Below are 247,396 nucleotides of genomic sequence, written 5' to 3'. Positions count from 1 at the left end.
AATATTTCGCGTCGAGCCTGTGAGCTTGCCAGCTTAAGAAGCGGAGTGAGTAGCTGGTGATTGTCTGCAGGTGCTCGATCCCGCCCGTGTGGGCGTGACAGTACCCTTCTAAGACACACATTAGTGTATGCCATAGGACCATTAAACACATTTTAGGGAAAGTTACATATATTCTACATTTATGTAATATTTTATATTGTATTTTTAAAAGCAGTATATTTTAATTACAATGCAGCTGCCTTGATAGATATTCTGTAGTGTATGGAATGTCTAGATAACACGTATATGAGTAATATTACATTATATAAACTAATGTCAGCAAATTGGTTATTTTTAAACTCATGCTGAGTAATGAAAACCGCCGTAAAATGCTTGATCACGTATTCAATAAAAAATCTGTCGCAGCGAACGGAATATTTAGTTACATTACATGTGCCCCAGAATGAAAAGTTGAACTTCGGAAACGCTGATTGGGTCGCCACATACCTACGTATATTGATTGACCTGATCGTCAACCAATAAACTAAGACCGTGAATGTCTCAACCAATAGGAGAACACTGTCACATTTGGGGATATGGTTATATATTTTTGTATCCAGCATTCTAGTCACCCGGTCGCTCCAGCCACCATGGCTGACGAAATCGCTAAGGCGCAGACTGCAAAGCCGGGAGGAGACACGATTTTCGGGAAAATCATCCGTAAAGAGATTTCTGCCAATGTATTCTATGAGGATGATCAGGTGTGCATTTATGGTATACTCATGTTAGCTGGTCAGCACACAGTGGAATATTTTATTGTTCTCATAGCACAGCGCCTCGTTAACAGTTTCGGTTGCTGGTTTATCAGAATATAACCGTATATATCCTTGCTGAATATTTTGAAAGGATGAAATGCCGGGTTTGCAAACGGTCTATATTTTTCCGCAAGTAATACTTTTATAGGAACGTGCAATAACTGCATAGAAATTATTTTTGGTAAACTATTTTTATAGCACCATGTGAAGGCCTTGGATATGCCTATGTTCCGCTTGTTGTTCATCGTATGCCATGTGGGTTTTTTCTCTTTCCGCGTGATACATAGAATTACCAATTACTGCAAGCAGAAATAATATATATTTGATAGACCTAAGTCTTTTTGATAACGAAATGTGCACTTTTCTGCAACGAAACGAAATTAAGTAGCAGTTGCACGATCAGTCCCTGCATGTTAACCCTAACCAGTTAAGGAAATGCAAATAAGACTGAGGCACTGCACAAATTTATATGTTATGCTGATAATTTGTGAATTGTGTGGGCAGATATCCAAATTCCAGGGACAGTCAATTATATAGACGACGTAGGCGGCCGTCTAGGGCGCCAAATTCTGAGGGGGCGCCGACTTGCCAGCCAGTTTCACTTTGCCTCGGACGGTTTTTTTCTGTTTTGTTGCCATATCGGTTAGAACTGGTGCTACCCCTGCCCTGCTGTGGTTTTTGTAAGTGCTTTCTGTAGCACTTAGCTGTTTCAGTATTGACCTTACAAGTCCACCAAACATTGTTTTGGCCCCAGGGAAACGCGAATGAAAATTATGACGAGGCGTCACCGCACCCGTTTGTGCCGCATGATGGCGCCAGAGAGTTCGGTCCTTATTTCCCCTGCCGCATACAAGCCATCATTTTAAAATTGCTGCTAGATTTTAGATCTTTATGAAAAAACAGGAATAGACTGTATCCTGGTGAAACTTTGATTTTAATGAAAAACTAGTATTCAGTTATTCTGCACAATTTCTATGGATCAGGGAGACATTAATATCCCTAAAGTGGTGGGCTGTCATAAGATGACATGCGATTGTTTATTTTTACTTATTGATGCAGTGAATATTCTGGCACTAGCAGTGACTAGTTAAGCTAAAGGAATTGGGATACAGTGTTTGCAGTGTCCTTTTTTTTAACTTATCTGAAATCTCAAGAGAAATGACTCAAAGGCCAATCAAAAATGAAACGGAACCATGCATTACACTGATTATTGCTTTTTCGACTTCTCTCCCTTGTTTCAGTGCATAGCCTTCCACGATATTGCCCCTCAGGCTCCTGTTCATTTTCTGGTCGTCCCAAAAAAACCCATCACACACCTTTCCAAGGTGGAAGCTGAGGATGCTGCGGTAAGTATATTGAGAAATAGGAATCATTTTGAGAATTAGTAGCAATACTACTGATAATAATAATCATCAGGAGAACAGGAATAGTAGGAATGATAATGTGTACAGTACACTGGGATAGTGGGTAGCTCCGCCCCCTCTCACCTCCAGGTCTGCACATAGAATGGGGTGACTCATTCTGTTTGACTCATTGCGGGACTAGTTAAGCTTCCGCTGAATGCTGCTCCACGTCTCGCCTGAAGTGCAGATGCAATCAGAACCGACCTTGACACATTCTGCTGAGCTGCAGAGGTGGAGATGAGTCAGGAGGTTTTTGATTGGCCTTGATTGTGACACGAATAGCTGACCAGTGCGTGAGGCCTGGGTGTGTCCACTGCTCCCCCGTTTCGTCACACATACGTCAGTCACTGCTCCAGTCTTCCGTGACTACTGTCATTTTGTAGGGCCCTGGATGTTTATGGCTGTATGTGCGTGCTGAAGAGAGTGTTTTTTGATTTTCTACATTTATTGCTCTACCTTAAGTGCATTTAAAACTGTCAAAGATTGTCATTTAAATGCAAATAAATAAATAAGCCCTCACAAACCTTACACCTGCAATAATTGCTGCTAGCTATTAGCATATGAGTTTCAGCGTCCCTTTCTCTATGCCTGTCTAGTAATGTTTTCTGTAGCCAGGGCCTATCCCATGATGCACTGGGGGATCACACAGGGACAAACTAATAGTAAACTAAACTATACTTCAGTGGGTGAGCAGAGTAAACAGCGTGGACTCAATTTGTGGGGGAATCGATACCAACATGTGCAAGTTGAGTGTCATAAGCTCTATGGGAGCAGAATCTGTTTCAGATGAAAATTTTTGATCTTGAATCAGTTTGATTATCTGACAGTGCTAGTGACTGTAAAATGAGTCCATCTTTTACTATAAAAATAGGACTATTGGTTTATTTGAAAGCAGAGGAGCAACGAGAAATAAGTGATTTTAAGCCAACCAGAATACTTGTTTATGCATTGAATTAAAAAAAAAAAGATATGTAAGTTTGTATGTTTATGGTGCATCTATCCTGCTTCACATGACTGTGATGTTGGTGCACTAATAGGCCAGATATGATCTGGGGACTGTAGAGGTGGTAAGATCACATCCTATGCTATAAGCCCTCCCCATCGTGAGTCGGGCGTTTACCCACCAGCATTCCTAGCAGCCATCCTACAGTTGCTCATCTTTCAGGTTCTGTCACATGTCATATGTGTGAATGTATGTTCCGTCTTAAAATTGTCATTAAGACCAAAGTGTTTCTTCATATAATCCCGTGATCCTGCATGTTAAAGCATATAAATTTGTTTTTAATAGCTGCTGTCTAAAGTTAAATTTATCCGAAAATGAGGCTGGTTAATTAGCTTGCTTGATTGTATTTCTGTGTATCAGTCTATTAAGTGCATTTACTAATGTTTTACTAATTAGTTGCACTCCTGTGAAATCCCTTGTTGAATACGGTATGCATTGGAGGTCACCCGAATTAGTGCGGCATCTGTTGATACCTGTATAATTTATGAGGTTGTAAATGAATTTGTAATGCGTAGCACGCAGTGCTTTTGCTGTTAAACTGTTTCACGAATTGACCCCTCCAGTTTTACCATAATGTATCTGAAGCGTAACGAGTGAAACGGATCGTCTTGCGTTGTCCTGCCTCCTTACATTCGCTCTATTGCGGAGAGGAGCCAGTGCGTATCTGCGCAGCGTAGCTCATCTCTGCTGTTTTATTCACTCATGCTGATAAGGTGGTAAAGGACAAGCGTCGTCTGATATCATTGGCTGAGCTGCGTTGCCAGGACAACCAAAGAAAGATAGAAATCTACCTGCTTACCAGCAACTAAATATTTTGAATAGAAATGTTTGCGAAGCATCATCTGTGGCAGCTTCATGCAGTGGATTGGGATGGATTTTTTTTTGTAATTTCAATACAGCAGGCAAAACAGAATTTGTTTAGAAATTATTTATTATTAAAACTGCAAACAACTAGGAACTGTCGTAAACCAAAGGCTGTCAGTGCGATTGAATAACAACCAGACGCTTTTTTTTTTTTTTACCCCAGTCTGAGTTTCCCAGCAAAAGCACCTGAAATGCAGCTGGGAAGCTAACCTGCGGAGGATTCTGCTTGCTCCGGTAGTGCACACACTCGGATGATTGGGTCTCAAATGACTTCGCACGTTGGATGTGTTTCCAGCAACATATCCGAGTTCGGTATGACGGAGCTACCGGGCAGTCTTGAGCTTATCAACTGCTCTCTGTCCAGTGCTGGTATAATTTATTGGGAAACCGAAATGCTCCCAAACTGCTGATAATGCCGACTGTAGCTAACATTAGCCGTAACCAACTCACAGCTACAATTAACATGTTTTTCATGTTGATCACTTGTCAACTTGTTCCGCCCGTGTCAGTAAATGTATCCATGCATTTCGTTGTGTGTGTCGAACTGAAAATAACGTAACAAACAGTACATGACGAATATGCGTACAGTTACAGCCCTACTTATTATTCATTGAAAGTTGAATCCTTTCCTGTCAGTCCTGTTATCTGCACTGGGAGTTTTGTGTTTGTCGGGCAAATATTTGGTGATTTCAGTTTATTTTCACTTGCTCAGCAGTCTGGTGACCGCGGCACCAGAGGTGGTGGTGATGGAACTAAAGAATGGAACCTAAGACAGCGGCGTAATTTGTCAGCTTCTTACATCGCTAAGGACACTGGAATTCCCAGAGTGCCTTTTTGGACTAAAACATTTTCACCGTAGTGACAAGACTCTGGTGTTGTAGTTTTTTTTTTTTTTTGAAGGGTGGGGCTTTTAGAAAAATGAGGAATTTAGCACCCAGGAAGTCTGACACCATCAGCACTTTTTGGAGACATGGTGGCGTTTTGTGGCCGTCCTGCATTGTGGGGTCTCCATTAAACGGTAGCTGACCGGACCCCTTGTGGGGCTGCAAAGAGGGGCTGAGTGACGCGCCCGAGATAATCCAGTCGGCAAACACTGACTTGTTAGTATATGATAGACTTTCCGTGTAATCGGCTTAAGATGCCATCTGCACGCAGAACGTGCAGCAGATAAAATACAAATTAAACTGTCCAGGGGATGAATGATGACCTGAGAGAACTTTCCATATTTTAGTATTATTTTTAGATTAAGAATGGAATTTTTTGCCTGTTTCCAGCTCTCTTGTTCTCTTTCGACTCACCACCAGGCTGTGCTGTTTGCCACTCTAAATGAAAATCGAGAACGGGCACGTTTAGCAGCATTTGCAGTGCGATTAAAAGCAAGTGCATCGTTCTGACCGGTTATTATTATTATTATTATTATTATTATTATTCATCAATTTCTTTGTCTCTGACTGATATGCATGATTGATGTTCTTGCATCTTCACTCATTTGAATAACAAAAGGAGCCTTTTAGAAAGCTTTTCCCGAACCCAGAGACCAGTCAATAATGAACATGTTTATAATTTTGAAGTCATTCTGCAGTTTTAACCACATCGATCATGTAACCCAAGGTAGTGTATTAGTGATGCATTTTTTTACTTTGTATTTTGGGATGTTTCGTCCCCCTCGCTTTCCTGTCTACTGCTCCGTCTAAATCCCCCTTTTTCCTGTTTCTTGCCGACCAGCTCCTGGGCCATCTGATGATTGTGGCCAAAGACTGTGCCGAAAAGCAGGGTCTCAGCGAGGGCTACCGGCTGGTGGTGAACGAGGGGCCCCATGGAGGCCAGACGGTCTACCACATCCACATCCACATCATGGGGGGTCGTCAGATGGGCTGGCCCCCAGGCTAGCCGGCCCGTTCTGCTGACAGCTCAACAGTCCCCCCCCCCCCCCCCATCCACTGTATCTGTTAACTGACACAACAGTGAATATTAATGGAGCGATTAAAAACAGCCCAGAGCCATTGTTATATTAGCTGTCAATCCGTCACACGTATGTTACTCTGTTGCTCTGGGAGTAATAAATTCCGTCTTATCACTGAAGCAGCTGCGGATGTTTGGTGGGGGGTGGGTTGGAATGGTGGGCATCGTATAGCATCCGAATCATCACATTCACTTTTTAACCTGTAATTACAATTGCTAAGAGGGGGGAATGATTATCACAGACCCCAGAAGAGAATCATTGCGTTGCTTCGGTTTTAATTATACTATTCAGTAGCTATTGTCTTCCGCTGTTGAAAGTTGAAAGTCTCTTGTTTCGTTGTACAATGCAAGAGATTAAATGCAAGGCTGGAGGACATGGCGGTAATTTCTTCTTGTGATGCAGTGTCAAATGATTCTGAGCTCAGCTGTATGTGCGGCTGCGCTGTCTGCACCCACCCAACACACATGCTGGGTCTATGACTGCCTGGGTTGGCTTCCATTTAAATGCGAATGAGTGCAAAACAAATCAACTAAACAGAAGTTTTCTTATAGGGTTGAAGTATCCTATATTAGTCCCGATTGTCTAGAAAATTGTTGATGAGCTCTGTGGAAGGAGGGAAAATGGTTTAGCGAACGACACGATTATTCCAGGAGTATTACCAGGCTGATCTTGAATCAGTCACGGGACTGTGCATTAGATTTATAAGCTCAAGAAGAGCTTATAAAAACAGAAAACGAGACGTTCTTTGGATGGATATACTGAGGGTCATTGCGTGTTACTGAAAGGCTTGCTAAGTTTCATTGTCCCTTTGTTTACGCACACATGCCAAAGCGGTGCAGAGGAGAAGAACAGAATTAGCACTATATGGTGGCTCTCGCTGTCACGGTAGGTGCACCTAACACCCTGTGCGCAGTGCCACCTGCTGGTGCCAGATGTGTAACTGGATGGCATGCCTTTCAATGTGTCAGATAGCTGGATCTGACTGGGACCTGAAGTTGTGAAACTCATAGTCTTGGCAATGGCCATGTGCGTGTGCTCAGCTTAGACTCCAGAAGGCAGGCTGAAGTTGTCTACCACCTACTGTTCATCCCCAGGCCACATTTTCTCATGGTGAAGACATCATTTTGAATTGCAAGTGAGCAGTAAAGAGAGGGAAATCCTGGCAGGAAATGACAGTTTGCAGCCAGGGGGCAGTCCTGTGATCCCCCCCCCACCAAAGATGGATGAGGGAGACGCTGTAGACTCCCACAAAGCCATGAAAACACTTTGGTGGAAATTCTCCTGCCCCCCCCATCCTTTGTTCCTACTTTAACTTGAGCTGAATATAAAAATACCTCTTCCCTCTATTGTGGAGAAGACCTGACGTGCACAGCAGTCCTCCAGTAGGCTGGCGAGGTCAGTCAGAGAGATCCTTGAAGACCGTACCAGCAGCTCTTGGTCTTCTTCGCCACAGGGAGCTAAGCAGGAGAAGAGGTTCAGCCAGCTGTGTAACGATGTTTACGGCTTTGGACTGGTCGTTAAATACTTCTGGCCATGTTAGAGATGACTTCAACATTTTTTAGCTGTTGCTGCTTTTATCCAAAGTGACGGATGTTTTTAAATAAGTTGGGTCATGTCCCTGGGCATGAAGGACCTTAGTCAGGGGTGGAATCACTCTACTGACTCTGAGATTTGAACTAGAAACCCTCCGATCACAGGTACAGCATCCTAACCCATTGATCCACACACTGCCCCAACTTGGTGCGACTTCTTTCAGGGGTACTTTGCAGAATGGGATCCCTAGGCCTGGTGCTTAGTGTAATATATTTGGTGTTGAGCCAGGAGTTGGATGGAAAGGATCAGAATGTTTCATGTGCTACTTCCTAGCAAGGTTGACTGTGGCATCGTTGCCTCAGTCTGTTAAGTGAAGTCAAGCTGCAGCTTTGCTGGAAATTTAGTGCCTGGTTCTCTTCCAGCAAACTTGGGCGTTCAAGGTGACCAAGCTGGAAGCAGGAGTAGGAGAGGCGTAAGCCGAAGCTTACGACGGAGTCGACTTCAATTGGGTGAAACTGGCATGAGCTGCCCGTGCCTTCATCATGACACAGGGAGAATACGTGGGTGGGCAGGTGGCTTCGGCATGCTCTGCCTCAACATGCGTTGAGTGGGCTGTGCAGATTTCCCAGAACCCCATGGTATTTCATCTCTCTCTCATATGCTCCTGAGATCTCAAAAAAAGATGCATCGATCTCGCATCCTCCAACGCAGGTGGAGGTTGATGCATTACTGTTGTTTGGCTTTGCTATTTATCCTGCACCCTTCACCCAGTGAAATATGTTAAAATTGGATAACATTGCTAAGCAGACATATTCCCCATAAAGACATAAAAAACCTCTTTATACTCTGTTTTAGACAGCTGATCCAGTGCACAGTAATTCACTTTAAACAGCAATTCCAGAAAAGCCACATAATACATTTTTCACTGATGGGAAAAAAATGGTTTTGTTCATATCTGTATCAGGTTGTAGATGCTCTTTATAGACGTGTTTGGCAGTTCAGTTGTACTTTTAAAAGATCAGTATCAGCAAAACACCCAAACCAGCGCTGGGCAGATTTTATGCTGAGAAGTACGGCTTGTGTTGCACCAGCTCTGGCAGCACCCTTTGGGCACAATCCCCATGCCGTCCTGGAACTTAATCTTACTGGTTTCAGCCAGCTGTACTTCCGCCATCGATTGTGTTGCCGCAGGGGTGACGAGAAGCGGAGAAAAGGCAGTTTGTTGGCATCGGATAGCGAGACCGCTCCCTCGTACGGTGGTCTCTAGCGGCGAGAGACTGGCTGACACACGGTGCTTTTTGATGAGGCCTCGTGTGAATGATGGGGGTGGGGGGGCATAGATGCGTAGATGCACCCTGCAGCGCATCTACAAAAACATGCTGTCACAAGAGGAAAACATGCATCCATGTACCACAAATTGTATAAAGGTCCAACTGTCACTAATGGTTAAACTCACATTGTTATTATGATGGGGAAAAAAAACTGTACAGTGGAAAAGGTTTTAATCTGCCCCTTTCATATGGCCTGGAATTTAGGATGAAAGGGAATGTAGCCATCATTGAGGTGTGAGAGAATAGAGTGTTTACCTAAAGGACCATGGAGAACCTGCGGGTTTGTCTTACGAAAACGGTGTGAATGTGCAGAGAGATCACAAAGATAAACAGCTGGAGAGAGACCACACCCTTATTTCCATGTAAAGCAATATGGCTCCTTTTATTCTCTCTACCTGGAAGGTACCTTCTACAAGCTTTGCTGGTCGCCAAAGTAGAAAGTCTTCTTAAGGGCAGGAAATTTGATCACAGGGATTACTGTTATTGTCCAAATGCTTTTAATATGTTTTCAGGCGCCACATGAAAGCTTGAAACGAAACGTGATTGTGAGCTCCCATGAACAGATGTCATGAGTACACAAAGTGGGTTTGGGACACATGCAGTGTGTGTGGAAGTAGGTCTCTCTCTCACATATGTTTGCATTCATATCTCTGTGGGGGCCATACATTAATTAATGGGAAAGACCCAAATCCCAGCAATGACAACTCCAACTCCTACCAGCCTGAACTGTAAAATAACCAAGAAAACTTGAAGATTTTTAGTTTTTATTTATTTATTTTTTGATTATTTTGGTGCAGCCACAGATTTTTAAAAATGGAGTTTGCCTTTGTGGGGACTGAAAAAAACGCTCAACACAGCACCAAAATGACGGCTTTTTATCGCAATGTGGGGACATTTGGTGCCTTCACTGTATGTATACATAACCCACACACACTCACATTCCCACAATGCATTGGACTGGATTGGTTCTTTAAAGTTAGAAGTGAGGTTCAGCAAGGGTTAAAAAGGGGTTTAAAAGATGTAAATCCACACCCTCTTTCTCTGGTGTCCGGAAAGTTTATCAGTCCTGGGATTTGGGCAGAACTGTTTGAACAGATACAGTAAATTTACTGACTCCTGCCTCAGCCAGCAGAGCTGCCCTTTGGCCCCCAGGGTCCGCAGTGCGTTGTGAAGTTGGCACTCTGTGGAAATTTCCGGACTTGCGTTTGACTCCGGAGCAGTACAGTTCCTGAAGGGTCCGCCGCTGAAGCCTGCCCCTTCGTCCCACCACGTGACTCATACTGGTCTTTTTAAGAAACTCAGTAGACAAACCAAAAAGGTCAAACAACTTCCCCTGATGTACACAGCCGAAACCTGCCCATGTCACAATCATGGCTCCCAGTGAGCGTGCTCAGTGTAAGGGTTGGTCATGTGACATAACGAAACTGATTAACCAGTTAACTGTGCGTTCGTACCCTAGTGCATTTCACTTTATTATTGAGGGGGTCCTTTACAGCATATGTCAGCCTAAGCATTATGCTTCCATAGTGAGAGAAGCCTTTCCCTGAGTGATTTAGGGAGTGACTTTTACAGCTCCGTCACTGAGGCTGCAGGTATTATTTACAGCGAGTATTTCCTTGTCAGCTTCTGCTTCCTCTGAATTTCCAGCTCTTGTGCTTTCAGACATGGCCAAGTGAGGCAAACAGTATGAGGGTAATAATGATCTTTTATTTGCCATTTTTATGAGTGTGAGCTCACAGGACTCTCACCGTTTTTGCATATCCCGTATGACCCCCAATGTTGGGGGGTCAGAGTGCAGGATCAGCCATTTTTCTTGTGACCCTGGAGCACCGGAGGGTTCACTTCTTAATCCTTGTGCAAAGGTCTGACATTGATGCGATTACCCAGGCAGCCGTGGGATTCGAACAGCTGACCTTCTGGTACAGGCACAGAATCCATATTCCATATCTTAAAAATACATTTAATCATATTTAACTGAAATAATATATTTTTTATCAGTGATGCAGCATTCTTCAGTCATTCTGAAGAATGGCGTCAGGGATCAGGAGCAGCGGGACAATGCTCGCTCGTCCGTGCAGAAGCCGCGCCAATTACGTGTTGTGTTGTGGAGGTGCTTTCAGCTGGCAGATGACAGGGCTTTAGTCTCAGAAGCAGCCTGTGCTATTTATAACCACTGCCATGCTCTGTCACCTCCTCTCAGCCTTGTCCTGGGCACATGTACGAGAGATGATGTCACATCGCTTCAAAATTCACCTGTGTTTTTGCGTTACCTTTAGAGTACGGAATACACTGTAATATATTGAATGCCATATAACAGTATTGTGTACTCTTTCATCAGCAATACCAACAGCTCTCGACGGAGGAAAATAACAGATTTTCAGCATTCAACAGGTGCATAGGAAAGCACGTTCATTCAGCCACATCCAGTACTAGATAACAATGTAAAGTGTAGCAAAACAACGAAGAATTGTACATTATAATTCACACACAGGAAAGATAATGTAGATGAACCATTACTGAACGTGCCATGTTGTTTTGAGTTCTTCCCTTGTAAAATGAGTTATTTTTGTGTTTCAAAGCCTATTTTCTTTGATACCAGGCCTCATTTGGGGATTGGGTCATGATGATAAGAGTTGATCTGTTTGTAACAACTGTCTCATCTGAATGCTTGACTTGTTCCCAGTACAAGCGGCGTGGGAATTGAATTATGTAGCCGATTTCCGCCCGATGCTGTGGTACTAATAAGTATAAATGGAATAGAAATGGGTGTATTTCAGATGACATTTTTTGTTAATAAAAATGTACACCAGGGAGACGTGTAGCATCACCACATTGCTGGATTAAAGGCATTTGAGACGGCCTAAATGTTTTCCGAAAGGCCTGTATCACTTCATCATTCCTACGTGGTCTCGGAGGCACCCTTGGGATGGTTCTCGGGGTGCATAAATCCTGCCGGCCAGCCCACCTCGCATGTTTTCATTCCTGCTGTCGGAAAACTCATTACAGCTTCATCCCTGCCTGGCTGCAGTAAGATGACCCTTTCGGAGCACCGCTCTCTGCAAAGCACTAGCCCTGAGAGTCTCCTCCACAGCGAGACAACAATTAGCTTAATTGCATACACTCAACTGGACAATCCCATGGACACCACGGCTGTCTGGAATTGTGTATACACTCACAGCCACCTTTGTTTTCAACAACTGAATAACTTGGTAAATAACATGACGTTCATTTTCACCTAAAGGCTTTCATCATATTGTTTAACATTGTTTATTTCTCTCTCTGATTTCTATCTACAAAATGGCCTTTTATATGGGTTACGAACAAAAAGATGGAAATGAAAATTATCAACTTACTGAATTCAAAGACACCCCAAAAATGAAAGTGAAAAAATGATGAGGCAGGCTAGTATATTTTACCCAAGTTTCATTGCAGCAACTCAAAATCGTACTCAGTAGCTTGTATGGCCCCTTGTATGCATGCCTGACAACGTCAGGGAATGGTCCTAATGAGACGATGGATGGTGTCCTGAGGGATCTCTTTATCCTCCAGGAAATGCCTGCATACTCTCGCCACATGAGGCCTGGCATTGTCATGCACCAGGAGGAACCCAGGACCCACTGCACCAACATAGGGTCTGACAATGGAAATCCAAGGATTTCATTCCGATACCTGATGGCAGGAAAGGTGCCCTAGTCTAGCCTATAGAGGTCTGTGCGTCCCTCCATGGATATGCCTCCCCAGACCATCACTGACCCACCACCAAACCGGTCATGCTGAACAATGTTACAGGCAGCATAACATTCTCCACAGCTTCTCCAGACCCTTTCACATCTGTCACATGTGGTCAGGGTGAACCTGCTCTCATCTGTGAAAAGCACAGGGTACCAGTGGCGAACCTGCCAATTCTGGAATTCAATGGAAAATGCCAAACAAGCTCCACAGTGCCAGGCAGTGAGCCCAGGGCCCACTAGAAGACATCAGGCCTGGACACCACCCTCATGAAGTCTGTTTCTGATCGTTTGGTCAGAGACATTCACACTAGTGGCCTGCTGGAGGTCATTTTGTAGGATTCTGGCAGTGCTCATAATTTTCCTCCTTGCACAAAGGAGCAGATGCCGGTCCTGCTGACAGGTTAAGGACCTTCTACGGCCCTGTCCACCTCTCCTTGAGTAACTGCCTGTCTCCTGGAATCTCCACAATGCCCTTGAGACTGTGCTGGGAGACACAGCAAACCTTCTGGCAATGGCACGTATTGATGCACCATCCTGAAGGAGCTGGACTACCTGTGCAACCTCTGTAGAGTCCAGATATCGCCTCATGCTACCAGTAGTGACACTGACCGCCGCCAAATGCAAACTAGTAAAAAAAAGAAAAGATGAGGAGGGAAAAATGCCAGTGGCCTCCACCTGTGAATCCATTCCTGTTTTGGGGGTCGTCTCATTGTTGCTCCTCTAGTTCACCTGTTGATAATTTCATTAATACCAAAGCAGCTGAAACTGGTTAACAACCCCCTCTGCTACTTAACTGACTAGATCAATATCCCAGAAGTTTAATTGACTTGATGCTATATTCTGATTAAAAAGTGTTCCTTTAATTTTTTTGACCATTGTATATAATCACACACTTTTATCGATCCCCTTGGGGAAACTCTTTCCTCCTCTCTCGCATGCATATACACACATCCACTCTTTTTTCATTGATTCCCATGGGGATCTCTGTAATTGAGAGCAAGGTGGCTATGAATGGTAGCCACCCAGGGAGCTGGGGGTTAAGGGCCAATGCCAGGCTCAAACCAGCAACCTTCTGGTCACAGACACAGAAGCTTAGCCCACACACTCTTTATACTTATGGAGTCAAATCAGGTTAAGAACTTACGAAGCGACAGATGTTACTCTGGCACCTCTGGGTTGTCATGCCCGGCTCGTCCGATCCTCGTTTGTGCCACGCCCCCTGATTATCCACGTGTGCTTTCTCGATCTTGCCCAGCTGTGTCCTATTATTTTCGCCCAGTCTTGTCTATTTCAGTCCGTGTCTTACCCTGGTTTCTGGTTGGTCATTGAAGTTGTGTTCCTGTTGCCATGTTCCCTCGTCGTTTCCCCAATAAATCCCCAGTTTTCCCCGTCCTTCGCCTGCCTCCGTCGTCCTTCCCTACCTCCAGCCTGCCTACCTGCCCGTCTTCACCCACAGATCGTAACATGGGTCACAAGCCAAGACTCCTTTGAACCCCACTGTCCCCTGGGCTCTTCACAAAGGCAGGCTTTACCTGTGCCCTCAATAGTGGCTGCCAGCATAATTAAAGGTCGGCACGCTGCCGACACTTAAGGAGGACAATAAAATATGCTTTCTAATTAATATGGTATTAAGAACCCTGTTTTATCTGATGAAGTCCTTCACAGTTTCTTGCATCCCCTTAATCAGGAATAGTGAAACATCGTCAGTGTGAGGGTCACGTATCAGACCTGGTGGTGGACCGTAATAAACAATCAGCATCTGCATTAGCCTCGCGCTGCGGTTAATACCCCCCCAGCCATTGTTATCTCGGGGGGAGACCCCAGCAAAATTGGTAGAAAGCTACCAAATACTTGCTGTGACCAATTATTTCCCACAGACTGCGCGAAGCTTTCATAAAGCTGCCACGTGAATTAATTTCCTTTGGTTTTTGATTAAATTAAAGGTGAATTGATATTCCACTTCCGATCCGGTCGTCCCCTTTTCGTTTTACTTACAAATAAATGGGAATGAATGGCCGTTGCTGGCGGTGCCAGATTTCCACTCAGGGAGGCACTTATCCTGTCTTTCCTAACAAACAGCCCATGGTTTTCTGCCATACTGTAAATTGATGGACTCACTGGACTCAAATGCCACGGAAGTTACCTCCGGAAGCCATTCAATTGCTTGAAAGGGTGAGATTTTTGGCCGGCGTAGGACATGTTTTCCATAACAATTGGAGAACCGTGTGAGGATAATCACCTTACCTACCAAAACCTGCGTTTTATTTTTGGAAGGATATGAGCTTCTAGATTTTTGTATTATAACCCTTCATCCACTGAACCATAAATAGCAAATACAAGACTATATTCATTAAGAAACATGGAGTTTTTGTTTGTTTGTTTTTTTTCAAACTGACCTCATTCCAGCTACATCTCTGAAATGGATACATAGGTTGTTAAGTTCAATCTTACATTTGTCCAAAGAAAATATATTTTTATGTTTCAGGTTTCAGGACTTGAACAGAATTAAACAGAGGATCATAAAAACGTTAGTCAAGGTGATGAATGTCAATACTAGAACCACCCAAACATTGTACAGGAAATAATTTTAGGATATTAGTTGTTTTCCACAGTGCAGAAATGATATATTTAGCTAATGTATTTTTTTTTATTTCTTATAACGGACACACACACACAGACACACACACAGACACACACACAGACACAGACACACACACACACGTAGGGTATACTTATCCTTATGGGGCCCGCTCATTCATTTCTATGGGAAAAATGCTAACGCTAACTATGACAACCTTAACCCCCACCCTGCCCTAACCATAACCATAAGTGACCAAGCAAAATACAAGAGCTTTTGCATTTTTAGTTTTTTCATAGCAGTCACTGATTTTTATAAAATAAGAGTTTTCCCTTATGGGGACCAGGACACCGGACCCCATAAGGGAAAAAAACGGATATTTGTCACGTTATGGGGCCATTTTGATAGGTATACCTGCTCACACACACACACACGCACACACACACACACACAGACATACACACACACACAAATGAGAAATATGGCATTTCTTACTTATTTAACACTTACTTCTACACAGCTATAACATTTTAATACACAAGGGGGGCACCGATGAACTGGAATTAGCTCTTATTATATTTTTATATTTCCTACATTTTATATTTCAGTCCAGTCATTTGACATTTCATCTCATGACTGCTGTGCTCCTGAAATGACACTATTTACTCTTTTCATAAGGGAATTAATTCCTCTCTATGGGAAACAGTGTCAAGAGTAATGGATAGTGGTATAGATGCTTAAAAAAAGTTATAGAAGACTAAGATCTCAGTCATGCCTGTTCAAATTTATATACACTTAATTTGTAAATATTTCAGGAAGATCCATACTTTATCAAAAGAACTTAGCAATACTCAAGAATTTCTGAATAATTATATATATATATTATTAATGTGCGCCGAGTTCATTTTGAATGCATATTATGAACACATTCCCAAACCAGGAAAACACTGCTTGCATATGTACAGATCAATGTATCTGGGAATGACACTTTTGCCAGTAAATCTCTGCCTGGTTCTTTGCCTGTAGACATGAACTATTTCTGTAAGTCTTGCGAATGAACTTTTTGTGTCTCTTGACATCCCAAGACTGAAATTTACGGGGGAAGAAGCGCAAGTGAAGGAAAGGAGCAAAGCAAGCTAACAGCGTTAGCGTCTAGTGCTAGCAAGACATTTAGCTATCATTCAGGAACCTTACTGAATGGCAGCATACATTTGTGTCAAATGTTTACAAAGGTGTTAGCAAAGTAAACTCTCTGCAGTTTCATCACCAGGTTTCAGTCTGTTAAAGCAGGTGATTCATTTTATGAATGTCACATTACTTGACTACATAACGTACTCTTGATCCACAAAATGTCAGTCAAGATAAAAGTGCTCATAATGCTTAGTGCCTTTGAAGTCATAGATCAAAAGTATTAAATACAAAGTTAATGAACAAAATCCCAGGAGAAATGGGAAATTTGCTCGGCCATCTATAGTGCTAAATTAAAATTAAAATTTTAAAACTGGCCACACATCTATTGGTAGCTACCTTTATTTTTCCAGCCCTTGTTGGTAAAATAGTTTCTATAATAACCCGGATTTGAAAATCTGATGCACAATGGCATGTGTACCTTGACAATAATGTGTCATAAAACGCTCTGAGAGAGAAAACCTATAGAGAAAAGTAATAGAATTTGAAGATAAAGTAATGCCAAATAAGGTGTAATTGAGAGGTCACAGAATGGACAGATAGAATGTCAGATGTAATACTGTGACTCTATGTACAGAAATAGTCTGACAGGAATAATAGGATGGAATCATGTTTTTGGAGTCCAGAGCACTAATGCTGGAAAAACCTTTGAAAACCTTTTTCATAGAGGTTTACATATCAATAAGCTTTGCTTTCTTTTTCTTGAAACTGCGATGAAAAATGTCTTGCAATATTAAGGTCACATATTCCTGTATGTGGAGGCTTGAAAGAATCGTGTTTTAAGATCTGTGGTTTAGAGTATTACGAAATGTACCATTTGGCTGAAAGTATTAGAGCTTTTTTCTCTATAGTGCAGATTGTTGTATCGGATGTTTCGAACGTTTATCAGAATGCAGTTTGCTGGACATTTTGTTCCTTTGCTGTAATCTATGCAGTTTTAAATAAAGACATGTATTTTCGCACAGAACAATTCCACTGCACCTAGGTGTCAATACATATTATCCTGAAACAAATTGGCTCCCCGCAGAGTGGAGCGGCTCAGCAGGTCGTGCTGGTGCCTCTGGCTCGTGGGCTGCTGATCTGAATTCGTGTGTGTGTCTGTGTGTGTGTGTGTGTGCGTGTGTGTGCATGCGCTTAGGCCTCACGTGTCCTCCCGGTGTTCACCTGGGGTTACTGCACTGCTCGTCATGTTTCACTTATTAAAACTAGGTAAGATGAGGTCACACTGCGCCTTTTTTTGGTTAATAATAGGTCATGGATAACCTGACAGATTCAGGGGTTCATAGGGACCCCAAATCATAATGAAATCTATGACTAAATCAACTAACGCTATTGAGGGGACCCCCCCCCCCCCAATCACAAAACTGGGGGTCCAATATGACATTTTGTAAGGGGGCCCAATTTTTCCAGCTATGCCCCTTGGTGGCAGGTTTTACATTAATCAATCAGAAAGAGTCTCTCTAAACGTTATTGGGCAAAGCAGTGTCTGTATGTGGAACCAGAGTGTCAGGATAAAGATGAGCTCACATTCTTAAAATGCCCTGCAGATTGGGACACTGGCAACTACGATGAAGTGCTCAACGTAAGTTTAATACAATGGACTCAGAATGAGAGGGTGCTTGGCAGCTCGGCACCAATGCACTGCAGTCCCTCTAAGGGTCAGTTTCGGTGAAGTGATATGCCTTAATAATAAATGACACCCACACAGTCCCGAAAAAGTCATAGTTCCTTGCTGTGTCAGTGTCAGTTGTTAGCAGGGTTACCACCTACTCAGTTCCGGCTGGTTATGTCCAAAATTCTTTTAGTGATTTAAAAGAAAAGGTTTAGTTTGCTTCACAGTGGTGAGGGGTGAAGAGTTTTTTTTTTTTTTTTTTGACAACTTTTCCCATCAGTTCAGTAGCTAAGCAAATGCAGTGGCAAAATTGTTTTAATGCTGGTTATGGAATTTGTAATTGTGGCACATAGGAGTTAAAAACTGCAAAGTGTGTTCTGTCTGCAGAGGCTTAATTAATTCAGCTGTGCTTTACTGAGCTGTGTAGTGTTGACCCAGATCCTCTAGTCTTGACCCAACATGAACCAGGGTGGGTGTGAAGTGGCAGGCAGGGGGCAGTGCAGCCCACTGCCAGTAAAGAGGACGTGGACAATAGGTTGGAAACAGCAGAAGAGACACACAGGTATCAGTCTAAATGTTTAGTTAGATGGGGGAACAACATAAATTTAAATTTAAATGGGGTGCCTGACAAATAGCTGTCTTTATCTTTACTATGGCAGGGATTTTTTGCACAATGATGACTCTTAGGGAACATTTTCTAGCATCTAATCTCCTTCATAGTGCCATAGATTGGAGGGAAGATCATGAGCTGGACAGGACTCTCTGTAATAATGTAATTATCCTGATATATGGAAGTTGCCTTTATTGCTCAGCGCTGTGGTTTAAAGACGGCAATCGTATCTACATGTGGAGAATGTAGAAATCAATAAGGACTAGAGGAGCCTGATCCCTGCTGCCTGTAGGGAGCATTTGTGCGTGTTGTTGGCTTTCTGCAGTTTGTTGTTATTATTACTTTTCTGGAGGGGGATTTGACATTTAGAGAAACATTGTACCTGTTTCTTTGCCTTCTCATCCCTGCTGTCCTGCGTGCAGCAAACCTCTACACAAGGACCTTCAGTGTGTTTTAGAGGTTGAAAGTTATGGGAAAGTTCCAGTTGGTTCTTTAAAGCACTTGCAATGAAACTGCCATCATATGGAATTTATGGTAATTAAAATTAAGTTATAAGTCTACAGATTTCTCCTTGTAATGCACTATTTTATTGAGATTCAAATTATAAGAATGTTCTGTAAAAGAATTCTATCAACTTTCAAAGGCAAACAAACTGGGGATAATATTTCTCTAAATGCCGAATCTAAATAAAAGTATTTTAAAAAGTCCACAAAACTGTCTATATTCTGTATTTTTATTGCTATTTTAATGCTCTGCAACATTTGAAATATCCTAATATTTTTTTATATAAATTAAAAAAATTTTCAAAATTAAAAAAAAAAGAAAAAAAAAACGTTTTTTCTTAACCAGACATGGGGTTATCGTAGTTCTTGTATACACTTTTAACTGTTGGGGAAAATTATTTTCCTGTTTTCTGTCGAAAGGTATGCAGATTTAGACAGGTACATAAAATATGTACCTAAGTTGACTGATGGCTCTTTAAATTGCAGTAGTATGAAACAGTAAAACTTAACAGCAGCGCTGTAAAAGTAATCGCATTACAACAACAGACCCCAACAGCTAATCTACCATTTAAATAATCAGCTTGATTTAAAGAGGCACCACCACTCGGGAGAAACAATTCCCAGAAAGAAGACCACCCCCATACCACTGGAAATGTAGGCTATAACCTTTCCAATTTAACAAATAACACCAGGTGCTTGCGGAGTTCCCTCCTGAGTGCTTAAGTCTCAAAAGTAATGCGATCTCTGCACCACTGACATATCCGAAGATTTTATTAGCCCGTCCTTTTAGCGGGGGATAATGTCCCACACCACAGCTAAGTGGGATTTTTTTAATGGATTAAAGGTATAATAAGCGAATATGGCAGATTCACATTTTTAATCACTCAAGGTGAAAGCAACGGCTATGGGATTTGCTGGTATAACTGGGATTATGTTTTCCTTTAATTAATTTCCGCAGGCAAAAACTGCTTCGCTCGCTCTTTTCTCCAGTACACAGTCGCTCGGTCTTACTCGCTACTTAGAGCAGACGTGTCTAGAACCGATTTTTTTTTTTAAATTGCCAATGTCAAGATCTTTCAGAAGATGAACCAGTTGGTCCTTAAGATAAATATTCATGCCCTGATACTATTTATATACTTGGCTTCCAGTCTATAAAAATGACATGGAGAGAATAAAATATGAGCAGGACCACACGCTCCCTGGGAGAGTCAGATCACTGCGGTCATACATACATTTGTGCATTATGGTCCGTTTCCAGCATAGTTACCTGAACCGAGATCTATGTGCAGCATTTTTTAGTACATGTCATTTCCAATTGCAGAAGTTTTATTTTGGTGTATAAATATGTACTTGTTGCGTCGGTGCTGCCTCTAAGCAGTTTCTCCAATAAATGACAGTAGTTCGTACAAATACGCATGCCAGTCAACCATTAAAAAGGGGAAATCGCTCCCGACCTAGGTGCTCGTTTTCTTGGCGTGTCTGAACGAGTAATTAAGTTTAAGGTCGATTAATCATTTCAAAGCTCATTTTAGCCATCAGTTTTAAGCATAAAAAACCAGAAATATTTGCCAAGTGAAAAATCATTTAAATCTGATTTTCTTTACCTTAACGTTGTCTCAAAGCAAATATTTATGACGCAGAATGAAAATTACATGGGTCTCTAACAGGAATCTTCAAGCTGACCAGAAGAAGCCTGGGTGTCTGTGAATCAAATGAAATTAGCAAATTTAATCAAGGTGGAAGGCTTTCACACGGGATCGATGAAACATTTACTTTACTGCTAATTAGTTTCGGGGGCAGCTGATATGAACATTTCAGTATGATCAAACTAAAGAACCTAGTAATTGTACTCGGGGGACGCGTCTGCGGGGAAATGAAAGGGGAGGCCGAGAGTTTCGGCGATGCTCTTCGTCTCTGCTCACTTAAATTCTGTGTTATCTTTTATTTTAAAGGCTGATATCCATCCACATTCAAACCACTCATGGTGGCCACAGTGAGGAGGGGGCAATTTAATATTTTAAATACAAAGGTCAATTCTTGGGGGGAGATGAATGAATCTAAAATACTTTCTAAAATCTAAATTCTTACGCCCGATTGTAGGCCTAATATTTCATATTTAAATGCCAGAATAGATCTGGTCCCCATTACATTTGAAATGTATTTTTTCAACTTTGTGATAACAGAAAATTGTATTTTGAGTGGGAATAACGTTATCTTAAACATGGTCTAACAGAAATTTATTATGACAGTGTCACCGACAAAATGTGTTAAAAATTGTACATCAGCCAATGTTTAGTTATTATAGGCTATTATTCTGCAGGTCTAGTCGCTAAAATATATATTATAGGTTCGCGTTTGAGTAAGATAAACTCCATATTGTGATTTGGCTTGGAGATACATGGCTAAGAGTTGACGATCACTAAGCTAATAAAAGAATAATGAGAAAAGGAGGAACAATCTCATACTTAGGAACATAAGAGTCCATTTAAAGGAAGCCTATATAAGACGCTCGTAAATGATTTTAAGCATTTTGGGGACTTTTTTCTACAGATTTCCTCCTGTATTCTCCTGTTTCTAGCCCAGGAAAATTTGCTGAGGACTGTAGGTTTTATTTGTAAGGAGAATCGTGCTGTGGATTTTCATGCACATAAAAGCTATAGCACCGAATGAGATAAACACAGGGGGCATTGGGGCTGGAAGGGGAGTCCGCCACCATATTGATATGCAACGGGGCTTGGTGGGTGGGCTTCCTTTGTGGACACGTTAAATAGAGAATGACGGGTGGGCATTTTGATGAGCTACTTGGCGCCGGTGTGTAGTGAGGGCGGGATGGCGAGTCGCAGGGACATACACAGTGCAGCACATACGGGTCTCAGTGTGTTTGAATGATTATGTGGGCAGACGTAGGGGGGGTTCAAAGTGGTGCGAGCGCAGGCCTACAATATCAACAGGATACCTTTGGGTTGGAGGTACAACTGTAGTGTGAATGGGGGGGGGGTATTTCATGCGAAATAGCCATTTCTTTCTTTCTTTCTTTCTTTCTTTCTTTCTTTCTTTCTTTCTTTCTTTCTTTCTCATTACCCTAGTCAGGGCCCCCTACAATTAGCACTGAACATGACACCGTGGACATTTACGTTACAGTACAAAGTGCTTCTCCAAAACAGTAGCACTGGTATACTTTACTGTTTTAAAATCTGTAATCTGTAAATATGTGGGATCGACCCAGACATTCTTTGCCAAACTGCAACAAACACAGTGCCGATTCAGTCCTTATAGATGAATGTGTACCTCATGCCCTAATTAAATTCTTGCTAAGCTCCACATTTATATATTACACAACATAACTGTCATCTAAAAATGATGCAGACATTTTTCATGTAAATGAAAGATCTAGATATAGGAATGCAGATCAGTTGTGTGATGATGGAAGCCAACTGTAAAAGGTAGCAAACTGCTGATTTATGGTAGGAGAGTTCAGTACAGATTCATGATTAATTTTCGAAGGAGGCTGAGTTAATTTGGGTCAATTAATCACTTGGCAACCTGGGCACCTAAACCACATTAAAATAAATTAATGACAGTGTGGATACAGAAGCTCTATGAGCGGGAAGGCCTGGGGAGAGGAGTCATGTGACCTAAGCACAGAATCACAAAGTCACCTGTATGTACTTCGGGCTACTGGGCTATTGGCAGGACTAACAGCGCCTTGTGTATTATACTCCTGATTCCTCTGCTTATCAAACTCTGACTAGGATGATAATTAACCAGGAATGTAATTAAGGCTTTGGAACTGACCTTGGGTAAATGAGCCCTTGAGTCATTGACTGGGAGGAAATTTCCTTTTGTCCCCCTTTTTCCTTGAAAACCATGCAAGTTTTATAGGCAGATGTTTTGAGGTGTTTTTTTGCTATTACTAAAGCATGTTAAAATGGCACCGTACTTTCTCTGTTGGTTTTAATAAAGCAGACTAAACAGGCATGGTTTGGCTTTTAAGCCATCACCCTTGTCGGAGGATTGCTATAAGACCCAGCTGAATACCCCCATTAATGACCGACGGGAATGTTAGTCTCACCAGGCTTTTAGGATTACGCTTGCGTCAATGTCTAAGCCAATGTTATGGTCATCGTCGGTTTGGTGTTTGAAGCTATGTTGTAGTTCAGTAGCGTTTCAGCCATTATCTGCTGCTAACCAGTTTCAACAGGGGGCAGCACAAGGCATTAAATGCGATACATTCACGCTTCCTTTCGTAATTGTTTTCTGCAATGGCTAGACATGTTACTTGTGCCTTTCAGCTTGGTAGGGGTGTCAGCAGCACTTACACATTAAGGGAATGGTATTTAAGACCCCACAACTGTTACTATGACAACTGTTCTGGATATCCACTTCTGGCATATGAGGGCAAAAAGTCAACATGAGTAAATATAAGAGGTAGAGTGTGGAATTCAGTTTGGAGGTAAACAACTCTATCTATCTATCTATCTATCTATCTATCTATCTATCTATCTATCTATCTATCTATCTATCTATCTATCATCTATCTATCTATCTATCTATCTATCTATCTATCTATCAATTACAGCTTGGTACTGAGAGACAAAAAGTTAAATGTCCACATGAAGGAGGCCTGAGCAGCTCTGTGTATTTCCATTTATTTTATGGTTCATAGCTTCTGTTAATTGAATGTATCTCCTATAACAAGCATAGTATAAAAATGACAGCAACACAATAACTTTTTATTGTGTTCTTATATTATACTGAACAGAAGCATGTTTGAAATGTACACTGATGCTCTCCTTCCCACACAGGCTCTCCCTGCCTCGTCTTCTGTACCTTCAGGTGTTGGGTCCAGGCTCAACCAAATATGCAAAACTGGGCAATCATCTGCCCTTTGAGGGGATTGATGGTGTTAACTGCATCATCATATAATTTGGATATTTAAAAAAAGAAAATCTGGAAAACCGGTATTTACGCACATGTTCTACACCAGGGGTAGCAGTGTTGGGCATTTCAGGTTCGGAGGCTACAAATCCAGACCAAGATTTTGTTTCTACTAGACAGTTGAGTGCTCTGTGACTGTGACTCTTTATGCTCAACTGGTTGGTAGAAACAAAATCTTGGACTGGATTTGTAGCTTCTGGACCTGAAATGCCCAACACTGAGGGGTAGGCAACCCTGATCCTGTAGTGCTGGTCTCCAGCAGGTTTTCCATCCTACCTGATGGGTTACTATCTACCTGTGGTCAGGTGTGGTTCATCAGAGATCAGGTAGGATGGAAAACCTACAGGGTACCGGTACCCCAGGATCAGGGTTGCCTACCCCTGTTCTACAGTGACTGAATTGTATCAGTGACCTTGGTGCCCCCAGTGGGCCGTTGAACTACGACATGAAAGTGCCACACATTTGCATAAATGTAGGAAAGTGGTGTCCAACCTTATTTACAATGAAAACTCTTGTTTGTTTTTTAATTTCCATTGGTAGGTTTTTTTTTTTTTTTTAAATTCTCTTCCTTTCCTTTTCCTCTTTTTATATAAAGAACACAATAAGCAGAAGTTCGAGGAGACAGAACAAGGGTGGGGGAAGAAGCATGGGGGGGAGAAAAAGAACAAAAGGACCACATAGGTTTCCGCACAAGGGGGGTGGCACTGAATATTGTAAGATGGTCATTTTAAGGGGGACTACCCCCAAGCACATCTATTCTCTCTTATGGGGGGGCGTCCCAGATCCCTCACAATCTGAACCCTGGTGTTACATAGCACTGCACTCCATCGCTTGTACATTTATACCTAGCAAGAGACAACGGACACTGAGAACGCTCTCCATCCAAAGCATGTTGGGTGTGAGGATGCAAATCAAGAAGAGCCTCTAGGCAGGACGGCCTTCCACACCAGTCCGGCCACCTTTCCTGTCTCGTACATCAAGCGGACGTCAAACCAGAAAAGATTCTACTTCTTTTTTGTCATGAACAATACAATGTGCTTTGTGTCATTTTTTTGGTGAACACTGGTGCCATGTTAATACATAACCAGGTCCTTGTGGACTGTGTGTCGTGTTCTATCCCTGTCCTGTTTGCTGGGGGTGTCCTGACAGCCGGCCGAGTTGGAATTTGATTTTGATGGCTGTTCTTTGCCAAGCTCCGCTTGTATATATTGAAGCGCATCCTGTGTTTTCTGCAATATTGGAGACTTCTGTAGCAGAACGCACGCGTGTGCAGGAACACTGCACTGAACGTGTTAACATTTTGACATTTTGAGATGAAAAACAATATAATTGCATCTCTCTGTGTGACCTTGCCGGCTTTTATGCGAAAAGCACAGAGGTGATGATTTAGTATTCTTTTGTACTCTGGGATTTAAAAAATATTTTTTGACTTCCCGGTGTCAGCTCCGCAGAGAAAAGCCACGTCATTCCGTCTCCTCATTAAATTTTGATTTGCTTCCTGCCTCTTAATGCCAGCTTGGAGAAAGAATTAAAATAATAATGATTTAAAAACCAGATAGTGTTAGCAGAAAGCCTCCCTCTCCAAAAATATTATCACTTGTTGTCTCTGGTTGACCTTTGCGAAGAAGGAGCACCTCCAGGGGATGCGATGAGTTTTCCATGAAGAGGCTTCACACGGTAACTCTCTGGTACAACCCCGTTCCCAAAAAGGTTGTGATGCTGTGTAAAATGTAACTAAAACCAAAATGCAATGATTTACTAATCATATAAGCCCATTTTTAACTGAAAAAAGAACAAAGACTACATAATTTGAATTTGATGCCAACAACACGTTTTAGAAAAGTTGGGAAGGGGGCATGTTTACCGCTGTGCTGCATCAGCTCTTCTTTTAACAACATGCTGTAGATCTTTGGGAACTGAGGAGGCCGGTTGCAATCTGGACTGCAGGTCAGCCAGTGTAGCACTCAGACTCTTCTACTATGGAGCCATGCTGTTGTAATACGGGCAGAATGTGGTTTGTCGTGCTGAAATACACAAGGCCTTCTCTGAAAAAGACATTGTCTGCATGGCAGCATGTGCTGCTCCAAAACCTGAATATCTGTATATATGGTTCAGCATTAATAGTGCCTTCCCAAATGTGCAAGCTACCCAGGCCATGAACACTAATGCACCCCCATACATCACGGATGCTGCCTTTTCAACTGTCTGCTGATAAGCTGGATGGTCTCTCTGCTCTTTAGCCTGGAGGACACAGCGTCTATGATTTCCAAAAAAGAATTTGAAACTTTGATTCATCAGACCACAAGAAGGTTTCCATTTTGCCTCAGTCCATCTTAAATGAAAATTAAATTTCTGGGTCATGTTCAGATATGGATATAGATTCTTCTTTGCATGGTAGAGTTTCATCCTGTATTTGTGGATGCAGCAACAAACTGTGTTCAAAGACAATGGTGTTGGAAGTGTTCCTGAGCCCATGCAGTGATTTCCACTGTAGGATCGTGTATGTGTTTAATGCAGTGCCACCTGAGGACCCAAAGATTACGGATATACAATATTGTTTTTTGGCCTTGTCCATTATGTATAGAAATTTCTCCGGACTCTCTGAATCCTTTCATAATATTATGCACCATAGATGATGAAATTCCCAAATTCTTTGCAATGTTACATTGAGGAACATTATTCTTAAATTGCTGCACTATTTCTCCCCATCTTCACTGTACAGAGACTCTGCCTCCCTGGGAGAGTCTTTTTATACCCAATCATCTTACTGACCTGTTACCAATTTACGTAATTAGTTGTGAGATATTCAACCAGGTGTTTTGTTTTAGCATTACATAACTTTTACAGTATTTTGTTGCCCCTGTCCCAACTTTTTTTTTGAGAATATATTTTTCATAAAACAATAAAATTTCTCAGTTTCTTATCGTTTGTTCTATGTTCAGTTAAAAACAGGTTTGTATGATTTATAAATCATCACATCCTGTTTTTACTTACATTTTAAACGTCCCAACATATTTGGAAATGGGCTCGTACGAAAACTTGCTTCTCTTGTACAATCCGAAGGCCTGGCAGGCCCCACCCCCCATGGGCGTCCCTTTTCAAGTTAAGGCAATTTTGGTAAAAGTAAAAGCTCCTCTTTTTTGCTAATCGGAATCTTCCAAAAGGTGTCCATCCAAATCCACGTCGCAGCAGCCTAACCCCTATGAGGGAGTGAACATGAAAAATTCATCCTGTCAAATCAACGTGCCCCCGCTGAACTTCCTCTCCCCCCCCATGCATTCATATGTGTGCTGTGATCCAATATTTTATTCAGCAGTTTGCCTTATGACCCCAAAAACCCTATCAGAGAGCAAAGAATAGCACGTATAAAGCAGGAGGCACAGTAATGATTTGCTCCCTTACGCTTCTATGGAAATTCCATTCACAGGGTAAAGAGACTCATTAGGAACTGCACAATTATGATTGGCTTCTGCAACCGAAAGGTGACGCCTCCCGTATGTCGGTCCCATGGAATATAAGGCACTTCTTAAACCAGTAGCCAAGGTGAAATTTCTTGTTAAGGTTTTTTTCCCCCGTCTTTGACCAGTCACACACTGCATTGCCTGTAATTTCACCTGCGATAATAAACAATCCTCCGTCGCGTGGACCTTGGCTGCCTGAACGAATTCAAGAGTTTATATGTTACACAGACCTATAATTTGCACAGCTATCATGAACGGAAGGCTTCTGCTCTACGGGAACATAACGTCACTTCGCTATTACTTTTACAGTGGCGTATATTTAAAGCAGGTAGCTTATAAAAAATACCAATTTTTGAATCCCTTTGGCCATTAGCGTCAAAAGTTGCGAATTTACAATTTAAATAACGATTTGTACCAGCTAGCATTACATTGTTGGTGCTTCATTAAAGTATTAATTGTTCAGTTTCTGTAGCTCAAAATATTTCACACCTCAGTGGTTAAAATCAATTGAATGGTACTGTGTAGCGCACAAATATATGAATATATCATACAGTGAAATTAATTGTGTCCGTAGAAAAATGTGAAAGAACTGCTTCTTTGCAGCTGTCAATTGCACTCACTAAAGGCTGTCAAAATAGTAGAAGAGGGAGGTAAACAGGGTGAGCAAGACATCATGGTTGGTGAGACTGACAGAGGCGATAATGAGAAATACGGAGACTGGGATGGATTTTAGCCCACGAGGACCCCCAGCTACGCAGAAACTGGTGAAGTAATGACTCAATCGGGATGGGTATGATATTGATGCATATTTACTGGAAGATGCGTCTAATTGACTATTTGTCATGGGGAGGGAGAACTGAAATTTGTACATTTCAATATAAAATAAAGAAAATGCAAACAAGCTGAGCAGCCAATCATATTTCAGAGGTGGGGAAAGGGCAACCTTGTCCATACGTTGCACAAAATTATGGGCAAAAGTAGAGGTGCTGTTGAGTAATGTGAGGCCTTTCGTGTATGTCTGTTTATACAAATCACAGAGATTGAGGAAAAGCTACTGTTATTCTTACATCCATCCATCCATTTTCCAAACTGCTTATCCTACTGGGTCGCGGGGTTATTCTTACAATAAAACACTATTTTTGCATGTGGGCACCTGATGAAAAGAAACAACCTGTAACAAACAGTCCAGAAGCATTGATTGATCATGTTATACCGACCATGTTGTTCCAACTTCATTTTTCAGTTTACTTTCAGTGCCCTCGCAAAACAACAAATTGTCGCGACGAGATGCCACAGGTCTGTGTAATTAACGGGTCACACATTCAGCTCAATCCCTTCTTTTTAAAAGTAGTTTATACTGACAACTGCAGCTTCTTCTGTATTTCGGAGGTGAGCAGGGCCGTACCTAGAAAAAAAAACACTCATTAATTGCACAGTTTGATTCACCAGTTGTAGCGTAATTCATCATGATTCATTGCTCCTAACAATCAAACATTAAAATCATAAATATTTATATGTTGAATCCCTAAATTAACGTTACATTAACACAAACAGGATTATATGACCAGAAATATACATCTTATATACAAGTTAATTGTGGGTTACATGATTTAAACATTTTACCTAGTTTTATATTCTTTATTTTGTGGCTACCTCTAAGGGGAAAATGGTTAAAAATCATCAAATCAGAACAACAAATGACATAATTTTAATATACCTAAAAAATTAAGGTCACGGTCAATTGCTCTACACACATACAAATAAATATTAAAAATACATTGTAACATTTTTTTTTAATTCTCAAGTTTGTCAGAATGTATCATTTTTTAATATTTGTATAATGCTATAACCCTGACTTGTATCCATTTCTAACAAGGAAGTACATTCTGAATTCCAGTGTTTTCAAAAAGGCATTGAAAAGGCATACACCCTGTATACATATAATCGGAGTTACTCAACACGTGGTTTAATTCTAACAATCTAAATATCTAAAACCTATTTGGCAAATGCCAATAAATACAGAAGCCTGACAGCCACTGAAAGCGCAACACGAACGATTTTAATATTTTAAGGCTTAAAATAAAAAAATAAAATAAAAAAAGAATACAGCACATTATGATATTTTTATCTTATATTTACCTCCATCTGGCAATTTTTTAAAACGAAAGAAACATGGCGTCATTAGGCTCCCTGTGAGACGCTAACTGAATGTTTTGGATTTTAGCTGTGAATTCTGGGATTGTGTGCAATGACACAACCTTAACTCTCACATTGTTTACAACCAGAAAGGAATATTATTACTCTATTAAACAGATCTCCAATAAAAATCTTTGCTCATACTATTCTCCCCTACGGGTATCAAAATGCAAAATGCATTCATCTGATCAAAGAATTCATGCGCTACGACTTCAAAATTAACGTAACACGTTAACGTGATAAATTTTCCAGCCCTAATAATTATACTTATTCAAGGGCCATTGTCAAGAGCCGGGCCCCCTGAAACTTCCCAGCTGTCTATGTCGCTCCAAGGCCCCAGGAGGTGACTGGGACAGGTTCTGATCGCTTAAATAAGAAAACCCCTGTATTTGGGGGAACATTTTCCCACAGAAGCACCACAGAAGCAGTTTCATGTAAACTATTCGTCACATCTTCATAAGCACTTGACAGGCAGTCATATATGCTCATTCCAGAAACGCAGACTGACGAGCTGCAGCCGTATGAGACTCCAATGCACTCTTCATAATTACAATGCTTAAAATGCAGTTTATGAAAATGTCCTCAAGCTTTTACGGCAGACGTATTTTGTCTAGTTTCAGGCTCTTTTGAAGGGTGTAGTTGGCGTGCCGTCGTGAGAGAAAATCGATGACACAGTCAGTAGTTGAAGCACATGTGTTGCCCTAGGCAACCCCCCCCCCCCCACCCCGCCCCAAGCTGTGGATAAAAGCTGTCGAGCTGTCAACTAGACAGGGGGAGGCACAGTTAAAGCTGTCAGCCTGGGTGGAGTGGGGGGTGGGAGCGTGGTTCAGTGCCCGCAGTTTGCTGCATCGCCGTCCCTCAGAAGATGCTGCCATGGGCAATCGCCCACATTGCCTCCGTCAGGATCCGCCGCTGGACAGAGCTCATGTGCAATACGAGTGTCGCAGGAATAACAGAACAGTGGTCAATACTGTGTTTGCTCTCACTCCGGGAAAGTGCTGGTGCCGCTCAACTTGGCCTTATTGGACTGCGTGTCGGAGAGACAGCGTTAACAGGGTCCCCACACACAGAGAGACACGCAGCAGACCGAGTCTCCATGCCTGTGACTGGAAAGTCGCCGGTTCGAGCCCTGGCCTCATGTCCGTGGGCCCCTGAGCAAGACTCTTATCCCCAGTTACTCCAGTGGTGCTGTCAGAGCTGGAAATTTCACCAAGTCCAGACCAAGATTTTGTATCAATCGACCAGTTTTGTATAAAGAGTCACAGACACGGAGTATTCAGCTGGTGGGTTGAAACAAAATCTTGGTCTGGATTTTTACTTTCTGCACCTGAAATTTCTATCTCTGGCTGATTCTTTGCTGTGAGCCCAAGCTCGTTCTGACCTGCATATGTGTCTGTGTGTTGCATGGAGAGCAAGATGGGGCCGGCGAGGAGAGAATTTCCCTGTGGGGATGAATGAAGTATCACTATTCTATTCACTTCCAGCATTATTATCACCCAGGTAAGGAGAGAGCTCAGATGAAGGCAGGATGCCCATCTCCTGTGACACCAGCTATGTGTCCTGTGTCCTGTGACACCCCCCCCCCCCCCCCCCACCCCTCGACCGGGCAGTCCTTCAAATGCCCTGCAGCTGTGATGTTCTGCAAATCCAAAGCCAAGCAGTGAAAAGTGCTGATGTGAGAAGGTCACTCCAAGAAAGGACAGCTGGTTATACCCACCATCTGTGACATGGAGACGGACAGGGAGTCTGACACCATGTGGCGGCTGTTCTCCAAACTTCTTGGGCTTGATGAAAGGAGCAACCTTACGCAACTCTGAAGCTCCAGCACGATTAAGCGAGCTGGTCGAGTGAATTCGACCGCTACAACCGAAATGAGAGTGTAATAACCAATACAACTTTGATTTGTAACCAGCCTGGGTAGTTGGCTATTGCCCACATGATATTAACAGTCCAACCTATAGGATACACTGTCATCCATCATCGCCTGCAATCGATTTGCTCTGCAGTGTTCGTAGTGTTTGTGCGCCACACTCCATCTCGCACTTGGATTTTACACGTGTTACACGAGTATCGTATCTCCCGCCATACTCACATTAAGTATTTTGTCTGTTCACTTCATTTACTTCCCACAGTCTGTAGTCTTCATAGAAATGTTAAAACGCTTTGCAGCATTTGCAATTCTGAAAAGGCTGGTCCTTTCTAGAGGGTGTTTGAACTCCAACCTTGTTTCCCTTTAAAAATATAAAGCTTTTTTGGGCTACAGAACTGGACTTCACGTTTATATATTATGCCAAGGGAAGATTAAGTTATAACGGTACAGTTTGCAGCATATAAAAAACTATTTTTGCTCATGAATGTAGCTTAATTGCATCATGAGCTCAAAACTACCCCGTCTGAGGACTTCTGCAGCCAGGATAACCTCCGCTTACCTCAGGTGTACTACCTCTGTACTACCTCTGACCTTTAATCTGCCAATCCAGACTTGAGCGAGATATACCTGCCTTGGGGAAGCGGTGGGTTCTATGTATGAGAACAATACTGGGAGGGTTGCCTTGTATAAAATATGATTTCTCACTTGGCAGCCTGGGTGGGAGAGAACAATGATGGAATTGGAGAAAGCATAGCAATGAGGCGCGACCGGCACAGAGCCCAGTCCTGAAGTGCCAGTGATGGGAATCTCTAATTACCGATGTTTCTATCATGTCGGTTACCTGGTTCCTCATTTATAACACATTTCTAAAAAATATAACTCAATTACGACCTGCCACACATGAATTTCTTCTGTCTTGTGTTTCTTAATGGATCTTGCTTATATATTTCACATATTTATATTTATTTCATTGATTTTTTCTCTTTTTAAAACAACCTACTACACAGTATTTCATCTCAGTGTGTGACCCATGCATTTTATTGTGGAAGATGACAATGAAGATAATGTGACCTTTCACTTTGAATGCAATCATTCATTGAGAACGTGAGAAAAATGGAAATTTGAGTATACTTCTCCTCTGCCTGTAGGTCGCATCAGCGGCTAATGTCGGCCGACTGGAGGCCAGCATCCCGGCCACGGTGTGCAGACCTATAAATGTTAGATGTTCATGACCCAGATATAATTTTGTGCTGTAGTTCATTTACTTCACCTTGAAATTCACTCTGCTGAGTTTTACAGTGTTTATAGTACAGATTTGTGCTCCCTAGCTTAAGTCTCATACTGCATAGAGGTCTCTAAATTTCTGTGTCCACATTCTGTTAGTCTGTGCTGAGATGCACTTACCTTGTATTTTGTTGTTTTCTTGTCCTACAACATGGTGCATTCAGCTGGAAGCCTCCCAGGTATCTCCGTTCCTTTGAAGTGTCTTAAGACCTACGGCGGCTCCTTTCGCCTCATCTTTGAAGCTCCGTGAGAAACTGCAGCCTTGGCTTTTACATCCAGAGAAACCACATGCTCAAAAACAGTAATCCCACCCCCCCCCCCACCCCCCCAATGGAGATGACGGCAAAATGATTTCATCGATGACAGTATTCTCACGGCAGAAGAATAATTATCCTTATCAAGAGTATTGAGCAATTCCTGTTGTGTGTCCTAGCAAAACACAGTATCCTTTTACGAAAACAATAAGGGTTACTCTGAGAGGACTCTTCCAAGAGCCATTTTGGAGATCAATAGGAATTTATTCAAACTCAGTAAACCCCAGACTGCAGCAGAATATTCTAGAAGCATGGAGACTTCAATGGCCTACGTCTCTCCTGAGCCAAGCCATTATCAAAACCTTTGCTACGAGATGTAATCTGATATTTCTATCATCTGTCCTCCTTGTGTCCTGAGCTGGCCTCACCAGCCCTGCTGGATCGCTGAAGTCAAGTTGCCGCCCACAAAAACTTGCAGGGATTTTCTTATCGAGCTATAGATCAATGTTTATACAGTATAAAGTAAAAAAAAAAAGAAAAACACAACACATAAACCAGGAAACATACAGAACAGTGATGACTTGAGGTCATTTTACCTAAATATAATAGAAGGATGAGTGATTCAATTTTACGACACGTGAAATAACAGGGTTGACAAGTGAGACAACAAAAAGGGAAACAGATGGCCCTCGCTGCACTGACAAATTGACTCGAATTCAATTGGAAAAAAGCTCCACTCCTTTTCACTGCCAGCCGTGTTTGGAGAATGCGAGCCGCAGTCACACAGCTAGCTGCTGGTAGCTAACTGCTAGCTCTGCAGTCTGGCCTTCTAAGCAAATGAGGCCGAATAATATAATCCACTCTGTCATCGGCTCCCCAGCTGCCAGGGACTGTGACTCTAATGGGGGTTGGTGATTTAATATGAGCCTGAAAAATCCTGGAAAATGAAAAGCACAGAAACACACAAATCACAAAACCCACCTTTCCTTTGCCAGGTTTCTAATTTTGGGAAGACATGGTGAAATGTTCCTGAATTACTGAATTACTACTGGAACTGAAAAAAAAACAGTTCCCTGGATATTGATAATGCTGGAGAGTCCTCTGGATTGGCACCACATCCAAAGTGTCCCCTGACTCACACCATGTGTTTCCTGGGACAGGAACCAGGAACCTCCTGACCCCAAACTGGATCAGCAAAATGGAAAATAGATGGTTAGATGGTAGGACATTTAAAAGCTTAAAATTCATATTTACATGAAGAGCACTGAAAGGAATTATGGTTAAAGCCATATTTTTTCTGGAAATAAACTATATAAAGGGCAACTGCACTTAATTTTCTTTTTGGTGGATGTTAATGATCTGTGGTTGACATTTATAAATGTTCAGTGACATCTCTTCCTTGTATCCTTTGATCGTGGGTCTTAAGCCACCACACTGCTAGGTCTTGATGCCAGTCTATCTTACTTGTACCTGACTAGCTGTCTTGGTTAATGGTCTGTTACTGACAACTCCAAGATCTTGGAGAATATCACTAACCATACCAGACCACCCAGACTGCATGTACAGTACCAGTCAAAAATTTGAACATGCCAATCTTCATACCAAGGAGAGCGATAGTAACGCATCACATGACCTGGCCACCTGACCTAAACACAGTAGAGATGATGTTGGACGAGTTTGAGCCAATGAGTGAAGGAAAAGCGACCAATGAGAGCTCAGCATATATGTGGAACCTCTTTCAGGACAGCTGGACAAGCATCCCAGGAGGCCACCTCATGAAAATGGAGTAGAGGAGACAGTAGGGTCAACCAGTCCCTTTAGCAAATGGGGTTAAGGGCCACATTAAGGGCCCAATGGTGCGATCAATCTGCCGACCATGGGATTTGAACCAGCAACCTTCTGAATCCCATCCCTTAGGGCTGCCCCCCCAACAAATACTTTTTTCGGTCAGTGCATGATTCCATGTATGTTATTTTATAGTTTAGATGATTTTTATAATTATTCTAAAATATAGAGAATAGTACAAATAAACCTTTCTATGGGAGATGTGTCCACACGTCTGACTGATACTATATGCAACACGTAATACCACCCATATTTCCTGTTTGACAATGGAGGCATCACATGAAAACATGCATAAGATGCACATAAAATATGTTAGAAACCTACCTCCCAGTTTTTATAAATCGACCTGAAGCACTCAAGCACTACAGAGTGATAAAGCAGCCACTTCACTGCACCCTCGTACACTTTGTGGTTTCTAGTACAGTGACATGTCTCACTGATCTGTGCAGACTGCGTGAATTTTTTAAAACATTTTTAAACTGTGAGCATGATTTAAGCTGACGCAAGTATGCTGCTCCAGTAGACTAATTAATATATTGCACATAATTTATGCATCATTTGCTCAATTAAGTGAACGAAAAAAGGGTGTACTGGTGTTTTTTCGATAAGACGATAATAAATTGCCAAACACAGGAAACTTTTACAGGCATGTAAAGTAAGCATGAAGTAATGAGAGGAGTAAGTAATTTTTGATACGCCTCATCCAGGAATGACTATGATCGAGCTCAAATTGATTTCTAATTAAATTAATTAGAATTTGGTGTTTAAGTGAAAGAGTGCGGAATCGTTTTGCTTCATGAAGATAATTAACCTTGTTCATGCAGTGTATAATTAATTTGGAGCGCATGCCTGAAACGCCTGCTCACTGGAGTAGGTATTCATAAATCAATCTGTTAGAATGATCATTTTTTCTGATGTATTTTATAGAAAGCTTTTCAGGAGTATGTTTACTTTGTTTTATGCTCAGGTTAATAGCAGCATTTAAAGCAAATATAAAGCTTAAATATAAAAAAATACACACCACTAAAGTGTAGGATGTTGAAGAAATTTGTTCAAAATATTTAATTTTCATATATTCAATAATGAGGCAGAGTTTTTGCATTGTATGCATTTTAACATTTTATTATAAATAACCCTTCGTAATATAACTTTGTTGTCCTCGCCAACAAACCAAATGACTTTAAAGCCACAAAGCTGAAAAAAAGAAAAAAAAAAAATCTCCATTCATGGTCACCAATCAGAATCAAGGTCACAAAAAAACGGAGTGAAAAAAGTGGACATTTTTTGGATCTGAAATGACAGTAAACAGACAGCAGATGTTGGACGGTATCCAGTACCTTTTACATCATGGAAATATTCGCGCTAAAAAATAACGACACAATCATCGAAATTACTCACGTTTTAAAAAATACTGCAGATGAAAGTTGAGTTTACATATCCTTCTGTATAAATTAGAAAACTATCATAAAGTCTTTTTATCTCATGGAGCTTTAAAGCACGTTTGTGGTACTTTCAGGAACATTATTATTATTATTCTTTCTATCATTATTACATTTCTTCATTCCAGCCGTCTTTGCCGTTGTCAGAAAGGTTTCAGTGATGCTGGCAGATACCCACGGCGAGCATTTCTTTGTCCGTCTGAAGCAGACCAGGGCCTCCATCTCACACACGTTCACAGAAAGTGACCACAGTATGAAGGACATGCTCCTGAGAATCCATACAGTTCTTCAGACAATAAAAGGTCTGCTTAGGAACTCATGGCATTGCAGGTCGCAGATCGGGGGCCGGGGGGGAGGGGGGGGGGGAATAGGGGGGCATTATCACAGCTATTGCGTATGCACGGAAAAAGGCCTTTGGAAGACGGCAATGGGAATCGCAAACCATGGAAAGCAAAGACGATTAAAGAAAAGGGAATGACAAAAAAAAACCACATTGCACAAAGTCACCCCGAAAGTACCCAAGAATTTGCTCGCACCTCGGCAACGTTTTTCCACATGAATGCAGAATTGAGGTAAACTCCATAGGAGGAGAATGGAGCAGGGATGTCAGGAGGAAGTTCTGTTGTACCCAATTCCTAAATGTTTTTCCAGCCATAGTTCGGCTAGCTGTATTGTGGATGCGTAAGTACTTGCCTTAGACCCTAAGCACATTTTGTATTGCTTTGGATCTAAGTTAGTGTCACAGTGAACTGGATGGTAAATGTGGATGATGCCAGTCTCCTGACCGCGGAACACCTTTAATCCAGAGTTTATGACTTTCGTGAACAAGTCTACATCCTCCAGTCCCCAGCCCTGGATTGATGTGTCAAAGCCGCCAGCCGTCATTAGGTCGCCTTTGAATATGCAGGAGATGCCAAAGCCGTAGTCTCTCCAGAAGCCACTTTTCTTGGTGAAGATGAAATCGCTGTTGTCAGGCGGGCTGCCCGCGTAGACGATTTTAGGGTCATACTGACTGAAGATGATGGGAAAGTAGGCCTGCCTGCCTTGGATCGCGTTGTCCCGGCAACGCTGCAGGAAGTCGGTGGTGAAGATGAGATCCACGTCACAGAAGAACAACAGGGTGTTATTATCCAGTTGCGACGAGCCCATTTGCAGAGCCTGGCCCCTGGAGAAATCGCCAGTCATTGGGATGACTGACAGGTCGGCCTTGGGATACTTGTGGTGATATTCCCTGATCAGCTCTATATGTTTTTCTCTGTCTTGGTTGCTGTCATTATCTACCAATATCACAGTTAATTTGACGTTCTGACTGGGGATAAGACACATCTTCTCAAAGTTCTTCATAAACCGTACAAAGACGTCATACCTCCCCGTCAGGGGGACGAGGAAGTGGATCTTCTTCTGGCTGCGTTCAAGCATCTCTTTGGTCGACTCGGTATACTGGAAAGGTGAGAAGATCTTCAGGGAGTTGGACAGAAACGAGAAGGACTGTGAGTTGATGGCATCCACCAGCTCGGTTACGTCCAGATCCTCGGCCTCGGTGAAGAAAGGTTTGCTGAAGGACTGCTGCAGGTAGGCATGGCGGCGGACGGGAACTGTCACCTTTCTCCCCTTGTGCTTCTTGTAGAGGAGCAGGAGGTCCAGAATGTACTCTGCCCCATGCAAGGGGTCCACCCTCCGATAGCCATACTGGATCTCTTTGAAGTCGATCACGCGCCCACGGGCCTTCGAGTTCTCATTGATCATTTCCATAACCTGGAGCACAGTGTCTTCCAGGGCACCGCGGAGGGCATTCCCCTGGCCCTGCCGGGGCATCTGGTTCTCACCTGCAGAGTAGATGTGCCGCCCCGTCAGGAAATCCCACTCGATGACGTCGGCTCGGCTGGTGGGTTGGAAGCGGGTGTAAGAGGGCATCGCGCCGAGCTGCTGGTCCTCACGCCGAGCCTCGGTGTCGCTTAGCTTGCTCATGGCCATGCCTTCGCGGTGTAGCCGGATGCTGCGGTGCCGCAACTCAGAGATGCGCCGGGCCAGCATGTAGCTGTGCAGCCGGTACTGATAGGCAGGCTTCTTGTTGGGGTGAAGGGTGATGGCGTTGTGGATCTTGCTGCTGTGGAGCTCTTGGATGAAGCCCTTCTTGTTGTGCTCGTAGTTTTCATAGAACAGCTGCTGCATCTGCGGGAAGAGTACAGAAATCGTTTGATGAAACATAACGATGCAGGTTTTTTTATGCGTGCGGTATTTTTTTTCCACTTCTTCATTCCTAAACACATCATTTTATCGTCTATAGAGAGAAGATCGACAGGGTTTTTGTCTATTTCTTGAATAAGAATGACTGGCAGAAATTTGGGCTGGTGCCTTAAACAGAGACTTATGAAGAGCTCGGTATTTATTTTTGACAAGTTTCAATTAGTGCTTTTTAGAGGCTGTTATCACCAACAAGCTTGTCTTCCCACACGGCGAGTGAGGAGTTATAGGAAAGAGGGCCAGAACAATGGGGAGAATATGCAACAGTACACAGGCTGCTTAATGAACCGCTCAGCCAAATTTATCATGAGTGCTTCTGAAACGCACCACCAACAAACCACTCCAGACGCATTCCGTGGCACATTCTTGGCCTTTTCGAGAAGAGTGCTCATTAGAACAAGCGATAAATTACCCGCGAGGTTTGTCTCAGAAAAGATTTCCGCAAGCACAACGATAATTGTGTTCAAGATGAGGGTAATTGCCAAAGGGAAGTAAATAAAGGATTTCTTTTGTTACTCAGAAACCAATTACTTCTCTAAGATATTTAGCCCTTGTCTTAATTATTTCAATCAAGTGATTCATTGTGGACCTATATTCTAAGCAGATGCTTTGTTAATTATGTAAAAAGTTCGAGCAACCAAATGGCATACTGTCAAGATGCATCATTTTATAATGCTAATATTACTAAATAAAATAAAATAAAAAAACATGCAAATATACCGATTCAGGGTCGAAACAAGTTATGAATAATGGAATGCAATTGTGCGCAATAGTTCACTCAATGTATTATGGTGCGTAATAAACTGCTCTAAAGAGTTTCCATTATTAGCTAAATATTTAACATATTGCTTAATTAAATTATAAAATTGAAAATATCAGTGAGGCGGCATGGTGGTGCAGTGGTTAGCACCGTTGCCCAGGTTCGAGTCTCCGCCTGGGTTACATGTGTGTGGAGTTTGCATGTTCTCCCCATGTCGTCGTGGGGTTTCCTCCGGGTACTCCGGTTTCCCCCACAGTCCAAAAACATGCTGAGGCTAATTGGACTTGCTAAATTGCCCATAGGAGTGTGTGTGTGTAAGTGAATGGTGTGTGAGTGTGCCCTGCGATGGGCTGGCCCCCCATCCTGGGTTGTTCCCTGCCTCGTGCCCATTGCTTCCGGGATAGGCTCCGGACCCCCCGCGACCCAGTAGGATAAGCGGTTTGGGAAATGGATGGAAAATATCAGTAGAGGGGTGGGGGACATGAACTTTTTATGCAAGCATTGCATTTTGTGACAGAAGTAATCAAAATGTATTTACAGTTTATCCAAGATACTGGAAAAACCTGTTTTCTAATGTCAGTACGGGTTTGCATTCTGGCTGATCATGAAAGTAATGATGATTAATTATTAAATTGACATTAAACCACCGGTATTATACTAATATTATATGCATCTTTAAAAAACACCATAACATTATCTGCTTTTCAACTCCCAAAAACCAAAACAAAGAACTGCAAAAAAATTATCCCAAGTCTTTATCCTTATCTTCATTGGCAAGGTTGTTGGAAAGGAACACTGACATACTGATCTTGTCTGTTTCAGCATCTCTCCTGCTTTCCTCCCTGAAACTGTATTTGCTATGCAGATGCACTTATACTTTCCATCCACTGCGGCTTTCAGTGTTAACAGTTCCTGTTTGCCGTGCTGCAACTTCATTAACATTAAGAACTATTCTGTCCATCCTCTCCAGGGGGCGCTGTCTGTGTACTAAGAAGTGCTACTGGATGATCCGTCCTACCTGCTGCCATCGGGCACCCCAAGGCCTTCTCGTGCTGCTCCCCACGCCCCGCCATAATACGTCAGGAAGCATCCTGTCTTGTTACAGTAACAGGCTAATGCTTCCTATTTGTGCATATAATATCCCAGTGTTTTCCAATCCGGTCCACGGGGACTCACAGCCAGTCCACATTTTTGCTCCCTCCTGGATCTTATCATGGGTCCCTCTTAGGTGTTCACAGTTATATGTTTGCACATATAATAGGACATACACCTTCCGCTTATTTATTTCAAATTTAGAATCTTCTATTTGTTTTTCCTTTTTTAGGATATCCATCTTATGTTATGTTATGTTATCTTATCGTACCTTATCTTTAGCCTCTCTTAAGTGTCCACAGTTCCCTCTCTCAGGTTTTCTACATATCTTGCTGAGACTGTTCACTCCTTGTTTATAATTTCGTTGAACACCCATATGGAATTGCCATATTTCCATTACTAAATAGGCAGTCACCCTCTCCGCCAGGCTTTTTTTTGTGATTTTCTGCTCTCCTGATTGCAGTCTGACGTCCAGCTGCTGAGAGAGACTTTAGCAATTCCCCGTCCAGCAAATAGCAGCGGGTGGTTCTTCCTCACGCGGTATCAAAGATTGCCAGCATTAGCCACTTGATCAATACTTTTTTATTTAGTGTGTTTCTCTCTCACCCTCGGTTTAAATCTAAACTGCGGTCGGATGGGTAAAGACCTGATCGTCTCTGTAACCAGGTCCGTGCTGATAACTGACATGACCCAGTCTGTGATGATAATGACTCAAAATGGGTAAGAAATGCAGGGAGTCTATGCTGACAGTAAGACGCTGTCACATCTGCCGAATTTCTCTGTATTTCTCTGTTAATCTGCTTGGTTGAATCTTAGTGTTGGTAAGAAGCTGAAGATGTCTTTTGACTGCTGTTTCAATACAGTAGTGTTTTCTTGAAAAGTCCATCCATCCATCCATCCATCCATCCATCCATCCACCCAGAATAACCTCTTATCCAGTACAAAGTCAGCGTGAGCCTGCAGCATGTGCCAGGCAGGAGACACTCTGGACTGCATGTGAAATCTTACCACATTTAAAATGAAAAATACACACTTGTGAAAATGAAATATTAGTCTGGATAATCTGTGACTGTACAGTTACTGCAGAAGCCAGACTCTCAGCTGTATGATGCTGTCTGAGTGAATGTCTTGCATTAATCAAAATTCATGAAACTGCCCATATTTCATTTATAATGGTGAAAACGACTTTTGGAGACGCTTCATCAATCTCGGCATTGTTTACCTTACATTTTATACATGATTGAATCCCTTATTGTTAAGAAATAGATAACCATGGATTCATTCTTTGAAAAAAAGTACTAAACACAATTCATTATAATACTATAATCTATAGGTAATCGGAAGGTAGGCAATTCTCAGTAAAGCTGACAGAAAAGTGCAGAGAGTCACTGACAGGATTCTGGAAACGTGGCTAGAGGAGACAGCATCGGAGGCCCAGTTTGCAGGCCCCTCCTACAAGCCTCCAGATCCGAAACGACTTAACCTCAGTGCCATTAAACTGCGACATCCTCTCCTAGAGTCAGCCCACCCCTGCCGTATCCTCCTGATATCTTCAATGTGCTCCTAAACTCTGTTTCTCTGCAATTACTCAGCAACCAAGCCGTAGCCAGCACAGCAGATGTGACGGAAGCAATGTGCAGCTACAGACAGATTCTTCAAACTTCACTTTCGGTAGCCGATTTCAGTGCTAACCGCACGATGAATACCTGGCAAAGGTGCCACGGCTCCAGTTCTGGGGTAACGTCGCCCGTTTAGCTGCAGCATAAATGACGTCTTGTGTATCATTTTTTCCCCTGCACTTTTCACATGGGCCGGACAGCTTCAGGGCGACGCCGGACTGGCCCGGCCTGTTTGATGCTGACTCAGACATGAACGCTGACTGCTAGTGAACCGTTTGGCTGGGGCCACGCCGGTCCATAAAAACAAGATCACAGCACCCGTACTGCTCTGAGCAGCGCTCATGTTAAGCTACTATTTTTCCCCGTAGCCGATTCCCTGATGCTTGTGCTAGTTCCACAGGCGACTCATAAAATAGTCACTTCCCAACACGCAGTATATTACGAGTCTTGCCGGTAGCTGTCATCTGCCCAGGGAACTGAATCAGCACATCGATCCCAAGATTTCCAAAAGGGGGGGTCATCGGATCTGTGAATGCTGGCCTCTGTAGCAGCATTGGGGCATGAAAGGCTCATTGTGAGCTTTCCGCCACACCGCATTGGGGGACGGGGGAGGGGCGTGCGAGAAACCGGCGGGGTGGAAAAGTTATGAACGGCAGATGCCCAGTTAGCCGGGTACGAGAGTGCTGGCGCGGATAATGACTCAGCTCTGACAGATGGAGGTCTATCTTGTGGTGTGGGTGGTGTGGATACAGATGGAGGTCTATCTTGCGGTGTGGGTGGTGTGGATACAGATGGAGGTCTATCATGCGGAGCGGGTGGTGTGGATACAGATGGAGGTCTATCTTGCGGTGTGGGTGGTGTGGATACAGATGGAGGTCTATCATGCGGAGCGGTGGTTCAGATACAGATGGAGGTCTATCATGCGGAGCGGTGGTTCAGATACAGATGGAGGTCTATCTTGCGGTGTGGGTGGTGTGGATACAGATGGAGGTCTATCTTGCGGTGTGGGTGGTGTGGATACAGATGGAGGTCTATCTTGTGGTGTGGGTGGTGTGGATTCAGATGGAGGTCTATCTTGCGGTGTGGGTGGTGTGGATACAGATGGAGGTCTATCTTGCTGTGCGGTGGTTCAGATACAGATGGAGGTCTATCTTGCGGTGCAGTGGTTCAGATACAGATGGAGGTCTATCTTGCGGTGTGGTGGTTCAGATACAGATGGAGGTCTATCATGCGGAGCGGTGGTTCAGATACAGATGGAGGTCTATCTTGCGGTGTGGGTGGTGTGGATACAGATGGAGGTCTATCTTGCGGTGTGGGTGGTGTGGATACAGATGGAGGTCTATCTTGTGGTGTGGGTGGTGTGGATTCAGATGGAGGTCTATCTTGCGGTGTGGGTGGTGTGGATACAGATGGAGGTCTATCTTGCTGTGCGGTGGTTCAGATACAGATGGAGGTCTATCATGCGGAGCGGGTGGTGTGGATACAAATGTGGCGACCGGGAGGGACAAGCCGGTGCCGGTTATTACCCGGCGCCCCGTTTCGGTGTGCGATAAAATGACATCATGAGACGTGAGTCGACCTAGCAGCTGCACAACACGCCGTCAATAAAATGGGCATCTAAGAGCCAGCTGTGGATATAGGATATGTTTAATTACTCAGTTTCTGCTTTAATTTATTCCTGTTCCCACGGCCGTTATGTAAATATGACAAACACAGGTTAGGAACCCACCAGATAAGTGAAAGCCAGCGAATAGCTTCCACGGTCAGCAGATGAACTGGAGTTAACAGCCAGGCTGCCTTCACACTGGGGGTCCAGACATTACCAGGCAAGCTACAAGCCAGATCATGTCAAGTCTCCCTGACCAGAATCCTGCAGCCAATCAAAAACCCTCAGCCAGAGCAGTAAATGTCTGCTTCTGGACTCTTCCATAAACAGTGCGGTATTAATTTCACCCTCCCAGGATAAACCTCACTTGTCCTCCAGCGACATCCAAAGTTGGCCAGTAGGAGCTTTAGCCCTTACAGAGACAGGGGCAACGATCTCCAGTTAAAGTGCACTACCGTCAGCGCTAAAACGCCACAGCAAGTGGTGAGGCTGGTCAGCGTGGGACAGAACTGTCAAGACGAGAAGGATCTGAGGCGTAAGGGGAAATGCTCTTATACCCTTAAGTAAAGGGCACAAACTTTGGGGCCGTGGTGGCCTCAGAGGAGCGGTGGTTAGCCCAAATGTACCACTGAGGTATCCTGAGCGCGCTGCCGCCCCCACGTACTTCTGGGTGCTAAATAACAGCTGTCTGCTATTATGTCACACATGGGTTAAATGCAGAGAATACATTTCATTGTTGTGACGTGCCAACCATGACATTTAATCACTTTCACTGAAGCATTTAGTTAATGTTCTGGTGGATGCATGAGCACGACAGAGAAACACACAGGTGACAGTTAGGGAAGCGCTGCTTCTCTGTGATATCCGTGTGGATTAATGAAGCGGTTTGTCAGAAGCAGCCTGTAATGTGACCCACACCTACACAAATGCAGTACGTGATATAGTGACACCACAAGCAATTAAGTGATAAATAATTACTGTAAGAAGTGAAATGCTGTCAGCATGTGCGAGCTAACCTCAGAGGTCACAAGGACTACAATAGTTTATGGGGGATGAAATGCAGCTTTGGAGAACAGCAAAGGGACACACCATGGTGCATTGTGGGAAATGAGCAGGGAGACGTGCCTTTTGGAAACTGTGCATATGCAGCCTGCAGACGATAAGCCTACTGCATTTAGCAGACCCAAAAGCGACATTTTTTTTGAGAAAGCAGAGTCCTGGGTTAAACGCCTGGGTTAAAAATCCGATCACAAGAACATGCAAAATACACCTTGGGCAGCCACTGCACCTGCTGAACTAATCCCACTTTTCACACCGGTTAAGACGGGCTACTTCTTTTATCCACAGTTGCATATATATTGTTTACTACACCTAGTGTTTATGTCATTTGCTCAGTGCTACAACAGCAGGACTTTAACCGTGACCTTTAAACTGCAGCAAACATGAATGCTAACCTGCTCACTGCTGCCCTCTACCACAAATCCCACAAATATAAATGTAATAATGCAAGATAGCCATACCATCCATCCATTTTCCAAACCGCTTATCCTACTGGGTCACGGGGGGTCTGGAGCCTATCCCGGAAGCAATGGGCACGAGGCAGGGAACAACCCAGGATGGGGGGCCAGCCCATCGCAGGGCACACTCACACACCATTCACTCACACATGCACACCTATGGGCAATTTAGCAAGTCCAATTAGCCTCAGCATGTTTTTGGACTGTGGGGGGAAACCGGAGTACCCGGATGAAACCCCACGATGACATGGGGAGAACATGCAAACTCCACACACATGTGACCCAGGCGGAGACTCGAACCTGGGTCCCAGAGGTGTGAGGCAACAGTGCTAACCACTGCACCACCATGCCGCCCCGATATCTATACCTTTGAAGTAAAATAAAACAAAACTATCTTCTTTGAAATTCATGCTCTAAAACCTGCAAGAAAACATCTCGGAGACTGGAGCGAGTCTCTGAGCAGATGGGAGGACGGGGAATTGTTGTTGTTGTGTTTTTTTGTTCCCCCGTTGCTGTCAGGGTAGCATATGGGTGCCGTTATAATGACAGAACACAGCAGGCCAAACCCTCATCATCAGCTACACTCGCTCTCCTTTGTTTCCTCCATTTGCACATTAGCCAGACTGGCAGCGATTATGCATCGCGGAACTATGCGGTGACGGTTTCTCCGAATGATTAGCGTTTTATGTACTTTTTTCCTCACTAAATGCAGATATCAAGTGGATTCTGCAGTCCATTGTAACATGACAGGGAGTTTTGCATGCCGGTAAGATACTCGCATGGCAACACTCACAAAACCTTTAAATTTCATATTATTTGAAATCTCCATGATACAGTGAAGTACAGGCAGCTGGAAGATGGATGGATGGATGGTCTGAATTATTCATACTTTATAAAAATAGATGGCATTCACTCACGTGAGATGAGCGATAAATATTATCAGGAGTTATGCTGAAAAGTTTAGTATGTAAACACGGGATGAGAAACAATAAAACACAACAGGAAATGTAAACTGTAACTGGAGTTTTAGGAAAACTGCAGAATGTTGTGATGATTCTTTTGAGTGTTGTTATGCAGACATAAATGCGGGGAAAGCCTGAAGTATTTCGAGTGACACTAAGAAGCTCTTGTGTCTTGATGCCCTCAGGGGAAGATGGGATTCATTCGCAAAGGTGTGGAGGACCTTTGAAGGTTCCCTCCTTCCACCAGAATTGCCAGAATTGAAACCCTCCCCCTTCTCGCCAACATCCAGTGTGAGGACGGGCAAACAAAACTGTCTTGCCGAAAGGGATTCCCATTTTGGTCTGCATGACGGGGAGTCTCTATTCCGTGTAGTAAGCGGAGGGGGGGTAATCGAGAAGCTGCCAAGCATGGATGAGGCCCTGGTGGCTCTGACAGACTTGGCATCTGAGCCTGATGCCCTTTGATTGGCCAGGACGTGGAGACCCGCCTGGAATCACACGACTGCCGGCGTTGCGTGTGTCGAGTGCTTCAGAGCCCGGCTCCTCCACTGCGATGTATCCCACCGGATTTTCGGAGCAAAGCGTCAAAAGGGGGGGGAATGATGCCAGCGGCTCCTTCTCAGCGGGGATGATAAATAAATAACGGGGAGAAGGGAAAACAACGCCAGTGGTGTCTCGACAAGCAGAAAGTCCGATTTTTGAAATAATCTCAGGCTGCCATATCCAGGCCCCCATATTCAACCGAGAGTCAGAGCCGACGGTCATCTGAGTGAATTAAACGACCTTTGAACAGCACTAGGAAAAAGTCACACTGCCGAAAGACTTTTGTCCTTCATGTTCTTGCCCTCTAGAGGGAAACCCCGTAGCCTCTGTGATGTCTAATCTCCTGACTACACATAGTGTGCAGCAGGAATGAAGTGAATAATAATTTTTGAACAGAGTCCATGTTTTACATTTAAGAGACAAGAGAGATAATTGTACTAATTCAGAAGTTGACTCTCTTCTGCTGCCACCAAACCCGATGTCACTGCAGGCCCCCCCTGTGGTGTTGAGCATGACAGCCTCCTTCCTAATTTTTATTTATTTTAATATGTAAGTCAGTGACCACAACACCCCCCCCCACCTCCCCCCGAACTGAAAATGATTTATGTTTAGCTGCTTCATTAAAAGGAATTTACTGCCCGTTTATACCTGGACGTTTTTACTGGATGAGTAAAGCACAGGGCCTCCAGTGGCCTTGGCTGCCAGTCACAGGCAAATGTGTTTATCCTCGACATCCTGCTTTAAAACTCACAGTTCGGGAGCCTTCGCCATCTCCAGGTGGTGTTTTTCTACGCCTATCTGGTGCATTAACTGCTTTCTGCATTTCCTGTCCTATCTGGCTTTTCCAAAAACGTCCTTCAGCCAAAAAGAGGAGCACTCTGCTCGGACAGCTTAAACGTCCTTCGGAGTTCATTCACAGCCCTAAAAAAAAAAATAAAAATGCATCGCCTTTGTGGGATTTCACACTTTCCCGGCCCCTGGACACGCCTGCTCCAATCCCAGGGACGATCTTCCTAGGCAGCGGCGGGGGGCTCTTGAAGGGGCCCCGCTCTGCATGCGTATCAGTTAAACGGGCTGTTAAGAGTGTGGGGGTGCAGGTCTAGCCCGCACAGATGTTCATGTGCGTCTCACACTTCGTCACCAACCCCCCTCCTGCCAGTGACCTTGCTGGTTACTGCTGAGCTGTCACTCCCTCTCTCCAGGCCAGCTGGGCACATTTCTTTCAGTTTTTGGCCCTTTTTAAAGTTTAAAGTTCCTGCTTAGTCTCGTTCTCTTTTAAATCAGGCACATCTACAGCTCATCTACCAGGCTCTGACCTTCAGTCCTGCTTGGGGGAGGCGTGTGGTTTTGTGGGTTAGGAGTCTATGTCAACGTCCGTCAGGTCACCGGTTCGAATCCCAGAGTAATCATATCGCAGATGAGCCCCTGAGCAAGGCCATGAACCCTGATACTGCTCCAGGGGCAGCAGGAAAATGGTCGACCCTGTGCCCTGACCCTAAGCTTTGCTCTCTGACCTCTATATGTGTCTCACAGAAGAGCACTTGTATAAATGGCAAACAAAGGATCATCATCATTACACATGCCACACACCGGGTCCAGTTTCAAGGGTCACTAAGCTTTTAAATCTCCGCCAACTTTATCCTTGAATGACCTCAGAGAACTAAAGAGGAAAAATAAGAAAAACGGTCCGGTTCTGTGGCGACACAGTCTTTGTCCTTATAGAGTCCCTTACTTATCTGAACCCCGCCCCCTCCGTCCGTCCCTTCTGTGGTGACACGCACCTGCCCCTAAATTACTGTAGGCTGCACCTGTGACCTACCGCTGCTGCCCTGCTGTCCCGCGAGGAACGAATCAGGGCTCTTTGTGCAATCCACTTCCTGCCTGCCACCTGATTGGTTGTAATATCCTCAGTGATTCTGCTTTTCATTTGTATATGAGGGTTCCCACTGTTTGCCCCCCACAGCCCCCAAAATACACTGATGTCTATAAATTGCTCATAGTTTGCAACTTGTGCGTGTGTGTGTGTCTCACCCAGTGTGTCCCATACCACTAGGGAGACAGGCTTCAGCCTCACAATGACCCAACACCAGATAAACGGCTTCAGAAGATGGATCTGTGTATCGGCAGAAAGGACAGTTGCCACAGCCTTGATATTTGTGGCAAAGTAGTTCATTGATTCTCAGATGTACCTTTTTTTATACAATATGCCCCTGAAATGTCTTCTAGTGCAAAAATGCTCCAGTTCCATTTCCAGCCATGAACTATTTTGTCTGTCTCCATATTTAAATGTGGCAAATATCTTTAGGACCTGACATCTTGCTACAGGAAACAACGGGCAGCTACCCCGCCTGGTCAATTTCATGTTTTAATGGACGCCATAATCCACAACACAGGCTTTCATCTCCATCCTGTTGCTTTACCGGCGACAGCATATTTCTCAGAGGACCAGTGATGAAGGGAATCTTGTTGCATCCTCTTACTGTTCTGGGGAAACAGTGTCTACTATCTGTTGGGATACTGCAGAATTACCTCTTGTTGTGCCCTTCACAGAGTTTGCACTTTGATGGGATTCAGGGAGAATTATGTCAGCTGGCCAGGGTTATTAAACGCATCGTCACGTCCTTCCTCATGCTCGTGGTTTGTCGTGTTGACGAAAGCTGTCGAGTGTGTTCTGGAGCGACAGTTAATCCGCAGTGGTGCGCGTGAACTGGATGGTGATGGAAACACTCTAAGCGTGGCCAATGCCTGTGAGCTTGAAGTACGATCCTGGCTACAAAATCGTGGAGACCGACGCTGAGACCTCGTCAAGTGGCCATGACATACTTTAGAATTTGCTACCAGGAAGAACAGCAATGGAACAGTAAACACCCCTTTTATAACATTAGAATAATGATCAGACAGGCAGCTTGACTTCGTTGTGATGTCATGGAGTTAGATTAGGCCTTTCACGAAGGGACTCTGGGTGTAATTCAGGTTAAGTTCAAACGAAAGCAGCTTTGTTTTTTCTTGTGCTTTGGGTACGGTGGCACTTCCGGAAGACTGCTCTAATAAATCCCTGCTTTTCTGCCTCAGGTGTGCCTGCAGGCCAATGAAGCCTCGCAATCCTGCCAGGGGGTTTCGATCAATGGGCTCCTTTATGACAGTATCCTTTCATCTCCTCTTCTGAACTGATTTGTCAGACTCCAATGTGGTGCCGACTGATCTTCGCAACCAGACCCCTTACAAATATTAACAATTACGGTGTGAACTGTGCCCTGAATGAGACAGGCCCTCTGATGGCCAAACCCCGGGCTCCCAACCCGGCTGGCATACTAACAGAGTGATGCCTACAAAAGGAATTCAAGCCTTGGTAAACCCCATTCCAAATCCGACATTCCACTGAGATGCTCTGTTTCAGTTCCTCTGTTCAATAGCATCACCAGCCAATAGCTAGCACTGGAATCTTATGAGGACGTACGTCCGTCATCCCTAAAGCTGAAAGGGATCGTTTTTTATTCATGGCCACACGAGCACCAATAAATCGTTCCATCAGTCAGGGTAATTCGGCTCTGAAGCATCTTTACATAGTGGTGGATTGAGAGAGCAGAGTTATGGGAAGACTCGCCCGAGGGCTTTCTTGTGACAATGGAGAGGCGAGTGGAATGAGGAGACATCTGCGAGATGGCGCTGATGCAAAACCGAAAGGCAGTACTCTGTATTCACAGACCCGAGGAGTAGCCCATGAGTTTTTAACTCCATTCCGCGCTTCGGGCTGTTAACTTAAATGGATGTCAGTGGGTTCTGTCAGGGGTTAAGGTCACAGAGATCAGTAGTCTCTAGTCACAGATAAGGGACTCTGACTAGGCCGATAACTCATGCATGCATTAGTATGCAGTCGCTTGAGTACACTATCTCTTCTGAATATGGATTCAAAATATCTTTATCCTATTCACTCCAGGTCATGGCCCACAGCTAATTCAGGATGAATTGACAATTTTTAACACCTGCTAAGCTAATTCAGGTTGGTCAACAACTTCGAATGACGGGGACTTATTCCCGCCACGTTGCAAGAGTCGCCAAATTTAGCGTGTTAGAATACGGAGTTGATTAGTCAAACAGGTATGGCCACATCATGTCATCATGGCATCACTTCAGCTGCTTCCTGCCCAAAGGTGATTCATCACCGCTCCGCATGCACCATGTGGAATCTTACGGTCACCGTTGATATAATACAGCAGCAACAGAAAGTCATTTATACGCCATAATAGACTGTGACTCAGCCAAAAAACCGCCGTGTGAGGCAGTTGCTCACCTCAAACTTGCTAACAAGTTTTTCCGCAAATTGTTTCGCTACGCTTTTTCAGAATTAATTTTAGTCAATGACCTGAAAATGAAACAAATAATACCAGTAATAATAATAACGATAATATTAATTAGGTATTCTTTTTCTTGTTATTAGTTTAAATAAAACTGAATAAAGGTCTCTCAGGCAGGACTGCGAGAATTCTGTGTTTATTAAAAGATGGCATAAAGTGCAAGTCTGACTTAACTTTTTTCCTGAAGAAGAAAGTATGTTATTTCTGGGTGTTACTGTGCAATATCCAGCAGCCTAGACTCTTACTCTGCAGCAGGGAATTAGACAGGCGACTTTAAAAAATAATATATCACTTTAAGGGTCAGAATATATGTAAATGAGCCTGGATTTATCATCATTTCTAGGCAGACCTTTGAGGAAGCTGCTAGCGCACCTACTGCCGATATACTTAATGCAATTTCCTTTCCCTAATATGAAAGGTTAAGGCTGTGATGAATGATTCTATAGATTGAATGAATATAATCATGGCAAAGAAGCCCTACAGATTAGTCAGTAACAAAATTAGTATTTTCGGCATATCATGAAACACGGTCATCACTGTGACGGGAATAATTACAGCGCCAGAGAAAAGCGACATCTGGTTTGTTTCCGCAGGTCCTTCAAATCCCGGTCTCACTCAATCAACACAATTTCAGAGAAATAATAACATATTAGGGGCGCCGAAGATGAAATGAGAGAAACAGCGGCTGCAGAGCCGGGTTCTGCATCCGCTGGCACCTTTAACTGCGCCAAAGCATGTGTTGCGGGGTGGGTATGAGTAAAGTAGAACCTGACACCTTAGGGTCGAGCATGGAATTGGACAAAAAAAGTGAGAATTATGGGATGCAGGTCAGTATCATCTTCCACTAAGCCAGAGCGGCTATAGAATTTTTATCACGTTATACGGGGTAAATTCCTAACATTGGGCATGATGGCTTCTCACAGACTGAGTCACAATATTAATCCAACGTGCAATCCGTAATATCGCCATTTTGAACTAGAGAGCATTAATTTGCTGCGCGCTGTTATTATTATGCCGCTACGCAGTAGTTAAGGTGAGCTTTACATTGATTCTGATTCTAGAGGTATTTAAGAAGGCAGGTACTGGCATAAAGGACACACTCTCAGAGTAAAGATCTTTTGTCATGTAGGATGGAATTATTTCCCCTGTGTGCTTGTTAAGCCGCTCGCTGGTCTTAGCATCTAGAATCTTCTGAGGAGAAAGGTGATCTCAATCACAAAGAACTGTTTGTACAAATCCCGCTTCCATAACAATGCAACGGCAGATGTTAAGATGTTAAAAAAAAATTTAAAAAAGCTTGTCACGTTCCGCTCCCATTGCCGCGGCTTTCGATGAAGAGGAAGCCGGCAGCTGAAATAGAAAAACAGCTCTAAAAGAAAGGATGGGGACTTTTTGAAGAGGGTCTTCATCAGCAAAAACACAGCTTCACGTTTCACGGCATTCGCACAGAAATCGAAAGTAACATTCAGCTGCTTGTAAATCATTCATTTAATTTTGACATGCATCACTGGGAACTGGGAGTTTTTTTTTACTGAGAGTTTTGTTTCTGTAGAAGTAAAAATAAGCAATATTGATATTTGTATATTTTTATTCATGTATATAAAATAAACACCTTGTATTATCTCCACGGTGCTAAGTGTAATGAAGCAGAGGAGCGACATAAACTGTAGAGATGTGCTTATGGTTCTAAAGTTAGCAAGCTGTGCATTTTCATGTACGCATTAACAAAATTACACCTATTGAGCAACTAACTGGTATTCAATGCAACGAAACAGGTCACATAGGACTTACACTGATCTCAACAGGTTCTTAAAAACTCCACTAAAGGAAAGCTCCAGTTTTCATCACTTGAGCTTGGCTCGCTAGGAATCAGAGCTGCTCTCGACCCACGGTCAGTACCAACGATGTTACGGCTGTTTTTTTCCATCTCAGAGACACCGGCTGTCCACCCCCCCCAGTCACGTCCAAACCTGCTGCTGACAAACCAACTTCTTGACCAACGTAATGCTTCACTTCAGGATTCCTGCTTTGGTTAATAATATTTCGACAGTTTATTTTACAGGAGTTTTCGGGTAACTGAACCTGCAGTATATAAAAGCGTATAAAATGGCCATTAAAAATACACAGACCGCAAAAAGAGCCACTGTATACTGGGAGAAGGGAGTCCTTTTGAGAACACCCTGGACTGGCAGTATATGGAGTCCTATGTTGCAGAGGAAAATCTTGACACAGTTGCTGATGGAATTCCAATTGTGACGGGTCGTTACTGATTTTTTTCTGAAACGAACTGATGATGTTATTCTTTTTTGTGCTATTCGATAGATCTAAGTAACCACCTTGGTTATAGAAGTCCACTATTTTTCCTGTGGAGATGGATATTCTGACAATGATTTTTTAGCATTTACTTAAAACATGCTTGGGTCTATATATGATAATGACTAAATGGAGCTTTAATGTGTGACATTTGTCAATACCATAAGCCATAATTACCTTTCGTCTGTTCAAAAGTATTTATAACACAATCACCCGCAGGCACAATAGAGAGTAAGCCTATTATATATATTGTTGTATATGGTCAAAAACGTAAGGAACTAAAGGTAAAGGAAATGATAAGGAGAAAAAAATGATTGGTATCGAAATGTTTTGTTGTGATTAAGCTACATATATATTCAGGCATAAAAACACTTTTGTCAGCTACAGAATAAATGCCTGTAAACAATGGGACAGAAAAATCATGGAACTAATCATTTGTTACCTTGTTGGTAACAGTGACCAGATTTGCTGTTGCACCATGCAATCTGTGCTGTTTTTTTTGCAAATCTGAGTGCCAGCTCTGTCCTTGTGTGGAGAATGCATGTTCTTTCCATAACTGCATGGGTTTTGTCTGCATTTTCCAGGCGAACTGGTGTCTGTAGATGCCATTTATGCGTGATAGATTGTGTGTGTGCCCAGTGAAGGTCGGTTGCCCAGGGTAACCCTTACCCTAGGCTAAACACTTCCAATGATAAGCTCCAGGCTTGCCGTGACCCTGCATCAGATAGGTGATAATCGGTGATGGATGGGTGGCTTTTTCCCCCCGTTCTGGCTTATGGATGGTCAAGGTGGCATTTCAGCTTGAAATGGACTCTCAAAAGGGCAGAAGAACAGACATGGTTGGGCAGAGGATCACCAGCAGATGGACAGCCTCGAACCAAAACAAGAGCTGTGAATGTACGCGATATCCATCAGGTGCTAATTAAAGTGATGCAGAGAGACGTTTCAAAGATGAACACTTGCCAATACAGACTCTCCAAGCTGGGAATTCTTCTACTGAAGTCTTTGCTCCAAGCTAAATGATTAAACATCAGAAAAGCCTTTGATCTCTCGATATGGAGTCATGAGTCCCGCCAGTCTCGTACTTTCCTCACAATGTACACGCGTGCTTTCAGATTTCATTTATTTGGCTTATTTTTTTTTTATTCAGCCATCTGTTGTATTCCGTGCCATTTTCGGGGGAACGTCACATCAAAGGGACGCGAGGCTGAATTTTCCAAAGTCTTGTAAACCATGTCTGATTTTTCCGGAAGCATTTTCCTTAACAGTTTTCAGAAGGGCTTTGTAAAAGGCTCTGTCAGGACAGAGTATCTCAGGATAATGACTGCAAATCTCTGCCCTCCTGGTCACTGGAGGGAAAAAGGTTTAGAAAAAATACCGCTATGTGGCGAACCAGGAGTTTCATGACAGTTTCACAAAAGCAAAAAATACTTTTCTCTTCAATTGATTACATCCATTCTGTGGCAGCATAGTCTGCTCTTGTCCCTAACAACTCCATTAAAATGATGAGCGATGGAGGAAGATCCAGTCCACTGAAGTGTATTAATGTTTAGGATGAGGATTTGCCGCACAATGCGTCCCGCCCGTCTTTTTCATCCGCCGTGACGCAGTCTGACGCGCCCACAGCGACCTGGCTTCTTGCTGACGTTTGCTGTCCCTAACTCAGGTTGGGTGTTACCAGCTGAAAAAAATCACCGGCACAAGATGCGAGGCATTTATGGGCAGTGCATCAGCAGCTGGGGGACACGGGCCGGAATGGGGGCCATCTGGTTTCCGCAGAGATCCGCGGCCGCCCCAGCTGTCGTCCTCGGCGGCCCGTGACGTCCGCCGTCGAGCGCAGGAGACCAGTTGGGCTTTCTTCGCGGCCACAGATGCAGTCGGGACTCAGATGACACTCTGCTTATGTTGATGCAATTGTGGTGAAATCGTAGCACTTGTCGGCTCTCTTTTGATCTTTAAGAGTAAGCGGCGGATTTGATCAGAGTAGCTGAAATGAGGACAATAACGAAGCCCGATTGAGAAGAACCCCAGAAATTTTTTGTCACACAGACTAAGCCCTCTCACCAGCAGAGGTACGGCATGTTTTCCTGTCCCAGAGCACCAGAGTACCGTGAGTCACAGACCTCCCTTGTCTACTTTTTTCACAGCATCTGTGAAACATCATACCAAGAGCGAAGGTCGAGGCTGTTTACTCCATGAGGATATAATTTTATTATTTTTAAAGAGAAAGGGGGCTGTGCCACTGAAATAAGCACAGGCAACAGAGTATGAAGCCGGGAATTTAACAAGCCAACAAGGAGGCTAATTTCAACACTGTGAGCCTAATCTCGCAGCAAATCACTGATAATTATGTTATCAAGAGACACTCGATGATTAGGCTGGATCAGAAGACCTGTCGATATGCTCTCAGTCCTGGTATAGAGGAATGCTGCATTAGGTGTTGTTATTAAAGAGCTCTGAATGGTCCAAGGAGATTCCAGTCAAGCAGTACAAACAAACAAAGGCTCCTTGGTTTGGTGGTCGGCAGGGCGAAGGCCTGCTCATAGGCTGCCCTCACAATGCCACCGCTGTTGGGCAGGCCAGGGACTGACCCTCACCTCAGACTGCGGTGCCCCCCAAAGTAAAACGCCGGCATAACAGTGGAGCGGTTCATGGCAGCGATTGGCCCCTGCCACCCGCACGCGTGGAGCTGGGGTGGGGGGGGGGGGGGGGGGAGCGGTGATGAATGCACGCAGTGTGCCGCACGTGGCCCCGTGACACCGCGCCTCTTGGCATTTCCTGCTCCCACTGCCGCCCACCAGTCCGTCTCCTGATGGAATTCCAGCCGTGCCGTTGCCTCATGTCTCTTCGCTGTTAAATCGCCATTCGCATTTATTTATCTAGCAGACATATTTGCGCTTATGCCACATACTAGTGAGGAAAGCTTAGGGGTCAGAGGCCAGGGTCACATGTCTTTGGGCCCCTGAGCAAGGCCCACTCACCCCCAGCTGCAGAGGTGCTGCACGCTGGCTGACCCTGCGCTGTGACCCCACAGCTCGCTCTCGTCTGTAAATGCGTCTGTGTCTCTCATAGAGAGCAAGACGGGGTAGGCAAAGAGAGGCATTCCAACATATCTCTATTTGTGCAAAGGGCAAATAAATGATCATTTCAGAGTGATATCTTCACTCCGCTGGCTGCAGGATTCAAACACATGACCTTTTGGGCATGGGCACCGATCCACCAACCTGCTGAGCCAAACAACACCCACACATTCTCGTCAAAACAGGTGTCCATAAAACTTAAAAGATAACGTCCACAGCCCACACTGTGAGGCTTAAGTCCATAATACACCTACGCAATTAAAACAGGTGATTTCAGCTAGTTGCCCTCATTACTCCGTAATGAAACCCAGCAATAATGACATAATCACTGCCCAAGGATCCCGCACTGCTTACTGAACACTGCAGCAAATGACCTGCTTCTTGCAAATAAGCTACCAAGATGCTGGTGTAAAGTCATTTGCATCTGAAGATTAAGAAATACTTTTACGCCTTACAGAAAAAAAGTCGCTTTAATAAGTCTAGATCACTCACCTATTGTTCAAGTTCTTTGTTTTTTTTTCTTTTAGCCAGTGGCAGTTTGACTTTCAAAGACTGTTCACCAGATCAGCATGTGGGTGGTGAAAAATAAATATTCCTGAAAATTTATTACTTGTGGCGATTTTAAAAATGGTACTAATGGGATAATCACAGATTTAACTGTCAAAAAAAAATGAATATTTTTCAAACAAATTATAACTCTTGATAGGAAAAACAGACTAAAATGCTTTACATAATGTTTCACATCTTATATTCACTTTATAAGCAATGCACAGCTTCTGCTCTCCAGTTGAGAGTAAACATAAAATAAGTTTATGTGTATCTCTCTAAGGAGGTTTGGCCATCTCAGACCATAATTTGCATAAACCTATTAGAGTGTATCTCCAGCATGCTAAAATGATCATGTTTCATTGGCTTGGCAGATACCAATGTGCTCTACATACATCTCTCATGAAAATAATTCAGATATGAGCATTACAGCTTTGTCTTACATACCCTGCATATATATAATATATACATATATATCAGTTAAAAACTTACATCATGCACAAGTTTTATAACCTGGGTACAATTAGGTGTATTGCTACATTTCTGGTATAATTAAACCAATCAGAAAGTTAAATTCATGAAATTAAGTAAACCCAGGAGTACTGAAAAACGTAATTATGTAGTTATAATTAGGAAGTAGGTGAAGGGGTGACACCTTTAAAAGAAGGGTACTTTGAAATACATGTATTGAGCAGACTTTTTTTAATTGACATAGTAAGACAGTGGTTCTCAAACCACCGTTGGGCAGGGGGGGTGGTGATGGTTAAAGATGTCAATTTGGATAGGGGGTTACCATAGTTTCAGAACCATTGCAGTAAAACAAACTATTATTTAAAACATTAAGCAAATATTTAAGTAATCTTAGAACTGTACTCAAATTAAAAAAATTTTAATCACTTGGGTAAGTAAGCCAGTGGGTTTGTTGATTGAATCACCGGTGCGTCGTTCCTGATGGAGTTACTGTTTGTAAGCCAGAAATTTGGAGCACAAACTAGACACAAGTTAGTCTCACAAGTTAGCCTGACAATTCTGTAAATGAAGTAACCACCCCCAACCCCCCCTCCCCCAGGTTTTTCTTCCCTGCTACCAGCCAAAATCGGGGTGTACTGGCGAGCGGATATTGACTGAAGATGCACCGTGTGCGTTTTGTTTTCGATCACATGACCCAAGCGAGGCCAACATGTACTCCAGTGATGGAGTGATGCGTAAATAAAGACTGAAATTAGATCAGCCATGCTGTCAGGAGGACCAAGGCACTGTCTGTCAGGAAGCAAAAAGTTGGTCAGGGACATGACAAGATTCTCGAAGCATTGAACCTTCCCAAAATAAAGTCAGTCTCCTGTAACCAATTAAAAAAACTCTACATATGGCAAAATCCAGGTGCTACCAAGATTTACCAAACTGAACAAATGAAAGAAACTAAGGCCAGATACAACCAAGGCCACCGAATCACAGAACTCATTGGCTGGACTGATGAGCACCATCCAGAGATAAACAATCCCTTCAGACTCTTTGGGAGAGAGATGGAAGCCACTTCTGGGAAAAGGCAACATTGCGTCATGCCTGGAGTTTTCCAGAAGCCATATGACAGACCCTGTTATGTTCTGGAATATTCTGTGGTTTTTGAGTTGAGCTCTTTGGCGTGAAACAGAAGTAGTGTGTTTGCCACACGCCAAACGTAGCCCATCAACTACGTGACGCCATCAGCTACTGTCAAGGATGATGGTGCAAGTGAAATGCTCTGGGAACGGAGTCAGCAGGAGGGATCATGAGGGTTGCTACTATCAAGGGCAAGAGGAACGGAATCAAAATATAGTGGAAGGCTGGAGAGGATCCTGTGTCACTCAGCAAGAGGTCTGCATCTATGGCAAGCCCTCCAGTTCCAGCAGGACAATGACCCAAACCACGCAAAGGAGGGGCTCGGCGACAATATTCCGGAACGGCCTTAAAAAGTGCTGGCAGTGTTTCGCGTTTTAGCATTTTTGTAAATATGCATGGAGAAATGGGCCAAATGTCTTACTCGTAGCCGTGAGTCCTGCCAAGTGCATCTGTAAAGTACTGACTCAGGGGGGCGATCACTTAAATTTATTATGGATCTTATTGTATTGGTGCTAGTGTGTGTGTGGGGGGGGAGGGGGCTGATGCAAGCAAAACAAGGTGACAGAACTAAATGCGAGAAAGTTAAGGGGGGGGGGGGGTACTTTCCAAAAGCACTCCATCTCTGTGCGTATACATACACACCCTAACAAAGTGTGCTCAAAACGGTGACTCTCAGTGAATCTTCTTACATAAGTACTTGTCATATCTAAGCCATTGTCTTCCCAAGGCCTGCAAGCTTTAAACACAAATTGGAAGTGAAACTTTTCACTTGTCAGACTTAATACACTGATTCCAAGACATACTGCCCTGTCTGCAATTCCGACGCAGAGAGAGCAGTCAGGACGACTGGGCAATTTCCCAGGGTGCCCTTCTGGGGGCAGCGACACGGATGGGGGGTGGGGGGGTGTCACACGTTAATTCTTATAGGGTTTAACTACATGTCATCTTGATTCCTTAAGCGACCCAGTGAAACATCATAAACAGTGAAAATTGTCTGAATGAGTTTGTGGTGGACTTGTGTAAATGCTGCTCTCAATCACAAAGTTGGCAGGAGTCTCTTCCCCCTCTTGTGATGTGACCCCCGCATCACTCCTTATAATTCATAGCCAAGCAGATCAATAGCAGTTAGTCTTGATTGTGTTAACAGCCCAGAGGTAATCCTGACATTTCAGCATAATGACACTATGACCTCCCTCTATGCGGCAGACCCGAGCAACACATCATGAAAAACTATCACGATATCTCATGTTAGCGATGCATATCTTTAAGAAAAATACAAACAGCAGAAAATACCCACTTTCTGAAGGCTCTAGCTGGATTCGCGAATCACACAAGCATCGCTAAATTCAGTTAAACATATCCATCCTTACATCTTCCCACCACTTATCTCAAGCAGGGTTATGGGGTCAGATAAATATTTATTTCGTTGAAAAAGCTTATGACCAACATAATGTAAAGATGTTTTTTATACATGTCAAAAAGAGTAGCCCCTTGGGGATTAATGTAGTCTGTCAGTCTGTCTGTTGGTCTATCACTGAATAAATGATGCAGATTTGTACTTTTAATTTTCCTTCATCGTTATGCAGTTACAAATCTGTAGTTTGTCTATGTGTCCTACATACTACACCAAAATCGTGCTAAAAGAAATACGAAGTAATGGGACTGCTTGCGAATACGGTACCTGCTGGATATACTGCTTACGTTGGCACCACTCATAGCTTGCAGTGGAACATGCTTGGCATTAAAAGGCTGAATGTATTAAAGTCAGCAAGGGGACCTGGGCTGGTGTTATGTGATGTTCTGCTGCAGGCATCCAAGCGAGGCACTGAGGACGAGATAAGAAGAACCTGTGGATTCCGGGAGGTTGCCGCGACAGTGGAGATGTCGGCGTCTCCGCGGCGATGCGTCCTCTGAGAATACTAACCACGGACTTGACAAACGCCTGCAATGCGGGAGACGGGGCTGTAAATTGAGCGCGGACAGATGCTGTAATTTAGCGGCGATGTTTTGATTATGTCCCGTGTTGCGCCAGAGCCCGGCCGCTGATTTCAATTTATTGTTTGTTTAACGAACCTAATTTCTTGGGAAATCACTCCGCTAGACGTGTAAATAGTCTTGCAGCGCCTTCGCATTCAGCCGGCCTCCGTTCCGCCCGCGTTAGCATAGGACATTTCTCCGGACGACGTGGAGAAATGAGCACATCCGCGCCGAACGCATAATGAGAAGTTTCGTTATGAGAACGTATGGACATTTGGATAATTCTCTCTTTATAAACAAAAAGGTCGCTCAATATTTGCCAAGTGCTACGTATTGATTGGTGCTTATATATCCTGTGAGAGATGTTTGTTTATATGGAGAGACAGACGTGGTTGTGAGTGCAGACCTTCCAAGCATGACTTAAAGGGCTGGAGAGCTTTTGCGGGGGAGTGGGGGGCAGAGGCGGGAGGTAGCTTCCTTAACATGGAAAAGGGGGAGTCCGGTGGGGCCCCAAAATCCGAAACTCCAGATGTCCCTGGGAGAGCCAATTTTCTCACGGCAATAGTGTCGTGTGTATATGCCAGCATAATCGCCAGGAGGTAACGCTCACATATCAGCTGCTGAAGCCCCTAAATTTTGGGGGGCCCGGTTGGGGAAATGACAGGACGTGCCTTCTGCAGGGGAACATAATGTCTCAGATCGGTGCACATGTGCATTTCAGCAGAAGCGCAGTCGCGTCCCATAAATAAGGGACATCTTCCACGGACCAGGGTGATGGCTCTTGCAGATGTTGCTTTCACACATTAGGGAGATGTGAGTATATTACACTTTTCGGCCTGTAGGACACACTTTCTATGAAGAAGAAAACAAAAGGAAATAGGCACCAGATTTCAAATGAGTATCGGATAAGACACCAAGGAAACGCAATGAATGATACGCTGAGATCATATTTAGCATAATATGAGAGAATGTGATTTGTTTTCCCCCGAAGTTCCAAAGTTTGAATTCCATTCTGAAGTTTCTTCACGCCCTGTGGCACCGGGAACAAAATTAAATCAGGACGACTGAGCTCTATAATAATGTTTACTGTACCTTTCAGCCTGGTTGCGTTGCTTGTGGCTATGTAAGTCCAATTTAAATATCTGTCGGAGCTTTCAGCTCATACAAACAAAAAAAAACAACAACCAAAGCCTGAAAACAAACATCTAGATCACCAGCATAAGGATTCCATCATACCGCTAAAACGCGTACGTTCCTGTTGTTTCAGGCCCCAGGAGGAATAAAGGTGAACGGAGAGAGCCTCTCACCACCCGCATACAACTTTAACAGAAATCTCCCGGCACAGCCATTTCCTAGCGAATTAATCAATGCACATCGCAGCCCCTGCCACCTGCATTGCTTCCACATGTGACAGAAAAAAACACTATTTATATGTTGGCCTTGACGAGATATTTAAAGGCTGATTGATGCAAAGTGCTGAGAAACATCTGTCGAATGATAATTATGTGTTTGCCCGATGATCCGAGTTGATAAAAAGGCAAAAACTGCCAAAATATTAAATCCCCGTCATGGGAGATTCTATTTCTGCTTAATTAGTGAATCTGTAGTGTCTCCTGTATCAACAATGTCATCCCAATCCTAGATCCGTGCTTCAGAAGTCCTGCGTAATGACTCTGGCTGCGGCAGCAGGGACTGTGTGGATGCCCCAGCTGTGCCGGGGAAGGTGGCAGGCTAAGCAAACAGGCTTCAGACAACCTGGCATACGTGCCAGGTTTGGAGATGCATTGAGATGCACTGGGTGAGCAAATGCCAGTCATGTGGAGGTCTACGTTTGCTCCATCAGGGCACATGTAACATAAGGAGGAAGAGTGACTTGAACAAAAGCCCCCCTGCCTTAATGGAAATCAATTTACAAGGGGAGTAGGTGTAGGAAGGAGTTTATTTTAAAAGGTGGTGTAAACCAAGGAAGACCCTTAAGGCTGGCGATATAGTCATTGTTAAGAATGATGGTGTCACACGAAATGATTGGCCATCGGTAAATAGTAGAGACCACTGCTGACAGTGGTCTAGTGAGGAGGGTTTAAGTGCAAATGGATGGTTGGAATATGGATGGGGGAAAGGAAAAACTAATAGGAGGGTTTTATAACGTTCCATTCAGAAATTAGCGATCCTAATGGAGGATGTTAATGTAACCCACTCACTAGTTCTTTGCTTGTCATTGTTAGAATGTATAATTAAAGAGGTCATTATGCAAATTATTCATGATTTGTTTTCAATTGTATATGAAGAATCTTATGATTGTCATAAATGTGTTCTGTATTTATGAAACATTGTGGAAATGAATGGAAATCATAAATGATTACTGGGAGTGTAAATTCCCATCTGTGCATTTTTCGCTCACTGCCACACCTGTGTGTAATTATTGTGTCTATATATTGGGGTTTGTAGATTGTGCATGTGATTGATTTATTTATTTGTTTTCCTTTGTGTCCTTGTAATTTGTAATTAGAGGCTCTATAAGTTTTCACGATAATTTATGGGTTTTATCTTTATACTTGTATTTATCTTCTTTTTGTCATAAATTTGAGTTAGTTTAGACTGATTTTTACAGATTTAATAAACTCATGATTAATAAACCCATGAGGAAATTTGTTTCTTATCGACGCTGAAAAAGTTCCAAGTTTTACACCAGGTTCAATAAAAACCGAAATGAAAGCTCATCAGTGGCAAAAGTGAGCTCTGCGGACCCGAGACTCACAGCACTAAACAAGAAAACAATTTTCCCATAATGAGTCTTCGGAGTGAAACGAGGGGAAGCATGAATGTCTTCTGCGGCAGATCCACCTTCGTGGCGCTATCAGGGTACCTATCTTCTCCTAAAAGCCTTCCCATTGTAACTACACAGCAATTGAGCTCTTGGGAGATTCCTGAGAGAAATATTAAGCTAAATTTAATCTTAAAATTGGATCTGTCAGAACGAGAGGAAGACCTATATGGTGAAAACTAGCCAGGATTTCACGTCATTTGTTGTCCGTTCATCTGGCTATGCTGTAGCATCCAGACAGATTGTGTTGTCGTCCAGGTGCCCCTGCAACAAACCGTCTGTCATATACCTTCAAGCTCCCCCAGCTGAAAGCCCCTCTCAGGCAGACTGCTCTCCATCTATCCCCTGGGAAGAATCTCAAAACTTCCTGCATACTAATATCATACACGAATCAGAGAGCGTCATCAGTGGGGAGATCTCTGGATAGGACGCCTTCTTGCAATTCATTGTTTTGATGAAACTCAGGCAGCTGAGGTGGGGGGGGGGGGGTACGACAAAAAAAAAAAAAAAAAACTGGATAATTCATATGAAATAAATCACACGAGAAAGACCTAAACCAAAAACAGATGAGTTAGCTAAAATCTACAGCAATGCAGTTCTGTTTTCAGTCTTCAATTACATCGTAGATTGGAAATTCTGAATTACATTCTACTGGATTTTTCTAAAAGGCATTAAAACCTGTATGGAAAGTTCCTAACGTAGTCTAGGGAAGGCATAACAATGGCTTTTAATAATCATCTCACAGCGAACAGTTATACTGTAACAGAATTTTATAGTATCTACCATCAACTGCCAGAATACTATTAATACCTTATCAGGGGTTTTGTAAAATGCATGGGTGTCCCTGTGGATTCCACTGTTGCATTTTCTAATAAACTTGGAGCTGGTTATTTTTACTGGAGACAATAAATGTCAGCTAGCAGGGATGCTAACTGGAATGCCAATTTAGAAATAACAACACATATATTAATGTCACAACAAGCCATAGTTAAATTTAACATCCAGAAACAATCTAGTAATTATAAGAGCAAAGCGACTTAAAACACGAAGGTAATAGAGGGATGCAGCTTGTTTCTACGATTTGCAGCGATAAAAATGTATATAAAGTATTTGGTGGCCATCTGGTAAATTCCTTGCCATGTTGCTAAGCAGTTGGCCAGTTTGCTGCTAAAATGTGAGACTCTGAAGGAAAACGCGATGATGGTGGAGATTGCCAGTTGTATATCTGCCAGTGGTAATGCTATGGCTTTGTTCATCTATCATTCCAGCACCATCTCCCTTCATTCGCTTTGTTTTGCCATCCCTCGCTTGATTTTTGTATTTTCACTGCCCGGAGCAGATTACGGCCTTACATTTATACGATTTATACCGTCAAATGTCTCACACTTGTAGGTACAACATAACAGCCACTTTCCACACACATGTATCCCATACTGTCTAATTTTTGTAATACACTTAATGCACTTAATCACTATTCCAGAGCACAACTTGTGGCCTGCCTCTGTTACCTGTGTTCCTGGGAGTTTTACTTACACAAATATGTTCTGAGGGTAGAACGAAAAATAATTGGTTCAGAGAGATAACCAATCAGATTATAGAGGAGGTGGGTCCAAGCAATTAGAAGAGGCAGGACCAACCAATCAGATATCTTGTTCTCACCTCCTATAGTTGCTTGGACCCACCCTCTCTGCAGTCTGATTGGTTATCTCTATAAACCAATCATTTTTCATGCCCTCAGAACATATTTGTACACTGCTACTTCAGCTAACAAAAGTTCATGTTTTTTCCCCACACAGGGGTTGAATGGGGTTGGATCATCATTAGCTGAGACATTGCCGAGCCTTAATTCGATCCTGAAAATAACATAACCCAGACATACTCTAAACCTCTTCACCCGTAATCTTATAAGTAATCCCTGGCCTGGATTTACTGTCGATTTGTGGGCTCTCATTCACTGCATTGTGAATGTCCATCAATAAAATATAAAGCTGCTGAAATCTGTGTGCGTTTCACGTACTGTAGCATTTTCATTATACACCAGCATGTCAGAAGTATGTTTCACCTGTTGATTTTAGACAGACATAAATAAATTAGTTTTTCCTTAAAACAAAACAATTTCATTAGTGACAAATCAGTGCTGCTTGCCAAACATCCCAAGGCTGGTATGCCCCCTGAATAAGATGCCAAATCCATCGCAGGGGAAATATACTCACAATCATCGATATTGCCCTCCTCTGTTGACTAAAAATAGAACAAAATATTCATTTGTCCCACACACCATTAAGTATTGCTGTGAAGAGTATGTGTATGTGTATAAGTATGCCTACTGGTGCCTCTATTGCTGGGATGTGTACAGAATATGTGTATGAGTATACCTACTGGTGCCTCTATTGCTGAGATGTGTATAGAATATGTGTATGAGTATACCTACTGGTGCCTCTATTGCTGGGATGTGTATGTGTATGAGTATACCTACTGGTGCCTCTATTGCTGGGATGTGTATGGAGTATGTGTATAAGTATGCCTACTGGTGCCTCTATTGCTGGGATGTGTATGGAGTATGAGTATAAGTATGCCTACTGGTGCCTCTATTGCTGGGATGTGTATGGAGTATGTGTATAAATATGCCTACTGGTGGAGTATGTGTAATGCTCTCAACTGACAAGCCATGGAGAGAGAATGCAAATTCCACACACAAAGAGAGGAGGTGGGATTTGAACCTGCAACCCCAGCGGTCTGAGGCAACAGCACCAACCACTGTGCCATCCTGTGTAAATTTCCCAATAACTGATATATGCCAATAATTAAAGATATGCAGATACAGGACATAGGAATGCCTTTGCTGAGAATATTTGGCTTACATAATCTTCAGCTGAAAACCATATGGAACTGAGAGCAGCAAACTGTTAGCACTGATACGGCCAGCAAATCGCACCTGGAGAGTCATGTTCTCATAAATATGGATTCCGCTTTAAGAGGCACACTGTCACACCGCCTTTCGGCCCTTGTGTTTCCGACAGCTGGATGCGAACCATTTGCATTGTGTAACTAAGTATGAAATGTTATTGCATGCCTTTTATCATTCCGAGAAACAGAAGTCAGACCAACAATGGTTCTTTTCAGTTTGAATAATGCTCTGCTTCACGCTTTATCATTGTGTATAGAAAACACCATTATATGAAGAAAATACCCTTTCTTCCCTCACATAAACACATTAAAAGGCGACATCAGCACAGAGGCTGGTGGATTTTTTAAATCTTAGGGAATCCAAAAGTATCCAGGAATCCAGACATGTTTTCCTTCGTACTTCCTGATGCTGAGCCTGTGCTGCTCTCTTGTTTTCTGGTGTCCAAAGTTTCGTGCTCCTGCTTTAATTTGCCTTAAAAAAGTATATGGAATCTTTCTAGATACTTGTCCAGATTTTAAAGTGAAAATTAGCTAAATATAGTTTTGGTGGTAATAGTGATTTTTGTTTATAAAATTTCAGACACATCAATAATGCAGCAGAGTAGGACAGTTAATTAGGAAAGAGTTTTATACATGAATTGAAAATAATAAAATAAAACAAGAGTAGCTAGTATTTCTTGCAGATACGCTTAATAGAAACAATATCTGAAACTGTAACAACATCCCAAACACAAACAAGGAGAATATTTGGCATTAACTACTTTTATGTGAAAGCACAAAAATGACCTTTAGAAAAGGGCAAAGCCTTCACGAAACAGCTTAAATGCCGCAGAAGCGTGAAAGTTTCTGTTGAAAACAGCCAAGTCATTACGGCGAAAAAACTCCTCGTTTACGGGCACGCTTGGGTGGAGAAAGGCGTAGTGACGCGGACATCAGGCTCTCAGCCGCCTGCCGTCGCTACGCCCATCGTCCCCGGGTGCTTCTTTTACAAAGTAGCTGGGAAACAGGGGCTGACATACGGTGAAAGAACGACCAGTGCTTCCCCATGGTGCCCCATTTAAAGTGCGGCGTGACACGCCATTGGCATCCGCCCCCTTATCTTATGAAGCAAAACACGCTATATACATGCTTGCATAGATATATATTTAAGGTGAATGTCACCTGATTAGTGAATTGGCTAAATTCGGGGTAAAACACGATTCCTCGGAGCAGGAAATATAACTCAAAACATTTACGATTACTGCAAACATCACATTTCTAATACAGGATATGTAAATGTACTCGCAATTTCCTCATGTAATACTAAGTAACCAATGAAGAGCTGAGTACACAGAGATAATGGGAAAATGCTCATACTCATTACTTCCATCTCACACACATATATATATATATATATATATATATATATATAGCCTAGATTAGTGTAGTGACGCATATATTTGAGGTTGAGGCCTAACAAGTGGGTTGTAATTAAAACTGCTCCTAGTAGCACAGAAATGAAAGAAGAAATTAATTAGATTGGAGATCTATTCTCAGTGTTACTTTTCTGGACATCACATGGTGTCTCTTGCGGCTTCGCACTTAGCTTAGCACTCAGATCTAGCCTGCGATGCCGGGTCTTCTAGCACCTATTGGTCACACAATGAATTGCAACGCTTTACCTTCGAAGTGATAAAATTGTTATTTCACATGGATGCACTTTTTATGCTTTAAAAAAAAGCTGTAATTGATGCAGAAATAAGCACTCCAGATTGTGTAGATGCTGGAAAATAAACCACTTTGGTGCGGTGACAGCCCTCTACTTTGTGTTGGCAGTGCATTTCCACCCTCTTGCCATTTAATTTCCAAAAATTCACTGCTAGATGTGGTTTATTCCTAAACCCTTATAATACAGAATACACATCCAAAGGTTTTTGCCACAAGGGTGATACCCAAGTGTTAAATGAGTAATTACAAACTCCTGGTTCCTCACAAAGGATACAGAAACATATTTGATGGCAGTATTTCAGCCTTACGTCCTAAATTTGTGTTTCGGAGTAGCATATCCTGCCTGTCCTTGCATTCATCGATCTTCCATAACCATTACCCAGGATTCTGGTCAGCTTATGCCAGGAAACAGAGAACAGGAGTACGGGGACATCATGGAGGGAATGGATTTCTTCAAAAGGTTCATGGTTTTTCATGCTATTACTTACTCATGCTATTTACTTAATCGACATCTGTGAGAAGTGTGGTTCAGATTAATAGGCAATCAAACTCATAAGAGTTAGAGCAAAGTATGAATAATATCACTCTGAAACTTATCTTGGATGAAAACAAAAATAAAGGACTGTTTCCAAGAGTTTACAAAGAACCAGTTTCGCTTCGTAATTCGCTGCTTAGTGCTACACTGAACAGATTAACGAATAAAATTGAGGTTACAAAACTTTGGGAAATCAAATGCAACAATAAACCAGATAGCTTATTCATTATTCATTCACTGGCTTCCATCCTAATGGCTATATAGCGGCACCTTAAACCCACCCAATTTCCTCCTACCGACAAAGAAAATAGTTTACTTTCTCATGGGTTTATGTCATGCATAATTTGTATGAGACGCAGGTAGCAATAAAGCGCAACCTGAAAGTTCGGATCAGACATTATTTCCATAGTGCATGACAAATTGTGTGTTTTGCACGTGTAATCTTGTGCGTCGTCGAATCCCTACCAAAGTATCGTGACGTTAGCGTAAAGCGGTTGGCGCTGAAGCAAAAAATAAGCACAAATAGATTTTATTACTGAACTTTACTGACTTTAAATTGTTTACTGTGACATTTAAAATCATTTACTGCGACTGGAGTAAATGTTACTCTGCTATATTTGGCAACATTGAGGCAGAAACTCCTGCAGAGAACCCTGGGCTTGCATATCTAAAAACAGAGGCTATTTCTAATTAATTAGTCTTCCTGCAGGAAGAAATAAATAATCCTGACCCTAAAGTATTAATAAGCAAAAAAGGAGCTATTCAAATCAGTGATGGCATTTCAGCCAAATCAGGCCCTCTGCAGCACGCACTCCACACTCACTGATGAACTAGTTTAATTATATAACCGGGCAGGTTCTCATCTTGTGCTTGGGGGGGTGGGAGGACAATGGGGACCCACCCGTGGAGTTCATTTTTTGTTCTTTTACTCCTCACTATTGACCTGGATGCGGGCTGCCCTTCTCCGAACTCAGAACGCTTTATTGCCAGTAGTAACAAACTTCCCAGAACTGATATGGCTTCAGTGTCAAACGTGAAGTACAGGACAATAGTACAAGACACACGGGAGAGTCACTTTACAGTACAATGTATGCAAAACTAAAGAGCACGAAAGACACGGCAAACTTGCGGCAAACACAGTACAACAATAAATTCGCAGAACATTGCCATGTGCAAAAATTACTGCAAAGTGCAAGGGAAACTATGCTGAGTTTCAGAACAGACCGATAACCTGAGTTAATGCAAAAGCAAAAACACTGAAGTGCAAATTTACCAACAGCGCAAGCAGACCATGGAGAGAAATATCTAGACAAGGAGAAGAGGGGATTGTCCCTGGGCTGAATGGATTCTGCACGTTTATCAGAAATGAGGGGCCTGACCCCACCCTGCCATGCCACAGTAAGGATTCATACCATTTCTGAGTTATTTTCCAACTTATTTATAACAGGCACAAGTCCCTGATCGAATCATAATCACTACATGGTCCTAAAGAGGTTAAAGTCAATCTGTGTGCAGCCCAATGTAATTGTCCTCTAAACAATAAAAGCATGGTTATCATGTACTGAAATCTTAAAGGGAAAACATCTACGTCGTATCAACGCTGACCTTTCTTTTGCTGAAGAACAATAGCAGCACGGATGCATTCCACTGCCATTGTGAAGGCGATTCAACAGCATTCGGTCCTGGGACATGGGAGCATTTCCTGGTGCTTTGCTCTGCACCAAAAGAGCATGGGGCCTCGTCACATACCCTAAACAGCTTCGCCGCACAGGATTGGTGAGCAGCTTGCACCTCCCGCCTCTTTGCTGTGGATCTCATTACTTTTGCAGTGGGGGGTGGTGCTGTTAGTTGGAAAAGTGAAATGCCCCGCTCTGTAGGAAATGCCATCAAATTAAAGTAAACAACGGAATTTACATTTTCCTGGCCTCCAAACTGGACGGCTCTCAAGACGGGGGAGGGGGGGCGGTTGTCCATGTCAATGTCGGGCACAGTAAAACGTCACACCCTCTGGCAATTCTGTCATTTCTGCTGCCAATAACGATACTGAGGTCCGGCTTGATTGTCAGTGACAACGGCCCTTTCATCTTGTTCAGATGACAAAACGACAAGCCTCAACTTCATCGAGCAACAAGGGACGCTGTTTGGGACGTGACAATCCATCCGTTTGGCCTTTCGCCCTCAGTGTCCGATCAGACTGGCGGTAATCAAGAGCCTCTCTTTGGAAGCAGAGCGTGAGGGGTGGTGTGCGATTTGGACACATCATTTTGCGAATCACCCGTGGGCACGCTCTCCAGCACAGCCACACACTGAGGGCCATGAAGAGGGTCACCTGAGCATCTGTGGAGTGCAGGACAGCAAAGTACCAGCAGAAATCTCAGCACAAATTAGAGGATCAGGAAAACTTGAATCTCGGGCTGGATTCAAAGCCGGTACTGTACTTCAGAGCTCAAAGCAGCAAAACTAATTGCTGTTCCTGGAACTTTACAGTGAAATACATGTAAGGTGCATGGCAAGAAGAGCATATATCAGAAGTACTGTTCAGTTGTTTCTCCTCAAATGGCAGCGGGCAGACAATGGAAAACCGCGTACAGCAGAGCCAGACCTGATTTCCACCCTCCTGCTGGCAGCTTGTTTGCAACTTCGATTCCCTTTTTATTTTTTTTTTAACATAAATACTCTAAAAACTGAATCTAATGATGCAGGTGATGCAGTGAGGAGGCATTTACTGAAATAAAAAATGGTTACGCAACAGTTCCATTTCATCGTATTTTATGCTTCTGGTTTAACATTTTGGGTAATTTATGCACAGCGCATCGTTATTACATTTAGGTTTGTTTCTAAGGTATTTTAACTGACTGCAGTCTTCCTTCTCAGATTATTTAATTTTCTAATTGCTCAGCCAAGATCCACCAGATCCAATGTCAAATCAGACTAGGATCTGCCACATCCCAGTAGATGTTATCAGTGTGGAGGACGCAGTCCCAGCTCAGCTTGAATACGTTTCCATTTGCCTTTTTCAGCAGAACCTGAGGCCTAAAGCTCTTGTGAGCTCTCATGACGGACGCCTTCATCTCCACGACAGACGTGGGCACCGTCTCCTTCTGTGTTCCTGTGAGATGGGCTTGGCACGATTCCCGGGAAGCAGTTATCCGAACTCTAACCAGAAAGGCAGGAATTTATAGCTACAGACAGCTCTCAATTTACGTAAAACTGGCTTAAGTATACTTATGCACAAAAAATGCCAACATACAGAGTTTACAGAAGAAGAAGACCACAACAAGGTGACCTATAGTATGCCTGTAATTAAATTTAGATTTTCCATTTATACAATATGTATTCTTCAGTATGTATTGCTAGTATAATTTTGGCTTATGTGTATTTTTCCTATAAGGTGTCTTGAATGGTACAGCAAGGATAATCCAGTTTACCTAAAATGTGACTTATGTGTTTCTTTAATGGATTACTTACTCAAAGACTTTCTAGCTCACTTCATCAGAAAATCAAACTCAGAAGCTGTCAGGTAGTAGGGCAATATAGAGGGGAGGGGCCATAGGAACACTGGCCCCGGGTGAAAGCTGATTGGCTGGCCTTCGGAGTGCCCCTGTCACTCACCGATTCAAAACATATCATTGGCTAATGATAAGGCTGACCCCTCTGTATAAATTATGGACCCAATCACTCTAAAAAATCCACGCACAACAGAGGAAATTTGACAGAATGCCCTAACACTGACACTAAAGCGCTGATGGGAAGGTGAGCACGGCCAGACCAATATGGTGCCCTTCCCCCACTCCAAATTGCAGCCTCGCGCCACTATCCAGACGACGCAGAGCTGCATGATGCACCAAGTATGCATCGCCTTTGCCCAAGCTCAGCTGGCTGCCTGCTTAATGCTGTTATATCCACAGCAATGCGATGCACAGCGACCATTTCCAGGGACCTCCAGTTTCCACATGGCAGCGTGATTGTGAGGGTCATTTTGTCAGCGCTTTACGGTAAACGCACACAAACGCACAAGTATCTGTATTGAACTGTGTATCCTCAGAGCTATAGATCAAAGATAATCTATTCCAACAACCCCCTTACTCCTGCCAGTCATGACTCAGCAAAAAGGCTCTGGTTACCCCAACCAGCCAATAAAATGAAGACTCTGGGGTCTTAATAACCCTCAGCATCTTCAAAATAACATTCATGACAAAGAACTGTGGCTGTAAAAAAAAAACCTCGTTGATCTACTGTAACCTTCTGGGAAATCACACGTTAAAAGCGGAATGGATTCTGCACATCGCTCTTCTCGGTGGACACAAGTGCGGTAATTAAGCGACGGTGCGTGTTCCTGGGGGATGGCGTTCATGGATGTGTGAATCCAGGCTATTCTGAAGATGTAAGCGATGTTCAGTGGTATCTGGTATTTTTTAGCAGTCAGGTGACCTTGCTGCTGTGAAAGGTCCCCAATGCATGGACCATGACAACATCTCGTTGACCGACCTCTTGACCCCTTAGCTATTAAAACTCAGTACATGCCTCCCACAAGCCATTCGTTTGCAAGGTTGTTGACTGTACATTTACGTAACATATTACAAAGTCTACTAAACTTCAACAACACTCAAAATTCTGTGCCGTCAATAAATGACCCCGCGCTCGTGGAAATCTTATTTTTAAAGTGTGAATGAATATCCGCCATGTGAAAGAGAAACAATGCATTTAGTTTCAAGTATTTCAAGACGTTAAAAACTCTTATTTGTTCTACACAGACGACACTGCTCGTTACTCTATTCATAACTGCTCACTGAAAGTAAATTTACACTTTATCTTTCCATTTATATGATATGCATAATAATGCAGTGTAATACAAGGAAGTACAGCTGGTTTATAGCTGTTTTATTTAATGAATCGCTATTCACACTCCACATAGTTTAGAGGGTCATTAAGAAAACAAACGGCTTTGCCCTTTGAAAGCGATGAGCTGTTTTCGTATGTGACCTTTAGGTGTACCCTCACAAGCGAAAACAAATGGCGTCAGGAGGAAATATTTAAATTCAGGTTAGGATATATAACCCACAGATCCACCCACACAGACGGTGGTGTTTCCAAGGCCCCGTCATGGTAAAGACTTCCTACCGATTCATTTTAGTGCAATTAACAATTTCCGGCCTCGGCAAAAACACTGAAGGTTGAAGAGAAGCTTTAAAAAAAAGGCGTTCCACATTCATCATTAAAAAAGATTAGTTGTTTAAAAAATATCTTTCTATAGCAATGGTCCTACAGTGACTGTTTTGAAAGTTTTCACAGCAAAGACCTGCTCAGGGTCCCCACCCTCTTTTCACACACAGCAGATGTGGGAGATGAAAGACGTAGACTGAAGGGCTGCACATCCTGCATTTAAAGGATGTGGTCAGCACACGGGCATCACCGCATGTTAAACACGCGGTCGCCGTCCCTGCAGTCTGTCTACGGCTCGCTACAATGAACTGGCAAATGCGCCGAGAATCACCTTCGCGACTCTGATCTGTCGTTTCTTTTTTTTTTACTGTCGGATTCTTTTTTCTAGGCCCTCTGGCAAGGCCGCGGGAACCGCAGACGGCGTTCGGAAGGCGACGCCACATAGGTGGGCGTGATGCGGTCTCTCCGCCGACAGCCGGCGGCTGCCGGGCAGGCAACAGATGGGTGAGAATGCCGAAGCTGCGTGGAAGGAGAGAGGAGTAAAAAAAAAAAGGACATGGGTGGAGATTGACGTTGGGGTCTGGGGGACGGTTTGCACATCTGTGATGTCGTTGTCTACCTCAATCATGAAACATATGCTACCGGAAGACATCCTTGTTGAAGCAGAGGGCGGGATGAGGAGGTTTTTTCACCCTGGATGACTGTAGGGACGTCCGAAATCACATAGCAACACAGTAGGTACTGAATTTCAAAAGAAGCTGCTAAACTGCCAAAGCAGCACATATTGTATGTAGTGTAGGCATGCAATACCAACCTGGCCCTGTGATCGTCTCATCCATACTGAGGATTCAGACATACTGCTCACATCGCATACTATATTGTGCCTACTACATAGCAAACGAGTATGCGACACACGTAACCAATGTGTCTCCTCTATCCTGACTGAATGTGATGGCCTGACATCCTGAAAAATATTTCCCTGATGCCTCACACTTCCTAAAAGAGCAAGGTGTACAATTAAAAAAAAAAACCCATAGCAATAGCCGCCTGCTTCCCTTACCGGATGCCTGAAGACACAGGCACCATTTTAAACACGCAGCTGTACATCGCACAAAATCAATACCCATAATAAAAACCTATAAAACAAATTTTACAGCAGGCAAATGGCATGGTTAAGAGCAGCAGATAATCTTTATCCCCTTCGCCTTGGATTGAGAGACACCACCCCCCACATTATGGATTAAACCGAAATACGAGACCCATGTAACGTTACATGTTGGCTACAGTCCATACATTCCGGTGCAGAGTAAATGTAGACGGAGCAGAATCCAATATCGCCGTGTAATATCTGAAACCAGACCAGCGTGAGGCAATGAGTGTAGGGAGCGCAGGGGTATGAGTGTGAATAAGTGGTTAAATCTGCACTTTTCCATTTCATTCACGATGAACTCGTTTGCCATGACGAATGTGAATGTAAGACAGATTGCGCAACCTAGGAGACCGATAAGTGCAGACACGTGATAAGACACAGCACAGCAGAATCATACCACGACGTCTGTGGATTTACAGGAGTGATTTATAGCAGTAAATCGCCCAAACCTCCAACTGACCAGATAATGTGACACACGGTCCCTTCACTACCAATGACCTCCGCCACAGTTACACAGGGTCACTGCTTACCATGCACAGTGGAGCTGAACGAGTCACCCCTTTAAATCACAGCGGGATCGTGGGAGTTCATGCATTTCATTTAGGATGTCGATTAGTTAAATTAGGCTTAAGTGTTCCAGAGAAGGGGGAAAATGGCAAATGACTCACTGGAAAAAAATTAAGGTACTTGCATTTGAGCACTGATTAAATTCCAGGAGGTTATTGTACGAGCAACCCTGTTTTTAAATAATATTATTAGCTATCTTTTCTTTAGTTCAGTTATAGCCCAAGTATGCCCAGATGGTAGGCACCGCACTGGTTCAGCTGTTAAGGGCTTCACTGGGCTGGTTCTGCACAACGATAAGGCGTCACAGGGCTTAGAAGAAACTGGATATTACTGACACTGAGTTTCAGCCATTTACTCCACATTCAGGAGCTTATTGTCACATGCACCGTAAGCAGTTAAACTATATAATGAAAATCCCTCTGCATAGCCTTCCAGTCACCAGTAAACACAAAACGCAAACTAAGGTTCTTCAATAAGACAATAAATATGAGTGGAGTTGTGACAATGAATATGGGAACAAGGTGCAACGTAAAGACACCGTGCTTATAGCTTATATCGAACTGTCCCCACAGAAAAGGCCTGCCTTAGGGATGAAGACCAACCTGGCCCTGTGACGGCCTGCTTAATCTCGCCACCCCCCCCCGCCCCTCTACTAGTCCTACTGTCTGATCTCATGCGATGGGCTACAACTGACAGTCGTCTAAAAAGAAGGGAGGGGCTCACATCGTCCATTATTGAGTGGCTTGTGAATTAACTGAAGACGGAAGTATATTTTACTGCTAATGTCTCACACCCGCAAACATAATGATTCCGGCGGTAACCCAATAATGGAACCTGATATTCTCCGATACGCTGTGAAGATGGCCGCAGTCACCACCGGTACGCAGTGCCATTTCCCACATAAGATGGAGACAACAACCCAATTATCCCTGACTATGTTGTCCAGTGTGCAGTTTGTAGCTGTCAGACGGGTCAGTTTTGATTTCAATGTGAACCAAATCACATCTAAAATGTCCAGCACGCTTAGGGGATGATAGTCGGTCTCCAAAATGGAAAAAGAGCGCCTTCAGGCTGTTGGGTTGGTTTATTGACTTTGAAAAGGCAAATGCAAGTATATTCAGCCCTTGAACAATGGTTTTAAAAAAACACACGCACACACACACACACACGTTCGTTTCCGTAATAGACATGGTAATGGAAACTGACATTAGCATGCTTTTAAAGCTCTCCTCGCATACTTCTGTAGTGGTTCACTGTCACCGAAATTACGCTAAATTATGTTTCTGGCGCGCAATTACCACAGAGCCGCGACTGAATATTTTAACTTTTGCAGAAATTGCTTTTATTTAAACCGCACTTCCGGGCGCTTAATCGTAAAAACCTGTATGTCTACTTTTCTTACTTGCATGGTTATTCTTTTTTTTCCTTTTGTTATTGCATATTGTTCGCACGAGTCCCAGTGCAAGGCATGGAAAATATTATTAATGGTTTAAAAGTGCACGAGAAAACATTTTTCAGTTTTGCTTTGCAGCACATGAAGCATTCAGCATGGAGAGGAGCCTGGGAGCTGCATTTAGCGACGTCTCCAAAATGGAAAGTAAGCAGAGGTGTGATCACAAGCCTCACGGATGGTATGGAAAAGCTTGGTATCTAAGGAAGTACAACGCGTCTCCCTGTAAAACCGCAGCACCTTTTTATATACAAAGTCTGCTGCATCATCCATCCATCTTCCAAACCACTTATCCTTCAGAGCCTGTCCCAGAAGCTATGGGTACGATGCAGGGAGCAACCCAGGGCACAGTCACACACCAGTCACTCACACACCATCCACTCACACACCATTCACTCACACACCAATCACTCACACATGCAATTTAGTAACTCCAATTAGCCTCAGTATGTCTTTGGACCGTGAGGGGAAACCGGAGTACCCAGAGGAAACCCCATGACGACATGGGGAGAACATGCAAACTCCACACACATGTGACCCAGGCGGAGACTCGAACCCGGGTCCCAGAGGTGTGAGGCAACAGTGCTAACCACTGCACCATGCCAGCAACGGCAAAGCTTTGTATTGAATAATAACATCTTTAACATCAGAAATCTTTATAGAAGAATAAGAAACATGTAGATCGTTAAAACATATAAAGGCAAGGTGTAAAAACAAGCCTGCAAAGAGCTGTTAAGCGCATATACGGGGCTTCTCCCTTTATAGCCCCCGAAAGCTTTATGAATCAGGTAATAAGCCAGACACCGTGCGCACAGTAAATCAATGAGCAAAGTCCACTAAACTCCCGGTTCCAACGAAGTTTCTGTTGACGGAAATGCAAATTCACTTACAATGTTGTAAACTGCAACGAAGCAGTCCTCATTCGTCTACTAAAACATTGTGTAACACTACTCCCACAGCGGTGTAACTATAATATTAAATCGTACACGTATCGACCTAACTACGGTCTTATGCATTTAGATTTTTGTTTCAATATAGCGATTAAATAAAGCACCATGGTTTTGCAATTTAGTTGTAGTTTTATCTTTGCATTTCACTACATCCGCATTGTTGGGCATTATTCCTTCTTGACATAATGCAAGAGGGAGCTTGGAAAATTTGCTGCATGGCTGTAATTTTAATTAGAAGCAGTACTTATGTAGCTGGAGATGTTCTGGAAGGTTCTGCGTTGACAGGCTGCATCCATCTGGGCTGCCATGCAGCTGTTTTCGACAGCGTGCTAAAGCAGCCTTGAATAAATGAATATATTATCACTTAATATGAGGGTAATTAAGGGGGATGAACAAAGTCTAAATTAATCTGTGTTGTTTTGCTTATTTAGCTCTTGTAATGGGAGGGTGTGTCTGACATTTTTGGCCTTCAACCGTTAAGCATCTTTGATGTAAAGTCAAGGCCATGAATGGTTAAATTATCAAAACAATATGCCCTGTGACAGTAGCCATATTTGTCTGCGAGAAAAGCAGCCAAGGGCGGGACTTAAATGCTGCCGGTTTGCACAAAACATTTGGGAGGGACATGTCTTGGACAGAGCCGGGCAGAGGCCGCCGTCCACCGGCCAACGCGTAAGGGTTTGGATAACCGACTTCAGTTAATCGGGAGCGAATTTCTACACGACAATTTGGAAGGAAGTAGAAAAAAAATTGCTTAGGAGTAGCCAGTGCTTGGCAGAATCGTACATTCGTCTGCTAGCAAGCATTAGCAGATGTCAACGAAGATGAGGTTTCTTTGACACTACATAATTATCTACAACAATGCTCTCTGGCAGAAGCTGAAAGAAATCATTTGTATTTCAAGGCAATGGAGCGATTCACTACCTATGTCAATCTTGTTCTTGTAATCAATCAATAAAACCTTTTCTTTCACAGTTTTGACTAAATTATACCTCTTTTTCTTCTAATAAAATGTATTGTCAGTTATGTAATCTTCAGTTATGTGATTATATTAATTATCTCCTGCCAGCTGTTGGAGGTCATAGTTTTCTGACACAACTGAGAACAGCTCCAGTTCCTTAAAAGCTTCCAAAGTTTCCAAACCTCTGAACCGTTAGCAGGCAGCTGGAACAAATACTACAACCCCGTCAGCCATCTTTAGACTCAGCATGCTGACGAAACGAAACCACTGAATTCTCACAACCGGATGTTTCTGTTCAATGAAGATAACTTATCAACACTCCCCAAACTAGAGCAGGATTATGGTTATGCTATAAAACAAGCTAATGAAAATACAGATTAAGAAACATCTCATGTACAACGAAAACACAACTGTACATACGTTTGTGTACATACTAAGTAACATATTTCTAAAAGAACTAAACCCATCAAAGAACCGTTTTAATAAAAAACAATGGGTCAAGTAACAGTACAAAATAGCACAAAGTAGGTATTGCCAGTTTCATTTTTAACTAGAGATGAAATATACACTGCGGAAAAGTACATAGTTAGAAAACAGTGACAAATTGTACCCTTAATATGAGACAAAAATGTTTATTTAAGGGTTTAAGTTCTTAGTTCAAGTTCAAGTTGTTTCCACCACAAGCATCTCCAAAAACCTTCGGAGACAGTAAATGTCCTGGTTAATGGGTAGGACACACTTCTGACTTCAAAACTTCTTCCATGACTAGATGAACTGATTTCAGAGAAGCCTCTCTGCACATCACTGTTGTACTGAACTGTTAGCTTTGCACTTATTGTCTTCCTGTCTGCTTTCACCAGTCCAGCATTCGCCTTCTTATCGCACATTAACAAGGCACTTTCCTCCACAGAAATGTCACTGACTATCACAGTGTCTGAAAATCCCAGGATGATGGCCGACTGGAACCAAACCATATAAAATATAAAATATGGCATCAACCAATGACGCCACCTATGAAATCAAAAAGGTGTCTTTGTCGTTAACCGAACCTCCTGACCCCACCTGTTTGCTGTATGTGTTCAGCTGCAGCCACATGCTGTTTAGAGGAGTCAGCTGTTTGCATTAGCAAGCTGGCATGCCCTAATAAACTGGCCACTCACTATATAACACATGACTTTTATATATTTTCAGAACCAAGATCCTTCTTTTTGAACTACCCCAGTGGCCATTTTATTAAGTGGAGTTGTTGAACCTGAAGCAACTCCAGGTCCTCTTCAGATAAACTTGCCTGCGATTACACTCTACCATCTGTTACTTCATAGTGCTTGTGGTTGACAACGTTATTTAGTAATTACACCGTGTGCCCCAGAACAGGAAGTAAACATTTTTCACACGTACCCGGACTGCTAACAGTTAACAACAAATGTGAATTCTGGAATATGTCTGCATTCATATTTACTTGAAATTACGGAATTTCCTTGAAACAAAGCAATAAGCCCTTATTGCTGATGTTCATTGATCGTATTGCTGAATTAACTGAAGTTGAAAATGTACCTAAGATTAACTGTCCCTCGTGATCTATGTCAGAGATTTTCAGCCTGGGGTTCTCGACCTCCTGGAGGTCCATATGGCAGTTGCAAGGGGTTGTGAAAAATGAGAAATATTGAAAAATTGTGCCACACATTTGTCACATGTCACAAAAGGCCTGTTTGATTATATCCCAGCCAAACAGGTTAACATAAACCACGCCCACTGGTTCAAACACCTCGGGACAATTGCACTGATGCAGGCAGCTCCTACAATAAACGTCTCATTCTGAACCCGGCCAGGCTGCTGATAGGAACGGAAGACATCGATGTGTGCTTCACCTCTGCTAAACAGAGAAGACCTGGGCTTCTAGAACAGCAGGCTAAACCACAACATTAGCGCTACAACTGGCTACGCATTGCACGCTCCAGGTGACCTGATGCGAACTTAATGTGTATTATTTTGAACTGGAAAATTTGCCGGGACCAAATTGGCTATCGCTTTATGGGATTTGACAGAGGGAAATAAAATAAAACGAATGTTTGTCAAATGTTGTCTGGGTGAATCATAGCTCTGAGTAAATTACAAACCGTAACAGGATTAATGAGATATGCAAACGGGTGTAGACAGGGTACTTTTGTTCAGAGTGTTTCATTTAACCTTTTCGTTAACCGCCTCAGCATCCCGGCTGCCCTCATGTACCTTCTCAGAATGTGCTTTTAATCACAGAATGATCATGTTCTATAGGAAAAACCCTAATCACACACAACACCCTTAACCCCTACCCAGCCCTAACCTTGACCAAAAGTAACCAAACAAAATTCAAGTCTTTTGGCATTTTTACTTTTTTGATTGCATTCACAGATTTTTATTAAACTGAGGTTGTCCTCACACACACACACACACACAGAGATACACACAGAATCACTATGTTTACAATGCTACACTACTGTACGTTTTCAATGTTTACGATTTTTACACTGTTGTGCCGACATTGCACAAAGCACTTTAAATCTGCAATATCTGCCATCTGTAATATCTGCTTAGATCTGTTTCATACTCTAAAGTTTAAATAAAAAAAAATATTTTTTTTCTATATCTTATCTCTTCTTTTTTATATTCTTTAAACGGTTGCACAGTCAGATGAGAGCGGTTTGAGGATTCATTTCACTGCGTGTTGTACCTGTCTAACTATGCATGTGACAAATAAAGAACCTTGAATCAAATATTTATAATCATGCACATATATTACAAAAAAGGTTTTATTATTTAGCACATTTCCAATTACGTCCACTTCCTATGGGAAATACTTATACAAACTTCTGTAGTTAAAAATGCAGGTGTACCTTCCAGCCTTTACGGCATGATTTTAGGCTGCTGATTGCCTGGTTACGGAGTACGATTCTGCGCAGCTGCAATAGCCATTTAGGTATTCAGAGATGTTTAGCCTGTTGGACACCAGAAGCTCCATAATGAGCTGTCATCAAAGAGCACTTTGGCCCCTAAAGGAGGTAAACTCATCCATATAACTTCTGTAATTCTTATGTCTCAGCAGCTTATAATTTTCCTCACTCACAAGCTGCATATTTTAATGGATTAATTAGGATAAAGTAATGTCCTTGAGAGCGAGCCAAAGAACTTTGGGCTACAAGTTGGTTTTTAACTACCATGATACCTTCTGCAGTAAACAGCACTGCTTTCGTGTTTGAACAGCCTTTACAGAGCCACTTAAACAGAGTGTTAAGTAGATTTATTAGATTTGAAAAGTACGTCCTTAGTCAGTTCCCTTTCCATTTGAATCCTGCTAAAGGCAAATCTGTAAATCCAAATTCTCCTGTCTGTTTCTCCAGACATTTAATTCCTGTCAGAATTTCCTCCGGCTTCCCCCTCTGCCTTCTCCACCGTAGGCCTCTGCTAGTCACCAGTATTCATTAACAGTATTCATTTTTCATTTTCCATGAGAGCTGTGGGTTAATTCCAAAAGATGCCATTTGACTTTCGAAAAAGTCCTGAGATTCAGGATGGCTGGGCACCAGATCAAAGGCCACCAGGTAGGGAAAATGGCAGTTGCTGCTAGCGATTCCCCAGAGAAGCCAATTAGTAATCATTAGCAAGGTACTTGCATCACACTCAGAGGACAGATTCACACGGCCAGCTCAAGATTCCTGAAGACTTCATCTCAGATCCCAGATCATAGTAATGTATTCCAAACTTATTTATGGTCAGAAATGTCTGAATCAGTGCTACTGGTGTCTTCAGTGACCAAAACCACAAAACATCTGTGTTTAATGTCAGAAGTGTGCGGTATGAACTGGCAGGAGGTAGCACAATAGCTGGAGTTCATTCACAATCACCCAGACTTCCAAATGTCAGTGGTCTGTCTTCATTCTTGCTGGCCGGTAATCAAAACAACCAAAACTACGGTCGTCTCATGTGACAAACCCTCTGGGCGGTCTTGTTGATATAAGACAGCCTCCGTTATGTAACGTTTTCTTTGGAAAATAACAAAGCGCATGCTATTGATTGATGACTGCATGTCTCTGAGAAAGCTTGGCCTCAGGCGATGTAGGATGTCAGCAGGCCGTTTGCAGGGAGAGATCACATCAAAGTGGCCGATCGTGGGGATAATGCTGCATATTTCATGCAGATATCTTCCATGGCAGTTCAACCAAGCCTCCTATTTGGGATCTACCCGTTGGGCATGATTATGAAGTGTCTTGTGAGAACTGTAAGTGAATGCGAATGCGGGTGTCTGTATTTAAAGGCCTAACTGGTAGGAAGCCACTTCATTAGAACCCTCAGACGTTGATGCTTTATAAATGCTACGAGTATTTAATTCATAATATCAATTAAATAATTACCATGCCAGCATATGTCTGCACAGATACTCAAAATAGAACTAAAGCAGCAGATTTTTAAAAGAGCTTTGCAAGCTAAGAGCTTCATAGCCAGGCCTAGACTTGGGGAAAACTGGTAAAATTGGGATTTTCTATTTGTTTTATTTAATTTTATTTTCTAAACATCAAAGTGTTATTTTCCCTTAGTTTATGTCTTCAAGCACCAAGAATTCTGTGGTAAAATAGCCTGTTCAGCTGTTTCACACAAGTGTTGTCAAGGCTTATAATGATGGCATGCAGGAACACATGAGTTTGCCAACAGTCGCAGCCTAGCTGCAGTCCTACAATGTACTTCATTAGCTGTTACCGGTTGTCAACAAGCCAAGCAAGACAAACCAAAAGCCAACTGACTTCCCAGATTAAGAAAACAGGAGACTATTCCACAGCGTCTGGTGTGTGTGCTTCAGGGAATATGAGAATATTCAGAAAATTTCACGAAACTCTACTGTATACGATATTCATGTCATAACACATGAAAAACTAACATAAAGGATGTATATTCCATATTAAAAGATCCTTATTAGTGCGGTTACCAAAGGTCTCCATCATACCGCATAAAAAATCTCCTTGGAGGCCTCTGTCCATAACTCGCATACTTCAGAACAAATATTGTTAATATGGGCTTTTCTTGACCCGTCACTGACCTAATTTACCAATAACCTACTGTTATCATAACTCATGGATAACTCGCTAAGAGAGGCAGCTGCTAGCTGTAACCTCTGCCGTGTGACTTTCTGTGTTCGAGATGCTTTCTGATCACTTCCGATTTTTACGGAAAGAATAAATCTGTGAATGACATCACGTGTTTGCTTTTTGATCGGCGTGTGTTAAACTTATTAAAAAATGAATGTCCATTTTTGTCGCAAAAACTTTCTATAGAGAACAAAAGTAATTCTGAGATTCCAAATCTTTTTCATAATGAGGTTATATATTATTGATGAGATTTGACTATTACTTATGATGTTTTTGCATCCCCTGATTAATTAATTTCATTTTTAATAAATGAAGTAAACACAAATTACAAATTCTGATCTCAAAATAGACTCACAAATAAGCTTTGTGGGCTACAGGCAATGGAAAAAATATATATTAATTAGCTGTTTTACCCACATATATTTTAACAAACTTCTTATGAAGTTAATAAATTCCCTGTCCTTTCTCACAAATTGCAGTATCTTTATTCCATGGTAACCATATGCTGCCTCCCTAAGCTCTCAACCAATCGGAAATCATTCTAGTGCTGTATAGATCAAATGCTTTCGTGTGACTGGAGACGCTGTGTCTGACAGACAGCTAACATTTGCACTTGTGTCAAACACACCAGCTAACCTTTGTCAGGGTCGGCCCCTGTTGTCTCAGTCTTTTGTGTCCCTTCCCCGTTTGGCCAGCAGGCATCGCTGGCCATCCTGTTTCTCTTGTCAGTCTTTGTGTTTCCCCTGCTTCCTGTTAGCCGCATGGCTCAACGTGTTGGGCATGCGGCTCCTTGCAAATCCATTCGTCTCGTGGTCGAATTCTACCTCCTCTGTTTTTGTATTTTGTTCCCTAGTGTTTCATTGTATGAGTTTTCTTGTTCCTGTGTCTTGTGATTTGTATTTGGTTTTGCCTTCATGTTTTGTGCCCATGCTTGTGTTTTTTCCTATCTGTTGTTCCCCTAGTGTAGATTCTGTGTCCTTGGTCTCTTTGTTAGTTTGAGTTCCCCGAATTTAATTATTAGTTTCAGCTGTTGCCTCTTTTTGTGCCTGCCCTTCTGTGTTTACCTGATTGCTCGTTGCCCTGCCCCGTCCCGGATTGGTTAACTGTCTCTCACTCCTGTTGTGTCGTTACTCGGTTTAGTTTTGTATTTAAGTTCCTGATCCCGCGCTGTTCTTCCTGGAGTCTTTGATGTTTGCTTTATGTCTTATGCTTTGTTTAATTTTGACCATGTATGGCCCTTTTGTTTGGTTAGTGTTTTCTTGTTTTTCTAATTTATTTAATAAACCCCATTTTTTGTATTGTGAGCTGCAAGTGGGTTGTCAACCTTATGTGCCTGCATCATGCCTCGTCCCCGCTCAAAACCCACCCGGATACATGACAACCTTGTCCTAAGCATACATAGTAAGTTCAAATAACTGAGTACATATTTCTCTTCTATTACGCTCCTGTTTTTGCTTCTGCTTACTTTTAGAAAAATATTTTAATGATGAAAGTTCTGTTTGTATTAAACCTTGAGCCGACTACGTTGATACAAGGTGTCCTGTGTATGTACAAAGTGTCCTGTGTATATAGGAACATCACTTCCTGGAAATGGATCTGGGGGGAGGGGGGTTAAAACTATACTCAGGCCCCAAAGAAATCAACAGGAACGGTTGCAAGGTGTGAATGAAAGGACCCTTTTTCAACCGATATCACAGGCAGACAACTTCTGCTTAGTGTGAGGGTACTGATAGCACTGCACAGCCTAAGTAGCAACGAACAGTGGGAGTACCAAGAAATTAAGGTACAACAAAAGTACTAAATGGTCAGGTACTGTATATGAAGTATAATATTTATCTACTGCTTTATTACCACGATAACATACTCGGGCACTATGTATATATTTAGTGTTAAGTCAAGCCCCCCTGTTTCACACTGTCCTGTATTTTTAAATTTTTTTAATTATTGTGAATCCCTCCCCTTACTGTCACTCGCTGTCTGAATTTTGCACGGTGGTCCTGGGGAAACATTATTCTGTATCTCTGTAAACCTGTACATGGATGGCATGACAAAGTCTACTAAATTTGATTTTTTTGACAAACATTCAAAATATCGTAAAGGCCCAGAAGTGTGTGGGTAAGTAAGTATAGCTACACTGCAGACGCCAAGTGCTCCAAGCTTCTCTGAATTCACTAAATTGTTGACACACTATTCCTGCGGTTTTACCGCCAAATGCACCTCTTACACAAGCAGATGGTGTGTTTATGCTATTTAGCGTTATTTGGCATTATTTGTTATTCATGGTTCACTCCCGTGCTTTTCGTGTTGCATTTGTCTCATATTTCTTTGGCACTAAGGTTTGCAGGAAGCTCTCAAATAAGGATTTTACTGGCACCTTAAGTTTTGAACATCATTGCTGAAAATGCTACATACACGTTTTTTAAAAAAAAAAACCCCGTTACAATATCTTACTATTTGCTTAAAAAACGTCTAGTTTATAAACACAGGAGCAGCCTATGTAAAAAATTAAAAAAAAAGTATGTGTAACATCATTTCTCAATGTAAGAGGAAAAAAAGGAGATTATCTTACCTACGAGATAAATGTCCGAAGGGATGGCACCATACCGGAAAGAGAAAAGAGAAAAGAAATTAGCGTCCAGAAAGATCCAGAACACACAAAGTGTAACATAATAAATACAACACACTGTGCCGACTGCTTGGTGATTATTAACAGCATTTATTCACCCACTATTAATGGGTGATTCTACTCAATCCCCAAAAGGTTGCAGGTCGATTTCCATGTTGCTGTTTAAACTTCCGCCCATCGACCAATCAAAGTCTTTCAGTGACAATGTAAAGATTTTGGCACCGTGGAGAGGCTTGGGATCTGCGCTGCGTCAGCAGCTGTGGGCCATGCTGCTTGGTTCAGATCTATTTAAGTGTGACTGGTCTGTCCACCGACCTACAGACAGAATCACATTGTATCTGGGGCCCAGCGTACCATCAGGCGATCAAGGATGTTCTGTCTCAGGAGCCGTCAGTGTGTGATCAGAGTCAGTCAGACACGTGCCCCCCCCCCCCCCCCCCCCAACAAACCTGTGTCACCCCACCAATAAATGACATCACACTCCCAATGGCTTTTACTGTCAGGCTCCCCCATCTTTACCGTCACTAACCCCCGATAACTGACGTCACACCCCCGCAACAACAACTTTTTACTGTCATTGTCCCCCACAAGGTGGCATGGTTGTGCAGTGGTTAGCACTGTTGCCTCACACCTCTGGGACCCGGGTTCGAGTCTCCGCCTGGTTCACATGTGTGTGGAGTTTGCATGTTCTCCCCATGTCGTCGTGGGGTTTCCTCCGGGTACTCCGGTTTCCCCCCACAGTCCAAAAACATGCCGAGGCTGATTGGACTTACTAAATTGCCCGTAGGTGTGCATGTGTGAGTGAATGGTGTGTTAGTGTGCCCTGCGATGGGCTGGCCCCCCATCCTGGGTTGTTCCCTGCTTCATGCCCATTGCTTCCGGGATAGGCTCCGGACCCCCCGCGACCCAGTAGGATAAGCGGTTTGGAAAATGGATGGATGGATGGATGGATGGATGTCCCCCACAATAACTGACATCATACCCCTGATGACTTTTACTGTCTCACTCCCACAATAACCTTTTACTGTCGCCCCCCCCCCCCCAATAATTGACGCCATATCCCTGATGACATTACCATCCCCCTCCCCATAACTTTTTACTTCTGCCCACGATATCTGACATCACAATCCAATGACTTTTACTGTCACACACAATGATTTTACCGTCGCTACCCCCCGATAACTGATGTCACACCCCTGCAGAATAACTTATTCCAATCGCCCCCCAATAACTGACGTCACACCTTCAATAGCTTTTAATGTCACATTCTACAACAATAACGTTTTACTGTCACTCTCCCAATAACTGATGTCACACCCCTGATGAGTTACTGTCATGCCTCTCAATAAGGTTTTACTGTCGCCCCCCCCCCCCCCCCCCCCCCGATAACTGACGTCATACCCCTGATGACTTTTACCGTCACACCCCTCCATAGAAACTTTTTACTGTTGCCCCCCCACCTCGATTATTAGGAATCCTAGTGCCACTAGTACCCACCCGTGAAAATCTTGATTTGTGGTAGCAGTGAACCTGATCTGGGCACACTTTCATTTTCTGTGCAGATTAGAAACTGGAATCCCAACAGGGACCATCAGAACCGGCTCAGAGCTTTCCTGTCATGATTAAGAAGGCATCTCCTGTCGCACTTCCTCATTCTCCGCCATCGGCTGTGTTACAGAGAGACCCTGCACTGCTGCAGTCATCCTCTTAGCTACACCAGGCCTCCGCGGCCAAGGCCCAGTTATTCGCAGACGTGCCCCTGTGGTGCTGTCCTATCAGCTGGGCTGATACCTCATCCCCTTCCCCAAAAAAGGAACCTTCTTTCCACTACAGTCTATTCACTGTCACTGTGCAACAGACCCAGTTTTCTCTGGCAAGCCTCCCCCACCCCCCCACTCCACTCCCTGAGGTTACAGAAAAAACAACTCCAGGAGAGGAAATTCGCGCAAAGACTCCAGCACTGAAGCTGAGCCCCTTTCAGCTTTTTGCGTTTCCCGCTCATTCAGAAACAGCACTCACTGCCTTGCCACCTGCGCCGCTCAGTTCCGACACTGTTAGTGTTAATGCACACCCTGCCGTTTCATGTAGCCTTTCATTACTGAAAATAACCACTTTTCTCCAAGGCTAATTCTTCAGCAGCCAGTGGGTCTTGACACTCTCCCGTTAGTCCAATATTTTAATGTCTTCTGGCCCAATATGGGCCAATTTTACGGCTTAATCACTGGACCAGTGAGGACACAGCGAAAAGAAGATTCTAAATTTTCATTTATTGCCCAAGTGAATCTGTAATGTTGAGAAAATGCATTTTATGTACCAGTTTCTTCAGAGTACTTCCATGCTAACAGCTTTTTAAATTAACAAACAAGACATTAAGCAGCTAAACATGTTATGCAAAGATGGAAACTAGTGGGTAAGACTCACTCCAGGCAGGAATCACATGACACAAGACTGTGAGGAATGAATTTGGGACAGTAATGGAAACAGATTTAAGAAACGTCATTAAGGAGGAATGACAACATTTCACCACTGGCATGGAAAAAATGCCCACAAAGAAATAGGATGTAGGATTGCAGAAAGGAAGAGGAAGGATAGAAAATGTATTTCAGTGAGCATATATGAATGGAATTACTAGGCCTCTTTCCCTGATGGCCACATGCCCTCTGCATCTTACGCAGCGCACTTGCTGTCATCTGTGCAGCTCCAGCCCCAGGGTTTGGTCGCTAATCAAAGCAAACTTAAACCTTTGTACGAGCTCCAGAACTGAAGGAGTACAATGATCAGGTACTCACAATTACTCAACTGAAATGAAATGGAGACTTAAAAATAAGGGGACAAACTGAAAAATGTAATCAGCTGAAGTACCTAATAAAGTTCAGAGCCTGTAGATGAGACAGTTGCACTCTGCTATTATAATTATGGCCTGTCTGCTGACCCTTGATTAGATTCCAGATTAATTCTGTCCCCCACGCTGATTACATGACAGATGGCGCTATGGTAAGACAGCTCCTGTGTTTCTTTGGTCTCATCATACCATCATTGTCCAATGAAAATCACGTATGTCCACTTTTTGATGATAGTGAAATTTTACTATAGATGGAAATGTCCACTCTCCTTTATTGATAGTGTTTGACATCTAATTCGCCAGTGAAAAGGTATTTTATTACGGTATCTGTTTAACTGGTATTTATGTTTGTATTAGTTAACATTTGGCATGGTGGTGCAGTGGTTAGCACTGTTGCCTCACACCTCTGGGACCCGGGTTTGAGTCTCCCCCTGGGTCACATGCGTGTGGAGTTTGTATGTTCTCCCCATGTCATCGTGGGGCTTCCTCCAAGTACTCTGGTTTCCCCTCACAGTCCAAAGACATGCTGAGGCTAATTGGAGTTGCTAAATTGCCAATAGGTGTACATGTGTGAGTGAATGGTGTATGAGTGTGCCTAGGGATGGACTGGCCCCCCATCCTGGGTTGTTCCCTGCCTCGTGCCCATTGCTTTCTGGGATAGGCTCCAGACCCCCCGCAACCCGGTTTGGAAAATGGCTAGATGGATGGACATTATATCAGTCATTTTAAAAACTTAATGTTGATAGCCTACAAGCATCATTATTAATGGTAAATACAAAGCGAGATTCGATATAAGTTTTTCATTGGGCAGCGATGATATAAACGATATGCCTGAGCAAAGCCCAGACTGCTTCTAACGGATTCAGTGCTGGCTCTTCTCAGCAGTGCATCCGGCGGACCAATCACAGGTCTCAGCTGGGTCAGACTCCTCCCCTTCCACTCAGTGCATCCAATGCCTGATTACATCACATCAGTTTAGTTATTCTGCAGCTGCTTTAATCCAGAGCAGCTCGCAAGCATGGCTTATCTACACTTTATAAAATATAGATGTCTATAAAATAACTTTATTATTTATATTTCCCGCAAGATATCTTAAAGGGTAGAGCAACAGGGCTCTAAGCAGGAGCCAAAGCCATCCAAATGGGGTTATGTCTTTTATATAAATGCGTACAGTATATAAATTAAACACTGTGTTCACTTGCTGAACCCTCCCACTCCCCACTGCACAGGGACCAATGATCTGGCCCCTTTGTCTGAGAAGGGTTTGGTCCTCATGTGCTCTGCCAATCAATGCCCTGCCTGTGGGAAGGAGGGAGATGCGTATTTCTTCTGCACATGATCCATCCAGCAGTGCAGAATCAGCCAGGCCTTTTGGACTAGATTATATATGAAGACATGAAGAGGACTTTCAGTTGTCTTGGGGCCGGTGGCCACTGGCGCTTTTCCGACCAAACCCCAATCAAGTCCAAAATGCTGCCTGTGATGAACCTTTTCAGATGCGTCACTGCCAATTAGGCCAGTCTGGGTGACTTTAAAGTGCAGTCCAAGTGAAAGCTGACACTACTTGAGGCTTTGGGCGCTTTAGTCCAAAGCTGGTAAAGATCGGCCAAACTGTCCGTGAGCAAGCTGGGACCCATGCAGTCCAGATGGTACTGACTTAGGATGACATGAAACTGAGAGGACAGGGTATGTCCTGGCCCGGGGACAGGCGCCTTCCTGCCACAAGGACTTGGTACGCTCAGTGGCATCCCTCCATCAGCTGCATGCCAAGGATCCAGAGGATCCATGTAATATGATCTAATTTCATTAAATAATCCTAGTTAATGCTTAAAAGAGCAGATTACTGAAGCAGAAAAGTAGGTAAACATCAGGCTTTCTCAGCTGACACGGTGAAGAACGTGGCTTTACTGGGAAATGGTCCCATTTATTGAGCTTGCAAAAAAAAAACACTATAGTGAATTGAAACAATTTTACAGGCACCTTTACAGTTGAAAAGAATTGAACCTTTGACTTTGGCAGAAAATAAGTTTATACAGCCGTGTAACTTGATCAAGTGAGATGTTCAAGTACAAACGACCCCGAAAAGCTTATCTTACAGTTGAAGCTCCTCTTTTTTTTTACAGGAAGTTTTCCCATAAAAATACACAATTATGCCTCTGGTTTATGACAAAAACAATACTCATGGATTAGTACCTGAACCTGGCCATGTGTGACATTCAATCAGTGAATGAACGCCACTAAATAAAAAAAGACTGCAGTGTTTTCTTTTTGCTGATGCAATCATTGTATCCAACAGTAATGAAGGGCTGTCAACTAGCATCAAGCTAAAGGGCTAAATCAGCATTAGACTGGAAAGATCCCATATCACTCTTTGGTCAGTCAAAAGATTGGGCGATAACTAAACTACGTCTATAACATGTGATATAACTTTGTCCTTAGGTGAAGGTGCATACGTAATAAATCCAAGCTGACTGATCCATCAACCCAACCATACATCTTCTAACTGCTTATCCTACTCAGGGTCATGGAGGCGTCCTGGAACCTCTCCCAGATGACAAAAGGGGAACCAGCAAAAGGCCGAGGTAATCACTACATGGGATGCCAGTCCATTACAGGGCACACACACATACTCACACACACAATCATACTCTACAATTTAGAGACATCAAGCAAGAAGCAAAACAAAGTGTGTAAATTAGACTACAACACGTACTCCTTCCACATCTCCTTGTTTCTCTACAAGGCTTGATTGTTCATCAATACACCTCTAAATGCACAAACTGGCCAAAGATAATGCCAATCCATCAGCGGGTGGCTATATCTCTGTTTCTTTGTTAATTAAATGGTTACTTCCCTAAACAGTCTCAGTTTCGTGTTTTTTTTTTTAATCCTAATTTCCTCAACCGAACAATGATTGGTTCAAGCTCTCCAGAAGGCTGATAAATAAACTGAGCAATGCTGGTTAACTGCTAACTGTTAGCCAATATGCAGATCTGCTTAAATAGAAAAAAATTAAAATAAACAAACAAATAAATAATAAACAAATGAATGGCTTTATTTAGAATAACATAATAAAATCCCAACCCTTTAATATAGTGGTATCAAATTAAGAGAAGAGGTGGATTTATGGATGGTTGGATGGATGGATGGATGACAAAATAGATGTTTGTAATTCTTCCTTCCACAACAATCAGAGACCTTAATCAGAGATCCTTAAAAAGTCTGTCATTCCATTTTGGTTCTGATACAACTGTTTACCATACCTTAACTCCTGTTCTATCTCATCAGCTTCTATGCTTCCCAGTTTATGGAAGATCAATAACTCTGGGCAGGCGGTATTACCGTAAGTGGACTCAAAGCAAAGATAATGCACTACTGTTTCCAAATGCATTGGTGTGCTACAGCAAACAGGAACCAAAAAAAGAATCACAATTAAGATAATCTGGCTTTTTTCCCAAACTTCATTCGCACACTCTTTGTCACGTGTCAGCAGATTTTAATGAGCTTCCTTAATGCAGTGAGGGAAACACAATTTTCTGCCGGATTTTTTGCCCACGTTTTTGGAGCGTCTGTTAAGGCTTGCGTGACGTGACAATTCATAAAGCCTAACTTTAATCCAGATGTTCATTAACAAAGGCCTGTTTTGCATTTAAATTGAATTTTAAATCCAAAATGATTATGTGGATGACCTCATTTTTATGATGGTTACTCAGTCCAGGCAAGAGTAGCAGGCCTCTGCATTTAAATGACTTACATTTGAGTCCTTGCAGTTTACTGTTTTATATTTACATTAATGTCGCCAATCACCTGGGTAATAGCTGCATAATGTAAACAAAAGACAATTAAATTTAGTTCTTTTACAGCCTCTAGAGCTCAGTTTTGTGAGCTGCCATCTTTCCAAAGGACACTACTCTGTGGTACATGTTCTGTGTTCAGTTATAATACTGCATCAGTTAACCGGTGTAATGAAATGTGTAAGTTAAAGGTAACTTCTTAAAACCATGCATATTTTCCATTTTTTCACAGGCTATTCACATCCAGGGGCTACTGGAAACTGCATACTAAGAGTTATTTTAAAATTTAAAACAATTATTATTTCCATATCAGGATATATGGCGTATTACAAAAAATAAGGCTAATACAGTTTTGGCAAGTGGAAATGATTTCTAAATTTATTAAACATTAATTTGCATTAATTATTAACATTAAGTGAGGCTAGATTTACACATCACGCATACAATTCATAGGAATGAACAATAACAAAAACCCGTTGTTGTCCTGTTCTGAAGTTATTAAAATTAGTTTAGTTTCTGCTTTTCCTCTACTGTTTCATTTTACGTAACTGTTTGTTATTCAGACTTCGACTCCTCACAAAGTTATTCATGATGGTAAATGCTGAGGATCCAAATCTAATTTAGAACAGCCTCTGCCTCTGAACTGACTGCAGAGTAGCGGGTCGGCCCAAGTGAGGAGAACCACACACAGAGTCATAGCATCCGATTTATTCTGAATAACATCCATAACTGTGCAACTGGAGTCAAAGTAGGGAGTCAAAGCACAAAATAAGAGTCAAGGACTGGCTGCTTTTTTGTCCCCACACACAGGAGCTTCTTCACCAAGAGGTCACCACATGGTGGTGGCTGTCATGTCACTGAATGCCCATGAGGTTCTTGCTGTTGTACCATTAACCTGGATGCTCAGCCTAAATCGCTCCAGTATAAACCATAAGCCATACAATATCAATTGCCTTTGACATCATATTTTAAAATAGTAATAATAATAAAAATATCAATAAAATGGGTAGTGTGAGTGTAGCACAGTAGCTGCACTCCTCCAAGGTTGAGGGGTCAAATTCTACCCCATATGTGTAAGTGGAGTTTGCATGATCTCCTTATGTAGCATAGTTTTACATGTATATTTACATTTATTTAACATAAACTTTTATCTGAAGTGAAGTACAATTACAAGGTCAGACCATCCCTGGAGTAATAGGCGGTTAAGGTTCTTGCTCAAGGGCCCAACGATGACACCACTTTGTTGACCCTGGAATTTACTCAGTAGCCTAACTGGCTGAGCTACATATCACTTACTACCTACTTCTTACTCCAACTTACTTATATACTTTCAACCTTTAAAAATTGTAACTCTCCTACAAAATGTGACATATGCTCCAATCACTTCTTGCGTATGAAAGACAATGTAATTGGTGTCTCTAAATTGAGAATATCGTATGTTTATATGTGTGTTTCTGTGCTTTTTGGTGGAATGGCATCCCATCCAGGATGGACTCCTGCTTTATACCATGTGCAGCTTAGAATAAGTTCCAGGTCCCCCTCTGACCCTATAGTAGTGCCAGGAAAAGCAGAAAGTATCACGTCCCTGTTCACGCTGCACTAAACCAACAGGGATCTGTAATCCCCCCCAACAAACATGACTATGAGAAAATGTGTGGATAAATTGCAAACAAGAAGCCCAGCCTTTAAACAGGCGATGACAGCTCGTGTTTAAGCATGCCCGAGGATTAGATTCAGCTGCGGGGGTCTGATATCTGCATGAACACATCCAGCCCCCCCACCACCTTCCTGAGCTGAAGGGTGGACGTCTGGATAAATCTCCGATTAAAAGTAAAGTTAAAGTTTTAACATGGAATCCAAATTATAAAACTGGTCCCATAATGCATCTTATTAGCGTTGCTGCATGACTCATGGAATCCCGAGGTGGGAAACATGATGTAAATTCAAGAAGCCTGTTGCTGGTCAGCACTTATGGCAATGGCAGATAGCACCGCATCGCGGGCAAAGGCGAGGCGGGATTGTGCGAGATCTTTCAGGCACAGAGGAGAAATTATTGTATAGAACGAGCAGAAAAGGGAACTTTTCGGAGGCTGCAGAACCAACTGGTCTCCCAACACTGTGCACCGCGTCCAACTCCTCCCATGGGGGGTCACGGGGGACACCAAACAATGGGTCTATAAAGCGAAATCGAAAATTATAATGTAAAGCCATTGTCCTTTGTACTGAGCCACATCCAGGCATTAAGGGCACCCACACATTCTCCCGATTGGTCCAATTAACTGCCAATCGGCAGAGCCCCTCCCCCTAATCGGCTTGGCTACTCTGTCTGCCCTCTGCTGTCTGTTCGATCTCCTTGATGGGCAACCAGACACCAAATGTCCTACGAAAGGAGCAGAGGACAGCTGGGCCGCTCTCAGTCCCCCCGTGGCTATTGAAACAGTGCCATCGTGTCAATACAATACTTTCCTTAATCAGTCTTGTCTTGACCCGGGGAGCACTTAATGAGTCCAAATTAAATACTCACAATCTGTAGAGGCAGCGCACCCTACTCTTCGTCAACGCAGATGTCAGGATACACATACGGACATGAGGGGAGATGCGTAATCATACCTCTGAGGACCGAATAAACTCAGGTTAGCATGAATCTTCCAGCACTGGCTCCATCCCAAATCTGCCTTTGGCTAAAGCAGGCAGACGGACACCAAAGCGACTCGGCCACATGGAAACTGTTCAGCTAAACCTTGTTATCTAATTGCATAATTAAGGGCTTGAGATAAAAAGCAAATTATACAAACTTGTTCCATCCTGGGGTAGAGGGCAACTTTTTTAAGAGAGCGTGAATAAAATGAGCTTAGAAGGTGTATAACATGTGTAATAAACGTTACACTCTCGTTCTGCCATGAGGTCTGGGCCTGGCTCCTCGACCTGCTCTACAATAAAGCCCCACACACCTGTATTTAATGCTTCAAGTGTATTTTAATTTGTTCTTTCCTTTATTCATTGTTTTTGCCTTTTCACCCAGTAGAGACAATTAAAAAATTTTTTTTTCAAAATTTAAGAAAGCATTCAAAAAACAGCCAAAAGTCTTGTTTGGTTACTTACGGTTAAGGTTAGGGCTGGGTAGGGCTTAGGGTTGTCATAGCTGGGATTAGGGTTACGCCCATAGAAATAAATGGAGAGTCCCCACAAAGATAAATATGTGAGTGTGCGTCTGTTGAGCTGCAGACTCTGAACACACTCTAATAAACACGCACTGAGCTCCCCTCCCTTAAAGTTCTGCCTTCTGCCTATGGTCCCCTCAGATCCTGCATGTCCTCCTCTGCCTGCTGCAGTTATTTTATACTCCATTTTTTCACGATTTCCGAGGTCGGTAACACCTACAGGAGATGCTGATCACAGACCTAACACTGAGCCTGCGTCACCCTGCGCTGTCCACATGACGTCCGTGAAATAGCCGTTTTAAGCGATTTAACAACATCTCAGCCCGAAGTGCAAATATCGCTTGTATTATTACTGTTGTTCTAACTCCCGGCTGATAGGGAGATACCGGAGAGAGTCTAGCTGCTAGTCGTCATGATCTTGACCCCGGTGGCTTACAGGCAATCCCTGACCACACAGCTCATCAGCATTGCAAATACACTCAGGATGCTACCGAGAGCCCACATCGCCATGCCACCTCCCAGTTCCCATACTGGCCTACCCAGATTCAGTTCATGGAATGACACTTTATTTGCTTCAGACTGTCACTTTAAGAAATGACGTTTATTTGCCATCTGTCCAAGCACAGGTACATTGTTAGTTTTTTCATATCATGTTCTCCTTATTTTTGGTAAGGAACACACACACACACACACACACACATATATTTGTGTGTGTATTTAAATATATATATGTAGAGAGAGAGAGAAGCTTGGGGTCAGAGCACAGGGCCAGCAGTACATCTAGCATTTGTCAGGGGGTTAAGAACCTTGCACAAGGGATTCAAACCAGTACCCTCCCGACCAGCAGGCCAGATCGCACATCACTTACTACCTACTTCTTACCAGCTTACGGCTACTTTCAACCTTTAAACATCGTAACTCTCCTACAGAACGTGACATAAATGTAAATGAGCGCAGGCTTTGATTTGGCAGCTTGTGAGAAGTACCCCGGTATCGGGGCTGGGTAACCACAGAACATGAATCAGGATGTGTCTGATGCCTTCCAGGCCCGCCGAGGTCTGCGACAATGAGGGAACGTCTCCAGCCCTCGCAGCCTGATTTGCAGCTTGCAGATGGAGGAGGTGGGGGGGCATCCCAGGCGCTCGCTGACTCATCTCAGAGTAACGCTCCATCACAAGATCCACTTCCCGCAGCAAGTGCGTTCTCCTTGGTCTGTGTCCGCACATTCCTGACCTTGTGTCGTTACCGTGGGAAAATTCTGACTATACCCTTCAATTAACAACACAGTAAATGCAGTTTAATGTCTTGTTAAAGAAATTACAAGTGAACGTGGGTGTTCAGGCACAGGGCGTGTAGCTTAGTGTGGTGGGACGCTGTGCTTGTGATCAGAAGATTGTTGTGTCAAAGTAGGCAGAGAGATTTCACCACTGGGCCTCTGATCGATGCCCTTAACTCTCAATTGCTCCAGGGACCGACTAACCCTGCTAAATATATGTGCCCTTGAGAGGTAACGTGGGCTTTACCACATTTTTGACCCCTACCCCCTTTTTATTGAATATTTTCAATTGGATAAGTTGTTATTATCTAAGTCATACCTCTGTGCTACCTATGATATATATCAATTGTAGGGTATAGGCACACTGACTTTTTTTTTTTAATTTCAACCTTGGAGCTCATTTTCTCAAAACTTTGTTTTTGTGGGATAGCCCAATTTCCCTCTCAAGGGCACATATGTAATGTCGGGGGGGGGGGGGGGGGGCTTCAAGTTAACAGTCCACAACATTTTCTTTCCACGTTTCTCAGATCTATGGCCCTTTCGGTTCGAGTGTTTAAGCAGCGGTGTTTGGCACTGAGACAGCTCCATCTCACCGAAACTGCTCGCTGGTTATCTGGCGGCACAGGCAGGCGCGGATTTCAGGACGGCGACCCGCGGTTTGGTGGTTTGGTGTGGTCTGGTTTCCAGGATTTGGTCTACGGTGCTTTTGCCTCACTGCCAAATGGAAGATAACATTCTCTGCTCTCTGAGTGCGTCCAGTTCCAATGATATAGTATAAGAGAAAAAATATTTAAATATCTGAATGTAAAAAACAGAAACCATTTACAATAAGGCTCTCTTTTGCCACTTATATATGCTAGTAACTCATTCACAAAAAAGTAATAATTTTTTTCTGATTGTCTATTAATGATTTACAAAGTATTGCAACCTAATTAATAGCGTGATTATAAACCATTCATAAACCCTTTATAAAGGCACTCTTACTGCAAAGTGGAACCAAACAAATGCATTGTTTCACCTATTGTTGCGCACAGATGGTCAGGCTCTCAAAAGGTAAAATAATGCCTGAAAATTAGCATCTGGGCTGACAAATTCCTTATAAATTCAGCACACTAACACAGTACCGTAGAAAGTGTACTGCAGTGTAATACGCAGGTAGTTTACGGTGTGCTGTGTGATGTGACTCCTGTCCTATGTCCTTTCCCTCCTGAGACCAGGCCGCAGGCTCCCCGTCACCGTGGATGTGCAACGATGGATGGACACGTTACTATTTATAGAGCCAAGCTTCCAATGTTTTGTAATTTAAAGTGATAGACAAGACTGTTATGAAACCACTTGGAGTGGATGTGTCCAGTAGATGTCCAACTGAGCGGCAGAAAGATCTGCACAAAAAAAAATCTGCAGGATGGACATTGTCCAAAGGAGCTTCTGCTAAACACAAGCTCCTGACCAAACATCATTTTTATCTGTGGTCAGGCTACTATAAACACACACACACACACACATATATATATATATATATATATATATATATATATATATATATATATATATATATATATATATATATATATATATATATATATATATGCTGGTCAGTTAAATTATTCGGCCAGTTATATATTACAGCTTTCCATAGAGGCTGCTCACTGACAATATTTTGGTTAGTACTGTGGTACAGGACTGCAGTACAGACCGAAATGGAAATGCCCTTTTTACTAACCCTCTATACCTTCCTGTGCAAATCAATTATGTTACTCTGCCACCGGGACAATGGGGTGACACTGGTGTGTGTCACATTGTCAGGACCGCAAGTAGTTGCTGTCTTGTTGTTCTGCCTGGAAGGTCAATGAGGTTTGTGTATATCTGGGACGCATGAAAGCCCTCCTGGTAAAACTGCAGCTGAGTTTAACCCAAATCATAACCCTAACCTACATGCCAGGTGTGTGTCTTAGTTAGCATGCGCTAACGTAACATGAATGGCATCAACATCAAGTTAAAAGTTTTATTTGTCACTGACAAAAGGTAAAAATAAAAGCAGTGATATCAGGAACTGTATCTACAAGAAGCAGTGATCAAGAAGATATGAAATGAAAATTGAAGAAATGTACAGATTGTAACATAGCATTAGCGTACAGTTAGCTATTAGCTATCATGGGCTGCCATTGCTGGTGTGAGTCTCTAGATGTTTGCTTTTAAACATCAGCGAGGCAGTTGTGAGCGCAGAGCAGCCACTACCCACCCTGGGTCACCAGAGGGAAAATTAAACAAGTGACAGAAAAAAAGAGAAGGAACGAGGGCCCTGTGAGCCAGAGATAACAGGACGTCGCTTGTGCCACAGGCTGTCTCAATAACCGACAAGACATGTGGTCTTGGTGCGTGAGCTCGTTACACGTTAGTGGGGAACCTTTCTTCGTTTTGGCCGCCTCCTCTGAGTCTACTATGGATCTTGCACAGTTTTCCTGTATTTTTTAGGAATTAGCTGTGGGGTCGTGTCCAAGTCACACACAATTACCTTGAGAAGAATATGCGGTAACAAACAGCCTCAGGTACATGTTTTGTGGCACTAGCCCTTCGGTTAGTGAGTGTCTGGATATTGCTTACAACCTTCTTGTAATTTCAGGCTGAAAAAAAAGGTCACAGTTTCCTTTCATCTCTCTGTCTGTAATAATTCATAATTCATGCCTTCACGTTTCTCTGAAGGTACAGACCTGTTTAAATACCGCTATTTTTCTTTGTTTTTGCAGCATGCTTAACCCCTGCATGGAGGTGTCACACGCATCTGCATGGAGGGGCAAATTACTGATGAATTAAAAATGATTCCATGTGCGTCGGATTATCGCTCCCAGTCGATCATTCACCCACTTCCCATTGGTCACGTTCCTAGGAGGATAACCCAATCAGCACGCTGATCCCACCCACCCCAGGGAATCAAGGCCTAATCTCTCCAATCATTACAGTAAATCATTAACCAGCTCTAATTGTACAGTTCCCTCATCTTCACTGTAACAGACTGCAGTAATATGCACAGTCTGGGCTGAGAGTGTGGTTTAAAACTGAATATAGGAATCAGCATATCACCGGAATAAATATTAATGTCCGTGCTACTTCCTGACTACAGGAAGGCTTAGGATTGTAAACTATATGGTGTTAAAATATGCATTACAGGCGTATGACACTGCATCCATAATCAATGGGCCGTTGATAGCCTGTGGGCACTTGGACGCTTCGTGTGGCTCTTAGAAGCAGCCGTCTCTGCTCCAGAACCGTGGAGATTCAAGAATGAAGGCTCAAGCTCATCAGTGAAACACTCCGGCCTGAAGAGGGCGCCGGAGAGAGGTAGAGGAGCGTTGACTGTCAGTGCCAACGCTTGTTATGACTCCATATCAAAAAGTTTACTACGGGGAAGAAGACGCGTAAAAATGTGCTGCAGTGAATGATAAACAGAATAAAACAAGCAGGTGTTAAATATGGGGTTTGTTTGATAGGTTATCTGGCACTGCGACCTTCACTCGGGCTTGAGCACTACACAGTTTAATAAATCTTAGGCTGCGGCATCAAACACACACAGGCCTATGTTTACCACAAACATGAAGTTCCTTCACAAAATAAAATTACACTCTGCGATATAAAAATCATTCAATATCACTGAGTTTCATAACCAACCTGTCAAATGATTAAGCACTGTACCAGTGGAGGGCACCATATTTATATCGGGCTAATGAAAATTTTAATGAATAACGACAGTACGTTGAATAACAGGGTAACCTTAACTTGACCAGATCCGTATCGTCATATGAAGGCTTTCTACAAACAAGGTGCAAATATCAGCTTTACGGAGCTGCTGGTGACCCACTGAGAGGCGTAAAGCCCGGACAGAGTGGCTCAGATGGTCTGGCACGTAAAGACACTCTAAACGGATGGTTACAGTGGAGCTGACCACCAAGCTCCCCATGCGTGGGAACGAGGCCCATAGAGCAAGATCCGCCTTTTAATAGCCTGAACGCCGAAACTGTGTCTGCGGCACGGCCGTCACGGAGTGAAAGATGGTTTTTCTGGACCGATCCGGACCCATCCTCCTCATCTTCTCAGACAGCACCGGACCCCGGATGAGCCAGGGCAGCAGGCATTTGGCGAGGCCCCGCCTCTCACAGTCAGGCCTCAGTATGCTCCCGTTAGACCAAATTAACAAGGGGACTTTAATTAGCAGAGGAGGTTAAAGTCCAACTGCGATCTGGGAGGAGAATGTAAGAAAGAGGATAAGGCATTTTCTTGGTGTTCTTCGTTCACCCGTTTGCTTCTGCGAAAGGTAGTTCAAGTTTTGTTGCGGTTTTGGACTCGACAAATGTGATTCTTTATTAAAAGCTCATGGGAGTTTTACTTACTCAAAAATGTCCTAAGGGCAGAATGAAAAATGATTGGTTCAGAGTTATAACCAAACAGATTGTAGAGGAGGTGGGACCAAGGCATCTGTGTAGGAGATTTCTCGTTAATAAAAGGCCCTGTGACAGGTTGATAAGATGGATGGATGTTCATAAATGACTTGCGATACACCTTCTCAGCAGTGCTGAACTGGGATTCAAAATCGGCCCTGAACTTTGGGGGTGCTCGTAAATTAATTTCGGCAGTTCACATAACCTGTCGGCCCACTGAGAAAATTCCCCATAAGCCAGGTGGCCTGGCCAACCTTGCTTCTCAGAAATGCCTGCACCAAAACCAGACACGCATGGCAGGCACTGCAACGCAATGTTTTCATGGAAGATTCCACGCATTGCTGCAGCCTCCGGCCCAAGCTCAGGAGAGAAATCAGCGTATCGATCCCTGTAATCATTAATAGCTGATGCTTTCATGAGTGAAAGGCCTGAAAATAAGAGAGAGACGATCGCAGAGGCTATCAGAAGGAGAGACAGTGCAGATGTCGCTCTGAAATGATATAATATATACTACAATAGCTGGGATCAGGCTGTAAAAGCCCAAACCGGAGATGAAATGGTCTCAAGAAGAGCGGATGGAGAGGAGACAAGGACACCTGATCGACATAAAGGCTGTTTCATTCCGGACATAACATGGAGGTGATTAACCAGCCTCTGTACCGGAAATGGAAGAACCTCTGTGGAGGACATTTCCCATGAAAAATAGCTGTTGATCACCACTGTGAAATCCAAGCATCAATAATGGCCATAACTCTGTTTAACACTGATTGGTCACAGCGCCGGTGCAGGGCGAAGGCCACGGCCAGTGCCGGGGGAGGCCACTGGCATTGTACCCCTGCCTAAGCAGAGAGCTCTCTGTGTGGTTTCCACAATCATGTTCCCATGAGCCAACTGAGAGACCGCTTGCCCTTTAAGAGTGGTTTGCCAACTGTGTGTTTTTATTCATTAAACATCATTAGTCTCCCGCTACATTAACAATAATGGGGGTATATTTAGGCTTTTATACAGCAGCAACCTTGCAGTAGGGTGCCTAGGGGGGCCCTACAGGCACCTCAACGTTAGCAGCAACAGCCTACTGCCCTGTGAGGTTTTCATGAATAAGCTAACATACAAAGAAGACTCAGATATAAGTACTTTACAACAGAGTTGAACAGCAATAATCTCCACGTTTTCGTCGATGGCTGGGTTGATAATTTAGCCATATTGTTGCCATAGTGACTCGATGCCTTCCACTAGCAACCTGGAAGATACTGCAGAGAGTGTATCTGTGTAATAACCAACCTAGACACCCAGGCTAACTGAATCCCCCCTCCGCCGGCGGCAGTCAGCTGCCACAGACGTTATTGGTCTGTGTAGCTCAAACTTAAGATAGCAGCTTGACCCTAGCCTGAGCTCCTGGATTTCCAGTGTCTACATCTGCTACTTTCATTTATTTATTCATTGGGCCCTCACACTCCTATACATCTTTTTTGAACTGCTGTGGCATGTCCTGCCTGCCATGTCCACAAGCGACCCCTGTTACTTGTGTCTTACATCTTGTTCCTAACCCTCATGTTAATAACCCCCAGCTGCCTCTCATTAGCTCCCTCCTTAGCCTTGTATATACAGTACGTGCTTCCCAGTCCTGTGTTCCCCAGTCCAGTCATTGACGTCAAACCATCCTGTTGCCAGTGCCCTTCCTCTTCTCCAGTCTCCTTAAAATGTTCTGAAGCAGAACGAAAAATGATTGGATCAGATTGCAGTGGACGTTGGTCCAAGCATCTTGAGGAGGTGGGACCAAGACATCTGATTGGTTGGTCCCACCTCCTCTAGTTACTTGGATCCCTCACAGTCCAGTTTGTTTCCAGTTTATGTTCCTTTAGTTCAAATAAACCCCTTTTGTTTTACTACAACACCTTCCCTTGAGTCCTTCGTCCCTTAAGTCGTGACATGCAGCTACTGTTGAGATACTGCGATGATATATATATACACACACCACAGCCAGGCTAAGGCACTGATAGCACAATACGACAGCCACACTATCTTTTGCTGAGAAAATACAGTCCACCAGTGACTAGCGTACAGGCTGAGTTGGATCTATTTAAAATTCATGGGTGATCAACACACAAGACAAATGAGCCGGTGCACAGTCTGAACGTTTCGACCATCATCATCAGCACCCTGGCTCTGTGGCCAGCTGACAGAACGCACATCAATAAGCGCCCTGGCACATCAGCAGGAGTGTGGGTGGCAGCGGCAAGGCTGGTATGCGGCCATTGGGGGGTAAAGGGACGGCCTCCCCAGGCCTGACACTGGTGCTCTCCACTCCGGATTGGACAAGACCGGGAGCTACCAACTGCTTAATGAGGTGGGGATCAGCATGAGATCCCAGCGCCCAGGCTGGGATGAAAGATTGATGACAGCCTGTCTGCTGCTGAAGGCTTGAATTCTCTCTGCTCTGTGCTCAAGTTTCCTCCTTTTACAGAATGAAAGTTTAATCGGGAGCTCTCCTTTATTTCCCTCCACAGCTCATCTGGGTCATGCAAAATCCCAGGTCTCCCCGCACTCAACTTCCGGAATCTTCCGTGACGTACCCGGGTCACCGCGAGCCTCATTTACTCTTCCACCAAAGCAGCAGCCCCTGGGCGTTCGTTTTCCCAGTCTCTTTGAACTAGTTTTAGTTATTATCAAACATCTAATTCCATCCTGACGCGTGTTTAATCTGCCTCACCTGCTTTTTACAGCATTCGTGGTAAAACATCACGTTGGCGCTACTCTTTAACCATTAGAAGATTGTCTTGCCACCAAGTAGCAGGCATAGCCAGAGCTGTAGGGGGGACCTTCAGAGATGGAAGAACTGGCTGGCCAATCACGTCAAAGGAGGTCAGAGGGTTCACCAAGCGTCATTTGTGCTGGACTTTTTTTCCCCTCCGAAAAAGTATTTCTTAAAAAGACACGTTGAAATGGCCTTTCTCAAGATCTTGTTCTTTGCGCAGTAAGACCCTGTAACTTTGATGTTCAGATGTCCACCACATGCTCTTATCCAGGGTGCCGTCTTGCAGCTTCTGTTCATCTATTTATACAGCTGGACGTTTCCTGGTGCAATCTGGGTTACAGACCTGGCTCCAGACTAGCGCAATACAAAAGTAGCTTTATTTCTGTAATATTAACTGGCTACCGCTGGCCTCTGCTATCCATTTGCTCCTCGACCACTGCACCAGCTGCTCACTTGAATCCGAGTTGTCATTTTTAGCTGTTAGCTAGCATAAGGAACTCCTGCTTAATTACATGCCATTACTAATTCTTCTTTAGAAAGTGTGTCACTTTCCATGCACTTGTGATTAATCATAATTATACTTTAAGAAACAAACCGATAATTCCATATAATGGACTACATGGGGGGGGGGGGCTCATTTTTTTTTGATTGTCATTGAATTTCAGTGTTGATTGTTAAATCAAACAGTGGACAATAATAGATGCACTCAAATGAATTAACTCCATAATTCTGTGCCAGAGTACATAAACACTAGTGTCAGCTCACTGGACCGACGAATGCAACACTAATTAATAACTTTCAGGGCGTTCAGAAGGGTAGAAACTTCCAGAGCATGAAAGTGAAGCTTGCCCTCTTTTCACCTGGGAATAACACAACGGTCAAAGTCATTTGTTACTACCTGTAAAGCTCTTCAGTATGCAACGGGAAAACGCCACTTAGCAGCAGGACGCAAACAGCCAGGCTCGGAATTCCTAAGGACATTATCTGTAACTGCATCCTTCTGAGATCAAACTGCGAATGTTTTAGGCATAAATTACAAAAGGGAGTCTGGTTTGAACACATTAAACTTGGTCAGTTGGCCTTAAACTTCTTAGGTCGAACTCTCTCGTTCACAAGTTCCCGGAGAGACTTTGGGAAAGTCACAGCCTTACCCCGGGATAAGAAACCTTCTTTACACATTTAAAAGTGCTGATCCTAAGCGAAAGGGACCCAATGTCTCAATAATAAATGGTAAATGGACTGCATTTATATAGCACTTTTCTACTCCTACGAGTACTCAAAGCGCTTTACATTTCATGCCTCACATTCACCCATTCACACACACATTCGTACACCGGTGGCAGAGGCTGCCATGCAAGGCGCCAACCTGCTCACCGGGAGAAATTTGGGGTTCAGTGTCTTGCTCAAGGACACTTTGATGGGGTCAGGAGGAACCAAGGCTCAAACCTGCAACCCTCCAGTTGTCGAACGATAGCATACTTATTTTATACCCCAGTCTGAAAAGGCACTCTAGGGATTATCTGTTCATTAATTCAAACAGTTATCAAAATCTTTTGGTACAGACTAAGTAAAGGCAAAGGAATAAACACAGTTCACATATATGTGTTTATGTGTGGATGTATATATATTTATATGTTTAATTTCTAAATATAAAAAAGCATACTGTACATACATACACATATGCATTCTACAAGCACAAGCAAACAAATATTGAAACTCACTGTACTAGTAGTTGCTGTTAAAAGCGTAAAATACGTCACCCTTTTATCCGATGTTCTTACGCTCCTCGTACTGTAAAGAGTATGCGCATGACGTAGGCGCAAGTCACTGCGCTCGTACCCACTGAGTGGCAGAAAAATTGAGTGGCAGCGATAGCGCTCAGCTTGAATGCCGGCAAAACATATCTAAAATGGGGAACAGCTGTCGTGCGATTCACTGTACAAATACATTTAACAAGAAACAGGAGCTATCTTTTTAGACAACAGAAAACTAAATACGTATTTTTTTTTTTTTAGTATTTTTATTACACTACTCTTTTACTTTGTAGCACTTTGAGATAAAATATAAAGTGCAATACAAATAAAATTTATTATTATTATTATTATTATTATTATTATTATTAGACGTATGGCCACGTATGGCCACGTATGGCCAATACCCAATCCATCAAATATGTCTGGATCTGTGCCGATACCGATCTGAATATGGTATTAGTGCATCTCTAATTTGCAGCAACTATCCAATACACCCATGTATTTTTTGACTCAACAACTAACAAACACGCCTTGTATAGCTAATCAGTATCTCATTGACTTTTCAATTAATTAAATTAATTAATTATGTGAACTTGTGGTGAAATTTAACAAATACATGGAATGGCTGAGGTGCCCCCGAGGAGAGGTTTGTGAATTTGACCATCCAACTAGACATCATAAACTTTTTGGAGAACGGAGGACATTTTTAGTAGTTTTCATTGTGTTACTGCGAATTTGCACATTATATTGTATATATATTCACACACTGAAACATGTATAAACACATATGTATTTCTGAAGTACAATTACAATTCAGATTAACAGTAGCAGACATATGAGGTTTAAAAATGGTTTGTCTGATATAAACACAGAAGTATTTTGCTCTGCAGCAGGCGTGGTTTTGTGGATACGAGGCAGCCATAAGCGACGGAGTGATGACATTCTCTGTAAGAAAAAGACAGCTCTGCTGTAACCCTGGTGGGTCTCGGCAGGGCATAGAGCCACGATTCAGGCATGGGGCCCAGTCTACAAAAGCCTTCAGCACCCAACAGAGACCACCGGATGGCGTTGCCAAGAGCACTTCACCTCTAATCCGATTTTCACAGCCTCAATCAAATAATCTCAATGCCATACACAGTGTTGATGATGATACTTTATCGATCCCCATGGGGAAATTCACTTTCAGCCTACCTCATCTTGCTTGCCATGACACACTTGTAGAAGATAACAAGCTTGGCAGTGAAGGGCAGCCACCTGCAGCAGGCCCCTTTGAACTGGAGGTTAGGGGTCACAGACATGGCTATTCTTCTGAAGCCAGACTCGAACCGGCAACCTTCAGATCACAGGCACAGAGGGTTAGCCTGCTAAGCTTCATGCTGCCATTCTTACAGTGCAGTATTACAGCAATTTCATAGTTTGGGGATGAATATGCTATGTAAATAAACCTATTTTCCAAAATATTAAGTGTCAGGCTCTCGTTATTGATCACTATCTTTGTGTTCAATCTCCACCAAACAAACAAAGCAACCCATTGTAGACCAAATAAGACACTATTAACAGTTTTGACCAGATTCCAAAACCCTAATGACTAAACTGTAAAAACCTATCCTGCAGCACGAAATATGAAGTATTCCGCAATGGCTGGCTGCTCTACCGGCGTTAGAGTCCAGGCCCTGCAAACAATCAGCTGTCATTGACGTTGGGGTAGAACAACAGACCCAAGCGAAACTCTTAGCCAATTAAAAGCAGGCGAGGCCTGAGAACTACGTCCCGCTTGACCTTACTGGGAAAGCCAGATGAGGGACTGCAATTCCGACGGCTCAGGGAAAAGCTCATTACGTTTAAGACCCGCTTGCTGAATCCCAGCCAGTTCTAAGCTTCCACTTAGATTAAGGCTCCCCATTTAAATTACGGCAATACAAAAATACAAAAAAATAAAATACAAAAAAAACTTCTGGATGACAGATTATTTTCCCTTATGTTGGATGAACGGTGAGGGAACTCGAATTCCATTAATTAAGAAATGTGCCTCATTTATGTGAAGGACGGTGTCTGGCTCACGTTCACTCGTCAATTTGTTTAGGTAGTCTGTTTCATCACATCGCTCGGTAGGCAATGAACCACAACCAGTGGTCATTATCCCTGCTTCATAAAATCCATATAATTACATGCTATAATGGTATGTCACCAGCAGGAACACAAATTAATTAATATATCGTAAAGTAGCTGAATGTAGCTGCTGTTAGTTTTTTTCACTATATACTAATCAAACACAAAACGAATAATATAAATTTTTCTTACCGTTTTCCCAGATGGCTTAAGTATAGGCATAAATGTAGCACATTAATGTTGCCAGTAACCGCACAGTCGGGCCATATTTACTGGAACAGAAATCATATAATTTATGTCAAATGACGTAATTAATTAAAAAAACAAAGTATGAATTCTTAGCTCTGCCACCTCGCAAAATGAGGACATTTCAATCCTCAAATGTGTAATTTTTTTTTTAATTAACAGATACTAAAAAGGCCTCATGAATCTAACTCCAAGTCATGAAATGACCCCTCCCTCTCGCCGTCAACGCCAGCTACCACATATTGGTCCAACCCCCCAGCTCCCTGAAGTGCCTACTGCTGATTCATTGTGGTGCGTTATTGCACTCGGCCCTGCTGCTAGCTGTTAGCGCACATAAATGTGTAAGTTAACGGCAGCTGGGCCTGGACTTCATGGGACCTGAGCACCAATTTGCATCTGCTTGAAGTTCTTACCATTCAGGAATTGGGAAAAAAAGGTGCTTCTTGTAAAGGGAGCGATTTTACCTCGGCGTCGGGTCGGACATGTCACACCCTCGCGACTAATACAAATGTTGTCTTTTAGCGCTAGTTCAGGCGACGGTGCCATTCCAAAGCTGGAGCGGGACCGCTGTCAGACGGGAATTTAGGCCACTCGAGGGTGCTCACTTTCACTCACATTCTTATCCTTAAGCTGCCCTGCTGAGCCTTTGATCGTTGTCTCGATGAAAGGTGACTTTTCAGCCCGAGTCTTTCGCAGACTTAGGCAGCTTTTCCTTTAATACTGGAAGAGAGGACAGACGTTGCTGAAACGCGAAACTGTCACCAGCACAGGGCCTCTGTTCATCGGCCGAAACACGCTGCTGCATCTCCATTAAAAATAAGTCCCTGCTTTGCGTTTGAAGCACCATGTTTGCATTTGTTGTTTATTTATGTATTTATCTTTACTTATGAGATGAATTTGCCAATAGATTTTTCTAAGAGGTGTCCTATTCAGGATGACCTTTGTGTATTCTCTCTTCTTGGATCCTTTGTTGACATTGACTATGCAATATCACCCCTCAGAAAGTTCCGGATTGCTCAGGTCACGTGGGTAAGTTGTGGTCACGCACCTCCCCCTTCCTGCTGCCTGACCAGCCTGTCCTAACAGGGACATTCAGCAGCTGTGCTGTACATTTCTCCTGGCCTCTGTTTTTTTTTTCCCTTTTTCTTGGAAACTGTCTGTCTCTTTGAAAGCTCCTTCACATTGAATCTCGGTGTTAGTTTTTCAGTCTCTTGCAACAAATTTTGTGGCATATAATTCTGAGATCTTTCTAAAATAAAACCGCCATTTCTCTGCACACAAATAGGGGGTCATCTAGCTAATTTTATAGCTTGAATAAAACATTTATAAAGGTGATGATAGAGTAAGTGCCCTACAAGTACCCAGTGCTTGAATGACCGAAGAGAGAATCTAGAAGGACATTGTCTTTATTAACCCAGAAGAGAAGTGATGGCAAAAGCCCTTTTCCTCCTAATCAGACCTCAAGCTCCACATCACCCATCTTTCAGTTATGAAATAAACCATGAAATCATTCAAAAAATCTAAAAATTCCATCTACTGCTCTGACCTGGAAGCCCTTTATCTGCATCAGTATAACTGCAGGGTACGTTTCTGCATGCTTTCTTTTTGCTGACTCCAGACTAAGGCCTACGCATCTAAAAACATGAAGCCACTGCAGTCCTGTTGCCAAGCGTAAATGGACAGTATGCTCTTTCCATAATAAAACTGAGGTTTTCCATATTAAAGCCACGGCCCTCACTATTATGTGCAATTTCCGTCAGTCTGTACCATGCAGTTTATAGCAGCTGAATCCAGGCCTCATGCTGCATTTTTGAGAGTTTACAGTCTGCAGTGATAGAAGACATTGAGGACCCAAACACTCAATAATTACTAGGCGTCCCCAAAAGATCCTGATCAGAAATAAGCAAGACAAATTAGCCAAGCTTGAAGAAAAGCAGACTGGCAATTACCTCCAGCCCTCCCAGCTCCCTCATTTCCTCTTATCCCTGGATAATGGAGTTTATTTTTGCATAGTGAATGACATCACAGTTGGACTACCAATGAAAGGGGCTGATTTCCACTCAGGCTTTTGATTTCTATTTGCACTGACTCAAGTAACTGTAAAAGCTGGAATATTCAACTAGATCATCTCTGGCTTTTTACTATAGATGGTGTACGGCCATTCTCCTCTGTCTATTGACAGCGTTTGACATCTAATTCACCAATAAAAAAATGTTTTATGAAGTAATCTGTTTACCAGTATTTATGTTTGTACTACTTCACATTTGTATTCATGATGCTCAATTGTATGGATTGCTTTATATTACTAATATTAACAATTTAACGTTGATATCTAGCTAGCTAGCTAACATCACTAATTATGAATATAAAGCAAGATTTGTATGTGTCTTGTACTCTCTGACTACTTGTCTTGCGGACAACAAACCACAAGTCTACCTACAACATTAGACTGTTCATTGAAGGTTGTGTGAAGATACAGTGTCAGGCAAAAGTGTGGACACGCCAAGCAGCTTACACAGGAGAGCGATAGTGTCGCATCACATGACCTGGTCACCTGACCTAAATCCAGCCGATATAGTTTTGGATATAGTTTGACCAGAGAGTGAAGGAACAGCAGCCAATGAGAGTTCAGCATATATGAGGGAGCTCCTTCAGGACAGCTGGACAAGCATCCCAGGAGGCCACCTCATGAAACTGGCGTAGAGGAGACAGTAGGGTCAGCCAGGCCCTGGAGCATCTAGGGTTAAGGGCCACCTTCAAGGGCCCAATGGTGGAATCACTCTGTCGACCCAGGGATTTGAACCGGCAACATTCTGAGTCTCAACCCACAGAGCTGCCCCCCCCCAGCAAATTAATTATAATTTTTTAAATACATTTTCAGTCAGTGCATAATTCCATCTATATATTATTTTATAGTTTTGATGTCTTTATAACTTCTAAATTGCAGAAAATAGTACAGATAAACCTTTCTGTTGGTAGGTGTATCCAAACGTTGACTGACACTAGAGTGTTTTTAGTTGTGGTGTGAATGCTGTCTTTTGTTTTATTTTGTAAAATAATTTCTGCAAAAATGCATTTTTTTCCATGCTCCTGAAATAATGGATTTTTGGAGATATGCGGCTTTCATCGGCCCTATTAATATTTCAGTATATTTCATATACTGTGTTAATTCTTGATCTTCATGAATGATATCCTGAAGATCTTGGTCTACACCTTGAAACTTGTTAGACCAATAATTCCATCACCAGAACACATCTCTGCAAAGCATTCCTAGCTAATTTATGGCAAAATATAGTTATATCAGTATGGTGACATACAAATAGATGTTACAAACTGTATTATCTTGTCTCTAATCACAGGTGATGCTGTTCAGCTAAACAACGGCATGAAAGGTGTAATTTGGGATATTATTAACTAGCTTCTGCAGTTTACAGGCAAGGCTAAAAGTCTAAATAAATTACACTCATCTCTGCGTTTTAAGCTTCATTTGTACATTGTTGTGTTTTCATACAAACAGATTTATAGTCTATTGAGCACATGTTTGAAAAATCACACTGCACTTTAGAAAAGTTGTTGTACAGCTTTCCGTTAAGCTATACCGTTCCCATGTCTCTTTTTTAAACAGTTTTTGGGTTTTTCTGTGGCAGTACAACCTGTTATATCAGCACAAGGCTACAGCAGAATTACAGCGCAATCAGAAGAACATAAAACCAAGAACTACAACAGTACTACTTGTTTGGAACTTCGTACGATTCACCTCAGCAAAGCGAGACTTCAGAATCGGTCGTGCTGATCTGACGTCAGGCCTCTTACACACGGTGCATGTACTCGTTTGCTGGAAATCACCGGAGGGATTTTGTGCAGTTAAGATGCAGAACTGCTCTCCAGTGTGGCCACCAATTACCACAATTTAAATCAGAAAGGCCCCAGACAGGGAGTGAGATTTTAAACTTAAATGTAGGGAGGTGTACTGCTACAGTTTCCTTCATTTCAATCATTTCAATTCATCTCAAATCAGAATTCGGCATATGCCATCACAGTGCCAGAGGATAAGGCAGCAATGGTGGAGAACCACAGGATCACGTGAAATCCAGTCTTATCAAGGAAACCTAGAACCAGAGATTATTCAGAATAATCAGGGAACCACAGAACCATGGCACATTCTGAATAACCAGAGCAACACATAACCAGAGGAAATCCTACTTTAGCAGAGAACTGGAGAGCACTGTGGATAATCAGGGAACCTTTCAAGCAAAGACAGAAACCAATATAGTCAGAGAACCATAAAGCCATTTAACATTCAGAATAATCAGTGAACTGTACAACCAAAAGCAAAAACCCAGAAACAGGAACAAAGCAGATGTGACTATCTATCTAATCTAAAACAGAGAATCAAAACACCGGGGTACCCTGACGAGACTTTTCATACATTCTGAAACGTATGAAAATACAGGAAGCTTCAAATCAGATTCATTCATATGTATTTCTTTCGCTTGCTTGTGTCGATCATTTATTCACTCTGCAACATGCCAGAATGAGGGGGAAGAGTGGAAATCAAAAAAATCATTAGATTATTTTCCAGCATTTATTTCTCGTTGTAAGGTGGGGGGGGGAGAGTGGATGCCCCAGTATGGGGTGGGATTTACTCTCAGGAACACGGCTGAGATTTTACGAGTTGTAGTCTTCATAGCTTGGGGGGGGAAGGGGGAGCATTGGTGCTCCCCATCCTCAAATGTGGAGACTGTGTCTGAGCAACAACCAACCTCACAATTCAGCCGTAAACGCCACGATAATTTAAAGGGGCACAGAAGATGCTAAGAACAGCCAAAGCAGCCTCTCCTGCTGCACTGGGTGCCCGAATGCGCAAGGCTGACTTCCTGCGACTCTCCCTCTGTTTCTGAATTCCCGAGATACTTCAGCTTGTAAACCACATGGCTTCCCTCCAAGGTCACGCTGTGCATTTCGCCTTTCTTGCTTTTTGCTGATGTTAATTTCATATTGTAGAGGTTCGAATGGTGGCTGATTTGAGTAGGAATCTTGTATGCCGCCCCCAAAGACGCTTAATTAAGACGGCGCAGGTGAATGCTCAGGACGGCCATCAGCCGCAAGGCAAACATGCGGTCTGCAGCGTTTCACTCTGAAGAGCCAGTCAGAATATGCTGTGTCGGCTATATGGGTGCCAGGGGTCGTCATCAACGTAATTACGATAATAATAATGATGATGATGATGTTTCACTCAGTCATCAATTTTGCCTTCATTTAGCTGTTACCTCTATCACTCTTTCTGAGACTGTGGTGGTTGTCGTCGAGATATTCCCGACACAGGCGATTGAGAAAGAAGCGCAACAGTGGACGTGTTCTTTCTCAGGTTTGCCTCTTTAGGATACGTAATGCATCACTAAACAGCAAAAAGCTGCACAGCACATTACTGACGTTGGACGCACGCAGTCGGTCGCCACACTCAGCACTCAGCATAATGGGCAGATCAAGAGATTACAGGTTACCGTAAAAGTGCAGCACACCGTTAAGATGTCTTCAGCAAAGCGGCTGATCCGACCGTACTCAACCTCGTGATTTATGATGAGGCACAGCCCACTGTTCCCAACACCCTGCGAGAAATGTTCAATATAATTTTAAAATCTTAATTATACTTATGGAATGTATGCAAGCCCCAATAGTACGTCTAAGCGATAACCTAAGACCGCTATTAACTCTAGCCCAATCACTGCATAAAGGGGAGATGTGTGTATCTCACAGAACTAGCTGCATGTGACAGGAATTGGATCAGCATGGCCAAAATGACCTCAAGGCCCCATTAGATGGCGCCATTGAGCGGATGGTATCTACCCAGCTCTGCACTCCTCCCACAGGATCCACATGGGGTACCTTCCCCTGGAAAGCAGAAGCCACGCTCTAATGATAAGGGGAGCATAAAAAGGGCCATAATACACATAGACTGCCCACCTTTATCGTTAGCCAATGGTATGTTCTGGAGCAGTGAGTGACAGGGGCGGGGGCCAATCAGCCTTCAGCAGTGGCCAGTGTCCCTGTGTCCCCACCCCCACACACATCCCTGTTCTGGATGCCTGTTCACTGGGGTCTCGGGAGCCAACGAGCGCAGAGGGCAGGTGTGTCATGTTAACCATGTCACCGTAACAGCAAACCAATGTCTCCACCGTTTCTCTTCATGACGTTGCCGCTTCTTAAATGAAATCAAATTTACAGGAAACGTGCCATGGTCGAAATGCTCTCCCCCAGGGGACCAAAAAAAAGAAACCCACGTCCTCCTTAACGGTGGGCCGCACAAAGGGGCCTCTCAGTCAGCAGTGGGGGGGAGGCCCTCATTAGCATGCAGGCCTCTCCCTCCCACCCAGCACCATAAATCATAAGGCTGCCACACACCTCTGAATAAATCCACAGTTCAGGACGGCAGGCGCGTGGGTGACGTCCAGAAAAATCGCCCCGAGCCTCAAGGACATGTTTTTGGCACCGCCGGTACCGAATTTCTGAGGACAACACGGCTCACTCTTTCAAGTGGACAGGAATAGATTTTTTCCTGACGGATAGAAGCTTCTGGATTGCATGGTTACTAAATTAATCCTTATCAGAGGCACGGTGAGGCGCACCAAGGTTATGTGATTAGCTTCCTCCCAGGTAATGACTGTTTTTTTACGCATGCATCATACTGTGAGGCACAGGGGCTTAGTGTGTGAGTCTCTGCTCGCTCGCATCTCCGCAGCCCGGCTCTGAGAGTGTGTGGTTCACATGGAAATATGCAGGGAATTTAAATAAAAACCCTGAAAAGCAAAACCCAACCTGCAGACGTGAACAAAATGAGAATGATTCCCTCACAATCTGACAATATGAGATTTCATACTCACAATGTACAAATGACACATTACATGAGTCTTAGGTTGTATGCCTGGTGATGCAGACTGGGAGTGCAAGGGATACTGGTGGGGACACATGACCGAAAAGAAGTGATCCAGTTACTGGAAGCAGATTACTGGGATTACCCTTGGATTAAGACTAGTTTAGTCTAGAATCAACAAATGTATTAGTGAACTAACTTAATCAGTGGGTTTCATACTGGGTCAGATCTGTGTTACTTATTTATGGTATGTTAATGTTTTTTGGACTGTATAATTTTGAGCACAAGACAAATATTTCTATTAGGGCCAGTAACCTGTTCAGGGGTCTTCATTAAGCACTTGTGTTCCTGCATACCTGCCCCAGACAATGACATCATTTCCTGGCTGACATCTGGAGGGATTCCCCGGCTGTGCCAATCACCCAGTATAATCTCAAGCTCCTTACAGTACCTGTGGAATCCTTAGTATTCCATTCAGTCACTGAGTGTCACAGCAGACAGTACAAAAGGCTAACCCAAGTGCAGCAGATCTAAGGCACAGCCCAATGTCCAAATCAAAAACTGACAATCGACAAGGCTAATCAAAGAGAAAAGCCCAGCTGAACTTAAATGAAATGGCCATTTGCTCAAGTACATTGCAAGCATTCTTTTCACATATCATCCTGCTCTCCTGTGAGACATACATAGTTCAGAGCAAAGCTTGGGGTATGAGTGCATGGTTGCTTGTGGGAGTTTGACTTACACAAAAATGTTCTGAGGGCAGAAAGAAAAATGATTGGTTATCTTTCTGAACCAATAAGACTGTAGAGGAGATTAGTCCTAGTAACTAGAGGAGGCAGGACCAAAACATCTGATTGGTTGGTCCCACCTCCTCCAGTTGCTTAGACACATCTCCTCTACAAGCTGAACTCTCTGTGAACCAATAATTTTTCCTTCTGCCCTAAGGAGATTTTTTTGTAAGGAAAACTCCCATAAGGTGCAGGGTCAGGCCATTTATCTGGTACTCCTGGAGCATTTTGGTGGGGAGGGAGTGAAAGGCCTTGCTCAGGATTTCAACAGACACGCAAGTACACTGCCAAGGGCAAGATTTGAACCAGCAACCTTCTGATCACATCTGCAAAGGCCACTCACCACCCCCACTCCTGCCTTAATCATATGATCTAAAACAAAGGTTTACCATAATGGAAAAGTACGAGGATTTTTATTCACAAAGTCTATAGCAAAGTTGACTATAGACCCATGTCATATTAAAGGCAGCAGACTGCAGACAAGAAACCTTACAAACTTATGATTTCAGGTCCCTTTACTGAGATTTGTCTGCTGAGATGAAAACCTTGTGTACTCAACACTATCATTTCACTTTTACAACAGTATTACTGTATAAAAAATACTGCAGAAGGGATCGGTATAAATAGTGTGCAAACAATTTTTCATAGACTGACGGATGTGATGTTCTGCCAATCACAAAATGCAGAATGAAAAAAGGATCCAGTCAAAGGCAGTCCTTTGCCCTGATTAGTCCTGGCATGGAGCCTCATGGATCGAGTGGGACTGTTGTGCTTTGTCACGAAAAAGATGATAATTGAGACACAAACCTTTGCTGGAACATTCCAGTGCGACTCGGCCAGAGAAACAAGGGGCGTTTGGGAGCAGATGTCGGCACCCCTCTGTTTTTCACTGGAGATGGCTGAGCGGGACCTGCCCCACACACCAGCATCTCTGAATAATTCCTGCCTGCCCTAATGCTATTTAAATGCTCGATTCTGAAGATCATGGGTGCCAGGTTAGGAGCGTCGCCCGATACCTTGCAGGGAGAAAGCAGAGAGGCTTGGTAGATACAATGCAGAGATTATAGAACATACCAGAGGTACAGAGGGATTAGGGCTACAGAGAGAAACTCTCTCAAAAACACAAATGCTATTTTCGGGGGGAAATACAGACAAGTAATAAAACTCAAATAGGGCTCTGGATCAGGGGCAAAATAAAGACACCTGACATCCCTAACACATATTGCTGAATATTTCCATAAAGCTTAGGTCAGAGTATCAAATCTCACTTGTAAAGTTCTGCATAAGTCCTTCAAAAACCACCCACCCACCCATCCATCCATCCAGCCGGTTTTCCTGGTCAGGGCCATGGGGTGCAATAGGCATTATGAACGGAATGGTTATGTGTACAATTATATTGTATAAGTAGGTACAAAGTATTATTTTGACTGCTAATAACTATAAGTATGATTATTACAATGCAACATGCTATAGAATTCTCAGTTTCAGTCGACTCATAAAGATTGAAATGGTACAAAAAGTGCTTAATAGTTTTTAAGAACCCTTTTTATAACTGAAACACCCATAAAAAGAACACAAAACCAAAGATGTAAAGTTTGCCTGTGATCCATTTGTCTATAAAATATAATGCAATTTTTCAGTGGCTCATCATTGGCCAATCACAGGTATCCATCAGTGGCCCTTAGTAGCCAATAAGCGGGTTCCACCAGTAGTCTGTCATCAGCCAATCACTAGTCTCCACTGGCGATCTATCATTGACCAATCAGCAGTCTCCACCAGGGCATGGGAAGCCTCTGTCGCTAAGTCTCCTGGGATCAGGGCTACACTTGCAGCATCAAAGCTAAAGGCCTAAATCCCCTACAGGTGTTTTCCTGACGGACTGCAAACCAGATAGAGGGAGGCTCTAACCGGAACTTTCCGCCTGCACGATGGCCGACAGGCTTCCTCTGCATCACGCCACAGATAATCACCCTCAGATGGTGCTTCTCACATAGACCGTATCTCCCAAAAATCAGGAATTTCACCAGCTTCAGGAAGCAGCTGGTAATTCACACCACTGAACACAATTCCTTAATGCGGGATCATTTCAGAACGCAAATGGAACTTCGAAATGCCAGTCACATGTGTGTAGAAGTTCATTGTGTGCTGTGCCATTCAGCTGTAAGCCAGGCCTCCAGTCGCTTCCAGATACAGCTGCCCGTCAGTCCTGAGATCTACAGACATATAGACAGATAAACGTTATCGACCCCCATGGGAGATCGATAAGGTGCAAACATCCAAGCAACAAGGGCTGACTACGGCAAAAGGTTCATTCAATGTACATTATCTACTAATGCTACAGAGTGTTACAGAGCACAAAACAACCAAAGCCACCATGCTGAGGTTTTCAATTAACTAGCAGCACTTAGCTTATAAGCAAAACTGAACAAACTGAACGAGAAACAATCCTTGTCGAAAATGTTTTCATTGTTCTGCAATAAAATCTCTGATGGCTCAATTGCAAACGATTTCTGGAGGTCATCATGCCCTAATTAAAGACGCTATAATAGGCTACGGTTGAATGTCACCCAGTGAAATGCAGATTACGACCGCAAGAAAATGTGCATGTTGCCCAGGGTTACGTCACCAGCTAAGCACAAATTGGTAAATAATGTGCGAAAGTGTAACTGCCAAGCAAGTAACAGGATTTTAATTATCTGGGGACACAAGACTTGTCTGAGAAGATCGTCCAGATTTTATTTCACGATGAAAACTCAGACGGCACGCTTATTGTGCCTCGGGCCGCGACAGCTACACTTTATTTAGACATTTATGCAAAACAGGACTGCGTGGAGGGTAAAAACAATGCAGGCCTTATAAGTGGTAGTGCTGGAAAACAGCACAGCTCCTGGCACCAAGACTTATCACCTTTCTGGCAGTTTCCGGGGTCAGCAGGGCATGAACTGAAGTACACACATGATTGAGCGGGCCGATTTAGAGCACGCACCAGAGTACAGATGCTGATCTTTCAGTGGCATTTTAGGGCACAGCGGATTGATATGAGTCGTAGGATCACACCTGTCCTCCAAAACAGCAGTTTAACTGCCAGTCAGGAAAACCTGAAATGTTGTGAATGCTGGCGTTCTTGTTATTTGCAATGTCCATTAATCTATGCTGGAAGAGAGCCTAAATGTACCATAAGTGTGATGGCTGTACCGATTAAACCACATGACGAGTGGTGGAGCCCCTCCCCCAAACCATCAAGGGATATATGAGAAATATATGAGAAATAATGCAAGAAGAATGACTGCCCAATCATTCATTCATCCATCTTCCAACTGCTTATACTGGTCAGGGTGGCAGGGGGCCTGGAGTCTGTCCCAGGCAGTACAGGGCATAAGGCAGGATACACCCTGGACGAGGCCATTACCGGCTTAACATATTCCACAGAATTTCTACTCCTAAAATTGAAATATGATTTATATATGCTATGAATATACTTATATTAAATGGTTCTAGATGTCTTCTGGATAACAGAATAATGTGATATTTCCAGGTTTTATCAAGGATATTATTACACTTAACCTTGCAATTATCATTTTTTCATTGATTTCTAATGCAATTCATCTTCTGTTTAAGAAACATAAACAACCCCCCTCCCCATGCCCTATACTGCCTGGAAAAGGCTACAGCCCCCCTATGACCAGGAAAAATAGATAGATAGATAGATAGATAGATAGATAGATAGATAGATAGATGGATGGATGGATGGATGGATGGATGGATGGCCAGCCATTATATTTGTTAGTTTATTTATTTTCAATGCCAGTAAAAATAGCACCACTACAAAACAATAAAGACGCCTGTGGTAACTTTCCCACCAATTTATTACAGGCAGCTGACATAAATACATTTAGCTCATTATCATTCAGCAGCTTATCACCTAATACGATGTCCTCTTCATAAAAAAAAATCATTTCAAAAATCATACTAATCATACATAAAAAATCATTCAAAAAATGTACTCATCTGAGATTAACTGAACTACGTCAGTACCAAATAATGTACAGTTCAAGCTGCTGCACATCCAAGAATAGTTTGAGTCATGTGACAGCTGGACAGAACAATCATGTGATCATGAAGCTGGACAGAACAGTCATGTGATCATGAAGCTGGACAGAACAGTCATGTGATCATAAAGCTGGAGATTACATCAGAAATGTTATCCAGGTAACACAACAATGCTACTGGCCTGAATATCCAACGACTCCTGCAGAATCCCCACCGTGCCCCCCTGTCCATATCGCTGTTATTTTAAACATACACATAGTGTGCTGAGAAAGGGGGTAATTTCCTCTTGGGGACATGGTCAGCAAATCATGCGCAGTCCTTCAGAGTCCAACTCGACAATAACAGCGTTGATGACGTTCACATGACACGGAGGCCACAGTAATCAGAGAGGTTGTGCAGATATGCAGAACTGGGCCGTCAGGGTAATTGGCTTAGAAGTTTGGGAAACTGGAGCAAGAGCAGCACTAATAATGGGCTGGGGGGGTGATGTGAATGAAGGGTATGTATTCAGCAATCCATCCATCCATCCATGCATTTTCTATACCCGTTTGCCCTATACAGGGTTACTGGGGTCCAGAGTCTATCCCAGAAACTATGGGTGGAGGGCAGAGAATAATCCAGGGTGGGGCACCGATCCATGACAGGGCTCATTAGCAGCCATAAAATTTCACTTCACTGCTTAACATTCAATGGATGTTTTCTTCAGACAATTTCATTTGCATTATTCTTTTCCCCCCAAAACAACCAATCTGGAAGTAATCATGTCCGGTTCTCCGCCGTTCCAACAGCAAGTCCACACTGAACCGTTTTTTTTTTTTTGTTAAAAATTCAGCGTTAAACAGACCTATCCCTGTTTTCACAAGTTACCTGTCACTCTCTCGCTTACAGTCATGACGCCCACCTACGCAGATATGATTTTAAATGTCAGATTATCCCGTGACGCTATGCAGAATTCTCTGCCTCATATGATTAAGATCAAACCAGCAAAATGTACTGAAAGGATGGATTTCAAAATCTATAACAATTACTTGGAAGTGATTAAGAAAACAAACAAAACTGCTTTGATAACAAGACAACACCGGGAATCACATTCTGCTTGACTACATTAGAAAATGGATCACCCCAAAGGCATCCTCTCAAATGCTTATTCATTTCAAATGTTTTTTTTCTCCCTGAAATACAGCAGCTTCTGTATTAATAAATGAACTGAATTAAGGAAAAGCTGTGTACTAAAAAGGCGAGACCTTGGCAAATTTCCAAAGAAATACAATTACATTAAGTAAATAAATTAAATTACAAACAGGATGACATGAAATAAGTATCTCTGTAGATGTCATGTCTGTTATAAAACTATAAATTATAATAACGGTGTTTCCTCTGGGGTCTTAATTAGAACCAAACATATAAACGCATAACTCTCCACTAATGAAAATGACTCTTCAATTTAATAAGTCCATTTTCATTAATCTAATTATAGCTGTGGCGATTCAGTGCCGCTCCAGGAAGCTGTGGGGTGTTTGCTTCGATGCAAACATGCATATACTCACATACACGATGATTAAAGGCAATTTGGGGCAATCATTTGCCCTAAATAGTGTGTCTCAGTCCCGTGGTGGGAACATGGAATAAGGAAAGCTAAGCAAAACCCGCAGAACGCATGCATTCAACAAAGGCAGAACCGAGCCAAAACCGGACTTGAAGCCCACAACCCAGCAAGAGTAAGGCAGCATGAGCTACATCTATAACTGATTCTTGGCCTCCTCTCCTCTTATGTTCTTATGTTCTCACTAAAGGATGTCAATTATGAAAGTTATACATATTATTATCAGTGCTTTTAGGCTATATATAAAATGGCAATAGAGGTAATACAAACACTACATGTAAAAACAAAGTAGTTATCAATATATAAAATACAGAATATTGTCTTCAATGGATATTCAACTGATATATTATACAAGGTCTTTATTTTGAGCAATTTATTTGTTTGGGGGTTTAGATAGCATCAGTTTACGTAATAGGATATGTCCTTAGTCAACGAAAGCTGTTTCCCTAAGAGGAATTAACCTGGAAAACCTAAAGTCATGATCCCAAAGGCCATCACCCTCTTTATAATGAGGCATCTCAGTCTGTCTGCAGTTACGCACAAAACCAGAGACATGGCAATTAAATCAGCTTTATTTGCACTGGCTGATGTCTGCTAATACTCTGGAAAGATTAGCTTACAATGTAAAATAATAATACGGCTCCCACAGCCCATGACAGCCGCTGTGGGAACAAGAACTGCAGTCAATGCAGAAGCAGAGAGGCGGAGAGATTTAACGTTTTTAAAATACAGCTTTTGCCCTTACATCGGTTTTATACATATTATTTATCTACTTCATCTCTTTTACCATCTGACAATAAATTGATTTTTAATTAAAAGCCGCACGTCTAAATGCAGATATATATATACCTAAAATAGATTCGTAAACAGCATAATCACCTTCCTAGAATGCATTCATTTTAAAGTAAAATCTCACGGCACAATTTGTGTGGTGCCTGGTGAAATGCTCACATTTGCACAGTGACTCATGCAAACTTCCTCCGTGCTGCAGAAGACAAGAAGTTACAATGTCCGTGTTCAAAACCAGAAATATAAACATCACACTAACAATCTCACCCTCCACGTTTGCGTTAGGCTCATTAGACTCCATTATTTACATAAACTCCAAAGTTCATTCATTTGTCTTCGCAGAGAAATCTTGCAGCTCGACAAATAAATATAGCTCAGTGTATCTCGGCCCCGTCCTCGGGGACCCCCGGCGGACCGTGGTTCTGCCCCCTCTGGGGGTCATGGAGAACTTGGTTGAGCAGCACTAATGTAGCTGATATTTTATATAAAATAAAACCTAAGAGTCACTGCAGCTATTAAAATTACGATTCTTGAAAAATGAGGCCTGGCTTCCAATAAAATCCTTGGCACGCATCTGTCAGCGATGGTATATAAATGCTGTGCTTATCGATTAACCCAGGACACTCTCTTACACCGTAAATATGTGCAACAGTCATTTTTTAATAATAAAAAGTTTCAGCCCATGCAGAAATGTGTTTCGATCCATTTTCTGACTCCGGGCGGCTCAGTTAATCCTAATGAGCAGGCAGACCCGCCACTCCCGAATTTACGGTATCAATTTTGCCGTTAACAAGCAGACAAGCATTGCTGTAGGATTGGGACAAGCACCTTTCATACAGATGAATTGCCTCATGTAGCAAGTTAATGAAAGTGGTCCTCAGCTGCATAGTGTTGGGCTCATGCACGCTTCACTTTTAGTTTTCATTTCACAGGTTTTGAGGAACACTGCAATAGTTAGGGTGACCTCCTAATCCATTTCAGGAAGCACACTATCAGCTACTTCAGCTTTTACAAACTACTTTAAAACTGCAAGGCTCCTGCGCTTAGCTAATTATTTCAGTTTCTTATGCTTTGACTGGTTTGTTTCCTTGACTGAGAGCCTCATCCAGCTGTTTACATTAACATTAGTGACACACGCATGATTATAGGAGACTGACCAATCAGCAGACAGCAAGAAATCAGTGCTTAAGTGAAATCCAGGTCTTTTTAATTGAAATAATTATTAATTTCCATACCCTGAGCTAGCTCATAGTCTCCCCTGACATGATTAAGTGCTGAACCTAACTATAGTTACCCAAAAAGACCAAAGTTGCCGTTTACAGAACCTCAAGCCAATCAATCAATCAATCAATCAATCACTCAATCAATGAAATGCCAAATCCCACAGTCCCCCATATCAGAACTGTACAATGAATAAAACATCACAGCCATTAAAATATAAATATTACAGTGCACCAAAAAGTGTAATCCTGAACAAACTGTCGCGAAAGTCCATCTAAAAACGAGAATGATGTAAAGTACGGGAACAGCCTAAGGGAAACTGACAGGATTTCTTTTTAATCAATATGCAGATTAAGTGTTATAGAGCATGAAAGTAATTTTATTTTTTGGGAGCTCCAGCGAGTTCAACTAATACAATAATGCATCAAAATTAAAACTGGCCAAGAATGAATTTAATGTCAGGTCCCTAAACCTACATTTCAATGAAAAGCCATGGGACAGGAACGAACAGGGTGTGAAAAAAGTGTAAGCCTGTACAAAGAAAACGACAGAGTATTTAATTTCCATTGAGGGGAGCTTTAAACCTCCAAGGACAGGTAGGGTTCCTCCATCCGCTGAATCACCACTATTCCAGATTCAGCTTAGGACAGGAGTTAGCAAACTGGCTACAGCTAAGGCCTGAGTAAAGGCACCTGATTAGCCACATAGCGCTGCGCAGGAAGGAGGCTTCACACAGTATTTACCCGTATAGCTGTGCTCTATATGCAGGCAAAAACTAGAAAAATCGTTTTAGGAAACAAAGAGGCAGCAAAAGTTTATGCGTACAGTTTTTAACTTCTTCTTGGTGGTTGTTAAAAATCACAGAGTGATGACACGCACGATGGATAACACGCCAAGAGCTAAGAAAAAAATTTGTTAAAAAATGAAATAAATAGAAAAAGATGAATGTAATGGTGAAAGCAATCGGTATCTGCAGAAATGTTGTTTACAAATAGTTCATGCTACGTTTAAACTAAGTAAGATAGTTTGCTGGAGGAAAAAAGCATATGATCAAAGAGATACATTCTGTAGTTTTAAAACATATCTGTTATTTAACAGCTAATTAATAATCATTTTCAAAATGGAAGTGTTTATCTTTTACGATCATCCGGTCAAGATTCTAACATCGCATTTGTTTTACACATTTAATTTCACATTCAAGATTAATCAGATATTTGCTGAATAGTATCAGTGCTTGAGCTTCCATTTTATGACAAAAAACGTGGTTCCTTTCTAACTGTACTGTCTGCATTATAAGTAACAAAAAAATAAAAGGTTCCTTTATGAAGGACATACCCATTGTACTCACCCTGCTTCACTGGGGTTTTCTGTTATTTCCGCACCTAAAAATAACACCCACCACATCAAAGAGCCAAAGGCACCCAACTGTACTGTCTGGTGCAGGCCTGCAGATGCGGAAGCCTTCTGAGAAGCAGCGTGCAGGTATTTTATCGGCATTTGCAAAAGTATTTCATTAGATGCTGTTATGCGTTTAGCGCATATACCACAAACTCAAAGAATGCAATATATCGAATGGAAGAGAATAAGTTCTATTTTGCCTGTAACGTTTTTACTATAAATAAAAAGAAAAATAGAAGGAATAGATGCCTAAAATAGAAAAATAGAATAAAATAGAATAAAAAACAGAAGGCATCGTAAGGCTTCCGAGTATTAGCACTCTCTACATGTGTTACATTTTTACCTTACGTATGTGTACAATACTGCTCTAAATCTGGAGTGAAATTCTGGGCCTTGTAGTATTACAGCTGCAGGTAAGCTTCTTAGGCACTGGCCGTGTGGCAAGTTTTATCACTGGAATTATGGGAGCAGAATGAAACGAGCACTTATATACTTTCCAAGGGCCTACAAATAAGAGACGTCCATGTACCTACAGTGCAGGCCAGATGCATCGGGTGCAGCAATGCTCACAGACGCATTGTCTGCTCATACCTAAAAACAACACGATAAGTCATGTTTTTTTTTCCCACTGATGGCAGACCATCAAGGGAAGGATCCACCTAAAGCGTAGCCGAAAGGTGCTGACGTCACGCACGCTGTTCTACGTAATTGTCAGTTGCGCTATTTTGAAAGCGCCGCCAGGCCACGAGGCCCGCTTGCCACCGGATCGGAGTCCCTGCCAGGAAATGCGCCGTGTAACAAAGCTGGCATGGGTTCTCCAGGCGAGCGAAAACCGACACGGGTGTGTTTACTTTCAGGCTACCCCGTTTACCGATGTCACGCATTACTTACGAACTTTCGTCTGTATTAAACTTTACTTCCTGAGTCACACACTCTATCCTTTGTACCTGAACTGTTGTAATGTGACACTGGGATGGGAACTGGCTCAGATGCTATACTCCCAATAAATAAACCATCTCAAGAAAATAGGACGGTTGCAATAACAGCTAAAGATCATGTTAAGGTACGTAGCTACTGCTGAGATTAAAATCACACCACCCAGTTCAATCATGGTGCGTTGTAGTTAATTTGATCAATTAAACTGGTGTCCAGAATTCTGTGGCCTGTCAGTGCCACAGCTGCGACTGCAGTTAGTGCCACTTCTCTGCTTAGCATGTGTATAAAGTACGATATATGCTTTTTGGGCAAACATCATAACTTATTTACATTAGCAGATACTTTCACTAGGCTGACCTATTTCAGATTCTAGACACTAAAGAAAGTTATGGACACTGTCAGTGGTCCAAAAGCAATTCCCTGCAAGGAAGTACATGCCTTTCAGATGACAAGTATAGATATATGTACCGCTTGCTGCACCACGCATCTCCATGGGTCATTGCTATAGGAAGCTGATGACGCGGACATTGACATACCGACTCACTGCGTGAAATTCAGTGAAGCGAGGCTAACAGAAACGACGCTTAACTCTACGGATTCCCTCGGCCCCTTTAAAATCTTTTTCACCTCTTATATTTCCCAGGAGGCCCTTGTCTCCACGCAGCCTTTACCATAAGCCTCCCAATTCCAAATTCTCAGACGCTTTACCACACTCTGCAGAAATCTTTTGCTCTTGGATTTTGTTACTGCAGACAATTCATCCAGAAGTGATGAAACAAAGACTTATAAACATGAAACCTGCCGGAGAATTACGAAGTTAACATGAAAACGCAATATTGTACTGGTCTTATAACACAATAAGAGTTTAATGAGCCAAACTAATAAGGCATCATCAGGCAGTTTTGCTGTGAGGAGCAACAGTGTAAAGCACAGCTTACATTTACCTATTTAGCAGACCCTTTTATCCAAAATGATGTACAGCTGAGAAACAAAGTCAGATGGTCCCTGGAGTAACTGGGGGCTAAGGGCCTCGCTCAGGGGCCCAATGGTGAAATCACCCTAGATACCCGGGATTTGAACCAGCAACCTTCCAATCATGAGCACATAGTCCTAACCCACTAATATCTGCATGCAGCACCCTGCATTTCACTATGTTTGACAGCTAAAACTGTCAAGTTACCATCAGAGTCAAATGTCTGTAATTTGTAACTTGATATGGATCTCATCTCTATTCCAGCAGCCACAAAAAGGAAGTTCACCACAATGGCCTGAAATGGTGAATGAGACAATATTGGAAATATATACACGACTCCCAGAGATTCCCACACACGAATACCATTGTTAAACCGAGTGCCAGTTTCACCGTGTCTTATAATAAAATCATGAAATTGCGTTTCAGATTATACAAAACTGTCACATTCAAGAAGGTGATGCTGCAATGAATTTTCTGCAAACCACTAAGAATTAACATTATTAGTTTATGATCTAAAACTATGAACTATTAAAGTATGACTAAGTTTGTCACTTAAAGGAAAATTCTGTACACATATCAGGACTACCCCCCAATGAGTAATATAAAAGGTAGTAAACATTAAACTCAGATTTAATACATAGACTATATTTACCAAGCAGCTCCTGCATAATTTATATTAAAATAAATCAGAACTGTACCCCTACCCTTTTGCTTGCAATTACATAACTTTAAGAAGCATGATTTTTTTTATCAACAGAAAATAGCTTTAGATGAGCAGTGGGAATTTGTTTTGTTGCTCTAGTTGTTATGAATGAAAAAACAAGTCACAAGAAGTATATTTTCACTGGAGTATCAATGTTTTTGACAATTTGACATGTGGGTGATTACTATATAAACAAAATGCAAATGTATAAAAATTCCCTGTGCATGACATACGTTCCAGATTTTTTTTTTTTTAGAAATTTGGTTAATTTGCTTATTTATTTACGGCGTCATATCTATTTGCCATTGCTTTATTGCTCATTAAAATAAAGTGCCTGGAAATGTAGTTACAGGCAAACAGTACTACTTGTCTTACAGCCCATAAGAGAAAAGAATCATCATATCTCACTGGACGAGACATATTGTCCCCAGGAAAAAAAATAAAATAAAATACAATGCACTTTCACAGAATGAATAAATCACGATGGATGTGAAAATGTTAGTGGAAGTGGATGAGGAGAGGGAGGACTGCTATGGGGAGGAGGGGGGTTCAGGTAGGGACACACGACCATGCTGGTTTGCAACCAACCAGGTTTCAGAATCTCCGGACCACTTGACTACACTGCTGCAGACGTATCAAAAGACCAATTCAAAAAAATATCAGACATCCCAGATCAATAAATCAAAGCAACAAGCTGCATTGAGGACCAAAAGCCCCCAAACAAACCTGTCCCCACCCCCTTACCTCGTAGGACCAGACGCACTGGGTGCCCCCGAACCTCCGTACGCAGCGTCCCACCTCCACGTCCTCATGGGTGGTGTACATCTCCCGCAGACAGGCTCCGATGTGGGGCACCATCCTCCGCAGAACCTCCCTGCTGAAGATCATGCCCGGCCCCCCCATGCAAAAATTCTCCCCTGGTTCGAGGGCCAGCTTGCCCAGCTCCTCGGTGGTGCCCAGGCCCGTCTGGCCCAAGTAGAGCGGCTTTGTGCTGTTCAGAGACCGCAGGAAGCTCTCCAGTTTGTCCCCTGCAGTCACACGGGAGGCAGTGATGAGGGGAAGCTCACGCACACACACACACGTCCACATCACTTATCACATCACAATTTTTAGTATTTAAATGAGGCTTTTTAGTGAACTGGAAATTCCGGAAGTCAATTGTGAAGTGAATGCATCAAAAACAAAGATATCGAACTACAATTTGGAACACATTTTGCACTTCTATAACTTAATCTTACAGTCTGAAATGAACAAAACATTAAAATTATGCATAAAAACTCTTTTTTTTCCCTTTTGAAATAATGTTGCCATTGTTAATTTCCCCACCATGCACTAAAAGCTGAAGCATTTCTTAAGTAAACTGCCAATTCTAAAAGCCATTTGAAAAGTCAATTAATGAAAAACAAAGATCTAGAACTTCAGTCTGGTACAAACTTTGCACATTTATACCTTCAGTTTACAGTCCAAAATTAACAAACTGTCAGAATTATACTTAGAGGCTCTTTTTCCCTTGTGAAATCACATTTGTTTCTTTTCATTCCTACCAAGCAATGAAGCAGATCAATAGCATGATTAGCCATGTTCATAAAATGCTCTTGTATTGATTTGTGTATCATTAAGAATTTGTTCATTTGTTTGCTTCCTTTAGGAAACAGTGAGGAGAGCTTGTATGGTACAAAGGCACATACAATTTATCAGAATAATCACTGGGTCTGTTAGCCCTTTAGGGGAACCTCCGGAAGTCCTGAGAGCATCACAGGGTGGATGGAAGTGTGAAGTTTAACGCGGACACCCACTAATCAGACCACATAACGCTGCTCCACGTGACTTCCTCGGGTAACATCGCTAAAATTGGCTTTCTGTCACCCCTGACCTGATCCACCCAGGATGCCGACATGGAGTTTCAATCGGCATCTTTGATACAAGGCAACGGAACACCCCTCAAAAACGTCGCTTTATGTACTAGGCTGACAGGCAGATTTATGGAATATCTGTATGCCTATTGTATTCCTCTTCGATTATTATACGCGTGCAGACCTAACATGCCTAGTATTCTTATTAACGATCTCTAACTATCTCAGTTTTGTGAAAATATAAAGAATTTTATTAAATTTAGAAATGTATGAAGGTCCAAGTCAGACTATGGATAAAAGTTACACTATCCCGTCAGTTTCATTAAGGTCGGATACCCACGGTCACAACTTTGGTACTCACATATAAAACTGTACACTAAATGCTAGATACTTAAATGTAGTGCTTGGGCTTTTAACAAATACTATGGCCGACTGACTGGATCGGGGCTTTAGTGGAAATTCGTGATAGAAACTTATCTAAAGTAACCACTGTAAACCGTGAAACACAAAACCAGATTAAGGTTTCGGTGCAGAGAGACGTGAAGTTACCATATTAGGAATATGAGTTTTGTTAAAGATGCCTGGGATGGCTGATCGCTGAGTGCTAACGGGAGTGTGCGGCTGGGCGGGTGTCACGCCTGGGTATGGGAATGTCACCGCCGACAAAGTTACCTACACTTGTCAGACGACCGACAATACTCACCCCCCCACCCCCCCATAAGACCGACTTCCGACATTAACCCCAAGCGAAAGCCAGCCATTCACCTCGGATATAGACATCGTCATCCGCCCGCATGAACCACTCGTACTTATCCAGGTAATGGTCGTGCATGTACTTCAGCATCATGAACGACTTCTTCTGCGGAGGGTAGGAATCGTCCACCCCCGGCAGGGACACCACGGGTAAGGAGACGGGCAGCGGCACCGTTTCTGATCTCTCGCTGGAGAAGAACTCCACCTTCCCGGGGATGGTTCTGGTCCACGTCCTATGGGCAGCCACGGCCCGTGAATCCAGGTACTTTTTGGCCGTCATGACACCGACGTATAGGAAATTCCTGGGCTGCGGGAAGGGATCTCCTCCATGCCCGCTGTCGTTGCTGGATCTGTGCATGCTTTCCCCCTCCTCCTCGCTCGCCTCCTGGCTGGACATGGGGCTCCTGTCCTTCTGCCACGCATTGCTGCTCGCCGTGCTCTCCTCCATATCCCGCACTTTACCCACGCTCCCGGCATTACCGTAGTAGGAGCACATATTAGATTTTCTCCTCTTGCCACTGATTTCCAAGACCCGGGGAACAATGAGCCAAGACGCCGCAGTAAATCCAAGGAACACCCCGACAATAACGCTCATCCAGGGTCTTCTTGACCTCACAGCCATGATTAAATAAATATACGTACAGGTTAAATATAATGCAAATGAAATGAAACACCCGATATTATTTGCGGTGAAGGCTATTGCTTTGCTATATTGGACGATTATCATACATGTTTAGGTTTTGATCGAAGTACATTAGCTTGCTAAACAAGTAGTGTTACCTAAGGGTAATAATATTTCTCCTATTTGCATCCATGGATAACATCCCTTAAAATGAGTCCAGGCAATGTAGCTATACATCCGACGGTAGTTCGGGTACAGTCTTAAAGGACTGCCATGTTGCAGTTACAGGAAAAACATTGTGTCGGTTTTCTTTATTTGTAACTGTCCAACGCGACGGAAGAAGTTGCAGTGCGGTTCGGATTGAACGCGATGCCGAGACGCGACCTCATTACTTTCCATCGAGAAACATGATGCCTCCAACTGAGTAGCTGGAAAAAATTATACAAAAAGTTGCCGCTTACAAATTGTTGCCGATCGCAATCATTTTTTTAAAACAGCCAAGATCGTTGCGTTTCCAGTTGTCTCATCGGTCCCACATGAAGAAATTGTAGTTCTTAACAATATTGTTCTGCAAACAAACAGCTATTTTATCCGCGCCTGTCTCGCCATTTTGTGCACTAATTGACGTCAGAGTAAATAACTTTACATATTTTTCTTTCTTCCCGGCCCTCTTCTCTAATTTTGCGGAGCAGTCTTGCGGCACTGGGGTAAATATGCATCGCCGAGTGAAGTAGCTAACGGGATAGTCTCCGGGAGGCGAGGCTGGCGGAGGGCGGAGCGACAGCCGGCAGCCGCACAGAGCCTTCCTCTCCCCGGACTGACGCGGGCTGAGGTGCTCCGAGGGGTGGCACACGTTGCATCACTAAGGGCTACTTTGCCGGATCCGAAGCAGCGCTTTTCAACAGCTAATTTCTCTGTCGTTTTTTTGTTGCAACGATGTCCGTGTCCCCATAAAGCTTCAGCAGGAAACGGTTGGTGCGCGAAAGTTTAAGCCGTTTCCAGACGCCCATTTTGGCAGCTATAGTTCTTCTTTCTTTCTTTAATTTCCGAATTAGCTGGTTAAGTTTGCTAATGCGGATCCCGACTCATGCTTGGCAAAGGTTTCGCTTTTGGGGCATAGATGACAAGCATATTCAACCCAAGAAGAACCCAAAAGTAAAAAAGAAAGCTTACGATATATGTATTTAAGTGTTTCAAATAAACACGGAAGTCATCGTCTCTCTGGGATTAATAAACGCTAGGCTACCTAATCGCGTTCACTCATTATGTGTTCATTATCGTCGTTAAAAGCGTTAATACAGGACTGAACTGACACATAAGCTGGTATGCCTATTTTAAGAAAGTTTTTGGAACTATTTCACAGTTTTTTATTCTGATTAAGTGATTAAAGATGCCCATTTCCTGACTCAGCTAAATAATCTGATTACGAACTGATTATGAGAAAGACCTCGGTGTGTATGTTGAGGCTTCTATGTCACTCTCGCCAGTGTGGGGAAGCAATAAAAATGACCAGTAGGATGTTGGGTTACATCTTTGGATGTGTGGAGTTTAAGTCAAGAGAGGTGATGCTAAGATTATACAATTCCCTCGTAAGACTCCACCTAGAATATTGTGTGCAGGTTTGGTCACCTTACCTTAAGAAGGACATTGCTGCCTTGGAAAAGGTGCAACATAGGGCTCCGAGAATGATTCCTGGTCTTAGAGGAATGTCTTACGAGGAGAGGTTAGCTGAGCTGAATCTGTTTAGCCTTAAGCAAAGAAGGTTAAGGGGGGACATGATCCAAATATATAAGATTCTAACAGGTCAGGATGCTGTTCAGCCAAATGGCTATTTCCATAGTAGTTTAAATACTAGAACTCGTGGCCATAAGTGGAAATTAGCAGAATAACATTTTAAAATGAATCTGAGGAAGCACTTCTTCCTGCTAGTGTAGTGCAAGCTAAAACCCTGGGTTCCTTTAAATCAGAGCTAGATAAGATTTTAACAACTCTGAGCTATTAGTTAAGTTTAAGTTACATAGGCCTTGCATATGTAGTTGCTCTTGCATTGTGGAATTTGACTTTGGTTACTATTTTTTGGTTACTATAGTATCGTATGAGCACGTTGATTAAATGCCACACCAGTAACCTCACAGACAAAAATAGCTCACTGCTCCAGAAAAACCACCTCAAACACCGACCTACGACTTTGGGTAGATATTGTCACTTAAAAATCCCACATAAAGTAACATTATTTGCAACGCAAATTCAGAAAAAGTTTTTAATATGGTAAAGTAGATATTTTCAAATAAAGTTAGGCCTGTATGATTGTACTGAAAATCAACATTGGTTTGGGCCCACAAATCAGAGTATGAAATTTGTTTGCCTCGGCATTTTAGAATAATTTACCGCAAGTGTACCGAAATATAATGTTTCCAGCAATATAAATAAAAACTGCAGGGATTGTGCATAGACATTTGAAAAAAAAAAATCCGAAACGAGCGATGGTGACACCGCTTGAAGCAGGATATTTGTAGAGCTCACGCATTTTTCCATTGTGCTGGACTGCCCTCTACTGGTATAACTGCAGTATTTTACCTTAATGCTCTGTGATCGGGCGCTTTACGTGTCAGGCAGTAACACTTTGGTAACACATTACGCACAAAATTGTATTAGAAAATGACGCAACAAGTTCCCGAATATGATTTCTTCTACACATGATTTAATGTTTATGCATTTGGGAGACCATTTTGTTTCCTAGAATATATACATGTAATTTACTTTAGTATATATTGTACATATATTACAAAATGCGTATTAAAAATAACCTGTCAGATGCGACTAATATCTTTTCGTTAATGAAATTTGTCAAGTAATCCAGTAAACAAAAGAAGTCCTCTTGACAGTGGAAAGGCCATGTTCCATCACGGGAGTGGATGGAGTGGTGCTGTAATTACCGAATAGCTCTCTAGCTATTTTTAGACCCTAACAATAATACGGCAGCCTCTAGTGGACCCGGTGCAGAGGAGCGGGCGCGCCTTCGGGCTCCCCGTAATAGACTTCTGACGCCGTGGACGCCTATCTTCCCCTGCCTGCCCTAGTTTGCGCACATTCCACTTCTCAGCCTCCTACTTCTCATTCGTGCCTGAATGATCTCATTCGGGAATTCATTTGAAACACACGCAAGAATCATTCAGGAATTCATTTGAGACACACAAAAATCATTCTTATTATGCTTCACTGTTTGATCTCTATACAAGTGATATGAAGGCATGCACGCACTGTGCATTTTAATGCATCAATGCCCACGTAATCTATGAAATACAGCCTATTATTTATTGTCTGTATAGCCTTCCAACATTCAAGTTTTTTCGTCTAGTGCCTGCATTGGCTGGGGATTTGTGATTTAGCTAATGCGGAGACGCGGAGTGCAATAAGCACTAAACATTTCAATCTAAGAAATTGGTTGAAGGGTTATTCTGACAAGAAAATCGCTCATCCCTGGCACAAGTGCCGCACAGTCAAGCATCGGATTCTGCATTTATGCGGACCGGATGTCTAGCATGGAGACTTGCCGTGTGCTTAATTGATCAGAAACAACAGATAAGGGGAACAATAAAAAATATATGCATCTTTAATTGCACACATTAAAAAAGACAAACTTTGTGAAGAGATTTTCACTTGTAAAAATAATGAATTATGTGTGTACTTGGCAATGCATAAGCCATCGTTTATTTTTTTGTAATTACTACTGGCACGGTAATGATTATAATGACTGCGAGCACTGACACGATAACTAAAGCCGCCATTTTACACATTTTATTTCGTCTCTGTTCCGCTTCCTTCCTTTTCAGCAGTGAGTCGTAGCCTGGGGTGTAGAGATCTTCCAGCCAAAAGCTCAGATCCTTGGGGTCCTCCTACAGAAGAAGGACGAGGCGTGATTTAAGTGAAATTTCCGTCATGTTTTCGTCGTCGTCTTTACTTACTTCGACTAGGGGCACACTCAAAAAGGCAATATGCCCACTCCCGATGTTTCAAAAATTTAATAAATACCTAGCGAGTAGAATCAGGAGATTGTGGCTAGCTAGTCGTTTAGCGATATATGCTGCTTCTGTGTATCCTAAACGAGAAACGCAATTATATAATACTTTACTCTAATAATATTGTATAGACTGTGCAGGGTTGCCAACTCTCAATGCTTGAGCAAGAAATCTTATGGCAAATCTATATTGTTTCAGTATAAACCTAAAATTAGCTACATCAAAACCTTTGGGGTAGTTTGCAAACCTTACTGAGTATTTACAAGGTGATAAAACTGTTAGATACATATAAAAGCCTGTGTATGTGTGTGCAGAAAATCTCACTCCAGCCATTTCACCTAAGTTTCACAATCCTATGAGTGTAGTGACTATTTCTAACCAACAGGAGGCCACCCCCCAAAACGTTGGGGCCCCCACGCTCCACTGCATGGTTATTGCCATTGAAAGAGCACCTTTGAAGGGATGTTCCCTCACCCCAACTGACAGCCGTGAGACAGCTCAACCTTTTCCAAACAACGCAGCGAGCTGTTCTGTCCTGTTGTTGCCTCATCCACGGACATGAAATCAGTTGACATCCCCTTGGCCTCACATGCAGGCCGACGTCATGAAAATTTTACTGTGCTCTATATAAACAGTTGAAAATGGGAGGGGGGAAGAGTGTGCTATTTATTGGCATAGAGCCCGACAATGAGTAGATGGCCTGTTTAGTAGGGACAGAGCCTACTCATCTTAAATCAGATTAGAGGGACACTTCCACACATTCTTGCTGCCCGTTCCCAAGTTCATGTTTAATACTGGCATGATGGCATGACCCAGGATCCTGAGTGTAAATGTGTCGCTTTCCCTTGAATAGAAATTGCGAGGACTTGGTTCATGAGTGATGATAACCCGTCAACTCAGTGGTTTATGAAACTGTGCCTATATCCAGAAAGTTGTGGGTTTGAATCCCGTGGCCTGCAGAGTAATCATATCACTGCTGTGCCCTTAACCTCAATTGCTCCAGGGCTGCTGGATGTTGGCTGACCCTCTTCTGTGACCTCAAGCTTTTCTCCCCCGTACCTCGCTTTAAGACAAAAGCATCTGCTAAGTCAATAAATGTAAATTTAATCTGCGGCACAGGTCATCCCTTAGGAATGAACCACAGGGGTTGATGTTAGCTGGCCTTAGCCTGAACATTCTCATATACAAAACACCGAAATTGCAGACCCGTGATTCATCGATCCATCTATCTTTTACACGGCTTATTTGGGAAAAGGTCGGGCTGAGCCTGGAGGCTGTCCCAAAGAGCCGAGCGCACAAGGCAGGGGATGTCCTTCATGGGGTGCCAGTCCATGCCTAATATGCTAATAGGATTCAGCTTTTATACAGACAGCTTCTGTATCATCTTCTATCTATTTACTCAGTTGGCCGCTAATGTAATTATATCCTGCCCCTAATTGGGTGGTTGTTTGCTTCTTAGTTCGTTGTACTTTGCAGTCCTTGCAGGCTAAGACGGTGTTGCATTACCATATAAGATTCCTGGAGTCTTTTCAACAGGGCTGTATTACATTGAAGGACAGCACCTTACTTTGTTTGGTGGCCAGTATTCATAGCTGTGAGCATAATTTATGGAGCCCCCTCCCCCCAATAAGATTTCATAGGCTGCGATTTGGCTCATGCACATGGCTTATGATAGGCTTGTTAATACCTAGAGAGAGTATAACAGTTTTTGTTTTTTTGGCGGGATGGGGGGGGGGGAGGGCGAGCAAGAAGGTATTCTAACCAGTATGAAATGTTAGCAGGGTCATGAATCGATATGGGGGTCATTACTGGGGCCTGCAGATTTTCTAAAGCTGTAACTGCAAGAAAGCAGGGAAAAAAACCTAAATCTTTAATTCAGATGTTTTTTGTTCTGCTAGAATGTTCTTCATCGCCATGCAGCTGTGAGCTCAGATCCGGATAAGAGCGAATCTGAAGTGTCCCTTGTTTGTAACACAGGGGCCCAGTAATCTGAAGGGTTTTCTGTGAACTCACATCTGGTAAGGGGTCAGATCTTTTATGCAAGAACAGCCAGGGAAACTGGATCTGTTAAAACAATAAGAGCAGTGTGGCAAGGCACATAATAGAGAGGTAATATTGTAGTGGGTGATGCCAGGGTTAGTCTGATGCACTGGCATCCCATCTCTGCTGTACGCATGTCATACTCTGTGTTTACCCAGGTTGGGTAAGTGGTTATGGAAGATGCATGGATGGATGCATGTATGGATGCATGCATGTATGCATAGATAGATTCATGGATGGATAGATGCATGCATGCATGAAAGTATGAATGGATGCATGCATGCATAGATGGATTCATGAATGGATAGATGCATGAATGGATAGATGCATGGATGGATGATTGCATGTATGAATGGATGCATGTATGCATAGATGGATTCATGGATGGATAGATGCATGCATGCATGAAAGTATGAATGGATGCATGCATGCATAGATGGATTCATGGATGGATAGATGCATGGATGGGTGGATGGATGCATGGATGGATATACTTAGGACTGTCACTAGGGTCTTATGACATCCGGGGCTTACACACTGGTTCTCAAACTGATAGCATGCTTGTTAAAACATCTGAGCTAAACACATCTTTTGGAGCACATTCGGATTTATATGAGACTTCAGCCCCATATGCTCCAGCCTAGTGATGCCTCTGGATATGCTCTCTATAGACTGAATGTCAACTACGATTTTGCTGGACTTAGTCTTAAAGGAATTAAATCTGACAACCAAAAGGTTTCAGTTTGCAGAACAGAACTGCCTGTTTACCATGATCATGTGATCTTCAACATCACTGTTTCCATTTATACGTGTACGTTACCTTTAAATAATCCGATAGATGAGAGTGTGCAGGATGCATGTCGTACTCCTGCACCGTCCATGAAGGCTTTGACTTCCTGCTCTCCCAGCTTTCTGCCGTCTGCATGTCTGAATAGAGGGGGTTCCTCTTGATTTTCGATTTCAGCATCACCGGCGTGACGTGCTTCTCCAAGACGCCATCCACAAACATGGGGCTGCTTTCCAGAGATGGCCTGTGGCCGGTCAGTCTCCTCTGCTCCCTCTTTGGGAAGACAGGAAAAGAGGAGGAGTGTTTGCTTTCCTCTGAGGAGCTTAAACGTATCTTTTTCCCCCCAAGAATTTATCATTTTATCACCTCCTGTTAATTTCTCATTAAACGTGAAATTTTAGCTGGAGTTCTGCAGCCAAGATGGAATTAACTCACGAGCGAACCAGTGTCATTTTATATTAAGTTTGTGTAACGAATCCATTCCATCCCAGACGGAGCCCCAGATGTCCCTGACTACTTAGTACTATTATCATTTTCATCTGAGAAAAAAAAACACCATCGTCTAATATAAAACATGCCATACATATTACAGGCAGACATTTAAACAGATGTTTGTATATATTTTTCTGAACATCAGTACAAAGCAGTTAAAACTGTGTGCATTCCATGCATTACTCAGGATAACCATAGTTAATCAATGACATCTAATGTATATTACAGACAAAGTCAGAAGCTGGTTAACTGTTCAGTGGTAGTGGAGTCTCGGACTTGCAGTACCTGCATGTAGACCCTGTTCTGCCATTGCTTATGTCCCGACAGCGCGGCCCCAGCCGTGAACCCGACCTGGAACATTCCATGACTTGCAGGTAAGGAGTTGACATCCAGCTGGAGGAATTTCTCCGGGTGATTATTGTTGGGCAGGGCCGTCAGATCCATGTTTCTCCGAGGATGGACAACGTCGGAGGACAGGAGGGCTTGCAGAGCTACGGTCTCCTAATTATTCATGACGCACTGTTGCCCGAGGAGGTCGTGTGTAACGGTATCCGACCCCTCCCCGCTTGTAAGCGGACTCCCATGGTGCCGGCAGGTGTAGCGTCAGTGCGGCCGCCACACGCGAACCTGGCAGGGTCGCTTGCAGGGCCCACGGCTGCTTCTGAGCTGATGGACTGTGTTTTATCAAGAGCAGCCACTGAAACCTTTGATTTACTATGAATCGGCATGTTCAGAGGCGTTTGGACACTGTCCCAGCTTAGGCTAAGCTGCCTGTTTGGAGGAAACGGTGAGAGGTGCAGAAATACAGCATGCGGTCTGTCAGAAATAGACTTAGTGCCAGTAGACTGGAAAAGAAATCTTCAAATTCAAATTTTATTTGTCACATACACAGTCATACACAGTACGATATGCAGTGAAATGCTTAGACAACTGCGCGTGACCTAAAAATAAGACTATGAATAGGAATAGGAAATAAATGTGAGAATTAAAATAAAAGGTAAATTTAACTAGGAAAAAAGAAAAAATAAAATATAAAAATTAAAGTTAAAATAACTGTACAACAAAAACACATAATATAGAAAATATATAAAGAATATATGAAGAAATATAGAACAATAAGAGCAGCTATACGAGTAGGTATATATTTATGTAACTTTTGTGTAGAATGGAATTAGAATAATAAAAGAATGGTAATGTCCAGGGTTGTGCAATCCACATATTTAAAGTGTCTTATACAGTGCAAATATGCTTAAGAGTGATTTATTTAAAGTGACTTGTAATAGAGTGATTTGATGACCACGAAGTGTAGTTGTGCAGTGGCCACTAGTGTAAACGAATGTCCAGAGTGTGTGTAAAAACCGTATGTGTGGGTCAGTACTGTGTGGTGGTGTGATTAAGAGACTGTATCGCCTGTGGGAAGAAGCTCCTCCTCAGTCTCTCTGTGTTGGCCTTCAGGGAGCGGAATCGCTTTCCTGACCTCAGAGAGAACAGTCTGTTATTGGGATGGCTGAGGTCCTTCACGATCTTCCTGGCCTTGGTCCAGCACCGCCTGCTGTAGATTGAGTGCAGGTTCTGTACTATGTTCTGATGTTATTTGAAGTCTTGTTTTTGTTTATTTTTTTAAATCATGCAAATCATCCAGGCGTTCATTAATAATGTTGCATCAGTTTTGCATTAAATGATATGCAGTGTTAGGCATTTCAGGTCCAGAAGCTACAAATCCAGACCAAGATTTTGTTTCTACTGACTAGTTAAGCATAAGAGTCACAGTCACAGAGCACTCAACTGGTTGGTAGAAACAAAGTCTTTGTCTGGATTTGTTGCTTTTGAACCTGAAATACCCAGCACTGATTATACAGGTATGTGGGGGGTGGCATGGTGGTGCAGTGGTTAGCACTGTTGCCTCACACCTCTGGGTCCCAGGTTCAAGTCTCTGCCTGGGTCACATGTGTGTGGAGTTTGCATGTTCTCCCCATGTTGTCGTGGGGTTTCCTCCAGGTACTCCGGTTTCCCCCCCACAGTTCAAAGACATGCTGAGGTTAATTGGAGTTGCTAAATTGCCCATAGGAGTGCATGTGTGAGTGAATGGTGTGTGAGTGTGCCCTGCGATGGGCTGGCCCCCCATCATACCCATTGCTTCCGGGATAGGCTCCGGACCCCCCACGACCCGGTAAGATAAGGGGTTTGGAAAATGGATGGATGGATGATTATATGTGGGTAATTTCTCACCACTGCATTCTTAATGATGCTCCCCGTGCCGTGGCCATTGCATTGATGGATAAAATATCCTAATCTGGATAGTATACTTGACATCTTCTGATCTAGGAAAGAAAAGCACAGTGGTGCCAGTGATCCCTGTTGTTGATATCCTTAACTTTTTATTTTTAAGTTAAAAGCTCACAAAAAGGTTGGATCATTGAAACATGATACAGATGAAAGGCATTTCTCAGTTGCCACTGTAACTCAATATCTGGTTGCGTGAGATGAATTTAACTTTCTTCTTAACACTGTGAGAAGCCCGTTTTTACAGTTTAAGAGGGAAGATGAGGTGCTCTGCAGCCCATCCTAGAAGTGTTTCAGGAAGGTCAAGTGCCGTGTGCAGTGGGCAAGAGCGGTATACGCTGGGTAGCTCTGTGTAGCCTTGGGGAGCCTTGAGTAGCCCTGGGGAGCCTCTGAAGCACATGTCTACATCGCAAGCAGGTCATGCTTCTCCATCGATCTGGGATATAACTGCAACAGCAAAAATGGGGGCTCAGCTAGCATCCGTAGTCTGAATTAGTCTGAGTAACAATTTACTTGATGGGGCACAGATCATATAGTATTATACTATTACTTATGTATTAATTAACCTCAAACAAACTTAATTACATACTGATCTCATATTAATTCATTATTAATGAATCGTGACGCATGTCTTATCTCAGGCAGTTTCTATATTTGTTACTATATCTGTTAATTGTATGTCAGTGAACTATTGAAGGAACAAGTAATAAATAACACAAGCGAAATACTGATCTCATGTTTGCTCATCATTAATGAATCATGACACATCTTTTATCTTGAGTAGCAACTAGATTTGTTTATAATTTGTTCATAGTTTGTGCTCCAGTAGCAACTGAGTTATTAATAAGTATTTGCGCCCCATTAAGTGAAGTGTTAAATTGTAATTCAGAAATGTCACAGCACACAACAGGGGCAGGAACCGTAACAGAGATAATTGTATAACTACAGCAATTCAGTAACTTTTCTTCTCTCTTAAATATTTTTGATTGATTTCTATGTATTAAATGTATATACAGTATATAAATGTTCTAAGGAATACAAGTAATTCATATTTAATTTTCTGTCAATCAATCATCTAATTAAAGTTTGTCTGCAGCATGAAGGTACAATTAATGTGGATTCAGTCCATTCACAAGTGTAAACAAAAGTTGCAATTGTTTTTAATTCATGCCATGCAAATCAATGAGTATCACTCTAGAATGAAAATGGTAGATTACCTGGATTCAAATAACATTCTGAGGGATAGCCAACATGGATTTAGAAGAGGTAGATCCTGTTTAACTAATTTATTTGAGTTCTTCGAGGAAGCTACAAGAGAAATTGATCACAAAAAGGCCTACGATGTGATCTACTTAGATTTCCAGTAGATATCCAGACCACTATTGTTCCTAATTTACATTAATGATATTGACACCAATACATACAGTAAACTGGCTAAATTTGCAGATGACACTAAGGTGGGTGGTGTAGCAGATACTGATCTAACAGCGGAGAGGCTACAACGGGATCTGGATTTAATTAGCGACTGGGCTGATACCTGGTAGATGAAATTTATCATAGATAAATGTAAGGTAATCCATGCAGGGAGCAGAAATATAAAGTACAGATATTTTATGGGTTCCACTAAAATAAAGGTAGCTGATTACAGGAGAAATCTCGGTGTGTATGTTGATGCTTCCATGTCCAACTTTCACCAGTGTGGGGAAGCAATTAAAAAGGCCAATAGGTTGTTGGGTTACATCTCTAGGTGTGTGGAGTTTAAGACAAGGGAAGTGATGCTACGATTATATAATTCCTTGGTAAGACCCCACCTAGAATATTGTGTGCAGGTTTGGTCACCTTACCTTAAGAAGGACATTGCTGCCTTGGAAAAGGTGCAACGCAGGGCTACGAGAATGATTTTTGGTCTTAGAAGAATGTCTTATGAGAAGAGGTTAGCTGAGCTGAATCTGTTTAGCCTTGAGCAAAGGAGATTAAGGGGGGACATGATCCAGGTATATAAGATTCTAACAGGTCTGGATGCTGTTCAGCCAAATAGCTATTTCAATTACTAGCACTCGTGGCCATAAGTGGAAATCAGTGGGAGAACATTTTAAAATGAATTTTTGGAAGCACTTCTTTACACAGCGTGTAGTTAGAGTACGGAATAGTCTTCCTGCTAGTGTAGTGCAAGCTAAAATCCTGGGTTCCTTTAAATCAGAGCTAGATAAGATTTTAACAACTCTGAGCTATTAGTTAAGTTCTCCCCAAATGAGCTTGATGGGCCGAATAGCCTCCTTTTGTTTGTAAATTTATGTTCTTAATGTATAGAATATTGCATCTAATTGGGTACAAGGCCAAAAACACACAAATTTAGCAATTAAAATAAACTCCTCTCAAACCTAAGAAGATTAATGAAGAAAGTCTTCTTGATTTTGAAAAAGGGCAAATTGATATTTTTTCCATTAAAGATGACACCTACCCCATGAACTAACACAAGAAAATGAAACACAGAATGTTTTTGGAAGAAGATTAAGAAATGCTACAGTAACCTCAGGTTATCTGAGCAAGGCTACATTCTGGATAACCATGGAGACAATTTAATATTTTAAAATTTAGCTCTATTTACCATTGATGGAGACTGAGCCAAAAATAAAGAGGAAAAACTACCTGATTTAAAACAGACTACTTGACGCTTTGCCAAGAATTTCTGTAACTCCTGCTCATATTTACAGGGTAGGAACTACATTACACATATTATACAACAAATGGTCATAAAAACGCAAGTGAACACAATCGGGATGTTTATTTCCAAAGTCTGAATCGCAAATGATGATCAATGGCTAATTGATTTTCAACTAAGAGTCAGAATTGCACACAGGCAACAAAAGTCACACACAGAATAACCATGAATTGCAATTAGTGCTCAGACCACAACTCGGAGACAAGACTTCAGATTCCTTTAAGGTCATGAGGGTGTAAACAAGTTGGCTGGTATTACAGCACAGGTGAAAACAATCAAGTGGCTGAAAAAACGACGGGTGAGTCCGTGTGTGTGGAACCGAAGTTTGTGGGGGCGTGACAACACGAGACTGACATTCACCCATCCTGTCCATAGAATGTATCCATTACAGGATCACAATCGACTTGCATTTAAGATGAATAAAAATGTAAGTGGGTTTTGTCTAGAAGAAAATATGCATAAATCTTACCTTTGTATATAAAACCCTTGTCTAAAACGAAGATATTCTGAATATGAATGTTGGATTTCACTATGATGGCAGTAAATTTAACCCAATACTACCAGATTTGCCTAATCTGTCAATGGAGGAAGAGGAATCAATAGGCAGCTTGTCTGTAAGTCACCCCCTTGTAATTACACTACCTGGGCATTCAGTAGAATAGGAAAGCTCCATAAGTGACCTATTCACCAAACTCTTGGAAGATGTAGAATTTGGTGACACCAACAAAGAAGGAAAAATGAAATAAAACAATGATGTTGGTCAGAAACTTCAGATATTGCAAATACTTAAGGTAAAATCAGTTAGTGAGTATATACTGTATATATAAATATCTTTGCGTCCTTCTGAGACTCAGTTTTTGACATAATACAAGTGGTTGGGTTGTCATGATAACACCTCAACAAATGTGATATCACCGAAAAGCCCAGAATGTCCCCTTAACTGTACAACAGGCTTCAACATGATTGAATACACATATATCCTCCTTAAAACAGAGACTCAGGCTCAGGTCCACTACAGAGGACAAAAAAGAACAGCAGGCTGTTAGGAAGACATTTAATTAGGATTCAATTTAAGACTCTGGGAAACAGCTTTAATATATGTACTGTATATATTTAGTTATATTAAAAATGTTTATTACATTTTTTAAGAGTTTATACATTCCTAATTAGAGCTTGAGTCTTTTAATCAAGAATTATAAAAATTAATTTGAAAATCTACATTGAATAATTGTCACGCCTTCCGGGCGTGGTTAATGGAGGAGCAGCCAGTTAGGCTCCGCAAGGGAGCGCTATATAAGCGGAGAGTGCGCGATTCTTAATAGCGAAGTATTAGCCTATGAGATATTAGCGATACCCAGCGTTTTCTTGTCTTGTGCTCTCCCCTGATTCCTTGCCTGGTCCGTCTGCCTGTTGTGTGCTTCCTCACCCTTTCTGCTTTCCTTCTCCAGACCCATTCCCGCTCCTGAGTCTCCCATCCTAGCTGCCCTGCCTGCCCCTGGACTTCGCGTCTCCCCTTCCTTGTGTCTCCGTGTCTCGTGCCTGTGTGGACTGACCACCCCGACTACCGACCCCAGCTATCGCCCACGACCACGTCTTACGTCTCGCACTTTTAAACCTTCCAGCTTGGTCGATCTAATAAAGATCGTTCTCACCCGCAATTCTGGGTCCGTGTTTCCCTTTCTGGGATCACCTGACAATAATGTTTTCAGTAATGTTTGTTCTCAAAAAGGCTTTCTCAATCGTATTTCCATTCCTGGTTTATGGGCCACACTGTGGTTTATACAGTTCCCAGTGAGCAGGGTGTCTGAGTTTAAGAGTCTTTTGCCATTTTTTTAGAGCACCAGAGATTCACAGAAAGGAGAGGGGAACACAGTATTTTAATGAAAAATTCACAACAGTGGAATGCTGTTTTAAAAAAACATAAATCAGAAGCATGGGGATTTTAACACAGATTTGCTAGACTCATACATTCTACATGTCATAAAATTCCAAAACAAAACAGTCTCTTTTGATGATGATAGAGGTTCATTTTTTTCCAAAAAACAAAATGGCCTCCTCTTTATTCAAAATAAATGGCATACAGTATTATTTTTACATTGCTTGTACAAGTTTTGCACTGGATTTAAAAATTTTACTTAAAAACATTTTGGTTCTACCTTTTCTATATTTATAATCTCCACAGTGCAGATTTGGCAGTAATTACAATGAATTAAAATTGCTGTTATTTAAGCACCAAGAGTTTGAAAACGTCAGAGGAAGAAGGAAATAAAATTTTCACTGAACTCGCTGACTTTTACTAGATTAATTACCGATTAATTCATAATAAAACCCCATTCATCTCAGAGAGTGTACAAATGATAAAATCCCCTTCATGTAATATTTGAATTACAAAATTAAACATTTGTATCAATGTACTTGTAAGTGGAACTAAAACAGAAATCACCCATCTGTCAAAATTCAATAGTTTTAATCTAAAAGCACTTTACAACCGAAAGACAATAGTAAATGAAGATCTCAGTAAATCAAACTAAAACCAATAAAATCTGAAATGCTACAGGTGGTAAGCACCTCATTCTTGTAAACCAAGGAGAGTGACAAAAATCTATCAGCCCTTCCACACCGCCGAATGCTAACTGCTCAATACAGACAGCCGCTAATATTAGTGATAACCGTGGTTGAAAAAAAAATGAATAGCACCACCGATTCCTATTCTTAAAATGTGCTGAAAGAGAATCTTTACCAAAAGCACGGCTACTGGACACAACTGGCAGGGCACCAATAAATAAATTACAAGGATTAAATAAGCCGGCGGGTCTTGCTTGTCGTGGGTACCTTTTCTTTTTTTTAAGTGCACTTTATATAAATAAAGGAGGAAGCATCCCTGGTCACTGCGGGTGGCGTCAACTTTTCTGTTGCATCCTCTGTGCGTAAAAGTCCCTGCACGTCTCACAGCATCGCTGGTACCAGCGCATGTCCCGGCACAGGTTCTTTTCCCGGATTACCCTGCAGTACACTGGCCACTGGTCCCCCAGGCACTTGAACGTCAGGGCGGCTGAAGGACAGGGAGAGCATGGTAAGTCACCCTTTGCATGTGGGGGAGTGAGACTCAGCGCGTCGGAAACACACTCTCTGGCGCCCCCTGTTTTCCCTTCGAGGTCATGCACAAATGCCCTAAGGAGAGCAAATATTTTTAGCTGAGAAATTAGGCTAAAACATCTTCAAAACCAGCAATACTCAATGAAATACGGTAAAGTACTATGCCAGTACACAGAGCATTCAAAATTGCTCATACTGTACCCACTCGATTTCCGCACACTAAGTGATGTTTTAGTAAGCATTACTTTCTGTTATCAGAGGCAGAACTTAAAATAGAATCTGAGTAACATATTATTATTAAATTGATAAGATTGCACATGCATCAACCTTTTCGTTTAAATCGTATTTATTGAATATTGTTACCAAACACCAAAACAGGAAGAAAGTAGGTAAGGACGTCTCTGAATAGGCCCCCTTCGCGAAAATAGAAAGAAATCCAGGGCAATAATTGCCTTGTAGGCAGCAGCGGAACCATGAATAGCAGCCTTACACATAACAGGAGTGCCTGTCGAGGGCTTGGAATCAAACGTGAAAGGCACCGCGGACAGATATCGGCACTCTAGAAGAGAACAGTAATGACAAGCTACAAGTTTCTGAGAAATTAGGTACACGACCACTCTTTCTGACAGCCAATTCCACTGATTGTCATAGGACTTGGGAAACGATTAGCCAGTTGAATAACAACCAGGCACACGCTGACATGATTCTCAGAGATATGATTTGGCGAAGACAAAATGCAGCAATGTTACTGCACCAATGTTAACCCTCCAGCATGAGGGCCGTGGTTGAGTCCCACTTACTGCAGTAAGAACATCTTTTAAGATTTATTTAGAGCATCACTGGACACATACTCCAGTTTTCTAATTATAAATAAGCATTTTTTCCTGAACATTCATGTATGCATTTTCGTGCAACGTATAAAATTACGCATTGTACATTTTATAAATAAATACAATAAAGTAACCAAAACCGATTTGTGTATGTATTTACCGAGTGAAGTATGGTAAATAAACCGTGCGTGAGCCCTGATATTTTCACCTATAGGTGGCGATGTTGTATAAAACTGCTTTTGTTAACGTAACAAAACCCTGTAACTGCTGCATTTTAATTAATATTACGCGTAGCCACCTGTAAATCTGTGAAACTTATGTTTTAAAAATGAAACTAAGCGGATCGTAATTAGAGTATAACAACCACAATTTGCCAACTTTTATTGCTGTCGACTCGAGGGAGTGGGCACTGCATTTCGTAGCTTAATCCCCAAATCACGCAAAAATCACCAACAAAGATTATGAAAAGAGCCATATAAAGAGGTAGTTAAATGGGAAGTTGAGGCGCTTATTAAAATGCAGTAAAACAGGGAGACGGAAAAAGAAAAAAATAAAATCGCTTAATGCAGCGCCAAACGCATCCATGCCTCTGCAAAGCAAATAAAACAAGCCGTTTTGTTAAAAGTCAAATTAAAAAGCGCTGCCGGAGAAAAAAACACTTCTGGAAATTTTTAAAAGCACTGTCGATAAATATAAAAGCATTTTCAGAAAATGAAAAAGCAGGCCTACCGCCGAATGTGTGTTATAATGAAAACGGTTTGGTGTTTTATAATACATAGATACGTGTGACTTAATCTGAAACAGATTCGAAAATGCATGTGTATAAGTATTAGGGGCGAAATGTAGCCGCTTAACGGAGTTTCTGAGGAGCCGCTTCCTACGTGTAACCCAGCAGCTGCTTTTAGATTAAATCGTGTGCAAAACCTGCACTGCACCTTCACTATAAACAATATCTCCTTACAGACGGTTTCCCTCCTAATTTTAAAATATATAGATTTTCTTTCCCTGAAGGAATAACATTTTAGCCATTCTGTGTACGTTTTAAAACAAGAATGTAAACAACTGAACCTGGTCGTATAATCCATTTTACTGGTAAAACCAGGTTTTGAAACTCTCTTGAAAGAGTTACGTGAAAGATACTTCAAATATTGCAGAATACTATAAATGTAAAGAATATGATGAGAACATAAATACATTCAAACCTAGTAGGTGTACAAAAAGGTAAAGAAAAATACAAACACAGTTCACTGTATCCTAGCTGAGCCGGCACATCGTTTTTTAAACTTAAGATAACTTTTAAGTCATATAAATCCCATTAAAGCCATAAATTTTTGCCATACAATTTAATATTTCAACCCTGAATAGGTCTTCATGACTTTCCAGCAATCTACCCTTAAGCCAAGCCTTGGTATGAGAAACTTCTAACATAGGCCTTAACAGTCTGTTGTACTTTGAGTTGTTACTTTTCTACACAATGTGGTTTTTATTTTCTTCTATGAACTGACTTTCTACAGTATGACAGCATCTAAATCTATATAAATCTTGTTTAAATGCTTAAATGTGTGTTCAACTCGTCTATTCCTCTGTTGGGTTGCAAAATCCCTTTGTTAATCATTAAGACAATAAACCATAAATGCACGTAGTGGATGCTCATCTCGATGTCTTATCAAGTGAGTCCACTGCGACAATGATGTCAGCCCTTGGCGATGACATCAGGACTTGTTTGTGTCCTTGCACTGGCAGATGAGTCCTCCAGCCTGTTAAGTTGGGCTGGTTACAAGTGGGTTTAATCATGGGTCAGTGTCACATCTACTGGTGCCGTGACTCAGACCCATGGGTTAACTCTCAGTTCCTCCAGGGATTGTCTTACCCAATTCTCTCAAAAAATGTATTTCACTTTGGATAAGAGCATCTACCAAATAAAGTGTAATATCATTTTAATGAGTTGTGGGTCTTTTTTTTTTTTTGTTAATTGTCATGGCCAATAACTTTTGCTGGTTTACTCCCTGGTCAATACTATACTTGTTGCTCAAACATCTCAATAAGACTCAATACTGATACATAAATTTACCAATAACAAACGAAACACTACGGGCACCGAAGCTTGAGCACTGAGACAGAGGACGGGACACTTGCCAAGCCGCGGCGAGGTGATCGTATTGACGTTGACCCGCTCGTTGCATGGCTGCTGCTGGCATGGCCGGTAGGCCGCTGGCTTCTCAGACGAAAAGCACTCACGGCTGTGCCGCCCCGTGATCTTGTGCATGCACTGGATCACCCTCGACTGCATTCCTTTGCCGCACGTCACGGAGCACTGCATGGGAGGGACAGCACAGGCTGGGTCAATGGAGGACAAACAGGGTACTGTCACTGTACGGAGGCCCAAAAGGACCATCCTGCAGTGCGTCTGCTCCTGTATTAGAGAAAGTCATTCAATTTGCGGCATTGTATTAGTCAAATGGAAATAATATTCCTTCAGAACTATGGGGCAACATACAAACAAGAACAGGGGGAGAGTTTTCACAATATTTTGTACAAACAAACAACAAATTGAACAAAAGTACAAAACACAGAACAGTGTGCAATAGGCTCATGGGAGTTTTACTTTCACAACAATGTTCTGAGGGCAGAATGAAAAATGACTGGTTCAGAGAGATAACCAATCAGATTGTACAGGGGGTATGTCCAAGCAACTCGAGGAGGCAGGACCAACCAATCAGATTGGTTTCACTGATTGATTATATCTCTGAACCAATCATTTTTCATTCTGCCCTCAGAACATTCTTGTGTAAGTAAAACTCCCATGACAGTGAAATGCAGGGGTGGGCAGAAGTCATGTTACATTAGTTCATTAAAAAAAAATCTCTTCCCAGTGACAGTAGCCATTTTTTCCACAATTGTTCATTGCCATAAAGCTAAACAAGCTTGAGGTGCACTTGCACAAAATGTGAAAATATAACATAGTCAGGCATGTGTGTGATATTCATGTTACCTCAGTACATGTTACTGGTGGGAAACTGAACTTTCTAGACCAGCAGTTCTCAATTCCTTTAGCCTCAGGACCTACATTTTTCCTTGGTCATTACAGTAAGTCATGACCCAAAGTTTGTTTCAAAATTTAGAAAATTATTTTGCAAAAATGCTGCAGTAATAGTAAATCATACATAAATCAACATAAAATGTTTTTTTTTAAATAATTTTAAAATAATTCATTTCAACAATTCAGTTTCATAATTTTTTAACCACATTCTCCATGACCCAGTAAAAATGGTCCGGGAACCCACTGGCAACTGTCAATCTTCATACGATTACGTTCTTGCCGCCACTGTTAAGCATGGTTAGCCACCTCTAGACTCCTCTCTGACAGATGCGGACATACTGATTCTGAGGTAAAATAAAAATATGATGCGGGGGGGTGGGGGAGGGGGGATTCAGAGCAGGCACCCCACCTTGGCCCAGTCGCCCGTCCTCCAGACGTAGCACCTGGAGTAATCCTCACAGTCCTCCACTTCGCGCGGGACCGTCGACAGGTCGCACTTCTTCCGCGGGTTGGTGCACCTCACAGGTCGGTACCGGATCCCCCGGCCACACTTCACAGAGCACTGGAGCACAGAACACAGAGTCCCTGGGGGGCGCTTCACGCCTAGGCCTGTCCCGTCCATATAACCCCTCCCACCCGCTTCTGGCCCTACATGTCACCGCCCCGAGGGCGGATTTCAGCGGCATGATCAAAGCCAGAGCGATGCCCCTCCTCATGCTCTCCCAGCTAAGCCTCCATGTGCCAGCAGCTGTTTCATGTTAAGTCCTCACAGTCACTTCCCCAGGTGAATTACAGCCCCTCTCATAACTGGCTTTTAAGGTGCCTTTAAATCACAGCTTGGGAAGGGGGATTGTATACAGTATATGTATGTATATATAAGGAGAGAGAGAATCAGAAGGTCAGCGTGGATTTCATTACTGCGCACCACACCAAGCGGACAAGGCCTATTCCCCCCTCACAATGCGACGTCTGATGGGATTGAGTTTTGAACGTCTTCACTCGCTCCCCACCAGGAAAGAACTCGCAATCACCCCATAGCCTGAGCACTGAAGTCACACTGTGTTGATGTAATAATCTCGAATTCAGCTGCTATGATTCTTAAATAAGCACATTTGCTCAGATGAGCAAATATGTTGCTATTCAAAAAAACTGACGCATTTTCCACGTTTCAGTTTTTTTCCTTGCATTCTGTTATCTTATTGTTATTTTTTTTTATTTATCTTTATATGCTTAACTTACTAGATGGAGCTCTCAGAGAAACTCATTTCATCGCCTGCATCTACAGCTGTATGCTGAACTATTGTGCATTTGGGAAATAAACAGCTAATATACAGCTAAAAAAGTCGCGTTTAAATAAACCAGGTTTTTATAACTTTGAGTAAGCGCCTTAGGGAAAGGGGGTGCGCCCTTGGGTGATGACTGACAGGTGGGGGTCAGGGTGTTGATACTCAAGGCCACAGGTGCCTGGCGTCCCTTAGCAACAGTGAGTCATGTGACAGCGGGACTACCTCAGACCACATGCCGGCCTCCCACACGGTGAGGCAGTCCTGGCCCTCGCAGCGCTGCGTGTGTGCAGGCTTGGGACCCACGCAGTCGCGATCCTTCGCCTTCACCAGGGAGCCGTTACGCAGCTGCAGGGTACACGCCACCTGTCTGCTCTGGGAGCCCTTTCCACACGTCCGCGAGCATGATGTCCATTCTGTCATCATCCACCTAGAGGAACATTACCCAGAGGAACATTACCCAGAGGAACCGCAAAACATACTTCAAATATAATGATGAAATTACACTTTTATTTGCCCTTTGCAGAAGTACAAGTATGCGTACTGGTACGTTGGAATGCTTGTCTTTGCATATCCCACCTTGCCTGAGACTTACATACACATATGTACAGTTGTAAGCGACGTGTGGAGTCTAAGCATAAGGTCAAGCCATTTATCCAGCTCCCAGGGGCATTTTAGGAGGTTCTGAGCCTTGCGACAAAATATTCAATTAAATTCAATTTTATTTGTATAGTGCGTTCTCACAACGTCACATTGTCTCAAAGCGCTTTACAGCATCCCCGTCCAAAGCCCCCAGTGAACAAACCAGAGACAACAGTGGCAAGGAAAAACTCTCTAGAAGGAACCAGACCCAAAGGGGGAGCCCATCCTCCAGGGGCTGGCAGAGGAAGGGAAATGGGCAAGATGGCAAAATCCCAATTCACACTGTCCTGATCTTAACATTTGAGTCTCAAAGCTAGAGGGCAGGCAAGTGATGGCAGGCAGTTGCTGGTGCTGCTTCTGATGGAAGAATGGAGAGTGGTACGGCTCAGGGCATACAGGGAAGAAATCACAGGCAGAAGGGAGAGCAGGCTGGAAAGACGCCGCAGGTAGTGGACACGTTGCATAGATGATTATGGGGCACTATACGCAGAATCATCAAATTTGTCCTATTAAAGAAGTGGTGATGTGTCTCTTTTATGCTTCATGTGTTCCAGTCAGTAACTTTGGCAATGGGGTGCATCCACCATTGATATAACTCACTCATTTTGGTCAGCGAGGTCATGCAGCAGGGGCAGATTGTCCTACTTACCAGTAACCAACGGTACATCTATCTAGCAGACCCTTTTGTCCAAAGTGACATATATATTTTTTTTGAAGAAGGGGCAGCCAGTCCCTGGAACGATCAGGATTAGGAGCCACGGGCCCAAAAGCAAAATCACTCTGCGACCCTGGGGTCCACCTTTAAAATCACTCTGCCGACCCTGGGGTCCACCTTTAAAATCACTCTGCGACCCTGGGGTCCACCTTTAAAATCACTCTGCGACCCTGGGGTCCACCTTTAAAATCACTCTGCGACCCTGGGGTCCACCTTTAAAATCACTCTGCGACCCTGGGGTCCACCTTTAAATTCACTCTGCTGACCCTGGGGTCCATCTTTAAATTCACTCTGCCCCCTCCCCCCACCGCCGTGATGTCATCGCAGGAATTAATCTTTAATTAATTAATCTCTAATAGATTAATCTCAATCTAATTTGCCGCTCACTTGCGAGAAGGATGCCAGTGCCATCCGTGGCACATGCACGCCAGGGCAGCAGGCGGGACCTGGATGACGGATCATCTGGGAGACAGATGTGAGGGCAGAAACACTACAGGGATCAGGAGAGAGAACGGAGGAGGATCGGTTGGTGTCGCTTTCAACCTTCGGAGACGGATCTTCGGGGAGATCAGTGGGATGAGAGGCTGTGACGGCCAGCTGGCAGTAGCTGAGCCAGACTGCAGCATGACGTGATCTCACCCCTATCAGTGTCTCCTGCTCAGACAGAAGATTGCAGCGTCTGCACTTCGTTATCGCGTCATTCAATTTGCGGCATTGTACTCTATTACTGCCGGACCATATTCCACATTTGTTGCTCTGGATGACATGATGTATCGCAGATACAAATATGAGATTAGAGATTAACTGTTTATTCGTCAGGGTTATGCCGTGTGAGAGGAAATACGGCCATACTGGGCAAAGTTTCTCTCTTCCGAAAGCTGTCTTAAGCCAAAAAAAGAACCGTCTGCCAAACTTACAATTTCATTGTAATGGCCGAGGTCAAACTTCACATAAAGTCCAGCATTAAAAAAAATATATTAGTTGGACCATATGATAAGAAATGACTCATTATAAAGTAATTCTGTCATAGCAATTAGATCGCCTGCTGTGAATGAGATATTACAACATTTTTTCCCTCAAAATATCAGCCAAACACATCGAGACCCATGAGATGAGAATACATTTTGAGAAAACATTTCAGTATCTCAATAAGATGATTTAGCGTTTCTGTACCAACAGCTAAAGAAAACAATGCTGATTATATCATTTACAGGCAAAAATGATTCTAACAATAATGTGGTGGTAAAGCATGATAATCTGTCATGTTGTAGCAGGAAGGAATTCTTCATTCCGTGCGTTACGCCAACCGTAAAGTATTCTACAGTGCCAACATGCATAGCCTAAGAAAACCTATTCCATTTTCAGTTTACCGCCAGTTCTAGTGTGATATGTTAAAAAACACACACACACATGAGTAGTCCTGAATTTATGAAAGGAGCGCATGCCAAATTACAATTTCTCCAAGAAAATGCATAATTTTTCAATGCTCAAATACGTGTTTGCAAGAATAACGAAATAACTCTTTACAGCAATCCATCAAGGGGTGATTTCATGGATGTACTTCTGCAAGTATTTGAGACGAATTTCATTCAGAATTTAGATTTACAAGTGTGCCGAGGTGGAGAGAAACCAGAAAGCATCACAGTCCCTAGAGCACTAAAAGTCAACATGGACTCATGTTTAACTTAAAAAATGTTCAAAACACTTGTCTAATCTCATTACAATCCCCTTATTCCTGAATTGTATAAAAACATTGTATTACAAATGACTATGCATTCATTTTATGGCTGATCTCAATGATGTTACAATATAAAACTGCATCTTTGTTGTAGGGTTTTTACATTTTAGATCAATGATACTTATGGACAGAATGTCCCCTGACATTCAATACCCTTTAATCACGCGACGACACAAGGCTCCCCAGGTGCAATTTGTCTTGTGGTTTTCTCAAGAACATCACAACTGCGTTCTTTCTTTGAAAAGACTGCAGGTTTTTCAACATAACACAGCACTTTGGCTTAATTAGGCTTTTTTTCTCCATCAAAGGGATAAGGAACACTGTTATCTTTGTGCCGACACTAAGACTCTGGCAATGAAACCGGCCATCAGCAGGTGTGCTGAGAGATGTTGCAAAGTGAGATGTTTTTATGCTGAGGGCTCTATAGACAATAGTCACCAAAAGGACTGCAGGACAGCAGTGAGTGTCCCAGAATCCTCATCTACACCTTCACAATACTCCTCTCTTTTGCGACGTTACTGAAGATGGCCCACTGCAGGAGTATTGCCCTGAAAAAAATCACCGATGGCCACCCTGGTACTGATGGGTTATCGGGTAGCTTCTGCTCCAATGAGCTCTCCCCTACAGCGTCATGTGATAACGTTACTGCGAATGAGCCTGTCAGAGGCTGCGCATTCAGGCAAGCATGACGACAGCTAAGCAGAGAGAAGAACTCTTGGCTGCGATTATACTCGGTGAAAGCGTAGGCCCGCATACCTCGTCTGGCAGGGCTGCTCGTTGCACTTGCGGACCTGTGGCTCTGGTCTAGTCAGGTGACGACACTTCCTGTTGTCCACCAGGCTTGTTGTCTTGTTGATGATCTTGGTGCAGGTGACTGTGGATCTCCTTTCCCCTGGAAACATCATAAATATCACATGACACAAACTAAACACTTTTGAAATTGAAAATGTAAATGTTTCAAAAACTCCATTTTGATTGTTTATTTGACTGACTGAAATTGACCCAATCGGCTTCAGTGAAAATATTTTTGGGCTGTTTATATGACAAGATTTTTGGTGTTTTTTTTTTTTTTTTATCAGAAAATAACTTTTTATTTTAATTTAAATCCCTGTTTGACAACCCGTCACACTAATGCAGAATGAAGCAGTCAATATAACAGTGCTGTAAGAAGTCATACATCAGAGCATGACATCAAAATCAGCAGCAGCAGAGATGTAACTTGTTCCTGGATAAACCTACATGTATGGCAAAAACAAGGAGACAAAGGCCACTTTATAGGAAAAATGACCCGGAAGCAGCATATACAGACTCAGTAATAGTTTAGCTTTAGCGCTAGTCTTGGTGAAGATGCAGCCTCCTTGTGGAAAATACCATTTGAAACTCTGTAAGGGGGGCAATGAGGATAAACTTGCGATAAATTCATGATCACTCTGCGGTTAATGGAGAATCTGGCAGTGAGCAGGATTACTGCACACTGTTAATCGCTTCTTGGTTTAACTCAATAAGAACCCAATAAAACAACCAATGGGATTTGGCTCAAGGCACATCTTCCACTCCCCCGCTCAACTGAGTCCTGCAATGTCTGAAATACCAGTTTCTTCTGCTCTTTCATATTCCATTTACAGGCCTACTTGTAGGAAATGACAGTAGACCAAACTCTGAAGATTTGAAGATACCTTTTAATTTCAACTGGCCTCATAATGAATAAATATTTGTGGTTTCCCTGATGATAACTTTGAAATTGTGTTCTATCATGTAGTTTCGGGAAACCCAATAAAAAGGCCAGGATTCAGGTGTTTGAGGTTGCTGTATAAATATGACAATCACACGTGATGAATAACATGTTAAAAATATATACTTTGAAGTGTTTCCTCTTTAGAGAGATTACTTGAAACATGTCTTCTGAACAGGAAATGACAGGTTTCAGCTGAAGCAATCCTGGTACCTCCTCCGCAGACAGCATGGCAGTCCTCCCAGCCTGAGTGGGTCCACATGAAGATGGGCTCGCTGGCCTTGCTGGCCAGGCCTTTCTGGGACTCCGGAGTCTGCTCCATGGGTATGATGTACTCATAATGGATTCCATAGCTCTGGTTTGTTAAGAGCAGCACCTGCCGTGACATCATACACCTTGAGGCGCTCAAGCAAAGTCTCTGAAACTCATACTGCAATGTTGTAGGAGCGTTTTCAACCGGACAGAATCCCTCCTGCTACTTCAGATAAGGAGGTCGGTTACTTAACACAGTGTTTCTCAAACCGGTCCTCAGGCACCCCCAGATGGTCCACCTTTAAAATGTCGACTGTCTAGCAGGGAGCTAGGAGGGAGCAAAAACGTGGACTGCCTGGGGGTCCCCCGAGGACCAGGTTGAGAAACACTGACTTAACCTATTATCTGCTAGTATTTCCCTAGGATGACACCAGCAGGCCTTCCACAAACATGAGGAGTATCAGGGAATTCCTCAAAACCGACTCGCTGAATCTACTGTCCGTAGTTTCACCACACGCTGTTTTTTTTTCATGTACAACAGCAACGTATCTTTATCATTTACAGCTCAAGACCCGCGACCCGGACTAGGATAAGTGGTTAGAGGACATATGGATGGATTTACTGTTAAGCTTTAAGAGTTACACTGTTAAATAAGAAGATGAAAATACACACGATTCCTGTCATCTTAACGTTATAAAAATGCAAAGCTCTGTTCAAACGACGTTTCGTTCTGCTCAGTCATATTTAAAACCACTTGCCAAATGCAATCCCCCAACATTTATCTCCTCTCCACAGACTCCACCAGAGTCCTGATCTGCAGCCTAGTGCACAGACCTCCAACACTTTAATCCAATTAGAGGCGCTAGTGAATCCCAAAGGCTTGACAGGAGGTAATCCTGTTAAACTGATAACCTAGTAATCTCACACACGACAGAGTGGAAAAGGTCAGCTATTGATTAGATTCATCCCAGCTTCCATTCCAATAGCACACTGATCACTAATAGCGATTTAGCTTTGTTATCCAAAGCGAAAAAAGACACAAATTTCTAATTATTTTTCAAAGGCTACAATGGTGTTTGTACGTTTTTATAAGAAGTCAAACAAAATAACTTTTGTGAGGCAGCACAGAGCAATATTATATACTCGGTGGCCAGTTCATTAGCGACACCAGCTAATTAATGCAAAAATGCATGTCTGAAGAGCAAGTCATGTGATTATAGTGCAAACAGTATGCAGACGGGGGCCAGAGGTTCAGTTATTGTGCAGATAGAGAACGACTAAGGGGGGTGTTTGAGTTCATTAAATTAAATGAGGTATGATTGCTGGTGCCAGACATGATGGATCCAGAATCTCAGAAATAGATTCCTCCTGTGATTTTCATGCACTGCAATTTACAGTTTACAGAGAATGGTGTTATGAACCGAAAACAGCCAGTCAATGGCGTTTATGTGTCCAAAGAAACACCCTGTTAATGAGAGAGATTGGACAAGAATAGCCAGATATGTTCAAGCTAACTAAACTAACAGCTCAGTACTGCAGTGGGGGGCAGAAAATCTGTGAGCGGCCATCTATTGTGGTATCATTATCAGTGAGTTACACAGTGAATCAGCGAGTAATAATTTATTGCAATTTCACCATGAGTGAGTTATGTCATAATGAGTGAATGACCACAATAGCAGTAGTTGTAATGCGACATTGAATTATTAATGTCAGAATGGCAGGAGATTTATGGTGTCACAGTAAGCTAACTAGTAATAGATTAACACTATGATTCTGTTGCAGTTCTGGCACGGAGAATAACATATTCCAAGGGATGAAACCACTGTTTTGTGCATAATAGTTAGCCACAAAGTTTGGTATCCAATCTCCATGTTTTTTCAAATTCAGATTCAGTCCTGATACTGTAAGTGTAAAGGGTGATCTAAGGGTAAAACACAGGCATGTTCTTACCATGAGATGCAGAGGGGATGTGGTTGGACCTTTGGCTGACATCTTCTCCCATAATCCCCTTCTGACATAGTGGACTGTCGTGCCAGCAATGTTGAAAGAGCCTGGGTGCTCGATTTTCCAGTCGCTGTTGATGGAATGCTTGCTGGTGTCCTTAAGTGCTGCAAAGCATGCAAGTCATTCACAGTTACTAAACCATGTCCATTGTGAACACACTCTAATTGAATATACAGATGGACAGATCATGTGTAAATAAATTATAGCTAATGTAAGATCTTTTTTAACCAAAGAACAAAGGGGGACACGGCACTAAGCTTCAGATGACAGCTGAGAGTCGATGTTTTAAGAGGTGACTGTCCTATGGAGCCAGAATGACTGCTTAAAATGTATCTTTTCAGGAGTACGTACAGGGGCGGGATCAGAGGGGCACTGGTTCCAGCTGAAAGCTGATTGGCCCGCAACATTCCCCTTCCCTGTCACTCACTGATTTGAAACACGTCATTGTTTAATCATAAGATTGGCGTCTTCTGAACCCCACCTTAAATCCTAGAAGGGCCCCTGTATCCTATATAACAAAATTGATTCAAATGGGGGGAGTGTTATCCACTTTCATACAGTGTTTTAATTTTATGAAAATTAAACATATACATTACATTTTATTGTTATAATGTATGAAGAAGTGTAGTGTACACCGCTTTTACCTAGTTGCCCCCCCCCCAACCTGAGGCCACCTAGGATGCAAGCAGCCTGGGACAGAGCTAACTTGGACACCGGTGGGGGTCGTGTTGCACCCCACTGAATGATGGGAGCAATTCCGTGCGGTTTGGCCTCGCTGGTGGGCGAGCCGCCCCCCTAGTAGCTGTCAGCTGATACGTATTACAGCTCCTTCGACTCAATCACTCCCACATGAGAAATGGGGGGGGTGTGAACACACATACAGAGGGATGAGAGTTTCTCTGCGTTTTAAGAACATTATGCGTCAAGTTGGTACAAGTCTGTATAAAAACATAACAATTACAACAATAAAAATAATTATAATAATTTTGGTCTTGTGGAGATCTGGTACATAGACTCTGTGATCAAAAGTGTTGTAAAGGCAGTTCTCGGCTGACATATGTAATCTGTTCCACAAACCCTTACGTAAGTCTAATTTTACGCAAGTCGGATTTACCGCCCACCCCCCCCATGCCATTCAGGACACCTTATAGCAAAAATCAGATAAACAAGAAATATACTAGTAATATGTACTAAAGAACACATATTAAATAAATGAAAAGTGAAAATTACGTAAACTCTGCATAAGTGTGGATGTAATTAAGTCGGTTTTACGTGCGTTGAATGCTGCCTGTATATACATGTCTGGTGTGACTGTGGTCAAAGTATTTCACTGTAACTGTACCCCAGGACTGTCTGGTGCTGTGGCATGGAAGCGCATGAAAACATTTGCCAATGATGACAGAAGTGAATTACTGTAAGTTTAACGTTGAGGCAAAGAAATAATAGGGAATGTGGATCAGAAGAGGTTAGGAGGGTGTGCAAATTCCTACCAAGGTAGCTCTGCGCTGGCTTCCCCTCCACCACCCTAATCCTCCTCGCTCCGGTGGGAATGACCACGGCCTCCACATAGCCTGAGGAACGGACAATAGACAGAGATGAGGGGGGGGGAGGTGTCGCCCCCTCCTGATGGAAGTGAGACAAACACACTTCCCAGCACCGAGGTCCCAAATCTGTCACTCATGAATGAGTGGCTCCATGATTCTTTTTCAGACATTAAGTATTAAGGGAAAGACAAGCATAAAATCAAGATATGGTACGGGGGGGGGGGGATTGTATTTTTTGGTTTGGTTGTGTGGTTGGAAGATGGATTGAATGTATAAGCAGATGAGATGGACAGGCAATGTGTTCGTTTCATGCATCCATCTCCTAACCACTTACCCTGGTGAGGCTCACTGGAAAAGCCAGAGCCAACCAGCTTCATCCGTCTGTCTGTAGTTTTTAAGAAAAATGTATTTACCTTCTTTGTGCCTTCTTATAAATGCAAAATAATGCCATTATTAGGTCATGCAACGACCATTGGCACAACATCCATCCATCCATCCATCCATCCATCCATCCATCCATTTTCCAAACCGCTTATCCTCCTGGGTTGCGGGGGGGTCCGGAGCCTATCCCGGAAGCAATGGGCACGAGGCAGGAAACAACCCAGGATGGGGCACCAGCCCATCGCAGGGCACACACACACCAGTCACTCACACATGCACACCTATGGGTAACTTTGGCCATTTACACAACGTCGAAAAAACAAATCAATTCAGACATGAAATCCCTCCTAAGCCAAATCCTTCAGAAAAGAAACTCGGTCCAGCTTTTTGGGGAATCCAGTACTGTCATGTTAGATGCCGTGCTGATTTAGTGTAGGCGTCCTTTGATTGGGTTACACGGCTCGGTTATTGTTAGACACGGGGAGCTCCAGACGAATGACCCGCGCTGCTGCTTTTAGGCAGCCCCCTCTCATTTTTCGGGTTTCTCCTTTGCTCTGCTTTGCACTGCTATGGCTGGTCTTGCTCAGCGTCAATTTCTGCCATTTGCTCTGCCTTGGCAGCCCTAGAGATGCTAGAGGAGGCCGTTATAACCCCTTTCAGCCACGTCGGTCAAGAAACGGTGAGACATCCAAAGCTGAGGGTGTTGCGTAAACTGGCTTGTTTATCCATTCTGTTCATACGGCAAATGGCTGTGTATGTTCCTGCTCGCTCCCTTTGTTAGACATAAACAATCGTTAATGGAGACCCCACGCACGAGTAGGCTTTACGTTTATTTGCAACAAGCCTGAATGTGTGGCGTAGCGAGAACGACACACACGTAAACACAGCAACACAAACCGCCTGGGGATTCTCTGCAGCAAACCTCATAATAAATGGCAATGTTTACTGAATTTTTAAATTGTATCTCTGCGCATAAATTTTGGTGTAATGGAAGGATATATACTTGTTAAATTCTTGTACCAACACCAGACATCCTGCCTTCCCAGCACTGGAAATCCACCCATCTTCCTAACCCTGATTCAGGAGTGGGGGGGGGGGGGTTGGACCCAATCCCAGGCAGCATAGGGCACAAGGCTGGGGAACACCCTGGATGGGATGCCAGACAGCACAGGCCAAACACTCACACTATGGACCATACAGCGACACCAAGCCACCTAACTGCAGCAGAATACACACACAACATAGGACCAGGATTTGAACTCCCAGCAGTAGACATGCAAGGCATTGGCGCAGTACGATGAGCCACCATGCCACAAGTGAATGTCTGATATTTTTCTTGGGTAGGGGGGGCTGTTCTGTTGGTGTGGTTAAATTTTGGAGCACATTTGGAAGCCACAGATGAATAACTGCGCTTAGGGAACCAGTTTCCCAGGAAACATCAGTTTATTACGCGTGATGGATAGAGCTTTACGAGAATGAATGGCGATGTCCCTGGATCTCCTGGGCACTCAGAGGATTTTCCTTTTAGACATCTGCAAGCTGGTGCAGGGTGTCTCCTGGATGTTCTGGGAGAACTGGCCTGTACAATACATACCTCTGCTTCAACTCAAGATTAGGAAGAAAGAAATGGCTGTTGGACCATTCAGGCACTTAGTGTCAATTTCAGCAGTTCATCTCCAGCTGTTAGCATTGAAATATGGGTCTGGACAAACATCTCATACACACCACATGGAAAGTACTAGCATACACAATGAAAGGCTTTCAGCTAAGACAGACTGCATCTGACTGGAGAGGTAGCTGATTGGCATACCTGGCCCACTGGTGTGGTTGAAGTCTCCTTTAATGACCTTGCAGGATTTCCCGTTTCCATTACAGACTCCGCAGTGGTCTTCCCTTACCGGGGATCCCAGGATGTCATCACAACCCACCTTCTGGAGAGGTCAACAAGAAAAGGCGAAGTAAGCAGTAATTCATCCCTCAGACAACCCCAGGCCAGATATACGGCAGATATATGGAGGCGAGGTGTGTGTGACTTCTGCAAATTGTTCGATTCAACTTTTCAGGCTGGGGGCACAAACCAGTCAGCTGGATGACATAAATCAGGCATGAATTTCAGCAGCAAGGAAACACTGGTTTTCATCGCTGCTCAGCTATGAATTTGTTTAACTTTCAAAATGGTTACATAATTATTCAAATAGCTATAGTGGTGCCTATACAAGCTGTTTAATAACCATAGGAAACACAATGTTATGTTATGTTATGAGACATACAACTGAGAAGACAACATCAACAAGTCCATGAAACAACAGGTTAAGGACCTTGCTTTAGGGCCCAAAGGCAAAATCACGCTGCCTACCCCGTGGACACCCCCAAGTTATTTCAGGAATGCTGAAATCCTAAAACTGTACATCATCTGAGCGACTTTTCGGTATTAGAAAACTGAAGAATGACCTGATGTGTTTGGCACTAAAGTAAGGGGAGATTATGGCCGTCACCTGCCCGAACTGCGATGTCGGGACAGACAGCGGTACTCGTCGTGTAACCTGCCACGATGCGCCTAACGACGGAATCATATTTCTGCTTGCAAAGCTAATCGCCTGTGTGTTTGGTTTTTTTTGTTGTTGCATGTTTTTTTCTCCTTCTGGGAAATTGCCCCATTTGAAAAGCGTCTCGCAAATACGGCACGTATCTCCATCCTTCTGGGGCCCATAAAAATGATGCAAGGTGGTTTGGGATTTCAGAGGTTCATGTTGGACGAATAATTTACAGGCCATCTTACAGACAAATGGCAGAGTCTGCTTACACAGATGACCGCCTCAAAGGACCTTCTTTTATTTAAAGAATAAACGTCGGCGGCCTTTGTAACCTAAACCTCAGCTTCAATCAGACAGCACTGAGCAATGTGGGCTTTTTGCAACTGAACAATAAACTATAACACAGATTTATTTGATAAGTGAATTCATTCCCATCCACATTTCACGTTAGCATACATTATACATTGAGTACTTTTCTATGACATTAAATTAAATAAACTGCCATGGTCTTTGATAATACTGTTTTTTTTTACTAAGTTCAAAAATCAGTATCAATATAACAAATGTTGAGGTAGTACAATACTAACATTTGCTTAGATATCTGAGTGACAGATAATTGTCATTTTATCTATAACATTGTATTCTAGTTAAATTAGCACAGACTGGGGTCTATACCCATCTGGCTTGTGATATTTCCAGATATTTCTACTGATGATGTATTCAAGCACAAGGTGTTAAGGTGAAGTCTAGTGATGTCATATTCAAAACCAGAATGTCACACCAGATTCTGCTGATGTCATAATCAAGTCCCAGGAGCTACCGCAAAACTTGCTGATGTTATACTAAAGCCAGACATGCTGTAACAAAGCCTGCTGATGCTAAAGTTAGGTCCAGGATATCACACCAAAGCCTGCTGACGCTGTAATCAAGTCAAAGATGCAGCTGTCAAAATCAAACCCGAGATTAAATAGTGAAGCCTTTTTATGCCATAATCAAGCTCAAGATGTCATAATCAGGATATCATGATGAAGCCAGAAAAAAACAAGTTCAGGGACACACCTGACATGTCCCATTGGCACAAATACCAGTTTCCTGTGGGCCACAGTAGGTTCCATCCAGGACCTTCTCTGCTACCAGGACAGGTTGCTCCTTCCCAGATGTTGAGCAGAAGAGGGCACATGGCTTCTCTAGGGGAGAAGGAAGAAGCAAAGTCATTCATCTCTCAGCTTAGTCTTCCAAGGCGTGTAACAGCATTTAGCTACTGGCACATCCAGTATATAATACAAAAATGTTTATAGTTTAGGGGCAGGCAAGTCTGATCCTGGAGTGCTGGTCTCCAGGAGGTTTTCCATCCTACCTGATGAATTCCTATCTGCCTGAGATCAGGTGTGGTCCATCAGAGATCAGGTAGGATGGAAAAGCTGCTGGATACCGGCACTCCAGTATTAGGTTTGCCTACCCCTGTTTTACCATATAAACCAGCATCGCTGATCATCAAAAGACTTATGACACATTTTACACATTCCACACCCTGCATCTCGAGGAGGTGATTGGATCAATTCCACATCTGTAGAAATGACATCATTCTATGGAGAGTCCTGATATAAAACAGCTTCACGGATCCTATCTGAATTGTGCTTTGTCTTTGTCTGTGCATGAGGAGTTCATGTGTAATCAAGACAATTTTCAATACTTATCTTTTCTGTTATGTGTGGCAAAATGGGGTGACATTTCTGTTAAAATAAGACACAATCACATGGCTTGTAGTGAAAGTTTCACCCACGCGAAGAATGGAAGCGAAAGCTAAGTAAGCTTCCGTAACAGCATAATAAAATACAAAAAAGAGCCAAAACTTTTATAAACACTACGATGACATCACCAGAAACCCCACTGATTTCTTTAGTTCAAAACATGTTTGCTTATCACTCTCCTGAACAACAAGCTAGCTTTCATCTGGCATAAAGCATGCAGAATGCAGCTGAATAAAAAAAGAAAAATACAGCTAAAAGAAACATAATTTAATGCCAAATACTTGCTAAATCACAGCAATGTGATTCAACTCAGCCAACTAAACTATGAAACATAATCACATGAAATGTCACAGGAAGAGACAGGTCTCATTAAAAACAAAATAGATACAGGCAGTCTGCATCGCCGAGTTTGGGAGCATATGGGTAATTTTGTGGGAAGATATATCTTCTGTAGCAGTGAGAGGGCCACCCTGAGCTGGGCTGTGTTGCATGACCCCGTGACCCCCTAAATCTGCAACTTAAGAATGTTTTTGTGTCTTGTTGCCTGGGGTTCATGCCAGACAGGTGAAAGGGTAAAGGTCAGATATAGAAGGACTTCCTGAGGCTGAGGGGCGAGGGGGTCAGAGTATTCAGTTTGGGGAGGTGGGATTTAGGTGGGGACAGGGCTGTAGCCAGGATTTTTTAAATACCGAGGTTATAGTCTAAGCCCATCCTAGGTATGCCCCATACACTGTCAGAGTACCGCTTTCTACCTTTCCTTGGCACTAGAGCTGTACCCTAATGGTCTGTCAATTGTACCCTAGTTGTAGGTAAATGTACCTATTAGTTTAATTTAAGGTAAAGAATGGAACTATGAGGAATATCCCCAAGGTACAAACAACATTAATGTACCCCCAATGGTACAAAAAAAATCCTCATAATTCATTTCTGTACCTTAAAAGGTATAATTACATAAAGCTAGGGTACAATTGGCAGACCCTCCAGGGTATAGCCTCAGTGACAAGCAAAAGTACAAATGGGTACTCTTTTTTCTGACAGTGTCATGGTCTGTTATTGGAGTTGCAGAAAAAATACTGAGGACTGGTCCTCTGTGTCCTCAGTGGCTGGTATAAGTATGGGGGGGGGAGAATGCATTCTGGGAAGATTTACGTAGAACAATCTTGGAAGCATTCAGGACGCCAATCCATAGAAAAGCCTCAGAAAGGAGGTTCTCCAGAACAGGGATCTCAAAAACCAAAAGTAGCAGACTCACAGGTGAAAAAGGTACAACGTTAAAAAGCTGGACCTCTGAGACACAATGTGACGGAGCTCGTCTGGCGGAGCTACCAGCCGCAGACACATGCATGGTGCAGTGCTACCAACATTAGCAGACTCGGCCGAAGCAGAACTACGTTAACAGCAAACCAGTCAGAATATCAAAGCCAGAATTGCCACAGTAAATAAGAACCAGGTCCCAGTGTGGTCACTCCCACAAACACTGCAGTCAATCAAGCAAGCAGGATCCACCACAACCCATTCCAGACTTCCACAGACCATGTGGAGGACCTGAAACTGCAATAGATCCCGTTATGCACTTTTAGGGAGCTTTTAAGGACTTTGGTACATAAGGCACAGTCATTCCACATGAAATTTTCTGGATGTCAGAAAGAAAACCAGACCATAGCCCAGGTATATGGGACGGAACCTCTTCCCCAGTAGTGGAGGATAAGATAAAATAGACATCGTATGAGGTCATATAAATTCATTTCACAGAAAAGTGAAAGAAATAATGAAAAATGGAACATAGAAGAGTATAATAGAGTATAACTAACATACTGAAGGTGCTATCTGCCTTGCTTGTATATCAGCTTGTTAAAAAGGATCTGCTAAATAAAGGATTCAGTGTCAATGTGGGGCATACTGTCTCATGGGGTCTGCCAGGCAGATACACGTCCATCAACATCACCACCGGCAACAGAGTGCCTCCAGGTCTTTGGAATATCTCGGGAGGAGCTGGGAATCACAGGGGCAGCATTCAAACGGACAAACCCTGGAGCCATAAGATGACAGAAGTACTTACTGGAATCTTATAACCCTCACAAGCTCAAGAACACACTCCCAGGATCTTACTGGCGCCCTGTGATAGTTGGGAAAGTAATTAGCTTGTGGTGACGTACCTAGTAGCTAAAAATTTTGTTTCGAGACGGACTGTACTGCTCTGAAGCACAAAGGGGCGGTGTGCGGTTCAGCAGGTTAGGCCCGTGATCGGAAGGTCGCTGGTTTGAATCCTGTGCCTAGCTGAAAAGCCACATCTACACTGGGCCCTTGAGCACTCAGCCCCCTAAAAAATAATGCACACACGACTAAATCAAGACCCAAGTTTGCTCTCACCTCTACATGTGCATGTCTTCAAAAGGAGTGTAGTCACTAACATACCTGTTCTCATACTAATACAAAAGGCATATAAAGGAGGTGCTTGGGGAAAATAGTTGGTTTAAGCATTATTATTGGATTCCTTTGGAACATCTCAAAGACGTGAATCCATAGATCACCACTGACTTCAAATAAATGAAACTGGTGTTTGCAGAGATTTTAATACCATTTTGTTTCAAGCTTGGAGGATGTCTGCTGGGGGTGGTGCAGTGGTTAGCACTGTTGCCTCTCACCTCTGGGACCTGGGAACTGGTCTCCACCATAGCTCCATGTGTGTGGAGTTTGCCTGTTCTCTCTGTGTCGCCATGGGGCTTCCTCCAGATACTCCGATTCCCCACCACAGTCCAAAAACATACTAAGATGAGTTGGAGTTACCAAATTCATTCTAGGTGCGAATGACGTGTGCTCTGCGATGGGTTGGCACCCCACCCTGGGTTGTTCCCTGCCTTGCAGCCATAGGCTCAGGACACCCCCCCCCCCCCCCCCATCAGTGCATTCATGTATTTCATAGCGGAAATGCAACAAACTAAATTTCCACATTGAAAAGCTTGTGCGGAGGTAGGGATTTCAGTGCCTCTTCAAACTGCTGAATGGAGGCAGAACAGCTGGGCGTGAGCCATCTGTTGTCTTATAAATACACGATCTTATCTTAACAGCAGTCAGAATGTTTAGAGAGCAAAATATGTTTAAGCTGATTGCATTTATTCGACTCGTGTGAGCCAGGACACAGCTAACTCCAACAGCGAGAAATGCTCCCAGATCAGATATGCACTGGTACGTCTAGCGGAGACGGACCGCCGATGCCACATCTTTAAGCACTTATGCGTGAATGGACCAGATGCACAGGTTTATTCTGCTCCTTGTAATGGGCAGTGCCAGGGCTTGGCGCAGGAATCAGCATACAGTCACTGCAGCATAACCCCAGGCCGGGGCATACCATTCTCTTACGTAGGGTGGGCTCAGCCAGTCTCCAGAACTTGCCATCTCAGAAATTGTAGTCACTCCCCCCCCCCCACCCATGCAAACACCAAGAAATCCACACTCCAGCTTGTGCATAATTACAAAGCTCGTTTTCCCCCCCAAAACAACACAAATACCATGCTGTACTCAAGCATGCCCCCGTTATGACTTCACAATGATAAGTGATTAAAATAAAATATTGCGGACATTTAAGAAACCCTACTTCAAATTTATACAGCACTTCATCGAAACAGGATTTAATGTCATGGCTTGTTTTGATTGATGGACAGGCTATTTTACGATATTCAGAACTTTTAATTAAATACGGTTGTTTCTTAATGTACGCATGCCTGGACTAGTTTCTCATCTTAAGAGTATATCCATTGCCCTGGATACCCATGCTGTTAGTTAACTCTGTGCCTGACCAGTGCACATACATATCTGAATGTTATTAAGATAGAATAATGGATATCAAGCTGCTTACAAGCCTACATGGCGTAAGTACACTATACCCCAGCAGCATTTGAAATGGACAGATTCTTTGTTTAAATGCAGTATATTCACACACATGGTTACAAATCCTTCCCTAACAATAATTCTACCTTGTATCTTAAAAGCAAGACTGATACATAAAGACTCTTTTTGTACTTTTTCAGTTTAGAAAATTATGGGCTATGGCTCGGATAGTATTGAAAGTTAGTAAACTTGAATTGTTTAATGTGAATATCGGTCTTGGGGGCGGCATGGTGGTGCAGTGGTTAGCACTGTTGCCTCACACCTCTGGGACCCGGGTTCGAGTCTCCGCCTGGGTTACATGTGTGCGGAGTTTGCATGTTCTCCCCATGTCGTCGTGGGGTTTCCTCCGGGTACTCCGGTTTCCCCCCACAGTCCAAAAACATGCTGAGGCTAATTGGAGTCGCTAAATTGCCCATAGGTGTGCGTGTGTGAGTGAATGGTGTGTGAGTGTGTCCTGTGATGGGCTGGCCCCCCATCCTGGGTTGTTCCCTGCCTCGTGCCCATTGCTTCCGGGATAGGCTCCGGACCCCCCGCGACCCAGTAGGATAAGCGGTTTGGAAAATGGATGGATGGATGGAATATCGGTCTTTTTCCTGCTAATTTGGTGAGCTTCACAATGATTCTTCTTTTTCCATGAGTAATAAACACCACAGGGTTTTGTCTCTAAATGACACAGGTTACTTTCAACACTGCATTGACAGTAAACATCGCTGTGGAATTAATGGGTCATGGGTCTGTGGCTATTTCCTGCCGGGACACCCAATCGATCGGCTGACCGTGGCACACAGCCGCCAACACGAATCACTGGTGAGAACCGGCCCTCTGCTGGGTATCTGCTAGCTGCTCACCCGACACCTAGTAAGGTTCTCGTGGGAGGAAAGGGCAGGGGGTATGCGGTTGTCGGGAGTGGGAGAAGGAATCTGGACTGTGTCCGTCACATGCCGAAGGTTTGGGAGAGGGAGAGAGAGAGAGAATGAGAGAGAGGGAAAGAGAGAGAGAGAGAGAGAGAGGGAAGCCTGGGGCAGCTGCATGAAAGAAGCATTGTGCTGGCCTGGCTCAGACAGTCTGAGCAGTGATGTAATTCTGTACAGCACCACTGAAAGTCTGTGTTTGTCATCCGAAATGCAGGCCTCAGATATCCGGGGCCGCAGCTAGGGGGCTGCCCCGCCGGCGCATTTCGGTGCATATCTGGTGCACACCGTGGCGTTAGGCCGGCAGCGAGTAGACGAAAGAAATACCTACGGCTGGGAGGGCCTAACAAAGCGGCCCTTGTGGGAAAAGATTTGTCTAGGATCACAGACACTGAGGGTTGGGAGATCTTGGCCAGTAAGCCCAACGAAAAAGCAATAGGGGGCGCCGCTGTGCAGCTACGGGCGACCAGGGCATAGCAGGTGATAGCAGCCTGGACCTAATTGCAATGCGGGGGACAGGAGCTAAAAAGCAGCCAGTCTGCTGATTTAAGTGTGTGTGAAATCCACCGTGTTGTGAGAGAGTTGCATATTAATACGATATTGACTACCAAAAATATTCAGCTTACAAGCACGCATTTGTGTGGGACCACAAGTAGTCACTACACTAGGGGGGCAGGGGACCCCAAGGTGACTTTCCAAGTTGGGCCCCCAGAAGCCCCTCTGTACGAACACATCACGACACACGATGTCATACGGGAACAGAGATCCATTACCCTGGATACCTATAATCTTGGCTAACTTGTTACCTGACCAGAGCAAACAAAGGGTCTTAATTTGGTGGCCTCACCGTCATCCATGACGGAGTACCAGCGGAGGGAGGGGCGGCCGAACGCCTGGCACTGAGCGTCCCGGAAGTCGGGCGTCCCCGTTGCACAGGACAGGTCCTCGCAGAGCTTGTACTGTAACTTCAGACCAGGACAGTCCCAGACTTTCCTAGCAGACCTGCATGAAGGCAAATGAAGGCTCATTATCTCACGTCGGAAAGCATAAACCCAGTGACGTTACTAATTCAGTCTAAAATCGACGTCTAATAGCTAAACCTTTGTTTTTTCAATTTTTACCATGTAAACAAGAAATATGAGATGGGAATTTATAAAAATAACACATTCTACTGCACCTGTTCTCATACTTACACAAATGACAAATAAAGCATCAAATATCTCCATTTATATTATGGTGATATATAGGGTAGGCCAAAAACAGGTATGCAATTTTTCTTTTACAGTACTGACTGGGTCATGTTCAGTCTCTTAGGCGTTTGAAATGTACTCCGTCAACGTTGATACATTCCTGGATCCTGTCCCTGACACACTTTAGCACACAAATCCTGGATAGGAGTAATGTCCACAAATGCTTGCGAGATGAACTCCTTCAATTCTTCCTCTGTGTGGAGCTTCATCTCAACAACCTTCTCCTTTTCTACACGCCAAGAAAAAGTCCATGGGTGTCAGGTCGGGTGAACGGAGTGACCAGTAATGTTGACACGTTGCCCGATCCAATGATGTGGAAAGGTTAGGTAGCTAAAGTGTGTCACAGTGTCAGGGACAGGCTGCAGAGATGTATCAATGTTGACAAAGGACATTTCAAACATCTAAGAAACTAAACAGGACCCAATAATAATTGCATACCTAATTGCATAACTGTGGCCGGTTGCCATGTTAAATCCACTTCTGAGATCACAGATAACTTTTTCATGGTCAATGTGCATCGTGACACCTTTCCTAAAGAGAGCAGGGACACTGCATAAATAATGTGGCGTAGACACAGTACCTGGGGCTCTCGCAGTCACGCTGTCGGGCCCGGACCCCCGTGCCACAGGTTCGACTGCAGGGGCCCCAGGATCCCCAAGTGCTCCACTGGCCCAGCATCTGCTCCGGTGGGACTACCCAGCTGACACATTTGCCATCCCGGCACCACTGTAAGAGAGCAGTGGTAATGCTAAGAATGCAGTGTTCACTGTGAAAGAGCGTCGGTAATGCTAAGAGTGCAGTATCCATTGCGACAAAGTGGCAGTAATGCCAGGAGTGCAGTAACCATCGCAACAGATCAGCGGTAATACCAGAAGTGCAGTATCCATCGTGACAGAGTGGCAGTAATGCTAAGCGTGCAGTAACCATCGCAACAGAGCAGCAGTAATGCCAGGAGTGCCAACAGAGCGCCAGGTGGCGCATTAGCGGCTCCGCCGTGTACCAGGTGGTGCATTAGCGGCTCCGCCGTGTACCAGGTGGTGCATGGCACGGAGGACACTACAGCGACCCAGGAGGAACCTGGATTCCGCCGTCGTGACATCAGCAAAAAAAATAACACAGACAATGCATTTTTGCCCTCACGCGTGTTTACACGTGCGCTGGCTTCGCGCGTTGAAATGTCGACTTGATGAGAGCCCTGTGGAGCATCAACGTTACTTGAATGCACATGCTCACAGCTGTTACCAAAACAATGGCCCGGTGTACAGTTTGACAGACCCATCCCTTAGTTACAGCATGCGGCGTGCCGGACAGGCTAGGGAACACAAAGCGTATAAGTCAAATTCCGAGCAGGAAGTGACACAGACCACCAGTGCTTCAGAGAAAGGGTGAAAGAAAACGAATCATGTTGACATTTAAATGACGGCTTATTCATTGTGTAAGGAGAGCAACATTGTGCAATGAAATAAAACAAATATTTTGCCAACAATCGTTAGCCAGCTAGCTGTTAGCTGTTGTTACTAAACCACTAAGGTGACACAGGAATTCATGACTGGCTAAAACTTTCAATTAAATTGTGTGTAAAACTAGGTCTGACATGCTGCTTCATATATGTATATATGTAACACTGGTGATGTGGATGTAATTAGTTTACAGTTGTATAAAGTAAGCTTGTTCTGTGTGAGAAGGGGAGAGAGTAGAATCAATTACACAGTTCTTCTGACTTAACACTTATGGAAAAGGTCAAATACTGCTGATTTTTCTAATCTCTCACATTGTGATAAATAATTCCGAAGATCATAAATTTTTCCCACAAACACATACAGTACATGTATATATCAAAACAGCAGGAGCTTGAGTGATTTAGTTCAAGATTCTAAAGCTTTAATTGAAACAATCCAGACAGCACAAGTTCTCGCAAGGTACATCAGTGCCAACGGTAACATTTTGGACAAATCATTATTTTGCACAAAGACATAATTGTTGCTGTATAGACGTAAAGAACACGTTTTTCTTTGTTCTTTTTATAGACAACCTGCCTGTTAGAATATTGGTATTATATATTTTTAGTTCTCATTGTCATTTCACTGTCCTCGACTGAGCTCTAGCTTAAATAAAGTTCATTCAGGCCCATGTCGTACAGCACTGGGATTTACGCGAGTCGTAAACGTGGCTTCTTTGAAGTGGGACTGCGTCGTGTTAATTGTCAGAGCCTGTACTATAAGTGACTCCAGCCCTCTTACTGAAATGTAACTGTTGGCTCAGACCTGTCTCTGGAGCCGAAACAGGCTGCCTCTCCTCCCAGTGTTTATAATATCTCTAAGACGATGTTACTCTCTAAACCCGAGAGCTCTCTCTCTTTCGGAAAACCTGATTTCACATAAAAGTAATATGCAGAGCTCTTTGGCCTGGCTCAAGTGGCGTGATACATTCTTTTTAAGAGAGCTTTTTATTGCTTAAATTTTTATAAAAAAATCACAAAAGATCTGCCTGACAAAGAAATGTTACTGTTAATCAGTATATTGCAGGGAACAGAAATTCAATAATGTTGTATGTTATTTTTATTTACAGTGGGACGAATCCACATCAAATAAAGGTTGCTTCCTCCTTTTAATATAACTGGAATTGCGGCCAGCAGTTGGCAGTTACACTTAATTCCATCCATTTTCCATAACCGCGTATCCAATGCAGAGTCACGGTGAGCCTGGAACCTATCCCACAATGCAAAGGGCAGCCTGTCTGGGATGCCAGACCATGGCAAGGCACACAGCACACAGCCCACCACGGACAATCCAGGGACACCACAGCACACAAACCACATGTTTCTGGACTGCAGGGTAAAAGCAGAGCCAAGGCAGGATCTGAACCCAGAACCCTGGAGGTGCGAGACCACCATACCACCCAGAAAGCCAGCCTGAATACCACACAATAAGCATTCTGAAATGCATAAGGCTGAGATTCACGTGGCTAAAGATTAACTAAAAAATGACAATGCCCTACATCTTATCATATAGGGTTATTGTTTTTTTATTTAAAAACTGACAGTTAACATGGTGACTCAGTGGGTTGGAGTGCTGCCTCTCGCTACCAGCGCTGTGAACTCGATTCTCACTCCTGGCTTTGCATCTCTCTGTGTTTAAGTGGCTTTCTTTGGGTATTCTGGTGCGCAGTCAGGTGGTTCTGTGTCTCTGAGTTGTGAGTGAGTGCCCTGTGATCGACGAGCATCTCATCGTGACTCCGCACTGGATAGACAGAAATGGACGATGCATGGAGATGAACCGGAAGATATCCAAGAACTCTCCATATCGATCATAGTACCACAGTAAGAGAAGGCAGTGGGCATGAATGCATAAACTTTGACCAACTGCAGTCCTTGCCTATATGAGAGTCTATATTATATCAAACCGAGTATCGAGCCCATCAGGTACAATCCCTTGGGTATAGCTGCATGGCTGCACTGTATCACACTTATACCAGAGTCACACTTATACCTACTTCGCTCCTTGACAGCTGAATGCTTGTTATTGTCGTATGTTGCTTTGGAGCATCTGCTAATTAAATAAATGTAAATGCATACAGCATACGAGCATCTGCTGCTCATTTAAACTGCCCCCCCCACTGTCCCCATTGTCACATTCACTGATAACAGCCACACTGCCAATACAGTCATATCCATTGCACATGTACTTTATAGCTCTGTCAGTGCTCTTCATCAACCACTGCATGTATTCTAGTTTTGTATTGTTTTGCACTGTCTTGCATCTTGTTGCATTGTCTTGTATTATTTTGCATTGTCTTGCATTGTTTTGTGCTGTTTTGTATTGTTCTGCACTATTTTGCATCATTTTGCACTGTGTCATGTTGTTATAGAGTTTTGCATCGATTTGCACTGTCTTGTAATGTTCCGCAGTATCTGTATGTTGAGCACGGTGTTGTATTATTTTGCATTGTCTTGCATACTTTTGCACTGTCTCGTGTTGTTTTACACTGTCTTGCATCGTTTTGCATTGTCTTTTGCATGTAATGTTCCACAGTATCTGTATGTTGAGTCTGATTAAGTCTCTTTGTAACTGGATGTGGCTGAATGACCAAGCATTCCAATGTACCTGTTGCACATGACTAGCAAAGATCTTGAATATTGAGTCCGATGTACAGACGCCCATGTCTGCATACGTGACCAACAAGCCCCGATCTGCCAATCTGCAAGCCGCCATCACACCCCGTCCAGCCATCCCCGAAGGTTACCTTTCCCGTGTCACACTCGGTGCCATCCATGGGTGGATCCAGCTTGGTTTTGCAGTCCTTCTCCCCGACGACATGGCACCAAAGACCAGAGCACATCACATGCTGAGAGCAAGAAAGGGAACTGCTGATGGACAGGATGGAGACAAGCTAGATGCATGTGGACGCTGGTAATCTCTTTATAATAAGCAAACTTCCATACACTGTATTCCACTGTGAGCTGCTTTCATGTACAATTCATAAATGAGAAGAGGTACAATCATACCTATTGCACAGCCCTAGTCCGAAGTTGCACTATCTTCGTTTCAAGGTATGCCTGCATATTTTAAAATGACAATAAAGTTTGACTTGACTTGACTATAATACAGGAACACCAGACCCCTGGGCAGGATAGGCGGTTGGAAGATGGAAGGATTGATGGACAAGACAGGAAACTTTACAACCAAACACAGAAACATATTAAAGACTGGGAATAAGCCCGCAGTAAATTTTGACATTTTCCCCGTTTTGCTTTTTTCCACTTGCATTTCTGCCGTTCTCTGTCTCACAGCCAATCGGAGTCTTTTATGGGACCCAAGGTGGCTGCCTATTACTCGCCCATCTCTTTCTGATCGCCGTGTTCACAGCTCTGCTCGCTCTCGTCTCCTCATTTCTCCTTTGATCTACCTCCATGCTCCCTTTCATCCGGTGAGATCACCCTTTACTTGCAGAATATCAGATTTGGCCCATTTTGCCTCAGAATTCGGATCCAAATGCTCCGCTTCAGCCTACAGCTCCCCGGCAAAGGAATTAACGGTTAGCGTTAGAGCCGTGTTCTGCTTACATTTCGCTCTCCTGAACACGCGGTTTTGTAATCATGGCATTTACATGTCCCTGACTGCAGAGGTCAAACTCAAATTTCATTTAATATTTTCCTTTTTCTCTCCCATCTTTTATTAGAAATGTACTTTTAAAATTGCTCTAAATCTTATCTGTTTTATGTACTGTAAACTACGTGTATATACATATGTAATTTTTTATTATTCCATTTAAAAATGTATTATTCCATTATAAATACCAATAAAATTGTAATACACAGACCATTTGTTCAGTTGTGCATTTAGCACAGAGTGAAGCAATATTATAATAATATATAGTATATAATAATGTAATAATAATAAGGGCAGCACTAGAGGGGTGAGTGTTTAAAGTAAGAAAAGCTACTAGAAACTGAAAAATGTTTTTCTGGAAGTTGTAACTGGAAAACCAAGTTTCCGTCATCAGAAGCTCAGAAGTTCCAAAGCAGAAATACTTTGTTAAATATCCAGCTGATAAAATGAATATAATAAAAACCAATCTGTAAAAAAAAAAAAAAAAAACAGGATAGCAGCAAATGTGTAATTCTGCATGTCAAATAGTCTATAACGTTATTTTGCCTGCAGATTATGTCAGTTTTTACACATTCTGAAGTCTTGGTCTTAATTTTCCTAGACAGCCATGAGAGGCCTGGTCAACCCTGGTGGACCCAGACGTGAATGAGAATGGCTGCCATTCTGTGCTCTGTGGCATCAAAAACCAGCCTTAACCGAGATAAGACTAAGCCTCTGCGTTAGGCCACTAACGAGCTACAGATGAGCCGGCTGCCTTTCTAAGTGCCGTAACCTATGTGTTGCACTATTGTTTTGCGCAGAAAGGATAAACATTGTGAAAAAAAGGCACAAACGGTCAGATGGCCACGGTACAGTACTTTACAGGACGCTGGAAGTTCAAAGGAAACTATCAGACGGTGCAGCAGAGCATATGCGATGAGACCCAGTGGGACAGAATTACAGTACCAGATTCGACATTGTACAACAGCGCCTGAAACAGAACCATCTTTAGAGCCAGCTGATAAATCGGGCCCAGTTACCCTGGGGCCCTGTACGTGTGATTGATTACTGGGGCCCCCTACGTGTGGATCGGTCACTGGAATTCTGCTGGAGGGGGTGGGTGACCTTATTATTATCGTAACTTACTTTTTTTTTAATCCATTTCAACGTTTAAAACATCATCTGGGGAATGTCGTCCATCCAAACAGACAACTCATAAAACGCAGCATCTTAATGCCCATGCGGTGCCCTAAAGGTTTGCCCAACACCATAAGTATTTTCTGCCGTCATTGTAGTATGAACACCTTGCAGGATGTCCGATAAAAAAATCAAGACTGTTTGTGGGGAAAACATAACGGGTTGCCATGGCACCTGATAAGTCAATATAATTAACTGCTTGCTTTTACGAGGTTCAGCGGCCCGGGAAACAGCCCCACTGTTGCTGAGCGTCGGCATCACTGTGGGAGCACAGGAAGACGTGTTTAAGGGACCGAGTCTGTGCTGGAGTTTAAACACTCAGTCGCGTTTCTTCAGTGAATTATCGCCTGTGCAGCTTGCGAGGTGAGACATTCCTGTTGATACCTTATAAACTTACAGATAGGCATCTTCCATTTAATTCCATTCAAGGAGATGCATGTAAAAGCTGACATGCACAAAAATGCACAGACAACCTGGCGCTAATGTGACCCAGTAAATAGTTCCAGCCATTTAGGAAATCAGATAACGGTTTTGACATCGCCAGCCAACAGACATCTATATTAAATGATACCGGAGCTGTTACTTTCAGCTATTCCCAGAATATTTTTAACTCCTGGATGATAAGATGTAGGAAAGGCAGGCTGTGGCATTGTAGGCCTCCTGTGGTGATTTAGGTGTCTCTTCCAAAATGATCATTTCAGGATTTCTACTTTCTTTAGACAGGATCCTTTTAGTCTCATTTCCTCGCCATTCCTGTCCCTCCCTGAAACGGGGATCGACCAAATCTCTACCAGCTTCCTGTGTTTTGTGCTTCGCTACATATTTCAGTCAGGCTTTCCTGAAGATGCCTTTCTTGTAGGTCAAACCACACACAATGCAACCTAAAAGGCACAAATAAGCAATGGGTTTTCAGACAAAACCAGCTGTGATTCAGGGGTGTATCTGCAAGCTTTGATTATTTCAGGGTTTAGAGTGAATTATCTCTTTCAATCCTTTAGAACGTTTAACTGTCGCCCAACTGGAATGTTGACAGCATAAATTCTCAGCAAAATCCAATTTTAATTAAAACTGTACCAAGTCTATACCTTGAAATGGCTTGGAGGGATCTTTACAAAAAATGAAGGTCTATTATTCAATTATCTTTAAGGATAATGTGCTTATTGTTTTAGACAAGCGAATAATCCAAGCTTTTCAGCTACAGAAAAGTAAATTCATGCTAATAATTCCAATTAACCCCAAACTGCACCATCTGTGGGCTCTACAGGTGGGGATTCCTGTACGTTCTCACTACTTCCAGACTGGAATGTGCTTTCATTGGCCTATGACAAATACAGTGTCCTTTGTATTGTATATCCCTCCTTCATTTTCTGGAAATGCAAAGCTATTTCTCTACACTGTAAATAGCAGCTTCCCTCATTTATAGACACGGTGTTCTTACAGGTGCAGCTCCAGTGAAGAATCCCTTCTAAGTGCCCTCCCCAGAAACATAGACCATCAGGCTTAGTGCACCAGCTGACCCAAAACTGCTTTTTCACCCACCTGCATTTTTTGGCAATGGGACGCCACCGGCCCAAAGAGGATCTGACACTGCTCGTCAGCTGTGTAGGGCATTCCTGGGAGCCTGGATGGCAGGATCACCGAATTCAGACTCAGGGGGTCTGTCTGCAGGAGACAGCTGCTGGATTTAGACCTGAGGAGAGAATAAAGACCAAAGCATGGACTCACCCCCATATCCAAATACACCATCTACTCCACAAAACAGAACCATAAACAGACATGTTTCTTTCTTAGCCATTTCTTCTCTTATATTCCTCTTCATGCATATATTATTTTATTAAAGCAGAACATTTTTTAATAATTTACATTTTTTACCAGGTTTATCATTAAAGTTTTTGGTTACCCTTTACTTTTGAGGTCATAAATAACATACTATATGCTTTCAATTAACAATAATGTATTAATTAACCACAAACTAAACCAACTTATTTAAAACCATATTAGAGAGAATGTAGCAGCAATTAGGTGAGCTCACTGTTACTTTATAACATTACTTTATAATGTACATTATCTATTAGGTACTGGTAATTATGATGCTAATGAACCAATAAGTAAAAAAACACATGGAGACTAATCACTACTTATCTAGAGCTACATTTATCTCCTTTTAATCCTTGAGTAATCTAGAAGGTATATTAATTAATAGAACTAATAGATAAGTAGTCTCTTAACTGTAACCAATCGTTGACCATTTTGAGCCCTCCGACTCCTTATAAGGAGAGCAAAATAGGACAGATGTACCTCAAAAACTTCTCCACGTCTTCCCGGCTGCAGCGGGACCAGGAGACATCGCGCAGGTTCTGCCCTTTGATCCACTCGCCCGACATGATGTGCAGACCATTGGCGCAGGACGGGTGGTCGTTGTCGTGGCTCACACCCATGCTGCTCTCCGAAGGGACGGCAAGACGTGGCGTTAGGCCCAAAGAAAGTAAACCTCCTCCCGGGTTAGCGGCGTTAGCATAAAAACACGCGTGCGGGGAAATGAAAAGCGACAAATTAGGAGCATCCCAGCAAAGCATAAATAAAAACGGTACGGATTCCACTGTCAGGCGGTTGTACACCCTCAACTCATATGTCCGGTAAGAGCATCAAGGCCAGGCTACAAACAGAATCCAGCAGCGAAAATCCCTGTGCGTCAGTCTGATCTGATCACCGTCTTCCATGGCCGAATGGGTCTCATGTGAGTGAAATTTGTCCCATTTCATTAGTTTTGATTCAAGCTGGATCTGGTTGGTAGAAACAGCACCAAACGCCTGGTTTACTATGACTGAGGTCATGACTAAAGCCTTCTGAGGTCCGTTTGGGCAAAAACGAAAAAAAGACACCTAATACAGCTAAAACTATGGTTTATGTTCAGCACTGCAGGGACACAGCTAATTAAAATTAGCCTCATCAGTTTATACTTTAACGAGAATTGTGACGCCCCTGGCCGACATTGGGCCTCCTGTGTCTTTCTGGCAAGCCCTCGGCTATCTTCAGCATTCACCATATTATGATGTTGCCCTATCATTCACTCTCCTTTTCTTGGGAAAAGCATTTCCATTCATACGTCACTAAAATCATGTCGCATGATATTGTTCCTGGCACCCTGATTTGCTGGCCCCTTAAGAACAAATGCACGTCGATTCACCGATCCCTTACAGGGGTGGCACAACAACTCAGAGCTTATTAATGTTGCCTCACCCCCCCCACCCCCACCGGGTCTGGATGTTCTCCTACCCCACCGATCACGTAGGATCCACTAGGTTTTCCAATTGAGAGACATGAACTGATGACCCCTGTCTTATGTCAAAGCAATTTTCCAGAACGAGTAAATTTTGACAAATTACAGCCACAGTTCCGGCCCAGTGCAAAAGTTTCCTTCTTAGATTTTTTTCCCTTGATGACACGGTCGACATGACTGACGGTGGAAAAGTGTTCTGTGGTGAAGCAAGAGCCAAAACACCAAATGATACACTGCATTCATTTTAATTACATAGCCGGGGGATAATTAAATTCATTCCAATCATCCCGCAGTATTTAGTCCAACGGGATACGCCTTTCAGATAACAGCATCTCGTTATACAGACATACACGAAGTACGGCTGCTGTATATAATACTGTCACACAGCTCTGAGTTTCACAATTAACAAACCCGAAACACCAGGCCAAGGTGTCTGGCCGGTTTTCCAGCATCCGTACTGGACGCCAGAATAGTGCGCCACCCCCCACAGAAAAGGTGTTTCTCTCGCAGCTTCACGCATGGGCCATCGGCAGATTCCTTTGCATAGCAGGATTTCTCAGAATCATCCGGAAACATGAAACTCCAAACAGGACATTTTTTCGAGGTTTACATTTGGTTATAATAAAATAACACAATAATAATATTGCCTCAGATTTTTCTAATAATGTTCTAGCCTAGTGCTGTTCATTGTCTTCAATATTTCCACTGACATTTAATAATTTTGAGCAAGTGCTCATGCATGAGAACGGACTTAATCTTGGGTACAATTAAAACACAAAGTCCATTACCTCATATGCTAATCTACTGTGGCTATTAGGACATGTTGCGTAAGGGATTGTGTCAGAGTCGGTTACTCTGTGCTCTGATACTTACATGTACGTCATTCAGGTTACAGGGACACATGAGACTACATGTGTGCAGCCGCCGCCTGCATGCTGGGATCGTAAATCATATTATAGGATGGCATGAATGCAAGGACGTTCAAATGAAGAGGAAGTGCAAGCTGTGGACGAGGTCAGAGACAGTTCAAGGACAACACTTACCCTTCCACCATGGATCGGCATGCAACCGAATGAACGTGTTCAGCTGCACAGCTAATCTGGCAGAAACATTATCCCCAGTGAGTACTAAAACTGGTTTCAGACAAGGGCGTAGATCAACAAAACCAACGTACCCCACAGCCAGTTCCTTAGCACTAGCTTGTTGGTTATACTTTGAATAGGAGGGATTCAAAGGTAACTTACAGGACCCTGGTGCAATGCTGTAGAAGAAAATGTGAGCAGATAGGGCTGTTTTTCAGAGTACTGGAGGTCAAGGCGTGTCCCTGACTTACAAATGAGTCAAACCTGTTTGGAACTCGTTTAGATTTTTACCAAGCTATAATACTGAACATCTGCCTTGTGTGATAACATTTATCCTGACTCTGAACCCTTTATCAGGTCTAAATGAACTCAGCACATTTCCTTGACAGAGTAACATTACTGCTACTCGTGATCTTGATGAAGGATCCGAAGCCAGGCCCAGAAGCTACGGGCACAATCCATCATCTCCTAACAGCTTATTTTGGTTAAGTCCGTGGGGGGAACTGGAGCTTCACCCAGGCCACTGTAGGGCACACAAGCATAAAATCACAATCATATACTACACCCACAAATTAGCCTAAGGACATAACTGGACCAGGCAAAGAAGGCAGACGGGATCATAGAGGAGAGATCATACAAACCCCACACATGGAGATGAGGTGGGAGTTGGGATTACTGGAGGTGTAAAGCAACAGGGTTACCCATTCAACCAGGGTCCCAAACAACATCAGCTACGGTTTCAGCAATTCTTGCAAACCCACAAATCACGATTTCTCAACCTTTCCAACCACGTGGCCCATCTATCTATATTTCGAAGGCTCAGTGTTTGCTTAAGATCCCCTTTGTCTTGTCCTCATTAAGAGATTCTGAGCTTTTAAAAAGGCGAGATATTGAACGGACTATAAGCTGAAGTCTAATTTTATTAAATAATCATATGAAAGCACAATTTTTTGTCAAAGGTTGTTACCCTGCAAACGCTGACAGTATGATTTGTATCTAGGTTTTTTTCTCTGACTGCCTCACATCGTTTCAGGAAACGGATTTGACGTTGCTGGTAGACTTCTCACCCATCCTGTAGTGAAAAAGAAAATGCTATGTCCCATTTTTAACCAGTGCTAAAATTGGAACTACTAGGCATTGTTTTCACCACTCCAAGCACTGCCATCAAGTAGAAAACAGATCATGCAAGCGTTCACAGTCAGGCATCAGCAATCAGTTTTCCACTTTCAATCTGAAGAAACACGGCACATATTTGGTGGTGAGAAAAATGCACAGTAGTTCCAGTTTTAGTTCCCATGAGTTTTCTGGAGAGTTTACAGTACACAGCGCCAGCCTGTTGTGTCTCATACTTGAAACTGCAAAACGTACCGCCACACCACCAACGCCTTTCTGCCATGTTTATCCACTACTTCTCTTTAAAAAAAGATGTTCTGGCTGCTGAGCTGATGCATTCTTCACCAACTACTGAATGCTTCTGTCTTCCATATTGTCAAAACAGTAGCAAGCTTGCTCTGCCAACTCAACCAACCTTGCTGCGTGTAAGGTTGTCTGCCCTAAAAGACTTCCAAATGATTGGCTGGAAAGGGCCCTCCAGGACTGGAGTTTGACATCTCTGTGATTGGCTGATGTGTACTATCCAGTATTGCTCCTTAACAACAGGCTGGGGGATTTTCCCTGGCGGCAATTGGGTTCATGTCCGTCCCATTGCGGTTTCCCTGTCAGGGTTCCATGGCTGACTTAGAGGCTGCTCACTGATTGAGAAACCCTGCCATCGGTGTCAGGTCATATCCCAGTCTCATTCTCACTCTGGTCTGAGCTTAGCAATAAGGACTCCAACTGATATAAAAATCAAGCATATTTGTGAGGTAGACAAGCTGCAGAGGCCTTTGGGGCGATGAGGAGCATCGTGGTCTTTCCCACAGCAGGGTGCAGAATTTTTCCCACTCAGTTTGTCGGTTTGTTTATTTGAATTCCTTGTTATTTTTGTATCTTTTCCAGTAACGTAATTTTGAGTTAATTGAATTTAAAGAGCCAGATGTCTCACTTTACGTTTAACGTCTTTAATAAAACACTATAAAGCATTACTGCAAGAGGTTCCTGAGAACCATGAATTCTATAAGCAATTTGGCAAAATTACCCCGAAACGTGATAAGCTGTCAGGTTAATGCATCTACTTGTTTGTACATCAGATTCTCCTCACTCTGGAAACACCAGCCGGTGCATTTACTAATAGCTAGAGATGATATTCTGCTGACTTATGTAAGTCTAGCCATCTGAAAACTGCTCAAGCTATATGCAGGTACTTAGGCGCATAAAGTCAGGATTCCTTCAAATTTCCTGCCACTTTTATTTGCTGTGCCAAACGTCATTAACATCACCATCAATGTCATCACGCATTTTCTCTCCAACGCGTTTCAAAGCCAGACAAGATGAGTGGTTCACCTTCAAAGCTGAGCTTTCCTCCTAATTATGCATTAGAAACATTTCCACAACAGCCTTTTGGATACTTTGAACAGTTCCTGTCATTTATGTGCACAGAAAAAATAATGATCAATTTATCTTCTCACTTCTGAAGGCCCAGATTGTGATATATGTAAATCGTAGTTAAAAAGATACTAGCAAAGATTCTGACTGTAGCAGTAAAAAAGAACACATTTTGTGATACATTCCCAAAAATCACCCCTGTGTGTTCTTAGTATCGTAGGATATAAATCCCAGTCAACAACTTCCTGCTGATTCACAGAACGCTTACGGTCTGCTTAATTATATGATAACCAGAGATCTTGTTTTATTGTAGTCTAAAAAATAACCAAGATTAAGTGCCTGGGCTCATAGCTATAAAGCCCAATTACAGTTAAAACAATTGCTGTACATGCCACAGTCTAAACAATAGTGATTTTTTTTTTCAATCACAGCTGGGAAAAAAAGCCTTGCTCTGGGATTTCTAATCCTTGACCAGAGGGCTAATGAATGTGCAAGCTTCTTAAGTGCTGAAAACCGTCCGTATAATATTTCATTCTAGGGCCAGGATTGGGGACGACTGCTGAACCACAACTCTGGCAGCAAAAATTTGAAGTGTTCATGTGTGGCCTATTACAGCCTCCCCAAGAAGCATGCTTCCGGGCATGAATTCCCAGGGATCATGAACTTGCCTGTACAAGGTCAACTGTGTCCATGGCGAGACTCCCCTGTGTACGTCGCAAAATGTCTTGATAAAGAAAAAAAACTACTTGTAAGTAAGTTTTCGGTGGTAAAAAAAATGCATTTTGATCCAAATGCCCCCCAGAATTTGCCGCGGCACTTATCCTGGAAGATTCTCACAAAAATAACGATGACATCATGTCTTTATACATCTTTTTCTTCATTAACGTGTGTCATTCATGGTAGCACCGGTCTATCAGTCAGATGTTTCTTGGTACAGAAACCTTTGTAACGGAACTGGAAACCTTTCTTAAGGTGTGGCTAATAAAGCAAGATGGCAGGCAGGGGGGCAGGTTTGACGCAGACCATTCTTTCGCATGCCAGGGCAGAGCGGGAACATCCATATTTTCGGCCGTATCTCTCTCCTTTTATCCATCTGATCCATTTTAAGGAGCTTCCATCGAGTAAGGGGACTCTGCTCCCTTGTGTGTAGCAGACGGTGGCGATGAATGCGCCCAGCATGGGTCATCGGCGAAGAACAACAGCTCTTCATTGTATCAGTCCAATTTAATGGCTTCCGAAGATCGCCACGCTCAGCCACGTGCACGACTCCTCTAGGCTCCTCCCCTCTCCATCAATGTCTCTTTCATTGCAAGAGATGACTGTACATGTTTTGAACTTGATGAAGACAAAGTAACAAGTATTCAGGATGCCATGAACTGGGGAACATCATCCTCAAATTTGAAAGACTCAATTTAAAAAGCCTGGCGAGTGGCTCAGCAGGCTAAGCCTCTGTACCCATGATTAGAAGGTTATTGGTTTGAGCCTCAACATGTTTGTGGGCCCTTAAGCTAGTCCTTTAACCCCCTGTTCCCTGGGTGCTGCTATGGGTGGCTGCCCTTCTCTGCTAAGCTTACTCTCACCTACAGAGTCAGATGGGGCAGGTGAAAATAAAATTTCCCCACAGGGATCAATGAAATATAATCTTTCCACTTTCCTGTTTATATTATCCTGGTGGGGAATCCAAGGTACAATCCCTCCAGTGGGCTTTTAGTTAAAGACAATCATGCACATTACATTTATTTCATAGATGCTATTATCCAAAGCAATCCACAGTAGGGAAAGCTGGGCCCGCTGATGGCTGAAACAATTGGGGCTAAGGGCCTTGCTCAAGGGCCCAGCTCATGACTCAGGGAGTCACTGATGGGGCCAATGAAATCGCCTGGCTGACGCTGGGACTCAAACTAGCAACCTTCCAATCATAGGTCCATTATCCAAACCAACTGAACCACACACAACCCAGGATCCACAAGGACTGGCATGCACCAGGCATGCCCCCTGCCAGGGTCATTTTTAGGTATAAGCAAACGAGGCAGTCGCCTACAGTGACACCACTTCCAGGGGGCGCCAGAGGGAATGGATTTTTAAATGAATTCATTTGGTGCACCAGATGAATGCCATTCGCCTTATTATTAATTGTGATCAGTTACAATCTATGCCGATGGTCCACTTTCAAACAAGCAAATGCTGCAGACTACAAACAGATCACCCTGACGAAGGGTGCCATGCATGCAGACCCGTGACGGTAACGAGTCACAGCAGGAGGGGCACACTGCTGCAGTTCAGCATGCACTCCTCTCTGTGTGGTTGTTCATATGTAATGGCAGCCAAGCAGTCAATTGATAATAAAACGATCAAAGCCATCTGGTGCAAGGAAAGAGAGCGAAGGGAATAAAGTCCAATTCAGAGGTAAAGATGTAAAGTTTGTATGTTGTCTCCCAAGTGTTTGTCATCAGATTAGCAAAGTAGTTTTGTAATAATATTTGGCTGTCCCTCCAAACGTCTAGCATGAAAAACTGCATACGAAATTGATAACATTATAACTTTACAGTCCATGCCCAAAAAATAGGAGATTATTTCCAATCAATATAATTCACCACATTGCTAAACAAAGTTTAAAAAGTATAAAGTGTTTAGTCTTTGCTGATACATACAAATGAAAATCTATGACGAATCTTACAGATGCACTACTGACATTTTAGGGGTACAAGTGCAGCTGCTCCTGAAGAAGATTAGAAATCTTGCGAATAAGGGTTTGCAGTATCCACTGCATCTATGTCATTTTACTGGCTCCAGACAGTATCGTTTTCATACCATTTGCAGAACTATGGTCAGTGATAAGTTATAAGATAATGATAAGTGATATTTATGTATATTAATAAAAAGCTGCCTTGAATTTAAGAAATTAGATGGTGGATGTCCTGTCTTTACACATTGCTGCATGTTAGCTGTGCCTTGTTTTGTGCATGTGTATATTGGTGTGTATACTGGTGTGTATACTGGTGATGAGTGGTGAAAGGGTGTCATTTGGACTCTCGCCTAGAGCACAAAAATGGTCAGAAACATCCCTACTCTCCACAAATAACTGAATAATTCTGGATGTTTGTGGGGGAAATGCCTTCATATTGACATGTGGATGCAAAAGGAATGTGCGGCATGCATTTCTCAATATAAAGTCGGCTTTTCCTACACTTACGATCAAATTCTGTCACCTTTTACAGATTTTAAAACCCTACCAGTCCTACCAAGCCTTGGAAACCCCAAAAGCTCTGCAATACAAGGGAGATTCGAGCACTTCGAATAACGCCATCTGCATCATAAGCAGTAGTTTAAAAACACGTTTTGCTGCGTTTGTGTCAGTAGGACACATCTCCAATGGACAATCCAGATAAGCCAGAAAAGGGACTGAAAAGCCACTAGCAGAAAGAAGGAAAAGTTCAAAAGAAAACTTAACATGATTTCACCGTATCCTTTAAGCAAGAATGCATCACTGCTAACTATTTTGGCTTACTGCATATTTCCGCTGGTCAGTAATTTTAAACAAATGCCACATGCCAAGGCCCATGGGCATCAGACTTATGTAAATGATTTTAAAGGAACTAAACATGATTTTTCCATTAATATCACAAATCATATGACATCATAAGATGTTTATTGTATAGGGCTAATGTTTGCCTGTTATTTAAATACCAGATTGAAGTAGCTTTAAAATGAAATCAAAAAGGGGTTGATGTTTTTCAATCGGAATGAATCAATCGTGTGAACATAAAAAATGGGTTTGCTATTGAAAAAATAAAACTTTTGATTAAATGCTTCACACAATTTCTAAACTAAAAATAAATTAAAAGTGGGATAAATCTATTTCATTGGGAAAGTTATGAGAAGTTGGTTTCCAAGAGTTATGGTAGGATAACATGTAACAGTTGAGTTAAATTTGTGCTGTTTCACATTAAAACAAACAGTGGGTGCCTTGTGGAAATGATTATCGGGGTAACAACAGAGAGGCATTACAAACGCTCAGCAGAAAACAAACACTATCACATTGTCCTTGGCAGTGCAATACGAAATCTCAAACACAAATACCACATCCCTCCTTCCATCCATTCATCGCGTCCTGGACGGGACTGTACAGCATTAAGTATTTTTATTGTATATGTTGATGTGACATGCTAAAGTAGAATATACAAAAGCATAATATATAGGCCCATCGTGTCCTTCCGAGTATCCAATGCCAAATGCAAAAACAATAGAAGACAGTTTCCCATCAAAATCCATTCCAGTCCATTTTGGTTACAAGGCAAAGTGAAAATATACAATATATAGAAGACCTTCATATATATATAACATCTGCTGTACTTGCAGGAAATCGCCATACCTATTGGTCAGGATCAGAATCAGAGAGACAGAGAAGCTGTTGCGCGTAGCCATCTTGCAGAGATGAATACTAGGCTAGGTGCTAAGCTAGTACCCTGGTAGAATATAACAATTGGCTAATTTGTTCAGACTCTAAGGACTTCATGACACTAGATTGAGTGGTTTGGGCTTTACAGTCATACCAGTGTCTGACATTTCACTAAATATAGTGAAATGGAATCAAATATGTGTCCGTAACCATACTTTTGAGTCAGAGCCAGTTGGTATCATGTCTATGCTGATGAATTCACCTGAGCTTACTGGTCACACTCACCAGGTAGTTCTGTCTCTTGCAATTATATTTTAAATATGAAAAGCTCACAACTTACTTACAGCTTTTCAAAATTGACTATAGATTATGGACTGGACGTCTGTAGCATCAAATGTCTCCACAATGTAGTTAAAAACCTGACACTTTTTACCTTGTGAGGACATTTCTCCAGGAATGGAAAACTCAGCTTTATAGAAATCTGTGAATTCTATCAAAATATTTCCTTTGGTTACTTATGGTTAAGATTAGGGTTGGGTAACAGTTAGAGGTGTCATAGTTACATCCTTAGAAATTATTAGAGGGTCCCTGCAAAGACAACAACAAATAGATAGAGGCTGTGAAGAGAATGGAGTTGGGTGGGGAACGGCTCAGTAGGTTAGGATGCAGTGCTTGTGATGACTAAGTCATTGGTTCAAATGCCAGCATGAACAGATAAATTTCACCATTGGGCCCCAAAGCAAGCCTGTAAGTTATTCTGCATTGCAGTGTCTGCTCAAGTAAATGTAATGCCACAAAAATAGTATCATTTTCTACACCAGGTTACTGTCTGGACGCTACTGGCAAATGGGCTCAGTACCTTCTAGTTGCTCTCATTTCTCCTCATGGGATGTTAATCAGACTCAAATCCCTGGTTAGCATTAAGAATACAAGCTAGTCCATCAGTTTCCATCCACCTTGGTGACTGGTTGTAGAGTTCTCCGATTAATTTGCAGGCAGGAACCGTGTTTTGCAACTCGTGAGACAGCGTGCACCTGCGAACTGCTCCGTTTCTGTGACAGGCATGGAATGCTCCATGGGGATGCCGGATCCCTGTCCATTTCTGAAATATTCGGATCTGGAAAAACGCCTCGAGTGCCGGCCCTTTGTAGCCATAAAACAGGAACGTTAAAAAGCAACAGTCAACATCTGTCACTTAAAGGCAAATTTTTGCTTTCGAGTAATTTTTTTTGCTTATTAGGAAACCATGTGTAAACCATAATGAAGTATGTAAACGATGTGATGGGGGTCATTTTATCCTGTATTCCGTATGTTGCTTTGGTTGTAATTTCTAATTACTGTTAAACTGAACATTGGCTCAGCTCTTGCAAGCGTTTGCTTGAGGGTTATGCTGACTGCAGTGTTTACCTGTGTTCACGCTATTTTTCTCATACAGCACAAAGACGGACAAATCAGTCAATCATTGGCTCTTCCTGCGTTGAGCCTATGACTACACACGAGTGGTCAGTCCTTGGTCTGTAACACCACACTTGAAAGTTCTGGATGTCACTGACTGAGAACCCCTCCGACGATATTGCAGTCAATTATGAAGTGCAAGGTCGCACTGAATCATTGGAAATGTTAATAAAATGGTCATACGATGTGTTTTGCTCATAAACTGCTGTTAATAAAATTTTGTTAATCATTGGGCTTACTGTGTTTAAACATGCACATGTCTTAACAACGCGCCAGTCTGTTGGAGTCTCCCAGCTCCTTACAATACTATGCAAGTGGATTGTGTTGGCACACACTTAGCACTCTGGCAATGCAAATGAAGCATCTAATGAAGCGCAGAGCATTCCCGATGCACGGCTGTCAGGGATTCCGCTGCAGGGAGACCAAGGCGCCGTCAATGGAGAGCCCTGTCATTCTGAAATCTCTCAGTACGAAACAATCTGTCCCACTTCAACGTGCGAACGCTACCCAGATGATGGTTGGAGCTGAGGCTTGGAGCGCAACCAAGACCATGAGAAAGACCAGCAACCGGGATCTTCATTCCTCACCATTTGCTCGCTGGGGATGTTATCCCACTTGTTAAGCAAATCATTAGAAGAGCCTCTGTCAATGCATTGGATTTCAAAAATGGAAAACTCCCCAGATTTTGAGCAGAAAGTTACCATTAATTACATTCATTTAGTAGATGCTTTTATTTAAAGTGACATACAATTGAGAATGCAGGGCCAGACAGTCACTGGAATAATATGGGTTCGCTCAGGGGCCCAACAGGGATATCACTTTGCCAAGCCTGGGAACTGAACCACCGACATTCATGGACCCAGTGACCCAACCTGCTGAGCCACATGCCACCCAAATCATTACAATAACACTATATATTGCCTTGTCTTCTTCAGCAGGTTGACTTTCAGTGGGGTTAAGATCAAGACTCTGCGGTGGCCAATTCATGTGTGAAAATGATTCCTCATGCTCCCTGAACCACTCTTTGACAATTCAAGGCCAGTGAATCCTGGCATTATCATCCTGGAAAAATCCATTGATGGGATAACCTGGCCAATCAGGAGATTCAGGTAATCAGCTGACTTCACTGTACTGGGATAGGCTCCGCCCCCATGACCATGACCAATAAAAGCAGTTATAAGATGGATGGATGAATGGAATAATGATCACTTCTTTTCCAAATATTACAAAAAATATTAAGAAAAAAATCCAGTAAATGAACTGGATTATAATTGTGAGATTCTAGTCTTCCTTTAATATATCGATAAGGAGTGCTACTATGGACCAAAAGCCGCTTTACAACGTTCAGTGAACAAGCTGAACTCACTGCGTATTTGGACTTCCTTATAGAACACGTCTCTTCTGTCATTCTCAGTCTATATGGTTTAGCAGCATGTTTAACAACAGAAAACATCTTTAGGCTTAGAAACCAGACCATTCTGTCCATTTACAAAGTGGCCCCAAAAAATCTCAAATCACAACAACACATCAAGAATCACACTGTACATAAGAGTGGCTCAAACCCAAAAGTGCTCTCCTAGAAGTGACATGAGACATCACCGGTATTATAGACACATTGTGAGATCATGCAAGCCCATAGGGTATACTGACTAAGCGAACCGGCCCGGGTGTAAAACCACTATGTGCTCTCCATCTTGGATTTTTCCGCTTAAAGCTTAATATTTAATGTTGCACACAAGCTTAATTAAATGTGAAATTAACTCATCATTGCAGACTGGAGAGAAAGCATGATTTACCTTGCTATACGAACTTTGGCATCATGGGCCAGACAAGTGCGCCTTCACCGCAGTCATCTCCAAGAAATGGCTGTCCTCTCTTAGCTCATTCGGCAGAGTGGTGATTGTGTTAGGATTCTTAAACTTGTGTTAGAAATGCATAAATAAATAAGGAAGGTCACGCATGACATGAGAGCAGAAGGAAAGGATGCAGTGTCCCTTTGCGATGATGGTCTTGCATTGCCAAAGGGAACACAGAGGCAGGGGGGAATGTGGAGGCCTCGGGAGAACGCCACTGTCTAGTTCAACTACGTCTCTGTGCCACGCACCCGGACGCAACGGAAACTGCAGGATTCCCGTCAGTCGCTGGGCAATCTAGTTTGTGTCGGAAAGAATTAAAGCTAAAGTTTTGTTTTTGATGAAAAGGAGTTTTAATGAGCTTTATGGGGGGCTGCTAGAGCTGGGGTTTGATGTCACATCCTCCGAGGGTTTAATAAAACCAGATGGCTCACTGGAGTATGGCAGAACTTCCAGCTGGGCTCCCAGGAGATGCAAGCTGCTCTCCGAAGCAAACTCGCCCCCCGCCCAGCCCTTGTTAATTCAAGCCTTATTCTCTTGTTGCTGCTGTCGTCTCCTTAAGGTACAAACTGCTAAAATTCTACTTTGGCATATCTGGAATGTAGTTTATAAGATTATATTGGATGAGGCAGCACGTAGTGGTTAGCACTGTTGCCTCACACCTCTGGGACCAGGGTTCGAGTCTCCCCCATGGCTCTGTGTGTGGAGTTTGAAGTTCTCCCCATGTCATTGTGGGGTTTCCTCGTTCCTCCCCATAATCCAAAAATATGCTGAGGTGAACTGGAGTTACCAAAATGCCTGTAGGTGGCTGTAGGCTTGTGAGTGAATGCTGCGTGTGTGTGTGTGTGCCCTGAGATGGGTTGGCACCCCATCCTGGGTTGTTCCCTGCCTTGCACCCGTAGCCTCGAGGATAGGTGCTGAACCCTAAGTGCCACCCCAAACTTTTAAAGATGTGTAGATCTAATTATGGACATTAGGTAGCTTTACAGTCTATTTTCAGCTAGCTGTAAAGAAGTGTTCATTAAAATCATTTCAATAACTGAATATTTGCTAAAGCAATGTGGTCTCCCTTAGTATTTCAGTTTACAGTATAACCTTTTTTTCCATGCCTAGCAGAATGGCACCTACTGTGGCCCAGATATAGCGGATATGAACTCTGGGTCTATTTCAAACGGCAAACAATTTTATACTGTAGTGATTTCCTCATTCTCCTTGTTCATTGCAACAATGCATTTTGGCTTTTGGAGCAAGCCCGAAGCACGTATGTGTCGATTTTCCTCTCCGTCGAGTTTCCACACCTATTTCTGAGTGATGAGTTTACTAATCATACCCGCTAAATACAGCCGAACGCGGAAAATGATGTTTATAAGTGGGATGGAAACCAATCGCCCGCAGGGCTGCTTTGGTTCCTCGCCGTTTATGTTTTTGCATGAGCTCGAGGTGCGAAAAGGAACACAGAGGCCTGTCGGCAGTCAAGCTGCTGTCCCTGCTCTATATCTAAATCTGACACGGCGTCAAAAAGACAAACATAAGAAGATGCGATCGCTCTGCGCTGTCTGATGCGACGGCTGGGAAGGGAAGGAGCCCACTCACTTGTGACCCATCTCGTGGGCGATCGTGAAGGCCAAATTGAGCCCGTTGTCCTCGGCCAGGATGCACTTCCGCTTCTCGCTGCACATGCCGTTGAGGTAGGCGATCCCTGTTGGGGAACAGGCCTGCGTGGGTCTTTTCTGCAAGTGACAAGAGCTCCCGCTGGTCTGCAAACGACCGTGCCCCACGCTCAATAGCCATTCACGGGACCCTCAGGAATACAGTCGTGAACCAGACACCCAGGTGTTGGAGGATTAGTCTAACAAAACTAATCTGGATTTCACATGTCAATTCAGTGATTCATCCACGTAGAAACCTGCCAGCTCATTAAAATTCCATCAGTGCTCTTACTTGTTACACTGTAATTGGTATCATTTTACTCAACAGACATTATTCTGACGTTGAAATATAATTAATAAATACCATTAATAGTGTAGAATGAAAGACAGTGCACACTATGACCCTGTACTGTAGCATTTATGGAAGAAGTATGGATGGAATGATGATTAGTGTTCATTAAAAAGTAATTGAAATCTTCACATTAAATATTAGCATTAAATGATGAATTAACTTGCTCTGGTGACCTGTAAGGACTTTAGAATGAATGTCTTCGTAAAGCTAGTGTAAAGACATCCATCATTCACTGATTCATCTACCATCTGTGGTATATACATTTCATACAACATCGTCAGCATCATTCCCTCTCTCAGGTTTTACAAAGGTCTAATCCATCATGCCAATCCCAGACACCTGAGGGGTAGAAAGCAGCACAGTTTAAGACCTTTTGGAAACACACGCTATTAGTCAAACACATTATGCTTAGAAGAGCACAACAGAATATGCTCTTTTTGGAGATAACCCTGGTTCCACCGCTGTGAAGACTGAAGCCAGTCAGCATGGCATCCCGCTATGTGCTTATGGATTCAATGTGGGACTGACAGCTGCTCCTAAGCTACTGAGGGATCAGTTTAAAGGGGAAACAAGGGGAAGGGATTTTGTATTTTCCCATATAGTAGATTGTATGCTGTGACCTTTGATGGCTTAATCACCCCATTGAAACAGATCCAGAACTAATGCTTTCCATTACGAAACCAGACAGAACAATCGGGCCTTTGATGGAGAAAGTAAATAAACGCAGGTTTAGGCCGAAATGCCCATTACAGTGATGTGTGTTCCAACCATCCTCTATCTATACCCCCCGCCATTTCCCATTTTCTTAATTTTCAATGTTTATGAGGCTCCAGAACCTTTCAGGATCAGAAATATGATTCTCAGACGAGAGATTAGCGCTAATCTGTCCATTAATGACCACTAGGCCTCGCCTGCCTGTCTTTGCCATGAAGAGAACAACAGCCAGTTGCTCTGTTCTTTCTGCACTTAGCTAAGCAACCGGCTTTGTGGACATTTTGTTTTCCTAAACCCACCCCCACGAGGCCCCCACGTCCTGTAATGACATCCCTCTTGTCGGAAATCAAAGCCAAGTGGCCGCGATCTCAGCGATAATGCTTTGTATCATGCGAGAGATGCTAATGTCTCTCTGATAGTCAAAGCATGTCAAGTTGACTGCGTGCTGTAATGTCGCCACTCATCTCCTGCAAAGAGCGGGTTATTTGTTTCTCTTTCACAATCGAACACCTCAGTATGAAGACTCATGACGGATAACTAATCTTAAACACCGCATGGGTTGTCCTGAGGAAAAGTGGCAGGATTTCTGAATACAAAAGAAATACGAGATCTGTTTTGCACTCTAATCCAGTCAGATGAACATACACCACTCTTGTAGTAAATGAACCCACACTGGCAAGGCGGGTTAAGGCACAATCTCCATCCTTTCCTTGCACCCACAGTTATAGTATTGCGTTTAATATTTTATCGTCAGACATCAATCTTTCACCAGTTCTAATATCAAACGCAGGGAACCTCGCGCACATGTGCTGTGCACCTGTAGCAGCACCATACGATACCTGAGCATACAAATAACATGTATTATTCAGGGAGATCAGGTTCTGTAACGAAGACAAGATTCACCGAAGTATGTCAACTGGCCTGGGAGGAGGAACAGAGAGGCAGAGGGATGTGACTGAAACATGGGGGGGGGGGGTGTTAGTAACATCCAAACTCTGTACACAAACAGCCAGGCCAGTTCTCCAACCCTAAAGGCTGGAGTACTGCCCACTGAGTTGCTGATTTAAGCATGACATATATTGGCAAATCATCTACATTTACACAAGTCATTTAATGCAATTTAGTGTATCTAGCCTGGAGGATAGAAATCTTTTACAATTTCAAATCGCAAAATACTCCAATTTAGTAGGTGGTCTGATTCTGTTTATTTTCCCCCACAATGCAACTCTGCACTTTAATCACATGAAACTAATTATACGGTGTCACATATGTCATTTTCTGATGTCATCATCTGTGCTGAATGCTTGGCATAGATGAGTCAGCATTATTGGAACGTGATAGAACTGGCAGGAAATGGAGCATTTGGCGAGTACAGCTAGGTCATGTCGAATCTTTAAAGGGTCTAATGTTGACTAACAATTTTTGCAGTGCACAAAAAAATTAAAAATAAAATGCCAGTTTTAGGGCATTACTCAAAGTCATACCTCTGAGTCACCATTGCATGGTGGTGCAGTGGTTAGCACTGTTGCCTCACACCTCTGGGACCCAGGTTCGAGTCTCCGCCTGGGTCACATGTGTGTGGAGTTTGCATGTTCTCCCCATGTCGTCGTGGGGTTTCCTCCGGGTACTCCGGTTTCCCCCCACAGTCCAAAAACATGCTGAGGCTAATTGGAATTGCTAAATTGCCTGTATGTGTGCATGTGTGAGTGAATGGTGTGTGAGTGTGCCCTGCAATGGGCTGGCCCCCCCATACTGAGTTGTTCCCTGCCTCATGCCCATTGCTTCCGGGATCGGCTCCGGATCCCCCGCGACCCAGTAGGATAAGTGGTTTGGAAAATGAATGGATGGATGGATGCCAGTTTTAGCTCAGACTATATGAATTAATATATGCTATAAAATATCTGTAATTGTTATTTCTTCAATATTTTACCCTCACATTCCGAAACACAATCCAGCGAAATAGTTTTTTTATTTGTTTGCGTCATTTTAATATAATTCAGATTGTGATGGTCCACTACGGACCTCTGAGTCAGTAAATCAAAGTACGATATAAATTCGCGCACAGTTTCCTCATGCACTCTCGGTCACACCTAACAGGCCACATACCAAAACACAACACCTCTGTAAATCCATGTAAAACATGCCAGCAATTCTCCGTGGCAACATAGCTGTAGAACCCAATGCTGCAAATGCAAATGCCACAATAACAATAAAAAAGCCTACAGATAATTAAACAAACCACAGCTAAGAACGACCAATTTGCTGCCATCTATGGTAAATTCTGAGGTTAATGATGTTGTGCTGAGGCGCTAGAAGGCAAGACCTGGTTGACAGAATCGAACTCTAAATCAGATGTGTCCAGTTCTGGTCGCTGCAGGCGAGTGTAAAAATTCTAGTCGTGTTTAATCTGCTAAATAATGCTAGAATAGAGATGTAAAATTATTACTGTTACAGTAATCAGTTCAAATGGGCACCTACAGACTCCAGGACAAGCAAACGTGCTGCTTACACAAATATGTTCTGGGGGCAGAAGAAATAACCAATCAGATTGTAAAGGGGGTGTGTCCAAGCAACTAGAGGAGGCGGGACCAAGATATCTGGTTCCGCTTCCTATAGTTGCTTGGACCCACCTCCTCTACAGTCTGATTGGTTGTCTCTCTAAACCAACGATTTTTCCTTCTGCCCTCAGAACTCTTTTGTGTAAGTGAAACTCCCATGAGCTACAGTAAGGGACCCCAGAGGCATTAAAATGTACATGCAAAGCCACAGCTCCAGAAGGATTTCAAGTGAGCCAGAGACCAGACAAGCCAAATGCCCTGCCTAGACCACAACATTTACAAATTCATGCTGGACGAAAATTGAAAACAGGCCCATTTCTGTTCCAAGATCAACTGGGAAAGATCTAAGATAACCTTACAGATGTACAGAAGCAGGTAACTTCCCGGGATTCACTCAGGCACAGGAACATTCACATTGCTAAATGCTAAATTTGCTTCCCGTTAAATGCCTTTATGAAATTCTGGCAAACCCCCCTGCTGCAGTCATTACATGAATGAATCCATTAGGGAGGTGTATATCTAGAAGGTTCATTTGTGTGGATGAAGTCCTGGGCTTGAAGCATGACCGACACAACTACAGAGTGCAGCTGGATGGGCCAGTTGTAACGTTCAGTGAAACGTCAGCATTTGCCAAGAGGCGCACGTGTGCTTTCTGTGGGACACGGAATCGTTCCGACAGGCACCAGGCCAGACTCCAGTGAAATCAAGGTGACACCACTGCCTGCGCGTGTGTGGCTGAAGCTCTCAAGGTGACAGACGTGGCTGACCGTCTTGTCAAATTCCCATTACGGCTAACCAACCCTCTAACAAAATAATTGAGAAGCCCAGGTTCTACAGTGGGTCACGGCCCGGATCACGAGTGAGGTCTGTCTGGTGAAACCCGTGATGAGAAGGACAATCATGTGAATGCTGAAAATTAGCAAGCTGGGGTAGAACGATGTGTCAGTCACACAGCAATGCAGGACTGCCATCCACCATATAAGTTCTGAATGAAAGGCAAGGAAATAGCTGTTAGCTGTAGTATACAACAAAAGGATGCAATTTATCCTAAAACCAATGAACAGCACAGAAAAGTTCATAGATTTAACTGTGCAAATGTATTCACCTTTGCTAGTCTTATTGGTCTAAAAATACTGCAGCTGGTCAGCGAAATAACTCTAAAAGATATTTATGATTAATTGAATCGATTTAAGTTTTAAAATCTATTGTGTAATTAATACAGCAGTGATCAAATTAACCTGAGTAGAATAATTACGAGGAAAACACAGCTGTATTGGCACTTTGCCAGTGTCAACCTTGTCTAGAATGATTGGTGGATTTAGCAGGTTTTTCAATAAATTCAGGTCGGATTCATACTTTAGTTTTATTTTAGTTTTATTTAGTGTAGGTGTGTCTGTACAGCAATGGTGTCAAACTGCAGTCCTGGGGGGCCGGAGTCCTGTGTAACTTAGTTCTTTCCCTGTTCCTCCACAAATGATTCCACTGTGGTAATTAGCACAAGGAGGTGTAAGGACCTAAATCAGATGTGCTAAACCAGGGGGGACCCAAAAAAGTGCAGGGCTCTGGCCTCCAGGATTGGAGTTTGACACCCCTGCTGTACAATATTCCTCCTGGTGCAGACTTTAGCTGAAACATTATATTGAGGGAGTTAATGAAATTAAAATGTAAATCATTGTACTCTGTTCTGTATACCACAGCCTTGGTTTTGTATTTAGCTTGCTTCTAACGACATGAGCATCTGAGTTACAGAATTGCTACATGTTGCTTTATACAGTGGCTGTTGTAAAACATATGCCCGCTAACAGCTAACTCTAGGTATAATCGTGAATGTTGCCAAAAGTAGGGGGTCTACTTAGTTATTTCATCTGGGCTGTAACAGGTTTATTATACAATACGTCACCTGGTGGTGCAGTGGTTAGCACTGTTGTCTCACACCTCTGGGACCCGGGTTCGAGTCTCCGCCTGGGTCACATGTGTGCGGAGTTTGCATGTTCTCCCCATGTCGTCGTGGGGTTTCCTCCGGGTACTCCGGTTTCCCCCCACTGCCCAAAAACATGCTGAGGCTAATTGGAGTTGCTAAATTGCCCATAAGTGTGCATGTGTGAGTGAATGGTGTGTGAGTGTGCCCTGTGTTGGGCTGGCCCCCCATCCTGGGTTGTTCCCTGCCTCATGCCCATTGCTTCCGGGATAGGCTCGGGACCCCCCACGACCCAGTAGGATAAGCGGTTTGGAAAATGGATGGATGGATGGATGTCACCTGAAGCTGCACTTTTAGAAGAGGTGGGAGTAACTCAGCAATCCAGAGACACTCGGGGTCCGGCAGCACGTGAAATGGAGAATTCAGGTCTCCACAGAACATGGAAAGAATTACACCTTGCAAAACTTCACGAAATAGTATTGTAACCATGGCATCCCTGCACGTGTCGTGTTCTGTCTGCAAAAGTGACGGAGACGAGCTGGAAATCAACTCCTGCTATGCTTGCCGACGCATATGATGAGCCGAAACGTTTGCTGCTTAGATAAAGTGAATAGAACTGTCCGCCCTCATAGTGTTTTGGCCACGGATGCAGCTTAGCCATACACCTTCTCACCTTACAAGACTAGTTAAAGTCCAGTAGACCACAGTGCATTAAAACTGTTACCCTGTGTACAGCTGCAGTCTGGAGTTCATAAAAACATACATATCAAGAAAGAATCAATGTCTGTTCGTTGACACAAATTCACATAGCAATTAAATCAATATAGAAATTAAACATTAAAATTCTCATTCCTAGAATGGTGATATTTATATATGTGCATTACCCAATTTCAGGGTGCTTTTTTTAGCTGAAGTCTGAAGCTTGTTGATTTAGTCAAATACTTTTTGGTATTTCATCGGTAAACACAACTTCCTCGTCTTCTTGCCAGAAGACTAGTCTCCACCGTCAACGCGGGTGGCTGTGATTCTTTTAAAGCCTCTTTCAAAGGGCCTGGGTCTTTGTGCACTGTTTACATTATCATCGCCAAGCTACCTGACAGGAAAGGTGTGGGATTAATGGCTAACCAACCGTGAGAGCGCTGGCAGCGTTAAGCTTCGTGCTTTTTAAGAAACGGCGGGAAACAAAACAATATGGCCGTTACCTTAGCCTGGTTTCTATGGAAACAAAACAACAACACCTTGGGGAGGGGCAGCAGCTGGGGGTGTCCGTCACTATTATTATTCTTCAGCCGTCTGTGTCATGGAAGAAAATGAGTTCATTCAAGTGACGGTGTTAATCAGGACGGACTTTGAATCGTGTAAAAGCCAGATGATCCATCCATCTTCCATAGTCACTTAGGCTTCACAGGATTATGGTGAGGACAGGGCACAAGGCTGGCTGAGATTCCAGTCCACTGCAGGGTGCGGAAACCCTTCCAATATGGTCCATTTAAAGAACTCAAAGAGATTACATGCCTGCAAGTCTTTGCAATACAGCAGGACACTCAAGTGGCCAAATTCTGGCTGAACGTGTGATTTGAACCCATGACTCAGAAGGTACTGTATAAGGGTGACTTGCTACCCACTAAGCCACCAGGCAGCCAAGTAGTCTGACCAGCGATATTCAAATGAAAACAGCAGAGGACACAATAAATGATCCTAACTGAAGTTCCGTTATGGACAAAGTTGCCGCACAGGAAGCCACTACGTTCTTAAAACTGCAGGAACTTACCCACGGTGTCGCACGGCTCGTCTTTATGCACGCAGAAATCCTTCCTGAAACACAAAGAGGCGGGACGTCAGCGCCGAGCGGCCAAAGTTGCCGTGACGATCTGACCCATTTGTACATAATTTGTACGGCTCAGTGGCCAACTACAAGGAATCTTTATCCCTTTCGGTGGCATGGCACCCAGGGCCCAGAGGATTAGCAGGGATATTCTTGCCGTCGTCAATCCATAAAGCTGCTGGGGGCCCATCAGGAGACAGGTTTTTACACTCTGCTCAGGGGGTCTGTGTACTGATTTCCCTTATCTCTGTGCAGTGACAGGACTGAAGATTACGGTGTTTAACCACTGCGTGATTATTGCTGGCTGTGGGTAACCCAATACTCAACCATGACTACCTGAATACAGAGGACTTCTGCAATTTTCAAGGCCAATTTTTCTTTTTCGTGGCTTGTGGCTCTGCTGGTTAGGAAACTAAGTCTGTGTGCGGAAGGTTGCTGGTTTGAATCCCGTGGCTGCTGGGCTCATGAGCATTGGCCCTTAAATAAAAAAAATACTCCAGGTGAGCCCTCACCTGTGCTTATATGTTTCATGAAGATGCAGAAGGGAAAACCAAGAAACTCCAGTGTACTGAACTTATACTGTACAAATGATAGTATCTTATTTTGTCAAAGCTGAGGAAGGTATGACTTTCTAGCTAGGAGGCGAAAATTCTTCAATTGGGACATTTTTATGGAACTAGATCTGCTGCCCTCTCCAAATCTCCCACTCACTCTCAGCAAACTAAATGCAGGGGTTCCAATTCTCACACATATGGCATGATATTCATGCTTTCAGACTCTCACGTTCATGCAAGCAATCTTACAGCAAATCTTTATTACTCCACTATAAACCTAATATTAGCTACATCAAAAGCATTGGAGCAGTTTTCAAACCCTACAGACTATTTACAACATAATAGACCTGCTACATACATGTAAATGCATATGAATATGTGTGCAGTCTTGTCCCGAATTGACACTCTCACTCCAGCCAGCTGCCCAAATTGGCAACCCTGCTAAGTACCTGATCTTTGGACATTGGTACAACCATTAGCATGGCGGCTAGCCCATTGGCTGAGGATTTTAAATCCGTAGGTAGAACTTTCAAGTTCCACAAGGAGACATCATAATGTAGACGGCTTCACCTGTGTTGCTCCGATAAAATATTGAGCTACATTATAAATTGCTTTGGACATCAGCTTCGGCTAGGGCACAAAACAATAAAAAGTAGGACTGCTCTGTTTGCCAGGCAGGCTCTGAAACACCGTGACTCCTATCAGGATTCCCCCTGAAAGCAGAGTGAATTACAGTGATGTCAATGACTAAGGACAATGAACTTCTGTGTTCGTGATTTAGGTTGCAGCGGCGAGGTTTTGCTTTTATTTCTGACCTTTCCGTCACAGGCAGAAAGGGTTTTGAAAAACAATTTAAGCCGCGGAAAAGGTTTTATCTTGATGCAGCACAAATCTGATCCCTTAAATTACACACTAAACCCTCTTCCCGAAGAAGCGAAAACGTCAGGGAAGGTGCCAAATACTCACAAACATGCATTTCCACTGAACACATTTTTGTAGCTATTATTTTCCTAATTTACTGCAGTGATTCAGGCGAATTTCGGTTATTTTATGTAAGATTTTTGGGCTTATTTGTTTTTTATCTGTCTTCCCGCATTTCCAGCAAAGTCCTTTCGGGACTCTTTGGCCCTTGCGTCCGCGGCTCGTGGCCAACAGCTGAATCAGAGGGTCCCGGACAGTCACAAACAAGACAATGGACAACACTGTTACAACAAATAAAATGCGATTGAGACACAGCTGGCTGATTATCTGCAGGAAACCTCCCAAGGACACATCACCTCATTCCATATGGCTCCATAACACCCTAAATATGAAGCACCTGTCCGGCGAAATTAAATACCGTGTCTGAAGAGCCGCGGCCCTGAGCACCCCCGTCAACTTAGGCCTCTGCTTCTCCAACAGATCCAGCTTTTTATGGGATTAAGAATCTCTACATTCGCTTCTTATTGCAGCAGTTTAGAGCAGGGTTTCCCAATGACAGTCAAGGTTTTTGCTCCCTCCTGATAAGGAGCTGGGATGGAGCAAAAACATGGGCCGACTATAGGTCCCCGAGGACCGGATTGGGAAACACTGGCTTAGAATATAGCAGAAGCATCTTCTTGTGGGTGTCTTGACTGAAGCCAGCCTATCAGATATGTCAGCAAGGCGAACAGCAAATGGGACATTAGAGTGCTCGTTCAGAAAGCTCGCCAGCCATCACACAGCTGTGTCTCAGTAAAAGTTTGCACTCCTCATCACTCCACAGCACAGAGTACAATTTACAGAACACAGGCATACTTCGTACATACTATTACATCGTATATTACATACTATTATATCGTATATTACATACTATTACATCGAATATTACATACTCTGCAGAACCTCCCATTTCAACCATTTATTTTATACTTATTTCATATATGAGTGGGCAGTGCCCATCCAAATGGGTCTTCTGGCCAAAGATCACCAATCCCTCCCCAACCACAAGCACAAAGGCCTCAGATACCATTGGATAGAATTCGAATACTGCTGCCTCCAAAATGGCATCCTGGTAACACCATTGTTTATAATTAAATTATCCATTTTTTCTGTTTCTGCCACCTCTTCTATTTATTCAGTATTTATTCCATGAACATGTCCCTACCCATGTAATTTATTTCTTTTTATCTCACCATTTTGTCGCCAAAGCCATAACATATAATATTAATCATTTGCAATTTTTTACTTATACTATTATCTTTTATTCTTTAATCTATTATCCTTTATATTTATATTTGTGTGTTGTTGCATTTTAGCTATTTTTTAAAATTAATTTTCAATTGTTTGCTTGTTTAACTTTATTTCACTTATTTATTTTACTTAGATTTATTCCATACTTCTATGATTTCACTGACCAGTATGTTAGTTGCTTCTCTGTCTTCTCAGTCCTTGATTTTAATTTTGAAATGTGAAGCACTTTGAGCTGCATTCCTTCTATGAGAAGGGCTATAAAGATAAAAATAATAATAATTATTATTATTACTATCATATATCCGCTTTTATGTTTTGGGAGTGCCTTTGCTTTGTGCTGTCTTACACATTCCACGTTAATGTTAGAATGGCCCGATTAAGCATTTTGATGTACTTTTGTTACAACAGACAAATAAATAATCTTTAAATGTTGAATCTCGAGCAGTCGGGGCTGCCCACCTGGTGATGAGTATGGCTGTGTCCACCGACGGGTTGTCGTCCATCCAGCGGCTGCCGAAGTTCGCCTGGGCGCCCTTTCGCCCGAACTGCTCGTGCTGCCAGCGGCAGAAGCTCTCCAGCGTCTTCTCGCCGTGCTGCCCGATGTACATGTCTGCCTGAGGACCAAGTCAGCCGCACGTCAGCCACAGCCCATCCACCTTCAGCGTCTGTGTCACTGTCCCCGCGTCGTACACCCATAATCATTGTACTACATATAGCCCTTGAAAAACATCCCAGAATGCATAGAGTTTATGGGACTGCTTATGTAAGGGTTTGATTGCTTCCAGATCAAGGAAACTAAAACAATTTTGGTAAGACTTTACTTAAGGCCATGTTTTTAGTAATTTATAAACACATTCATAACACATTATAATGCATTCAAAATGCATTATGGACATGCCTGTAAATATTTATAAAGGGGCATAAAACATTATAACCATATATATTATACATTATGACTGCCTTATATGAAGCTCTCATTAATGCACTGTGGATACATTTATAATGTAGTACATAGCGTCTTTAATGCTTATACCGACCATTATAATGTATTATAAAGGTATATATAGTGCATTATAGATGAAAGCTTCATAGAGCAATCATAATGCATATTACATTCGGCTATAATATGTTATTCCTTTAAAAAAAAAATATATATATATATATATATATATATTATATATATATTAAAATGTCTTACAGATTGATGGGCATTCTGCCATTGAAATAGGGTTACTGCAAAGGTTTAAAAGAAAAATCAAAAGTAAGTCACCAAATTATCCTCCTGATTAAATAATGAGTTACAGTATATGATGCATAGCACTGTTTTCAATGCTTGTTATTCCAAAGTTGGGGGCCAGGAATTTTAGCTCTGGAAACAGTAAAAAATGTAAAGCTTTAGCCTGAGGAGAAAAGCAGTAATTTTATTTATTTAGCAAACGCTTTTATCCAAAGTAAGATCAATGTTTTTGAGCAAGCAGGTTCAGATGGTCCCTAGAGCACCGGGGGGTTAAAGATCCTGCTGAAGGACCTAATGGTGGAAGCAGCTGGCTAGGATTTGAACCAGCAGCCTTCCAATAACAGGAACAGCACCTAACTCACAGAGTCACACACCACCCCTGTACAGTTATGAGGTCTCACACAGCTGTTGGGTCTGAATCAAAGCGAAGGGTAACATTCTGATAGGTTCATGTCCTATGCAATGTTGTCTGAGGCTTTTTTTATCCTGGTGAAATATAACCGGCATTAAAAACCACCACTTGAATATTATTATAATGCAGCCTAAATGTGCTCTTTGTTGCTCCAATGACCGTCTCGTTGTTCTGTGCACGTCCCCCCCCCCCCCCCCCCCAAGCCCCAAAGGCTCTCACTCCTACATCAGGCCAAACTTGGAGCAAAAAGAGCGAAAAAGCCAAAGAACGGCAATGTGACAAAACGGACTATCGGGCCAAAAACACATCTGCAGGAAAGAGAAAAACAATGAGACGCTTTTCACAAACACAATTTGGCGGTGATGTCAGCTGTCCATCTTCAAGTCGATCGACTACATGTGATATGTTTTATTTTAAAATGTGCTGTTATCTAAACCTTCATTAACTTTTTAGGAAAGCGGGGTTCGCCAGGTCTTGGAGCAAGTGTGAGTGAAAGGCCATGCCGAAGGACCCAGCAGTAAAACACCCCGGTCAATTTTGGGATTTGAACTAACAACCTTCAGATCATACACACACACACACAGCATGCAATACCATGGAGCCACACACCAGCCTGAAAATAGCTCCTCTCGATGTTTTCCAAAAAAAAAACCTGCAGAAATCTGCAGGGGCACTAACAAATTGCGATAATAGCATCATTCAGCAGGTAATTTCTGAGAATGTGGAGTAAGCAGATGTTGCAATTTATGCGAATGTTGGAAAGTTGGAAACTGATGGACACCAGGAATGACATAAATACCATGTCTAAAAGCACGTTCCACATCATCAGGCAGCACTGCTGTGAAAAATAATAAAATGCTAGAATGAGAAGTGCTTCCTCTCTTTTGTAATCCCAATAGAGCATTTGTCCTTCGCTACAGTTTAGCAGGAAGAACACTTAATCACAGACACATCCATCTTTGTTATTTATTTGCAATGTAATTAGTGTCATCTCTGACAGAGGTATAATTAATTCAGAATTATGGTCAGTTCTGCTGCGTGTTTTGATTTCGCATGGGAGACCCATTCCAAACAATGTATGTATTAAGAAAATGTTTCCTTACTGGGGTTTCCTGGAGCAGCACTAGTTTGGTCACACGGATATTCATCTGGATGCCGAGGCTTTTGTGTTGAAACAGGCTGAAAACCTAAATAACAAAAATGTTGAGGTTATACTGGGTGTGCAAGCGCACTTTAAATCACTAGAAAGTTTGTGATTAACCTTGTGAATTCAGTGCATTTTGGATATTCAGCTCGAATAATCCAAATACACTCAGTGACAAAAAAAGTTAAGCACCCAGAGGTAATGGTCCGATTTGGATGCGCAGATGAACTAGGCAGCATTACCAGCACTTGACAGAGTTTGATAGGGGTCACATTGTGGGCTTGCATGAGGGCCAGTGGTTTTATTGTGCAATTACCCGGCATGTACGGCATGCAGATGACAGTCGCCCAATGTTGGAACCAATGGGCACACGAGGGCACCCACACACGTCGTGAAGGTTCCGATCACCCAAGACAAACCACACCAAAGGAGGATCGCCATATTGTGCTCCAACATTACAGAACCCCATGACATCTTCGCCAGCCATCCAGACACAGGTATTGGACTCTCTACAACATCCTGCGTCACCCAGCACTGTGTCTTCAAAACTGTTATCAGCCGGATTACGGATTCTCTGTCCCATGCGTAGGCTGCCGTAAACACCAATGCAGAGACAGCTGCGTTGTGATCAATCCTGCCAAAGTTGTGGCGAGACACACCAGTGTTACTCCTGTCATCATAGTGTAGGGAGCCATAGAGTATGACATCATGGTTTGGGGAGCCATAGGGTATGACATCATGGTTTGGGGAGCCATAGGGTATGACATCATGGTTTGGGGAGCCATAGAGTATGACTTCAGGTCATCTCTGGTAGTGATACGGGGGACCCTGACAGCACAGTGCTATGTCAGTGACATCCTGCATCCGCATGTCTTACCCCTCCTGAGTCAGCACCCTGGTAAAGTCTTTCAACAAGACAACTCAGACCCAGGGCCAATGTATCCTGGCCCGGGAGGTGGAGGTGCCACACCATACTGACAGGGGACCAGCAGTGTGCCCATACTGCCTTAATATGTGCCCACACTGTTATAATATCGGATCATACATCCTTTTGATAACTATAGTGATACAGTCACATCACCTTTCCCCACATGCAGATTCGTTTAATTTCCACCACTCTGTCTGTCTGGGTGCTTAACTTTTTCTGTCACTTAGGATAGATAGATAGATAGATAGATAGATAGATAGATAGATAGATAGATAGATAGATAGATAGATAGATAGATAGATAGATCACGAAGAGCAGAGGACAGGATGGCAAGCATATAATAAGTAACATGACTGGCAGCAGGCATGGCAAATGGCTGGCTGAGTTTCAGGGCAGCACCAGTTTTAAAAGGTCCAGTGTAGAGTGACGTGGCAGGAAGTGATTGGATGGGAAGGAGGGCAGAGTCGTGGCACAGAGAGCAGTGAGTCTGCACGAATAGGAAAGGTTCCTCAGCATTGGCAGAAGGACATTCCAAGGGGGAGGGGTGCAGGTCTGGGAACAATAAGCTTACAGGAGCAACAGAAGCAATGTCAAATGTCTGCGAGCAAGGTGCGAATTTTATGCTTTTATATTAGAAACATTCAGGTAAACTTCAACAGGTCCGGCAGCAGGAATCAAAATTATCTGGAAAGAATGTAGCTTATGATTAATAATGCTATTGGTACATTATCTTTAAGTTTAATTCTTAGTAGGTACACTAATCTAGGTTAAAACAGTTGGCAAACAAGGAAAAAACTGATCCCAGATGACAATAGCACTGAACATCACCACATTAGATGTTTATTACAGTTTCTGCTATTCCATTAACTGGATCCATTTTCGGCTCTGAGAGTGGAAGGAAATGTTTAGCATCCGGATTAAAGATGGCGGAGGGAATACGCACCATGTTCATGACGGTGAGGATGAACCGCCTCGCTGCCTCCATGCCATGATAGCTGACCATGGCAGGGTCCGCCACCACCAGCGTCTCCACGTTGTATTCATGGAGCAGCTTGTATAAGTACCTCTTCTCTCTCCTGCTCTCTGTCGCTCTTTGGCTTTTAAATTTCAGCTTCTCTGTGGAATGGAGATCGCACTCGATGCGGCTCATCTTTTCTAACTCAGGCTCGGGACCGAATGTGAATGAGGAAGCAGGAGAGGTGATGGGTGATGCGGCTGAGCTCTCCGGCGGAGCATTAATCAAAAACAGCTAGAAAAGACGTCTTAATGAAAACCTTCAGGCCCACAACCACAGCTAGACAGGAATGTCAGTCCAGACATCATCAACTTACCTCTGACAAGCCGTAATCTTTTTCTAGTCTCAAACTGGCCCATATGGGAAGGGGGGGGATGGTGTTTGTGATCTTTTGGCGAGGAGCAGGTTTCGCCAAAGAGTTAAGACACTCACAACACCATCCATCACTTCACAGACATTAAATTAGGTGTAAAAGTGCGTTACTCTTTTTTTTTTTTTTTTTCTTTCCGGCACATAAACGCTTCACGTTGCCCCGGGTCGAAAAAAAAAAGTTGCATTCCCAAAGGCTACAGCAGGGTGGCCCATAAATCGAATGAGCATTCAGGGAGGGGATATATCCGCAGTGTAACTGGCAACCGGGCACGAAATGGGCCAAGGATTTAAAGCACAACTGCATTTAGGCTTAATCGCCTTCAGACAGGACCTCTCCGACGCCCTACTGTTGGGCTGGGCAGGAGATTAATTAAACACAACGAGCGGGGAAGTGCGTGTGAGCTGCAGCGGGCACCTGGGCAGGATCTCCAGCCCCCTTTTGTGTTTCGGCTTAATCACTTGCAGACAGATGGGCTCTCCGCACCACCTCTGTCAGGAAAGGCAGGAGACTAACCAAATAAAACTGCCAGGGAGGTACGTTTGCAAATATTCACTGCATCAGAGCGCAGTGCAGGACGGAATTTAAAGCATCTATAGGTTTAGGTATAATCGCAGACGGAGAGATGATCTCTGTCATGCTAGACAATAGATTAATGGGGTTAAAAGCTTGAGAGCAAAACGGGGGTGATAATCACTTGTGAATATAAACACAAAGGGCATGTTTTTCAAGCTTAAAGAAATATAATGTGATTCAGGAAGCCAAGGCATTGTAGAAGCGTTTCTAGTCGATGTGCTATAACAAGTTGGCACACGTGCATTGTGGGTAATCTTTAAAGCGGTATTAAAATCCATCAAGGATCTGGTGTATGGAGGTATTAATTCCTAACCCTTCATCTGGGCTGACTGGTCATATATATTATACACACCTACGTCTCTCTTCAAAAATCACAGTAAAACACAGTATTTAAGGGAAAGTGTACCGTTTAGCATAATATTACAGGTTCATTGTTACAAAATAATCACAAAAATAAAAATGGAAAAAGGTCTCGGATCCCTGCTTATTCTGGACCTTTGTATGCAAAATTTATGTCGGACATTGGAATCCGATTGAAAACGTAATTAGGAAAAATTCAAATACGTGTGCATGGACTTGAAACGACTCGGAAAGCATCAAAGATTTATCCATCTATAAAAGTTGAGGCTGTAGTGCCAGACTTTCCTTTTCTTGGCCCAACAATGCAATGAAGTAATTTTCGTGGGCCCTATAATAAGATATGATATATCAAAGCGCTCGTGACACATGTCCAATGAATGAAGGTTACCAGGGAGTAATTCACAGTGGCTGTCGGCGTCTCCCCCGGTTGACGGATCCTCTGCGGAGCGTTTTCTTCTGTAAGCGCGGTGCGGGTGTCCTGTGATGGCAACAGTATCGTTCAGGGGCTCGATAAATAAAAGGTCTTTACTGAGCTGAATAAACCCCATCTGTGAGAGGAACAGAGACAAAAATACACTAATCTAACAGCAATTGAGCTTTTCATCAGTAAAGTTAAGCAAGATTATATACATGCAAGGGAACTGGTTGAAGTTCTACACCCTTGTGCAATTTAATTCAATAAATAATAATTAATTCAGTAACTTTTTTACAATTTGATTTTCAGTTTCATTCCAGAAAGTCATCAATATGCCTTCATTAGTCACTTTTTCAATGGGTTGGAGTAACATTATCATATGTAGGAAATTTCATCATCGTTACATTTACTGATGGGTCAGCCGTCTTTCAGTATCTAGCCCTGTGTCATATGTCGAAAATGGACAAGAATTTCACCAACAAGAAGACAATCAAGGTACACAGAGAATCTGTGGTCAATCTGCAGGCAGTGCCTTTATGGAATGGACTGTAGCGCAAAACATAACCTTATTCAGGCATTAATTCAAGTATGGTACTGGAACCCCCACTATCATGAAAGACTGCTCAAAATTGCTGGATTCTATGCCAAATTGCGCCCAAATGCTACCAAAAGACCAATGAGGTCATATTATATATTGAAATGTCAATATGTTTCAATAACTTGTTTCAATTTATTTGCACAAAGGTGTACAAGACGAATTAAGCTCAGCATTCAGTGATGGGCCTAGATTACAGAATCAGCCTCAGTGTCATTACTTTCATCAATCATCACCTCTGCACCATCTTTACCTTAACGAATAAAACCTATCTAATGAGCCCCCAAGAAACTCTCTAAAATGTGACACATAACAACAAAAGCCATTTTTTTCATCAGCTCTCTGTCATCATATAAGTTTAGTTTTCATTCTAGATAGTATAGTAAATATCAAGGTATATATTGATGTTTATTATGCACCCTAGATATTTTTATGCATATCTGGTACTTGAATTAAACCTTTACAAACACTAAACCCGCAATGATTCCTACTAGCTTTCAGTATACGGGTTTAAACCCTGATAACCCCTTATAAACCCTCCCTTTTGGTATATGCCTGTCTAGTTACAGTATGTTTTCTGTAGCCCGGGCCTATCCCATGATGCACTGGGTCATCACAGGTGCCTCCAATTTGATCACACTGCTGGGGGTGATAAGACAGTCCAGACTCAATTTGTTGCGGAGACAACGATAAGAGGATGTGCAGGTCAACTACTAGGCAAATAAATATATAAAATATCTATGCTAAGTGTCTCAAGCTCTGTAGGTGCTTCAGGGTGCAAAATCTGTTTTTATTTCGGGGAGAAAAAATACAGGGAACCCATGGTGACCTTGATTCATCCAGAATACAGTACCTCACACTCAGTTTGTTCTCATCCCAGAATCCTCAGAAAAAGTAATTTACATACACTATACTCATGAACAGGGATGTACAAAATGGGGGACACGGGGAGGGGGGGGGGGCACATATCCCCAATATTTAATTTGGCTTCATTCATCCCCCCAATAATTATTAAGCTGTGTTTCCACCGCAACCCCAATATCAAACCCTTCCCTATGTGGTTGCTCATAAATCCAGATTACCTTGCAAACCAAAAGTCACCATATCATCTGCACTTTCCAGTGCACTTTTCTTTGCCATTTGGACAAGAACACAGAAACTGCCAGTAACACAGGAAAGTCAGCCAGGAGTTTCCTAACTGTAAAAATCTGGCTATTGGCTTGTTCGAAAGCTGAGGACCAATGACAAACACATGGAATTTATTTTTCAGCCAACCAAATCACTCGTTTATCATTTGAAACTAAAGGCGGTACTGGTAGTATCTACACATCTGCTATTGTATAATGTGATTTTAAAAAACGCTATAGTTGATCTATAATACTGTAACAACAGTCAGTCTTAATTTAGCCTGGAGGTATCACTGTCTGCATGCTGCTTATCTCAGAATGACAATGAAGAATCCTGTACTTAAACAACAGTAATTTTATAAACCTGCCTTAATTCCATTGAAAAATAAACCCCTTGCTCAGGGCAAAGATTCAAATCAGCCTGGCACCAGGATAAAAAGCAGATTAATTAATTATACTCTAGGATAACATTACCAGATCAACTGACAACATAACAGAAAACAAAGAAAAAAAACTTTTAATACATATTACATCATTTTCTTTTTTTTGGATGATTCTGCTAAAATTGAATGAAAGGGAAATCTGTTAGTATTTAGAAAGTTTTGTGAGTAAACCACAGATTGGCCCATGAGTCATTTTTCTAAAGTTAAATTCATTAGCGGTTTCCACATGAAAGATGGCATCTCCAGGCAAGCCGTCTCCAGCTAAATATTTTGTATCTTTTTTTTTTCACCGGGGCTATCGGGGGCATTTCCAGAAGTTGCAGTAACTGTGGCGTGATCTCTGCAGAGCCTCAGGCGGGGGTGGGGACCTGTCCGCGGCCCTGGAGATTTCCGCCGTCCAGAAAGTTACATCACAGGTCAGTTCGTCCAAATAATAAGCCTCGTCCGGCGGGCAGCCCGCGCCAGGCGTGCCCCGCCCGGCTCGGCCCGACCACATCGGCGCTTCCCAGAACCACCTCATACTCACCATCTACCAGTCACAAGGACAGAGCACTTCGAGGAAACCTTAAGTGCTCCCCGGGGAGCTAGCCTGAGGTTCGGAGCGTGCACTGCCGAGGCGACATTATGCAGGAGGCCCGGCAAGGAAAGCTTATTTGCTTCATATCAAATTAATTCCTATGACTTAAGCAGCCCAAACAAGCCAATCGCTCTCTTGATTAAAGAAGGCTGGTTTAACATCTGCGTTTAGGCAAAACCATCAAGTTCTGACACAGATGGATGCCTGGGCCACCCTGCGGACAGTTCTCAGCCACTACAGGGAGAAGAATGTTGATTGGCTAGTTTATATGAAGATTTTTATTGCTTTAGGCTCAAGGATGTAAGCGTGATCTTACTTCACTGTCTAACCTCTGAGTGTTTCAGTGTGGCGGTATTTGGAAGAACAAATTAAAAAATATAAAATAAACGACCATATACATTAATGTTACTGTCACTATTGTACACTTTTTGTATTAATAACAAACCGGAGTTTGTCATTAATAAATCCAGCTCAGATACATTGCATATCTGTTGCTAACGGCCAATGGCAGACATTTTTAAAACACTTAATAAAATCCACAGTATATATGAACTGTGAAAAATCACCGACACCCAGTTTGGGTCAGTTCATCAACATAAGAAACCCCAGTTGTATTTCTGCACCTGTGCAGTCAGGTCTGAATTTTATAACCAAGCCAAAATGAGAAGTGTTCAGCTTCGGTTCCAATCAGAATTCGATTCCAAAGCCCATAGGCCTGTAGAAACTGGGTGGTGACTTAGCAGCTTAGGATACTGTGGCTGGGATCAAAAGGTTGCCTCTTCAAATCCCAGAGTCAGCAAAATGATTTCATCATTGGGCCCTTGGTCCCTAATCACTCCAGGAACTGGCAGACCCTGCCTACTCAACTTTACATCACTGTTGTAAAAGTGTCTAATATAGAAATGTATGTAATGCATGTCTCGACATACACAACATTCCGCTGTGCACACATACAAGTGTGTCAACGGAAACATTCAAGTTGTGTTGATTCTGTTTCAGCTCCTTTTTACTTGAGTGTTCAGTATCCTACGTGTCATTACCAGTGTTATAACTCATTATTTTTTGCTCGCCCATGTTCAAAGCCTCTTACAATTTCAAAATATTTCTTCCCGAGGGAATTAAGGCGAAGAGCTTTTCTCAAGTGCCGAAAAGCAGGCCGTCTACAGAGCGAGTACCACTCGGATTAATGCCATGGCCTTCGGACTCAAATGGTTCTGGCTCTGCCCACACGTGCATTTTGATAAGTGGACCTCCTCATCTTCGCCTCATTAATTGGTGCTCATCACATTCATTCATTCATTCAATCATTCATTCATTTGCTCAGCTAGTGAGTGCCTCTTCCGGGGACATTCAGCCGACCTCGTATGGTACGCATTCAGCTTCGCTTTCCGTTTCGGATGCATCCACTGCAACCTTGACTCCGTCTCGCTCGTTCCCGCAGAGCCTCATGCTCTTCCCCGTGGGGCTCGCGATTGTGGTGCCTGTCAGAGAGTCGCGGAGCCGTGAAACGACTTTTCCGCTGAAACTCCGAAAATCCGTGACAATTTGTGCTCTCTGTTTCTTCAATCTCTGTCTCAATGTATGATTTCAGTTACGTGACCAACGTGTAGGAAATCATTACAGAGCTGCCAGTGTTTGTCTGTCACCATGACCACCCCATTTCTGTCCCAGGCTGTGGAGGGAATTCTCCAGGGAGATGTTATGAATATGTGTGAGATTTGGCTGCCACTTGTTCTTGCTGGAGTGCCCTCGCTGTTCCAAGGCCGATACTGACGATGAGTTTTCATCTATCTTTGAGAAACTATGAATGTTTAAGCATTAAGGGCACTAAAAGTTATTAGGCTCACAAAAAACAAAAACAAAAAAGAAATTCCAATACAACCTCCCCCCAGTTTACGATGGACTTTCCAATAAACCTATTGCAAGGCGAAAATATCGAAGGTGAAAATGCATTTTAATACAGTACACCTAAGCTAACTAACATCGCAGCCCAGCCTAGCTTACGTTAAACATGCTTAGAACATTTACATTAGCCTACATTTGGGCAAAATCATTAACACAAAGCCGATTTTATAATAGAGTGTTAAATATCGCATGTAATTTATTGAATATTGCACTGAAAGTGAAAAACATTTACCCATCGTAACGTTGTAACCATCGTAACCTGGGAAACGTCTGTATGTAGGGCCAACCCTAGTTTGGTGCCTCGGTAAATGCAAACAGCACACAAAATGTGCTGTCTCCTTAACTGAGGTTGTGTTTCACGCACATGGTGAAAGTGAACAAAAGCACACTTTCTACATGCCAGTTTTTTTTTTGTCCTAAGAGGTGATGCTTTGAGTTAATAAGAGGAAGTCAGCGATTCCAGGCCAAACTCTTGGGAAGTCGTCCAAGCCATGAAAACCACATAAGTTCACCAGGGAAAACCTCAGGAGGTCACTAATGACTGTATATCGTGACCTCCTGGGAGGTTTATGTCGTCTCTTTACACATGGTCCAGAACCTCGAGAATGGGGGGCGTGGCCAAGGCGCAGATGCCGGCTTTCTTCAGACCTGTTTCGCGAGATTCACGAGACGCACCTGGGCCATTGCAGAAATGCGTCCTGGCTTGAATCGCCAGCAAAGGAGACGAGCCGAGCCACACACACCAAAAGCGAATGCAAGACAGATCCTGCAGGTTCGCGTAGAACTGTCAAGCATTGAGGACCTGTTCGTGGCTGTCCGCGATAAGCACGAACAAAGATATCATACTTTCTGAGGATTTCTGCCTCAGACAGGAGCCGTCATTTCAAGGAAAACCTCTCATCCAAAGAATGTCATCCGTAGTCCAAAATAAATTATCATGTTAAACAGTGGCTCAGGCTTTATACATAAGTTGAGAGGATGAACTTCTATTGGAGAGCATCTGAGGTGGGGGGGGGGGGGGGGGGGTGGCTCATAACAAAGCCCCAGGATTTTTTTTCTTACAGTCATTTTATAATCACTGTCACCATGTTGCGATTCATAACAGTTTCGCTGGTTAGGATCTAATCATCCCCTAACCCTAGAATCACGCCTGTAGCTTAACCACGGCCCATCAAAACAAACCAATATCCTGGCCAGATTTACCATACAACAGGCAGCAATGAAGATTAATTTCATATATACCTTGTCAACTAGACTATGGACTGGACCAAAGGATGCAAGCCCTAAAAATCTACAGTTATAGCATCAACCAGCATGATATTTATGCTGTTTAAACAGGCACGTTATAAGGAGTGTAAATTGTAAAGAGCAAAATGATGTTGGTTGGAGGGGATTTACTACTCTGACGGATTTCACGTGCTTTTAGCTACATCCCAAAATACGCAAGAAAGAGAGAAATGCTTAGGGATCTGCACAATGTGACGTTTATTAAGTTTGACTTGTAACCAACAGCTTGCGGGAACTCCTTGACACATATCCTTGACTTCTACGCCTCGCTTTCTTTTCAGAATTTCCTTTTGTGTACTTTAAAAAGCATTGTGTGTCAACATAAAGTTACACGTTATGGTTTAACGGGCGATTCGTGTTTCTGAGCTACGGAGAAAACAAGGTGTACGGCCCGTTATTATAACTCCGTTTTACGCTGATTACTACAGGGCGCTGAAAGCGGTGTGTAATGAGTAAAGACCGCAGCCTGGTGGGCAGGAATGCACTAGCTCAGCCATTCATGGCAAGCTTCATGATCCAGTACGTGCAGACGGTCCATGGCGTTAGATGATGCACCAATTTCGCTATTTTCTTAATCTGAATTAGTATTGTTTGCAAATAACTACACACGTGGACTCATCAAGAAAAATCCAAGCCAAGCTAATCGTGACGGCTTGTCTCAAGTAATTAAAAAGTATGAAGAATAAGATTGCGAAGTGTAAATGATTGCTTAATCATAGATATAAAAATTACGAGTGTAACCCAGTCTTATGACCTACATCACAGAGAGCATGTTCTTGACTCATGGAACTATAGTTTAAACATATATTGAAAGTTATATATAGGCCTAAGGTTGGGTATAAATGCAGATGGTATTTACCAGTCCGGCGCAGGTGCTGACTGAGACGCTGGATCCAGTGTAACTCAGCACGATCCCGCTGTAATAGCAGCTCGTCTCAGCGTCGGCAGCCTGCGTGTCCCGCACAGATGCCTTTCGTGCTTTCGCTCTCTCCTCCACCATGAACGTCTGGGACAGAAAGCGAGTGTCCCTCTTCAGGATGAGACGCAGGTCCTTGCCAAAAGCCGAGATCCTCAGCCTCAGTTCCGGCGGAGTCTGCACTTGCGGTCTCGGAGGATCCGTACGGCGCAGCTCCGGAGGGTCGTATTCGTCCCAGCGAGAAAGGGAGCGAACCTCCCGAGAGCTGCTCACCGCACCGGCATCCCCCTCTCGGCTGACCGCTCTGTCTGCACCCGGTGGACCGGTGTCATGAAAAAACTCCGGGAAAATGATCTCCGTCTCAGAATCCGGGGAGACTTGTAGACCTGTATCGATCGATCAGAAAAATAATAAATATTTAAAAATATATCATAAAAAAGTTTATCGAAAACATACTGGAGCAAAGTGGCTGAAAAATTATCTTTACTTTGCCGAATTTCTTATTGAGAGACAAAAAGTCTCTTGATAAAACGCAGGTGACTTTACTCGCGGTGAACACTCATAAAAGTAACTTTGTAAAGCCTGTACGTCAACGATAAATACAGTTAACTCTTTGCTATTAGGTAAACTATTGAATACTGACTACTATATTCGTTGTATGTGCGATTGTTAGACATAATATACGATAATAACTTAAATGATTAATCTACCTGAAGTTACAGTAGCAGCCAGAAAACACAACTGATGCAGAAAACTGCAGATGTGATTGAGACGCATTGTCTGAGACTCTCCAACGCGACCACCCTAAGCGAATTTTTTAACCTGACAACGTGCAAACGATAACAAAAGTATTGTCTATGGAAAAAAACACTTTCCAGGAACTCAAGCCAAAAAATTAAGTGTCTGTGCACTGCTTGTTGGTTTTGTCCATGTCCCGGTGTCTGCAGTTAATGTTTCTTCACTCACATGAGAGGTTTTCCAAATGAATGGGTCGGAGTAAAACTCAGAAAAAGTCAACGCCGAATTAGGGAGAGAAAGAGAGAGAGGGGCGGAGGGGGGGGGGCATCCGTACAGATAACATACAGCATGATGTATGGGGACAGCACAAGCAGCGGCCCAGAACGCTTGAGGATCCAGACTTTACGCTCTACATATTTTGCTGGCACTGCCAGCCATGGTATCACCACCCATGCCGACGATTGACTGAGGAGCGAGGAGGGGATGCCTTACTATTGTCCAAGTTAATTATTTAGTTAGGCACTAACTGATTCTACCTCGTTTTTTTTGTTTCTGGTACCTTTGCTTTAAATCATCTATAGCTCTATAAGACTGACTATATAGCCGTTTAACCACGAATAACTTTTAACTAAAAACGTAAAATTACATTTAGTGGCCCGGCTGTCCAAAATTTTTTAATCATATATCCCTACCGCAGAATAAATTATAACTGCACGTTAGGGGTCTCAAACAAGATATCTGTATAAAATTACAGTTTTAGATTTTTTCAGATTAAAATGCAACGCATGTTAACAGTTCGGCAATGCTTTGGGCAAAACTAGCGATGTCTATGACAGAGGAAGTTAAAGCCATACCCTCAGCATAACTGCAGTGTTAAATATATCTGTATCAAAAAGAAATGAACTATAAATAGGGTTCAAGTCACGTTAGAACCACAGTATATGTGGTAAAATAAATATCTGCGAAGTAATCAACTTAAATCGAATGATTCAAAGACTGGGGGTAGATTATTTATTTTATGTGTCATAAACGAACAGGATAAAACAGACAGCTGAAGGTAACGTGATCACTTTGATGGACAAAACAGTATTCGTGATGTCACCAGTGGCTTTAAACAACTAATAAACTAACCAAACTTACGAGTAGATAAAACGTATTATTTAAACACTTAAAGCACACTATACGGGTCTAACGTTAGCTGTGTATATATGTAGGCTTTACATATTTTACAATATTCTAAAATTATAAACAGATTCCGCTATTTTGAACCACCCCACCCAAATAGCCTACTGTGAGGTACCTTAAATAGATGTTTGTAAAAGGAGACCTGCCTGCAAAAGATTTCAGCTTTATCAGCTAGCAGATATTGAATGTTCATTCAAAATGACTCAGCAATTGGATTCCCTTTTTAAAAACCATTACAGCTGTGTAGCATAAACAAGTAAAGAGCTTTTCATCAACTTCCTGTTCCATTTCTTGTCAGATGAAGATTACAACCTTAGATTTCTGATCTAAACACAAAAGCCACTATAACGTGAACAGCAGCGTGGACTACAGGACAAATTGAAGTCTTAAATTACAATTCTTCTCTTTCTATGGATCTTGTGCTACAATGTTCTCAGGTTGCTAATGACCAGATCACTGATATCAGAGTACTAAGAAGGATGACGATTCAATTCGCCTATATATGCAAAGTTAAATTTCAAGCTAGTTACAGTTCAAATACATCCATCTAACCCTCTCTGGTCCTGGGGGGAGGCGGGGAGCGGTGTTGTATAGCCTAGCCTGAGCAGCACAGGCCACAAGGCTGGGGTACACCCTGGATGAGACAGCACTCCATGAAAAGGACAGTGCAACACTATTACACAACAACAAGCACTTCCGAAGTGGCGATTGAGAGATGCAGTCAGTAACATCTCACGGCTCATTACTGCCATGCCGATCAACGCCAATGTTTAAATGCTAATAAAATGAGCAGCTTAGCTTGTGCTCTGGAGCTGTTTAATAGCGTGGCAGTAGGAGAACTGTTCTGTTCACTATAGCTTCAGGCTGCAAGATCAGACCTGGCCCTGTCTGCACAACAACAACATAAAAGTGCAGCACTTAATATTACGGGCTGGAGCTTCTCCGTGTCAAGCCTTTAACTGTATTATTCAGACACTGAGTATTAATATAAAATTAAAGTCAGCTGACTGCACTGGTGGGGCGGCATGGTGGTGCAGTGGTTAGCACTGTTGCATCGCCCTTCTGGGAACCGGGTTCAAGTCTCCGCCTGGGTCACATGTGTGCGGAGTTTGCATGTTCTCCCCATGTCATTGTGGGGTTTCCTCCGGGTACTCCGGTTTCCCCCCCACAGTCCAAAAACATGCTGAGGCTGATTGGAGTTGCTAAATTGCCTGTAGGTGTGCATGTGTGAGTGAATGGTGTGTGAGTGTGCCCTGCGATGGGCTGGCCCCCCATCCTGGGTTGTTCCCTGCCTCGTGCCCATTGCTTCCAGGATAGGCTCTGGACCCCCCGCGACCCAGTAGGATAAGCGGTTTGGAAAATGGATGGATGGATGACTGCACTGGCAGCTTGTGATATATTTCCTGGACATGTGGACACAAGCTTTTAAGGATACGGAGACACGCTCAGCATTTTCATAGACTCCAAAAGTCATACCCCCATCCCTTCATACCTGTTTGGGAGACGTCGTTCTGTGACTGCGGATATCTGTGAGTTTGGGAGACGTCTTGGGCTCACATCCATCGTGCAAGGATAAGTGGGTTTGTCTTTAATCTAAAATGGGAAGATGGATTGACGGATGAGTTTTATATACCGCGTCACGCGCAGGTTTGCCTTCCAGGAGTCGGGCCAGTGCTCGGCAGCCGAGGAGGCCGTGCATTTCTGCACACGACGCCGACACACTTGTGGCACCTGCATGTCTTTCTCCGCCACTGACACGTCTAGCTAACACGGCTTGGTGTAAGTGCATGAGGTCGCCTGTGCTTCTTCACATTCCTAATCCTGGAGGTGCCAAGAGTGTTTGAATGTGTGCGCTGATATCGGTCTTGATTATTACTTGAGGATGCGCCACATTTATAATTTACTGCAACATTTCTGGGGGGAAATTTCCAGACCTCCCATATGGTCCTACGTTACTGATAAAATCAAGACAAATAGGTTATATACAGAGAGAGGACAGATAACCTCATTCCTCACACAAGCCGCTCAAGTCATGATACAGTATAATACATTATAACAGTAGAAAAATATAACTCAGGCAGAGAAACCTGTTATGCCTGAAAATAGCTTTATTTCCCCATATCTCACGCTCCTTATCTGCTGTGCTTTCATGGGCATCTTGGCCAGATGCCTGGAGGTAAATTTATAATAACACAGGACGTCAAGAACTTGGTGATTAGTGTTCGTATTTGTCCTGTAAAACTTTTGAAACTCCCCACAAATCTGTTCCCTTGAGGTCAAATTCCTGAATGCAGCTCACCTAAGCTGCCTAAGATACGATAAAATGAACTTTATCAGTCCCAGCGGGACATTCTGGTGCATGCAGCAGTGAGATACGCATAGTGCCGACAAACAAACATTTAGCGAGAAACAAAATGCAGTGCAATGACAGTGCAAACCGAAGTACACAGTGCACAAACAGAGCATCTGAAAGCGAATATTACAGAAATTAAAATGAATTATGTCCAATTTTATGTGCAAACAGATAGCACAGGCCTTTGACGTGGTCTATTTAAAACTAGCGAACAGAAGTGATTCAGTGTATAACTAAAGGCCATATAACTAAACAAGGCATTGCACTCAGTCATATTTTTTCCAGTGCTGAAGGTGACTTTTGAAAGTGCGATGAGACCAAGCAAATTTACCCCAATTCTACTACCAAAGCACCTTTTGCACATGTAAATGCTACTTGTTGAGTATCTACCGTGGTGTTTTTGTTCTACTTGTCATTCATCTTATTTATCCTAAGCATGTGTATTTATTGTGTTGTATACATGTACATTTGGAATTTTGTTACATTGTGCACATATGAAAACTAAAGGAAAACCTTGTACCTTGAGGCTGGACAGTGTGTGGTACAACTTATCATTCCGCTTCAAAACGGTGGATTCAGCGAAGAAGAAAGTGGCCATAAAAGTCAGCTGAGCACAGGGATTGCTAATAGCACATATCATGAGACGAGCGATGTGAAGTTACCGCCGATCTCTGCTTTAAGGCTAAATATTTAAAGGCCTGGACTGAGCTGTACCATGCCGCTGCTTTGTGGTGGAGCTGGAATAACATCTCAAAGCTGCATAAGTTTAAACCCCCCTCCCCCAGAGCTAGGGTGACTGGGCAGTGCTCAAATGGTGTGTCTTGACCAACTTCTTCCAGAAATAATTATGTCCCCAAAACAGCTACAGCAGTCTGCTTTGGTTAGTGTGCAGGACTGACCTGATTGTCATGCACCTCAGACAACCTCAATCGGTGAATATCCGTGGACTGGGGCATTATGGGTAAAAAAAGGGGTGGGCTGACATTCCAGAAGTCCCTTTCCTGAAGTTATATTGCAGCTGTTATGCTGTCAACCTGCATTTGATGTGAGGCATATCACTTTAGAGGAATATCTTTCACTTTACGCCGATGCTTTTATTACAAGGTTTTATACTTTCCTGGATCATTGATGTATTTTGCCATATAATTAAAATGACGAACCAAAAACTGCAGTGCTGCGATCCAGTTGGCACAGAAACACTGTATAATCAATTTGGCTCCACTTCACTTCCTCTCTGCCAGTTGTTCATGGCATTTTTGGGATTTGGCAAGTTGGGATAATGTAGCCGTTTGGGGCCTGAACACTCAAATCCATTTGCGAGGGGCTGAAACTCCTTAAAAGCAGGTTTTTCCTCTCTCGAGGAAACTCTGTGATTTTAGTGGCCACATAATTCAGTTTTTCATGGTAACGTAATATAGCCTTCATGCATGACTATACAATATGTATACAAGATAAGCAAGATTCTGATTCCGCTCTGTTGCTGCATACAGTAACTGCCAATGTATAATGCATTAATAATTAAATCTTATTTGCCCAGAGATAAATTTCATATACTTGATCATTTCAGTCATCTCACAATGCATATAATCTGTGTTAAATATATCTGTATCCCACAACAATTTAAATTAATGATTTTATTTTATTTTTAATTTTTCTTATCTTTGAGTTGTGAAGATCATGCAGTTTTTAGGCTTTACCAATTACTGTCACATATGCAGGGCTGCAAAGCAACTCAAAAGAGTTAAATCCTGCTTTTCAGTGCTTTAATGTACATTTCCCACAGTCCACATGCCATTCAGCAGGTAGTGATTCTAAATTGCCCTCAGCAAGGGAATGTCTCAATCAACCCTTATCTTAGTGTCTTATCCAGCCCTTTGTTTGGGGGCAGTGGGGTGTGTCTCGCCCCGCCCTGAGCTTGGGGGGTCCTCATTGCCATGCTAAGTAGGCGCCCCCTCAGATGATGGCGTCCTAGGCAGCCGCTGATGTTGTCTGATGGGTTAACCAGCACATGATGGCAGAGCAGCTTTGGAGAACATAGACCTGCTCAGATGGGTTATTTTTGGAATTTAACTGTAACTCCACAGAGTGAGCAATATTATCCAGGAGTAAAACAACGTGAAATTTGATTACTATTAGTATCAACGTGGTAAATCCATTTTCAGTGACTGGCAAATAGATACAGTCCTTCAAGGTCAATTTTGTGCATTTTTTGGAAAGTGAAACAAGGTAAAGTGAGTCAATTGCCTTCCTTTTATTTGCTCCTGTATTTTCTTAACTTATTCTTCTTTTTCAGTAGAATAAAAACTAACTATACTAGAATAATTCTGTTATCATAGTCAGATTGTACAATAAAATAAAAGTGTAAAGCCAGTTTATTTTCTAATCAAAAAACAATAATGGGAATCTAATTTCATAACATCTACAGTAGAAGTAACGAATGCATGTACACAGACTGAAATGTGTACACAAAAGTACTTTATGAGGAATTAAAACACCAGATTTCAATGTTCATTAAATCCTCTGCATGTAATAGCAAAAATGTGGAAAATAATGAGATAAAATGCTTGTTTTTCTGCAAAATAAAAAATATATGTTGGAATATACAGAATTACTGTAATTACTAACTGAGGTCAAGCGTAAATTTTGATATAAAGCATAAAGTTTTGCAGCACTTTTTTACTTGCATATTAGCAGGACAGTAATTAGACAGGATTCAAATCTGCGGGCGGCTGCTGCTATCAGAGCTCTGGTAGATTATGACCTGGAACAGGATAAAAGCCGGAATTCTCTTTGATGCTAACAAACGACGCTGGGGAAGCAGCCGTGCACCTCCAGCAACAGCGAGATAACCTGACCAATCAAATAATCACTGTACAAAGAGGTGATGACTGAAAGCAGTCCTGCCCGTAAACAGGCCGAAGCCCACAGAGGGGCTGCTGTCTTTTCACTATGCAGTTACCAGGTTTTTACATATTTATCGCATTTTATCAGTATATATTGAACAGCAGGGTCTGGGCCATGTCTCATACCCCCATGTTACCTCTGAATAGTAGAAACTATTTAGTCATGTTTTTTTTGCGTATTTTTCATATGTTGATCATTCGGTTATTGCATGTGTGATACTCTGAACAGTTTTTTGGTTAAACTTTGTACACAACTTGATTATGAAAGAAGTTAAATTCAATTTGAGTTATATAAGGCATTTCACAGTGTTACATTGCCCCCCCCCCCCCCCCAGAAAGCAAGCCAGTGGTGACAGTGGCAAAGAAAAACTCATACATTTGTTTATTTACGGATTACAAGTGAATTTACAGATTTCTGTGATTTCAATGGAACCCTGGTTTGAATGGAATTGCTTTGTGTATATGCATAAATTATTCAATCCCTCAGTTTGTTCAGCCGTAAATCCATCTTCTAACTAGTTATCCTGGTCAGAGTCACAAAGAATCTGGATTTACACTATAAATATTTTCATAAAAACAAACATATTGATGACATGTTAATTCCAGTGATGAGTGTTACTCCCAAAATCCTGGACAGCTCTGAGCCAACAGATATTTTCCGAATTAAATACGTATTGAGGAGTACAGAGCAATATAGGTCACAGGACATATCAAGTATGACAATACATGGGACTGTAGATGTATGTTACACAGTTTTACCAAGACACAGTTTAAGCCTGACCACATGATCGATTCTCCCTCCCCCTGCTCAACGAATATTCTTGTGCAGTACAGGCACGTAGCTAGGTAGTAAAATTACGAGTTAGAACCTCCCCCCATAAATATGTTTGTGAATTACCCCCCCGGGTCAGCTAAGGGGTGGGGCAGCGCACCTTGCCTTTGTGTCGCTGATGGAATTTGGACCGCGGGGAAAATAATGCAGTATTCCTGCTTTGGAGTGTCTAATGCGAGAAACTGGATGTGTCCTCCCGAATACGCGGGCGTATGCAGACTGTTCCCCTCGCCAACATTAACAGACAAGTGCAATTCTCCGTGTCACTGTAAAAGGCGTGTCGCCAGTTCGGCGCTAGAAATTAAAAACAGAATGTGGAATTTAAGCGGTCCGCCACCAAGGCCATTATTGTCTCCCTGTCTGTCTTTTATCCTTCACTTTTAGTAAAACTGATCTCTTTAGGGAAAAAGAAATGGAGTGATGCATTACATGGGCCCCCTTTAAATCTGTTTTTATAAGTGAACTTGGCTAAACCTGTTTATATTGCATACATTCAGGGAGTTTTAATTTAGTAGGCCTACAGTACACTTAACTTTGAGTCTAACAGAGTCACATTTTATTTTTCAGTGAAGGCGGAGGTATATGCTATAGCTCCAGGTGTAACATGGTGTTCAACCCCCGTTCGCACCCTGTACCATTTCGGTCCCCATCATGAGTGCTCCCTCTCTCCACCCCAGCATTAGCGCCTTAAACACATTAAAAGTTCCTTTATCTTCTTTAATCAGAGCTTCAGTCAAACACACTTCCCCTGGCAAAGCGCAGGAATTTTCCATTATACGCTGCGCTGGGAGACCTGACAGGAATATGAGGTAATGCGATGTTTTAAACCGAGAGTAATAAATTAAATGGCCTACGTTTTGGGGGTATGGGGGAAGCGTAATAATGATGTTGCGGGACAGCTTCACGGACACGAACAGCCTAGGCGGCGAGCGGGGTGTCATCTGCCCGCGAAATGTTTAATTAAAACCGTGGAGCGTCTGGGATTTTCACGCCGTGGCTGCACGGGGTAAACTGCGACTCTGCTTCAGTGACGAGGACATCTGGAAAGCGGCGACGAGTGTGACGACTGCCGCAGCCCCGAGAGAGAGAGCCAGCACTGAGCCCCACATATTTGATACACCAGATACCGGTTTTGTTCTCTTTCAAAGGGGTTCCGTTTGTTTGCTGGCTGTTTTTCGGCACCATGCCGCTTGCCTAATGGTAATTAGAGCGAATCGTGTGTGTTTTTAAGTGGAAAAACACTATTGAATTGTTTACTTTTATTTTTGGATAATTTGATAATGATGCATCTACTCAAACGTTCATATAAAAGTCACACCGAGGACTTGGTATCAGTACAAAAAACGATAAGGTGTTGGAAATGGTCGTTTTGATGGCAACTGCACTGGAGCAGTACCAGATGGTGTTGTAAAACACCTCAACATAAAAATGCAAATTGCGTAAAATATTTCATGTATTTTGGAAATATTTTTTTTGTATGTTCCCCTTCCATCGGCTTGTGCATTTAGCGAGCTTCGTCCTTATAAACCAATTTTCTTTTCATCATGTGTAACTCAGGTGCAACCATTTTTCTTTTAATTCAAAGAGCAAAATCAGATTTTTTTTTTTTTAAAGCTCATTATTTCCAGTACTGAATGTGTTTGGCAGACATTGTTATTGGATGCTGTTAATCACGGCAGTAGACAAAGCATTAAATTAGATATCAGCTTTAGCTCTCACCAGCAAATGGCACAAAGTGCTGCTACAGCTGTTTAGTACATAGTAGAGCGCATACATACTCAGACGGAAAAGCGAGGGACCTCCACAGCAGACCAGCGGCGCCATTAACCGCCGTGATAGGTTTACCATGTCGTGCTTGTCATGTAAGGTAGCCGACCGTACTTATGTCGACAGGTTAGGAATACAGGGCAGGTATGTCCGCTGTCTGTGGCAGACATGGCCAGGCAGCTGTTTTTGTTGTAACTGTGGTGGTTATCTAATATTGGATTGCTATGTAGAATTGGTCTTTTTTAATTTAAGTGATTACTCTGTAAATCCTAGGAAAAAGACATTTTCTTATGGAAGGTGGGCAACTGTTTTAGTTTATATTTTTTTATTTAAGTTAAGAGAACGCTTGTTAATTCTTGATTTTTTTTTGTTTGTTTTTGATTCTGTCTCTTGTACTTGCAGAAAATCCTTAGGCCTGAAGGAGCGGTTACTGCATCAGCACTGGAAAACAGCAACGCTAATGCACAAAACGCAGTGCAGATGGGATGGGTTAGCACAGCTAACTGCGCTACATGCAGATGCAGAAAAATGTATATTTTCATGATAAGCCTTGCAGATACAGAATTACGTACCCTACAGCCTGTTCCGTGGAAGAACTGATGAGAGGAGGCGTGGCCAAGAGCGCCGCCCTCTGATAGGAGACGGCACCAAGATGGCCAGAGTGCGCTCGGGGGAGTCTGCTGATGACGTCTTTCGAGTCACCCTCCGGCACGTTTAATTAGGTTCTATTTGTGAGCAGCTCTGATCAGGACTAACTGTTGGAGTTGCACGGGAAGTTCAATCAGATCAGAGCAGAAAGGACAAGGGTCTGTACCGTGGTACGTGGAATAAGGCAAATTATCTCGCAGGTTGCTGTGAAAGCCATAGGGCCCGCAGCGAAGCATTTTACTTCAGGAGCAATGGTTTGTCCTGGACAAAGGCATCATCATCTAAGGTCACAGCCAGATCTATGAAAGTGATAAGTTGAGCTGAACAATAAATCAGGGAACGAAAGATGACATCAGTTATAGAGAGCTCTTGGGAAAGACAAGAAGATAGTTTTCAGGGAACCTTCAGGTTTTTGAATGGAAAAATCATTCTATACTATTACATACAAGCTATACACACTGGAACACTTAAATTACTTGGTAACATATGGTTCCATAACTAGTTAGAAAACAATCACATCGAAGGATTTTTGCCAGAATGGCTAAATCAATTTAACTGAAGGCCTGATTGACCCGTTCTACTTGAAGAGATACAGATAACTTGCGTCACATTGTTTAGATTAGTAATAGTAACAGTCTTGGCAGTCTCCAAAAACAAACTGTTGTGTTTCACAAAGCAGGAAGTCACATCCTAAGCCCTCATTATTTTGATTAAACCACACAGACAACATGCTTTCCTACACGGGTTAATGGAGTGGCCATTCAGCTCAAAAAGAATTGATTAAACCACAATGAGCTTCGCAGAATAATAAACAAACACTATTTCAATAGTTAAATTTAGCCCAGGACACTGTTTACATTGTGCAGTCCGACCATGTATGGAAAAAGGTCCAATTTAATCTAACAGGGCTTAGGGGCGATTTACCACCTCCTCAGTTTGTTATGCTTGGAGGAGCTTGCATTGATTCATAAGAAGGCAGAAGCTGAGTCGAGTGGACGAAGAGCGCGCACGTCTGCGGGAAGTAAAACCTTCCAGGGGTTAAATGAAGGCCAGAGCAACGCTGTTGGAAATATTGGGCACAAACCAAATAAGAAAATGACACAAGCAAAATGGGCACCTTCCTTTTTCTTATTGTCTCATGAAGTTTGTAATATCAAATAATACAATTACAACAGAAAAGAATGCAGTGGCATTTGTAATAAAATGGTAAATTCAGGGTTATACAAACATCAATATTGTTACACGAGATGCCATTTTATGAGATCTTTCCCAACACGTTACTTTGATGTCCATGCATGTATACAATTTTATACGTTTATGGGTCATTTGTGTACCTTCTTGGTTTTATGCTTGAAGGCAACATGCAAGATGATGTGGATCTGAGCAGACGAATGCCAACAGGACCTTTAAATGCAGACAATTACATTTTTATATCGGCATAGACATAGAGATCAACATGCACGCATTAGAATTTTATTCCTAAATATGGAATAATGATGAAGAATCATAACTGTAAGGGTTGTTAGAGACTATTCTCTTGCTACGATAAATTTAGATGAATGAATCTCTATCATTGTTGTATGAATGTGGCTTTCCTGCACCCCTTGGGTGTGCCTATTTCATTGCCTGCAGAGGACCTGGGGTTTCGTATAGCGGCAGTCTCGCCCCTGCCATTGGCCCGAGAGTCGCAGAAGGCTGGACCCTTGAGGGCTCAAAGGTGCCGCTGATTATTGAAACACCTGCTTGTGTAGCAGGCCTCAGGCCCAGTGCTGCATCCCTCCTGGGATAAAGGGTGTTACAAAGCAGGTAAATAATGGATGTAATATTTGTGAGGTTTGCTGAGGCGTTTGGCTGAGCCACACAGTTCCTATTCATCGCATTAGGAGGCAGCGACACTGAATTCCTAGTGTGTAACCAGCTGTATGCAGCATTTAAATATGATGAACTCCCTTGAAAAATATTATTTTAATAATGTGTGTTGAGTTGTCTGATGGGACGGCCTCAAAGAAGGGCACCAGACGGACCTGATGCAGGGTTATCAGTCACCATGAAACGATGCATCAGCAGACATTGTGGGTTCATTCCTTTCGAAGCCACAGGCACATGCCCTTAGTCCTTCCCGGCGTTATCCACATTTAAGTCCCCAGGGCATTATAAAAGCTTGTTACGGCCGAGGAATAAAATTCCCAATGCACTTCATTTCTTTGTTATTATTTATACGCCGATGTTTACAGTTGGATGATGCTTTTAAATATTTAGCATATTGCATGAGTTTGTAAATATTTAATAAAAATAAGGCCAATTGAAGTTTACCCTGAGTGAACTGTGTCATCAGAGGGAGGTCTTTGTGAAAGTGGTTTGATGCAAGTTTTTCTGGGATGGTTATGGGTGCTTGAACATGTTTTGTTTATTATTTGATTCAGGGCAAACGACTGTTAAATTAATCATTTAGATTTTAGAAGCCCATCTATCCATCCATTTTCCAAACCGCTTATCCTACTGGGTCGCGGGGGGTCCGGAGCCTATCCCGGAAGCAATGGGCACAAGGCAGGGAACAACCCAGGATGGGGGGCCAGCCCATCGCAGGGCACACTCACACACCATTCACTCACACATGCACACCTACAGGCAATTTAGCAACTCCAATTAGCCTCAGCATGTTTTTGGACTGTGGGGGGAAACCGGAGTACCCGGAGGAAACCCCATGATGACATGGGGAGAATATGCAAACTACACACACATGTAACCCAGGCGGACACTCGAACCTGGGTCCCAGAGGTGTGAGGCAACAGTGCTAACCACTGCACCACCATGCCGCCTCTCATTTAGAAGCTTTTATTTAAAACGTTTCGTTCAATGAGGTGACTGCAGTGGTGCTGGGGGACAGTCGAGCAGCCTGTGATTGGAAGCTTGCTGGTTGAAATCCCAGCCTCAGAAAACAGTCACATGTCCACGGGCCCTTGAGCAAGGCCCTTAGCCCCCAGCTCCAGGGGTGCCACACATGGCTGTCCCTGCACTGTGACCCCCCCAAGTTCTCACCTACAGTATATGTGTCTGTGTGTTTCATGGAGAGCCAGATGAGGTAAGCGAAAAGAAGCATTCCGATGTACCTGTGCAAATCGCAAACAGAGGATCATTCCAAATAGGGAAGTATAGTATATGACCAGGCTGGGTACATTGATTTTCTTTCTTTTAATAAAGTAATACATAATTTAACAAAGAAGCAGATATGAGGGACATTTTATCTGTATCAGTACAATAATCAGCATTCATGTGCTTAACTTAATCTGACAGTATTACCACCCTGAGGCCCAAAAGTGATTGCAGGTACAAATACTGTACATGCTAAGCAGTACTGATGTTAGTTAATAAATAAATAAGTAAATTATTTTATTGGGGTGGAGACCTCAACCCCCCCCCCCCCAATGTTCCAGCCAAAGTTATGTCCTTGCCAGCACCTTTTAAGGTCACTAATCAAGAAGTCAAGGTCTGTTCATCGCTAAACTACATGCTGTCCCAGCTAGCCAAGGCTCCGGAAGAACTCAGCCCTTCTGCTTCATGGGACACATCAATGACTGTAGCCTGACAACTGTCACCCCCCCCCCCCATCCCCCCGACAGTCAGTAACATGGCAGGCCAAATGTGCCGCAGCCCAGATTCTGTCAGAGGGTAGTGAGCTCTGAAAAGTCGGGGCAGGGGCAGTCCTGGGAAGCTGGGCAAGTAAAACAAGGTTACCTTCAAAGAGCAGGCCAAGCGCGCCGGGACTGTGTGCTTTCCAGACCCAATTCACGGATAAGGATCTCCAACTCCTACACAGCTGGTAAAGTCATCGGCAGGGTCTTTTGAAACGTATGTCTTCCAACTGGAAGCACGGCTGACTTCACAGTGTCGGCCTGCCCGTGAAGTGTTTTTAAGCACATTTACTCACCGTGACCTGGAACAGCCAGGTCCATGTCCTTTCGTGTCTCGATTTTAATTAAGTGAATTTACTGCACATTAGTGTTGCACAGATAAAACCTGGGCGAGGTCTTCATAATAAATGAAAGAATGTGGTGGATTTTTAGTGTGATGGAGTTGTAACTGATACATTCACATGATAAAGGTCAGTCCTGAGAATGAGAAATTAAGAACAAAAAAATTTTTCTTTTTTTTTAATAGATCAATTGGTTTTCTGGATGCAGTATTATATTTCTAGGTCAAATAAAATATGAATTATTCTTTTCAATCTGGGAGTTGAGTCATGTGGTCATGGTTCATAGAAGGCAAGTTAACAGCAATTGATTGGAAGTGCACAGGCCATGTGGACTGTTACTCTACAGATACCGCAACTTAGCCCATCGATCCAGGGGCCTGGAGCCCATCCCAGGCAGCTCAAGGCCTGACTGCAACGGTGAGCACTTTAGCCCATGTCTTTGCTGAATAATGCATCTGAGGTGCCAGAATATTTAAATTCATTCATGTTCATCTTCATGTGGTGCAGGAACAATAATCGTCAGTTTAGCTGAGATATATTTTTAATTAATATAGAGTAATACAAAAAAACGGCAAAACTGAACAAAAACTAAATTTTCTTTAAGTTCCAGAAATTGGCATAAAAAATGTAGCTAAAAACAGAATAATCAATGGTAGAAAACTTACATGAAATTTTGGCAGAGGGTACCTTGCAAGTGGTTTTGGACACAAAGAACTCACTAAACCTCGATTTCAAATTTGCCTATACTATAAGGAACATACATGTCCATATTGTAGGATGGAGCCTGCTACCCCTGTGTGGCTCATTAAGCATTGAGTCCCAGGAGAGCCGTACAGAAATGATATCATGGATGGATGAAAGCATTCCTGCTCCGGCCGGCGTCTTCTGTGGTGCTTAGTGGGCCTTCCAATGTCAGGCCTCTCTGCGGCCTGCCTGCCGCGGCTGTTCCTACGTGCGCGGAACGAAGCGAGAGGTCCCTCTGACCCCCCTGCTCTCTTCCACATCCGGCCCGGCTGTGAAAGTGGAACTGGGTCAGCCATTGATGGGGCCCTCTTCCAGTCTGGAAGCACGTCACACTACACTAGCCACAATGCAGGTTCCCTTTAAACATTGTGAGCCTAGCTTTGAAAGTGGTGGCCTACTCCTGCCTCTGATCCCAGTCCGGGGTTCTCCCTGAGCTGAAAGACCCTAGATGAAACTCGTCAGTCATCCTCGTGCCCTTTGGCTCTCCCTCCGGGTTTTAGATCAGCCCTGAAGTGACCACTGTCCAACTTTCGGTCATCTGTACCACATACTGTATGGTTATGGTCTCTAGTTAAATTCAAAATGTTACATTTACTTCATTCTCTGAGCTAGGGGGCAGCGAGCGGCTTTGAGGTTAAGGGATAATGACCAAAACGAGTTCAGCTTTAATTGCGGGAGCGGAAGTGGTGCAGAACCGCATCAGGAAATAGGCCTCCGTACAGATGAGTAGAGTTTCAAGCTATTTAAATTAAACTGAGCGACAGCATCAGCTAAGGAAATGAGGTATAAATATCTAAGTAGTATTTACAGACACGTATGCGCAATGCAGGCTTTCTGACTTTTTACTGCGATGTACTAAAATTGCATGCATGCTTCTTTTAGCTTCAGGCCCCAAACAGGGAGCTTCAGCAGCTCAAAACTTTCATCTCACGTCTTGGAAAACTGTAGGACAATAAATAAGGTTTTTCTTAACACCCTCTATCTCGTAAATATCTAAAAAAATAGCGTATTTAGGTTTAAATCAAAAAAAAAAAAGATATCACAATTACACCCCTAGTACACAGACTTTCAGTGGAAACTGCTGTCGTGAAAAGCTAATTAACTCACAGACACGTAAATAAAGCCGCAGAAGCCTGCTGATGTCCAGACGGCTTCGAGAGGGACGTCCGGCAGAGTCCATGAGGATCCCACACATTTGAGGACTGCAACTCCAGAGAAGCCATCAGAGTGCATACAAAGATGTATAGTCATTACGTCCTTTTTAATATGTTTTGCAGAAGGCAGACTCTATTAGACCCTGTGATCCCTGACGCACAGGAATGAGAGTGTAAACATCGGTAGGTTATCACTGGCTTGGGCTGCGCTAAATGGATTCGCACCGGGCTGTGGGGGCAAGTCTGTCCATCCGTCCATAAGGACATCATACGCTAAGAAATATGCGTCAAGCCGGGGGGTTGGCGTGCCAGTGGGTTACTGTAAACCCTAGCATGCAGCAAACACTGTCACCAAACCTGTACCTTCCCTCAAAGTCTTATGCAGCGCTGAATATTTAATTTGTTTTAGTGAATCTCCAAGACTTTGCTCACAATTTCCTTTTCTAAACCGCTAAGAAAACCACCACAGCTTGCTGGAACTCACCCCCATATCGGATTATTTTTTTAAACATTTCTAGCATGTGCACAGCTATGCAAAATTCATAAATAACGATTTACTGTCAGTAGTCTAAGGTATAAGCAAAATAATCGATTGACCATGAACTAGACAAGCAGCACGGAAGGTGGATAAGGCGGATGGATTCGAATTGCTTCCTTAGCTTTGAAAAAAAAAAAGCTTTTCCTCATAATTTGATTGCAGTTAAATCTATGTTGTTTTAATAATTACACAGAGTTAGTACTGTGTTATGAGAAACAGAGACTCTGAAAGTAATTAATTTTAACAGCTGTTTAATTCCAGTGAACCACAGAAATAATAGGACTGTTTATCATGCTGCTGTGTAGATACCTTAGGTAACCTCATTATGAATCAAAAAAAATTAACGATCTACAGAAAACTAAATTGCTCCCTAATGTATTCCGGTTTTAGGGGAAAAGTTAATAAAAAATAATTAAACTGGCAAAGGAGGCATAAATAGAGTTGATGCTAAATAAATAAGTCTGATGAGCAAACTGATTACAGAACTAAAGATCATTGTCGTTTTGTTTGTTTTAATAAATGCTTAATTTCATGGCAAAACGATGCCAACGGGTCCTGTTATGCATGCAGGCGTTTGATCATACAATCAAAGCACTATTAGAAGATTATTGGACATGGCTGTGCTTGTAACTTTCTGGTATGTAAACTGTCTCAAGACAACTAATCAAAAACAAGCCTGTTTGGTACAATTTGCCTCAGATTCTCAGAGTATCATTGACAGATTTTTGATTCTTTGGACTTTATTTTCTTAGTCTACCTCCGCGTGGCATAGCTAATGGACAGATGATTTCATTTGACCTTTACACTCATCAGTCTTCATAGGTGATTGAAGCCTTTCTGTGTTTAATATGTTCAGTCTGTTATGGCTGGATCATGTATGAGACCTGCTAAGACTGTTCCCACACAAAAGCTACGTGTTTTCTGGAAAAATCCCCATTCGTTTGCTGTTGGTAGTAAGATTAAATGCACCCCCGTGTCACACGCAAACTGAAAGATTGCCTCTACATTGGGATCACATTGTTCTTAAAAACCCTTGGGAATCAAGTCACGTCTGGCTTTTTAAACTTGGATTACGGAACGGCGGATAGGCAACACTCCATTTCTCACAAGACGGAAACAAAAGCTGATGGCTGAAAAATGAGGTGACACCTTTCGCCGAAACCCACATTTACTTCCCTTTACCTATAGAAAAAAATAAATAATTTAAAGCCACGCATGGCTGGGGGCCGCTGGGACCGCTGTGCCGATATTAGCGGAGAGACGCAGGGGACGGAGTCACGGTTCTTAGCCGGTCGCTGGGAGAAAGGGAGGCAGCTTTAGTAATTTATCTGGCATCACCATCAGAAGATCAACATCATACCAACCTGAAAATACAGATTCTTTTTCTATTTAAGACAGAACTGTCCAGTTTACTCAATGGCGATTGTAAAAGTTGAGGGTCATAGGAACATAAGAAGGCCATTCGGCCCATCAGGCTCGTTTGGGGAGAACTCAACTAATAGGCGAGTTGTTACATGTAAAATCTTATTTAGCTCTGATTTAAAGGAAACCAGGGTTTTAGCTTTTACTACACTAATAGGAAGACTATTCCATACTCTAACTACACGCTATGTAAAGATGTACTTGCTCAAATCCAGTTTAAAATGTTCTCCCGCTAATTTCCACCTATGGCCACGAGTTCTAGCATTTAAACTAATATTGAAGTAGTGTCTTGCTATGGTGAACCATTTTAAGTACACTTCATTTCAGGATAGTGTGGAAATCACGTGACATTGCCACGTTTAACGTTTTATTAGCTAGATGTCACGCAAACACAATTTTGCAGACATCACCACAACAGAAAAGCATTTATCTCGAGGACTCTGAAGAAATGCCGAGAAATACTAACCGCAAACCCTACTCTGCTGTAACCTGTCCTGCTCGAACCGTTCATTTTCCCTGACAAGGCGAAGGTTTTTCGGTTTTTGAATGCTTTTCACAGGCGTCTGCTTTAGAAGGGAGAGGAAACCGAAATTGGCATTTAATGTCAGCATCATGCATAGGTTGTGATGTTAACCGAAAACAGCGCTGCTCTCAAAAGTCGTGAAAATAAATCACATGCTGAAGGCCCGTTGCAGGCCAGTATGCTAGATACACGTGTGTAGAACTTACTCTCCAGTTTTGTTCAGCTCTTGAGGTCACTTTATTTTTTAACTGTGACTTCAGCCTCCCCCTTCACTCTCAGTAAGACATTCCGTCACCTATCAAAACAAAAATCATAGAAAGTGTCTGTGACATGCTTTCTTTCTCCTTGGTTCTACTACAAAAAGCTGGTTCACGCACAACAATATGTAAGCATCTCTGTGGATATATGCGTATGTGACCATTTTTTTAAGCTTCATATTCATTCGAAAAGAGACAAATGTGAGAGGAGGTTTTAAAAAAATTATGAAACAACTCTGTTCGAGGACTAGGAAGTCTTTACAAATTCACATTCTTGGACAAAACCACCATTGATGTTCCAATATCACCAACACCATACAGCGCCCCTAGTAGCTTAGGTACCCTGCATCTTGCCTGAAAAGACATCAAACCTCATCTTCTCCATCTCAGTTAAAGGAGCAGCGGGAAAAATATTCGACATTAACCTTGACAGCTAAAACACCTGAAATTTATTATGCAGTGGCTATTAGTGGGGGTGGGGTGGGGTGGGGTGGGGGTGTACGTCTTCCATAAGGTCCACAGAAACGACATTCATAAATCTCTTCAGTTCCTGCTCCTTTATGTCATGTCATGGCTACAATACTGCAGCTTTGCAACCCTCTGGATGAATTCCTCGCCTGTAGACCTTCTCACCTGAACTTCAGCTTCCGGAGGTACTCAAACATATCCCTCACTCCACCAATTCTGTGGAGTATTGATCATAATCAGGCTTATTGGCCAAGTATGTTCACACACATGGGAAATTCGTCTCTGGTCATAGGTGTGGGAAGACCTTTTGAGCTTTGGGTACTGAAAATTGGAACAATCAATAGACTTTATTGAGGTTTTTGGAACATTGGTTGATATCAACAGCTAACAATGACAGTCTTTTTGGAGAAATACTTCTGAAGTCTCCTATGAGCCACTGCGAGATAAATGCCATAACGCTACATAAAACAGGCAATAGGAAGTGCGGTAGCACCCTCAGCACCCCTGTTTACAGCACTACTAGTCAATGGTTGTCAATGGTTCTCTTACATAGAGTATTAGATACATACACAGTTAAGACAATGGTCACATAGAGTCCAGTAGATATGTAATACATACAGGGTTCCCCAGAGTTACAGGCATGCTTACTGTACAGTATATGAATTAAACAGGCTATGAAAAATGTCTTCATTGTTTATTCTCTAGGCCTTTCAGTCAAAATTGACACAAAATTGTACCTTTTCCATTGAGGTAAAACTACTGAAATTGTAAACATTAATTGTTGTTAAATGTTACCACAATCATTGGCACCCCTAGAGAATCATTTGATTAAGACGTAGCTGAAGTATATTTCCAGTGACATTCCATCCATCCAACCATTTTCTGCTTCTTATGCGGGGTGGGGTCATAGGGGCAGGGGTCTTAGCAGGGAATCTCAGACCTCCCTCTCACCAGCCACCTCCTCCAGCTCCACAGGGGAGAAACCAAGGTGTTCCCAGGCCAGCTGAAAGATATAATTTGTCCAATGTTTGCAGTAAATACATAAAGCTTGTGACCATAGGTGAGGACAAAAACATAGAGGGCAATGCACCCTTTTCCGGTCAAGAACCACGGCATCAGATTAGGAGGTGCAGATCCTCCCCCTGGCCACCTCACACTCAGCTGCAAACCGCCTCAGTACATGCTGCAGTTCACAGTCCGATGGACCCAACAGGACCACATCATCTGCGAATAGCGAAGACGAAATCCTGAGGTCACCGAACCGGACCCCTACCGCCCCTTGGCTATGCCTGGAAATTATGTCCATAAATGTTATGAACAGAATCGGAAAGAAAAGGCTACTCTGGCGGAGTCTAACACCCACCGGAAACGAGTTTGACTTACTACTAGTGATGTGAACCAAACTCTTGCTCTGTTTACACAGTGACCTGAAGACCCGCAACAGTGGACACCGTACCCCATACTCCTGAAGCACCCCTCCACAGGATCCCCTGAAGGACACGACTGTATGCCTTTTCCAAATTCCCCAAAATGCAAGTAGACTGGTTGGGCAAATTCCCATGAACCCACCAGTATCCATGTGAGGGTGAAGAGCTGGTCCAGTGTTCTGCGATCAGGACAGAATCTGAATTATCCTCCAGGATCTGAGGTTCGACCAACGCGCAGACCATCCTCTCCAGTACCCTGGCATAGACCTTCCCTGGGAGGCAGAGAAGTGTGATCCCCTAAAGATGGAACACACTTATTTTTGAACATGGTGTTTGTTATGGACAAACTGTGGTTAGCAAAGAAATTCAGGCTGGTTCAGGCTGTTCCTCCCAATCACACCCTTCCACTTTCACTGTCATTACTCACATGACCGTTACAGTCCCCCAGCAGAATTAACGAGTCCCCAGAAGGGGCGCCTTCCAACACCGCCTCCAAGGTCTTCAAGAAGGCCAGATACTCAGAACTGGTGTTTGATGCATACGCACAGACAGCAATCAAAACCCATCCCTCTTCAACGCACTGGTGCCAAACTGGGGGGTATAAGTAGACCCACACCTGCCCAGTGTCTCTCACCATGGGCATTTCCAGAGTGTAATATAGTCCAGAAGCTTAGGTCTAGAGTCCGTGCCGTGCGTTGAGGTGAGTCCAACTATATCTAGTTGGTATCGCTCTACCTCCCGCATTAGCTCAGGCTCCTTTCCCACCAGAGAGGTTACATTCCATGCACCTATAGCCGGACTTGGCTATGAAACTGGGCAGTAATTGGGCATCAAAACAGCACCTCAGAGAATGACTGACAGTGCTTCACTAGTGATATCCTCCATGGCACTTTTATGAGTAGATATATCAGCACACAAGTTTAAGGCCTTTCATTGCTCTTTAACAGCGATTTCATTGGCTTATACAGCGGTTTCTGGAAGTTGCTATTACATTTTCTTTTCACACTATTTATTATGGCTGGCAAATTTTTCTTTGCAGAAAAGAAATAATATACTTTAAAACCAATGTTAACATTCCTTTGGCTGTTTCAGAGCATTTGGTGATTGAAGGAGTATTGATCGACATGACAAAGAGCAGATGGCTTATTATAATGCCTGAGTATGCATGTGTGGTCCGCCTTTTTTTTTTTTGATGATTAGCATGTATCACGGGAAAACACGTCAGTCAGTAGCATGTAGATACTCATTTTAAATTGTGCAGTCAAATTTCTCAGATATTATAAGCAGTTTTTAATAAGCTTATTAAAACTGAAATAAAAATGCTACCCTATGTTAATAGGAACCAATTATATAAAAATAGCTTGACTATTTTTAAAGTGTACAATAATTGTTACTCTTACCACACCCTGTTTCAGTGTTACTTCACGTAACTGTGGTGGGTTTAACGTCAGTGACATGTCAGCACTGAAAGGTCTCTGTTTCATCGAACAGTGTCGGTCTGTTGTACACGTTAAATGCTACATGTTTCCAGTGCTAAAGATGGATGAAATATGGGCCTTAGTGGACAGTTTCCAACTTTAAGTTCGATGAAATCAAGGACTGTGAGTCATATTCTGGAACTGTTTTCCTAAGGCTTACTGCTTAGCTGGTACAAAACCATAGGCAAGACAACATGTGTTTACTATATATATATATATATATATATATATATATATAGCAGGAAATGTGTCTGTTGCATTTGTTAGATGTATATTTGACACATTCATTTAAATATTTAAAAATTCTCACCAGGTCCAAACATTGCATCATTTCAATAAGTAACTGAAAAAATACTTATTTAAACAGTTCATACATAAAAAATCTCATTCATTCCAAACATTGGATCATCTTTAACAGGTAATTTTCCTTCAACAGATCTTGTATAAAGAGTTTAAGCACAATCACACTACTCTCTCCAAAAGTCTTGTCTTTAGAGGAATTTTTAAGATCCCCTTTAATGTTATTAAAATATTAATGACTAAAGAATTTTTTTAAATGCCAGTTTTTGAAGACCTATTATATATTATATTATATATAATATTTGAAATATTGAAGACCTATTATATACAGTATGACCTTCACTATATATAACATTGCTTAGCAATGAATTAATTGCAGAAAATGTATTTGGTAATAATTTTTGTATTCTAACAACCAAGTGTGTTTTGAGCCCTGTACCACAGTTAACTCAGCAGCAAATTTGTTGCCTTGTTGCCTATACAGTCACTACAAAGGCATGTACTTAAATGAAATAACACATTATTATTACTATTGAATGGGCACCTAAAATCAAGCACTTACAGATTGTACTCAAGCAGAAATGTTTAACCTACTTTTAAATCTGCAGAACATATCTGTGTGGGATAAACTTTAAAAGCATTTGAGACCCTTGTGTGAAATTGCAATTCAGGGCGCGGATTTTAATGCGACTGTTCTCCTAGAATGTCTTTGTTATACTGGAGAGGAAGGAAACATTAAAGCATTCAAGTTTTTAGGTATTTTATAGCCGGGGATTCATGCGTGCAGATGGGGTAACATGTTGTACACTGACAGCAGAAACCCTGTTATTTATATACCAATGTCTGCTCTTCATTCATGCACATGCAAATATCAGTTAACAGCAAGGCCTATAGAGAATTTTCCCCTTGTCTACCATGTTAGCCTACAGACCAGCAAAATGCGCACAACTGGAGGTTAAACAATAAATCGACGCTCCGCAGATTTACCGGCATGCTGCGGATGGGACGCACCCTACATAACCTGGCTTTTGTCCGATCTTTTTAATTATTTTAATTTCTCTTCTCTGTTAAACAACACAGTGTATGCAACCTAAGACAATGATGCTAACTTTAAAATAATCATTTCCTGCAACTTCTGTGCAGTGACAATTTCAAGGGAAAACCTATTCTGACATATCTGTTGGAAAACTGGTTTCGTGTGTGTGTGTGTGCGTGTGCGTGTGTGTGTGTGTGTGTGTGTATACTGGGGGCATCATGGTGGTGCAGTGGTTAGCACTGTTGCCTCACACCTCTGGGACCTGGGTTCGAGTCTCTTCCTGGGTCACATGTGCGTGGAGTTTGCATGTTCTCCCCATGTCGTCGTGGGGTTTCCTCCAGGTACTCTGGTTTCCCCCCACAGTCCAAAAACATGCTGAGGCTGATTGGAGTTGCTAAATTGCCCGTAGGAGTGCATGTGTGAGTGAATGGTGTGTGAGTGTGCCCTGCGATGGGCTGGCCCCCATCCTGGGTTGTTCCCTGCCTCATGCCCATTGCTTCTGGGATAGGCTCCGGACCCCCCATGACCCAGTAGGATAAGCGGTTTGGAAAATGGATGGATGGATGGATGGATGGATGGATATATATACTGTATAATGAATAAGTATTTTGGCACTTTCTCCTATCCACAATTAGATTGTGTAGAGCATGCTGCCATAAAACGAGCAGCAAGCGCTTTTTGACTGGTTTAATCTTAATACATGACCAGGGTAAAATGGTGTTGAACTTTTAAACAAAATCACTGGATGAGGAGTGGAAAAGGGTAACATACGGTGCACTGTAGCACTGTGTGGTTTATGTATGAGAGGACTGGCATGATCTGTAATCGTAAGGCTGTGCACAGACAGGACTTGCTGCCAGTTACTCCACCCAAATGCACTTCCGTTGCGGACGCTATAAATTTATTTCAGATGGAAAAAATCCATCGTGGAGCTCTTGACAGACCTTGCATTAAAATGTATGCTGTGAAACTAACGCGAACAGGGAACGGCAATGCAATTTCAGCATTTGGAAGATGGGTGAATGAATGTATAATTAATTAATAGTAAAATTAACAACTTTCAACATTATCAGTAGCCACAAAACAGCAGATTCCTGACTGAGGGCCAGACTTTTTTTGTCTATGGAAAGTGTAATATTTCTTGAAAAGTAATTTGGAAGTACAAAGGTTTTTAGTTTACAAATGATGTCAGTAACCTTTTAATAGATTAATGACAAGTAACGGTTGAAATTTGTGCTGTGTCTCACACAGGGCGTACTGCTGCCATACGCCATTTTCTACCTGTGACTGACTTGAGATTTCATCTGTGAAAATAACAGTTTGACCCTCATTTGTTGTTTATTTTTATGAGCTACTTTTTCGTCTCCTGGGACTATTGGGTCACTAGTTTAAATTCTTAACCACTCAGTATCTAGCCCACGTTCTGGATAAATAGATGGATAGTAATGTAGCTCTTTTGCGTAGCGTAGCCCTTTCCTCATATCCTATGTATTTTGTTAAATTATCCAGCTTAGAGAAATAAGGTGCAGGATGTTACTGAGCCACTCTGAGTGAAACTACAGTTGGTGAACATGATATGCTTATTGCAAACCGTCCAGTCACTGCTATTCAGATCTGCCAGCCAGCGGTACATGTCACATCTGGCTTAAAGAGCCCCGTTAGACTTATTGGTTTAAACATTTACTTTATTTATCGTGAATTCTGGAACGGGCAGGCCTGTTATATTTGGCTTTCAGAGACTGTGCACCATTTCTGTGTGATGTATAGTGTGAGTCTTAAGTCATACAGTATTGTACTGTATCATGGATTCATGGTTAATATCGTTTATGTTCGCGTCTCTTTCCGTGTCTGTCTAATGTCGCCTTACCATGTAATCACAGCTTTAAACCAAGTTCCATGTGAAGTGATGTCATATTTATTGAAGATAGTGTGTCATTGCTATGTTATTTTACTCCTATATATTCAATTATCAACCCATTTCTCCTTTAAAAAAGGTTTAGTTTATCCGTTCTTTGTAAGTTATGTGTATACATGTGTTCTGCCACCCAATAGCCATGTTGGTCTACTGGATGGATACATCGATGTTTTCTGAAGCGGCTTTTGCGTTGTGCGTGTTTAAACGACACTCGCCGGTTTGGTGTGACGGTGGAAACTCCTGTAACTCGAGCGTATTCATGATGCGATCCAGGCCTTTAATTGCGAGACAAACGACAGATGGGTTAGTTATTCTGGAAGATACTGTTCCCAATAGAAAGGAAATGCTTTTTCACCCCATGCCTGGAAAATCATGAAAGTACATAACAGCCAGAAATACTTCCTACTGAAACCAATCTCCCAGAAAAGGTCTCGTGGGCTTTCATGTCTTTGCATGAAGATGTAGCAGGCAACCATGTCATGTGCCCTTGGTGTTCTAAAGCCTCTGAGAACTGTTGGAGTTGTAATAAGTCTTAGGAGAGACAATGCATACAATGCAACGCCTCTACGCGGCTAATCCCCGTAGAGTGTATTGTGGATGGACTGCAAACTCAGCAGTCCTGTTTTATAGTCCTGGTGCTGTACACCCACTCCAACACTACCTTGGTTAATGAACATTCACACATACAACAGTAATAAAAAATAAAGTAAATTTTGCAATCAAATTTCGTACGCCTGACAGCATCGCACGCCGGAATGAGACAGATCTTTGAAGGAGAATGCACAAAATAATGTTAAGAATGTCCACTTCATGAAGGATAGAAGTAATTGAGTATGGAAGGCTGAAGTAAAGTCGTGAGCTCAGTTGCGGGCCGTGTCCGAATTCAGGGGCTGCATCCTTCGAAGGATGTGGTCTATGCAGTCTTTGTATGCTGCATCCTTCAAAGGTTCAAGCAATTAATTTTGGGATCTTGGCAAATAAATTATGCATTTCTATGCTGCATTTGAAGGAGCCTTCGAAATGGGACAGCCTTGTCACACCGTTGTGACAATTTCAGTCTTTAAATGCAGCCTTGGAAGGATGTCCTCAAGTCCAAGTTGAGTTCAAGTCTTTCCATCAGTGTTTCTGAGTCGAGTCACAAGTCACGAAATTTGTGACTTGAGTCCGAGCTGAGTTATGAGTCAGTGACCCGAGTGTCCGCCTCTGCCTCCCCATTATCTGACGTATCGTTTGGTAAGAGACCATAAATTAGGGAATACAGTTGAGTCTGACCTGGGATCTGGCACATAGAACAATCTCCAACTCTAACATTAGCTCGCAGGCTAGCTTTACGCGTGGAGCATTATTGACAACCAAATTATATTAAGCATAAAAGTGCGGGGAGAAACAATAAAAAGAAATAGTTCATGACTTAAAATAGCTGAGAGTGACACAACTGTCTAGTCAGATCTCATCAGAGTTTCATTTGGAGATTTGAGAAAGAGGTTGTGAAGTTCAAGTTGCCTCATTATTGTTCCAGAACCAAAATAAAATTGATCATTTATTGAAAATGTTTCCCGCTGGCTCCTTGTAAGAGACCTAATGATGCCCGGTATGTGGCTGCCTCGAATGCCATTCACAGCTGTTGTCGCCACCCCATGAACAGTGCCGATCATTACGAAATTCTATCGAATTCATAAAGTCGTAACGATGCACGTCTTTGTTCCGGATTTCTCTTTTTCTGCTGTGTCTGCCAGCTGTTTTCTTCTTCCAGAGAGCCTGGACCAATGGTGCTCAGCAGGCGGTTACCGAACAACTGCACTACAAATTATATTAACGCGTCTGACCTTGGGGAATTGTAAGAGAATTAGACAGAGCGACCCGTTACATTATAAATTAATATCCATTAAAACTATAGATGGTTGATATTACTCACTGCTCAATGCAAATAGCATTTTTTCAAAGGCAAAGTCTTTCACAGTTCATCATTTTGGCACATGCTTTAAATTGTTACATAATAGCCCCTATGGGTAATTAAATCAAAATTTGAAGTTATATTTCTAGTTAATCTGTATTGTATAGCGTTCTGTGCTGTAATCTGTCACACTCTTTGAAATGTGACTTTATTAGGATAGTCATTTGTGCTAAAGACGTAAATAGTGAAAAAGTAAAAATTGCCTCGTATTGGCACGATATACAAATCATTAATTTTCCAAATAGGCCTATATATTTTAAATTGAGAAAATGTACTTCATATTCTTTTACCCTGATGCAGATGTTTTTGCCTGCAATATTTTACAGTTAGAACTTAAAATATAGGTCTATACCAAATAAAGCAGTAAGATAATGAGCTGTGTTTTGAAGAAGTGAACGAAGCTGAATTTATAGACTGATACTGATTACACACATTTATAACCTCGTTTCCAAAAAAGTTGGGACTCTGTGTAAAATGTAAATAGAAACAGAATGCAGTGATTTACAAATCATATAAATTCATACTTAAATGAAAATAGAACAAATACAACATATCAGATGTTGAAACTGAGACATTTGATTGTTTTATGAGTAATATAGGCTCAATTTGTATTTGATGCCAGCAACAGGTTTTAAAAAAGTTGGGACGATGGCATGTTTACCGCTGTGCTGCATCAGCTCTTCTTTTAACAACATGCTGTAGATGTTTGGGAACTGAGGAGACCAGTTGCTGGAGTTTTGAAAGTGAAATGTTGTCCCATTCTTGTCTGATATACGATTTCAATTGCTCAACAAGTTTGGGGTCTCCTTTTTTGTGTTTTTTCATTTCATGATGTGGCAAATGTTTTCAGTGGGTGACAGGTCTGGACTGTAGGCCGGCCAATGTAGCACTCAGACTCTTCTTCTACGGAGCCATGCTGTTGTAATACGGGCAGAATGTGGTTTGTCTTGCTGAAATATACAAGGCCTTCTCTGAAAAAGACATTGTTTGGATGGCAGCATGTGGTACGCCATTTCTGGATCATGTTTAGATTTGGTTTCTTTGCATAGTAGAGTTTCATCCTGTATTTGTGGATGCAGTGACAAACTATGTTCACAGACAATGGTGTTGGAAGTGTTCCTGAGCCCATGCAGTGATTTCCACTGTAGGATCGTATATGTGTTCAATGCAGTGCCGCCTGAGGACCCAAAGATTACGGATATACAATATTGTTTTTCGGCCTTGTCCCTTGTGTACAGAGATTTCTCAGGATTCCCTAAATCTTTTATTAGTATTATGTACCGTAGATGATGAAATTCCCAAATTCTTCGCAGTACTACATTGAGGAACATTATTCTTAAATTGTAATTTGCCCATATAGTCTTTCACAGAGTGGTGAATTTCTCCCCATCTTCACTGCAATGAGACTCTGCCTCTCTGAGAGGCTCCATTTATACCCAATCATTTTGCTGACCTGTTGCCAATTAACCTAATTAGTTGTAAGATATTCAACCAGGTATTTTGTTTTAGCATTACATAACTTCTCCAGCCTTTTGTTGCCCCTGTCCTAACTTTGTTGAAACATGTTGCTGACATCAAATTCAAATCGAGCATATATTTGTTGTAAAAAAATTAAATTTCCCAGTTTCAACATTTGATATGTTATCTTTGTTCTATTTTCAGTTAAATGCAGGTTATATGATTTGTAAATCATTGCATTCGGTTTTTATTTACATTTTGCACACTGTCCCAACTTATTCGGAAAGGGGGTTGTACGTAACTGGTGACCCTCACAAAAACGTTAATGTTGAATAAACCTACTTTATTTTTGTTCAGTCAAAATATTTATATCTGATTGAAGTGCTGAGGCCAGAATGTGGTATGGAATCATACAAAAGTCATTTACCGGCAATTCACTGACCACAGTTTGCGTTTACTTAGGTCCTCTGAAATACTGGTAGTTCAGCGCCCTCCTTAGGTCTTCGCATATCATTTCACCAATTTGGAATATGTATATTGATATAAAGAATGAGGCGGCATGGTGGTGCAGTGGTTAGCACTGTTGCCTCACACCTCTGGGACCCGGGTTCAAGTCTCCGCCTGGGTTACATGTGTGCGGAGTTTGCATGTTCTCCCCATGTCGTCGTGGGGTTTCCTCCGGGTACTCTGGTTCCCCCCCCACAGTCCAAAAACATGCTGAGGCTAATTGGACTTGCTAAATTGCCTGTGTGTGCATGTGTGAGTGAATGGTGTGTGAGTGTGCCCTGCGATGGGCTGGCCCCCCATCCTGGGTTGTTCCCTGCCTCGTGCCCATTGCTTCCAGGATAGGCTCTGGACCCCCGCGACCCAGTAGGATAAGCGGTTTGGAAAATGGATGGATGGATACAAAGAAAGAAAAGCTGATTGATTTTTATCAAAAAAACCTTATAATTCTTGCAGCTGA

General features: G+C 42.7%; 4 protein-coding genes across 4 annotated transcripts; 1 reads left to right on the top strand and 3 right to left on the bottom strand.

Annotated features, from left to right (window-relative positions):
• The first annotated feature begins 580 nt into the window (after window positions 1–580).
• hint1 (histidine triad nucleotide binding protein 1) lies at window positions 581–6,411 on the top strand. The gene is made up of 3 exons (XM_049019860.1): window positions 581–740; window positions 2,036–2,140; window positions 5,790–6,411. Exons 1-3 carry the CDS (start codon window positions 630–632, stop codon window positions 5,952–5,954), a joined length of 381 nt encoding a protein of 126 aa, XP_048875817.1. The 5' UTR covers window positions 581–629; the 3' UTR covers window positions 5,955–6,411.
• A 30,347-nt stretch (window positions 6,412–36,758) lies between these two features.
• Window positions 36,759–132,297, bottom strand: chsy3 (chondroitin sulfate synthase 3). Its single transcript, XM_049020611.1, has 3 exons — window positions 130,891–132,297; window positions 129,017–129,300; window positions 36,759–38,572 (listed from the first exon to the last, which is right to left on the bottom strand). The coding sequence occupies exons 1-3, from the start codon at window positions 131,603–131,605 to the stop codon at window positions 37,007–37,009; spliced, it is 2,565 nt and encodes an 854-aa protein (XP_048876568.1). The 5' UTR covers window positions 131,606–132,297; the 3' UTR covers window positions 36,759–37,006.
• Window positions 132,298–135,109: 2,812 nt separating this feature from the next.
• LOC125746531 (major intrinsically disordered NOTCH2-binding receptor 1-like) lies at window positions 135,110–139,282 on the bottom strand. The gene is made up of 3 exons (XM_049020612.1): window positions 139,124–139,282; window positions 138,380–138,619; window positions 135,110–135,396 (listed from the first exon to the last, which is right to left on the bottom strand). Exons 1-3 carry the CDS (start codon window positions 139,280–139,282, stop codon window positions 135,211–135,213), a joined length of 585 nt encoding a protein of 194 aa, XP_048876569.1. The 3' UTR covers window positions 135,110–135,210.
• A 6,419-nt stretch (window positions 139,283–145,701) lies between these two features.
• LOC125746725 (A disintegrin and metalloproteinase with thrombospondin motifs 19-like) lies at window positions 145,702–218,326 on the bottom strand. The gene is made up of 24 exons (XM_049021075.1): window positions 218,070–218,326; window positions 217,303–217,745; window positions 210,483–210,642; window positions 208,717–208,889; window positions 206,805–206,888; window positions 204,512–204,666; window positions 201,234–201,277; window positions 193,865–193,970; window positions 180,017–180,157; window positions 179,258–179,408; window positions 175,677–175,778; window positions 172,015–172,160; window positions 171,032–171,186; window positions 164,694–164,821; window positions 162,911–163,031; window positions 161,054–161,104; window positions 160,666–160,746; window positions 159,122–159,279; window positions 157,133–157,295; window positions 155,944–156,079; window positions 152,318–152,522; window positions 151,219–151,371; window positions 149,906–150,083; window positions 145,702–146,895 (listed from the first exon to the last, which is right to left on the bottom strand). The coding sequence occupies exons 1-24, from the start codon at window positions 218,134–218,136 to the stop codon at window positions 146,744–146,746; spliced, it is 3,453 nt and encodes a 1,150-aa protein (XP_048877032.1). The 5' UTR covers window positions 218,137–218,326; the 3' UTR covers window positions 145,702–146,743.
• Window positions 218,327–247,396: the final 29,070 nt, after the last annotated feature.

Source organism: Brienomyrus brachyistius, chromosome 7 (genome assembly GCF_023856365.1).
Source record: "Brienomyrus brachyistius isolate T26 chromosome 7, BBRACH_0.4, whole genome shotgun sequence".
Lineage (NCBI taxonomy): Eukaryota > Metazoa > Chordata > Actinopteri > Osteoglossiformes > Mormyridae > Brienomyrus > Brienomyrus brachyistius.
Note: the sequence above shows the minus strand (reverse complement) of the source record. Positions and strands in the feature narration are given on the sequence as shown.

Excerpts from the sequence above, each read along its gene's own strand:
- hint1 (XM_049019860.1), top strand. The coding sequence starts at position 630 with ATGGCTGACGAAATCGCTAAGGCGCAGACTGCAAAGCCGGGAGGAGAC. Across the intron at positions 741-2,035 it reads TATTCTATGAGGATGATCAG|TGCATAGCCTTCCACGATAT; the intron begins GTGTGCATTTAT and ends CCCTTGTTTCAG. Across the intron at positions 2,141-5,789 it reads TGGAAGCTGAGGATGCTGCG|CTCCTGGGCCATCTGATGAT; the intron begins GTAAGTATATTG and ends CTTGCCGACCAG.
- chsy3 (XM_049020611.1), bottom strand. The coding sequence starts at position 131,605 with ATGATAATCGTCCAATATAGCAAAGCAATAGCCTTCACCGCAAATAAT. Across the intron at positions 129,301-130,890 it reads TGACGATGTCTATATCCGAG|GGGACAAACTGGAGAGCTTC; the intron begins GTGAATGGCTGG and ends GTGTGACTGCAG. Across the intron at positions 38,573-129,016 it reads AGTGCGTCTGGTCCTACGAG|ATGCAGCAGCTGTTCTATGA; the intron begins GTAAGGGGGTGG and ends CTCTTCCCGCAG.
- LOC125746531 (XM_049020612.1), bottom strand. The coding sequence starts at position 139,282 with ATGGATCTGACGGCCCTGCCCAACAATAATCACCCGGAGAAATTCCTC. Across the intron at positions 138,620-139,123 it reads AGAACAGGGTCTACATGCAG|AGGGAGCAGAGGAGACTGAC; the intron begins GTACTGCAAGTC and ends GTCTTCCCAAAG. Across the intron at positions 135,397-138,379 it reads ATCTATCGGATTATTTAAAG|GAGGACCCCAAGGATCTGAG; the intron begins GTAACGTACACG and ends CTTCTTCTGTAG.
- LOC125746725 (XM_049021075.1), bottom strand. The coding sequence starts at position 218,136 with ATGCGTCTCAATCACATCTGCAGTTTTCTGCATCAGTTGTGTTTTCTG. Across the intron at positions 210,643-217,302 it reads TCAGCACCTGCGCCGGACTG|ATGGGGTTTATTCAGCTCAG; the intron begins GTAAATACCATC and ends TTCCTCTCACAG. Across the intron at positions 193,971-201,233 it reads CGAGCCGTGCGACACCGTGG|GGATCGCCTACCTCAACGGC; the intron begins GTAAGTTCCTGC and ends GTTCCCCAACAG.